General features: G+C 42.9%; 1 protein-coding gene across 3 annotated transcripts; it reads left to right on the top strand.

Moving 5' to 3' along the window:
* Positions 1-120,735: 120,735 nt before the first annotated feature.
* On the top strand, positions 120,736-285,499 carry SCYL3 (SCY1 like pseudokinase 3). Of its 3 annotated transcripts, XM_083156701.1 has the most exons (13): positions 120,736-121,503; positions 151,030-151,215; positions 157,710-157,823; positions 164,051-164,153; positions 179,611-179,716; positions 185,884-185,961; positions 233,886-234,025; positions 236,588-236,775; positions 250,535-250,706; positions 267,935-268,108; positions 269,104-269,223; positions 276,300-276,931; positions 284,968-285,499. In XM_083156701.1, exons 1-13 carry the CDS (start codon positions 121,339-121,341, stop codon positions 285,031-285,033), a joined length of 2,244 nt encoding a protein of 747 aa, XP_083012827.1. In that variant the 5' UTR covers positions 120,736-121,338; the 3' UTR covers positions 285,034-285,499. The 3 variants fall into 3 exon arrangements, with proteins under 3 accessions (XP_083012827.1, XP_083012829.1, XP_083012828.1); XM_083156702.1 differs by lacking the exon at positions 269,104-269,223 and having other exon boundaries at positions 120,739-121,503; XM_083156703.1 differs by lacking the exons at positions 267,935-268,108; positions 269,104-269,223 and having other exon boundaries at positions 120,738-121,503.
* The last annotated feature ends 2,859 nt before the right edge of the window (positions 285,500-288,358 follow it).

Raw genomic sequence — 288,358 nt, 5'->3', positions numbered from 1 at the left:
AAGAGCTAGAAGGCTGAAAATGCATATTTAGAATTGTAGGCATTGTGTGAACAAGATAGCGTTGAAAAATCAGCTCCAGCTTATTCCGCCTTAGAGAAAACCGCGTTGAAATTTTTTCCAAATGCCTTGCAATATCTCCTTAACGAAAAGAGCTAGAAGGCTGAAAATGCAAATTTAGACTTGTAGGCATTGTGTGAACAAGATAGCGTTGAAAAATCGGCTCTAGCTTATTCCGCCTTAGAGAAAACCGCGTTGACATTTTTTCCAAATGCCTTGCAATAACTCCTTAACGAAAAGAGCTGGAAGGCTGAAAATGCATATTTAGACTTGTAGGCATTGTGTGAACAAGATAGCGTTGAAAAACCGGCTCTAGCTTATTCCGCCTTAGAGAAAACCGCGTTGACATTTTTTCCAAATGCCTTGCAATATCTCCTTAACGAAAAGAGCTAGAAGGCTGAAAATGCATATTTAGAATTGTGGGCATTGTGTGAACAAGATAGCGTTGAAAAATCGGCTCTAGCTTATTCCGCCTTAGAGAAAACCGCGTTGACATTTTTTCCAAATGCCTTGCAATAACTCCTTAACGAAAAGAGCTGGAAGGCTGAAAATGCATATTTAGACTTGTAGGCATTGTGTGAACAAGATAGCGTTGAAAAATCGGCTCTAGCTTATTCCGCCTTAGAGAAAACCGCGTTGACATTTTTTCCAAATGCCTTGCAATAACTCCTTAACGAAAAGAGCTGGAAGGCTGAAAATGCATATTTAGACTTGTAGGCATTGTGTGAACAAGATAGCGTTGAAAAATCGGCTCTAGCTTATTCCGCCTTAGAGAAAACCGCGTTGACATTTTTTCCAAATGCCTTGCAATATCTCCTTAACGAAAAGAGCTAGAAGGCTGAAAATGCATATTTAGACTTGTAGGCATTGTGTGAACAAGATAGCGTTGAAAAATCGGCTCTAGCTTATTCCGCCTTAGAGAAAACCGCGTTGACATTTTTTCCAAATGCCTTGCAATAACTCCTTAACGAAAAGAGCTAGAAGGCTGAAAATGCAGATTTAGACTTGTAGGCATTGTGTGAACAAGATAGCGTTGAAAAATCGGCTCCAGCTTATTCCGCCTTAGAGAAAACCGCGTTGACATTTTTTCCAAATGCCTTGCAATATCTCCTTAACGAAAAGAGCTAGAAGGCTGAAAATGCAGATTTAGAATTGTAGGCATTGTGTGAACAAGATAGCGTTGAAAAATCTGCTCCAGCTTATTCCGCCTTAGAGAAAACCGCGTTGACATTTTTTCCAAATGCCTTGCAATAACTCCTTAACGAAAAGAGCTGGAAGGCTGAAAATGCATATTTAGACATGTAGGCATTGTGTGAACAAGATAGCGTTGAAAAATCGGCTCTAGCTTATTCCGCCTTAGAGAAAACCGCGTTGACATTTTTTCCAAATGCCTTGCAATAACTCCTTAACGAAAAGAGCTAGAAGGCTGAAAATGCATATTTAGAATTGTAGGCATTGTGTGAACAAGATAGCGTTGAAAAATCTGCTCCAGCTTATTCCGCCTTAGAGAAAACCGCGTTGACATTTTTTCCAAATGCCTTGCAATATCTCCTTAACGAAAAGAGCTAGAAGGCTGAAAATGCAAATTTAGACTTGTAGGCATTGTGTGAACAAGATAGCGTTGAAAAATCGGCTCTAGCTTATTCCGCCTTAGAGAAAACCGCATTGACATTTTTTCCAAATGCCTTGCAATATCTCCTTAACGAAAAGAGCTAGAAGGCTGAAAATGCATATTTAGACTTGTAGGCATTGTGTGAACAAGATAGCGTTGAAAAATCGGCTCTAGCTTATTCCGCCTTAGAGAAAACCGCGTTGACATTTTTTCCAAATGCCTTGCAATAACTCCTTAACGAAAAGAGCTGGAAGGCTGAAAATGCATATTTAGACTTGTAGGCATTGTGTGAACAAGATAGCGTTGAAAAATCTGCTCCAGCTTATTCCGCCTTAGAGAAAACTGCGTTGACATTTTTTCCAAATGCCTTGCAATATCTCCTTAACGAAAAGAGCTAGAAGGCTGAAAATGCATATTTAGACTTGTAGGCATTGTGTGAACAAGATAGCGTTGAAAAATCGGCTCTAGCTTATTCCGCCTTAGAGAAAACCGCGTTGACATTTTTTCCAAATGCCTTGCAATATCTCCTTAACGAAAAGAGCTGGAAGGCTGAAAATGCATATTTAGACTTGTAGGCATTGTGTGAACAAGATAGCGTTGAAAAATCGGCTCTAGCTTATTCCGCCTTAGAGAAAACCGCGTTGACATTTTTTCCAAATGCCTTGCAATAACTCCTTAACGAAAAGAGCTAGAAGGCTGAAAATGCATATTTAGAATTGTAGGCATTGTGTGAACAAGATAGCGTTGAAAAATCAGCTCCAGCTTATTCCGCCTTAGAGAAAACCGCGTTGACATTTTTTCCAAATGCCTTGCAATATCTCCTTAACGAAAAGAGCTAGAAGGCTGAAAATGCAAATTTAGACTCGTAGGCATTGTGTGAACAAGATAGCGTTGAAAAATCGGCTCTAGCTTATTCCGCCTTAGAGAAAACCGCGTTGACATTTTTTCCAAATGCCTTGCAATAACTCCTTAACGAAAAGAGCTGGAAGGCTGAAAATGCATATTTAGACTTGTAGGCATTGTGTGAACAAGATAGCGTTGAAAAACCGGCTCTAGCTTATTCCGCCTTAGAGAAAACCGCGTTGACATTTTTTCCAAATGCCTTGCAATATCTCCTTAACGAAAAGAGCTAGAAGGCTGAAAATGCATATTTAGACTTGTAGGCATTGTGTGAACAAGATAGCGTTGAAAAATCGGCTCTAGCTTATTCCGCCTTAGAGAAAACCGCGTTGACATTTTTTCCAAATGCCTTGCAATAACTCCTTAACGAAAAGAGCTAGAAGGCTGAAAATGCATATTTAGAATTGTAGGCATTGTGTGAACAAGATAGCGTTGAAAAATCTGCTCCAGCTTATTCCGCCTTAGAGAAAACCGCGTTGACATTTTTTCCAAATGCCTTGCAATATCTCCTTAACGAAAAGAGCTAGAAGGCTGAAAATGCAAATTTAGACTTGTAGGCATTGTGTGAACAAGATAGCGTTGAAAAATCGGCTCTAGCTTATTCCGCCTTAGAGAAAACCGCATTGACATTTTTTCCAAATGCCTTGCAATATCTCCTTAACGAAAAGAGCTAGAAGGCTGAAAATGCATATTTAGACTTGTAGGCATTGTGTGAACAAGATAGCGTTGAAAAATCGGCTCTAGCTTATTCCGCCTTAGAGAAAACCGCGTTGACATTTTTTCCAAATGCCTTGCAATAACTCCTTAACGAAAAGAGCTAGAAGGCTGAAAATGCATATTTAGACTTGTATGCATTGTGTGAACAAGATAGCGTTGAAAAATCGGCTCTAGCTTATTCCGCCTTAGAGAAAACCGCGTTGACATTTTTTCCAAATGCCTTGCAATAACTCCTTAACGAAAAGAGCTAGAAGGCTGAAAATGCATATTTAGACTTGTAGGCATTGTGTGAACAAGATAGCGTTGAAAAATCGGCTCTAGCTTATTCCGCCTTAGAGAAAACCGCGTTGACATTTTTTCCAAATGCCTTGCAATATCTCCTTAACGAAAAGAGCTAAAAGGCTGAAAATGCATATTTAGACTTGTAGGCATTGTGTGAACAAGATAGCGTTGAAAAATCGGCTCTAGCTTATTCCGCCTTAGAGAAAACCGCGTTGACATTTTTTCCAAATTCCTTGCAATAACTCCTTAACGAAAAGAGCTGGAAGGCTGAAAATGCATATTTAGACTTGTAGGCATTGTGTGAACAAGATAGCGTTGAAAAATCGGCTCTAGCTTATTCCGCCTTAGAGAAAACCGCGTTGACATTTTTTCCAAATGCCTTGCAATAACTCCTTAACGAAAAGAGCTAGAAGGCTGAAAATGCATATTTTGACTTGTAGGCATTGTGTGAACAAGATAGCGTTGAAAAATCTGCTCCAGCTTATTCCGCCTTAGAGAAAACCGCGTTGACATTTTTTCCAAATGCCTTGCAATATCTCCTTAACGAAATGAGCTAGAAGGCTGAAAATGCATATTTAGACTTGTAGGCATTGTGTGAACAAGATAGCGTTGAAAAATCGGCTCTAGCTTATTCCGCCTTAGAGAAAACCGCGTTGACATTTTTTCCAAATGCCTTGCAATATCTCCTTAACGAAAAGAGCTAGAAGGCTGAAAATGCATATTTAGACTTGTAGGCATTGTGTGAACAAGATAGCGTTGAAAAATCGGCTCTAGCTTATTCCGCCTTAGAGAAAACCGCGTTGACATTTTTTCCAAATGCCTTACAATAACTCCTTAACGAAAAGAGCTAGAAGGCTGAAAATGCAGATTTAGACTTGTAGGCATTGTGTGAACAAGATAGCGTTGAAAAATCGGCTCCAGCTTATTCCGCCTTAGAGAAAACCGCGTTGACATTTTTTCCAAATGCCTTGCAATATCTCCTTAACGAAAAGAGCTAGAAGGCTGAAAATGCAGATTTAGAATTGTAGGCATTGTGTGAACAAGATAGCGTTGAAAAATCTGCTCCAGCTTATTCCGCCTTAGAGAAAACCGCGTTGACATTTTTTCCAAATGCCTTGCAATAACTCCTTAACGAAAAGAGCTGGAAGGCTGAAAATGCAAATTTAGACTTGTAGGCATTGTGTGAACAAGATAGCGTTGAAAAATCGGCTCTAGCTTATTCCGCCTTAGAGAAAACCGCGTTGACATTTTTTCCAAATGCCTTGCAATAACTCCTTAACGAAAAGAGCTAGAAGGCTGAAAATGCATATTTAGAATTGTAGGCATTGTGTGAACAAGATAGCGTTGAAAAATCTGCTCCAGCTTATTCCGCCTTAGAGAAAACCGCGTTGACATTTTTTCCAAATGCCTTGCAATATCTCCTTAACGAAAAGAGCTAGAAGGCTGAAAATGCAAATTTAGACTTGTAGGCATTGTGTGAACAAGATAGCGTTGAAAAATCGGCTCTAGCTTATTCCGCCTTAGAGAAAACCGCATTGACATTTTTTCCAAATGCCTTGCAATATCTCCTTAACGAAAAGAGCTAGAAGGCTGAAAATGCATATTTAGACTTGTAGGCATTGTGTGAACAAGATAGCGTTGAAAAATCGGCTCTAGCTTATTCCGCCTTAGAGAAAACCGCGTTGACATTTTTTCCAAATGCCTTGCAATAACTCCTTAACGAAAAGAGCTGGAAGGCTGAAAATGCATATTTAGACTTGTAGGCATTGTGTGAACAAGATAGCGTTGAAAAATCTGCTCCAGCTTATTCCGCCTTAGAGAAAACTGCGTTGACATTTTTTCCAAATGCCTTGCAATATCTCCTTAACGAAAAGAGCTAGAAGGCTGAAAATGCATATTTAGACTTGTAGGCATTGTGTGAACAAGATAGCGTTGAAAAATCGGCTCTAGCTTATTCCGCCTTAGAGAAAACCGCGTTGACATTTTTTCCAAATGCCTTGCAATATCTCCTTAACGAAAAGAGCTAGAAGGCTGAAAATGCATATTTAGACTTGTAGGCATTGTGTGAACAAGATAGCGTTGAAAAATCGGCTCTAGCTTATTCCGCCTTAGAGAAAACCGCGTTGACATTTTTTCCAAATGCCTTGCAATAACTCCTTAACGAAAAGAGCTAGAAGGCTGAAAATGCAGATTTAGACTTGTAGGCATTGTGTGAACAAGATAGCGTTGAAAAATCGGCTCCAGCTTATTCCGCCTTAGAGAAAACCGCGTTGACATTTTTTCCAAATGCCTTGCAATATCTCCTTAACGAAAAGAGCTAGAAGGCTGAAAATGCAGATTTAGAATTGTAGGCATTGTGTGAACAAGATAGCGTTGAAAAATCTGCTCCAGCTTATTCCGCCTTAGAGAAAACCGCGTTGACATTTTTTCCAAATGCCTTGCAATAACTCCTTAACGAAAAGAGCTGGAAGGCTGAAAATGCATATTTAGACATGTAGGCATTGTGTGAACAAGATAGCGTTGAAAAATCGGCTCTAGCTTATTCCGCCTTAGAGAAAACCGCGTTGACATTTTTTCCAAATGCCTTGCAATAACTCCTTAACGAAAAGAGCTAGAAGGCTGAAAATGCATATTTAGAATTGTAGGCATTGTGTGAACAAGATAGCGTTGAAAAATCTGCTCCAGCTTATTCCGCCTTAGAGAAAACCGCGTTGACATTTTTTCCAAATGCCTTGCAATATCTCCTTAACGAAAAGAGCTAGAAGGCTGAAAATGCAAATTTAGACTTGTAGGCATTGTGTGAACAAGATAGCGTTGAAAAATCGGCTCTAGCTTATTCCGCCTTAGAGAAAACCGCATTGACATTTTTTCCAAATGCCTTGCAATATCTCCTTAACGAAAAGAGCTAGAAGGCTGAAAATGCATATTTAGACTTGTAGGCATTGTGTGAACAAGATAGCGTTGAAAAATCGGCTCTAGCTTATTCCGCCTTAGAGAAAACCGCGTTGACATTTTTTCCAAATGCCTTGCAATAACTCCTTAACGAAAAGAGCTGGAAGGCTGAAAATGCATATTTAGACTTGTAGGCATTGTGTGAACAAGATAGCGTTGAAAAATCTGCTCCAGCTTATTCCGCCTTAGAGAAAACTGCGTTGACATTTTTTCCAAATGCCTTGCAATATCTCCTTAACGAAAAGAGCTAGAAGGCTGAAAATGCATATTTAGACTTGTAGGCATTGTGTGAACAAGATAGCGTTGAAAAATCGGCTCTAGCTTATTCCGCCTTAGAGAAAACCGCGTTGACATTTTTTCCAAATGCCTTGCAATATCTCCTTAACGAAAAGAGCTGGAAGGCTGAAAATGCATATTTAGACTTGTAGGCATTGTGTGAACAAGATAGCGTTGAAAAATCGGCTCTAGCTTATTCCGCCTTAGAGAAAACCGCGTTGACATTTTTTCCAAATGCCTTGCAATAACTCCTTAACGAAAAGAGCTAGAAGGCTGAAAATGCATATTTAGAATTGTAGGCATTGTGTGAACAAGATAGCGTTGAAAAATCAGCTCCAGCTTATTCCGCCTTAGAGAAAACCGCGTTGACATTTTTTCCAAATGCCTTGCAATATCTCCTTAACGAAAAGAGCTAGAAGGCTGAAAATGCAAATTTAGACTTGTAGGCATTGTGTGAACAAGATAGCGTTGAAAAATCGGCTCTAGCTTATTCCGCCTTAGAGAAAACCGCGTTGACATTTTTTCCAAATGCCTTGCAATAACTCCTTAACGAAAAGAGCTGGAAGGCTGAAAATGCATATTTAGACTTGTAGGCATTGTGTGAACAAGATAGCGTTGAAAAACCGGCTCTAGCTTATTCCGCCTTAGAGAAAACCGCGTTGACATTTTTTCCAAATGCCTTGCAATATCTCCTTAACGAAAAGAGCTAGAAGGCTGAAAATGCATATTTAGACTTGTAGGCATTGTGTGAACAAGATAGCGTTGAAAAATCGGCTCTAGCTTATTCCGCCTTAGAGAAAACCGCGTTGACATTTTTTCCAAATGCCTTGCAATAACTCCTTAACGAAAAGAGCTAGAAGGCTGAAAATGCATATTTAGAATTGTAGGCATTGTGTGAACAAGATAGCGTTGAAAAATCTGCTCCAGCTTATTCCGCCTTAGAGAAAACCGCGTTGACATTTTTTCCAAATGCCTTGCAATATCTCCTTAACGAAAAGAGCTAGAAGGCTGAAAATGCAAATTTAGACTTGTAGGCATTGTGTGAACAAGATAGCGTTGAAAAATCGGCTCTAGCTTATTCCGCCTTAGAGAAAACCGCATTGACATTTTTTCCAAATGCCTTGCAATATCTCCTTAACGAAAAGAGCTAGAAGGCTGAAAATGCATATTTAGACTTGTAGGCATTGTGTGAACAAGATAGCGTTGAAAAATCGGCTCTAGCTTATTCCGCCTTAGAGAAAACCGCGTTGACATTTTTTCCAAATGCCTTGCAATAACTCCTTAACGAAAAGAGCTAGAAGGCTGAAAATGCATATTTAGACTTGTATGCATTGTGTGAACAAGATAGCGTTGAAAAATCGGCTCTAGCTTATTCCGCCTTAGAGAAAACCGCGTTGACATTTTTTCCAAATGCCTTGCAATAACTCCTTAACGAAAAGAGCTAGAAGGCTGAAAATGCATATTTAGACTTGTAGGCATTGTGTGAACAAGATAGCGTTGAAAAATCGGCTCTAGCTTATTCCGCCTTAGAGAAAACCGCGTTGACATTTTTTCCAAATGCCTTGCAATATCTCCTTAACGAAAAGAGCTAAAAGGCTGAAAATGCATATTTAGACTTGTAGGCATTGTGTGAACAAGATAGCGTTGAAAAATCGGCTCTAGCTTATTCCGCCTTAGAGAAAACCGCGTTGACATTTTTTCCAAATTCCTTGCAATAACTCCTTAACGAAAAGAGCTGGAAGGCTGAAAATGCATATTTAGACTTGTAGGCATTGTGTGAACAAGATAGCGTTGAAAAATCGGCTCTAGCTTATTCCGCCTTAGAGAAAACCGCGTTGACATTTTTTCCAAATGCCTTGCAATAACTCCTTAACGAAAAGAGCTAGAAGGCTGAAAATGCATATTTTGACTTGTAGGCATTGTGTGAACAAGATAGCGTTGAAAAATCGGCTCTAGCTTATTCCGCCTTAGAGAAAACCGCGTTGACATTTTTTCCAAATGCCTTACAATAACTCCTTAACGAAAAGAGCTAGAAGGCTGAAAATGCAGATTTAGACTTGTAGGCATTGTGTGAACAAGATAGCGTTGAAAAATCGGCTCCAGCTTATTCCGCCTTAGAGAAAACCGCGTTGACATTTTTTCCAAATGCCTTGCAATATCTCCTTAACGAAAAGAGCTAGAAGGCTGAAAATGCAGATTTAGAATTGTAGGCATTGTGTGAACAAGATAGCGTTGAAAAATCTGCTCCAGCTTATTCCGCCTTAGAGAAAACCGCGTTGACATTTTTTCCAAATGCCTTGCAATAACTCCTTAACGAAAAGAGCTGGAAGGCTGAAAATGCAAATTTAGACTTGTAGGCATTGTGTGAACAAGATAGCGTTGAAAAATCGGCTCTAGCTTATTCCGCCTTAGAGAAAACCGCGTTGACATTTTTTCCAAATGCCTTGCAATAACTCCTTAACGAAAAGAGCTAGAAGGCTGAAAATGCATATTTAGAATTGTAGGCATTGTGTGAACAAGATAGCGTTGAAAAATCTGCTCCAGCTTATTCCGCCTTAGAGAAAACCGCGTTGACATTTTTTCCAAATGCCTTGCAATATCTCCTTAACGAAAAGAGCTAGAAGGCTGAAAATGCAAATTTAGACTTGTAGGCATTGTGTGAACAAGATAGCGTTGAAAAATCGGCTCTAGCTTATTCCGCCTTAGAGAAAACCGCATTGACATTTTTTCCAAATGCCTTGCAATATCTCCTTAACGAAAAGAGCTAGAAGGCTGAAAATGCATATTTAGACTTGTAGGCATTGTGTGAACAAGATAGCGTTGAAAAATCGGCTCTAGCTTATTCCGCCTTAGAGAAAACCGCGTTGACATTTTTTCCAAATGCCTTGCAATAACTCCTTAACGAAAAGAGCTGGAAGGCTGAAAATGCATATTTAGACTTGTAGGCATTGTGTGAACAAGATAGCGTTGAAAAATCTGCTCCAGCTTATTCCGCCTTAGAGAAAACTGCGTTGACATTTTTTCCAAATGCCTTGCAATATCTCCTTAACGAAAAGAGCTAGAAGGCTGAAAATGCATATTTAGACTTGTAGGCATTGTGTGAACAAGATAGCGTTGAAAAATCGGCTCTAGCTTATTCCGCCTTAGAGAAAACCGCGTTGACATTTTTTCCAAATGCCTTGCAATATCTCCTTAACGAAAAGAGCTAGAAGGCTGAAAATGCATATTTAGACTTGTAGGCATTGTGTGAACAAGATAGCGTTGAAAAATCGGCTCTAGCTTATTCCGCCTTAGAGAAAACCGCGTTGACATTTTTTCCAAATGCCTTGCAATAACTCCTTAACGAAAAGAGCTAGAAGGCTGAAAATGCAGATTTAGACTTGTAGGCATTGTGTGAACAAGATAGCGTTGAAAAATCGGCTCCAGCTTATTCCGCCTTAGAGAAAACCGCGTTGACATTTTTTCCAAATGCCTTGCAATATCTCCTTAACGAAAAGAGCTAGAAGGCTGAAAATGCAGATTTAGAATTGTAGGCATTGTGTGAACAAGATAGCGTTGAAAAATCTGCTCCAGCTTATTCCGCCTTAGAGAAAACCGCGTTGACATTTTTTCCAAATGCCTTGCAATAACTCCTTAACGAAAAGAGCTGGAAGGCTGAAAATGCATATTTAGACATGTAGGCATTGTGTGAACAAGATAGCGTTGAAAAATCGGCTCTAGCTTATTCCGCCTTAGAGAAAACCGCGTTGACATTTTTTCCAAATGCCTTGCAATAACTCCTTAACGAAAAGAGCTAGAAGGCTGAAAATGCATATTTAGAATTGTAGGCATTGTGTGAACAAGATAGCGTTGAAAAATCTGCTCCAGCTTATTCCGCCTTAGAGAAAACCGCGTTGACATTTTTTCCAAATGCCTTGCAATATCTCCTTAACGAAAAGAGCTAGAAGGCTGAAAATGCAAATTTAGACTTGTAGGCATTGTGTGAACAAGATAGCGTTGAAAAATCGGCTCTAGCTTATTCCGCCTTAGAGAAAACCGCATTGACATTTTTTCCAAATGCCTTGCAATATCTCCTTAACGAAAAGAGCTAGAAGGCTGAAAATGCATATTTAGACTTGTAGGCATTGTGTGAACAAGATAGCGTTGAAAAATCGGCTCTAGCTTATTCCGCCTTAGAGAAAACCGCGTTGACATTTTTTCCAAATGCCTTGCAATAACTCCTTAACGAAAAGAGCTGGAAGGCTGAAAATGCATATTTAGACTTGTAGGCATTGTGTGAACAAGATAGCGTTGAAAAATCTGCTCCAGCTTATTCCGCCTTAGAGAAAACTGCGTTGACATTTTTTCCAAATGCCTTGCAATATCTCCTTAACGAAAAGAGCTAGAAGGCTGAAAATGCATATTTAGACTTGTAGGCATTGTGTGAACAAGATAGCGTTGAAAAATCGGCTCTAGCTTATTCCGCCTTAGAGAAAACCGCGTTGACATTTTTTCCAAATGCCTTGCAATATCTCCTTAACGAAAAGAGCTGGAAGGCTGAAAATGCATATTTAGACTTGTAGGCATTGTGTGAACAAGATAGCGTTGAAAAATCGGCTCTAGCTTATTCCGCCTTAGAGAAAACCGCGTTGACATTTTTTCCAAATGCCTTGCAATAACTCCTTAACGAAAAGAGCTAGAAGGCTGAAAATGCATATTTAGAATTGTAGGCATTGTGTGAACAAGATAGCGTTGAAAAATCAGCTCCAGCTTATTCCGCCTTAGAGAAAACCGCGTTGACATTTTTTCCAAATGCCTTGCAATATCTCCTTAACGAAAAGAGCTAGAAGGCTGAAAATGCAAATTTAGACTTGTAGGCATTGTGTGAACAAGATAGCGTTGAAAAATCGGCTCTAGCTTATTCCGCCTTAGAGAAAACCGCGTTGACATTTTTTCCAAATGCCTTGCAATAACTCCTTAACGAAAAGAGCTGGAAGGCTGAAAATGCATATTTAGACTTGTAGGCATTGTGTGAACAAGATAGCGTTGAAAAACCGGCTCTAGCTTATTCCGCCTTAGAGAAAACCGCGTTGACATTTTTTCCAAATGCCTTGCAATATCTCCTTAACGAAAAGAGCTAGAAGGCTGAAAATGCATATTTAGACTTGTAGGCATTGTGTGAACAAGATAGCGTTGAAAAATCGGCTCTAGCTTATTCCGCCTTAGAGAAAACCGCGTTGACATTTTTTCCAAATGCCTTGCAATAACTCCTTAACGAAAAGAGCTAGAAGGCTGAAAATGCATATTTAGAATTGTAGGCATTGTGTGAACAAGATAGCGTTGAAAAATCTGCTCCAGCTTATTCCGCCTTAGAGAAAACCGCGTTGACATTTTTTCCAAATGCCTTGCAATATCTCCTTAACGAAAAGAGCTAGAAGGCTGAAAATGCAAATTTAGACTTGTAGGCATTGTGTGAACAAGATAGCGTTGAAAAATCGGCTCTAGCTTATTCCGCCTTAGAGAAAACCGCATTGACATTTTTTCCAAATGCCTTGCAATATCTCCTTAACGAAAAGAGCTAGAAGGCTGAAAATGCATATTTAGACTTGTAGGCATTGTGTGAACAAGATAGCGTTGAAAAATCGGCTCTAGCTTATTCCGCCTTAGAGAAAACCGCGTTGACATTTTTTCCAAATGCCTTGCAATAACTCCTTAACGAAAAGAGCTAGAAGGCTGAAAATGCATATTTAGACTTGTATGCATTGTGTGAACAAGATAGCGTTGAAAAATCGGCTCTAGCTTATTCCGCCTTAGAGAAAACCGCGTTGACATTTTTTCCAAATGCCTTGCAATAACTCCTTAACGAAAAGAGCTAGAAGGCTGAAAATGCATATTTAGACTTGTAGGCATTGTGTGAACAAGATAGCGTTGAAAAATCGGCTCTAGCTTATTCCGCCTTAGAGAAAACCGCGTTGACATTTTTTCCAAATGCCTTGCAATATCTCCTTAACGAAAAGAGCTAAAAGGCTGAAAATGCATATTTAGACTTGTAGGCATTGTGTGAACAAGATAGCGTTGAAAAATCGGCTCTAGCTTATTCCGCCTTAGAGAAAACCGCGTTGACATTTTTTCCAAATTCCTTGCAATAACTCCTTAACGAAAAGAGCTGGAAGGCTGAAAATGCATATTTAGACTTGTAGGCATTGTGTGAACAAGATAGCGTTGAAAAATCGGCTCTAGCTTATTCCGCCTTAGAGAAAACCGCGTTGACATTTTTTCCAAATGCCTTGCAATAACTCCTTAACGAAAAGAGCTAGAAGGCTGAAAATGCATATTTTGACTTGTAGGCATTGTGTGAACAAGATAGCGTTGAAAAATCTGCTCCAGCTTATTCCGCCTTAGAGAAAACCGCGTTGACATTTTTTCCAAATGCCTTGCAATATCTCCTTAACGAAATGAGCTAGAAGGCTGAAAATGCATATTTAGACTTGTAGGCATTGTGTGAACAAGATAGCGTTGAAAAATCGGCTCTAGCTTATTCCGCCTTAGAGAAAACCGCGTTGACATTTTTTCCAAATGCCTTGCAATATCTCCTTAACGAAAAGAGCTAGAAGGCTGAAAATGCATATTTAGACTTGTAGGCATTGTGTGAACAAGATAGCGTTGAAAAATCGGCTCTAGCTTATTCCGCCTTAGAGAAAACCGCGTTGACATTTTTTCCAAATGCCTTACAATAACTCCTTAACGAAAAGAGCTAGAAGGCTGAAAATGCAGATTTAGACTTGTAGGCATTGTGTGAACAAGATAGCGTTGAAAAATCGGCTCCAGCTTATTCCGCCTTAGAGAAAACCGCGTTGACATTTTTTCCAAATGCCTTGCAATATCTCCTTAACGAAAAGAGCTAGAAGGCTGAAAATGCAGATTTAGAATTGTAGGCATTGTGTGAACAAGATAGCGTTGAAAAATCTGCTCCAGCTTATTCCGCCTTAGAGAAAACCGCGTTGACATTTTTTCCAAATGCCTTGCAATAACTCCTTAACGAAAAGAGCTGGAAGGCTGAAAATGCAAATTTAGACTTGTAGGCATTGTGTGAACAAGATAGCGTTGAAAAATCGGCTCTAGCTTATTCCGCCTTAGAGAAAACCGCGTTGACATTTTTTCCAAATGCCTTGCAATAACTCCTTAACGAAAAGAGCTAGAAGGCTGAAAATGCATATTTAGAATTGTAGGCATTGTGTGAACAAGATAGCGTTGAAAAATCTGCTCCAGCTTATTCCGCCTTAGAGAAAACCGCGTTGACATTTTTTCCAAATGCCTTGCAATATCTCCTTAACGAAAAGAGCTAGAAGGCTGAAAATGCAAATTTAGACTTGTAGGCATTGTGTGAACAAGATAGCGTTGAAAAATCGGCTCTAGCTTATTCCGCCTTAGAGAAAACCGCATTGACATTTTTTCCAAATGCCTTGCAATATCTCCTTAACGAAAAGAGCTAGAAGGCTGAAAATGCATATTTAGACTTGTAGGCATTGTGTGAACAAGATAGCGTTGAAAAATCGGCTCTAGCTTATTCCGCCTTAGAGAAAACCGCGTTGACATTTTTTCCAAATGCCTTGCAATAACTCCTTAACGAAAAGAGCTGGAAGGCTGAAAATGCATATTTAGACTTGTAGGCATTGTGTGAACAAGATAGCGTTGAAAAATCTGCTCCAGCTTATTCCGCCTTAGAGAAAACTGCGTTGACATTTTTTCCAAATGCCTTGCAATATCTCCTTAACGAAAAGAGCTAGAAGGCTGAAAATGCATATTTAGACTTGTAGGCATTGTGTGAACAAGATAGCGTTGAAAAATCGGCTCTAGCTTATTCCGCCTTAGAGAAAACCGCGTTGACATTTTTTCCAAATGCCTTGCAATATCTCCTTAACGAAAAGAGCTAGAAGGCTGAAAATGCATATTTAGACTTGTAGGCATTGTGTGAACAAGATAGCGTTGAAAAATCGGCTCTAGCTTATTCCGCCTTAGAGAAAACCGCGTTGACATTTTTTCCAAATGCCTTGCAATAACTCCTTAACGAAAAGAGCTAGAAGGCTGAAAATGCAGATTTAGACTTGTAGGCATTGTGTGAACAAGATAGCGTTGAAAAATCGGCTCCAGCTTATTCCGCCTTAGAGAAAACCGCGTTGACATTTTTTCCAAATGCCTTGCAATATCTCCTTAACGAAAAGAGCTAGAAGGCTGAAAATGCAGATTTAGAATTGTAGGCATTGTGTGAACAAGATAGCGTTGAAAAATCTGCTCCAGCTTATTCCGCCTTAGAGAAAACCGCGTTGACATTTTTTCCAAATGCCTTGCAATAACTCCTTAACGAAAAGAGCTGGAAGGCTGAAAATGCATATTTAGACATGTAGGCATTGTGTGAACAAGATAGCGTTGAAAAATCGGCTCTAGCTTATTCCGCCTTAGAGAAAACCGCGTTGACATTTTTTCCAAATGCCTTGCAATAACTCCTTAACGAAAAGAGCTAGAAGGCTGAAAATGCATATTTAGAATTGTAGGCATTGTGTGAACAAGATAGCGTTGAAAAATCTGCTCCAGCTTATTCCGCCTTAGAGAAAACCGCGTTGACATTTTTTCCAAATGCCTTGCAATATCTCCTTAACGAAAAGAGCTAGAAGGCTGAAAATGCAAATTTAGACTTGTAGGCATTGTGTGAACAAGATAGCGTTGAAAAATCGGCTCTAGCTTATTCCGCCTTAGAGAAAACCGCATTGACATTTTTTCCAAATGCCTTGCAATATCTCCTTAACGAAAAGAGCTAGAAGGCTGAAAATGCATATTTAGACTTGTAGGCATTGTGTGAACAAGATAGCGTTGAAAAATCGGCTCTAGCTTATTCCGCCTTAGAGAAAACCGCGTTGACATTTTTTCCAAATGCCTTGCAATAACTCCTTAACGAAAAGAGCTGGAAGGCTGAAAATGCATATTTAGACTTGTAGGCATTGTGTGAACAAGATAGCGTTGAAAAATCTGCTCCAGCTTATTCCGCCTTAGAGAAAACTGCGTTGACATTTTTTCCAAATGCCTTGCAATATCTCCTTAACGAAAAGAGCTAGAAGGCTGAAAATGCATATTTAGACTTGTAGGCATTGTGTGAACAAGATAGCGTTGAAAAATCGGCTCTAGCTTATTCCGCCTTAGAGAAAACCGCGTTGACATTTTTTCCAAATGCCTTGCAATAACTCCTTAACGAAAAGAGCTGGAAGGCTGAAAATGCATATTTAGACTTGTAGGCATTGTGTGAACAAGATAGCGTTGAAAAATCGGCTCTAGCTTATTCCGCCTTAGAGAAAACCGCGTTGACATTTTTTCCAAATGCCTTGCAATAACTCCTTAACGAAAAGAGCTAGAAGGCTGAAAATGCATATTTAGAATTGTAGGCATTGTGTGAACAAGATAGCGTTGAAAAATCAGCTCCAGCTTATTCCGCCTTAGAGAAAACCGCGTTGACATTTTTTCCAAATGCCTTGCAATATCTCCTTAACGAAAAGAGCTAGAAGGCTGAAAATGCAAATTTAGACTTGTAGGCATTGTGTGAACAAGATAGCGTTGAAAAATCGGCTCTAGCTTATTCCGCCTTAGAGAAAACCGCGTTGACATTTTTTCCAAATGCCTTGCAATAACTCCTTAACGAAAAGAGCTGGAAGGCTGAAAATGCATATTTAGACTTGTAGGCATTGTGTGAACAAGATAGCGTTGAAAAACCGGCTCTAGCTTATTCCGCCTTAGAGAAAACCGCGTTGACATTTTTTCCAAATGCCTTGCAATATCTCCTTAACGAAAAGAGCTAGAAGGCTGAAAATGCATATTTAGACTTGTAGGCATTGTGTGAACAAGATAGCGTTGAAAAATCGGCTCTAGCTTATTCCGCCTTAGAGAAAACCGCGTTGACATTTTTTCCAAATGCCTTGCAATAACTCCTTAACGAAAAGAGCTGGAAGGCTGAAAATGCATATTTAGACTTGTAGGCATTGTGTGAACAAGATAGCGTTGAAAAATCGTCTCTAGCTTATTCCGCCTTAGAGAAAACCGCGTTGACATTTTTTCCAAATGCCTTGCAATAACTCCTTAACGAAAAGAGCTAGAAGGCTGAAAATGCATATTTAGAATTGTAGGCATTGTGTGAACAAGATAGCGTTGAAAAATCAGCTCCAGCTTATTCCGCCTTAGAGAAAACCGCGTTGAAATTTTTTCCAAATGCCTTGCAATATCTCCTTAACGAAAAGAGCTAGAAGGCTGAAAATGCAAATTTAGACTTGTAGGCATTGTGTGAACAAGATAGCGTTGAAAAATCGGCTCTAGCTTATTCCGCCTTAGAGAAAACCGCGTTGACATTTTTTCCAAATGCCTTGCAATAACTCCTTAACGAAAAGAGCTGGAAGGCTGAAAATGCATATTTAGACTTGTAGGCATTGTGTGAACAAGATAGCGTTGAAAAACCGGCTCTAGCTTATTCCGCCTTAGAGAAAACCGCGTTGACATTTTTTCCAAATGCCTTGCAATATCTCCTTAACGAAAAGAGCTAGAAGGCTGAAAATGCATATTTAGAATTGTGGGCATTGTGTGAACAAGATAGCGTTGAAAAATCGGCTCTAGCTTATTCCGCCTTAGAGAAAACCGCGTTGACATTTTTTCCAAATGCCTTGCAATAACTCCTTAACGAAAAGAGCTGGAAGGCTGAAAATGCATATTTAGACTTGTAGGCATTGTGTGAACAAGATAGCGTTGAAAAATCGGCTCTAGCTTATTCCGCCTTAGAGAAAACCGCGTTGACATTTTTTCCAAATGCCTTGCAATAACTCCTTAACGAAAAGAGCTGGAAGGCTGAAAATGCATATTTTGACTTGTAGGCATTGTGTGAACAAGATAGCGTTGAAAAATCTGCTCCAGCTTATTCCGCCTTAGAGAAAACCGCGTTGACATTTTTTCCAAATGCCTTGCAATATCTCCTTAACGAAAAGAGCTAGAAGGCTGAAAATGCATATTTAGACTTGTAGGCATTGTGTGAACAAGATAGCGTTGAAAAATCGGCTCTAGCTTATTCCGCCTTAGAGAAAACCGCGTTGACATTTTTTCCAAATGCCTTGCAATATCTCCTTAACGAAAAGAGCTAGAAGGCTGAAAATGCATATTTAGACTTGTAGGCATTGTGTGAACAAGATAGCGTTGAAAAATCGGCTCTAGCTTATTCCGCCTTAGAGAAAACCGCGTTGACATTTTTTCCAAATGCCTTGCAATAACTCCTTAACGAAAAGAGCTAGAAGGCTGAAAATGCATATTTAGAATTGTAGGCATTGTGTGAACAAGATAGCGTTGAAAAATCTGCTCCAGCTTATTCCGCCTTAGAGAAAACCGCGTTGACATTTTTTCCAAATGCCTTGCAATAACTCCTTAACGAAAAGAGCTAGAAGGCTGAAAATGCATATTTAGAATTGTAGGCATTGTGTGAACAAGATAGCGTTGAAAAATCTGCTCCAGCTTATTCCGCCTTAGAGAAAACCGCGTTGACATTTTTTCCAAATGCCTTGCAATATCTCCTTAACGAAAAGAGCTAGAAGGCTGAAAATGCAAATTTAGACTTGTAGGCATTGTGTGAACAAGATAGCGTTGAAAAATCGGCTCTAGCTTATTCCGCCTTAGAGAAAACCGCATTGACATTTTTTCCAAATGCCTTGCAATATCTCCTTAACGAAAAGAGCTAGAAGGCTGAAAATGCATATTTAGACTTGTAGGCATTGTGTGAACAAGATAGCGTTGAAAAATCGGCTCTAGCTTATTCCGCCTTAGAGAAAACCGCGTTGACATTTTTTCCAAATACCTTGCAATAACTCCTTAACGAAAAGAGCTGGAAGGCTGAAAATGCATATTTAGACTTGTAGGCATTGTGTGAACAAGATAGCGTTGAAAAATCTGCTCCAGCTTATTCCGCCTTAGAGAAAACTGCGTTGACATTTTTTCCAAATGCCTTGCAATATCTCCTTAACGAAAAGAGCTAGAAGGCTGAAAATGCATATTTAGACTTGTAGGCATTGTGTGAACAAGATAGCGTTGAAAAATCGGCTCTAGCTTATTCCGCCTTAGAGAAAACCGCGTTGACATTTTTTCCAAATGCCTTGCAATATCTCCTTAACGAAAAGAGCTAGAAGGCTGAAAATGCATATTTAGACTTGTAGGCATTGTGTGAACAAGATAGCGTTGAAAAATCGGCTCTAGCATATTCCGCCTTAGAGAAAACCGCGTTGACATTTTTTCCAAATGCCTTGCAATAACTCCTTAACGAAAAGAGCTAGAAGGCTGAAAATGCAGATTTAGACTTGTAGGCATTGTGTGAACAAGATAGCGTTGATAAATCGGCTCCAGCTTATTCCGCCTTAGAGAAAACCGCGTTGACATTTTTTCCAAATGCCTTGCAATATCTCCTTAACGAAAAGAGCTAGAAGGCTGAAAATGCAGATTTAGAATTGTAGGCATTGTGTGAACAAGATAGCGTTGAAAAATCTGCTCCAGCTTATTCCGCCTTAGAGAAAACCGCGTTGACATTTTTTCCAAATGCCTTGCAATAACTCCTTAACGAAAAGAGCTGGAAGGCTGAAAATGCATATTTAGACTTGTAGGCATTGTGTGAACAAGATAGCGTTGAAAAATCGGCTCTAGCTTATTCCGCCTTAGAGAAAACCGCGTTGACATTTTTTCCAAATGCCTTGCAATAACTCCTTAACGAAAAGAGCTAGAAGGCTGAAAATGCATATTTAGAATTGTAGGCATTGTGTGAACAAGATAGCGTTGAAAAATCAGCTCCAGCTTATGCCGCCTTAGAGAAAACCGCGTTGACATTTTTTCCAAATGCCTTGCAATATCTCCTTAACGAAAAGAGCTAGAAGGCTGAATATGCAAATTTAGACTTGTAGGCATTGTGTGAACAAGATAGCGTTGAAAAATCGGCTCTAGCTTATTCCGCCTTAGAGAAAACCGCATTGACATTTTTTCCAAATGCCTTGCAATATCTCCTTAACGAAAAGAGCTAGAAGGCTGAAAATGCATATTTAGACTTGTAGGCATTGTGTGAACAAGATAGCGTTGAAAAATCGGCTCTAGCTTATTCCGCCTTAGAGAAAACCGCGTTGACATTTTTTCCAAATGCCTTGCAATAACTCCTTAACGAAAAGAGCTGGAAGGCTGAAAATGCATATTTAGACTTGTAGGCATTGTGTGAACAAGATAGCGTTGAAAAATCTGCTCCAGCTTATTCCGCCTTAGAGAAAACTGCGTTGACATTTTTTCCAAATGCCTTGCAATATCTCCTTAACGAAAAGAGCTAGAAGGCTGAAAATGCATATTTAGACTTGTAGGCATTGTGTGAACAAGATAGCGTTGAAAAATCGGCTCTAGCTTATTCCGCCTTAGAGAAAACCGCGTTGACATTTTTTCCAAATGCCTTGCAATAACTCCTTAACGAAAAGAGCTGGAAGGCTGAAAATGCATATTTAGACTTGTAGGCATTGTGTGAACAAGATAGCGTTGAAAAATCGGCTCTAGCTTATTCCGCCTTAGAGAAAACCGCGTTGACATTTTTTCCAAATGCCTTGCAATAACTCCTTAACGAAAAGAGCTAGAAGGCTGAAAATGCATATTTAGAATTGTAGGCATTGTGTGAACAAGATAGCGTTGAAAAATCAGCTCCAGCTTATTCCGCCTTAGAGAAAACCGCGTTGACATTTTTTCCAAATGCCTTGCAATATCTCCTTAACGAAAAGAGCTAGAAGGCTGAAAATGCAAATTTAGACTTGTAGGCATTGTGTGAACAAGATAGCGTTGAAAAATCGGCTCTAGCTTATTCCGCCTTAGAGAAAACCGCATTGACATTTTTTCCAAATGCCTTGCAATATCTCCTTAACGAAAAGAGCTAGAAGGCTGAAAATGCAAATTTAGACTTGTAGGCATTGTGTGAACAAGATAGCGTTGAAAAATCGGCTCTAGCTTATTCCGCCTTAGAGAAAACCGCGTTGACATTTTTTCCAAATGCCTTGCAATAACTCCTTAACGAAAAGAGCTGGAAGGCTGAAAATGCATATTTAGACTTGTAGGCATTGTGTGAACAAGATAGCGTTGAAAAACCGGCTCTAGCTTATTCCGCCTTAGAGAAAACCGCGTTGACATTTTTTCCAAATGCCTTGCAATATCTCCTTAACGAAAAGAGCTAGAAGGCTGAAAATGCATATTTAGACTTGTAGGCATTGTGTGAACAAGATAGCGTTGAAAAATCGGCTCTAGCTTATTCCGCCTTAGAGAAAACCGCGTTGACATTTTTTCCAAATGCCTTGCAATAACTCCTTAACGAAAAGAGCTGGAAGGCTGAAAATGCATATTTAGACTTGTAGGCATTGTGTAAACAAGATAGCGTTGAAAAATCGGCTCTAGCTTATTCCGCCTTAGAGAAAACCGCGTTGACATTTTTTCCAAATGCCTTGCAATAACTCCTTAACGAAAAGAGCTAGAAGGCTGAAAATGCATATTTAGAATTGTAGGCATTGTGTGAACAAGATAGCGTTGAAAAATCAGCTCCAGCTTATTCCGCCTTAGAGAAAACCGCGTTGACATTTTTTCCAAATGCCTTGCAATATCTCCTTAACGAAAAGAGCTAGAAGGCTGAAAATGCAAATTTAGACTTGTAGGCATTGTGTGAACAAGATAGCGTTGAAAAATCGGCTCTAGCTTATTCCGCCTTAGAGAAAACCGCGTTGACATTTTTTCCAAATGCCTTGCAATAACTCCTTAACGAAAAGAGCTGGAAGGCTGAAAATGCATATTTAGAATTGTAGGCATTGTGTGAACAAGATAGCGTTGAAAAATCTGCTCCAGCTTATTCCGCCTTAGAGAAAACCGCGTTGACATTTTTTCCAAATGCCTTGCAATAACTCCTTAACGAAAAGAGCTGGAAGGCTGAAAATGCATATTTAGACTTGTAGGCATTGTGTGAACAAGATAGCGTTGAAAAACCGGCTCTAGCTTATTCCGCCTTAGAGAAAACCGCGTTGACATTTTTTCCAAATGCCTTGCAATATCTCCTTAACGAAAAGATCTAGAAGGCTGAAAATGCATATTTAGACTTGTAGGCATTGTGTGAACAAGATAGCGTTGAAAAATCGGCTCTAGCTTATTCCGCCTTAGAGAAAACCGCGTTGACATTTTTTCCAAATGCCTTGCAATAACTCCTTAACGAAAAGAGCTGGAAGGCTGAAAATGCATATTTAGACTTGTAGGCATTGTGTGAACAAGATAGCGTTGAAAAATCGGCTCTAGCTTATTCCGCCTTAGAGAAAACCGCGTTGACATTTTTTCCAAATGCCTTGCAATAACTCCTTAACGAAAAGAGCTAGAAGGCTGAAAATGCATATTTAGAATTGTAGGCATTGTGTGAACAAGATAGCGTTGAAAAATCAGCTCCAGCTTATTCCGCCTTAGAGAAAACCGCGTTGACATTTTTTCCAAATGCCTTGCAATATCTCCTTAACGAAAAGAGCTAGAAGGCTGAAAATGCAAATTTAGACTTGTAGGCATTGTGTGAACAAGATAGCGTTGAAAAATCGGCTCTAGCTTATTCCGCCTTAGAGAAAACCGCGTTGACATTTTTTCCAAATGCCTTGCAATAACTCCTTAACGAAAAGAGCTGGAAGGCTGAAAATGCATATTTAGACTTGTAGGCATTGTGTGAACAAGATAGCGTTGAAAAACCGGCTCTAGCTTATTCCGCCTTAGAGAAAACCGCGTTGACATTTTTTCCAAATGCCTTGCAATATCTCCTTAACGAAAAGAGCTAGAAGGCTGAAAATGCATATTTAGACTTGTAGGCATTGTGTGAACAAGATAGCGTTGAAAAATCGGCTCTAGCTTATTCCGCCTTAGAGAAAACCGCGTTGACATTTTTTCCAAATGCCTTGCAATAACTCCTTAACGAAAAGAGCTGGAAGGCTGAAAATGCATATTTAGACTTGTAGGCATTGTGTGAACAAGATAGCGTTGAAAAATCGGCTCTAGCTTATTCCGCCTTAGAGAAAACCGCGTTGACATTTTTTCCAAATGCCTTGCAATAACTCCTTAACGAAAAGAGCTGGAAGGCTGAAAATGCATATTTTGACTTATAGGCATTGTGTGAACAAGATAGCGTTGAAAAATCTGCTCCAGCTTATTCCGCCTTAGAGAAAACCGCGTTGACATTTTTTCCAAATGCCTTGCAATATCTCCTTAACGAAAAGAGCTAGAAGGCTGAAAATGCATATTTAGACTTGTAGGCATTGTGTGAACAAGATAGCGTTGAAAAATCGGCTCTAGCATATTCCGCCTTAGAGAAAACCGCGTTGACATTTTTTCCAAATGCCTTGCAATAACTCCTTAACGAAAAGAGCTAGAAGGCTGAAAATGCAGATTTAGACTTGTAGGCATTGTGTGAACAAGATAGCGTTGAAAAATCGGCTCCAGCTTATTCCGCCTTAGAGAAAACCGCGTTGACATTTTTTCCAAATGCCTTGCAATATCTCCTTAACGAAAAGAGCTAGAAGGCTGAAAATGCAGATTTAGAATTGTAGGCATTGTGTGAACAAGATAGCGTTGAAAAATCTGCTCCAGCTTATTCCGCCTTAGAGAAAACCGCGTTGACATTTTTTCCAAATGCCTTGCAATAACTCCTTAACGAAAAGAGCTGGAAGGCTGAAAATGCATATTTAGACTTGTAGGCATTGTGTGAACAAGATAGCGTTGAAAAATCGGCTCTAGCTTATTCCGCCTTAGAGAAAACCGCGTTGACATTTTTTCCAAATGCCTTGCAATAACTCCTTAACGAAAAGAGCTAGAAGGCTGAAAATGCATATTTAGAATTGTAGGCATTGTGTGAACAAGATAGCGTTGAAAAATCAGCTCCAGCTTATTCCGCCTTAGAGAAAACCGCGTTGACATTTTTTCCAAATGCCTTGCAATATCTCCTTAGCGAAAAGAGCTAGAAGGCTGAAAATGCAAATTTAGACTTGTAGGCATTGTGTGAACAAGATAGCGTTGAAAAATCGGCTCTAGCTTATTCCGCCTTAGAGAAAACCGCGTTGACATTTTTTCCAAATGCCTTGCAATAACTCCTTAACGAAAAGAGCTGGAAGGCTGAAAATGCATATTTAGACTTGTAGGCATTGTGTGAACAAGATAGCGTTGAAAAACCGGCTCTAGCTTATTCCGCCTTAGAGAAAACCGCGTTGACATTTTTTCCAAATGCCTTGCAATATCTCCTTAACGAAAAGAGCTAGAAGGCTGAAAATGCATATTTAGACTTGTAGGCATTGTGTGAACAAGATAGCGTTGAAAAATCGGCTCTAGCTTATTCCGCCTTAGAGAAAACCGCGTTGACATTTTTTCCAAATGCCTTGCAATAACTCCTTAACGAAAAGAGCTGGAAGGCTGAAAATGCATATTTAGACTTGTAGGCATTGTGTGAACAAGATAGCGTTGAAAAATCGGCTCTAGCTTATTCCGCCTTAGAGAAAACCGCGTTGACATTTTTTCCAAATGCCTTGCAATAACTCCTTAACGAAAAGAGCTAGAAGGCTGAAAATGCATATTTAGAATTGTAGGCATTGTGTGAACAAGATAGCGTTGAAAAATCAGCTCCAGCTTATTCCGCCTTAGAGAAAACCGCGTTGACATTTTTTCCAAATGCCTTGCAATATCTCCTTAACGAAAAGAGCTAGAAGGCTGAAAATGCAAATTTAGACTTGTAGGCATTGTGTGAACAAGATAGCGTTGAAAAATCGGCTCTAGCTTATTCCGCCTTAGAGAAAACCGCATTGACATTTTTTCCAAATGCCTTGCAATATCTCCTTAACGAAAAGAGCTAGAAGGCTGAAAATGCATATTTAGACTTGTAGGCATTGTGTGAACAAGATAGCGTTGAAAAATCGGTTCTAGCTTATTCCGCCTTAGAGAAAACCGCGTTGACATTTTTTCCAAATGCCTTGCAATAACTCCTTAACGAAAAGAGCTGGAAGGCTGAAAATGCATATTTAGACTTGTAGGCATTGTGTGAACAAGATAGCGTTGAAAAATCTGCTCCAGCTTATTCCGCCTTAGAGAAAACTGCGTTGACATTTTTTCCAAATGCCTTGCAATATCTCCTTAACGAAAAGAGCTAGAAGGCTGAAAATGCATATTTAGACTTGTAGGCATTGTGTGAACAAGATAGCGTTGAAAAATCGGCTCTAGCTTATTCCGCCTTAGAGAAAACCGCGTTGACATTTTTTCCAAATGCCTTGCAATAACTCCTTAACGAAAAGAGCTGGAAGGCTGAAAATGCATATTTAGACTTGTAGGCATTGTGTGAACAAGATAGCGTTGAAAAATCGGCTCTAGCTTATTCCGCCTTAGAGAAAACCGCGTTGACATTTTTTCCAAATGCCTTGCAATAACTCCTTAACGAAAAGAGCTAGAAGGCTGAAAATGCATATTTAGAATTGTAGGCATTGTGTGAACAAGATAGCGTTGAAAAATCAGCTCCAGCTTATTCCGCCTTAGAGAAAACCGCGTTGACATTTTTTCCAAATGCCTTGCAATATCTCCTTAACGAAAAGAGCTAGAAGGCTGAAAATGCAAATTTAGACTTGTAGGCATTGTGTGAACAAGATAGCGTTGAAAAATCGGCTCTAGCTTATTCCGCCTTAGAGAAAACCGCGTTGACATTTTTTCCAAATGCCTTGCAATAACTCCTTAACGAAAAGAGCTGGAAGGCTGAAAATGCATATTTAGACTTGTAGGCATTGTGTGAACAAGATAGCGTTGAAAAACCGGCTCTAGCTTATTCCGCCTTAGAGAAAACCGCGTTGACATTTTTTCCAAATGCCTTGCAATATCTCCTTAACGAAAAGAGCTAGAAGGCTGAAAATGCATATTTAGACTTGTAGGCATTGTGTGAACAAGATAGCATTGAAAAATCGGCTCTAGCTTATTCCGCCTTAGAGAAAACCGCGTTGACATTTTTTCCAAATGCCTTGCAATAACTCCTTAACGAAAAGAGCTGGAAGGCTGAAAATGCATATTTAGACTTGTAGGCATTGTGTGAACAAGATAGCGTTGAAAAATCAGCTCCAGCTTATTCCGCCTTAGAGAAAACCGCGTTGACATTTTTTCCAAATGCCTTGCAATAACTCCTTAACGAAAAGAGCTAGAAGGCTGAAAATGCATATTTAGAATTGTAGGCATTGTGTGAACAAGATAGCGTTGAAAAATCAGCTCCAGCTTATTCCGCCTTAGAGAAAACCGCGTTGACATTTTTTCCAAATGCCTTGCAATATCTCCTTAACGAAAAGAGCTAGAAGGCTGAAAATGCAAATTTAGACTTGTAGGCATTGTGTGAACAAGATAGCGTTGAAAAATCGGCTCTAGCTTATTCCGCCTTAGAGAAAACCGCGTTGACATTTTTTCCAAATGCCTTGCAATAACTCCTTAACGAAAAGAGCTGGAAGGCTGAAAATGCATATTTAGACTTGTAGGCATTGTGTGAACAAGATAGCGTTGAAAAACCGGCTCTAGCTTATTCCGCCTTAGAGAAAACCGCGTTGACATTTTTTCCAAATGCCTTGCAATATCTCCTTAACGAAAAGAGCTAGAAGGCTGAAAATGCATATTTAGACTTGTAGGCATTGTGTGAACAAGATAGCGTTGAAAAATCGGCTCTAGCTTATTCCGCCTTAGAGAAAACCGCGTTGACATTTTTTCCAAATGCCTTGCAATAACTCCTTAACGAAAAGAGCTGGAAGGCTGAAAATGCATATTTAGACTTGTAGGCATTGTGTGAACAAGATAGCGTTGAAAAATCGGCTCTAGCTTATTCCGCCTTAGAGAAAACCGCGTTGACATTTTTTCCAAATGCCTTGCAATAACTCCTTAACGAAAAGAGCTGGAAGGCTGAAAATGCATATTTTGACTTATAGGCATTGTGTGAACAAGATAGCGTTGAAAAATCTGCTCCAGCTTATTCCGCCTTAGAGAAAACCGCGTTGACATTTTTTCCAAATGCCTTGCAATATCTCCTTAACGAAAAGAGCTAGAAGGCTGAAAATGCATATTTAGACTTGTAGGCATTGTGTGAACAAGATAGCGTTGAAAAATCGGCTCTAGCATATTCCGCCTTAGAGAAAACCGCGTTGACATTTTTTCCAAATGCCTTGCAATAACTCCTTAACGAAAAGAGCTAGAAGGCTGAAAATGCAGATTTAGACTTGTAGGCATTGTGTGAACAAGATAGCGTTGAAAAATCGGCTCCAGCTTATTCCGCCTTAGAGAAAACCGCGTTGACATTTTTTCCAAATGCCTTGCAATATCTCCTTAACGAAAAGAGCTAGAAGGCTGAAAATGCAGATTTAGAATTGTAGGCATTGTGTGAACAAGATAGCGTTGAAAAATCTGCTCCAGCTTATTCCGCCTTAGAGAAAACCGCGTTGACATTTTTTCCAAATGCCTTGCAATAACTCCTTAACGAAAAGAGCTGGAAGGCTGAAAATGCATATTTAGACTTGTAGGCATTGTGTGAACAAGATAGCGTTGAAAAATCGGCTCTAGCTTATTCCGCCTTAGAGAAAACCGCGTTGACATTTTTTCCAAATGCCTTGCAATAACTCCTTAACGAAAAGAGCTAGAAGGCTGAAAATGCATATTTAGAATTGTAGGCATTGTGTGAACAAGATAGCGTTGAAAAATCAGCTCCAGCTTATTCCGCCTTAGAGAAAACCGCGTTGACATTTTTTCCAAATGCCTTGCAATATCTCCTTAGCGAAAAGAGCTAGAAGGCTGAAAATGCAAATTTAGACTTGTAGGCATTGTGTGAACAAGATAGCGTTGAAAAATCGGCTCTAGCTTATTCCGCCTTAGAGAAAACCGCGTTGACATTTTTTCCAAATGCCTTGCAATAACTCCTTAACGAAAAGAGCTGGAAGGCTGAAAATGCATATTTAGACTTGTAGGCATTGTGTGAACAAGATAGCGTTGAAAAACCGGCTCTAGCTTATTCCGCCTTAGAGAAAACCGCGTTGACATTTTTTCCAAATGCCTTGCAATATCTCCTTAACGAAAAGAGCTAGAAGGCTGAAAATGCATATTTAGACTTGTAGGCATTGTGTGAACAAGATAGCGTTGAAAAATCGGCTCTAGCTTATTCCGCCTTAGAGAAAACCGCGTTGACATTTTTTCCAAATGCCTTGCAATAACTCCTTAACGAAAAGAGCTGGAAGGCTGAAAATGCATATTTAGACTTGTAGGCATTGTGTGAACAAGATAGCGTTGAAAAATCGGCTCTAGCTTATTCCGCCTTAGAGAAAACCGCGTTGACATTTTTTCCAAATGCCTTGCAATAACTCCTTAACGAAAAGAGCTAGAAGGCTGAAAATGCATATTTAGAATTGTAGGCATTGTGTGAACAAGATAGCGTTGAAAAATCAGCTCCAGCTTATTCCGCCTTAGAGAAAACCGCGTTGACATTTTTTCCAAATGCCTTGCAATATCTCCTTAACGAAAAGAGCTAGAAGGCTGAAAATGCAAATTTAGACTTGTAGGCATTGTGTGAACAAGATAGCGTTGAAAAATCGGCTCTAGCTTATTCCGCCTTAGAGAAAACCGCATTGACATTTTTTCCAAATGCCTTGCAATATCTCCTTAACGAAAAGAGCTAGAAGGCTGAAAATGCATATTTAGACTTGTAGGCATTGTGTGAACAAGATAGCGTTGAAAAATCGGCTCTAGCTTATTCCGCCTTAGAGAAAACCGCGTTGACATTTTTTCCAAATGCCTTGCAATAACTCCTTAACGAAAAGAGCTGGAAGGCTAAAAATGCATATTTAGACTTGTAGGCATTGTGTGAACAAGATAGCGTTGAAAAATCTGCTCCAGCTTATTCCGCCTTAGAGAAAACTGCGTTGACATTTTTTCCAAATGCCTTGCAATATCTCCTTAACGAAAAGAGCTAGAAGGCTGAAAATGCATATTTAGACTTGTAGGCATTGTGTGAACAAGATAGCGTTGAAAAATCGGCTCTAGCTTATTCCGCCTTAGAGAAAACCGCATTGACATTTTTTCCAAATGCCTTGCAATAACTCCTTAACGAAAAGAGCTGGAAGGCTGAAAATGCATATTTAGACTTGTAGGCATTGTGTGAACAAGATAGCGTTGAAAAATCGGCTCTAGCTTATTCCGCCTTAGAGAAAACCGCGTTGACATTTTTTCCAAATGCCTTGCAATAACTCCTTAACGAAAAGAGCTAGAAGGCTGAAAATGCATATTTAGAATTGTAGGCATTGTGTGAACAAGATAGCGTTGAAAAATCAGCTCCAGCTTATTCCGCCTTAGAGAAAACCGCGTTGACATTTTTTCCAAATGCCTTGCAATATCTCCTTAACGAAAAGAGCTAGAAGGCTGAAAATGCAAATTTAGACTTGTAGGCATTGTGTGAACAAGATAGCGTTGAAAAATCGGCTCTAGCTTATTCCGCCTTAGAGAAAACCGCGTTGACATTTTTTCCAAATGCCTTGCAATAACTCCTTAACGAAAAGAGCTGGAAGGCTGAAAATGCATATTTAGACTTGTAGGCATTGTGTGAACAAGATAGCGTTGAAAAACCGGCTCTAGCTTATTCCGCCTTAGAGAAAACCGCGTTGACATTTTTTCCAAATGCCTTGCAATATCTCCTTAACGAAAAGAGCTAGAAGGCTGAAAATGCATATTTAGACTTGTAGGCATTGTGTGAACAAGATAGCATTGAAAAATCGGCTCTAGCTTATTCCGCCTTAGAGAAAACCGCGTTGACATTTTTTCCAAATGCCTTGCAATAACTCCTTAACGAAAAGAGCTGGAAGGCTGAAAATGCATATTTAGACTTGTAGGCATTGTGTGAACAAGATAGCGTTGAAAAATCGGCTCTAGCTTATTCCGCCTTAGAGAAAACCGCGTTGACATTTTTTCCAAATGCCTTGCAATAACTCCTTAACGAAAAGAGCTAGAAGGCTGAAAATGCATATTTAGAATTGTAGGCATTGTGTGAACAAGATAGCGTTGAAAAATCAGCTCCAGCTTATTCCGCCTTAGAGAAAACCGCGTTGACATTTTTTCCAAATGCCTTGCAATATCTCCTTAACGAAAAGAGCTAGAAGGCTGAAAATGCAAATTTAGACTTGTAGGCATTGTGTGAACAAGATAGCGTTGAAAAATCGGCTCTAGCTTATTCCGCCTTAGAGAAAACCGCGTTGACATTTTTTCCAAATGCCTTGCAATAACTCCTTAACGAAAAGAGCTGGAAGGCTGAAAATGCATATTTAGAATTGTAGGCATTGTGTGAACAAGATAGCGTTGAAAAATCTGCTCCAGCTTATTCCGCCTTAGAGAAAACCGCGTTGACATTTTTTCCAAATGCCTTGCAATAACTCCTTAACGAAAAGAGCTGGAAGGCTGAAAATGCATATTTAGACTTGTAGGCATTGTGTGAACAAGATAGCGTTGAAAAACCGGCTCTAGCTTATTCTGCCTTAGAGAAAACCGCGTTGACATTTTTTCCAAATGCCTTGCAATATCTCCTTAACGAAAAGAGCTAGAAGGCTGAAAATGCATATTTAGACTTGTAGGCATTGTGTGAACAAGATAGCGTTGAAAAATCGGCTCTAGCTTATTCCGCCTTAGAGAAAACCGCGTTGACATTTTTTCCAAATGCCTTGCAATAACTCCTTAACGAAAAGAGCTGGAAGGCTGAAAATGCATATTTAGACTTGTAGGCATTGTGTGAACAAGATAGCGTTGAAAAATCGGCTCTAGCTTATTCCGCCTTAGAGAAAACCGCGTTGACATTTTTTCCAAATGCCTTGCAATAACTCCTTAACGAAAAGAGCTAGAAGGCTGAAAATGCATATTTAGAATTGTAGGCATTGTGTGAACAAGATAGCGTTGAAAAATCAGCTCCAGCTTATTCCGCCTTAGAGAAAACCGCGTTGACATTTTTTCCAAATGCCTTGCAATATCTCCTTAACGAAAAGAGCTAGAAGGCTGAAAATGCAAATTTAGACTTGTAGGCATTGTGTGAACAAGATAGCGTTGAAAAATCGGCTCTAGCTTATTCCGCCTTAGAGAAAACCGCGTTGACATTTTTTCCAAATGCCTTGCAATAACTCCTTAACGAAAAGAGCTGGAAGGCTGAAAATGCATATTTAGACTTGTAGGCATTGTGTGAACAAGATAGCGTTGAAAAACCGGCTCTAGCTTATTCCGCCTTAGAGAAAACCGCGTTGACATTTTTTCCAAATGCCTTGCAATATCTCCTTAACGAAAAGAGCTAGAAGGCTGAAAATGCATATTTAGACTTGTAGGCATTGTGTGAACAAGATAGCGTTGAAAAATCGGCTCTAGCTTATTCCGCCTTAGAGAAAACCGCGTTGACATTTTTTCCAAATGCCTTGCAATAACTCCTTAACGAAAAGAGCTGGAAGGCTGAAAATGCATATTTAGACTTGTAGGCATTGTGTGAACAAGATAGCGTTGAAAAATCGGCTCTAGCTTATTCCGCCTTAGAGAAAACCGCGTTGACATTTTTTCCAAATGCCTTGCAATAACTCCTTAACGAAAAGAGCTGGAAGGCTGAAAATGCATATTTTGACTTGTAGGCATTGTGTGAACAAGATAGCGTTGAAAAATCTGCTCCAGCTTATTCCGCCTTAGAGAAAACCGCGTTGACATTTTTTCCAAATGCCTTGCAATATCTCCTTAACGAAAAGAGCTAGAAGGCTGAAAATGCATATTTAGACTTGTAGGCATTGTGTGAACAAGATAGCGTTGAAAAATCGGCTCTAGCATATTCCGCCTTAGAGAAAACCGCGTTGACATTTTTTCCAAATGCCTTGCAATAACTCCTTAACGAAAAGAGCTAGAAGGCTGAAAATGCAGATTTAGACTTGTAGGCATTGTGTGAACAAGATAGCGTTGAAAAATCGGCTCCAGCTTATTCCGCCTTAGAGAAAACCGCGTTGACATTTTTTCCAAATGCCTTGCAATATCTCCTTAACGAAAAGAGCTAGAAGGCTGAAAATGCAGATTTAGAATTGTAGGCATTGTGTGAACAAGATAGCGTTGAAAAATCTGCTCCAGCTTATTCCGCCTTAGAGAAAACCGCGTTGACATTTTTTCCAAATGCCTTGCAATAACTCCTTAACGAAAAGAGCTGGAAGGCTGAAAATGCATATTTAGACTTGTAGGCATTGTGTGAACAAGATAGCGTTGAAAAATCGGCTCTAGCTTATTCCGCCTTAGAGAAAACCGCGTTGACATTTTTTCCAAATGCCTTGCAATAACTCCTTAACGAAAAGAGCTAGAAGGCTGAAAATGCATATTTAGAATTGTAGGCATTGTGTGAACAAGATAGCGTTGAAAAATCTGCTCCAGCTTATTCCGCCTTAGAGAAAACCGCGTTGACATTTTTTCCAAATGCCTTGCAATATCTCCTTAACGAAAAGAGCTAGAAGGCTGAAAATGCAAATTTAGACTTGTAGGCATTGTGTGAACAAGATAGCGTTGAAAAATCGGCTCTAGCTTATTCCGCCTTAGAGAAAACCGCATTGACATTTTTTCCAAATGCCTTGCAATATCTCCTTAACGAAAAGAGCTAGAAGGCTGAAAATGCATATTTAGACTTGTAGGCATTGTGTGAACAAGATAGCGTTGAAAAATCGGCTCTAGCTTATTCCGCCTTAGAGAAAACCGCGTTGACATTTTTTCCAAATGCCTTGCAATAACTCCTTAACAAAAAGAGCTGGAAGGCTGAAAATGCATATTTAGACTTGTAGGCATTGTGTGAACAAGATAGCGTTGAAAAATCTGCTCCAGCTTATTCCGCCTTAGAGAAAACTGCGTTGACATTGTTTCCAAATGCCTTGCAATATCTCCTTAACGAAAAGAGCTAGAAGGCTGAAAATGCATATTTAGACTTGTAGGCATTGTGTGAACAAGATAGCGTTGAAAAATCGGCTCTAGCTTATTCCGCCTTAGAGAAAACCGCGTTGACATTTTTTCCAAATGCCTTGCAATAACTCCTTAACGAAAAGAGCTGGAAGGCTGAAAATGCATATTTAGACTTGTAGGCATTGTGTGAACAAGATAGCGTTGAAAAACCGGCTCTAGCTTATTCCGCCTTAGAGAAAACCGCGTTGACATTTTTTCCAAATGCCTTGCAATATCTCCTTAACGAAAAGAGCTAGAAGGCTGAAAATGCATATTTAGACTTGTAGGCATTGTGTGAACAAGATAGCGTTGAAAAATCGGCTCTAGCTTATTCCGCCTTAGAGAAAACCGCGTTGACATTTTTTCCAAATGCCTTGCAATAACTCCTTAACGAAAAGAGCTGGAAGGCTGAAAATGCATATTTAGACTTGTAGGCATTGTGTGAACAAGATAGCGTTGAAAAATCGGCTCTAGCTTATTCCGCCTTAGAGAAAACCGCGTTGACATTTTTTCCAAATGCCTTGCAATAACTCCTTAACGAAAAGAGCTAGAAGGCTGAAAATGCATATTTAGAATTGTAGGCATTGTGTGAACAAGATAGCGTTGAAAAATCAGCTCCAGCTTATTCCGCCTTAGAGAAAACCGCGTTGACATTTTTTCCAAATGCCTTGCAATATCTCCTTAACGAAAAGAGCTAGAAGGCTGAAAATGCAAATTTAGACTTGTAGGCATTGTGTGAACAAGATAGCGTTGAAAAATCGGCTCTAGCTTATTCCGCCTTAGAGAAAACCGCGTTGACATTTTTTCCAAATGCCTTGCAATAACTCCTTAACGAAAAGAGCTGGAAGGCTGAAAATGCATATTTAGACTTGTAGGCATTGTGTGAACAAGATAGCGTTGAAAAACCGGCTCTAGCTTATTCCGCCTTAGAGAAAACCGCGTTGACATTTTTTCCAAATGCCTTGCAATATCTCCTTAACGAAAAGAGCTAGAAGGCTGAAAATGCATATTTAGACTTGTAGGCATTGTGTGAACAAGATAGCGTTGAAAAATCGGCTCTAGCTTATTCCGCCTTAGAGAAAACCGCGTTGACATTTTTTCCAAATGCCTTGCAATAACTCCTTAACGAAAAGAGCTGGAAGGCTGAAAATGCATATTTAGACTTGTAGGCATTGTGTGAACAAGATAGCGTTGAAAAATCGGCTCTAGCTTATTCCGCCTTAGAGAAAACCGCGTTGACATTTTTTCCAAATGCCTTGCAATAACTCCTTAACGAAAAGAGCTGGAAGGCTGAAAATGCATATTTTGACTTGTAGGCATTGTGTGAACAAGATAGCGTTGAAAAATCTGCTCCAGCTTATTCCGCCTTAGAGAAAACCGCGTTGACATTTTTTCCAAATGCCTTGCAATATCTCCTTAACGAAAAGAGCTAGAAGGCTGAAAATACATATTTAGACTTGTAGGCATTGTGTGAACAAGATAGCGTTGAAAAATCGGCTCTAGCTTATTCCGCCTTAGAGAAAACCGCGTTGACATTTTTTCCAAATGCCTTGCAATATCTCCTTAACGAAAAGAGCTAGAAGGCTGAAAATGCATATTTAGACTTGTAGGCATTGTGTGAACAAGATAGCGTTGAAAAATCGGCTCTAGCTTATTCCGCCTTAGAGAAAACCGCGTTGACATTTTTTCCAAATGCCTTGCAATAACTCCTTAACGAAAAGAGCTGGAAGGCTGAAAATGCATATTTAGACTTGTAGGCATTGTGTGAACAAGATAGCGTTGAAAAATCGGCTCTAGCTTATTCCGCCTTAGAGAAAACCGCGTTGACATTTTTTCCAAATGCCTTGCAATAACTCCTTAACGAAAAGAGCTAGAAGGCTGAAAATGCAGATTTAGAATTGTAGGCATTGTGTGAACAAGATAGCGTTGAAAAATCGGCTCTAGCTTATTCCGCCTTAGAGAAAACCGCGTTGACATTTTTTCCAAATGCCTTGCAATAACTCCTTAACGAAAAGAGCTAGAAGGCTGAAAATGCATATTTAGAATTGTAGGCATTGTGTGAACAAGATAGCGTTGAAAAATCTGCTCCAGCTTATTCCGCCTTAGAGAAAACCGCGTTGACATTTTTTCCAAATGCCTTGCAATAACTCCTTAACGAAAAGAGCTGGAAGGCTGAAAATGCATATTTAGACTTGTAGGCATTGTGTGAACAAGATAGCGTTGAAAAACCGGCTCTAGCTTATTCCGCCTTAGAGAAAACCGCGTTGACATTTTTTCCAAATGCCTTGCAATATCTCCTTAACGAAAAGAGCTAGAAGGCTGAAAATGCATATTTAGACTTGTAGGCATTGTGTGAACAAGATAGCGTTGAAAAATCGGCTCTAGCTTATTCCGCCTTAGAGAAAACCGCGTTGACATTTTTTCCAAATGCCTTGCAATAACTCCTTAACGAAAAGAGCTGGAAGGCTGAAAATGCATATTTAGACTTGTAGGCATTGTGTGAACAAGATAGCGTTGAAAAATCGGCTCTAGCTTATTCCGCCTTAGAGAAAACCGCGTTGACATTTTTTCCAAATGCCTTGCAATAACTCCTTAACGAAAAGAGCTGGAAGGCTGAAAATGCATATTTTGACTTGTAGGCATTGTGTGAACAAGATAGCGTTGAAAAATCTGCTCCAGCTTATTCCGCCTTAGAGAAAACCGCGTTGACATTTTTTCCAAATGCCTTGCAATATCTCCTTAACGAAAAGAGCTAGAAGGCTGAAAATGCATATTTAGACTTGTAGGCATTGTGTGAACAAGATAGCGTTGAAAAATCGTCTCTAGCTTATTCCGCCTTAGAGAAAACCGCGTTGACATTTTTTCCAAATGCCTTGCAATAACTCCTTAACGAAAAGAGCTGGAAGGCTGAAAATGCATATTTAGACTTGTAGGCATTGTGTGAACAAGATAGCGTTGAAAAATCGGCTCTAGCTTATTCCGCCTTAGAGAAAACCGCGTTGACATTTTTTCCAAATGCCTTGCAATAACTCCTTAACGAAAAGAGCTAGAAGGCTGAAAATGCAGATTTAGAATTGTAGGCATTGTGTGAACAAGATAGCGTTGAAAAATCGGCTCTAGCTTATTCCGCCTTAGAGAAAACCGCGTTGACATTTTTTCCAAATGCCTTGCAATAACTCCTTAACGAAAAGAGCTAGAAGGCTGAAAATGCATATTTAGAATTGTAGGCATTGTGTGAACAAGATAGCGTTGAAAAATCTGCTCCAGCTTATTCCGCCTTAGAGAAAACCGCGTTGACATTTTTTCCAAATGCCTTGCAATATCTCCTTAACGAAAAGAGCTAGAAGGCTGAAAATGCAAATTTAGACTTGTAGGCATTGTGTGAACAAGATAGCGTTGAAAAATCGGCTCTAGCTTATTCCGCCTTAGAGAAAACCGCATTGACATTTTTTCCAAATGCCTTGCAATATCTCCTTAACGAAAAGAGCTAGAAGGCTGAAAATGCATATTTAGACTTGTAGGCATTGTGTGAACAAGATAGCGTTGAAAAATCGGCTCTAGCTTATTCCGCCTTAGAGAAAACCGCGTTGACATTTTTTCCAAATGCCTTGCAATAACTCCTTAACGAAAAGAGCTGGAAGGCTGAAAATGCATATTTAGACTTGTAGGCATTGTGTGAACAAGATAGCGTTGAAAAATCTGCTCCAGCTTATTCCGCCTTAGAGAAAACCGCGTTGACATTTTTTCCAAATGCCTTGCAATATCTCCTTAACGAAAAGAGCTAGAAGGCTGAAAATGCATATTTAGACTTGTAGGCATTGTGTGAACAAGATAGCGTTGAAAAATCTGCTCCAGCTTATTCCGCCTTAGAGAAAACCGCGTTGACATTTTTTCCAAATGCTTTGCAATATCTCCTTAACGAAAAGAGCTAGAAGGCTGAAAATGCATATTTAGACTTGTAGGCATTGTGTGAACAAGATAGCGTTGAAAAATCGGCTCTAGCTTATTCCGCCTTAGAGAAAACCGCGTTGACATTTTTTCCAAATACCTTGCAATAACTCCTTAACGAAAAGAGCTGGAAGGCTGAAAATGCATATTTAGACTTGTAGGCATTGTGTGAACAAGATAGCGTTGAAAAATCGGCTCTAGCTTATTCCGCCTTAGAGAAAACCGCGTTGACATTTTTTCCAAATGCCTTGCAATAACTCCTTAACGAAAAGAGCTAGAAGGCTGAAAATGCATATTTGGAATTGTAGGCATTGTGTGAACAAGATAGTGTTGAAAAATCTGCTCCAGCTTATTCCGCCTTAGAGAAAACCGCGTTGACATTTTTTCCAAATGCCTTGCAATATCTCCTTAAGGAAAAGAGCTAGAAGGCTGAAAATGCATATTTAGACTTGTAGGCATTGTGTGAATAAGATAGCGTTGAAAAATCTGCTCCAGCTTATTCCGCCTTAGAGAAAACCGCGTTGACATTTTTTCCAAATGCCTTGCAATATCTCCTTAACGAAAAGAGCTAGAAGGCTGAAAATGCATATTTAGACTTGTAAGCATTGTGTGAACAAAATAGCGTTGAAAAATCGGCTCTAGCTCATTCCGCCTTAGAGAAAACCGCGTTGACATTTTTTCCAAATGCCTTGCAATAACTCCTTAACGAAAAGAGTTGGAAGGCTGAAAATGCATATTTAGACTTGTAGGCATTGTGTGAACAAGATAGCGTTGAAAAATCGGCTCTAGCTTATTCCGCCTTAGAGAAAACCGCGTTGACATTTTTTCCAAATGCCTTGCAATAACTCCTTAACGAAAAGAGCTAGAAGGCTGAAAATGCAGATTTAGAATTGTAGGCATTGTGTGAACAAGATAGCGTTGAAAAATCTGCTCCAGCTTATTCCGCCTTAGAGAAAACCGCGTTGACATTTTTTCAAATTCCTTGCAATATCTCCTTAACGAAAAGAGCTAGAAGGCTGAAAATGCATATTTAGACTTGTAGGCATTGTGTGAACAAGATAGCGTTGAAAAATCGGCTCTAGCTTATTCCGCCTTAGAGAAAACCGCGTTGACATTTTTTCCAAATGCCTTGCAATAACTCCTTAACGAAAAGAGCTAGAAGGCTGAAAATGCATATTTAGACTTGTAGGCATTGTGTGAACAAGATAGCGTTGAAAAATCTGCTCCAGCTTATTCCGCCTTAGAGAAAACCGCGTTGACATTTTTTCCAAATGCTTTGCAATATCTCCTTAACGAAAAGAGCTAGAAGGCTGAAAATGCATATTTAGACTTGTAGGCATTGTGTGAACAAGATAGCGTTGAAAAATCGGCTCTAGCTTATTCCGCCTTAGAGAAAACCGCGTTGACATTTTTTCCAAATACCTTGCAATAACTCCTTAACGAAAAGAGCTGGAAGGCTGAAAATGCATATTTAGACTTGTAGGCATTGTGTGAACAAGATAGCGTTGAAAAATCGGCTCTAGCTTATTCCGCCTTAGAGAAAACCGCGTTGACATTTTTTCCAAATGCCTTGCAATAACTCCTTAACGAAAAGAGCTAGAAGGCTGAAAATGCATATTTGGAATTGTAGGCATTGTGTGAACAAGATAGTGTTGAAAAATCTGCTCCAGCTTATTCCGCCTTAGAGAAAACCGCGTTGACATTTTTTCCAAATGCCTTGCAATATCTCCTTAAGGAAAAGAGCTAGAAGGCTGAAAATGCATATTTAGACTTGTAGGCATTGTGTGAATAAGATAGCGTTGAAAAATCTGCTCCAGCTTATTCCGCCTTAGAGAAAACCGCGTTGACATTTTTTCCAAATGCCTTGCAATATCTCCTTAACGAAAAGAGCTAGAAGGCTGAAAATGCATATTTAGACTTGTAAGCATTGTGTGAACAAAATAGCGTTGAAAAATCGGCTCTAGCTCATTCCGCCTTAGAGAAAACCGCGTTGACATTTTTTCCAAATGCCTTGCAATAACTCCTTAACGAAAAGAGTTGGAAGGCTGAAAATGCATATTTAGACTTGTAGGCATTGTGTGAACAAGATAGCGTTGAAAAATCGGCTCTAGCTTATTCCGCCTTAGAGAAAACCGCGTTGACATTTTTTCCAAATGCCTTGCAATAACTCCTTAACGAAAAGAGCTAGAAGGCTGAAAATGCAGATTTAGAATTGTAGGCATTGTGTGAACAAGATAGCGTTGAAAAATCTGCTCCAGCTTATTCCGCCTTAGAGAAAACCGCGTTGACATTTTTTCAAATTCCTTGCAATATCTCCTTAACGAAAAGAGCTAGAAGGCTGAAAATGCATATTTAGACTTGTAGGCATTGTGTGAACAAGATAGCGTTGAAAAATCGGCTCTAGCTTATTCCGCCTTAGAGAAAACCGCGTTGACATTTTTTCCAAATGCCTTGCAATAACTCCTTAACGAAAAGAGCTGGAAGGCTGAAAATGCATATTTAGACTTGTAGGCATTGTGTGAACAAGATAGCGTTGAAAAATCGGCTCTAGCTTATTCCGCCTTAGAGAAAACCGCGTTGACATTTTTTCCAAATGCCTTGCAATAACTCCTTAACGAAAAGAGCTAGAAGGCTGAAAATGCAGATTTAGAATTGTAGGCATTGTGTGAACAAGATAGCGTTGAAAAATCGGCTCTAGCTTATTCCGCCTTAGAGAAAACCGCGTTGACATTTTTTCCAAATGCCTTGCAATAACTCCTTAACGAAAAGAGCTAGAAGGCTGAAAATGCATATTTAGAATTGTAGGCATTGTGTGAACAAGATAGCGTTGAAAAATCTGCTCCAGCTTATTCCGCCTTAGAGAAAACCGCGTTGACATTTTTTCCAAATGCCTTGCAATAACTCCTTAACGAAAAGAGCTGGAAGGCTGAAAATGCATATTTAGACTTGTAGGCATTGTGTGAACAAGATAGCGTTGAAAAACCGGCTCTAGCTTATTCCGCCTTAGAGAAAACCGCGTTGACATTTTTTCCAAATGCCTTGCAATATCTCCTTAACGAAAAGAGCTAGAAGGCTGAAAATGCATATTTAGACTTGTAGGCATTGTGTGAACAAGATAGCGTTGAAAAATCGGCTCTAGCTTATTCCGCCTTAGAGAAAACCGCGTTGACATTTTTTCCAAATGCCTTGCAATAACTCCTTAACGAAAAGAGCTGGAAGGCTGAAAATGCATATTTAGACTTGTAGGCATTGTGTGAACAAGATAGCGTTGAAAAATCGGCTCTAGCTTATTCCGCCTTAGAGAAAACCGCGTTGACATTTTTTCCAAATGCCTTGCAATAACTCCTTAACGAAAAGAGCTGGAAGGCTGAAAATGCATATTTTGACTTGTAGGCATTGTGTGAACAAGATAGCGTTGAAAAATCTGCTCCAGCTTATTCCGCCTTAGAGAAAACCGCGTTGACATTTTTTCCAAATGCCTTGCAATATCTCCTTAACGAAAAGAGCTAGAAGGCTGAAAATGCATATTTAGACTTGTAGGCATTGTGTGAACAAGATAGCGTTGAAAAATCGGCTCTAGCTTATTCCGCCTTAGAGAAAACCGCGTTGACATTTTTTCCAAATGCCTTGCAATAACTCCTTAACGAAAAGAGCTGGAAGGCTGAAAATGCATATTTAGACTTGTAGGCATTGTGTGAACAAGATAGCGTTGAAAAATCGGCTCTAGCTTATTCCGCCTTAGAGAAAACCGCGTTGACATTTTTTCCAAATGCCTTGCAATAACTCCTTAACGAAAAGAGCTAGAAGGCTGAAAATGCAGATTTAGAATTGTAGGCATTGTGTGAACAAGATAGCGTTGAAAAATCGGCTCTAGCTTATTCCGCCTTAGAGAAAACCGCGTTGACATTTTTTCCAAATGCCTTGCAATAACTCCTTAACGAAAAGAGCTAGAAGGCTGAAAATGCATATTTAGAATTGTAGGCATTGTGTGAACAAGATAGCGTTGAAAAATCTGCTCCAGCTTATTCCGCCTTAGAGAAAACCGCGTTGACATTTTTTCCAAATGCCTTGCAATATCTCCTTAACGAAAAGAGCTAGAAGGCTGAAAATGCAAATTTAGACTTGTAGGCATTGTGTGAACAAGATAGCGTTGAAAAATCGGCTCTAGCTTATTCCGCCTTAGAGAAAACCGCATTGACATTTTTTCCAAATGCCTTGCAATATCTCCTTAACGAAAAGAGCTAGAAGGCTGAAAATGCATATTTAGACTTGTAGGCATTGTGTGAACAAGATAGCGTTGAAAAATCGGCTCTAGCTTATTCCGCCTTAGAGAAAACCGCGTTGACATTTTTTCCAAATGCCTTGCAATAACTCCTTAACGAAAAGAGCTGGAAGGCTGAAAATGCATATTTAGACTTGTAGGCATTGTGTGAACAAGATAGCGTTGAAAAATCTGCTCCAGCTTATTCCGCCTTAGAGAAAACCGCGTTGACATTTTTTCCAAATGCCTTGCAATATCTCCTTAACGAAAAGAGCTAGAAGGCTGAAAATGCATATTTAGACTTGTAGGCATTGTGTGAACAAGATAGCGTTGAAAAATCGGCTCTAGCTTATTCCGCCTTAGAGAAAACCGCGTTGACATTTTTTCCAAATGCCTTGCAATAACTCCTTAACGAAAAGAGCTAGAAGGCTGAAAATGCATATTTAGACTTGTAGGCATTGTGTGAACAAGATAGCGTTGAAAAATCTGCTCCAGCTTATTCCGCCTTAGAGAAAACCGCGTTGACATTTTTTCCAAATGCTTTGCAATATCTCCTTAACGAAAAGAGCTAGAAGGCTGAAAATGCATATTTAGACTTGTAGGCATTGTGTGAACAAGATAGCGTTGAAAAATCGGCTCTAGCTTATTCCGCCTTAGAGAAAACCGCGTTGACATTTTTTCCAAATACCTTGCAATAACTCCTTAACGAAAAGAGCTGGAAGGCTGAAAATGCATATTTAGACTTGTAGGCATTGTGTGAACAAGATAGCGTTGAAAAATCGGCTCTAGCTTATTCCGCCTTAGAGAAAACCGCGTTGACATTTTTTCCAAATGCCTTGCAATAACTCCTTAACGAAAAGAGCTAGAAGGCTGAAAATGCATATTTGGAATTGTAGGCATTGTGTGAACAAGATAGTGTTGAAAAATCTGCTCCAGCTTATTCCGCCTTAGAGAAAACCGCGTTGACATTTTTTCCAAATGCCTTGCAATATCTCCTTAAGGAAAAGAGCTAGAAGGCTGAAAATGCATATTTAGACTTGTAGGCATTGTGTGAATAAGATAGCGTTGAAAAATCTGCTCCAGCTTATTCCGCCTTAGAGAAAACCGCGTTGACATTTTTTCCAAATGCCTTGCAATATCTCCTTAACGAAAAGAGCTAGAAGGCTGAAAATGCATATTTAGACTTGTAAGCATTGTGTGAACAAAATAGCGTTGAAAAATCGGCTCTAGCTCATTCCGCCTTAGAGAAAACCGCGTTGACATTTTTTCCAAATGCCTTGCAATAACTCCTTAACGAAAAGAGTTGGAAGGCTGAAAATGCATATTTAGACTTGTAGGCATTGTGTGAACAAGATAGCGTTGAAAAATCGGCTCTAGCTTATTCCGCCTTAGAGAAAACCGCGTTGACATTTTTTCCAAATGCCTTGCAATAACTCCTTAACGAAAAGAGCTAGAAGGCTGAAAATGCAGATTTAGAATTGTAGGCATTGTGTGAACAAGATAGCGTTGAAAAATCTGCTCCAGCTTATTCCGCCTTAGAGAAAACCGCGTTGACATTTTTTCAAATTCCTTGCAATATCTCCTTAACGAAAAGAGCTAGAAGGCTGAAAATGCATATTTAGACTTGTAGGCATTGTGTGAACAAGATACCGTTGAAAAATCGGCTCTAGCTTATTCCGCCTTAGAGAAAACCGCGTTGACATTTTTTCCAAATGCCTTGCAATATCTCCTTAACGAAAAGAGCTAGAAGGCTGAAAATGCAGATTTAGACTTGTAGGCATTGTGTGAACAAGATAGCGTTGAAAAATCTGCTCCAGCTTATTCCGCCTTAGAGAAAACCGCGTTGACATTTTTTCCAAATGCCTTGCAATAACTCCTCAACGAAAAGAGCTAGAAGGCTAAAAATTGCAGATTTAGACTTGTAGGCATTGTGTGAACAAGGTACCGTTAAAAAAAATCGGCTCTAGCTCATTCCGCTTTGGAGAAAACCGTGTTGACATTTTTTCCAAATGCCTTGCAATATCTCCTCAGCGAAAAGAGCTAACAGGCTGAAAATGCAGATTTAGACTTGTAGGCATTGTGTGAACAAGATAGCGTTGAAAAATCGGCTCCAGCTCATTCCACCTTGGAGAAAACCGCGTTGACATTTTTTCCAAATGCCTTGCAATAACTCCTCAACGAAAAGAGCTAGAAGGCTAAAAATTGCAGATTTAGACTTGTAGGCATTGTGTGAACAAGATACCGTTGCAAAATCGGCGCTAGCTCATTCCGCTTTGGAGAAAACCGCATTGACATTTTTTCCAAATGCCTTGCAATATCTCCTCAGCGAAAAGAGTAGAAGGCTGAAAATGCAGATTTAGACTTGTAGGCATTGTGTGAACAAGATACCGTTGAAAAATCGGCTCTAGCTCATTCCGCTTTGGAGAAAACCGCGTTGACATTTTTCCAAATGCCTTGCAATATCTCCTCAGCAAAAAGAGCTAGAAGGCTGAAAATGCAGATTTAGACTTTTAGGCATTGTGTGAACAAGATAGCATTGAAAAATCGGCTCTAGCTCATTCCGCTTTGGAGAAAACCGCGTTGACATTTTTTCCAAATGCCTTGCAATAACTCCTCAACGAAAAGAGCTAGAAGGCAAAAAATTGCAGATTTAGACTTGTAGGCATTTTGTGAACAAGATAGCGTTGAAAAATCGGCTCCAGCTCATTCCGCCTTGGAGAAAACCGCATTGACATTTTTTCCAAATGCCTTGCAATAACTCCTTAACGAAAAGAGCTAGAAGGCTGAAAATGCATATTTAGAATTGTAGGCATTGTGTGAACAAGATAGCGTTGAAAAATCTGCTCCAGCTTATTCCGCCTTAGAGAAAACCGCGTTGACATTTTTTCCAAATGCCTTGCAATATCTCCTTAACGAAAAGAGCTAGAAGGCTGAAAATGCAAATTTAGACTTGTAGGCATTGTGTGAACAAGATAGCGTTGAAAAATCGGCTCTAGCTTATTCCGCCTTAGAGAAAACCGCATTGACATTTTTTCCAAATGCCTTGCAATATCTCCTTAACGAAAAGAGCTAGAAGGCTGAAAATGCATATTTAGACTTATAGGCATTGTGTGAACAAGATAGCGTTGAAAAATCGGCTCTAGCTTATTCCGCCTTAGAGAAAACCGCGTTGACATTTTTTCCAAATGCCTTGCAATAACTCCTTAACGAAAAGAGCTGGAAGGCTGAAAATGCAAATTTAGACTTGTAGGCATTGTGTGAACAAGATAGCGTTGAAAAATCTGCTCCAGCTTATTCCGCCTTAGAGAAAACCGCGTTGACATTTTTTCCAAATGCCTTGCAATATCTCCTTAACGAAAAGAGCTAGAAGGCTGAAAATGCATATTTAGACTTGTAGGCATTGTGTGAACAAGATAGCGTTGAAAAATCGGCTCTAGCTTATTCCGCCTTAGAGAAAACCGCGTTGACATTTTTTCCAAATGCCTTGCAATAACTCCTTAACGAAAAGAGCTAGAAGGCTGAAAATGCATATTTAGACTTGTAGGCATTGTGTGAACAAGATAGCGTTGAAAAATCTGCTCCAGCTTATTCCGCCTTAGAGAAAACCGCGTTGACATTTTTTCCAAATGCTTTGCAATATCTCCTTAACGAAAAGAGCTAGAAGGCTGAAAATGCATATTTAGACTTGTAGGCATTGTGTGAACAAGATAGCGTTGAAAAATCGGCTCTAGCTTATTCCGCCTTAGAGAAAACCGCGTTGACATTTTTTCCAAATACCTTGCAATAACTCCTTAACGAAAAGAGCTGGAAGGCTGAAAATGCATATTTAGACTTGTAGGCATTGTGTGAACAAGATAGCGTTGAAAAATCGGCTCTAGCTTATTCCGCCTTAGAGAAAACCGCGTTGACATTTTTTCCAAATGCCTTGCAATAACTCCTTAACGAAAAGAGCTAGAAGGCTGAAAATGCATATTTGGAATTGTAGGCATTGTGTGAACAAGATAGTGTTGAAAAATCTGCTCCAGCTTATTCCGCCTTAGAGAAAACCGCGTTGACATTTTTTCCAAATGCCTTGCAATATCTCCTTAAGGAAAAGAGCTAGAAGGCTGAAAATGCATATTTAGACTTGTAGGCATTGTGTGAATAAGATAGCGTTGAAAAATCTGCTCCAGCTTATTCCGCCTTAGAGAAAACCGCGTTGACATTTTTTCCAAATGCCTTGCAATATCTCCTTAACGAAAAGAGCTAGAAGGCTGAAAATGCATATTTAGACTTGTAAGCATTGTGTGAACAAAATAGCGTTGAAAAATCGGCTCTAGCTCATTCCGCCTTAGAGAAAACCGCGTTGACATTTTTTCCAAATGCCTTGCAATAACTCCTTAACGAAAAGAGTTGGAAGGCTGAAAATGCATATTTAGACTTGTAGGCATTGTGTGAACAAGATAGCGTTGAAAAATCGGCTCTAGCTTATTCCGCCTTAGAGAAAACCGCGTTGACATTTTTTCCAAATGCCTTGCAATAACTCCTTAACGAAAAGAGCTAGAAGGCTGAAAATGCAGATTTAGAATTGTAGGCATTGTGTGAACAAGATAGCGTTGAAAAATCTGCTCCAGCTTATTCCGCCTTAGAGAAAACCGCGTTGACATTTTTTCAAATTCCTTGCAATATCTCCTTAACGAAAAGAGCTAGAAGGCTGAAAATGCATATTTAGACTTGTAGGCATTGTGTGAACAAGATACCGTTGAAAAATCGGCTCTAGCTTATTCCGCCTTAGAGAAAACCGCGTTGACATTTTTTCCAAATGCCTTGCAATATCTCCTTAACGAAAAGAGCTAGAAGGCTGAAAATGCAGATTTAGACTTGTAGGCATTGTGTGAACAAGATAGCGTTGAAAAATCTGCTCCAGCTTATTCCGCCTTAGAGAAAACCGCGTTGACATTTTTTCCAAATGCCTTGCAATAACTCCTCAACGAAAAGAGCTAGAAGGCTAAAAATTGCAGATTTAGACTTGTAGGCATTGTGTGAACAAGGTACCGTTAAAAAAAATCGGCTCTAGCTCATTCCGCTTTGGAGAAAACCGTGTTGACATTTTTTCCAAATGCCTTGCAATATCTCCTCAGCGAAAAGAGCTAACAGGCTGAAAATGCAGATTTAGACTTGTAGGCATTGTGTGAACAAGATAGCGTTGAAAAATCGGCTCCAGCTCATTCCACCTTGGAGAAAACCGCGTTGACATTTTTTCCAAATGCCTTGCAATAACTCCTCAACGAAAAGAGCTAGAAGGCGAAAAATTGCAGATTTAGACTTGTAGGCATTGTGTGAACAAGATACCGTTGCAAAATCGGCGCTAGCTCATTCCGCTTTGGAGAAAACCGCATTGACATTTTTTCCAAATGCCTTGCAATATCTCCTCAGCGAAAAGAGTAGAAGGCTGAAAATGCAGATTTAGACTTGTAGGCATTGTGTGAACAAGATACCGTTGAAAAATCGGCTCTAGCTCATTCCGCTTTGGAGAAAACCGCGTTGACATTTTTCCAAATGCCTTGCAATATCTCCTCAGCAAAAAGAGCTAGAAGGCTGAAAATGCAGATTTAGACTTTTAGGCATTGTGTGAACAAGATAGCATTGAAAAATCGGCTCTAGCTCATTCCGCTTTGGAGAAAACCGCGTTGACATTTTTTCCAAATGCCTTGCAATAACTCCTCAACGAAAAGAGCTAGAAGGCAAAAAATTGCAGATTTAGACTTGTAGGCATTTTGTGAACAAGATAGCGTTGAAAAATCGGCTCCAGCTCATTCCGCCTTGGAGAAAACCGCATTGACATTTTTTCCAAATGCCTTGCAATAACTCCTCAACGAAAAGAGCTAGAAGGCTAAAAATTGCAGATTTAGACTTGTAGGCATTTTGTGAACAAGATAGCGTTGAAAAATCGGCTCCAGCTCATTCCGCCTTGGAGAAAACCACGTTGACATTTTTTCAAAATGCCTTGCAATAACTCCTCAGCGAAAAGAGCTAACAGGCTGAAAATGCAGATTTAGACTTGTAGGCATTGTGTGAACAAGATAGCGTTGAAAAATCGGCTCTAGCTTATTCCGCCTTAGAGAAAACCGCGTTGACATTTTTTCCAAATGCCTTGCAATAACTCCTTAACGAAAAGAGCTGGAAGGCTGAAAATGCATATTTAGACTTGTAGGCATTGTGTGAACAAGATAGCGTTGAAAAATCTGCTCCAGCTTATTCCGCCTTAGAGAAAACCGCGTTGACATTTTTTCCAAATGCCTTGCAATATCTCCTTAACGAAAAGAGCTAGAAGGCTGAAAATGCATATTTAGACTTGTAGGCATTGTGTGAACAAGATAGCGTTGAAAAATCGGCTCCAGCTCATTCCGCCTTGGAGAAAACCGCGTTGACATTTTTTCCAAATGCCTTGCAATATCTCCTCAGCGAAAAGAGTAGAAGGCTGAAAATGCAGATTTAGACTTGTAGGCATTGTGTGAACAAGATACCGTTGAAAAATCGGCTCTAGCTCATTCCGCTTTGGAGAAAACCGCGTTGACATTTTTCCAAATGCCTTGCAATATCTCCTCAGCAAAAAGAGCTAGAAGGCTGAAAATGCAGATTTAGACTTTTAGGCATTGTGTGAACAAGATAGCGTTGAAAAATCGGCTCTAGCTCATTCCGCTTTGGAGAAAACTGAGTTGACATTTTTTCCAAATGCCTTGCAATAACTCCTCAACGAAAAGAGCTAGAAGGCTAAAAATTGCAGATTTAGACTTGTAGGCATTGTGTGAACAAGATACCGTTGAAAAATCGGCTCTAGCTCATTCCGCTTTGGAGAAAACCGCGTTGACATTTTTTCCAAATGCCTTGCAATATCTCCTCAGCGAAAAGAGCTAACAGGCTGAAAATGCAGATTTAGACTTGTAGGCATTGTGTGAACAAGATAGCGTTGAAAAATCGGCTCTAGCTCATTCCGCTTTGGAGAAAACCGCATTGACATTTTTTCCAAATGCCTTGCAATAACTCCTCAACGAAAAGAGCTAGAAGGCTAGAAATTGCAGATTTAGACTTGTAGGCATTGTGTGAACAAGATACCGTTGCAAAATCGGCGCTAGCTCATTCAGCTTTGGAGAAAACCGCATTGACATTTTTTCCAAATGCCTTGCAATATCTCCTCAGCGAAAAGAGTAGAAGGCTGAAAATGCAGATTTAGACTTGTAGGCATTGTGTGAACAAGATACCGTTGAAAAATCGGCTCTAGCTCATTCCGCTTTGGAGAAAACCGCGTTGACATTTTTCCAAATGCCTTGCAATATCTCCTCAGCAAAAAGAGCTAGAAGGCTGAAAATGCAGATTTAGACTTTTAGGCATTGTGTGAACAAGATAGCATTGAAAAATCGGCTCTAGCTCATTCCGATTTGGAGAAAACCGCGTTGACATTTTTTCCAAATGCCTTGCAATAACTCCTCAAAGAAAAGAGCTAGAAGGCAAAAAATTGCAGATTTAGACTTGTAGGCATTTTGTGAACAAGATAGCGTTGAAAAATCGGCTCCAGCTCATTCCGCCTTGGAGAAAACCGCATTGACATTTTTTCCAAATGCCTTGCAATAACTCCTCAACGAAAAGAGCTAGAAGGCTAAAAATTGCAGATTTAGACTTGTAGGCATTTTGTGAACAAGATAGCGTTGAAAAATCGGCTCCAGCTCATTCCGCCTTGGAGAAAACCGCGTTGACATTTTTTCAAAATGCCTTGCAATAACTCCTCAACGAAAAGAGCTGGAAGGCTAAAAATTGCAGATTTAGACTTGTAGGCATTGTGTGAACAAGATACCGTTGAAAAATCGGCTCTAGCTCATTCCGCTTTGGAGAAAACCGCGTTGACATTTTTTCCAAATGCCTTGCAATATCTCCTCAGCGAAAAGAGCTAACAGGCTGAAAATGCAGATTTAGACTTGTAGGCATTGTGTGAACAAGATAGCGTTGAAAAATCGGCTCCAGCTCATTCCGCCTTGGAGAAAACCGCGTTGACATTTTTTCCAAATGCCTTGCAATAACTCCTCAACGAAAAGAGCTAGAAGGCTAAAAATTGCAGATTTAGACTTGTAGGCATTGTGTGAACAAGATACCGTTGCAAAATCGGCGCTAGCTCATTCCGCTTTGGAGAAAACCGCATTGACATTTTTTCCAAATGCCTTGCAATATCTCCTCAGCGAAAAGAGTAGAAGGCTGAAAATGCAGATTTAGACTTGTAGGCATTGTGTGAACAAGATACCGTTGAAAAATCGGCTCTAGCTCATTCCGCTTTGGAGAAAACCGCGTTGACATTTTTCCAAATGCCTTGCAATATCTCCTCAGCAAAAAGAGCTAGAAGGCTGAAAATGCAGATTTAGACTTTTAGGCATTGTGTGAACAAGATAGCATTAAAAAATCGGCTCTAGCTCATTCCGCTTTGGAGAAAACCGCGTTGACATTTTTTCCAAATGCCTTGCAATAACTCCTCAACGAAAAGAGCTAGAAGGCAAAAAATTGCAGATTTAGACTTGTAGGCATTTTGTGAACAAGATAGCGTTGAAAAATCGGCTCCAGCTCATTCCGCCTTGGAGAAAACCACGTTGACATTTTTTCAAAATGCCTTGCAATAACTCCTCAACGAAAAGAGCTAGAAGGCTAAAAATTGCAGATTTAGACTTGTAGGCATTGTGTGAACAAGATACCGTTGAAAAATCGGCTCTAGCTCATTCCGCTTTGGAGAAAACCGCGTTGACATTTTTTCCAAATGCCTTGCAATATCTCCTCAGCGAAAAGAGCTAACAGGCTGAAAATGCAGATTTAGACTTGTAGGCATTGTGTGAACAAGATAGCGTTGAAAAATCGGCTCCAGCTCATTCCGCCTTGGAGAAAACCGCGTTGACATTTTTTCCAAATGCCTTGCAATAACTCCTCAACGAAAAGAGCTAGAAGGCTAAAAATTGCAGATTTAGACTTGTAGGCATTGTGTGAACAAGATACCGTTGCAAAATCGGCGCTAGCTCATTCCGCTTTGGAGAAAACCGCATTGACATTTTTTCCAAATGCCTTGCAATATCTCCTCAGCGAAAAGAGTAGAAGGCTGAAAATGCAGATTTAGACTTGTAGGCATTGTGTGAACAAGATACCGTTGAAAAATCGGCTCTAGCTCATTCCGCTTTGGAGAAAACCGCGTTGACATTTTTCCAAATGCCTTGCAATATCTCCTCAGCAAAAAGAGCTAGAAGGCTGAAAATGCAGATTTAGACTTTTAGGCATTGTGTGAACAAGATAGCGTTGAAAAATCGGCTCTAGCTCATTCCGCTTTGGAGAAAACCGAGTTGACATTTTTTCCAAATGCCTTGCAATAACTCCTCAACGAAAAGAGCTAGAAGGCTAAAAATTGCAGATTTAGACTTGTAGGCATTGTGTGAACAAGATACCGTTGAAAAATCGGCTCTAGCTCATTCCGCTTTGGAGAAAACCGCGTTGACATTTTTTCCAAATGCCTTGCAATATCTCCTCAGCGAAAAGAGCTAACAGGCTGAAAATGCAGATTTAGACTTGTAGGCATTGTGTGAACAAGATAGCGTTGAAAAATCGGCTCCAGCTCATTCCACCTTGGAGAAAACCGCGTTGACATTTTTTCCAAATGCCTTGCAATAACTCCTCAACGAAAAGAGCTAGAAGGCTAAAAATTGCAGATTTAGACTTGTAGGCATTGTGTGAACAAGATACCGTTGCAAAATCGGCGCTAGCTCATTCCGCTTTGGAGAAAACCGCATTGACATTTTTTCCAAATGCCTTGCAATATCTCCTCAGCGAAAAGAGTAGAAGGCTGAAAATGCAGATTTAGACTTGTAGGCATTGTGTGAACAAGATACCGTTGAAAAATCGGCTCTAGCTCATTCCGCTTTGGAGAAAACCGCGTTGACATTTTTCCAAATGCCTTGCAATATCTCCTCAGCAAAAAGAGCTAGAAGGCTGAAAATGCAGATTTAGACTTTTAGGCATTGTGTGAACAAGATAGCATTGAAAAATCGGCTCTAGCTCATTCCGCTTTGGAGAAAACCGCGTTGACATTTTTTCCAAATGCCTTGCATTAACTCCTCAACGAAAAGAGCTAGAAGGCAAAAAATTGCAGATTTAGACTTGTAGGCATTTTGTGAACAAGATAGCGTTGAAAAATCGGCTCCAGCTCATTCCGCCTTGGAGAAAACCGCATTGACATTTTTTCCAAATGCCTTGCAATAACTCCTCAACGAAAAGAGCTAGAAGGCTAAAAATTGCAGATTTAGACTTGTAGGCATTTTGTGAACAAGATAGCGTTGAAAAATCGGCTCCAGCTCATTCCGCCTTGGAGAAAACCACGTTGACATTTTTTCAAAATGCCTTGCAATAACTCCTCAACGAAAAGAGCTAGAAGGCTAAAAATTGCAGATTTAGACTTGTAGGCATTGTGTGAACAAGATACCGTTGAAAAATCGGCTCTAGCTCATTCCGCTTTGGAGAAAACCGCGTTGACATTTTTTCCAAATGCCTTGCAATATCTCCTCAGCGAAAAGAGCTAACAGGCTGAAAATGCAGATTTAGACTTGTAGGCATTGTGTGAACAAGATAGCGTTGAAAAATCGGCTCCAGCTCATTCCGCCTTGGAGAAAACCGCGTTGACATTTTTCCAAATGCCTTGCAATAACTCCTCAACGAAAAGAGCTAGAAGGCTAAAAATTGCAGATTTAGACTTGTAGGCATTGTGTGAACAAGATACCGTTGAAAAATCGGCTCTAGCTCATTCCGCTTTGGAGAAAACCGCGTTGACATTTTTTCCAAATGCCTTGCAATATCTCCTCAGCGAAAAGAGCTAACAGGCTGAAAATGCAGATTTAGACTTGTAGGCATTGTGTGAACAAGATAGCGTTGAAAAATCGGCTCCAGCTCATTCCGCCTTGGAGAAAACCGCGTTGACATTTTTTCCAAATGCCTTGCAATAACTCCTCAACGAAAAGAGCTAGAAGGCTAAAAATTGCAGATTTAGACTTGTAGGCATTGTGTGAACAAGATACCGTTGCAAAATCGGCGCTAGCTCATTCCGCTTTGGAGAAAACCGCATTGACATTTTTTCCAAATGCCTTGCAATATCTCCTCAGCGAAAAGAGTAGAAGGCTGAAAATGCAGATTTAGACTTGTAGGCATTGTGTGAACAAGATACCGTTGAAAAATCGGCTCTAGCTCATTCCGCTTTGGAGAAAACCGCGTTGACATTTTTCCAAATGCCTTGCAATATCTCCTCAGCAAAAAGAGCTAGAAGGCTGAAAATGCAGATTTAGACTTTTAGGCATTGTGTGAACAAGATAGCGTTGAAAAATCGGCTCTAGCTCATTCCGCTTTGGAGAAAACCGAGTTGACATTTTTTCCAAATGCCTTGCAATAACTCCTCAACGAAAAGAGCTAGAAGGCTAAAAATTGCAGATTTAGACTTGTAGGCATTGTGTGAACAAGATACCGTTGAAAAATCGGCTCTAGCTCATTCCGCTTTGGAGAAAACCGCGTTGACATTTTTTCCAAATGCCTTGCAATATCTCCTCAGCGAAAAGAGCTAACAGGCTGAAAATGCAGATTTAGACTTGTAGGCATTGTGTGAACAAGATAGCGTTGAAAAATCGGCTCTAGCTCATTCCGCTTTGGAGAAAACCGCATTGACATTTTTTCCAAATGCCTTGCAATAACTCCTCAACGAAAAGAGCTAGAAGGCTAGAAATTGCAGATTTAGACTTGTAGGCATTGTGTGAACAAGATACCGTTGCAAAATCGGCGCTAGCTCATTCAGCTTTGGAGAAAACCGCATTGACATTTTTTCCAAATGCCTTGCAATATCTCCTCAGCGAAAAGAGTAGAAGGCTGAAAATGCAGATTTAGACTTGTAGGCATTGTGTGAACAAGATACCGTTGAAAAATCGGCTCTAGCTCATTCCGCTTTGGAGAAAACCGCGTTGACATTTTTCCAAATGCCTTGCAATATCTCCTCAGCAAAAAGAGCTAGAAGGCTGAAAATGCAGATTTAGACTTTTAGGCATTGTGTGAACAAGATAGCATTGAAAAATCGGCTCTAGCTCATTCCGATTTGGAGAAAACCGCGTTGACATTTTTTCCAAATGCCTTGCAATAACTCCTCAAAGAAAAGAGCTAGAAGGCAAAAAATTGCAGATTTAGACTTGTAGGCATTTTGTGAACAAGATAGCGTTGAAAAATCGGCTCCAGCTCATTCCGCCTTGGAGAAAACCACGTTGACATTTTTTCAAAATGCCTTGCAATAACTCCTCAACGAAAAGAGCTAGAAGGCTAAAAATTGCAGATTTAGACTTGTAGGCATTGTGTGAACAAGATACCGTTGAAAAATCGGCTCTAGCTCATTCCGCTTTGGAGAAAACCGCGTTGACATTTTTTCCAAATGCCTTGCAATATCTCCTCAGCGAAAAGAGCTAACAGGCTGAAAATGCAGATTTAGACTTGTAGGCATTGTGTGAACAAGATAGCGTTGAAAAATCGGCTCCAGCTCATTCCGCCTTGGAGAAAACCGCGTTGACATTTTTTCCAAATGCCTTGCAATAACTCCTCAACGAAAAGAGCTAGAAGGCTAAAAATTGCAGATTTAGACTTGTAGGCATTGTGTGAACAAGATACCGTTGCAAAATCGGCGCTAGCTCATTCCGCTTTGGAGAAAACCGCATTGACATTTTTTCCAAATGCCTTGCAATATCTCCTCAGCGAAAAGAGTAGAAGGCTGAAAATGCAGATTTAGACTTGTAGGCATTGTGTGAACAAGATACCGTTGAAAAATCGGCTCTAGCTCATTCCGCTTTGGAGAAAACCGCGTTGACATTTTTCCAAATGCCTTGCAATATCTCCTCAGCAAAAAGAGCTAGAAGGCTGAAAATGCAGATTTAGACTTTTAGGCATTGTGTGAACAAGATAGCATTGAAAAATCGGCTCTAGCTCATTCCGCTTTGGAGAAAACCGCGTTGACATTTTTTCCAAATGCCTTGCATTAACTCCTCAACGAAAAGAGCTAGAAGGCAAAAAATTGCAGATTTAGACTTGTAGGCATTTTGTGAACAAGATAGCGTTGAAAAATCGGCTCCAGCTCATTCCGCCTTGGAGAAAACCGCATTGACATTTTTTCCAAATGCCTTGCAATAACTCCTCAACGAAAAGAGCTAGAAGGCTAAAAATTGCAGATTTAGACTTGTAGGCATTTTGTGAACAAGATAGCGTTGAAAAATCGGCTCCAGCTCATTCCGCCTTGGAGAAAACCACGTTGACATTTTTTCAAAATGCCTTGCAATAACTCCTCAACGAAAAGAGCTAGAAGGCTAAAAATTGCAGATTTAGACTTGTAGGCATTGTGTGAACAAGATACCGTTGAAAAATCGGCTCTAGCTCATTCCGCTTTGGAGAAAACCGCGTTGACATTTTTTCCAAATGCCTTGCAATATCTCCTCAGCGAAAAGAGCTAACAGGCTGAAAATGCAGATTTAGACTTGTAGGCATTGTGTGAACAAGATAGCGTTGAAAAATCGGCTCCAGCTCATTCCGCCTTGGAGAAAACCGCGTTGACATTTTTTCCAAATGCCTTGCAATAACTCCTCAACGAAAAGAGCTAGAAGGCTAAAAATTGCAGATTTAGACTTGTAGGCATTGTGTGAACAAGATACCGTTGAAAAATCGGCTCTAGCTCATTCCGCTTTGGAGAAAACCGCGTTGACATTTTTTCCAAATGCCTTGCAATATCTCCTCAGCGAAAAGAGCTAACAGGCTGAAAATGCAGATTTAGACTTGTAGGCATTGTGTGAACAAGATAGCGTTGAAAAATCGGCTCCAGCTCATTCCGCCTTGGAGAAAACCGCGTTGACATTTTTTCCAAATGCCTTGCAATAACTCAACGAAAAGAGCTAGAAGGCTAAAAATTGCAGATTTAGACTTGTAGGCATTGTGTGAACAAGATACCGTTGCAAAATCGGCGCTAGCTCATTCCGCTTTGGAGAAAACCGCATTGACATTTTTTCCAAATGCCTTGCAATATCTCCTCAGCGAAAAGAGTAGAAGGCTGAAAATGCAGATTTAGACTTGTAGGCATTGTGTGAACAAGATACCGTTGAAAAATCGGCTCTAGCTCATTCCGCTTTGGAGAAAACCGCGTTGACATTTTTCCAAATGCCTTGCAATATCTCCTCAGCAAAAAGAGCTAGAAGGCTGAAAATGCAGATTTAGACTTTTAGGCATTGTGTGAACAAGATAGCGTTGAAAAATCGGCTCTAGCTCATTCCGCTTTGGAGAAAACCGAGTTGACATTTTTTCCAAATGCCTTGCAATAACTCCTCAACGAAAAGAGCTAGAAGGCTAAAAATTGCAGATTTAGACTTGTAGGCATTGTGTGAACAAGATACCGTTGAAAAATCGGCTCTAGCTCATTCCGCTTTGGAGAAAACCGCGTTGACATTTTTTCCAAATGCCTTGCAATATCTCCTCAGCGAAAAGAGCTAACAGGCTGAAAATGCAGATTTAGACTTGTAGGCATTGTGTGAACAAGATAGCGTTGAAAAATCGGCTCTAGCTCATTCCGCTTTGGAGAAAACCGCATTGACATTTTTTCCAAATGCCTTGCAATAACTCCTCAACGAAAAGAGCTAGAAGGCTAGAAATTGCAGATTTAGACTTGTAGGCATTGTGTGAACAAGATACCGTTGCAAAATCGGCGCTAGCTCATTCAGCTTTGGAGAAAACCGCATTGACATTTTTTCCAAATGCCTTGCAATATCTCCTCAGCGAAAAGAGTAGAAGGCTGAAAATGCAGATTTAGACTTGTAGGCATTGTGTGAACAAGATACCGTTGAAAAATCGGCTCTAGCTCATTCCGCTTTGGAGAAAACCGCGTTGACATTTTTCCAAATGCCTTGCAATATCTCCTCAGCAAAAAGAGCTAGAAGGCTGAAAATGCAGATTTAGACTTTTAGGCATTGTGTGAACAAGATACCGTTGAAAAATCGGCTCTAGCTCATTCCGCTTTGGAGAAAACCGCGTTGACATTTTTCCAAATGCCTTGCAATATCTCCTCAGCAAAAAGAGCTAGAAGGCTGAAAATGCAGATTTAGACTTTTAGGCATTGTGTGAACAAGATAGCGTTGAAAAATCGGCTCTAGCTCATTCCGCTTTGGAGAAAACCGAGTTGACATTTTTTCCAAATGCCTTGCAATAACTCCTCAACGAAAAGAGCTAGAAGGCTAAAAATTGCAGATTTAGACTTGTAGGCATTGTGTGAACAAGATACCGTTGAAAAATCGGCTCTAGCTCATTCCGCTTTGGAGAAAACCGCGTTGACATTTTTTCCAAATGCCTTGCAATATCTCCTCAGCGAAAAGAGCTAACAGGCTGAAAATGCAGATTTAGACTTGTAGGCATTGTATGAACAAGATAGCGTTGAAAAATCGGCTCCAGCTCATTCCACCTTGGAGAAAACCGCGTTGACATTTTTTCCAAATGCCTTGCAATAACTCCTCAACGAAAAGAGCTAGAAGGCTAAAAATTGCAGATTTAGACTTGTAGGCATTGTGTGAACAAGATACCGTTGCAAAATCGGCGCTAGCTCATTCCGCTTTGGAGAAAACCGCATTGACATTTTTTCCAAATGCCTTGCAATATCTCCTCAGCGAAAAGAGTAGAAGGCTGAAAATGCAGATTTAGACTTGTAGGCATTGTGTGAACAAGATACCGTTGAAAAATCGGCTCTAGCTCATTCCGCTTTGGAGAAAACCGCGTTGACATTTTTCCAAATGCCTTGCAATATCTCCTCAGCAAAAAGAGCTAGAAGGCTGAAAATGCAGATTTAGACTTTTAGGCATTGTGTGAACCAGATAGCATTGAAAAATCGGCTCTAGCTCATTCCGCTTTGGAGAAAACCGCGTTGACATTTTTTCCAAATGCCTTGCAATAACTCCTCAACGAAAAGAGCTAGAAGGCAAAAAATTGCAGATTTAGACTTGTAGGCATTTTGTGAACAAGATAGCGTTGAAAAATCGGCTCCAGCTCATTCCGCCTTGGAGAAAACCGCATTGACATTTTTTCCAAATGCCTTGCAATAACTCCTCAACGAAAAGAGCTAGAAGGCTAAAAATTGCAGATTTAGACTTGTAGGCATTTTGTGAACAAGATAGCGTTGAAAAATCGGCTCCAGCTCATTCCGCCTTGGAGAAAACCACGTTGACATTTTTTCAAAATGCCTTGCAATAACTCCTCAACAAAAAGAGCTAGAAGGCTAAAAATTGCAGATTTAGACTTGTAGGCATTGTGTGAACAAGATACCGTTGAAAAATCGGCTCTAGCTCATTCCGCTTTGGAGAAAACCGCGTTGACATTTTTTCCAAATGCCTTGCAATATCTCCTCAGCGAAAAGAGCTAACAGGCTGAAAATGCAGATTTAGACTTGTAGGCATTGTGTGAACAAGATAGCGTTGAAAAATCGGCTCCAGCTCATTCCGCCTTGGAGAAAACCGCGTTGACATTTTTTCCAAATGCCTTGCAATAACTCCTCAACGAAAAGAGCTAGAAGGCTAAAAATTGCAGATTTAGACTTGTAGGCATTGTGTGAACAAGATACCGTTGCAAAATCGGCGCTAGCTCATTCCGCTTTGGAGAAAACCGCATTGACATTTTTTCCAAATGCCTTGCAATATCTCCTCAGCGAAAAGAGTAGAAGGCTGAAAATGCAGATTTAGACTTGTAGGCATTGTGTGAACAAGATACCGTTGAAAAATCGGCTCTAGCTCATTCCGCTTTGGAGAAAACCGCGTTGACATTTTTCCAAATGCCTTGCAATATCTCCTCAGCAAAAAGAGCTAGAAGGCTGAAAATGCAGATTTAGACTTTTAGGCATTGTGTGAACAAGATAGCGTTGAAAAATCGGCTCTAGCTCATTCCGCTTTGGAGAAAACCGAGTTGACATTTTTTCCAAATGCCTTGCAATAACTCCTCAACGAAAAGAGCTAGAAGGCTAAAAATTGCAGATTTAGACTTGTAGGCATTGTGTGAACAAGATACCGTTGAAAAATCGGCTCTAGCTCATTCCGCTTTGGAGAAAACCGCGTTGACATTTTTTCCAAATGCCTTGCAATATCTCCTCAGCGAAAAGAGCTAACAGGCTGAAAATGCAGATTTAGACTTGTAGGCATTGTGTGAACAAGATAGCGTTGAAAAATCGGCTCTAGCTCATTCCGCTTTGGAGAAAACCGCATTGACATTTTTTCCAAATGCCTTGCAATAACTCCTCAACGAAAAGAGCTAGAAGGCTAGAAATTGCAGATTTAGACTTGTAGGCATTGTGTGAACAAGATACCGTTGCAAAATCGGCGCTAGCTCATTCAGCTTTGGAGAAAACCGCATTGACATTTTTTCCAAATGCCTTGCAATATCTCCTCAGCGAAAAGAGTAGAAGGCTGAAAATGCAGATTTAGACTTGTAGGCATTGTGTGAACAAGATACCGTTGAAAAATCGGCTCTAGCTCATTCCGCTTTGGAGAAAACCGCGTTGACATTTTTCCAAATGCCTTGCAATATCTCCTCAGCAAAAAGAGCTAGAAGGCTGAAAATGCAGATTTAGACTTTTAGGCATTGTGTGAACAAGATAGCATTGAAAAATCGGCTCTAGCTCATTCCGATTTGGAGAAAACCGCGTTGACATTTTTTCCAAATGCCTTGCAATAACTCCTCAAAGAAAAGAGCTAGAAGGCAAAAAATTGCAGATTTAGACTTGTAGGCATTTTGTGAACAAGATAGCGTTGAAAAATCGGCTCCAGCTCATTCCGCCTTGGAGAAAACCGCATTGACATTTTTTCCAAATGCCTTGCAATAACTCCTCAACGAAAAGAGCTAGAAGGCTAAAAATTGCAGATTTAGACTTGTAGGCATTTTGTGAACAAGATAGCGTTGAAAAATCGGCTCCAGCTCATTCCGCCTTGGAGAAAACCGCGTTGACATTTTTTCAAAATGCCTTGCAATAACTCCTCAACGAAAAGAGCTAGAAGGCTAAAAATTGCAGATTTAGACTTGTAGGCATTGTGTGAACAAGATACCGTTGAAAAATCGGCTCTAGCTCATTCCGCTTTGGAGAAAACCGCGTTGACATTTTTTCCAAATGCCTTGCAATATCTCCTCAGCGAAAAGAGCTAACAGGCTGAAAATGCAGATTTAGACTTGTAGGCATTGTGTGAACAAGATAGCGTTGAAAAATCGGCTCCAGCTCATTCCGCCTTGGAGAAAACCGCGTTGACATTTTTTCCAAATGCCTTGCAATAACTCCTCAACGAAAAGAGCTAGAAGGCTAAAAATTGCAGATTTAGACTTGTAGGCATTGTGTGAACAAGATACCGTTGCAAAATCGGCGCTAGCTCATTCCGCTTTGGAGAAAACCGCATTGACATTTTTTCCAAATGCCTTGCAATATCTCCTCAGCGAAAAGAGTAGAAGGCTGAAAATGCAGATTTAGACTTGTAGGCATTGTGTGAACAAGATACCGTTGAAAAATCGGCTCTAGCTCATTCCGCTTTGGAGAAAACCGCGTTGACATTTTTCCAAATGCCTTGCAATATCTCCTCAGCAAAAAGAGCTAGAAGGCTGAAAATGCAGATTTAGACTTTTAGGCATTGTGTGAACAAGATAGCATGAAAAAATCGGCTCTAGCTCATTCCGCTTTGGAGAAAACCGCGTTGACATTTTTTCCAAATGCCTTGCAATAACTCCTCAACGAAAAGAGCTAGAAGGCAAAAAATTGCAGATTTAGACTTGTAGGCATTGTGTGAACAAGATACCGTTGAAAAATCGGCTCTAGCTCATTCCGCTTTGGAGAAAACCGCGTTGACATTTTTTCCAAATGCCTTGCAATATCTCCTCAGCGAAAAGAGCTAACAGGCTGAAAATGCAGATTTAGACTTGTAGGCATTGTGTGAACAAGATAGCGTTGAAAAATCGGCTCTAGCTCATTCCGCTTTGGAGAAAACCGCATTGACATTTTTTCCAAATGCCTTGCAATAACTCCTCAACGAAAAGAGCTAGAAGGCTAGAAATTGCAGATTTAGACTTGTAGGCATTGTGTGAACAAGATACCGTTGCAAAATCGGCGCTAGCTCATTCAGCTTTGGAGAAAACCGCATTGACATTTTTTCCAAATGCCTTGCAATATCTCCTCAGCGAAAAGAGTAGAAGGCTGAAAATGCAGATTTAGACTTGTAGGCATTGTGTGAACAAGATACCGTTGAAAAATCGGCTCTAGCTCATTCCGCTTTGGAGAAAACCGCGTTGACATTTTTCCAAATGCCTTGCAATATCTCCTCAGCAAAAAGAGCTAGAAGGCTGAAAATGCAGATTTAGACTTTTAGGCATTGTGTGAACAAGATAGCATTGAAAAATCGGCTCTAGCTCATTCCGATTTGGAGAAAACCGCGTTGACATTTTTTCCAAATGCCTTGCAATAACTCCTCAAAGAAAAGAGCTAGAAGGCAAAAAATTGCAGATTTAGACTTGTAGGCATTTTGTGAACAAGATAGCGTTGAAAAATCGGCTCCAGCTCATTCCGCCTTGGAGAAAACCGCATTGACATTTTTTCCAAATGCCTTGCAATAACTCCTCAACGAAAAGAGCTAGAAGGCTAAAAATTGCAGATTTAGACTTGTAGGCATTTTGTGAACAAGATAGCGTTGAAAAATCGGCTCCAGCTCATTCCGCCTTGGAGAAAACCGCGTTGACATTTTTTCAAAATGCCTTGCAATAACTCCTCAACGAAAAGAGCTAGAAGGCTAAAAATTGCAGATTTAGACTTGTAGGCATTGTGTGAACAAGATACCGTTGAAAAATCGGCTCTAGCTCATTCCGCTTTGGAGAAAACCGCGTTGACATTTTTTCCAAATGCCTTGCAATATCTCCTCAGCGAAAAGAGCTAACAGGCTGAAAATGCAGATTTAGACTTGTAGGCATTGTGTGAACAAGATAGCGTTGAAAAATCGGCTCCAGCTCATTCCGCCTTGGAGAAAACCGCGTTGACATTTTTTCCAAATGCCTTGCAATAACTCCTCAACGAAAAGAGCTAGAAGGCAAAAAATTGCAGATTTAGACTTGTAGGCATTGTGTGAACAAGATACCGTTGAAAAATCGGCTCTAGCTCATTCCGCTTTGGAGAAAACCGCGTTGACATTTTTTCCAAATGCCTTGCAATATCTCCTCAGCGAAAAGAGCTAACAGGCTGAAAATGCAGATTTAGACTTGTAGGCATTGTGTGAACAAGATAGCGTTGAAAAATCGGCTCTAGCTCATTCCGCTTTGGAGAAAACCGCATTGACATTTTTTCCAAATGCCTTGCAATAACTCCTCAACGAAAAGAGCTAGAAGGCTAGAAATTGCAGATTTAGACTTGTAGGCATTGTGTGAACAAGATACCGTTGCAAAATCGGCGCTAGCTCATTCAGCTTTGGAGAAAACCGCATTGACATTTTTTTCCAAATGCCTTGCAATATCTCCTCAGCGAAAAGAGTAGAAGGCTGAAAATGCAGATTTAGACTTGTAGGCATTGTGTGAACAAGATACCGTTGAAAAATCGGCTCTAGCTCATTCCGCTTTGGAGAAAACCGCGTTGACATTTTTCCAAATGCCTTGCAATATCTCCTCAGCAAAAAGAGCTAGAAGGCTGAAAATGCAGATTTAGACTTTTAGGCATTGTGTGAACAAGATAGCATTGAAAAATCGGCTCTAGCTCATTCCGATTTGGAGAAAACCGCGTTGACATTTTTTCCAAATGCCTTGCAATAACTCCTCAAAGAAAAGAGCTAGAAGGCAAAAAATTGCAGATTTAGACTTGTAGGCATTTTGTGAACAAGATAGCGTTGAAAAATCGGCTCCAGCTCATTCCGCCTTGGAGAAAACCGCATTGACATTTTTTCCAAATGCCTTGCAATAACTCCTCAACGAAAAGAGCTAGAAGGCTAAAAATTGCAGATTTAGACTTGTAGGCATTTTGTGAACAAGATAGCGTTGAAAAATCGGCTCCAGCTCATTCCGCCTTGGAGAAAACCGCGTTGACATTTTTTCAAAATGCCTTGCAATAACTCCTCAACGAAAAGAGCTAGAAGGCTAAAAATTGCAGATTTAGACTTGTAGGCATTGTGTGAACAAGATACCGTTGAAAAATCGGCTCTAGCTCATTCCGCTTTGGAGAAAACCGCGTTGACATTTTTTCCAAATGCCTTGCAATATCTCCTCAGCGAAAAGAGCTAACAGGCTGAAAATGCAGATTTAGACTTGTAGGCATTGTGTGAACAAGATAGCGTTGAAAAATCGGCTCCAGCTCATTCCGCCTTGGAGAAAACCGCGTTGACATTTTTTCCAAATGCCTTGCAATAACTCCTCAACGAAAAGAGCTAGAAGGCTAAAAATTGCAGATTTAGACTTGTAGGCATTGTGTGAACAAGATACCGTTGCAAAATCGGCGCTAGCTCATTCCGCTTTGGAGAAAACCACATTGACATTTTTTCCAAATGCCTTGCAATATCTCCTCAGCGAAAAGAGTAGAAGGCTGAAAATGCAGATTTAGACTTGTAGGCATTGTGTGAACAAGATACCGTTGAAAAATCGGCTCTAGCTCATTCCGCTTTGGAGAAAACCGCATTGACATTTTTTCCAAATGCCTTGCAATATCTCCTCAGCGAAAAGAGTAGAAGGCTGAAAATGCAGATTTAGACTTGTAGGCATTGTGTGAACAAGATACCGTTGAAAAATCGGCTCTAGCTCATTCCGCTTTGGAGAAAACCGCGTTGACATTTTTCCAAATGCCTTGCAATATCTCCTCAGCAAAAAGAGCTAGAAGGCTGAAAATGCAGATTTAGACTTTTAGGCATTGTGTGAACAAGATAGCGTTGAAAAATCGGCTCTAGCTCATTCCGCTTTGGAGAAAACCGAGTTGACATTTTTTCCAAATGCCTTGCAATAACTCCTCAACGAAAAGAGCTAGAAGGCTAAAAATTGCAGATTTAGACTTGTAGGCATTGTGTGAACAAGATACCGTTGCAAAATCGGCGCTAGCTCATTCCGCTTTGGAGAAAACCGCATTGACATTTTTTCCAAATGCCTTGCAATATCTCCTCAGCGAAAAGAGTAGAAGGCTGAAAATGCAGATTTAGACTTGTAGGCATTGTGTGAACAAGATACCGTTGAAAAATCGGCTCTAGCTCATTCCGCTTTGGAGAAAACCGCGTTGACATTTTTCCAAATGCCTTGCAATATCTCCTCAGCAAAAAGAGCTAGAAGGCTGAAAATGCAGATTTAGACTTTTAGGCATTGTGTGAACAAGATAGCATTGAAAAATCGGCTCTAGCTCATTCCGCTTTGGAGAAAACCGCGTTGACATTTTTTCCAAATGCCTTGCATTAACTCCTCAACGAAAAGAGCTAGAAGGCAAAAAATTGCAGATTTAGACTTGTAGGCATTTTGTGAACAAGATAGCGTTGAAAAATCGGCTCCAGCTCATTCCGCCTTGGAGAAAACCGCATTGACATTTTTTCCAAATGCCTTGCAATAACTCCTCAACGAAAAGAGCTAGAAGGCTAAAAATTGCAGATTTAGACTTGTAGGCATTTTGTGAACAAGATAGCGTTGAAAAATCGGCTCCAGCTCATTCCGCCTTGGAGAAAACCACGTTGACATTTTTTCAAAATGCCTTGCAATAACTCCTCAACGAAAAGAGCTAGAAGGCTAAAAATTGCAGATTTAGACTTGTAGGCATTGTGTGAACAAGATACCGTTGAAAAATCGGCTCTAGCTCATTCCGCTTTGGAGAAAACCGCGTTGACATTTTTTCCAAATGCCTTGCAATATCTCCTCAGCGAAAAGAGCTAACAGGCTGAAAATGCAGATTTAGACTTGTAGGCATTGTGTGAACAAGATAGCGTTGAAAAATCGGCTCCAGCTCATTCCGCCTTGGAGAAAACCGCGTTGACATTTTTCCAAATGCCTTGCAATAACTCCTCAACGAAAAGAGCTAGAAGGCTAAAAATTGCAGATTTAGACTTGTAGGCATTGTGTGAACAAGATACCGTTGAAAAATCGGCTCTAGCTCATTCCGCTTTGGAGAAAACCGCGTTGACATTTTTTCCAAATGCCTTGCAATATCTCCTCAGCGAAAAGAGCTAACAGGCTGAAAATGCAGATTTAGACTTGTAGGCATTGTGTGAACAAGATAGCGTTGAAAAATCGGCTCCAGCTCATTCCGCCTTGGAGAAAACCGCGTTGACATTTTTTCCAAATGCCTTGCAATAACTCCTCAACGAAAAGAGCTAGAAGGCTAAAAATTGCAGATTTAGACTTGTAGGCATTGTGTGAACAAGATACCGTTGCAAAATCGGCGCTAGCTCATTCCGCTTTGGAGAAAACCGCATTGACATTTTTTCCAAATGCCTTGCAATATCTCCTCAGCGAAAAGAGTAGAAGGCTGAAAATGCAGATTTAGACTTGTAGGCATTGTGTGAACAAGATACCGTTGAAAAATCGGCTCTAGCTCATTCCGCTTTGGAGAAAACCGCGTTGACATTTTTCCAAATGCCTTGCAATATCTCCTCAGCAAAAAGAGCTAGAAGGCTGAAAATGCAGATTTAGACTTTTAGGCATTGTGTGAACAAGATAGCGTTGAAAAATCGGCTCCAGCTCATTCCGCCTTGGAGAAAACCGCATTGACATTTTTTCCAAATGCCTTGCAATAACTCCTCAACGAAAAGAGCTAGAAGGCTAAAAATTGCAGATTTAGACTTGTAGGCATTTTGTGAACAAGATAGCGTTGAAAAATCGGCTCCAGCTCATTCCGCCTTGGAGAAAACCGCGTTGACATTTTTTCAAAATGCCTTGCAATAACTCCTCAACGAAAAGAGCTAGAAGGCTAAAAATTGCAGATTTAGACTTGTAGGCATTGTGTGAACAAGATACCGTTGAAAAATCGGCTCTAGCTCATTCCGCTTTGGAGAAAACCGCGTTGACATTTTTTCCAAATGCCTTGCAATATCTCCTCAGCGAAAAGAGCTAACAGGCTGAAAATGCAGATTTAGACTTGTAGGCATTGTGTGAACAAGATAGCGTTGAAAAATCGGCTCCAGCTCATTCCGCCTTGGAGAAAACCGCGTTGACATTTTTTCCAAATGCCTTGCAATAACTCCTCAACGAAAAGAGCTAGAAGGCAAAAAATTGCAGATTTAGACTTGTAGGCATTGTGTGAACAAGATACCGTTGAAAAATCGGCTCTAGCTCATTCCGCTTTGGAGAAAACCGCGTTGACATTTTTTCCAAATGCCTTGCAATATCTCCTCAGCGAAAAGAGCTAACAGGCTGAAAATGCAGATTTAGACTTGTAGGCATTGTGTGAACAAGATAGCGTTGAAAAATCGGCTCTAGCTCATTCCGCTTTGGAGAAAACCGCATTGACATTTTTTCCAAATGCCTTGCAATAACTCCTCAACGAAAAGAGCTAGAAGGCTAGAAATTGCAGATTTAGACTTGTAGGCATTGTGTGAACAAGATACCGTTGCAAAATCGGCGCTAGCTCATTCAGCTTTGGAGAAAACCGCATTGACATTTTTTCCAAATGCCTTGCAATATCTCCTCAGCGAAAAGAGTAGAAGGCTGAAAATGCAGATTTAGACTTGTAGGCATTGTGTGAACAAGATACCGTTGAAAAATCGGCTCTAGCTCATTCCGCTTTGGAGAAAACCGCGTTGACATTTTTCCAAATGCCTTGCAATATCTCCTCAGCAAAAAGAGCTAGAAGGCTGAAAATGCAGATTTAGACTTTTAGGCATTGTGTGAACAAGATAGCATTGAAAAATCGGCTCTAGCTCATTCCGATTTGGAGAAAACCGCGTTGACATTTTTTCCAAATGCCTTGCAATAACTCCTCAAAGAAAAGAGCTAGAAGGCAAAAAATTGCAGATTTAGACTTGTAGGCATTTTGTGAACAAGATAGCGTTGAAAAATCGGCTCCAGCTCATTCCGCCTTGGAGAAAACCGCATTGACATTTTTTCCAAATGCCTTGCAATAACTCCTCAACGAAAAGAGCTAGAAGGCTAAAAATTGCAGATTTAGACTTGTAGGCATTTTGTGAACAAGATAGCGTTGAAAAATCGGCTCCAGCTCATTCCGCCTTGGAGAAAACCGCGTTGACATTTTTTCAAAATGCCTTGCAATAACTCCTCAACGAAAAGAGCTAGAAGGCTAAAAATTGCAGATTTAGACTTGTAGGCATTGTGTGAACAAGATACCGTTGAAAAATCGGCTCTAGCTCATTCCGCTTTGGAGAAAACCGCGTTGACATTTTTTCCAAATGCCTTGCAATATCTCCTCAGCGAAAAGAGCTAACAGGCTGAAAATGCAGATTTAGACTTGTAGGCATTGTGTGAACAAGATAGCGTTGAAAAATCGGCTCCAGCTCATTCCGCCTTGGAGAAAACCGCGTTGACATTTTTTCCAAATGCCTTGCAATAACTCCTCAACGAAAAGAGCTAGAAGGCTAAAAATTGCAGATTTAGACTTGTAGGCATTGTGTGAACAAGATACCGTTGCAAAATCGGCGCTAGCTCATTCCGCTTTGGAGAAAACCGCATTGACATTTTTTCCAAATGCCTTGCAATATCTCCTCAGCGAAAAGAGTAGAAGGCTGAAAATGCAGATTTAGACTTGTAGGCATTGTGTGAACAAGATACCGTTGAAAAATCGGCTCTAGCTCATTCCGCTTTGGAGAAAACCGCATTGACATTTTTTCCAAATGCCTTGCAATATCTCCTCAGCGAAAAGAGTAGAAGGCTGAAAATGCAGATTTAGACTTGTAGGCATTGTGTGAACAAGATACCGTTGAAAAATCGGCTCTAGCTCATTCCGCTTTGGAGAAAACCGCGTTGACATTTTTCCAAATGCCTTGCAATATCTCCTCAGCAAAAAGAGCTAGAAGGCTGAAAATGCAGATTTAGACTTTTAGGCATTGTGTGAACAAGATAGCGTTGAAAAATCGGCTCTAGCTCATTCCGCTTTGGAGAAAACCGAGTTGACATTTTTTCCAAATGCCTTGCAATAACTCCTCAACGAAAAGAGCTAGAAGGCTAAAAATTGCAGATTTAGACTTGTAGGCATTGTGTGAACAAGATACCGTTGCAAAATCGGCGCTAGCTCATTCCGCTTTGGAGAAAACCGCATTGACATTTTTTCCAAATGCCTTGCAATATCTCCTCAGCGAAAAGAGTAGAAGGCTGAAAATGCAGATTTAGACTTGTAGGCATTGTGTGAACAAGATACCGTTGAAAAATCGGCTCTAGCTCATTCCGCTTTGGAGAAAACCGCGTTGACATTTTTCCAAATGCCTTGCAATATCTCCTCAGCAAAAAGAGCTAGAAGGCTGAAAATGCAGATTTAGACTTTTAGGCATTGTGTGAACAAGATAGCATTGAAAAATCGGCTCTAGCTCATTCCGCTTTGGAGAAAACCGCGTTGACATTTTTTCCAAATGCCTTGCATTAACTCCTCAACGAAAAGAGCTAGAAGGCAAAAAATTGCAGATTTAGACTTGTAGGCATTTTGTGAACAAGATAGCGTTGAAAAATCGGCTCCAGCTCATTCCGCCTTGGAGAAAACCGCATTGACATTTTTTCCAAATGCCTTGCAATAACTCCTCAACGAAAAGAGCTAGAAGGCTAAAAATTGCAGATTTAGACTTGTAGGCATTTTGTGAACAAGATAGCGTTGAAAAATCGGCTCCAGCTCATTCCGCCTTGGAGAAAACCACGTTGACATTTTTTCAAAATGCCTTGCAATAACTCCTCAACGAAAAGAGCTAGAAGGCTAAAAATTGCAGATTTAGACTTGTAGGCATTGTGTGAACAAGATACCGTTGAAAAATCGGCTCTAGCTCATTCCGCTTTGGAGAAAACCGCGTTGACATTTTTTCCAAATGCCTTGCAATATCTCCTCAGCGAAAAGAGCTAACAGGCTGAAAATGCAGATTTAGACTTGTAGGCATTGTGTGAACAAGATAGCGTTGAAAAATCGGCTCCAGCTCATTCCGCCTTGGAGAAAACCGCGTTGACATTTTTCCAAATGCCTTGCAATAACTCCTCAACGAAAAGAGCTAGAAGGCTAAAAATTGCAGATTTAGACTTGTAGGCATTGTGTGAACAAGATACCGTTGAAAAATCGGCTCTAGCTCATTCCGCTTTGGAGAAAACCGCGTTGACATTTTTTCCAAATGCCTTGCAATATCTCCTCAGCGAAAAGAGCTAACAGGCTGAAAATGCAGATTTAGACTTGTAGGCATTGTGTGAACAAGATAGCGTTGAAAAATCGGCTCCAGCTCATTCCGCCTTGGAGAAAACCGCGTTGACATTTTTTCCAAATGCCTTGCAATAACTCCTCAACGAAAAGAGCTAGAAGGCTAAAAATTGCAGATTTAGACTTGTAGGCATTGTGTGAACAAGATACCGTTGCAAAATCGGCGCTAGCTCATTCCGCTTTGGAGAAAACCGCATTGACATTTTTTCCAAATGCCTTGCAATATCTCCTCAGCGAAAAGAGTAGAAGGCTGAAAATGCAGATTTAGACTTGTAGGCATTGTGTGAACAAGATACCGTTGAAAAATCGGCTCTAGCTCATTCCGCTTTGGAGAAAACCGCGTTGACATTTTTCCAAATGCCTTGCAATATCTCCTCAGCAAAAAGAGCTAGAAGGCTGAAAATGCAGATTTAGACTTTTAGGCATTGTGTGAACAAGATAGCGTTGAAAAATCGGCTCTAGCTCATTCCGCTTTGGAGAAAACCGAGTTGACATTTTTTCCAAATGCCTTGCAATAACTCCTCAACGAAAAGAGCTAGAAGGCTAAAAATTGCAGATTTAGACTTGTAGGCATTGTGTGAACAAGATACCGTTGAAAAATCGGCTCTAGCTCATTCCGCTTTGGAGAAAACCGCGTTGACATTTTTTCCAAATGCCTTGCAATATCTCCTCAGCGAAAAGAGCTAACAGGCTGAAAATGCAGATTTAGACTTGTAGGCATTGTGTGAACAAGATAGCGTTGAAAAATCGGCTCTAGCTCATTCCGCTTTGGAGAAAACCGCATTGACATTTTTTCCAAATGCCTTGCAATAACTCCTCAACGAAAAGAGCTAGAAGGCTAGAAATTGCAGATTTAGACTTGTAGGCATTGTGTGAACAAGATACCGTTGCAAAATCGGCGCTAGCTCATTCAGCTTTGGAGAAAACCGCATTGACATTTTTTCCAAATGCCTTGCAATATCTCCTCAGCGAAAAGAGTAGAAGGCTGAAAATGCAGATTTAGACTTGTAGGCATTGTGTGAACAAGATACCGTTGAAAAATCGGCTCTAGCTCATTCCGCTTTGGAGAAAACCGCGTTGACATTTTTCCAAATGCCTTGCAATATCTCCTCAGCAAAAAGAGCTAGAAGGCTGAAAATGCAGATTTAGACTTTTAGGCATTGTGTGAACAAGATAGCATTGAAAAATCGGCTCTAGCTCATTCCGATTTGGAGAAAACCGCGTTGACATTTTTTCCAAATGCCTTGCAATAACTCCTCAAAGAAAAGAGCTAGAAGGCAAAAAATTGCAGATTTAGACTTGTAGGCATTTTGTGAACAAGATAGCGTTGAAAAATCGGCTCCAGCTCATTCCGCCTTGGAGAAAACCACGTTGACATTTTTTCAAAATGCCTTGCAATAACTCCTCAACGAAAAGAGCTAGAAGGCTAAAAATTGCAGATTTAGACTTGTAGGCATTGTGTGAACAAGATACCGTTGAAAAATCGGCTCTAGCTCATTCCGCTTTGGAGAAAACCGCGTTGACATTTTTTCCAAATGCCTTGCAATATCTCCTCAGCGAAAAGAGCTAACAGGCTGAAAATGCAGATTTAGACTTGTAGGCATTGTGTGAACAAGATAGCGTTGAAAAATCGGCTCCAGCTCATTCCGCCTTGGAGAAAACCGCGTTGACATTTTTTCCAAATGCCTTGCAATAACTCCTCAACGAAAAGAGCTAGAAGGCTAAAAATTGCAGATTTAGACTTGTAGGCATTGTGTGAACAAGATACCGTTGCAAAATCGGCGCTAGCTCATTCCGCTTTGGAGAAAACCGCATTGACATTTTTTCCAAATGCCTTGCAATATCTCCTCAGCGAAAAGAGTAGAAGGCTGAAAATGCAGATTTAGACTTGTAGGCATTGTGTGAACAAGATACCGTTGAAAAATCGGCTCTAGCTCATTCCGCTTTGGAGAAAACCGCGTTGACATTTTTCCAAATGCCTTGCAATATCTCCTCAGCAAAAAGAGCTAGAAGGCTGAAAATGCAGATTTAGACTTTTAGGCATTGTGTGAACAAGATAGCATTGAAAAATCGGCTCTAGCTCATTCCGCTTTGGAGAAAACCGCGTTGACATTTTTTCCAAATGCCTTGCATTAACTCCTCAACGAAAAGAGCTAGAAGGCAAAAAATTGCAGATTTAGACTTGTAGGCATTTTGTGAACAAGATAGCGTTGAAAAATCGGCTCCAGCTCATTCCGCCTTGGAGAAAACCGCATTGACATTTTTTCCAAATGCCTTGCAATAACTCCTCAACGAAAAGAGCTAGAAGGCTAAAAATTGCAGATTTAGACTTGTAGGCATTTTGTGAACAAGATAGCGTTGAAAAATCGGCTCCAGCTCATTCCGCCTTGGAGAAAACCACGTTGACATTTTTTCAAAATGCCTTGCAATAACTCCTCAACGAAAAGAGCTAGAAGGCTAAAAATTGCAGATTTAGACTTGTAGGCATTGTGTGAACAAGATACCGTTGAAAAATCGGCTCTAGCTCATTCCGCTTTGGAGAAAACCGCGTTGACATTTTTTCCAAATGCCTTGCAATATCTCCTCAGCGAAAAGAGCTAACAGGCTGAAAATGCAGATTTAGACTTGTAGGCATTGTGTGAACAAGATAGCGTTGAAAAATCGGCTCCAGCTCATTCCGCCTTGGAGAAAACCGCGTTGACATTTTTTCCAAATGCCTTGCAATAACTCCTCAACGAAAAGAGCTAGAAGGCTAAAAATTGCAGATTTAGACTTGTAGGCATTGTGTGAACAAGATACCGTTGAAAAATCGGCTCTAGCTCATTCCGCTTTGGAGAAAACCGCGTTGACATTTTTTCCAAATGCCTTGCAATATCTCCTCAGCGAAAAGAGCTAACAGGCTGAAAATGCAGATTTAGACTTGTAGGCATTGTGTGAACAAGATAGCGTTGAAAAATCGGCTCCAGCTCATTCCGCCTTGGAGAAAACCGCGTTGACATTTTTTCCAAATGCCTTGCAATAACTCAACGAAAAGAGCTAGAAGGCTAAAAATTGCAGATTTAGACTTGTAGGCATTGTGTGAACAAGATACCGTTGCAAAATCGGCGCTAGCTCATTCCGCTTTGGAGAAAACCGCATTGACATTTTTTCCAAATGCCTTGCAATATCTCCTCAGCGAAAAGAGTAGAAGGCTGAAAATGCAGATTTAGACTTGTAGGCATTGTGTGAACAAGATACCGTTGAAAAATCGGCTCTAGCTCATTCCGCTTTGGAGAAAACCGCGTTGACATTTTTCCAAATGCCTTGCAATATCTCCTCAGCAAAAAGAGCTAGAAGGCTGAAAATGCAGATTTAGACTTTTAGGCATTGTGTGAACAAGATAGCGTTGAAAAATCGGCTCTAGCTCATTCCGCTTTGGAGAAAACCGAGTTGACATTTTTTCCAAATGCCTTGCAATAACTCCTCAACGAAAAGAGCTAGAAGGCTAAAAATTGCAGATTTAGACTTGTAGGCATTGTGTGAACAAGATACCGTTGAAAAATCGGCTCTAGCTCATTCCGCTTTGGAGAAAACCGCGTTGACATTTTTTCCAAATGCCTTGCAATATCTCCTCAGCGAAAAGAGCTAACAGGCTGAAAATGCAGATTTAGACTTGTAGGCATTGTGTGAACAAGATAGCGTTGAAAAATCGGCTCTAGCTCATTCCGCTTTGGAGAAAACCGCATTGACATTTTTTCCAAATGCCTTGCAATAACTCCTCAACGAAAAGAGCTAGAAGGCTAGAAATTGCAGATTTAGACTTGTAGGCATTGTGTGAACAAGATACCGTTGCAAAATCGGCGCTAGCTCATTCAGCTTTGGAGAAAACCGCATTGACATTTTTTCCAAATGCCTTGCAATATCTCCTCAGCGAAAAGAGTAGAAGGCTGAAAATGCAGATTTAGACTTGTAGGCATTGTGTGAACAAGATACCGTTGAAAAATCGGCTCTAGCTCATTCCGCTTTGGAGAAAACCGCGTTGACATTTGTCCAAATGCCTTGCAATATCTCCTCAGCAAAAAGAGCTAGAAGGCTGAAAATGCAGATTTAGACTTTTAGGCATTGTGTGAACAAGATAGCATTGAAAAATCGGCGCTAGCTCATTCCGCTTTGGAGAAAACCGCATTGACATTTTTTCCAAATGCCTTGCAATATCTCCTCAGCGAAAAGAGTAGAAGGCTGAAAATGCAGATTTAGACTTGTAGGCATTGTGTGAACAAGATACCGTTGAAAAATCGGCTCTAGCTCATTCCGCTTTGGAGAAAACCGCGTTGACATTTTTCCAAATGCCTTGCAATATCTCCTCAGCAAAAAGAGCTAGAAGGCTGAAAATGCAGATTTAGACTTTTAGGCATTGTGTGAACAAGATAGCGTTGAAAAATCGGCTCTAGCTCATTCCGCTTTGGAGAAAACCGAGTTGACATTTTTTCCAAATGCCTTGCAATAACTCCTCAACGAAAAGAGCTAGAAGGCTAAAAATTGCAGATTTAGACTTGTAGGCATTGTGTGAACAAGATACCGTTGAAAAATCGGCTCTAGCTCATTCCGCTTTGGAGAAAACCGCGTTGACATTTTTTCCAAATGCCTTGCAATATCTCCTCAGCGAAAAGAGCTAACAGGCTGAAAATGCAGATTTAGACTTGTAGGCATTGTATGAACAAGATAGCGTTGAAAAATCGGCTCCAGCTCATTCCACCTTGGAGAAAACCGCGTTGACATTTTTTCCAAATGCCTTGCAATAACTCCTCAACGAAAAGAGCTAGAAGGCTAAAAATTGCAGATTTAGACTTGTAGGCATTGTGTGAACAAGATACCGTTGCAAAATCGGCGCTAGCTCATTCCGCTTTGGAGAAAACCGCATTGACATTTTTTCCAAATGCCTTGCAATATCTCCTCAGCGAAAAGAGTAGAAGGCTGAAAATGCAGATTTAGACTTGTAGGCATTGTGTGAACAAGATACCGTTGAAAAATCGGCTCTAGCTCATTCCGCTTTGGAGAAAACCGCGTTGACATTTTTCCAAATGCCTTGCAATATCTCCTCAGCAAAAAGAGCTAGAAGGCTGAAAATGCAGATTTAGACTTTTAGGCATTGTGTGAACCAGATAGCATTGAAAAATCGGCTCTAGCTCATTCCGCTTTGGAGAAAACCGCGTTGACATTTTTTCCAAATGCCTTGCAATAACTCCTCAACGAAAAGAGCTAGAAGGCAAAAAATTGCAGATTTAGACTTGTAGGCATTTTGTGAACAAGATAGCGTTGAAAAATCGGCTCCAGCTCATTCCGCCTTGGAGAAAACCGCATTGACATTTTTTCCAAATGCCTTGCAATAACTCCTCAACGAAAAGAGCTAGAAGGCTAAAAATTGCAGATTTAGACTTGTAGGCATTTTGTGAACAAGATAGCGTTGAAAAATCGGCTCCAGCTCATTCCGCCTTGGAGAAAACCACGTTGACATTTTTTCAAAATGCCTTGCAATAACTCCTCAACAAAAAGAGCTAGAAGGCTAAAAATTGCAGATTTAGACTTGTAGGCATTGTGTGAACAAGATACCGTTGAAAAATCGGCTCTAGCTCATTCCGCTTTGGAGAAAACCGCGTTGACATTTTTTCCAAATGCCTTGCAATATCTCCTCAGCGAAAAGAGCTAACAGGCTGAAAATGCAGATTTAGACTTGTAGGCATTGTGTGAACAAGATAGCGTTGAAAAATCGGCTCCAGCTCATTCCGCCTTGGAGAAAACCGCGTTGACATTTTTTCCAAATGCCTTGCAATAACTCCTCAACGAAAAGAGCTAGAAGGCTAAAAATTGCAGATTTAGACTTGTAGGCATTGTGTGAACAAGATACCGTTGCAAAATCGGCGCTAGCTCATTCCGCTTTGGAGAAAACCGCATTGACATTTTTTCCAAATGCCTTGCAATATCTCCTCAGCGAAAAGAGTAGAAGGCTGAAAATGCAGATTTAGACTTGTAGGCATTGTGTGAACAAGATACCGTTGAAAAATCGGCTCTAGCTCATTCCGCTTTGGAGAAAACCGCGTTGACATTTTTCCAAATGCCTTGCAATATCTCCTCAGCAAAAAGAGCTAGAAGGCTGAAAATGCAGATTTAGACTTTTAGGCATTGTGTGAACAAGATAGCGTTGAAAAATCGGCTCTAGCTCATTCCGCTTTGGAGAAAACCGAGTTGACATTTTTTCCAAATGCCTTGCAATAACTCCTCAACGAAAAGAGCTAGAAGGCTAAAAATTGCAGATTTAGACTTGTAGGCATTGTGTGAACAAGATACCGTTGAAAAATCGGCTCTAGCTCATTCCGCTTTGGAGAAAACCGCGTTGACATTTTTTCCAAATGCCTTGCAATATCTCCTCAGCGAAAAGAGCTAACAGGCTGAAAATGCAGATTTAGACTTGTAGGCATTGTGTGAACAAGATAGCGTTGAAAAATCGGCTCTAGCTCATTCCGCTTTGGAGAAAACCGCATTGACATTTTTTCCAAATGCCTTGCAATAACTCCTCAACGAAAAGAGCTAGAAGGCTAGAAATTGCAGATTTAGACTTGTAGGCATTGTGTGAACAAGATACCGTTGCAAAATCGGCGCTAGCTCATTCAGCTTTGGAGAAAACCGCATTGACATTTTTTCCAAATGCCTTGCAATATCTCCTCAGCGAAAAGAGTAGAAGGCTGAAAATGCAGATTTAGACTTGTAGGCATTGTGTGAACAAGATACCGTTGAAAAATCGGCTCTAGCTCATTCCGCTTTGGAGAAAACCGCGTTGACATTTTTCCAAATGCCTTGCAATATCTCCTCAGCAAAAAGAGCTAGAAGGCTGAAAATGCAGATTTAGACTTTTAGGCATTGTGTGAACAAGATAGCATTGAAAAATCGGCTCTAGCTCATTCCGATTTGGAGAAAACCGCGTTGACATTTTTTCCAAATGCCTTGCAATAACTCCTCAAAGAAAAGAGCTAGAAGGCAAAAAATTGCAGATTTAGACTTGTAGGCATTTTGTGAACAAGATAGCGTTGAAAAATCGGCTCCAGCTCATTCCGCCTTGGAGAAAACCGCATTGACATTTTTTCCAAATGCCTTGCAATAACTCCTCAACGAAAAGAGCTAGAAGGCTAAAAATTGCAGATTTAGACTTGTAGGCATTTTGTGAACAAGATAGCGTTGAAAAATCGGCTCCAGCTCATTCCGCCTTGGAGAAAACCGCGTTGACATTTTTTCAAAATGCCTTGCAATAACTCCTCAACGAAAAGAGCTAGAAGGCTAAAAATTGCAGATTTAGACTTGTAGGCATTGTGTGAACAAGATACCGTTGAAAAATCGGCTCTAGCTCATTCCGCTTTGGAGAAAACCGCGTTGACATTTTTTCCAAATGCCTTGCAATATCTCTTCAGCGAAAAGAGCTAACAGGCTGAAAATGCAGATTTAGACTTGTAGGCATTGTGTGAACAAGATAGCGTTGAAAAATCGGCTCCAGCTCATTCCGCCTTGGAGAAAACCGCGTTGACATTTTTTCCAAATGCCTTGCAATAACTCCTCAACGAAAAGAGCTAGAAGGCTAAAAATTGCAGATTTAGACTTGTAGGCATTGTGTGAACAAGATACCGTTGCAAAATCGGCGCTAGCTCATTCCGCTTTGGAGAAAACCGCATTGACATTTTTTCCAAATGCCTTGCAATATCTCCTCAGCGAAAAGAGTAGAAGGCTGAAAATGCAGATTTAGACTTGTAGGCATTGTGTGAACAAGATACCGTTGAAAAATCGGCTCTAGCTCATTCCGCTTTGGAGAAAACCGCGTTGACATTTTTCCAAATGCCTTGCAATATCTCCTCAGCAAAAAGAGCTAGAAGGCTGAAAATGCAGATTTAGACTTTTAGGCATTGTGTGAACAAGATAGCATGAAAAAATCGGCTCTAGCTCATTCCGCTTTGGAGAAAACCGCGTTGACATTTTTTCCAAATGCCTTGCAATAACTCCTCAACGAAAAGAGCTAGAAGGCAAAAAATTGCAGATTTAGACTTGTAGGCATTGTGTGAACAAGATACCGTTGAAAAATCGGCTCTAGCTCATTCCGCTTTGGAGAAAACCGCGTTGACATTTTTTCCAAATGCCTTGCAATATCTCCTCAGCGAAAAGAGCTAACAGGCTGAAAATGCAGATTTAGACTTGTAGGCATTGTGTGAACAAGATAGCGTTGAAAAATCGGCTCTAGCTCATTCCGCTTTGGAGAAAACCGCATTGACATTTTTTCCAAATGCCTTGCAATAACTCCTCAACGAAAAGAGCTAGAAGGCTAGAAATTGCAGATTTAGACTTGTAGGCATTGTGTGAACAAGATACCGTTGCAAAATCGGCGCTAGCTCATTCAGCTTTGGAGAAAACCGCATTGACATTTTTTCCAAATGCCTTGCAATATCTCCTCAGCGAAAAGAGTAGAAGGCTGAAAATGCAGATTTAGACTTGTAGGCATTGTGTGAACAAGATACCGTTGAAAAATCGGCTCTAGCTCATTCCGCTTTGGAGAAAACCGCGTTGACATTTTTCCAAATGCCTTGCAATATCTCCTCAGCAAAAAGAGCTAGAAGGCTGAAAATGCAGATTTAGACTTTTAGGCATTGTGTGAACAAGATAGCATTGAAAAATCGGCTCTAGCTCATTCCGATTTGGAGAAAACCGCGTTGACATTTTTTCCAAATGCCTTGCAATAACTCCTCAAAGAAAAGAGCTAGAAGGCAAAAAATTGCAGATTTAGACTTGTAGGCATTTTGTGAACAAGATAGCGTTGAAAAATCGGCTCCAGCTCATTCCGCCTTGGAGAAAACCGCATTGACATTTTTTCCAAATGCCTTGCAATAACTCCTCAACGAAAAGAGCTAGAAGGCTAAAAATTGCAGATTTAGACTTGTAGGCATTTTGTGAACAAGATAGCGTTGAAAAATCGGCTCCAGCTCATTCCGCCTTGGAGAAAACCGCGTTGACATTTTTTCAAAATGCCTTGCAATAACTCCTCAACGAAAAGAGCTAGAAGGCTAAAAATTGCAGATTTAGACTTGTAGGCATTGTGTGAACAAGATACCGTTGAAAAATCGGCTCTAGCTCATTCCGCTTTGGAGAAAACCGCGTTGACATTTTTTCCAAATGCCTTGCAATATCTCCTCAGCGAAAAGAGCTAACAGGCTGAAAATGCAGATTTAGACTTGTAGGCATTGTGTGAACAAGATAGCGTTGAAAAATCGGCTCCAGCTCATTCCGCCTTGGAGAAAACCGCGTTGACATTTTTTCCAAATGCCTTGCAATAACTCCTCAACGAAAAGAGCTAGAAGGCAAAAAATTGCAGATTTAGACTTGTAGGCATTGTGTGAACAAGATACCGTTGAAAAATCGGCTCTAGCTCATTCCGCTTTGGAGAAAACCGCGTTGACATTTTTTCCAAATGCCTTGCAATATCTCCTCAGCGAAAAGAGCTAACAGGCTGAAAATGCAGATTTAGACTTGTAGGCATTGTGTGAACAAGATAGCGTTGAAAAATCGGCTCTAGCTCATTCCGCTTTGGAGAAAACCGCATTGACATTTTTTCCAAATGCCTTGCAATAACTCCTCAACGAAAAGAGCTAGAAGGCTAGAAATTGCAGATTTAGACTTGTAGGCATTGTGTGAACAAGATACCGTTGCAAAATCGGCGCTAGCTCATTCAGCTTTGGAGAAAACCGCATTGACATTTTTTCCAAATGCCTTGCAATATCTCCTCAGCGAAAAGAGTAGAAGGCTGAAAATGCAGATTTAGACTTGTAGGCATTGTGTGAACAAGATACCGTTGAAAAATCGGCTCTAGCTCATTCCGCTTTGGAGAAAACCGCGTTGACATTTTTCCAAATGCCTTGCAATATCTCCTCAGCAAAAAGAGCTAGAAGGCTGAAAATGCAGATTTAGACTTTTAGGCATTGTGTGAACAAGATAGCATTGAAAAATCGGCTCTAGCTCATTCCGATTTGGAGAAAACCGCGTTGACATTTTTTCCAAATGCCTTGCAATAACTCCTCAAAGAAAAGAGCTAGAAGGCAAAAAATTGCAGATTTAGACTTGTAGGCATTTTGTGAACAAGATAGCGTTGAAAAATCGGCTCCAGCTCATTCCGCCTTGGAGAAAACCGCATTGACATTTTTTCCAAATGCCTTGCAATAACTCCTCAACGAAAAGAGCTAGAAGGCTAAAAATTGCAGATTTAGACTTGTAGGCATTTTGTGAACAAGATAGCGTTGAAAAATCGGCTCCAGCTCATTCCGCCTTGGAGAAAACCGCGTTGACATTTTTTCAAAATGCCTTGCAATAACTCCTCAACGAAAAGAGCTAGAAGGCTAAAAATTGCAGATTTAGACTTGTAGGCATTGTGTGAACAAGATACCGTTGAAAAATCGGCTCTAGCTCATTCCGCTTTGGAGAAAACCGCGTTGACATTTTTTCCAAATGCCTTGCAATATCTCCTCAGCGAAAAGAGCTAACAGGCTGAAAATGCAGATTTAGACTTGTAGGCATTGTGTGAACAAGATAGCGTTGAAAAATCGGCTCCAGCTCATTCCGCCTTGGAGAAAACCGCGTTGACATTTTTTCCAAATGCCTTGCAATAACTCCTCAACGAAAAGAGCTAGAAGGCAAAAAATTGCAGATTTAGACTTGTAGGCATTGTGTGAACAAGATACCGTTGAAAAATCGGCTCTAGCTCATTCCGCTTTGGAGAAAACCGCGTTGACATTTTTTCCAAATGCCTTGCAATATCTCCTCAGCGAAAAGAGCTAACAGGCTGAAAATGCAGATTTAGACTTGTAGGCATTGTGTGAACAAGATAGCGTTGAAAAATCGGCTCTAGCTCATTCCGCTTTGGAGAAAACCGCATTGACATTTTTTCCAAATGCCTTGCAATAACTCCTCAACGAAAAGAGCTAGAAGGCTAGAAATTGCAGATTTAGACTTGTAGGCATTGTGTGAACAAGATACCGTTGCAAAATCGGCGCTAGCTCATTCAGCTTTGGAGAAAACCGCATTGACATTTTTTCCAAATGCCTTGCAATATCTCCTCAGCGAAAAGAGTAGAAGGCTGAAAATGCAGATTTAGACTTGTAGGCATTGTGTGAACAAGATACCGTTGAAAAATCGGCTCTAGCTCATTCCGCTTTGGAGAAAACCGCGTTGACATTTTTCCAAATGCCTTGCAATATCTCCTCAGCAAAAAGAGCTAGAAGGCTGAAAATGCAGATTTAGACTTTTAGGCATTGTGTGAACAAGATAGCATTGAAAAATCGGCTCTAGCTCATTCCGATTTGGAGAAAACCGCGTTGACATTTTTTCCAAATGCCTTGCAATAACTCCTCAAAGAAAAGAGCTAGAAGGCAAAAAATTGCAGATTTAGACTTGTAGGCATTTTGTGAACAAGATAGCGTTGAAAAATCGGCTCCAGCTCATTCCGCCTTGGAGAAAACCGCATTGACATTTTTTCCAAATGCCTTGCAATAACTCCTCAACGAAAAGAGCTAGAAGGCTAAAAATTGCAGATTTAGACTTGTAGGCATTTTGTGAACAAGATAGCGTTGAAAAATCGGCTCCAGCTCATTCCGCCTTGGAGAAAACCGCGTTGACATTTTTTCAAAATGCCTTGCAATAACTCCTCAACGAAAAGAGCTAGAAGGCTAAAAATTGCAGATTTAGACTTGTAGGCATTGTGTGAACAAGATACCGTTGAAAAATCGGCTCTAGCTCATTCCGCTTTGGAGAAAACCGCGTTGACATTTTTTCCAAATGCCTTGCAATATCTCCTCAGCGAAAAGAGCTAACAGGCTGAAAATGCAGATTTAGACTTGTAGGCATTGTGTGAACAAGATAGCGTTGAAAAATCGGCTCCAGCTCATTCCGCCTTGGAGAAAACCGCGTTGACATTTTTTCCAAATGCCTTGCAATAACTCCTCAACGAAAAGAGCTAGAAGGCAAAAAATTGCAGATTTAGACTTGTAGGCATTGTGTGAACAAGATACCGTTGAAAAATCGGCTCTAGCTCATTCCGCTTTGGAGAAAACCGCGTTGACATTTTTTCCAAATGCCTTGCAATATCTCCTCAGCGAAAAGAGCTAACAGGCTGAAAATGCAGATTTAGACTTGTAGGCATTGTGTGAACAAGATAGCGTTGAAAAATCGGCTCTAGCTCATTCCGCTTTGGAGAAAACCGCATTGACATTTTTTCCAAATGCCTTGCAATAACTCCTCAACGAAAAGAGCTAGAAGGCTAGAAATTGCAGATTTAGACTTGTAGGCATTGTGTGAACAAGATACCGTTGCAAAATCGGCGCTAGCTCATTCAGCTTTGGAGAAAACCGCATTGACATTTTTTCCAAATGCCTTGCAATATCTCCTCAGCGAAAAGAGTAGAAGGCTGAAAATGCAGATTTAGACTTGTAGGCATTGTGTGAACAAGATACCGTTGAAAAATCGGCTCTAGCTCATTCCGCTTTGGAGAAAACCGCGTTGACATTTTTCCAAATGCCTTGCAATATCTCCTCAGCAAAAAGAGCTAGAAGGCTGAAAATGCAGATTTAGACTTTTAGGCATTGTGTGAACAAGATAGCATTGAAAAATCGGCTCTAGCTCATTCCGATTTGGAGAAAACCGCGTTGACATTTTTTCCAAATGCCTTGCAATAACTCCTCAAAGAAAAGAGCTAGAAGGCAAAAAATTGCAGATTTAGACTTGTAGGCATTTTGTGAACAAGATAGCGTTGAAAAATCGGCTCCAGCTCATTCCGCCTTGGAGAAAACCGCATTGACATTTTTTCCAAATGCCTTGCAATAACTCCTCAACGAAAAGAGCTAGAAGGCTAAAAATTGCAGATTTAGACTTGTAGGCATTTTGTGAACAAGATAGCGTTGAAAAATCGGCTCCAGCTCATTCCGCCTTGGAGAAAACCGCGTTGACATTTTTTCAAAATGCCTTGCAATAACTCCTCAACGAAAAGAGCTAGAAGGCTAAAAATTGCAGATTTAGACTTGTAGGCATTGTGTGAACAAGATACCGTTGAAAAATCGGCTCTAGCTCATTCCGCTTTGGAGAAAACCGCGTTGACATTTTTTCCAAATGCCTTGCAATATCTCCTCAGCGAAAAGAGCTAACAGGCTGAAAATGCAGATTTAGACTTGTAGGCATTGTGTGAACAAGATAGCGTTGAAAAATCGGCTCCAGCTCATTCCGCCTTGGAGAAAACCGCGTTGACATTTTTTCCAAATGCCTTGCAATAACTCCTCAACGAAAAGAGCTAGAAGGCAAAAAATTGCAGATTTAGACTTGTAGGCATTGTGTGAACAAGATACCGTTGAAAAATCGGCTCTAGCTCATTCCGCTTTGGAGAAAACCGCGTTGACATTTTTTCCAAATGCCTTGCAATATCTCCTCAGCGAAAAGAGCTAACAGGCTGAAAATGCAGATTTAGACTTGTAGGCATTGTGTGAACAAGATAGCGTTGAAAAATCGGCTCTAGCTCATTCCGCTTTGGAGAAAACCGCATTGACATTTTTTCCAAATGCCTTGCAATAACTCCTCAACGAAAAGAGCTAGAAGGCTAGAAATTGCAGATTTAGACTTGTAGGCATTGTGTGAACAAGATACCGTTGCAAAATCGGCGCTAGCTCATTCAGCTTTGGAGAAAACCGCATTGACATTTTTTCCAAATGCCTTGCAATATCTCCTCAGCGAAAAGAGTAGAAGGCTGAAAATGCAGATTTAGACTTGTAGGCATTGTGTGAACAAGATACCGTTGAAAAATCGGCTCTAGCTCATTCCGCTTTGGAGAAAACCGCGTTGACATTTTTCCAAATGCCTTGCAATATCTCCTCAGCAAAAAGAGCTAGAAGGCTGAAAATGCAGATTTAGACTTTTAGGCATTGTGTGAACAAGATAGCATTGAAAAATCGGCTCTAGCTCATTCCGATTTGGAGAAAACCGCGTTGACATTTTTTCCAAATGCCTTGCAATAACTCCTCAAAGAAAAGAGCTAGAAGGCAAAAAATTGCAGATTTAGACTTGTAGGCATTTTGTGAACAAGATAGCGTTGAAAAATCGGCTCCAGCTCATTCCGCCTTGGAGAAAACCGCATTGACATTTTTTCCAAATGCCTTGCAATAACTCCTCAACGAAAAGAGCTAGAAGGCTAAAAATTGCAGATTTAGACTTGTAGGCATTTTGTGAACAAGATAGCGTTGAAAAATCGGCTCCAGCTCATTCCGCCTTGGAGAAAACCGCGTTGACATTTTTTCAAAATGCCTTGCAATAACTCCTCAACGAAAAGAGCTAGAAGGCTAAAAATTGCAGATTTAGACTTGTAGGCATTGTGTGAACAAGATACCGTTGAAAAATCGGCTCTAGCTCATTCCGCTTTGGAGAAAACCGCGTTGACATTTTTTCCAAATGCCTTGCAATATCTCCTCAGCGAAAAGAGCTAACAGGCTGAAAATGCAGATTTAGACTTGTAGGCATTGTGTGAACAAGATAGCGTTGAAAAATCGGCTCCAGCTCATTCCGCCTTGGAGAAAACCGCGTTGACATTTTTTCCAAATGCCTTGCAATAACTCCTCAACGAAAAGAGCTAGAAGGCTAAAAATTGCAGATTTAGACTTGTAGGCATTGTGTGAACAAGATACCGTTGCAAAATCGGCGCTAGCTCATTCCGCTTTGGAGAAAACCGCATTGACATTTTTTCCAAATGCCTTGCAATATCTCCTCAGCGAAAAGAGTAGAAGGCTGAAAATGCAGATTTAGACTTGTAGGCATTGTGTGAACAAGATACCGTTGAAAAATCGGCTCTAGCTCATTCCGCTTTGGAGAAAACCGCGTTGACATTTTTCCAAATGCCTTGCAATATCTCCTCAGCAAAAAGAGCTAGAAGGCTGAAAATGCAGATTTAGACTTTTAGGCATTGTGTGAACAAGATAGCATGAAAAAATCGGCTCTAGCTCATTCCGCTTTGGAGAAAACCGCGTTGACATTTTTTCCAAATGCCTTGCAATAACTCCTCAACGAAAAGAGCTAGAAGGCAAAAAATTGCAGATTTAGACTTGTAGGCATTTTGTGAACAAGATAGCGTTGAAAAATCGGCTCCAGCTCATTCCGCCTTGGAGAAAACCACGTTGACATTTTTTCAAAATGCCTTGCAATAACTCCTCAACGAAAAGAGCTAGAAGGCTAAAAATTGCAGATTTAGACTTGTAGGCATTGTGTGAACAAGATACCGTTGAAAAATCGGCTCTAGCTCATTCCGCTTTGGAGAAAACCGCGTTGACATTTTTTCCAAATGCCTTGCAATATCTCCTCAGCGAAAAGAGCTAACAGGCTGAAAATGCAGATTTAGACTTGTAGGCATTGTGTGAACAAGATAGCGTTGAAAAATCGGCTCCAGCTCATTCCGCCTTGGAGAAAACCGCGTTGACATTTTTTCCAAATGCCTTGCAATAACTCCTCAACGAAAAGAGCTAGAAGGCTAAAAATTGCAGATTTAGACTTGTAGGCATTGTGTGAACAAGATACCGTTGAAAAATCGGCTCTAGCTCATTCCGCTTTGGAGAAAACCGCGTTGACATTTTTTCCAAATGCCTTGCAATATCTCCTCAGCGAAAAGAGCTAACAGGCTGAAAATGCAGATTTAGACTTGTAGGCATTGTGTGAACAAGATAGCGTTGAAAAATCGGCTCCAGCTCATTCCGCCTTGGAGAAAACCGCGTTGACATTTTTTCCAAATGCCTTGCAATAACTCCTCAACGAAAAGAGCTAGAAGGCTAAAAATTGCAGATTTAGACTTGTAGGCATTGTGTGAACAAGATACCGTTGCAAAATCGGCGCTAGCTCATTCCGCTTTGGAGAAAACCGCATTGACATTTTTTCCAAATGCCTTGCAATATCTCCTCAGCGAAAAGAGTAGAAGGCTGAAAATGCAGATTTAGACTTGTAGGCATTGTGTGAACAAGATACCGTTGAAAAATCGGCTCTAGCTCATTCCGCTTTGGAGAAAACCGCGTTGACATTTTTCCAAATGCCTTGCAATATCTCCTCAGCAAAAAGAGCTAGAAGGCTGAAAATGCAGATTTAGACTTTTAGGCATTGTGTGAACAAGATAGCGTTGAAAAATCGGCTCTAGCTCATTCCGCTTTGGAGAAAACCGAGTTGACATTTTTTCCAAATGCCTTGCAATAACTCCTCAACGAAAAGAGCTAGAAGGCTAAAAATTGCAGATTTAGACTTGTAGGCATTGTGTGAACAAGATACCGTTGAAAAATCGGCTCTAGCTCATTCCGCTTTGGAGAAAACCGCGTTGACATTTTTTCCAAATGCCTTGCAATATCTCCTCAGCGAAAAGAGCTAACAGGCTGAAAATGCAGATTTAGACTTGTAGGCATTGTGTGAACAAGATAGCGTTGAAAAATCGGCTCTAGCTCATTCCGCTTTGGAGAAAACCGCATTGACATTTTTTCCAAATGCCTTGCAATAACTCCTCAACGAAAAGAGCTAGAAGGCTAGAAATTGCAGATTTAGACTTGTAGGCATTGTGTGAACAAGATACCGTTGCAAAATCGGCGCTAGCTCATTCAGCTTTGGAGAAAACCGCATTGACATTTTTTCCAAATGCCTTGCAATATCTCCTCAGCGAAAAGAGTAGAAGGCTGAAAATGCAGATTTAGACTTGTAGGCATTGTGTGAACAAGATACCGTTGAAAAATCGGCTCTAGCTCATTCCGCTTTGGAGAAAACCGCGTTGACATTTTTCCAAATGCCTTGCAATATCTCCTCAGCAAAAAGAGCTAGAAGGCTGAAAATGCAGATTTAGACTTTTAGGCATTGTGTGAACAAGATAGCATTGAAAAATCGGCGCTAGCTCATTCCGCTTTGGAGAAAACCGCATTGACATTTTTTCCAAATGCCTTGCAATATCTCCTCAGCGAAAAGAGTAGAAGGCTGAAAATGCAGATTTAGACTTGTAGGCATTGTGTGAACAAGATACCGTTGAAAAATCGGCTCTAGCTCATTCCGCTTTGGAGAAAACCGCGTTGACATTTTTTCCAAATGCCTTGCAATATCTCCTCAGCGAAAAGAGCTAACAGGCTGAAAATGCAGATTTAGACTTGTAGGCATTGTGTGAACAAGATAGCGTTGAAAAATCGGCTCCAGCTCATTCCGCCTTGGAGAAAACCGCGTTGACATTTTTTCCAAATGCCTTGCAATAACTCCTCAACGAAAAGAGCTAGAAGGCTAAAAATTGCAGATTTAGACTTGTAGGCATTGTGTGAACAAGATACCGTTGCAAAATCGGCGCTAGCTCATTCCGCTTTGGAGAAAACCGCATTGACATTTTTTCCAAATGCCTTGCAATATCTCCTCAGCGAAAAGAGTAGAAGGCTGAAAATGCAGATTTAGACTTGTAGGCATTGTGTGAACAAGATACCGTTGAAAAATCGGCTCTAGCTCATTCCGCTTTGGAGAAAACCGCGTTGACATTTTTCCAAATGCCTTGCAATATCTCCTCAGCAAAAAGAGCTAGAAGGCTGAAAATGCAGATTTAGACTTTTAGGCATTGTGTGAACAAGATAGCGTTGAAAAATCGGCTCTAGCTCATTCCGCTTTGGAGAAAACCGAGTTGACATTTTTTCCAAATGCCTTGCAATAACTCCTCAACGAAAAGAGCTAGAAGGCTAAAAATTGCAGATTTAGACTTGTAGGCATTGTGTGAACAAGATACCGTTGAAAAATCGGCTCTAGCTCATTCCGCTTTGGAGAAAACCGCGTTGACATTTTTTCCAAATGCCTTGCAATATCTCCTCAGCGAAAAGAGCTAACAGGCTGAAAATGCAGATTTAGACTTGTAGGCATTGTGTGAACAAGATAGCGTTGAAAAATCGGCTCTAGCTCATTCCGCTTTGGAGAAAACCGCATTGACATTTTTTCCAAATGCCTTGCAATAACTCCTCAACGAAAAGAGCTAGAAGGCTAGAAATTGCAGATTTAGACTTGTAGGCATTGTGTGAACAAGATACCGTTGCAAAATCGGCGCTAGCTCATTCAGCTTTGGAGAAAACCGCATTGACATTTTTTCCAAATGCCTTGCAATATCTCCTCAGCGAAAAGAGTAGAAGGCTGAAAATGCAGATTTAGACTTGTAGGCATTGTGTGAACAAGATACCGTTGAAAAATCGGCTCTAGCTCATTCCACTTTGGAGAAAACCGCGTTGACATTTTTCCAAATGCCTTGCAATATCTCCTCAGCAAAAAGAGCTAGAAGGCTGAAAATGCAGATTTAGACTTTTAGGCATTGTGTGAACAAGATAGCATTGAAAAATCGGCTCTAGCTCATTCCGATTTGGAGAAAACCGCGTTGACATTTTTTCCAAATGCCTTGCAATAACTCCTCAAAGAAAAGAGCTAGAAGGCAAAAAATTGCAGATTTAGACTTGTAGGCATTTTGTGAACAAGATAGCGTTGAAAAATCGGCTCCAGCTCATTCCGCCTTGGAGAAAACCGCATTGACATTTTTTCCAAATGCCTTGCAATAACTCCTCAACGAAAAGAGCTAGAAGGCTAAAAATTGCAGATTTAGACTTGTAGGCATTTTGTGAACAAGATAGCGTTGAAAAATCGGCTCCAGCTCATTCCGCCTTGGAGAAAACCGCGTTGACATTTTTTCATAATGCCTTGCAATAACTCCTCAACGAAAAGAGCTAGAAGGCTAAAAATTGCAGATTTAGACTTGTAGGCATTGTGTGAACAAGATACCGTTGAAAAATCGGCTCTAGCTCATTCCGCTTTGGAGAAAACCGCGTTGACATTTTTTCCAAATGCCTTGCAATATCTCCTCAGCGAAAAGAGCTAACAGGCTGAAAATGCAGATTTAGACTTGTAGGCATTGTGTGAACAAGATAGCGTTGAAAAATCGGCTCCAGCTCATTCCGCCTTGGAGAAAACCGCGTTGACATTTTTTCCAAATGCCTTGCAATAACTCCTCAACGAAAAGAGCTAGAAGGCTAAAAATTGCAGATTTAGACTTGTAGGCATTGTGTGAACAAGATACCGTTGCAAAATCGGCGCTAGCTCATTCCGCTTTGGAGAAAACCGCATTGACATTTTTTCCAAATGCCTTGCAATATCTCCTCAGCGAAAAGAGTAGAAGGCTGAAAATGCAGATTTAGACTTGTAGGCATTGTGTGAACAAGATACCGTTGAAAAATCGGCTCTAGCTCATTCCGCTTTGGAGAAAACCGCGTTGACATTTTTCCAAATGCCTTGCAATATCTCCTCAGCAAAAAGAGCTAGAAGGCTGAAAATGCAGATTTAGACTTTTAGGCATTGTGTGAACAAGATAGCATGAAAAAATCGGCTCTAGCTCATTCCGCTTTGGAGAAAACCGCGTTGACATTTTTTCCAAATGCCTTGCAATAACTCCTCAACGAAAAGAGCTAGAAGGCAAAAAATTGCAGATTTAGACTTGTAGGCATTTTGTGAACAAGATAGCGTTGAAAAATCGGCTCCAGCTCATTCCGCCTTGGAGAAAACCACGTTGACATTTTTTCAAAATGCCTTGCAATAACTCCTCAACGAAAAGAGCTAGAAGGCTAAAAATTGCAGATTTAGACTTGTAGGCATTGTGTGAACAAGATACCGTTGAAAAATCGGCTCTAGCTCATTCCGCTTTGGAGAAAACCGCGTTGACATTTTTTCCAAATGCCTTGCAATATCTCCTCAGCGAAAAGAGCTAACAGGCTGAAAATGCAGATTTAGACTTGTAGGCATTGTGTGAACAAGATAGCGTTGAAAAATCGGCTCCAGCTCATTCCGCCTTGGAGAAAACCGCGTTGACATTTTTTCCAAATGCCTTGCAATAACTCCTCAACGAAAAGAGCTAGAAGGCTAAAAATTGCAGATTTAGACTTGTAGGCATTGTGTGAACAAGATACCGTTGAAAAATCGGCTCTAGCTCATTCCGCTTTGGAGAAAACCGCGTTGACATTTTTTCCAAATGCCTTGCAATATCTCCTCAGCGAAAAGAGCTAACAGGCTGAAAATGCAGATTTAGACTTGTAGGCATTGTGTGAACAAGATAGCGTTGAAAAATCGGCTCCAGCTCATTCCGCCTTGGAGAAAACCGCGTTGACATTTTTTCCAAATGCCTTGCAATAACTCCTCAACGAAAAGAGCTAGAAGGCTAAAAATTGCAGATTTAGACTTGTAGGCATTGTGTGAACAAGATACCGTTGCAAAATCGGCGCTAGCTCATTCCGCTTTGGAGAAAACCGCATTGACATTTTTTCCAAATGCCTTGCAATATCTCCTCAGCGAAAAGAGTAGAAGGCTGAAAATGCAGATTTAGACTTGTAGGCATTGTGTGAACAAGATACCGTTGAAAAATCGGCTCTAGCTCATTCCGCTTTGGAGAAAACCGCGTTGACATTTTTCCAAATGCCTTGCAATATCTCCTCAGCAAAAAGAGCTAGAAGGCTGAAAATGCAGATTTAGACTTTTAGGCATTGTGTGAACAAGATAGCGTTGAAAAATCGGCTCTAGCTCATTCCGCTTTGGAGAAAACCGAGTTGACATTTTTTCCAAATGCCTTGCAATAACTCCTCAACGAAAAGAGCTAGAAGGCTAAAAATTGCAGATTTAGACTTGTAGGCATTGTGTGAACAAGATACCGTTGAAAAATCGGCTCTAGCTCATTCCGCTTTGGAGAAAACCGCGTTGACATTTTTTCCAAATGCCTTGCAATATCTCCTCAGCGAAAAGAGCTAACAGGCTGAAAATGCAGATTTAGACTTGTAGGCATTGTGTGAACAAGATAGCGTTGAAAAATCGGCTCTAGCTCATTCCGCTTTGGAGAAAACCGCATTGACATTTTTTCCAAATGCCTTGCAATAACTCCTCAACGAAAAGAGCTAGAAGGCTAGAAATTGCAGATTTAGACTTGTAGGCATTGTGTGAACAAGATACCGTTGCAAAATCGGCGCTAGCTCATTCAGCTTTGGAGAAAACCGCATTGACATTTTTTCCAAATGCCTTGCAATATCTCCTCAGCGAAAAGAGTAGAAGGCTGCAAATGCAGATTTAGACTTGTAGGCATTGTGTGAACAAGATACCGTTGAAAAATCGGCTCTAGCTCATTCCGCTTTGGAGAAAACCGCGTTGACATTTTTCCAAATGCCTTGCAATATCTCCTCAGCAAAAAGAGCTAGAAGGCTGAAAATGCAGATTTAGACTTTTAGGCATTGTGTGAACAAGATAGCATTGAAAAATCGGCGCTAGCTCATTCCGCTTTGGAGAAAACCGCATTGACATTTTTTCCAAATGCCTTGCAATATCTCCTCAGCGAAAAGAGTAGAAGGCTGAAAATGCAGATTTAGACTTGTAGGCATTGTGTGAACAAGATACCGTTGAAAAATCGGCTCTAGCTCATTCCGCTTTGGAGAAAACCGCGTTGACATTTTTCCAAATGCCTTGCAATATCTCCTCAGCAAAAAGAGCTAGAAGGCTGAAAATGCAGATTTAGACTTTTAGGCATTGTGTGAACAAGATAGCGTTGAAAAATCGGCTCTAGCTCATTCCGCTTTGGAGAAAACCGAGTTGACATTTTTTCCAAATGCCTTGCAATAACTCCTCAACGAAAAGAGCTAGAAGGCTAAAAATTGCAGATTTAGACTTGTAGGCATTGTGTGAACAAGATACCGTTGAAAAATCGGCTCTAGCTCATTCCGCTTTGGAGAAAACCGCGTTGACATTTTTTCCAAATGCCTTGCAATATCTCCTCAGCGAAAAGAGCTAACAGGCTGAAAATGCAGATTTAGACTTGTAGGCATTGTGTGAACAAGATAGCGTTGAAAAATCGGCTCCAGCTCATTCCACCTTGGAGAAAACCGCGTTGACATTTTTTCCAAATGCCTTGCAATAACTCCTCAACGAAAAGAGCTAGAAGGCTAAAAATTGCAGATTTAGACTTGTAGGCATTGTGTGAACAAGATACCGTTGCAAAATCGGCGCTAGCTCATTCCGCTTTGGAGAAAACCGCATTGACATTTTTTCCAAATGCCTTGCAATATCTCCTCAGCGAAAAGAGTAGAAGGCTGAAAATGCAGATTTAGACTTGTAGGCATTGTGTGAACAAGATACCGTTGACAAATCGGCTCTAGCTCATTCCGCTTTGGAGAAAACCGCGTTGACATTTTTCCAAATGCCTTGCAATATCTCCTCAGCAAAAAGAGCTAGAAGGCTGAAAATGCAGATTTAGACTTTTAGGCATTGTGTGAACCAGATAGCATTGAAAAATCGGCTCTAGCTCATTCCGCTTTGGAGAAAACCGCGTTGACATTTTTTCCAAATGCCTTGCAATAACTCCTCAACGAAAAGAGCTAGAAGGCAAAAAATTGCAGATTTAGACTTGTAGGCATTTTGTGAACAAGATAGCGTTGAAAAATCGGCTCCAGCTCATTCCGCCTTGGAGAAAACCGCATTGACATTTTTTCCAAATGCCTTGCAATAACTCCTCAACGAAAAGAGCTAGAAGGCTAAAAATTGCAGATTTAGACTTGTAGGCATTTTGTGAACAAGATAGCGTTGAAAAATCGGCTCCAGCTCATTCCGCCTTGGAGAAAACCACGTTGACATTTTTTCAAAATGCCTTGCAATAACTCCTCAACGAAAAGAGCTAGAAGGCTAAAAATTGCAGATTTAGACTTGTAGGCATTGTGTGAACAAGATACCGTTGAAAAATCGGCTCTAGCTCATTCCGCTTTGGAGAAAACCGCGTTGACATTTTTTCCAAATGCCTTGCAATATCTCCTCAGCGAAAAGAGCTAACAGGCTGAAAATGCAGATTTAGACTTGTAGGCATTGTGTGAACAAGATAGCGTTGAAAAATCGGCTCCAGCTCATTCCGCCTTGGAGAAAACCGCGTTGACATTTTTTCCAAATGCCTTGCAATAACTCCTCAACGAAAAGAGCTAGAAGGCTAAAAATTGCAGATTTAGACTTGTAGGCATTGTGTGAACAAGATACCGTTGAAAAATCGGCTCTAGCTCATTCCGCTTTGGAGAAAACCGCGTTGACATTTTTTCCAAATGCCTTGCAATATCTCCTCAGCGAAAAGAGCTAACAGGCTGAAAATGCAGATTTAGACTTGTAGGCATTGTGTGAACAAGATAGCGTTGAAAAATCGGCTCCAGCTCATTCCGCCTTGGAGAAAACCGCGTTGACATTTTTTCCAAATGCCTTGCAATAACTCCTCAACGAAAAGAGCTAGAAGGCTAAAAATTGCAGATTTAGACTTGTAGGCATTGTGTGAACAAGATACCGTTGCAAAATCGGCGCTAGCTCATTCCGCTTTGGAGAAAACCGCATTGACATTTTTTCCAAATGCCTTGCAATATCTCCTCAGCGAAAAGAGTAGAAGGCTGAAAATGCAGATTTAGACTTGTAGGCATTGTGTGAACAAGATACCGTTGAAAAATCGGCTCTAGCTCATTCCGCTTTGGAGAAAACCGCGTTGACATTTTTCCAAATGCCTTGCAATATCTCCTCAGCAAAAAGAGCTAGAAGGCTGAAAATGCAGATTTAGACTTTTAGGCATTGTGTGAACAAGATAGCGTTGAAAAATCGGCTCTAGCTCATTCCGCTTTGGAGAAAACCGAGTTGACATTTTTTCCAAATGCCTTGCAATAACTCCTCAACGAAAAGAGCTAGAAGGCTAAAAATTGCAGATTTAGACTTGTAGGCATTGTGTGAACAAGATACCGTTGAAAAATCGGCTCTAGCTCATTCCGCTTTGGAGAAAACCGCGTTGACATTTTTTCCAAATGCCTTGCAATATCTCCTCAGCGAAAAGAGCTAACAGGCTGAAAATGCAGATTTAGACTTGTAGGCATTGTGTGAACAAGATAGCGTTGAAAAATCGGCTCTAGCTCATTCCGCTTTGGAGAAAACCGCATTGACATTTTTTCCAAATGCCTTGCAATAACTCCTCAACGAAAAGAGCTAGAAGGCTAGAAATTGCAGATTTAGACTTGTAGGCATTGTGTGAACAAGATACCGTTGCAAAATCGGCGCTAGCTCATTCAGCTTTGGAGAAAACCGCATTGACATTTTTTCCAAATGCCTTGCAATATCTCCTCAGCGAAAAGAGTAGAAGGCTGAAAATGCAGATTTAGACTTGTAGGCATTGTGTGAACAAGATACCGTTGAAAAATCGGCTCTAGCTCATTCCGCTTTGGAGAAAACCGCGTTGACATTTTTCCAAATGCCTTGCAATATCTCCTCAGCAAAAAGAGCTAGAAGGCTGAAAATGCAGATTTAGACTTTTAGGCATTGTGTGAACAAGATAGCATTGAAAAATCGGCTCTAGCTCATTCCGATTTGGAGAAAACCGCGTTGACATTTTTTCCAAATGCCTTGCAATAACTCCTCAAAGAAAAGAGCTAGAAGGCAAAAAATTGCAGATTTAGACTTGTAGGCATTTTGTGAACAAGATAGCGTTGAAAAATCGGCTCCAGCTCATTCCGCCTTGGAGAAAACCGCATTGACATTTTTTCCAAATGCCTTGCAATAACTCCTCAACGAAAAGAGCTAGAAGGCTAAAAATTGCAGATTTAGACTTGTAGGCATTTTGTGAACAAGATAGCGTTGAAAAATCGGCTCCAGCTCATTCCGCCTTGGAGAAAACCGCGTTGACATTTTTTCAAAATGCCTTGCAATAACTCCTCAACGAAAAGAGCTAGAAGGCTAAAAATTGCAGATTTAGACTTGTAGGCATTGTGTGAACAAGATACCGTTGAAAAATCGGCTCTAGCTCATTCTGCTTTGGAGAAAACCGCGTTGACATTTTTTCCAAATGCCTTGCAATATCTCCTCAGCGAAAAGAGCTAACAGGCTGAAAATGCAGATTTAGACTTGTAGGCATTGTGTGAACAAGATAGCGTTGAAAAATCGGCTCCAGCTCATTCCGCCTTGGAGAAAACCGCGTTGACATTTTTTCCAAATGCCTTGCAATAACTCCTCAACGAAAAGAGCTAGAAGGCTAAAAATTGCAGATTTAGACTTGTAGGCATTGTGTGAACAAGATACCGTTGCAAAATCGGCGCTAGCTCATTCCGCTTTGGAGAAAACCGCATTGACATTTTTTCCAAATGCCTTGCAATATCTCCTCAGCGAAAAGAGTAGAAGGCTGAAAATGCAGATTTAGACTTGTAGGCATTGTGTGAACAAGATACCGTTGAAAAATCGGCTCTAGCTCATTCCGCTTTGGAGAAAACCGCGTTGACATTTTTCCAAATGCCTTGCAATATCTCCTCAGCAAAAAGAGCTAGAAGGCTGAAAATGCAGATTTAGACTTTTAGGCATTGTGTGAACAAGATAGCGTTGAAAAATCGGCTCTAGCTCATTCCGCTTTGGAGAAAACCGAGTTGACATTTTTTCCAAATGCCTTGCAATAACTCCTCAACGAAAAGAGCTAGAAGGCTAAAAATTGCAGATTTAGACTTGTAGGCATTGTGTGAACAAGATACCGTTGAAAAATCGGCTCTAGCTCATTCCGCTTTGGAGAAAACCGCGTTGACATTTTTTCCAAATGCCTTGCAATATCTCCTCAGCGAAAAGAGCTAACAGGCTGAAAATGCAGATTTAGACTTGTAGGCATTGTGTGAACAAGATAGCGTTGAAAAATCGGCTCTAGCTCATTCCGCTTTGGAGAAAACCGCATTGACATTTTTTCCAAATGCCTTGCAATAACTCCTCAACGAAAAGAGCTAGAAGGCTAGAAATTGCAGATTTAGACTTGTAGGCATTGTGTGAACAAGATACCGTTGCAAAATCGGCGCTAGCTCATTCAGCTTTGGAGAAAACCGCATTGACATTTTTTCCAAATGCCTTGCAATATCTCCTCAGCGAAAAGAGTAGAAGGCTGAAAATGCAGATTTAGACTTGTAGGCATTGTGTGAACAAGATACCGTTGAAAAATCGGCTCTAGCTCATTCCGCTTTGGAGAAAACCGCGTTGACATTTTTCCAAATGCCTTGCAATATCTCCTCAGCAAAAAGAGCTAGAAGGCTGAAAATGCAGATTTAGACTTTTAGGCATTGTGTGAACAAGATAGCATTGAAAAATCGGCTCTAGCTCATTCCGATTTGGAGAAAACCGCGTTGACATTTTTTCCAAATGCCTTGCAATAACTCCTCAAAGAAAAGAGCTAGAAGGCAAAAAATTTCAGATTTAGACTTGTAGGCATTTTGTGAACAAGATAGCGTTGAAAAATCGGCTCCAGCTCATTCCGCCTTGGAGAAAACCGCGTTGACATTTTTTCAAAATGCCTTGCAATAACTCCTCAACGAAAAGAGCTAGAAGGCTAAAAATTGCAGATTTAGACTTGTAGGCATTGTGTGAACAAGATACCGTTGAAAAATCGGCTCTAGCTCATTCCGCTTTGGAGAAAACCGCGTTGACATTTTTTCCAAATGCCTTGCAATATCTCCTCAGCGAAAAGAGCTAACAGGCTGAAAATGCAGATTTAGACTTGTAGGCATTGTGTGAACAAGATAGCGTTGAAAAATCGGCTCCAGCTCATTCCGCCTTGGAGAAAACCGCGTTGACATTTTTTCCAAATGCCTTGCAATAACTCCTCAACGAAAAGAGCTAGAAGGCTAAAAATTGCAGATTTAGACTTGTAGGCATTGTGTGAACAAGATACCGTTGAAAAATCGGCTCTAGCTCATTCCGCTTTGGAGAAAACCGCATTGACATTTTTTCCAAATGCCTTGCAATATCTCCTCAGCGAAAAGAGTAGAAGGCTGAAAATGCAGATTTAGACTTGTAGGCATTGTGTGAACAAGATACCGTTGAAAAATCGGCTCTAGCTCATTCCGCTTTGGAGAAAACCGCGTTGACATTTTTCCAAATGCCTTGCAATATCTCCTCAGCAAAAAGAGCTAGAAGGCTGAAAATGCAGATTTAGACTTTTAGGCATTGTGTGAACAAGATAGCGTTGAAAAATCGGCTCTAGCTCATTCCGCTTTGGAGAAAACCGAGTTGACATTTTTTCCAAATGCCTTGCAATAACTCCTCAACGAAAAGAGCTAGAAGGCTAAAAATTGCAGATTTAGACTTTTAGGCATTGTGTGAACAAGATACCGTTGAAAAATCGGCTCTAGCTCATTCCGCTTTGGAGAAAACCGCGTTGACATTTTTTCCAAATGCCTTGCAATATCTCCTCAGCGAAAAGAGCTAACAGGCTGAAAATGCAGATTTAGACTTGTAGGCATTGTGTGAACAAGATAGCGTTGAAAAATCGGCTCTAGCTCATTCCGCTTTGGAGAAAACCGCATTGACATTTTTTCCAAATGCCTTGCAATAACTCCTCAACGAAAAGAGCTAGAAGGCTAAAAATTGCAGATTTAGACTTGTAGGCATTGTGTGAACAAGATACCGTTGCAAAATCGGCGCTAGCTCATTCCGCTTTGGAGAAAACCGCATTGACATTTTTTCCAAATGCCTTGCAATATCTCCTCAGCGAAAAGAGTAGAAGGCTGAAAATGCAGATTTAGACTTGTAGGCATTGTGTGAACAAGATACCGTTGAAAAATCGGCTCTAGCTCATTCCGCTTTGGAGAAAACCGCGTTGACATTTTTCCAAATGCCTTGCAATATCTCCTCAGCAAAAAGAGCTAGAAGGCTGAAAATGCAGATTTAGACTTTTAGGCATTGTGTGAACAAGATAGCATTGAAAAATCGGCTCTAGCTCATTCCGATTTGGAGAAAACTGCGTTGACATTTTTTCCAAATGCCTTGCAATAACTCCTCAAAGAAAAGAGCTAGAAGGCAAAAAATTGCAGATTTAGACTTGTAGGCATTTTGTGAACAAGATAGCGTTGAAAAATCGGCTCCAGCTCATTCCGCCTTGGAGAAAACCGCATTGACATTTTTTCCAAATGCCTTGCAATAACTCCTCAACGAAAAGAGCTAGAAGGCTAAAAATTGCAGATTTAGACTTGTAGGCATTTTGTGAACAAGATAGCGTTGAAAAATCGGCTCCAGCTCATTCCGCCTTGGAGAAAACCGCGTTGACATTTTTTCAAAATGCCTTGCAATAACTCCTCAACGAAAAGAGCTAGAAGGCTAAAAATTGCAGATTTAGACTTGTAGGCATTGTGTGAACAAGATACCGTTGAAAAATCGGCTCTAGCTCATTCCGCTTTGGAGAAAACCGCGTTGACATTTTTTCCAAATGCCTTGCAATATCTCCTCAGCGAAAAGAGCTAACAGGCTGAAAATGCAGATTTAGACTTGTAGGCATTGTGTGAACAAGATAGCGTTGAAAAATCGGCTCCAGCTCATTCCGCCTTGGAGAAAACCGCGTTGACATTTTTTCCAAATGCCTTGCAATAACTCCTCAACGAAAAGAGCTAGAAGGCTAAAAATTGCAGATTTAGACTTGTAGGCATTGTGTGAACAAGATACCGTTGCAAAATCGGCGCTAGCTCATTACGCTTTGGAGAAAACCGCATTGACATTTTTTCCAAATGCCTTGCAATATCTCCTCAGCGAAAAGAGTAGAAGGCTGAAAATGCAGATTTAGACTTGTAGGCATTGTGTGAACAAGATACCGTTGAAAAATCGGCTCTAGCTCATTCCGCTTTGGAGAAAACCGCGTTGACATTTTTCCAAATGCCTTGCAATATCTCCTCAGCAAAAAGAGCTAGAAGGCTGAAAATGCAGATTTAGACTTTTAGGCATTGTGTGAACAAGATAGCGTTGAAAAATCGGCTCTAGCTCATTCCGCTTTGGAGAAAACCGAGTTGACATTTTTTCCAAATGCCTTGCAATAACTCCTCAACGAAAAGAGCTAGAAGGCTAAAAATTGCAGATTTAGACTTGTAGGCATTTTGTGAACAAGATAGCGTTGAAAAATCGGCTCCAGCTCATTCCGCCTTGGAGAAAACCGCGTTGACATTTTTTCCAAATGCCTTGCAATAACTCCTCAACGAAAAGAGCTAGAAGGCTAAAAATTGCAGATTTAGACTTGTAGGCATTGTGTGAACAAGATACCGTTGAAAAATCGGCTCTAGCTCATTCCGCTTTGGAGAAAACCGCGTTGACATTTTTTCCAAATGCCTTGCAATATCTCCTCAGCGAAAAGAGCTAGAAGGCTGAAAATGCAGATTTAGACTTGTAGGCATTGTGTGAACAAGATAGCGTTGAAAAATCGGCTCTAGCTCATTCCGCTTTGGAGAAAACCGCGTTGACATTTTTCCAAATGCCTTGCAATATCTCCTCAGCAAAAAGAGCTAGAAGGCTGAAAATGCAGATTTAGACTTTTAGGCATTGTGTGAACAAGATAGCGTTGAAAAATCGGCTCTAGCTCATTCCGCTTTGGAGAAAACCGAGTTGACATTTTTTCCAAATGCCTTGCAATAACTCCTCAACGAAAAGAGCTAGAAGGCTAAAAATTGCAGATTTAGACTTGTAGGCATTTTGTGAACAAGATAGCGTTGAAAAATCGGCTCCAGCTCATTCCGCCTTGGAGAAAACCGCGTTGACATTTTTTCCAAATGCCTTGCAATAACTCCTCAACGAAAAGAGCTAGAAGGCTAAAAATTGCAGATTTAGACTTGTAGGCATTGTGTGAACAAGATACCGTTGAAAAATCGGCTCTAGCTCATTCCGCTTTGGAGAAAACCGCGTTGACATTTTTTCCAAATGCCTTGCAATATCTCCTCAGCGAAAAGAGCTAGAAGGCTGAAAATGCAGATTTAGACTTGTAGGCATTGTGTGAACAAGATAGCGTTGAAAAATCGGCTCTAGCTCATTCCGCTTTGGAGAAAACCGCGTTGACATTTTTCCAAATGCCTTGCAATATCTCCTCAGCAAAAAGAGCTAGAAGGCTGAAAATGCAGATTTAGACTTTTAGGCATTGTGTGAACAAGATAGCGTTGAAAAATCGGCTCTAGCTCATTCCGCTTTGGAGAAAACCGAGTTGACATTTTTTCCAAATGCCTTGCAATAACTCCTCAACGAAAAGAGCTAGAAGGCTAAAAATTGCAGATTTAGACTTGTAGGCATTTTGTGAACAAGATAGCGTTGAAAAATCGGCTCCAGCTCATTCCGCCTTGGAGAAAACCGCGTTGACATTTTTTCCAAATGCCTTGCAATAACTCCTCAACGAAAAGAGCTAGAAGGCTAAAAATTGCAGATTTAGACTTGTAGGCATTGTGTGAACAAGATACCGTTGAAAAATCGGCTCTAGCTCATTCCGCTTTGGAGAAAACCGCGTTGACATTTTTTCCAAATGCCTTGCAATATCTCCTCAGCGAAAAGAGCTAGAAGGCTGAAAATGCAGATTTAGACTTGTAGGCATTGTGTGAACAAGATAGCGTTGAAAAATCGGCTCTAGCTCATTCCGCTTTGGAGAAAACCGAGTTGACATTTTTTCCAAATGCCTTGCAATAACTCCTCAACGAAAAGAGCTAGAAGGCTAAAAATTGCAGATTTAGACTTGTAGGCATTTTGTGAACAAGATAGCGTTGAAAAATCGGCTCCAGCTCATTCCGCCTTGGAGAAAACCGCGTTGACATTTTTTCCAAATGCCTTGCAATAACTCCTCAACGAAAAGAGCTAGAAGGCTAAAAATTGCAGATTTAGACTTGTAGAATAGAATAGAATAGAATAGAATCAACTTTATTGGCCATGTGTGCTTGCGCACACTAGGAATTTTTTGTGGATTACAGTGCAGCATCAAGCAGGGATGAAAAGGGGGGGGGGGGGAGACATTACATATATTACATAAAGACATTACAAGCATTTAATTTCTAGCTACGACTATGGTGGTCAGGTCACCAAGTAGGGACACGTTGTTTGGCTGTTGATATTGGGATTGCATTCGCTTTGGTTGGATTGTTCAGGTGATGGACGGCTAACGGAAAGAAGCTTCTTGCTGATCTGGACGTTTTGACGGGGATGGACCTGAACCGTCTTCTGGATGGTAGGATGTCGAACAGCTTGTGACCGGGATGCAGCTTGTCGTTTGCAATCTTCTCAGCACGTTTCCTTACCCTGGATGAGAACAGATCCCTTATCGGGGGGAGGTCGGTCCCTATGATCCTTTCCGCAGTCTTCACTACCCTCTGCAGTTTTTGTTTGTCGTTCTCGCTTGCGCCACCGTACCAGATTGTGATCGCGGAACATAAGACAGACTCCACGATGGCGGTGTAAAATACGCACAGCAGCTCCTTTGGGATGTTGAATTTCCTGAGTTGCCTCAGGAAGAACAGGCGCTGTTGGGCCTTTTTGATGTTTGTGGTTATGTTTAATCCCCATCTTAGGTCACTGGACATGGTTGTCCCTAGGAATTTGAAGGAATCAACCCGCGACACCACTGCGTTGGCTATTGTTAGCGGGGCTAGTGCATTTGTTTTTTTCCTGTAGTCGACCACCATCTCAACTGTTTTGGTGGGGTTTAGATTGAGGTTGTTGCTGCTGCACCACTGTGTCAGCTTCTCCACTGCATGCCTGTACGCGGTCTCGTCACTATCCTTGATTAGGCCGATGATAGTGGTGTCATCTGCGAATTTGATGATTTTCACTGACTGCTCAGCTGAGGTGCAGTCATTCGTGTAGAGAGAGAAGAGCAGAGGGGAGAGGACGCATCCTTGGGGGGCTCCAGTACTGATTGTTCGTGTGCTGGACGAGAAGGCGCCGGCTTTGACCACCTGTTCCCTTGCTGTTAGGAAGTCCACTATCCATGAGCATGTTGATCCTGGGACTCCTAAGGAGAGGAGTTTTGGCTGCAGGATGCTGGGAACGATAGTATTAAATGCTGAGCTGAAGTCCACGAATAGGACTCTTGCATAGGTGCCTTGGTGGTCGAGGTGTTGTAAAATATGGTGCAGCCCGAGGTTGACCGCATCCTCTACACTTCTGTTCGCCCGGTAGGCAAACTGCATGGGGTCAAGGTGAGAGTTTGTCACTTCTTTCAGGTGCTTCAGTACTAGTCTTTCAAATGCTTTCATGGCCACTGAGGTTAGTGCAATTGGCCTGAAGTCATTTAGGTCCTTCGTGGGTGTTTTCTTAGGGACCGGGATGATGATAGAGCGTTTGAAGCAGGCAGGAACCTTGCACAAGTCCAGGGAGGAGTTGAATATCGTTGTGAAGATGGGGGCGAGCTGAGCTGCACAGGTCCTAAGGCTGGATGGCGACACACCATCCGGTCCTGCAGCCTTCTTAGGTTTTATTCTTTTGAGTACTGCTTCTACCTCGCCTTGGTCCAAGTGGAGGGCCTGGGTGTGGTGGTCTTTGGGATGGAGTGGGGGAGGTACGGCCTGCTCAAATCTGCAGTAGAACTTGTTCAGGTCTTCTGCAAGTTCATGGCTGGTTTCAGACTGTGTTTGGGCTTTCTTGTAATTTGTTATGTTTTGCATGCCCTTCCATACTGCCGCAGGGTCCTTTGCTGTGAGGTTGTGTGTCAGCTTGTTTGTATATTCCCTTTTTGCAAGTTTGATACCCCGAGTCAAGGAGTTCCTGGCTTCTTTGTACTGTGTCCTGTCCCCGCTGCTGTATGCCACCTCCTTGGCTCGGCGGAGTTTCCTGAGCTGGCTACCGAACCATGGCTTGTTGTTGTTAAAGGATCGGATTTGCTTGGTTGGTACACATAAGTCCTCGCAGAAGCTGATGTAGGATGTCACTGCATCCGCTAGTTCATCTATGTCAGAGGCAGAGGCTTTGAACACCATCCAGTCAGTGCAGTCGAAGCAGGCCTGAAGCTTTGTTTTTGCCTCGATTGACGAGTTTTTGACAGACTTGGTAACAGGCTTAGCAGACTTTAGCTTCTGGATATATGTCGGAAGAAGGTGGACTATGCAGTGGTCGGAGAGACCCAGTGCTGCATGGGGTATGGATCGGTATGCAGACTTTATGGTGGTGTAGCAGTGGTCTAGCGTTCGCCCCTCTCTTGTGTGGCATGTGACCTGCTGGGTGTATTTTGGGAGCTCCTGGCTCAGGTTAGCACAGTTGAAGTCACCAAGCACAATGAGCAGCGAGTCTGGGTGTCTAAGTTCGGTGTCCGTTATCAGAGTGGCCAGCTGAAGTTGGGCTTCTGTTGGTCTTGTTTGTGGGGGGATGTATACTCCTACTAGGATAATAGAGGCAATTTCCCGAGGGGAGTAGAAAGGTTTGCATTTGATGGTAAGAGTCTCTAGTTGGGGGCTGCATGACTTGCCCAGGGACTTTATGTCTGTGCACCACCTGTCGTTAATGTACAGACAGATGCCCCCTCCTTTGGATTTGCCCGAGAGCTCTTTGTCGCGGTCGGCCCTGAAGAGGCTGAAGCCTGACAGAGTCACTGAAGATTCAGCAATATGGTCTTCCAGCCAGGTTTCTGTGAAGCATAGGATGGAGGATCTTGCAGTGGCCGACCTTGCATCTTGTATTAGCAGAGACAGCTCATCCATCTTGTTCGCAAGAGATCTCGTGTTTGATAGCATGATTGCTGGGAGGGCAGATCTATGGCCTCTGCGTTTCCACCTGACAGCGACTCCGGCCCGGCAGCCCCTATTGCGGTTACTGCACCATTCGACCATGCCAGACTTCCCTGCTGGCAACAACTTTGCTGCATCCTTTCTGCACAGGGCAGCAAGGGCAGTGTGGACTGTGAGGGCTGCCAATCTGCCCACCTCCCGCTCCGTCAGGCCCATACGGGTGGTCTGCTCCAGGGGTGAGCTCCATTTCAGAAGGGCTTCTCTGCTGTGCTTCGTCACCACACTTGGCGGGGTCACCACACTCGAGGGGGTGGTGAATGAGGACAAGGACAGGGGGAGACAAGGGGAGACATATAGTTTGGTTGAGCTGCACAGCTCCAAGGCAGCCTTCTGCGGCGCCATATTTGTGGTATCCAGTATGTTGAAAACACTTTTGCTCAAGTCTATGTAGCTCCAGGTTATTGCTATATTAGGTTGTTTCTTTCTTGTACAAAGATGTATTTTGGACAGGTATTCATTAAATAAACTACAAGTAACTTTCCTTTTCAGTTGCTGATTTAGTGATTTAGTCACACAAGTTATTTGGGAACAAAGCGGGCTTCTGGAGAGGTGTTACAAGACAATCCCAATAAAGGTGTGAAATCCCAGCGTGAGGCTTTTGAAGTGTATGTTCTTTGTAGAGATAACCAGTCTCTTGGGAATAAACTGGGCCCTGTGTGATTGTGAAATCCAGGGGCTGGGGGTATTTTATTTCAGATTCTTTTTAAGGGAAAGGATCAGAGTTCGTTTCTGAACAGAGAAACATATGTAACTGGACGGAAAGCATAGGTAACTGATGTCAATGGGGGACCTTGATAGAGATAGTTTAGTTTTTCCAGTACCTTGTTCTGTGATGTTCCCTGAAGATGTAAAGCCAGTCCTTGTAGAAGGGGCAGGGGTTTAAATCCAATCCAGTGTGCATCTCAGTGCAGGAGTGCAATCCGTTTGTTCTGAAGAGACATCCATGTAGTGAAGTACAAGTTAAAGGTAAGTCCCTGGATATTTTTGATGATTTTTAAGTCTGCTGTATAGAATTTAAGCTGTTTTGTAGAGATGTTCAGGAGCATGTAAAGTGTGAGGCAGCCATCTTGGGTGCTGGAATATTATTGTAGGCATTGTGTGGTTGTAGGCATTGTGTGAACAAGATACCGTTGAAAAATCGGCTCTAGCTCATTCCGCTTTGGAGAAAACCGCGTTGACATTTTTTCCAAATGCCTTGCAATATCTCCTCAGCGAAAAGAGCTAGAAGGCTGAAAATGCAGATTTAGACTTGTAGGCATTGTGTGAACAAGATAGCGTTGAAAAATCGGCTTTAGCTCATTCCGCTTTGGAGAAAACCGCGTTGACATTTTTTCCAAATGCCTTGCAATATCTCCTCAGCGAAAAGAGCTAGAAGGCTGAAAATGCAGATTTAGACTTGTAGGCATTGTGTGAACAAGATAGCGTTGAAAAATCAGCTCCAGCTCATTCCGCCTTGGAGAAAACCACGTTGACATTTTTTCCAAATGCCTTGCAATAACTCAACGAAAAGAGCTAGAAGGCTAAAAAATGCAGATTTAGACTTGTAGGCATTGTGTGAACAAGATACAGTTGCAAAATCCGCTCTAGCTCATTCCGCTTTGGAGAAAACTGCGTTGACATTTTTTCCAAATGCCTTGCAATATCTCCTCAGCGAAAAGAGCTAGAAGGCTAAATTGTGTATTTTATTTTTTATATCCAAAAAGAACATCTTTTCCCCATCTTTGTGAAAGTACTGAAATGCTATTACAGATATTGCAAGGCATTTGGAAAAAATGTCAACGCGGTTTTCTCCAAAGCGGAATGAGCTAGAGCCGATTTTTCAACGGTATCTTGTTCACACAATGCCTACAACCACACAATGCCTACAATAATATTCCAGCACCCAAGATGGCTGCCTCACACTTTACATGCTCCATGTGTGAAAAAGATAGCGTTGAAAAATCGGCTCTAGCTCCTTCCGCTTTTGAGAAAACCGCGTTGACATTTTTTCCAAATGCCTTGCAATATCTCCTCAGCAAAAAGAGCTAGAAGGCTGAAAATGCAGATTTAGACTTGTAGGCATTTTCTGAACAAGATAGCGTTGAAAAATCGGCTCCAGCTCATTCCGCCTTGGAGAAAACCGCGTTGACATTTTTTCCAAATGCCTTGCAATAACTCCTCAACGAAAAGAGCTAGAAGGCTAAAAATTGCAGATTTAGACTTGTAGGCATTGTGTGAACAAGGTACCGTTAAAAAAATCGGCTCTAGCTCATTCCGCTTTGGAGAAAACCGTGTTGACATTTTTTCCAAATGCCTTGCAATATCTCCTCAGCGAAAAGAGCTAGGAGGCTGAAAATGCAGATTTAGACTTGTAGGCATTGTGTGAACAAGATAGCGTTGAAAAATCGGCTCTAGCTCATTCCGCTTTGGAGAAAACCGCATTGACATTTTTTCCAAATGCCTTGCAATAACTCCTCAACGAAAAGAGCTAGAAGGCTAAAAATATTTCAGATTTAGACTTGTAGGCATTGTTTGAACAAGATAGCGTTGAAAAATCGGCTCCAGCTAATTCCGCCTTGGAGAAAACCGCGTTGACATTTTTTCCAAATGCCTTGCAATAACTCCTCAACGAAAAGAGCTAGAAGGCTAAAAATTGCAGATTTAGACTTGTAGGCATTGTGTAAACAAGATACCGTTGAAAAATAGGCTCTAGCTCATTCCGCTTTGGAGAAAACCGCGTTGACATTTTTCCAAATGCCTTGCAATATCTCCTCAGCAAAAAGAGCTAGAAGGCTGAAAATGCAGATTTAGACTTTTAGGCATTGTGTGAACAAGATAGCATTGAAAAATCGGCTCTAGCTCATTCCGCTTTGGAGAAAACCGCGTTGACATTTTTTCCAAATGCCTTGCAATAACTCCTCAACGAAAAGAGCTAGAAGGCAAAAAATTGCAGATTTAGACTTGTAGGCATTTTGTGAACAAGATAGCGTTGAAAAATCGGCTCCAGCTCATTCCGCCTTGGAGAAAACCGCATTGAAATTTTTTCCAAATGCCTTGCAATAACTCCTCAACGAAAAGAGCTAGAAGGCAAAAAATTGCAGATTTAGACTTGTAGGCATTTTGTGAACAAGATAGCATTGAAAAATCGGCTCCAGCTCATTCCGCCTTGGAGAAAACCGCGTTGACATTTTTTCAAAATGCCTTGCAATAACTCCTCAACGAAAAGAGCTAGAAGGCTAAAAATTGCAGATTTAGACTTGTAGGCATTGTGTGAACAAGATACCATTGCAAAATCGGCTCTAGCTCATTCCGCTTTGGAGAAAACCGCGTTGACATTTTTTCCAAATGCCTTGCAATATCTCCTCAGCGAAAAGAGCTAACAGGCTGAAAATGCAGATTTAGACTTGTAGGCATTGTGTGAACAAGATAGCGTTGAAAAATCGGCTCCAGCTCATTCCGCCTTGGAGAAAACCGCGTTGACATTTTTTCCAAATGCCTTGCAATAACTCCTCAACGAAAAGAGCTAGAAGGCTAAAAATTGCAGATTTAGACTTGTAGGCATTGTGTGAACAAGATACCGTTGCAAAATCGGCGCTAGCTCATTCCGCTTTGGAGAAAACCGCATTGACATTTTTTCCAAATGCCTTGCAATATCTCCTCAGCGAAAAGAGTAGAAGGCTGAAAATGCAGATTTAGACTTGTAGGCATTGTGTGAACAAGATACCGTTGAAAAATCGGCTCTAGCTCATTCCGCTTTGGAGAAAACCGCGTTGACATTTTTCCAAATGCCTTGCAATATCTCCTCAGCAAAAAGAGCTAGAAGGCTGAAAATGCAGATTTAGACTTTTAGGCATTGTGTGAACAAGATAGCGTTGAAAAATCGGCTCTAGCTCATTCCGCTTTGGAGAAAACCGAGTTGACATTTTTTCCAAATGCCTTGCAATAACTCCTCAACGAAAAGAGCTAGAAGGCTAAAAATTGCAGATTTAGACTTGTAGGCATTTTGTGAACAAGATAGCGTTGAAAAATCGGCTCCAGCTCATTCCGCCTTGGAGAAAACCGCGTTGACATTTTTTCCAAATGCCTTGCAATAACTCCTCAACGAAAAGAGCTAGAAGGCTAAAAATTGCAGATTTAGACTTGTAGGCATTGTGTGAACAAGATACCGTTGAAAAATCGGCTCTAGCTCATTCCGCTTTGGAGAAAACCGCGTTGACATTTTTTCCAAATGCCTTGCAATATCTCCTCAGTGAAAAGAGCTAGAAGGCTGAAAATGCAGATTTAGACTTGTAGGCATTGTGTGAACAAGATAGCGTTGAAAAATCGGCTCTAGCTCATTCCGCTTTGGAGAAAACCGCGTTGACATTTTTTCCAAATGCCTTGCAATAACTCCTCAACGAAAAGAGCTAGAAGGCTAAAAATTGCAGATTTAGACTTGTAGGCATTGTGTGAACAAGATACCGTTGAAAAATCGGCTCTAGCTCATTCCACTTTGGAGAAAACCGCGTTGACATTTTTTTCCAAATGCCTTGCAATATCTCCTCAGCGAAAAGAGCTAGAAGGCTGAAAATGCAGATTTAGACTTGTAGGCATTGTGTGAACAAGATAGCGTTGAAAAATCGGCTTTAGCTCATTCCGCTTTGGAGAAAACCGCGTTGACATTTTTTCCAAATGCCTTGCAATATCTCCTCAGCGAAAAGAGCTAGAAGGCTGAAAATGCAGATTTAGACTTGTAGGCATTTTGTGAACAAGATAGCGTTGAAAAATCGTCTCCAGCTCATTCCGCCTTGGAGAAAACCGCGTTGACATTTTTTCCAAATGCCTTGCAATAACTCCTCAACGAAAAGAGCTAGAAGGCTAAAAATTGCAGATTTAGACTTGTAGGCATTGTGTGAACAAGATATAGTTGAAAAATCGGCTCTAGCTCATTCCGCTTTGGAGAAAACCGCGTTGACATTTTTTCCAAATGCCTTGCAATATCTCCTCAGCGAAAAGAGCTAGAAGGCTGAAAATGCAGATTAAGACTTGTAGGCATTTTGTGAACAAGATAGCGTTGAAAAATCGGCTCCAGCTCATTCCGCCTTGGAGAAAACCGCGTTGACATTTTTCCAAATGCCTTGCAATAACTCCTCAACGAAAAGAGCTAGAAGGCTAAAAATTGCAGATTTAGACTTGTAGGCATTGTGTGAACAAGATACCGTTGAAAAATCGGCTCTAGCTCATTCCGCTTTGGAGAAAACCGCGTTGACATTTTTTCCAAATGCCTTGCAATATCTCCTCAGCGAAAAGAGCTAACAGGCTGAAAATGCAGATTTAGACTTGTAGGCATTGTGTGAACAAGATAGCGTTGAAAAATCGTCTCCAGCTCATTCCACCTTGGAGAAAACCGCGTTGACATTTTTTCCAAATGCCTTGCAATAACTCCTCAACGAAAAGAGCTAGAAGGCTAAAAATTGCAGATTTAGACTTGTAGGCATTGTGTGAACAAGATACCGTTGAAAAATCGGCTCTAGCTCATTCCGCTTTGGAGAAAACCGCGTTGACATTTTTTCCAAATGCCTTGCAATATCTCCTCAGCGAAAAGAGCTAACAGGCTGAAAATGCAGATTTAGACTTGTAGGCATTGTGTGAACAAGATAGCGTTGAAAAATCGTCTCCAGCTCATTCCACCTTGGAGAAAACCGCGTTGACATTTTTTCCAAATGCCTTGCAATAACTCCTCAACGAAAAGAGCTAGAAGGCTAAAAATTGCAGATTTAGACTTGTAGGCATTGTGTGAACAAGATACCGTTGCAAAATCGGCGCTAGCTCATTCCGCTTTGGAGAAAACCGCATTGACATTTTTTCCAAATGCCTTGCAATATCTCCTCAGCGAAAAGAGTAGAAGGCTGAAAATGCAGATTTAGACTTGTAGGCATTGTGTGAACAAGATACCGTTGAAAAATCGGCTCTAGCTCATTCCGCTTTGGAGAAAACCGCGTTGACATTTTTCCAAATGCCTTGCAATATCTCCTCAGCAAAAAGAGCTAGAAGGCTGAAAATGCAGATTTAGACTTTTAGGCATTGTGTGAACAAGATAGCGTTGAAAAATCGGCTCTAGCTCATTCCGCTTTGGAGAAAACCGCGTTGACATTTTTTCCAAATGCCTTGCAATAACTCCTCAACCAAAAGAGCTAGAAGGCTAAAAATTGCAGATTTAGACTTGTAGGCATTGTGTGAACAAGATAGCGTTGAAAAATCGGCTCCAGCTCATTCCGCCTTGGAGAAAACCGCGTTGACATTTTTTCCAAATGCCTTGCAATAACTCCTCAACGAAAAGAGATAGAAGGCTAAAAATTGCAGATTTAGACTTGTAGGCATTGTGTGATCAAGATACCGTTAAAAAATCGGCTCTAGCTCATTCCGCTTTGGAGAAAACCGCATTGACATTTTTTCCAAATGCCTTGCAATATCTCCTCAGCGAAAAGAGCTAGAAGGCTGAAAATGCAGATTTAGACTTGTAGGCATTTTGTGAACAAGATAGCGTTGAAAAATCGGCTCCAGCTCATTCCGCCTTGGAGAAAACCGCGTTGACATTTTTTCCAAATGCCTTGCAATAACTCCTCAACGAAAAGAGCTAGAAGGCTAAAAATTGCAGATTTAGACTTGTAGGCATTGTGTGAACAAGATACCGTTGAAAAATCGGCTCTAGCTCATTCCGCTTTGGAGAAAACCGCGTTGACATTTTTTCCAAATGCCTTGCAATATCTCCTCAGCGAAAAGAGCTAGAAGGCTGAAAATGCAGATTTAGACTTGTAGGCATTGTGTGAACAAGATAGCGTTGAAAAATCAGCTCCAGCTCATTCCGCTTTGGAGAAAACTGCATTGACATTTTTTCCAAATGCCTTGCAATATCTCCTCAGCGAAAAGAGCTAGAAGGCTGAAAATGCAGATTTAGACTTGTAGGCATTGTGTGAACAAGATAGCGTTGAAAAATCGGCTCCAGCTCATTCCGCCTTGGAGAAAACCACGTTGACATTTTTTCCAAATGCCTTGCAATAACTCCTCAATGAAAAGAGCTAGAAGGCTAAAAATTGCAGATTTAGACTTGTAGATTGTGTGAACAAGATAGCGTTGAAAAATCGGCTCTAGCTCATTCCACTTTGGAGAAAACCGCATTGACATTTCTTTCAAATGCCTTGCAATATCTCCTCAGCGAAAAGATCTAGAAGGCTGAAAATGCAGATTTAGACTTGTAGGCATTGTGTGAACAAGATAGCGTTGAAAAATCGGCTCCAGCTCATTCCGCCTTGGAGAAAACCACGTTGACATTTTTTCCAAATGCCTTGCAATAACTCCTCAACCAAAAGAGCTAGAAGGCTAAAAATTGCAGATTTAGACTTGTAGGCATTGTGTGAACAAGATAGCGTTGAAAAATCGGCTCCAGCTCATTCCGCCTTGGAGAAAACCGCGTTGACATTTTTTCCAAATGCCTTGCAATAACTCCTCAACGAAAAGAGATAGAAGGCTAAAAATTGCAGATTTAGACTTGTAGGCATTGTGTGATCAAGATACCGTTAAAAAATCGGCTCTAGCTCATTCCGCTTCGGAGAAAACCGCATTGACATTTTTTCCAAATGCCTTGCAATATCTCCTCAGCGAAAAGAGCTAGAAGGCTGAAAATGCAGATTTAGACTTGTAGGCATTTTGTGAACAAGATAGCGTTGAAAAATCGGCTCCAGCTCATTCCGCCTTGGAGAAAACCGCGTTGACATTTTTTCCAAATGCCTTGCAATAACTCCTCAACGAAAAGAGCTAGAAGGCTAAAAATTGCAGATTTAGACTTGTAGGCATTGTGTGAACAAGATACCGTTGAAAAATCGGCTCTAGCTCATTCCGCTTTGGAGAAAACCGCGTTGACATTTTTTCCAAATGCCTTGCAATATCTCCTCAGCGAAAAGAGCTAGAAGGCTGAAAATGCAGATTTAGACTTGTAGGCATTGTGTGAACAAGATAGCGTTGAAAAATCAGCTCCAGCTCATTCCGCTTTGGAGAAAACTGCATTGACATTTTTTCCAAATGCCTTGCAATATCTCCTCAGCGAAAAGAGCTAGAAGGCTGAAAATGCAGATTTAGACTTGTAGGCATTGTGTGAACAAGATAGCGTTGAAAAATCGGCTCCAGCTCATTCCGCCTTGGAGAAAACCACGTTGACATTTTTTCCAAATGCCTTGCAATAACTCCTCAATGAAAAGAGCTAGAAGGCTAAAAATTGCAGATTTAGACTTGTAGATTGTGTGAACAAGATAGCGTTGAAAAATCGGCTCTAGCTCATTCCACTTTGGAGAAAACCGCATTGACATTTCTTTCAAATGCCTTGCAATATCTCCTCAGCGAAAAGATCTAGAAGGCTGAAAATGCAGATTTAGACTTGTAGGCATTGTGTGAACAAGATAGCGTTGAAAAATCGGCTCCAGCTCATTCCGCCTTGGAGAAAACCACGTTGACATTTTTTCCAAATGCCTTGCAATAACTCCTCAACCAAAAGAGCTAGAAGGCTAAAAATTGCAGATTTAGACTTGTAGGCATTGTGTGAACAAGATAGCGTTGAAAAATCGGCTCCAGCTCATTCCGCCTTGGAGAAAACCGCGTTGACATTTTTTCCAAATGCCTTGCAATAACTCCTCAACGAAAAGAGATAGAAGGCTAAAAATTGCAGATTTAGACTTGTAGGCATTGTGTGATCAAGATACCGTTAAAAAATCGGCTCTAGCTCATTCCGCTTCGGAGAAAACCGCATTGACATTTTTTCCAAATGCCTTGCAATATCTCCTCAGCGAAAAGAGCTAGAAGGCTGAAAATGCAGATTTAGACTTGTAGGCATTGTGTGAACAAGATAGCGTTGAAAAATCGGCTCCAGCTCATTCCGCCTTGGAGAAAACCGCGTTGACATTTTTTCCAAATGCCTTGCAATAACTCCTCAACGAAAAGAGCTAGAAGGCTAAAAATTGCAGATTTAGACTTGTAGGCATTGTGTGAACAAGATACCGTTGAAAAATCGGCTCTAGCTCATTCCGCTTTGGAGAAAACCGCGTTGACATTTTTTCCAAATGCCTTGCAATATCTCCTCAGCGAAAAGAGCTAGAAGGCTGAAAATGCAGATTTAGACTTGTAGGCATTGTGTGAACAAGATAGCGTTGAAAAATCAGCTCCAGCTCATTCCGCTTTGGAGAAAACTGCATTGACATTTTTTCCAAATGCCTTGCAATATCTCCTCAGCGAAAAGAGCTAGAAGGCTGAAAATGCAGATTTAGACTTGTAGGCATTGTGTGAACAAGATAGCGTTGAAAAATCAGCTCCAGCTCATTCCGCTTTGGAGAAAACTGCATTGACATTTTTTCCAAATGCCTTGCAATATCTCCTCAGCGAAAAGAGCTAGAAGGCTGAAAATGCAGATTTAGACTTGTAGGCATTGTGTGAACAAGATAGCGTTGAAAAATCGGCTCCAGCTCATTCCGCCTTGGAGAAAACCACGTTGACATTTTTTCCAAATGCCTTGCAATAACTCCTCAATGAAAAGAGCTAGAAGGCTAAAAATTGCAGATTTAGACTTGTAGATTGTGTGAACAAGATAGCGTTGAAAAATCGGCTCTAGCTCATTCCACTTTGGAGAAAACCGCATTGACATTTCTTTCAAATGCCTTGCAATATCTCCTCAGCGAAAAGATCTAGAAGGCTGAAAATGCAGATTTAGACTTGTAGGCATTGTGTGAACAAGATAGCGTTGAAAAATCGGCTCCAGCTCATTCCGCCTTGGAGAAAACCACGTTGACATTTTTTCCAAATGCCTTGCAATAACTCCTCAACCAAAAGAGCTAGAAGGCTAAAAATTGCAGATTTAGACTTGTAGGCATTGTGTGAACAAGATAGCGTTGAAAAATCGGCTCCAGCTCATTCCGCCTTGGAGAAAACCGCGTTGACATTTTTTCCAAATGCCTTGCAATAACTCCTCAACGAAAAGAGATAGAAGGCTAAAAATTGCAGATTTAGACTTGTAGGCATTGTGTGATCAAGATACCGTTAAAAAATCGGCTCTAGCTCATTCCGCTTCGGAGAAAACCGCATTGACATTTTTTCCAAATGCCTTGCAATATCTCCTCAGCGAAAAGAGCTAGAAGGCTGAAAATGCAGATTTAGACTTGTAGGCATTTTGTGAACAAGATAGCGTTGAAAAATCGGCTCCAGCTCATTCCGCCTTGGAGAAAACCGCGTTGACATTTTTTCCAAATGCCTTGCAATAACTCCTCAACGAAAAGAGCTAGAAGGCTAAAAATTGCAGATTTAGACTTGTAGGCATTGTGTGAACAAGATACCGTTGAAAAATCGGCTCTAGCTCATTCCGCTTTGGAGAAAACCGCGTTGACATTTTTTCCAAATGCCTTGCAATATCTCCTCAGCGAAAAGAGCTAGAAGGCTGAAAATGCAGATTTAGACTTGTAGGCATTGTGTGAACAAGATAGCGTTGAAAAATCAGCTCCAGCTCATTCCGCTTTGGAGAAAACTGCATTGACATTTTTTCCAAATGCCTTGCAATATCTCCTCAGCGAAAAGAGCTAGAAGGCTGAAAATGCAGATTTAGACTTGTAGGCATTGTGTGAACAAGATAGCGTTGAAAAATCGGCTCCAGCTCATTCCGCCTTGGAGAAAACCACGTTGACATTTTTTCCAAATGCCTTGCAATAACTCCTCAATGAAAAGAGCTAGAAGGCTAAAAATTGCAGATTTAGACTTGTAGATTGTGTGAACAAGATAGCGTTGAAAAATCGGCTCTAGCTCATTCCACTTTGGAGAAAACCGCATTGACATTTCTTTCAAATGCCTTGCAATATCTCCTCAGCGAAAAGATCTAGAAGGCTGAAAATGCAGATTTAGACTTGTAGGCATTGTGTGAACAAGATAGCGTTGAAAAATCGGCTCCAGCTCATTCCGCCTTGGAGAAAACCACGTTGACATTTTTTCCAAATGCCTTGCAATAACTCCTCAACCAAAAGAGCTAGAAGGCTAAAAATTGCAGATTTAGACTTGTAGGCATTGTGTGAACAAGATAGCGTTGAAAAATCGGCTCCAGCTCATTCCGCCTTGGAGAAAACCGCGTTGACATTTTTTCCAAATGCCTTGCAATAACTCCTCAACGAAAAGAGATAGAAGGCTAAAAATTGCAGATTTAGACTTGTAGGCATTGTGTGATCAAGATACCGTTAAAAAATCGGCTCTAGCTCATTCCGCTTCGGAGAAAACCGCATTGACATTTTTTCCAAATGCCTTGCAATATCTCCTCAGCGAAAAGAGCTAGAAGGCTGAAAATGCAGATTTAGACTTGTAGGCATTGTGTGAACAAGATAGCGTTGAAAAATCGGCTCCAGCTCATTCCGCCTTGGAGAAAACCGCGTTGACATTTTTTCCAAATGCCTTGCAATAACTCCTCAACGAAAAGAGCTAGAAGGCTAAAAATTGCAGATTTAGACTTGTAGGCATTGTGTGAACAAGATACCGTTGAAAAATCGGCTCTAGCTCATTCCGCTTTGGAGAAAACCGCGTTGACATTTTTTCCAAATGCCTTGCAATATCTCCTCAGCGAAAAGAGCTAGAAGGCTGAAAATGCAGATTTAGACTTGTAGGCATTGTGTGAACAAGATAGCGTTGAAAAATCAGCTCCAGCTCATTCCGCTTTGGAGAAAACTGCATTGACATTTTTTCCAAATGCCTTGCAATATCTCCTCAGCGAAAAGAGCTAGAAGGCTGAAAATGCAGATTTAGACTTGTAGGCATTGTGTGAACAAGATAGCGTTGAAAAATCGGCTCCAGCTCATTCCGCCTTGGAGAAAACCACGTTGACATTTTTTCCAAATGCCTTGCAATAACTCCTCAATGAAAAGAGCTAGAAGGCTAAAAATTGCAGATTTAGACTTGTAGATTGTGTGAACAAGATAGCGTTGCAAAATCGGCGCTAGCTTATTCCACTTTGGAGAAAACCGCATTGACATTTCTTTCAAATGCCTTGCAATATCTCCTCAGCGAAAAGATCTAGAAGGCTGAAAATGCAGATTTAGACTTGTAGGCATTGTGTGAACAAGATAGCGTTGAAAAATCGGCTCCAGCTCATTCCGCCTTGGAGAAAACCACGTTGACATTTTTTCCAAATGCCTTGCAATAACTCCTCAACGAAAAGAGCTAGAAGGCTAAAAATTGCAGATTTAGACTTGTAGGCATTGTGTGAACAAGATACCATTGCAAAATCGGCTCTAGCTCATTCAGCTTTGGAGAAAACCGCGTTGACATTTTTTCCAAATGCCTTGCCTTGCAATATCTCCTCATGTTCTTTTAACATTAGTGAGGTTTCAGTAGATTTTTTTAGATATTACTATTTTTATTCAAAATGGTTTTTTTTGTACTAAAACCTTCACGAAACCTACGGACTCTGGCACTTATATCGAGACCACGAGTTGCCACCATAATAACTGGTTGGACTCTATTCCAGGTGGTCAACTTAAAAGGATTAAAAGAAACTGCAGTGAAGATGAAGTATACAAAATGCAGGCTGACCAACTAGAAATTAAATTTAAAAAATGTGGTTACAAAGAAAGATCTATGAAACAAGCCAGAATGTTGGTAGACAATACTGATCGTAAAGTCCTGCTTGAAACCAAAGTTAATGATGTAGAGGAAGACGCACCAAGAAAAAAACAATAAAGCGGAGTGGGCCTTCATCACTAATTACTCCGCACAACACAAATATATTGAAAATTCTTTCAGGCGACATTGGGAAATTCTGTTTCGTGACCCAGTAACAGGGGAAATTATCCCTAAAAGACCGCAGTTCATCTACAAAAGGGCCCCCAACCTTAAAAATAAACTTGTTAAGAGTGCCCTCCCCCCCCCCCCCCAAGAAAAAGGAGGGTAAAATCCTTACAAAAGGATTTCATAGGTGTGGGACATGTCCGGGATGTAGGGAAATCAAAGGTGATGGCAGTAAAAAAACTGATAATATAACCATCAATGACATAACCTTTGAACTCAGGGATTTTTTAACTTGTAATACAAAGAGTGTGGTCTACATGATAGAATGCACATGCAATTTAGTGTATATCGGACGCACTTCAAGACCATTCAAGGTCAGAATAGGCGAGCATTTACATAATATTAAAAAAGGGCTTGCCACACATGCTTTATCCCAACATTTTAATGAGGTTCACAATAGATCGACTGCTGGAATAAAAAGATTTCTTGCGATTAAAAATGTTAAGACTAATAACAGGCAACGCAATTTGAGCACCGCACTAGCTAAAGCAGAGATGCAGTGTATTTATGATTTTGGAACCTTGAAACCAGGCGGACTCAACGCTGACTTTGAGATCAAATGGTTTCTATAATTGGATTTTAGGTGCTATTCCATCCCTTAGACCACATTCTTTAAGCTGATCTTGTTACTTGTCATTTTTATATAATGTATTTTTAATGTATTCTTAATGTATTTTATCCATATTTATACATATACTTCAATAATTATATATATATTTATTTTTACATGTTTTTGCACATTTAAACGATATGCACTTTATGGGTAGGTTTCAGGTTGATTAAAGTATTGTATTGGATGACCTGACCACTGCCTATCATCTTGCCCCATTACAGATCAAATGCCGGATCAGGGGCAGAAAAAGAAAGTTTTAAATTGCCTGTCACGCTTCTCCTGATGCGCTCCAGCACGGAGAATCAGGAAGTAAAATGCCCGGCCAGCTGGAACGCAAACAGCGTTCCACCAACCGGAAGTGACGTGACGCAACCCAGAACCCGGAAGCGATCAGCGGTGAGAGCGGGGAAGGAAGGTGGACGCTCGTTCACCGCTGATTTCTTCAATTAATGACCCACTATTTAAGACAGGAGCTGCCCATGCCACATCACAGCCTTGAGAAAGACCCATTGTATGCAGGGTCGAAACGCGTTGGCAGGAGTGAAGTGGCAGCTATTTGGACCAGCCCAAGGAAACACCAGGATCTTACCTTTGGTATTCTGCTACCCGGGACCAGACTGGTGACTATTATACCATTCGCATGAACTGATTAACACCCAGTTCTGATACTTTATTTGGTAATTGCACCTGTGTACCTTGACTGCTGGACTTTGTATTGCTGGATTCATCATTGTTTGTTCATTTGTATTTTTATGTCCATGTATGTATATGTATATTAAAAAACTGGCTTCACTATTTTAAGCCTTTTCCTCTTTTGCATATACTGGAGCATAGGCGTGCGCACAGGGGGTGCCGGGGGTGCACAGGCACCTCCTAATGACAGGCACCCCAGCATGCACGATTGCAGTAAGGTCCGACAGCACAGAAAAGCATTTTTTTTCCTGGAGCCGGCTGCCTGTAGGGGGAGCTGAAGTGCACAGGCAGCTCCTCTCAGGCCTTACTGAATAGTGCTGGCCGGGTGAAGAGTGAGGCTGAGCCTGGACTTCCTGGTATATGAAATGTGCTGCAGGTGAGCTAGAATAGGGGGGGGGGTTATGTTATATGAGCAGGCTATGACTTTGTTTTAGAGGGAGAGGGGGGATGGTATAAAATGTTGTGTTTTTATTGGTGTAATAATGCTGGCTGCTTTTATGTCATAAAGGTGTGTGTTTATCAGCTTTTTGTAAGTATACTGTGTGTGTGTGTGTGTGTATATAGGGGGGCTGTGTATATGTATACTATGTGTGTGGGAGGGGGCACTGTGTATACTACAGTACATTGTGTGTGTGCATGCTGTGCCTGTATGTATACTATGTGTGTATATATATGTATGGGCTGTGTATATCTGCGCCTATGTATACTGTGTGTGTGTATTGAGGGGCTGTGAGTATGTATATGTATGTATATATAGTATATATTTTGTGTGCATACTGTAGGGGGGGGGGCTATATATATATGTATACTATGTGTGTGGGGGCTGTGTATGCGTATCAGGGTTGCCGACCCTCCCGCAATTTGCGGGAGTCTCCCACATTTTGACTCTAACTCCCGGTCTCACTGAAATAGAGGGGATCCTCCTGGTTTTTTAAGGTTTACGGCAAACTTCTGACTGTGCATGCGCTAGTAATGAATTGCCACGGTAGGGCTCTTTAAGCACGACATCATGACGTAGTGGATGTCCTGTTTAATGCCGGCCGCTGCGGGGATTTGTGGGTAGCGCTGTCCGCAGCAGCAGCTGTGCTGCCTTCGGGTGCATATGAAAAATGATTTATGGCCCTCTGCTCCCCGCTGATATTTTAGAAGGGTTCTTAACTCAGGTGCCGTCTCCCCCCATCCAGGACTCCACGCTCGTGCAGCAGCGCAGCTTGATAAACAGTCTCCCCTGCCTGCCCCCTCTTCTGCTTCATAAACATTTTTTTCTCCCCACTGCCTTATAAAAAGTTTTGTGAAGCAGCGCGGGGGGCCTGGAGGGTGGAGAGGAGAAAGGATTGCTAAGTAGTGGGGAAGGGGGCAGTGAGAGATAAAACTATTTGTGAAGCTGCTTCAGCTTATAACAATAATGAAGCAGGGGGAGACAGAGGGGTAATGTCTGTGGAGGGGTCATGGGGAGATGCATAACATTTATGAAAAAGTGGGGAGGGGGCAGGGGAGAAGGAATCATATTACCATAAAAATGGTTCCTCTCCCCCTCCCCACAGTTGCTTTTGGTGCCTGGAAATAATGGATGTCTCTTTGTTTTATTCCATTGTCACTAAAATACAAAATAGTGCTCCACAACATTCTCTCTAAATATAACTTCGAAATTATTTTGTTTATTTTCAAAATAATCTATCCCTAATTTATGATGGCTTCTGGTAATACCTAATTTATATTTCTAATTAAATTACCCATTTCTAATGTTCTCCTAGACTTCACATCATTTGTTCTGTATGAAAGTGGTTTACAAATGGACAGTAGTTTGATACATTATTCGATTATATTACAAAGATGTCTGTTTAGCTTGAGTTAGTTTACAAAAGTATTGCATGTGTGTTTTACTAGTGGGGCGCAGGTGACCATAAGCTTGTATTACATTTAAGCATATGTAGTTTCTCAGGACAGTATGGCCACATATCGTGACAAACTAGATACGCCAAAAAGTTTCACTAGATGTGCCAATAGGTGTCACTAGATACGCCCATATGTGTCATTAGACACGCCCTTTTGGCGGAACATGACACGCCCCCTCAGAATCTACAATCTCCCTGAAGCCGCTTTTCAAAAGAGGGCAACCCTGATGTGTATACTACATCTGTATGTGTGCAGGCTGTGTGTGTATATGGGTGCGCAAAGGGGGGCTGTGCATATGTGTTGGGGGGCTCTTTGTATGTATGTGTGTATGTGCGCATCACGATGTAAGACGCAACCTGTAATGGGCATCACGGTGTGAGGCGTAACCTGTAATGGGCATCACGGTGTGAGGGGTAACCTGTAATGGGCATCACGGTGTGAGGCGTAACGTGTAATGGGCATCACGGTGTGAGGCGTAACGTGTAATGGGCATCACGGTGTGAGGGGTAACCTGTAATGGGCATCACGGTGTGAGGCGTAACGTGTAATGGGCATCACGGTGTGAGGCGTAACCTGTAATGGGCATTACGGTGTGAGGCATAATGTGTAATGGGCAGGGGCGTAGCTAAGGGTTCATGGGCTCTGGTGCGAAAGGTCAGCTTGGGGCCCCCTACATACAACAAAATTAAAATCTCGGTCAGTTTATATTTTAATACATCAAGTTTATTATGTTAATAATAGAACTAACATTTAAACATAGGATAGTAGTTTATTTAAATAAAATATTGAGTCACAGGGGGTCTGCACACTGGCGGAGCTCCGGGCAGCAGCTGATGATGTGCCTGGAGAGTGATGGAGCGGGCACGGCTGACAGCAGCCAGGACTGCATCCCCGGAGCGGGGGACGGTGGGCTGGAGGCCCTGTCGGGGAGGATTCCCCGCTACCACCGCGCTGAATTATGAAGTCCCCGGAGATGGAGAGCCCCGGCGGCAAGCCCGCCCTCCCCCAGAAAGCCTGCAATGTGCGGCGAGCCAGGGTGGCAGCGGCGGGCATACTCAGCGTGGGCAACGTGCTCAACTACCTGGACAGGTACACGGTGGCAGGTGAGAATATACCCAACCCCCCCCCCCGGTGCCCGCTATGTACCCTGTCACAGCCAGCCGCGGCCCACTATGCGGGACATACCGTGTGTGTGTTACATCCCGCCTCATGCAGTGCTCGCCTCGTGCTCAGATCAGGAGGATTCACTTCCTTCCTGCCTGACTGAGCAGTGTCTTCTGGGTCCTGTTGCTATGGAGTCGGACCGTCCTCTACCCCCCCCAGCATGGCTGCAGGTATCGCCGCCCGCCCCCCCTGCTTCTTGATGCTGTCAGTGAGAGAGGAGCAGAGGTGGCCGGACAGTGGCGGGGGCTGGGCCCCCCTGGCTCAGGGGCCTGGTCGCAGGTGCGACCGCTGCGACCCCTGTAGCTACGCCACTGGTAATGGGCATCACGGTGTGAGGGGTAACCTGTAATGGGCATCACGGTGTGAGGCGTAATGTGTAATGGGCATCACGGTGTGAGGCGTAACCTGTAATGGGCATCACGGTGTGAGGCGTAACGTGTAATGGGCATCACGGTGTGAGGCGTAACGTGTAATGGGCATTATGGAATGTGGTGGCTATGTGATGTGTAATATGCATTACGGTGTAAATTTTTGGCGCGCGCCTTCGACGCGCACAGTCCCTATTGTCCCTGTTTTACTAATATTTTTTTAAGCCCTGACATTATGTGTAATGGGCATTACGGTGTATGACATTTGTGATGGGCATTATTGTGCATGGCATTATGTCTGGGCATTAGTGTGTTGCATTATGTGTAATAATAGGCGATGATGGACACGCCCAGTAGGTAGTGATGGCCCCGCCCCTCCAATGGTGCACCCCCCCAGAAAACGGGCTGCGCATGCCTATGTACTGGAGTACACCATCAGACAGGGATACTCTGCATATGGGATGTGATCACCGTGCTAAAAGGAAGTATATTTTTGCATTTTCCCTCATTGTATTAACCCACCACTATAAGATCATTTTGATTTACTGGCGCCATCTGGAGTTACAAAATTGTTGTTTTTTAGCTGTTTTGGAAGGAGAATTTGGATACCCTTCTTTGTAATTTCTGTGGCAGCCTAGCGCAGAACTGTAATAGACATTGTCTGTTTAGATTTGGGTGGGGTTTTACTTCAAAGTGAGATCTATATTGCAGTGGAAAAATAAAGCAGCCAGTATTTACCCTGCACAGAAACAAAATGACTCACCCAAATCTAATTCTCTCTGCACATTTGAAATCGGGATACGGTCATATTGTCTACAGCATTTAGGTCTACAAGCATTAGGTCTACACCACTAGGTCGACCTGCATTTAGGATTGGTACAAAAACAGAAGTGGTTGTAAAATTCAAATAATAAAATAGGCTAAATACACTTCTCATTCCGTTCATGACCTACAGGGGGAAAATATTTACATTTGTAGAAGAGGAACTACTTGGTATAATTTAAAAGTGCTATAACACAATGCAGTAACTGTAACTGAAGGGGATCTATACTCTACCGTCCTTATACCTGCAAAGTCCAGTGCGCCCGCCCCCAAAGCCGCCCAGCGCCTGACGTCAGAAGGCCCAGCACCGCCCCCCAACGCCTGACGTATGAAGGTCCTTAGGACGAAGGGAAAGAAACTAGCCTATACCGTGCTGTGTACATGCTCATTGCACAACACAACGCTAGCAGGGGGAACAGAAGGAAGCAGTGAGTGACACAGAGCAGTGCTTGAGCGAACAAGATCAGGGCTGGGGCGTCAGCAGACAATCGTCTAATAAAACCCGTGGTTGCTGAAAGTAAGGGCAGTGAGCTTAGAGAGGCCCCGCTGATACACTAGATAGAGCCACATAGTAACAACCGAGGTCGTGTTTCCGATGTGAAGGGTTACAGTTATTTCTAGTAGGGGAACTCCGTCCGGTGGTATCTACCAGAGCAGGGAGGGAAGCAAGCAATCGGTGTGACTTTGCATGCTCCTTTCTGGGTAATCAATAAGCTTGCTGCTGCCCCCAGGGTGTGAGTACCGGCTATGCCCAGCTGCAGCACTGCTAGGTACGATGTGAGTGACCAGGCCTGCTGTTAACCATAGTCCCATATCCCTGGCAGAAGCGGCGGTTGCACCAGGGGAGAGGGGCATATCACCAGTACCGCTGGCAGGGCACAGGCCAGGTATCCCTGCATACAGCTGCAGGATTATGGGCTCTGAGAGCAGCTCCCTAAGGGGATTTACCCTCCAGGATCCGCCATGGACACAGCCGTCTGGGCTCACCATGTACCCGGCTCTCCTCCAAGATGGACGCTTGGCCTCCGTTTTCGTTTACCAACCGGAGAACCAGGAGATGGTGGATAAGGCAGCCAAGGTAAGAGCCAAAGCTATTGTCTGACAGCTGGGGATACAGTGCTGCTGTACGTGTCACATGGATGTGCGGGTACAGAACACACCTGTCCATAGGCTAACAAATACAAAATGGAGCAGCACACCTGCAGGGCTGGGAAGCAAGTGGCAATTCAGCTGAACTAGTACATGCGTTGCAACTTTTAATATTAATTTTATGAAATCATGTTGTGTTGGACCATCTGGAAGACACTTTATTTGTGGCATTTGATAGGAAATATATGTATTCAAAGATTATCATTTTACTTTTGAAATTGATAGTGTATTTTAAAACCGAGTTAGGAAAAAAAAGTTTTATTATTAAGACAGGAGGACTAGTGTGTTGGTGCACTGTGCTGCATATTAGGGGTTTGCTGTTTAGCCTGCTGGTCTAGGACAACACTTCCCAAGTAGTAAGATTCCTGTGAAGGTGTCTCTTCGTCCTCCGTTCTTTTCATTTGACATATTCTAATTTCCAGATTCTGTCTGAGTCAAATTGTGTGAAGTGGATCTGAAAACATCCTTTTGTGTCTGTGGAGAGGGTCAGGGTATTACTCATTAAGTAAACACCCATTGCTTTCCTCCTCTATCCCCCTGTCACCCTTTTCCATCCCCCAATTACCCACTGCCTCCCTGTCACAAAAGGGTGTGGTATAGGGTCCCGATAGTCGGGGTCCCGACAGTCATTAGCCCGGCATCGGGATCCCGACTCGCCGGACTCAGACAGCATGGTGAGGGCAACAAAGCCCCTTTCGGGGCTACACTTACCACCTATTCCATTCTCCCTCTGTGGGGGTCGTCACGAGGTTGAATAGGCGGTGGCCGTCGGGACCCAGAGTGTCTGGGTTTTGACTGTCGGGATCCCGACGTCATCTAAATGACTATCGGGATCCCACCCGGCACCTGTCACAAAAGCGGTCACTTCACTGACCACACATGTGGTAGTAATAATATTTATTGTCTGACAGGGTCCCAGAGCAAAAAAGTTTGAGCACCCCTGTATTAACTGAAAAATATCTCAAATGTATCTAACTGGATTTTGCTACATATCTGTGAAAGCGAATACTGTCTCGTCTCGAAGCACATCCTGACTAAGTCCAATCGGATGATGGTCTCTTTACCTTTGTATGCTGATCTGCCTTAAGGTGCGTACACACGTACAGATTTATCGGTACTTGTTTCCTAGCACGGCCACACCGATTTGTATCGGGGTGATCGTGTCGGAAAAATTGCGTCGGTCGCATCGCATGCGACCAAATCGCATGTGATGCGACCAACGCGATCGACCCGATTTTTACATTGAATCAAATGTGAATAGGGCCCCTGGGACCCTATTTTACATTGGATTCAATGTAAAGTATTCCCCAGACCCCCAATTTTACCCCCTCCACGGCACCCCACGATTGACGCCAAACCGAAGCGTGGCGTGCGCAGCGAGCCCGCGAGGGGCGGAGGTGCGCGTCCTCCGACCTTTTCATACCCCTACTATCCACGTCGGCGTGGAGTTGAGAATATAAAGTGTGGCGAGTGCAGCGAGCCCGAAGCGTGGCGAGCGCAGCGAGGGGACGTGTATAACTTCACAGGTATACGCATCCCCTTGCGGGGCTCGCCACACTTTATATTCTCAACTCCACGCCGACGTGGATAGTAGGGGTATGAAAAGGTCGGACGACGCTGCGCTCGCCACGCTTCGGGTTGGCGTCAATCGTGGGGTGACGTTCACAATGGGGTTTCGTAACTTTTTAACCATGACGGGGCCATATACAATGTGAAATGGGTCATATTGGCCCATTTCACATTGTTTCCTATGTAAAATGGACTTAATCAAGTCCATCTCATCTTGTGCCATTATAATCGGTCGCGTCCGGGGCCATGTTAATGCACGCGACGCCCCCGATGGACCTGATTTCAAAGGAAATCGGGTCCATCGTGTCCCTTAACTTTAAGGGACACGATGGACGCGATTGTGGCGGTTCTAGGAAACAAGTACCGATTTATCTGTCTGATCTATCTGGTGAGAACAAAAACCTGGAAATGTATGGGAGCAAATGACAATCAAAAAATAGTTCCCAAATGCTTGAAAACAGACAGTGATCAGTCAGACAAATTGTTTAAATCATTCTGATATAACACATTTATCAAAGCATATATTTTTTTTCTGTTTTCCTGCATTTGGGTGGACATTTTTTATTGTCCTATGCTCCCATTCATTTCCAGGTCTTTGTTCCCACCAGATAGATTGGACAGATAAATCTGTATGTGTGTATGCACCTTTTTCTTTGGCTAGAGAGTGTCTCCTGGGAGCCCGGCTTATTAGCTGATTTTTGGGATATAAGGCCCATACATACTTAGTGATTTTCAGCAAGTTGCAGACAGTTTCTCTTCCTGTAATGGTTACACACATCCTGTTGTAGTCATTGAGTCTATTGTTGTTACTATATGACAACGATGAACTAGAACTGTGGTTCCCAACCTTTTTTGTCTCCCGTACCCCTTGATTAGGCTTTTCATTTATCAGTACCCCCTCGTGTCAAATCACCCCCACCCATCTCTCCACACAAAATAACATTTGTGACCCGGAACTGGCACACTGGAAGCGGCTGCTTGGCACAACTAAAGCCCCAGTGTATGAGTATTGACCCCTGGGGGTAGATTTGTGGAGACGGACAGGACAGGCCTGCTCTGTATATGTGACTTTATCAGACCTCAGCCAGAAACCACTTGCAGCCTCAACCTCTCACACAACAGTTACCTCCATTTGGCGTTACTGCGGCCACCTGCCTACATTCCGCTGCCAGGCTCCACTAAAGTAAGGGGGACAGGGGCAGTTTTATTTTAGGGATGCCAATCCCGGGAATCCCGGGATTGGGCACTGTTCAATCCCTATTCCCGGGATTGAAAAAATGCCCCGGGATTGGCATCCCTATTCCCAAGTGTCCAAGCCGTGTGGTAGGCACAGGGAATATAGTGTAATCATGGGGCAGGAGAGAATCATTGGGGCATGAGAGCTGGATTACAGATGGCAGCAGGAGGTGCAGAGGGGTTAATTGGCAAGTGTCCAAGCCGTGTGGTAGGCACAGGGAATATAGTGTAATCATGGGGCAAGAGGGAATCATGAGAGCTGCAGGCAGAAGAGATGGATTGCAGATGGCAGCAGGAGGAGCAGAGGGGTTAATTCCTAAGTGTCCAAGACGTGTGGTAGGCACAGGGAATATAGTGTAAACATGGGGCAGGAGAGAATCATGAGAGCTGCAGGCTGGAGCTGGATTGCAGGAGGTGCAGAGGGGTTAATTCTCCCAAGCCTTGTGTTCGGTCATTAAAACTAAATTAATATTTTTATGTATATTTATTTACCTGCATATTTAAAAATGCCCCCATTCGCTCTGCCATCCACGCCACCATCAATGGCGCCGAGGAGCCTGCAGATGAGGGCGGAAGTGATGTGCTGCAGCTTCAGGTCAGGCTCTGCCTCCGTCTCCCCAGCAACCCAGCCAGCGTCTCCACTCTCCGCGACCCCGCCGTCATGACACCACTAGTACGGCGCATACCCCCGGCAGCCCGTCCCCAGCAACCCGTCTCCCTCACCAGCGTCATTAGAGTCCGGGCCGCCGCATACCCCCGGCAGCCCGTCCCCAGCATCCCGTCTCCCTGACCTGCAATTAGTCAGGACGCCGCATACTGCCGCCATTACAGGCCGGGCCACCGCGTACCACCGAGCGGGTGGACGCGTACCCCCAGGGGTATGCGTACCACCGGTTGGAAACCGCTGAACTAGAAGAATACAATTTACAAACACCCTTCATCAGGAAAAAATGTTTGTAAGTGAATCCTCCACAAATCTTTACACTAGGCGATATCGCTCAAGGTGCCCACAGACGCATCAATTATTGAATGCGTTTTGTACTTTTTAAGCACAAATTGCATCTTATGTACAATTATTGGATGGTGTTTATGTTCCCGGGAGCCTGATATTGTGCTGCACGTACTTTTTAGACTACATCTGAAATTTAACATTACAAACATGGGTTCATCACATGCATCCAAGTGCACATCTCATAGCAAGCTGGAAGAAAAATTGTATAGAACCATTGTACAGTCAAAAACGCATAGCACAGTATAATTGTAGCGTCTGTGGGCACCTTCAGAAGTGCTAAAATGAGCAAGATCGGCCATTATATTGCCCAGTGTGTATGCTCTGTTGGAGGCCGATTCACGTTTCTGTCGGTCATAAACGCCCCCTTCCGACCGATGCATGCTTCTGCCTGTCATTAACGCCCCTTTCCATCATTTCTGCATTAATGCTAATGGATACAATTTGGGAAATGTTATTTGAAATCCACATATTACCCAGTCATATTTTATGTCTATTAAATTATATTTTCTACTTTTTGCGAAGATGTTTTAATATTACTCTTACCAATATCCACAGTCTGCTTACAGTAACAAGCATCATACAGAGCATCCAGGTGGCTTTTGTATGTCTGTATGTGTGTGTTCTGAAGTATATTATATACAGTATGTGTCCCATGCACACAATGCAGGAACACACATTCTCTGGATTTCCATTCATGTCACCATCAGGTCCTTTGCAGCCATGCCCAATAGGCTTTCAAAGGTTAAAAAAAAGCCATTCCTAGTGCTTTGTACACATGGTACAATCCAGCATGAGATTTTGATTATATAGTCAAAATCACATTGCAGATCATATGCAGATCGCACAGGTTTTTTACCTTGCGATCCCGATGCGCGCTCCCATGACAGCACAAATCAAAACCCAGATAGACAGGGCAGCAATGACTATATAGTGCAAATCTAATGCAGATTGTATGAATTGTATGTAAAAAGTACAGAGATAGCAAAGATTGTATAGCACTCAAATCTTAAGTCGAATAGCAAGGGAATCTCACCGTGTGTGCACACCTTAACTTGTATGTGTCATTCAGTCAACCAAATTCAGGAGACATGCATTGGGTCGACCACCGAAGGATGACAGCGCTTAGGTCGACACCTGAAATAGGTTTGCAATGGGACCTAATGCTTGTATCGACCTTCCAACCCTGTCGACCTTAATTAACCATGTTGTCCTATTTCAGGTGTCGACCTAAGCCCTGTTGACCTTCATTGTTTGCCCCAATGTATGTCGACCTAAATTGAATCAACCTAGTAACCGTATCCGTTACTAACAATTTCACCTACTTTTATGGACAAATTCTCTCTAATGGACAAAACCATGTGCACTGCAGGTGGGGCAGATGTAACAAAAAAAAAAATCCAAATCTTTGTTCCCCCAGAGCATCATCAAATCCATCATCTTCAGATCGAAAGAACATGGTAGCACAAAAAACCTGCTAAGAGAGGTCCGCCCACCAAAATTCACAGACCAGACAAGGATGGCATTAATCAGAGTGATAGCACAGTTTAAGGGGAAACATTTAAATGTGTTGGAATGGCCTAGTCAAAGCACATATATCAATCCAATTGAGAATCTGTGGTCAGACTTGAAGATTGTTGTTCACAATTGGAAACCATCCAACATGAAGGAGCTGGATCAGTTTGGCATTGAGGAATGGGCAAATATCCCAGTGATAAGCTCATAGAGCAGGCTTTCCCAACCACAATCCTCAAGGCACACCAACAGTGCAGGTTTTAGTGATATCCAGGCTTCAGCACAGATGGTTTAATCAGATTCACTCAGGTACTAATTAAGTCACCTGTGCTCAAGCCTGGATATCACTAAAACCTGCACTGTTGGTGTGCCTTGAGGACTGTGGTTGGGAAAGCCTGTTATAGAGACTTATCCAAAGTGACTTGCAGCTGTAATTGCCGAAAAAGGTGACTACAAAGTACTGACTTTAGGGGGTGAATAGTTAGTTTCTGTTATTTTGTCCTATTTGTTGTTTGCTTCACAATAAATAAAAAACATAATAACATATGAAATAATGCAAACCTTCAAACAATCCATTTTAATTCCAGGTTGTGAGGCAACAAAACATGAGAAACACCAAGGGGAGTGAATACTTTTGCAAGGCACTGTATATTGCAGTGTAATAATAAAGCAGCCAGTATTTACTCTGCACAGAAACAAAATAACACCCAAATTTAACTCTGTACATGTTACATCTGCCCCACCTGCAGTGCACATGGTTTTGTACATATATAAATGACAGGCACAATTGGACTGCCCATACAGATGAAAAAGGAGGTAGATAACAACCCACAGGAGTGCGCATTGTTATCATTAGCGTTCAAATACACTAATGTAGCTTTCACATCACATAAAACATTTTGAAACGTTTTGAAAAACTGTAATTAATGGTATTTTAAACGGGTCTAGTGTTCATATTGCAGCAGATTACCATTTAAAAATACCGTTTAAGTACCATTCACATCACCAGTCAAGCCGTTTAACCTCTGAACACGTTTCTACCCACAGCTTATTTCCTGGTTCAGGGAAGGGACACAAGACAAGGGACAGCCTATCACAGTGCTCTAACCTTTATTTTTTACTAAATACCATTTCAGTGCCATTCAGACAGCACAAAAAACGGCTCTGAATTGGATTTAAAACGGGTAGGACTCTGCTTTTTAAACGTGTTGAAATACCAGTTAACTTTAAATGGTATTTCAACTATGACACTTTCACACTGCAGCCTTAAACGTTTTAAAAGGCAAAAAAACGGCAATATACCGTTTTAAAAGTGTGATGTGAAAGCTACATGAATGATATGCAAAATAATGTTGTTAATGATATAGTTATCGTGCATCGTGTGTACCGGTATTTAGAATCCTGGATTTACACGAACTTGAGTTTGGCTTTATGGCTTTAAGTGGAGATGTTGTCTATAGCAATCAATCAGATTTCATGATAACCTTAATGGAGAGGTTTAAAAGACAACAAAATGCTTTCAAAGGGCCAAGGATACAGTGCCCTATGATGAAAAGCCATGGGTTATGCATGTTGTGCACCTTGCACTTTGTCCCTGTGACAACAATTACTGGCAGTTCTCCCCAAACATAAACATATAATCATGCATTTTTCATGGGACCGCCAGTAATTATCCTTCTCTTAACCTCTACTACTAGAACGTTTCACACCATGATCTGGCATTTGCTCTCAGCCGTCTGGTCAGCTTTATACACTGCTTTGTGTGTAAGCAGATTAAAGATACAGTATTAATGTCTATGGTTTACCATACTAGCCCTTTAAACCGTTGCACTAATGAATTACTTGGGTTATGTGGCTGATTAAAATCAGGTGAATTGCACGCTTGAAATCTACCAGCCACCGAACCTGTGTAATTCATTAGTGTCCTGCTTTAAAGAGATCGTACGATAAGCCTATTAATGCCCATATAGTTTGCACACTATTATAAACATGGTAGTTCTTGTGCTGTAAAACCTGAAATCAAGATAAATCTTGCCATGCATTTTTTCTATCTTTGAAGCATTTTTTAATAAATCACCCATTGTGGATCTTGACATAATGCACCAATTGTTTTTTTTTTTTTTTTATGATTTCTGATCCATTCCACTATACTTTAACTAAATGATTATTGGTGGTGAATGGGTACTTGTGTATTATAGCGGTGCCCATCGCATACCATATGGTATGCGATGCGATATTGTACAATGTCATACAATTTTAAAATTGTATGACATTGTGTATGGCATATGATGCGATTAAAAATTGTATAAGCACCCTAATAGTGCTTACAATGTGAAATGCACCCCCACGCCACCCCCCCACTATAAACGTGAACCCGAAGCGTGGCGAGCGCAGCGGTACGCGTCCTCCGACCTTTTCATACCCCCACTATCCACGTCGGCGTGGAGTTGAGAATAGAAAGTGTGGCGAGCCACCGAGCCCGAAGCTTGGTGAGCGGATGCAGATACCTTCACAGGTATACGCGTCCCCTCGCGGGGCTCGCTGCGCTCACCACGCTTCGGGCTCAGTGGCTCGCTGCGCTCGCCACACTTTCTATTCTCAACTCGACACCGACGTGGATAGTGGGGGTATGAAAAGGTCAGAGGACGCGTACCGCCGCCCCTCGCGGGCTCGCTGCGCTCGCCCCGCTTCGGGTTCACGTTTATAGTGGGGGGGGGGTAGCGTGGGTGTGCATTTAACCCTTTAGGGTGCTTAGGGGGCAAAAATCGCATCGCATGCCATCGGGTGCATGGCATGCGATGCGATTCGATAAAAACATTGCGCGATGTACATCGGGGGCGCCGCTATAATACACAAGTACCGGTGAATGTTTTGGAGATTAGTTATATTGCAGAATCCCTATGCTTTGGATGGAGAGGCTGTATTATTGAAAAGCCCAGCTGATTTTGCCATTTGGATGTTAAAAGTGCCATTTATTCATCGTCTATTTGTGAGTGCATCTAGTTGAATAAAATATTGGTCACTGTGCTAAAACATAATGCACCAATTGTTGTGTTCTGTCTCCAAAAAACACTCAGATTGTGGGGTGTATGGATATTGTTTTACAGATTATAGGAGAAACCATTACCTGGAGATTTGAGGAACTACAGATATATGTTCTTGAAAGTTATGTATTCCTATTTCATTTGCATGTGTATATGAGTAGAACAGGAGGTAGCGCTTAAGGGTGTTAACAATTCTTTTTTCCACAAATGCTACTTATTGGTGATTGACAAGCACTAATTTTTTTTTGACACCCCAGCTGCACATCCTCTTTTTGCGCTATAATTCTAGAGTAATTTTTACAAACATATCTTTGAAGCATGAAATTAATAACATTAGAGTTTGCAACTTTGGGATGTACTTTTCTCTAAAGGCCATCATATACTAATCCGATTTGGGCAGATTCTGACAGATAGGGCCAAGAAATCGGAACAAATTGGATGTGTTTGACATCGGGTCTGATGTGTGTTCCCGTACACATTGGAAGGAGAACTCTGACTTGAACCCCCTCCCAGGGGTAGGAAGAGGGTCGTATCCGATCTCGCTGCTTGGGAAGGTACCAGGTGGCTCAAGGGGCATCGGATGGCCATACACCTTTTACCTGAGTATCTTATCTTACCAATAACTAAAACACTTAAGCCCCATACACGTTGCACGACCGCAGCCAATATGGTTAACCAATCAGTACAGTGACGTCACCGGCACCCGCTGAGCATGCAAGTCATTTGGCTATATTTCCAAATTGACCTGCATGTCCAGTAGATATCACTCATCGTTAACGATGCGCACACTGAACAATGGGGCAGATGTATTATAGCGACGCTTAGCGTGCTGCTATAATACTTCCTGCCCCGCCTCATTAACGAGGCAAAGCAGGAAGGAACATATAAGGAAGCAGGAAGGAAGATATATTAACATCTTGTTAGCCAAAGTGGGGGAGTGTAAACTTCCTCCTCTGGCTATGTCTCCTCCTGGAGACAATGGGGGGAATTTACTAAGAATACAAATACAAAAAAATTGTATTCATATTCTTAATACGAATGACTACGACTGCATACTGCTGTTTCAGCCGTATGCAAAGTCGTGTTCCGGAGGGGAATTTACAAAGCCGTCAAATAAGACTGCTTTGTAACCCTCCGATGTCGTATTATTTCGTATTAACGGCTGTATATACGGCCGCTAATACGAATTCCTACAGGCAGTCTGCACGGATCAGTCAGATCCGCGCAGGCTGCAGAGTGTAAAAATTTTTTTGAAAAATAAATAAAAAAACAGCGTGGGGTCCCCCCCACAGCCGTAACCAGCACCAGGCTGAAAGAGCTGGGGCCGGTAATAAAAAATCAGGAAACCCGACAAATAGGGTTTCCCCAATTTTTTTTTTTTAAACCAGCCCCAGGCTCCAGGTCCGGGGCTGGTTCCCAAAATACGGGGGGGGGGGGATATAATGAATAGGGGTCCCCCGTATTTTAAGAACCAGCCCCAGGCTAAGCCAGCCAGCAGGATAATGTCACAGCCGGGGGACACTTATCATATAACGTCCCGTGGCCAAAACATCACCCTACTGACCAGTCAGCCTGGCCTGGGGCCCTGGGGGAGTGGGGACCCCCCCTATAAAGGCCCCCCCCCTCCAGGACTTACCTGACCAGGCTGAAGCCTGGTGCTGTCCCCGGTGGCCCCGGAGCGGTGGCCACCAGGCTGATTGAGTGTAAAAAGATAGAATAAACTATTGTTTAATACTGTAGAACTATGAGTCTGATCAAGCCTCCCCCACAACCTGGGACTTGGACTACCACAAGTCCCAGCATGCGGGGCTTTAAAGGTCCCGCTGGCACTTGTAGTTCCACAGTAGTAAAAATAGTCAAATAAACACACAATAAAAATAAAACTTTAATACATCCAAAGCCCATACATACTGATACTTACTGTACCTATCTTGAGCCCGTAGGTAGGTCCCTGGGTCTTGGTCTGGGTCCATGTCGGCATCCGGGTCCGAAGTAATCCATGGGGGACCTGTGGAAGGAAATCCAACTCACCCAGATACTCCTGCGAAGATCTGTCCTCTTGATCCGACGTAGTCCTGGTCTTCTGCCAAATGCTGGCGATTCCTGCAGCTCCCCGCATCGGACTGAGGAGAGGCGCAGAGATCTTTCATCTTCCGCGCCTCTCCTACAAATGATTCTATTGGCCGCCTAGCGGCCAATCAGGAGCCGAGAAAGGGGTTATTTGGGGCTATTTTCTAGAAATTAAGCAGAAATCACTCTGTGTGTACAACCCATGGTGATGTGCAGTCTCAAATGTCGCCGGCTTAGTTCTTTAGTGCATGCAGGAATAATCTTCTCTGATCACTTTGCGAACTAATGTTTTGTATGCATTTGCTAAGATCAATTAGCATACATCACAATCTGTGTATGTAGGGCCATATAGACCTAGGGAAGTTCAAGCGAAATTGCCTACTCTAGTTTGCTTAGCACAAAAGGTCCGCACACATCTTAAAATGTGTACAGTATGCTCCTTCAGAAGAGAAACAGATCTAACGGCACCATACTACAAATGAAGCTTATTTTACCGGAAAAACGTTCCCAAATTCTGTAGTTTGTATCTTAGTGGGGCAAATCTCTGTTCGTTTGACATTCCTTTTTGTTTTTTAAGATTCTATTCCTACTTTTGTATTGTTTTTAACGTATGTAATGCTCCCATACAATAATGTAAACTCACATGGGTGAAACAAATTCTAAGGCAGGTGAAATAAAATGCCAAATAAGCGCCGTCATCATGCCAAATAGGAAAGGCCCACCAGTGGTAATTAGATGTGCTAATTTATTGTGGCTAATATGATATCAATTACATTTGTATATAATTAAATTAGTCATTAAGGGGAGTGTTTTTTTAGTTTTTCTGCACCAAGTCCCAACACTTTTACATTTATCAAATTATTATAAAAAATCCACTGGTAAAACCTAAGAATTATTGCATGTAAACTTTATTGGACAATTGAATATCCATATTTTTACGAGTCACGATAAAAGCCCATTTTACATTCGGGTTATGGCAGTTAACTAAATGCCCTCTTAGACTGAATATACATTTACTGTATTTCTAGAAAACCAAGGAGTATTATAACCTCAGAGTCTTTAAGGAAACATGAATGTAGTGTGCACTTTTTTTTCAAGGAGCCTCTAAAGAATGTATGATGCCATTATTCTTGTTTCGCTGTAACCTTCCCTGTAGACCTGGCACATCTCTGCACAAAACTTCCCTTCTGGCACAGCATACAGTATATACATCTAAAATAAGCCCAACAAAAGACCCTATTCAAAGCTCTACAGTGACCTACACACGCACCCTGTGGACAAAAGTATTCAGATACCTGACCATTACACCGATATGGACTCTAATTACATTGTATTCAATACATAGGGGGGTATTCAATCGCCGGCGAGCATCTCCCATCCGGGAGATGCCCGCCGGGCCCTATTCAATGCTGTCTTCCCCGACAGCATTGAGCAGGGTATCTCGGCAGAACGAACCAGACATCACAAGGTGTCGGGCTTGTTTTGCCGAGAAGTGACGAGCTGCCGGCTGCAGCTCGCCTCTTCCTGGCCGCAACTCGCGGCCACACCCCCTTCTCGTCTCGCTGCAGGCGGGACATTGAATCCTGCCTGCATGTTCTCGGTCGAGCTGACGGAGAACGGGACTGGGTCACGGCGGTAGAGCAAGCTCGACTGCCGTGACCCTCACATCGAATACCCCCATAGTCTTTATATTTAATAGGAAGTTGGATCCCCTTTTTTTTTTTTCACATCAATACATTTTTATTGAAGATTTTCATAGAAATGGGGTACAGAAAAAAGAAGTAGGGAAACAAAACCATAGGGTGGGGGGGGGGGGGGGTCACACAGAATCTGGCAGTGAACATAAAAATGTAAGTAATCATACCAGGCTTTATGCGTAACAACTGAGCATCGCATTTCAAACAGTTCGATTTATGTAACACATGGGGTAGTGGTGGCTGTTGGGGAGGCACTATCTTTCTCATTGAGACTAAATTGTAGGGGGCTAACTCGAGAGGGGTCAGGGAAATATTGAGCTCCTTCACCCTCAATAACGTATGTGTGCCAGTAAGCCCATTGGACTAATGGTGAGGATGCCGAACAGGTGGAGGGTATAAATTCTGTTTCCATAATGAAATGGTGATGGATTTTATGGATAACTTTCAGGATCAGAGGGGGACTTGCCTGTTTCCAAAGCTGTGCTAGGGCTGCGCGTGCAGCTATTAATATATGGCCTAAAACATAACGTTTGGAGATAGGGATGGAAGTTGGGATGACATTCAGTAGAGCGAGCGAGGGGGATGGGGCGAGCTGGAGAGCTAGTACAACATTAAGTAAGTCAAAAACATCTGACCAATATTTGGTCAGCACTGGACACGTCCAGAACACATGATATATGTTTCCCACTTCCCCGCATAGGCGCCAACAAAATTTGGAACATGAGGGCCAGAATGTGTGTAACCTGTCTGGAGTTAAGTAGAGTCTATGGAGCAATTTCATATGCATTTCGGTGTGATTTAAGCATTTGGACATAGTGTATGATGAAAGATCTATTTTGCTCCATTGTGTAACAGTTAGATCCAGGCCTAATTCAGTTTCCCATTTCCTCTGAGCGTTAGATTTAGTGGGGGGTGTCAAGTCTTGTAGGAGCTTATACCAGAAGGAAATATCATGTTCAGAGGTAGGTTGTAGCAGCCTGGAGGTAGCAGACAAAATTAGTGGATTGGGGGGGGTGCCATCCCTAAGGTTGGACTGCCACCAGTGCGAAATCTGAAAATAGTGCAAAAGTTCACTGTTCGGGAGCGAAAACTTTTGCTGGAGACTTGCTGGAGACTTTGAAAAGACAGTAGGGTGAGGCCTGTCAATAGGTCCGCCAGCGTTGCCACTCCACGGGCAGACCAATGTGTTAGATTTAAATTCGGGATGAGAGTTGACAAGGTCTGAAGGGAGATATTAGTTAACGTATGGGCAGAAGGGGTAAGTCTAGAGGTTAACCTGTCCCAGACTAGTAAGGCGGCCTTCATGGATGGGAGCATGAGTGTGGGGGTGGGTCGTATATGTTTGGGGAGAAAAAATGCATCTTTAAAAGGGTACCGAGCGCAAACAGAGGACTCAATGAGAGCCCAACTGACAGCTGAGTCCGTTCTAAAATAGTTTTTTAACTGAGATAGTATAGCTGCTTCATGGTATAAAGTCAAATCAGGCAGGGTTAATCCGCCTTTGGCCTTGGGGAGGGTCATCCTAGAATGGGCTAGTTTAGGGGGTTTAGAGAGCCAGACATATTTAGTCATAACCTTAGTGCATTCTTGCAGGATCTTCTTTGGGATAGCATATGGGATTGTTCGAAATAGGTACATCAGCTTTGGTAACAAAGTCATCTTAAAAGCCGTGAGACGACCTAGCCAGGATATATCAAACGAGAGCCAGGATTTGGTTAAAGCTGTGATGGCTGTAAAAAGGGGGAGGAAGTTTACCTCAAACACTTTAGAAGGGTCGGCAGGGATATTTATGCCTAGATATTTAATCGCCACTGAGCGCCAATTATAGGGGTACATAGAGCGGAGGATCGGGAGGGAGTCGGAGAGATTAATTGGGAGGGCGTCTGTTTTCGTCGTGTTCAGTTTATAGTACGAAGCCTCGCTATATTGATTTAAAATCTCATGAAGGGAGGGAAGGGTCTCTGTGGGGTTTGTAACAAAGAGGAGGACATCGTCCGCAAACAAACATAGTTTATGGGTAGAGGCACCAATCCTCAGGCCCGGGATCTGATCAGTGTTGCGTATTTTCATAGCTAGGGGTTCAATAGCCAGTACAAAAATCAGTCGAGAGAGGGGGCACCCCTGTCTTGTTCCGTTAGATATGAGGAAGGGGTCAGATAAGAAGCCATTGCTGTACACCCGGGCTGAGGGGGAGCTATATAGAGCACAAATTGATGACATAATATGATCTCTAAAGCCAAATCTGGTGAGTACCTCGCGCATGTACATCCAACTTAAGCGATCGAAGGCCTTCTCCGCATCCAAGGACAGCAGAAGGAGTCCCTCGTCGGGTGGAAGCGAATCTATCAGATTGAATACTCTGCGCGTATTGTCTGAGGCCTGCCTACCAGGCACAAACCCAGCCTGATCCGGGTGTATCAGCAAGGGCAGGAAAGTGTTAATACGCGTGGCTATCATCTTTGCGTAAATCTTGAGGTCACTATTCAGTAAAGCTATTGGTCTATAGTTTGGACAATGAGCTGGATCTTTACCCGGCTTAGGGAGCGTGACTATTTGAGCCTCTAGCATCTCTTTAGGGAAGGAACCTGATGATGAAACGGTGTTGTATAGATTGGTCAGAATGGGAGTGAGTTGTTCTAAATGATGGGCATAGAAGTCATTGATAAAACCGTCAGGGCCTGGAGCTTTACCCTTAGGTAAAGACTTAATAGCTAGTTCTATATCGTTGGTATTCCATGGGGCATTTAGAGTGGCTAATTGTTCTGCAGTTAGTGAGGGCAAGTTTACAGAGTCTAAGAAGGATTTAATCAAAGCAGGGGAAGGCTGAGGTATAGTGGGGTCTTGTGATAGGTTGTAAAGATTTGAGTAGTAGGTAGCGAACTGGTTCGATATATCTTTAGTATTTAGTAGCTTAACGTTGGTTGAAGAAAAGATATGTGATATCCTATTTTTGGCTTGCTGCATCCGTAGCTTACGGGCTAGCATTTTACCCGATCTATTACCAAAAAGGTAAAATCTCTGTCGCAGCCTGTTTAGAGCAGCTTGTGTCTTAACCAGTAACAATTTTTGAAGTTGGCTGCGAACTTCTGAAAGTTCTTTACGGAGAGAGGGGGATGGGGACTCTCTATTTTTGGCATCTAGTTCTTTGATTTTGGCTTCTAGGGCATTCTGATGAGCGAAGGACTGTTTTTTAAGAATAGCGCCCGCTTGAATGGCTGCTCCACGGGTGACGGCCTTTAGGGCGCACCAGTGGGTCGCGGGCGAGGTGTCTTGGTGGGAGTTGTTGGCTAAGTAATTAATGAGGCTGTCAGAGATAATTTTTTTAGATAGAGGGTTGGACAAGAGATGGGGGGATAGTCGCCAGGGACGAGGAGGTACGTTGCGGTATTCGATCTGCCAATGCCATATAATGGGGGCGTGATCCGACCATGTGATGGGGAGAATGTCCATTTTTTTGGTATGTTGAAGCGTCCATTTGTCGCCCAACACCAGGTCTATCCTAGAATAGGTGTTATGGACTGGGGAGTAATAAGTATATTCCCGGCCGGTCGGGTTGTGTGTTCTCCATATATCGTACAGATCGAATTCAGATAACAGATTAGTAAAGGCAGATGAGGGACCCTTAAGGTTGTGCCTGTCTGAGGATTTAGGGCTACGGGATTTGTCAAGGGAAGGGTTAAGAACTAGGTTGAAATCGCCCATCACAATTAACGGGCCCTTGGCAGAGCCGCGTATCAATGTACACAGTTTACGAAGGAATGGTACTTGATTTGAGTTTGGTGCATATACAGAGACCAGCGTAACCAGAGTATTGTCCAACATGCCAGTCAGCACTAAGTATCTACCAGCCTTATCAGCAACTTGTGTATGGAGGGTAAAAGAAACATGCTTACTGAATAGGATGGCTGTCCCATTGCGCTTAAAGGGGCCGTTCGCGTAATAACCCAGAGGGTATTGTTTATCTTTAAACAGTGGTGGGTTTACAGAGGAGAAATGTGTTTCCTGTAGAGCAATAATATCTGCTCGGTTTTTGGCAAAAAAGGACAGTGCTAATCTACGCTTATTTGGGGAGTTCAACCCCTTGACATTCAATGAAAGAAACTTAGGCATGGTAAAGGTGGTATTAACCTACGTATCAACTTGCACCTAAACAGAGTGTCGAATTCTGGTATGTTTCGGGGCCAGAGTGACTCTGTGGACCATAGGTAAACAATGAAGAAAGGAAGAAAAGGTAGGGAAAAAACAAAGGAAGGGGAAAACCAAAATGACCCAGTATATCGGGTCTGCATAACTACTGCAGGGAACAATGGAACTTGCAGTAGTGTACTAAAGGGTATTGGGGGGTCGGTGGCCTAGGGCCTCCACCCATGCATGGGACTAGTCGTAATTAGCATACATCTTTTTACGGAGAAGGATGTAACTGCTTACAAAAATTTAGCAAGGGGCAAAAAACAAACAGCGAGAGTTGTCGACCTAACCTAACAAAATGGGACTAAACTCAGTCAACTCACTCCGGCAGTGTAGAAGTGTACGTCAGGGGGGACAACAAGTATAAGACATGCAATAAAAACAGTACTTGTTAATAACGAAAGGAAAAACAGTAGCAAATAACAGGGTAGAGATATACTCAGCCGAGTTTCTAGAGATGAGGGGCTTCAGACTTCGATCCAGTGAAAGACAGGGCCCATATTTGTAAGAGTCCAGCAGTTTTTCATGTGGCTTCCCACTCCGTGTGAGGAGCCGACTTCCGTTTATTTTCAGGGGCTGCCTTAACTGAGATGTCCCAGTCCAGCAACAGTTTGACCCCAGCTTCCAGGGATGAAATAGTGTAGGTGCTATCTTCATAGGTTACGATAAGTTTCACCGGGAATCCCCAGCGGTACGGTATATCTTGGGAGCGTAGAGCTGTCGTAATTGGCGCAAATGATCTCCTTTTGGCGATGGTCAGTGCAGAGAAGTCAGGGAAAATCTGAAGGCCTCCCAGTAAATCCGAATCTCCTGCAGTTCTTGCCGCTCTGAGGATTCTTTCTTTGGTCGTGAAGAAATGCACCCTCAGGAGGGTATCCCTGGGAAGCTCTGACGGTACTGTACGAGGTTTTGGGAGACGGTGGATGCGATCAATCAGCAGGTCTTTATCGGCTGTATTAGGTAAAAGCTTTCGAAAGAGAGCTAGGGCATAGTCTTCCAGTTCGGAATTAGCCACAGAGTCTGGGATGCCCCTAATTTTAATGTTGTTCCTTCTGGAACGGTCCTCCAGGTCCGCTAATTTAGTTTTAAAAGTGTCGAGTTCGGATTGTTGGAGATCGTGGGAGGTGATGAGGTCGTTGTGGGATGCCACTAGTTCCTCCATTTTTTTCTCCAGTTGGTCGGTGCGGTCTCCAATCGCCACTAGCTCAGTTTGGACCTCTCGGATTGAGGACATTAGATCTCTGGTCAGATCCACTTTAAAGGCCTCTAGGACTTTACAGAGAGTTTTGACTGTAAGTGGAGCCTCAGAGTCGCTGTCGACTCCCATCTTGGAGAGAGGGCTTTGATCTTTTGTGTTGATGGGTGGAGCCGAGGCGCCAGATGGTGAAGCAACAATAGCGGGTGATTTTTTTTGTTGGAACGTCACCCTGGGGGGGAGTGCTCCCTTAGGGCGTTTGGGAGGCATAACTGTATCGGCTCCTGGAGGAAGAGGACGGGGTGAATCGGTGTACTCTCTTAGTATTGGAAGCAGTTACAGGGATATTTAGTTACGCATAAGCTAGTGTGGTTACAATCAGCATGGGTGGAGGAACACTTGTGACAATCACATTGTGGAGTATGGGTGTGACAGGTAGCTTGGTATCAGAGGACTGCTGTGGTGTCAAAGTTTAGTTATAAGCAGGAGGGCGCAGTGTATAGTCTCAGACGTGAAATGCCAGCTGGTCTGTTTACGGATATAGTGAGGGCGGGGTAAGGGTCAGGGCAAATCAGGTTCTATTTACACCGATGGGAATGGGCCAGCCTAATCCCTGGTTTGTACCTGATGAGCTGTGATGTCTGTTGGGGCCCCTGTTGACCACCTCAGGCCGGCAGAAGGTGTCGATGTTAAGCCTGGGCAGGTGGGCATCGAGTTGGAGGCATCATTCGGGCCCGTCCAGGTCCACTGTGACACCCCAGGTCCAGGCCCTAGGGACGCGAGCAGGCCGCAATCCGCAAGCGCCTGGAGACAGGCACTCCGACTCCGCGACCGCACACGACCAGTGCAGGGGGGACCCAAGAGGTCTGGCAGAGCCACAGAGCAGGGCTTGAAGTAGATGGGGCAGCAGACAATGTTAAATTTCACTTCCAGCTGCGGCCTCACCACAGCACAGAGAGGCTCAATTACAGCAGTTGCTGAGAGCCACCTCCAAGATGGCCGCCGGGAGCTGAGGGGAGAGAAGCCTCAGGGCCCTCTGTGGAGCACCAGTGAGGTTAGTGGCACTTTTTGTTGGGCTGCAGGGGGGTCGCGGGTGTCACACAAAGCGGGGGAGTCCCCGCTGGTCTCGGTGGGGTCAGCAGTTCACCGCGCGCCCGCCGGGAGCACAGACGCGGCTGGACCCGCAAATTTAGTCCGCGGCTCCGGAGCTGGAGTAGGCCGCAGCCGGAGGGAGGGCGGCTGGACGTTCCCCGTCACAGCGCTTATGTGCACGGCACTTGGAGGCTCTGGGGACAGAGGGCAGGTGAGGCAGGCGGGTCTGGGAGGGTAGTGAATAGGTGAGGGAGCACTTTGTTAGGATAAACGGGCAGGAGCCTAGGCACCGCACGTCCTACTCCTGTCTGCGCTAGGCCACGCCCCTGGATCCCCTTTTTAACTGCTTTTTGAATGCTTTCCACAAGCATTTATGAAGTCAGGCACTGATTTTATACGAGAAGGCCTTGCTTGCAATCTCCATTCCAGTTTATCCTTTCAGGTTCTTCCACATTGAACTCCTTAAACAGTGTATTTTTAATCATTGCTTTATGTACTGGACTGGTCATGTTAGAATAGAAAAGGGTCTTCCCCAAACTGTTGGAAGCATAGCACTGTTCAAAATGTCTTGGTATGCTGAAGCTTTAATATTGCCCTTCACTGGAGATAAGGGGCATAGCCCAAACTTTAAAAAATAGTCCCATATCATTATCCATCCTCCACCAAACTTCACAGTTGGTATAATGCAGTCAGACAGGTGATATTCTCCTGGCATTTTCCAAACTCAGAGGCCCCTTTCTGACGCTCCGGCTCCTGCCGGGCGGTGAAACCCCGCTCGGCCAAAAGCCGTACCGTACAGAGAAGTTAATAATGGACATGATTGTGTCCATTCACATGGGACGGCCACGGCCGCCCGGTTGCAGCCGAATGTCACCACTGGAAGGGACGGCTGCCGGGCTGTGGCCATCCCTACCATTGTAAACTGCTGTGTATAATAATAGCCTGCAAGGTTTCCTATATGTGGAGGTGGTGGTTGTTGTTTGTTCGTTTGTTTGTTTGTTTTACACCCTTGCTTTAATGAGAATTTGTTTTGCAGAAAAACAATTGCCTTCTATAATCATTTCACTGTTTTAAAATATTGCATAGAACTGTCATTTGGCCAATAATACTTCTACTAGAAATAACTAGTAATACCAGCAAGTATTATCAGACAAATGCTGATTTCACTGTCTAGTTGACTTGCGTGAAAACGGGAGCATGCATATAGGCAATAAATGGAATTATGGGGCAGATGTGTGAAACAGTGATCAGGGAGAGGTGAGTCAGAGGAGAAGTTGCCCATGGCAACCAATCAGCACTGAAGTAACATCTATAATTTGCATAATATTAAATTATACAGAGTTTATTCATCTGCCCCTATGTGTGATCTGTTCGTTAGGTTAATTTTCCCCTCCCGAAATTTGAAATTAAACACCTCCTCATCACCCCTTGTTTCAACGCTTATATCCGTGGTTCCCAAGCTTTTTTTGAACCGTGGCACCCTATTGTTTTTTATTTTATCAAGGCACCCCTAGCATAAAATAATTAATGGATGAATTTAAAATACAATAATAATTAAGTAAATGGTGTATTTTATGTCATCCTGAGGTTTATGCTGCTTTCCCACTGCAGAAATGGGTAAAGTTAAATGGGACTTTAAAATGTGTCTAGCCTGAAACCCCTTTCCCACTGCATGTTGTAAACGGTATATTACTGGTTAATTACCGTTTTTGTACCATTTACATTAAACCCGTTTTGAAAGGTAAAAAAACAGTAATTCACCAGTAATATACTACGTGTCCCCTGGTACCTGTCCTCCCCCCCGGTACCTGGCAGCTGGTACCTGACAGCTGGTACCCCCCTCCCCCCTGCCCTGGTACCCTGCCCCCCCCCCCCCCCCTCCCCTGGCAGCAATCCAGCGGGGCAGTGCAGTAGGCAGCGGCATGCCAGGGCTCCTAGTCGGCAGGTCCCCCACTGATGCAGGAGCATGATTCAGGAGGAGGCTGCTGCTGGTGCACATTCAGCGGGGGCACTGGGGTTCCGGGCAGGTCCGTGCTCAGGAGGAGGAAGCGGAGGAAGGTCCATTAGGAGATTGTCATTTCATCGGCAGGGGTCCCTGCTGCGAATGGGAAATAGCGGGCCCGAAAATTACATATCCGCATATCTAATGAGCCGCTCATTAAATAAGCACATATATAATTCACCAGTAATATAGAAGGCAGTCCTCTGCCTGGGCAGTTCTTTAACTGAGAAATCTACTAAGTGGGAAATATACAAAGTGGATTTACTTATAAAGAACAGTTATAAAACAGTTATCCTGCATGAATTTCCCTGAATATGGACTGATCTTCTGTTTATTTCTCTTCTCACAGGTATGTGATTTAAACTGGTCCATTTCTCTACAAGTCCCAGCATTCTGCTCTGCATAAATCCCTATGAGCCCATTGCAGCAGTATTCAATGTATGTGATTTAAACTGGTCCATTTCTCTACAAGTCCCAGCATTCTGCTCTGCATAAATCCCTATGAGCCCATTGCAGCAGTATTCAATGTATGTGATTTAAACTGGTCCATTTCTCTACAAGTCCCAGCATTCTGCTCTGCATAAATCCCTATGAGCCCATTGCAGCAGTATTCAATGTATGTGATTAAAACTGGTCCATTTCTCTACAAGTCCCAGCATTCTGCTCTGCATAAATCCCTATGAGCCCATTGCAGCAGTATTCAATGTATGTGATTTAAACTGGTCCATTTCTCTACAAGTCCCAGCATTCTGCTCTGCATAAATCCCTATGAGCCCATTGCAGCAGTATTCAATGTATGTGATTTAAACTGGTCCATTTCTCTACAAGTCCCAGCATTCTGCTCTGCATAAATCCCTATGAGCCCATTGCAGCAGTATTCAATGTATGTGATTTAAACTGGTCCATTTCTCTACAAGTCCCAGCATTCTGCTCTGCATAAATCCCTATGAGCCCATTGCAGCAGTATTCAATGTATGTGATTTAAACTGGTCCATTTCTCTACAAGTCCCAGCATTCTGCTCTGCATAAATCCCTATGAGCCCATTGCAGCAGTATTCAATGTATGTGATTTAAACTGGTCCATTTCTCTACAAGTCCCAGCATTCTGCTCTGCATAAATCCCTATGAGCCCATTGCAGCAGTATTCAATGTATGTGATTTAAACTGGTCCATTTCTCTACAAGTCCCAGCATTCTGCTCTGCATAAATCCCTATGAGCCCATTGCAGCAGTATTCAATGTATGTGATTTAAACTGGTCCATTTCTCTACAAGTCCCAGCATTCTGCTCTGCATAAATCCCCATGAGCCCATTGCAGCAGTATTCAATGTATGTGATTTAAACTGGTCCATTTCTCTACAAGTCCCAGCATTCTGCTCTGCATAAATCCCTATGAGCCCATTGCAGCAGTATTCAATGTATGTGATTTAAACTGGTACATAAAACACCATAACTGATAATCTGTATTTTTGCCCTTTGCATAACAAATGCTGTATTATTAATGTGTTTCTAGTCTTTATAGTACCTGTTTGAAGCTGTGTTCAGTGAGGCATACTTTATTGTAGTAAATGTTTTGGCTAGTGTTTATGTTACACAGGCCTTGATTAGCTGGTCATGTGACCTCAGCTGTAGTCTCTCTTAATTAGACCTGCTATATCTGGTCATATAGAAGGCAGTCCTCTGCCTGGGCAGTTCTTTAACTGAGAAATCTACTAAGTGGGAAATATACAAAGTGGATTTACTTATAAAGAACAGTTATAAAACAGTTGAAAAACATTGAACAACATCAAACAAGGTAAATACAATACTTATTCCACACTTTCAAACAATCTCCTCTTTACCTGGTCACCAACAGACAAACAATCACATCATGCTCACCACAATGCTACTTCTCATTTCATTACATGGCATACTTACCAAACTTCACTCATCCTGTAATCTCCCAGACACTCACCACTCTGTACACATTGCCTCTTCTATTATACCCCTTTTACACCAAAAACCCTGGTCGGACCCTGGTCTTTGAATGCTGGAGTATCCAGGGTCTGACCCTGCTTTATACCCCATTTACACAGCACTTTGACCTGGGTCGGACCTGGGTCTGCACCATTTACACTGAACCTGGGTCAGCCCTGCCTTAAATAATATTTTATATATATATTTATAGAAATATATATATATATATATATATATATATATAGAAATATATATATATATATATATATATATATATATATATATATATATATATATATAGAAATATATAATATATAGAAATATAATATATATATATATATATATATATATATATATATATATATATATATATATCAGGGCTGACCCAGGTTAAGTGTTTTTTTTTTTTTTTTTTTTTAAGGTGCTGGGGGTGCCGGAGGGTACCTGTCCTGCCTGCTGTGCTTGGTGTACCTGGGGGTACCGGGGTGCTGGGGGGTGCAAGGGGTGCTGAAGGTACCTGTCCTGTCTGCGGTCGGATCTCAGCGGAGAAGATGATGTGCGCCGTTGCTGTACCAACCCCCCCCCCTCCCCGGCAGACGGTCCCTGCGGCGTGCGGCGTATGGAGTGTCAGTGGCGGGGGTCCCTCTGGCGCATGGGAACTAGTACTAGTTCCTATGCGCTGGAGGGACCGCCGATACTGACACTCCATACGCCGCAGGGACCGGCTGCCGGATGCGGGGGGGGGGGTGATACAGCAGCGGCGCACATCATCTTCTCCGCTGAGATCCGACCGCAGGCAGGACAGGTACCCCCAGCACCCCTAGCACCCCCGTACCCCCAGCACAGGCTGACAGGTACCCCCCTCTCCTCAGCAGCCGCAGTGACCCCCCTCCTCCCGCAGCAGCTGGGAACATCTTCCCCAGCGCTGCACGCTGTGGACCCGCTGCGGGTGCCTGCACCCGCAGCGGGACCATTTACACCGACATTTACACGGGTCCTATCCGTGTTCTACCCAGGTCAGGACCTGGGTAGAGGACCCGTGTAAATGGAAACGGATACCCCCCATTTACACCGCCGCGGATCCGGGTCTGACCCGCCGCTGACCCGGATTTTTCGGCGGTGTAAAAGGGGTATTATTCACTCCCCTCTTCTAAACACTCATGAGCTCTTTAATTACTTCTCTACTTGTACTTTCACATCCACTTCCCATCACCAATACAAAAAACTGCAAACATCCACCTATCTCTATCTCTCATTTCTAATCTTATTAGCTGGTGACATATCACCAAACCCAGGCCCCAACCACCTAACCCACCCAGATTTAATGGCTTCTAAGCCTAGAAATTCAGCTAACCTCATAAATATCACATGCCTCCCACCACACACCAAACAACTTACATGTGCCCTATTGAATGCACGCTCTGTTTGCAATAAATTAACATCCATCCATGACCTCTTTATCTCTCACAAATTCAACCTGCTGGCAGTTACAGAAACCTGGCTCACACAATCAGACACGGCCTCGCCTGCAGCACTGTCACATGGTGGTTTCCACTTCACTTACACCCCCAGGCCTGGTAACTGTAAAGGAGGTGGGGTAGGTATATTACTGTCACAAGACTTCACATACTCAGTTCTCCCACCAGTTCCTTCACTCACATTTACATCATTTGAAGTACACTCCATTAGGGTTTTTTCCCCTTTCTCTCTGCGTGTTGCTGCTATCTATCGCCCACCTGGGCTTCCCAAATCTAAATTTCTGGAAGATTTCTCTGCCTGGCTCCCCCATTTCTTATCCTCTGACATCTCCACTATCATCCTGGGTGACTTCAACATTGCTATTGACAGTCCACCATCTCTGCATGCCTCCAAACTCCTCTCTCTAACCTCCTCTCTTGGCCTCTCCCAGTGGTCCGACGCCGCTACTCATGAGGAAGGCCACTGCCTTGACCTCGTTTTCACCAGGCTGTGCTCAGTCTCTGATTTTACTAACACTCCCTTCCCTCTCTCGGATCACAATCTCATTACTCTCTCACTCTCCTCCATTACCTCAAGCTCACTAACACAGAAATCATGCAAGCCTACTCTAACCCGCAGAAATACTAATGCTATTAATTTTCCACAACTTTCCACCTCCCTGCAACAACAGCTCTCACTAATTTCTACATTTACCTCTCCTGACTCTGCTGTTTCCCACCTCTACCAGACTCTTGAAACAGCCCTTGATGAAGTGGCTCCAGCTACCCATTATACCCCACGTAGGCTTAGATGCCAACCGTGGCACTCCAACACAACAAGACAACTACGAAATCAGTCACGTAAAGTTGAACGCCAATGGCGTAAATCTCGTAATATTACTGATTTCCTCACATATAAGACTAGCTACCACTCCTACTGCAAGGCTTTGGACACGGCCAAACAAACATACTACCAATCTCTCATCTCTTCTCATGCCACCAACCCTAAGCGACTTTTTAACACATTTAAGTCTCTTCTGTACCCTCCCCCTCCTCCCCCACCGGCTACCATCAGTGCACAAGAACTTGCCTCCTACTTTAAGGACAAGATTGATAACATCCGAGATGAAATGGTATGCTCCACAATCTCTAACCCTCTTTCTGCCACACCTGAACCCTCTTGCACTTTCTCTTCGTTTGAGCCCACAAATGGAAAGGAAGTATCCGCACTCTTCTTATCCTCCTACTCTACTACCTCTCCTCTTGATCCTATACCTGCACAAGTCATTAAAAATCTATCTCCTGTGCTTATTCCAACCTTAACTAAAATCTGCAATCTCTCTCTTGCTACTGGTACTTTTCCGTCTCTGCTCAAACATGCAGTGATTACTCCCATTCTGAAAAAACACAATTCTGACCCTAACTCTCTCTCTAACTATCGTCCTATCTCTCAGCTCCCATGCCTCTCCAAGCTACTCGAGAGACTGGTCTACTCTCGCCTAACAAACTTTCTTAACTCCAACACCCTATTAGACCCTCTTCAGTCAGGCTTTCGCTCTCAACACTCCACTGAGACAGCACTGACTAAAGTGGTGAATGATCAGGTAACAGCTAAGTCTAAAGGCCATTATTCACTGCTTATTCTTCTAGATCTTTCTGCTGCATTTGACACTGTGGATCACACTCTCCTTTTACAAACACTACACTCCCTAGGTCTTAATGATACAGCCCTTTCCTGGTTCACATCTTACCTATCTGATCGCTCTTTCACTGTTCGCTTCTCTGACTCTACTTCCTCTTCACTACCTCTGTCAGTCGGAGTTCCGCAAGGCTCAGTCTTAGGTCCTCTGCTTTTCTCAATCTATACCTCCTCGCTTGGCAAACTAATCAGCTCCTTCGGATTTCAGTATCACTTATATGCGGATGATACTCAAATCTATCTATCAACCCCAGAGTTGTCACCAGTGGTTTTGGGCCGAGTCTCTGAATGTCTCTCTGCCATCTCATCTTGGATGTCTTCTCGCCAACTTAAACTCAATATTTCCAAAACTGAATTACTTATATTCCCGCCAACTAAGAACAGTTACCATCCTGATATCTCCATCACTGTTGACAACTCGATAATCTACCCTACCCCACAAGCTCGTTGCTTAGGGGTCACCCTCGACTCTGACCTGTCCTTTGTTCCCCACATTCAATCTGTCTCTAAATCATGTTACATGCATCTAAAAAACATATCCAAAATACGACCGTATCTCACACAAGACACTACTAAATCTCTTATCCATGCACTCATTATATCCCGCATTGATTATTGCAATAGTCTCCTAACTGGACTTCCCAAGAACAGACTCTCACCACTGCAATCCATTTTAAATGGTGCTGCTAGGCTGATCTTCCTTGCAAGACGCTCATCGTCTGCTGATCCGCTCTGCCAGTCCCTCCATTGGTTGCCTGTATATTACCGTATTCAATATAAAACACTTCTACTTGCATATAAAGCTATTAACCATACTGCACCAGCATATATCTCTGCACTTATCACACAATATCTCCCATCTCGACCACTCCGCTCTGCACAAGATTTGCGTCTCTCATCTGAGCGGATCACTAGCTCCCATTCACTATTACAGGACTTTCATCGGGCTGCTCCCATCCTATGGAATGCCCTTCCATGCACAATTAGACTCTCCGCTAGCCTCCAAACTTTCAAGCGTTCCCTGAAAACTCACCTCTTCAGGCAAGCCTATCATATTTAAGTTCTACACGCATAATCCTCTGAGGCACTTATGTATTATATAGCTTCCCTTCTGGACTTGTAACTTGTTGGGACTGCTATGCTATTACTGATGCCTGTCCTTGTGTTTCCCGCCTATATACCTAATAGATTGTAAGCTTGCAGCAGGGCCCTCCTACCTCCAAGTCTGTCTGTTACCCAGTTTGTTGTATCACTGTCTACTATTGTAAAGCGCAACGGAATCTGCTGCGCTATATAAGAAACTGCAAATAAATAAATAAATAAATAAATAAATGAACGGCTCGGCTATTTCCCATTCGCGGCAGGGAACCCCGCCGATGAAATGACAATCTCCTAATGGACCTTCCTCCGCTTCCTCCTCCTAAGCACGGACCTGCCCGGATCCCCAGTGCCCCCACTGTCTGTGCACCAGCTGCAGCCTCCTCCTGCATGATGCTTTCATGCATCAGTCTGGGACCTGCCGACTAGGAGCAATGTTCCCTCTAATTTTACAAAGGCTGTGTGCGGCAAAAGATTTTGGCAGTGCAACTTTGGAAGAAAATAATAAATTGTGTGCGTCACTTATATATAACTGGAAAATGACATTCAGCATTTGTGTTAACTTTACTTCAAAATTATATTAAACATTTAAACATTTAAAACACAGCACACAATGTAGTTAATGGGTGAAACACACATTAATTGAGTCCACAACTGCAAAAACGGACCACTGCTGCTTTGTGCGCTCTGTTGTAATGTCTGTGCGCACGCTCAGCGATTTGTGTGCGCGCGCACACAAACAGCTTAGAGGGAACACTGACTAGGAGCCCTGGAGTGCCCGCTGCCTCTACTACCTACCATGCTGCCTGGATGGATCGTTACCAGGGGAGGGGGGGTGTTGCGGGGGTACCTGGGGCGGGGGGTACCATATGCAAGGTACGGGGGGGGGGGGGGTACCAGCTGCAAGGTACCAGGGGGGGCCAGGACAGGTACCAGGGGAGGGGGAAGACTAGTGTAGGATCTTAAATACAATTTCAGAGCCATTCTCACTGCATTTTTAAACATGTTGAAATACCGGTTATCTTTAACCGGTAAATCACCTCTGGCACTTTCCCACTGCAGCCTTAAACGTTTTGAAAGGGGGAAAAAAAAGGCGGTACTTGTTACCTAGAACTGTTTTGATCCTAGGCATCGCAAGGAAAAAAATCGCGTCGGTCGCATCGCATGCGGCCAAAAAAATCACATGCGATGCGACCGACGCGATTACCGCGATTTTACATAGGGAACAATGTTAAATGGCCCAATTGACCCGATTTCACATAGGGAACAATGGCCCACAGACCCCAAATAAATGGCCCACAGACCCCAAATAGCCACCCTGAAGTGTGAAATGGCCCCCCAATTGTTAACGTCAACCCGAAGCGTGGCGAGCGGCGGCGGTACGCGTCCTCCGACCTTTTCATACCCCCACTATCCACGTCGGCGTGGAGTTGAGAATAGAAAGTGTGGCGAGCCACCGAGCCCGAAGCGTGGCGAGCGGACGCGGATACCTTCACATGTATACACGTCCCCTCGCGGGCTTCACAGGTATCCGCGTATCTTCAGGTATCTTCACAGGTATCCGCGTCCCCTCGCTGCGCAACTCCACGCCGACGTGGATAGTGGGGGTATGAAAAGGTCGGAGGACGCGTACCGCCGCCCCCTCGCGGGCTCGCTGCGCTCGCCACGCTTCAGGTTTACGTTGATCGTGGGGTGGCGTTAACAATTGGGGGGGGCCATTTCACACTTCAGGGTGGCTATTTGGGGTCTGTGGGCCATTTAACCATGTTCCCTATGTGAAATTGGGTCAATTGAGCCATTTAACATTGTTCCCTATGTAAATTGCGGTAATCGCGTCAGTCGCATCGCATGCGTTTTTTGGACCGCATGCGATTCGACCGAAGCGATTTACCTTTTACCATTCATTTCTATGTGAAATCGCGGGCATCACATCGGTTGCATCGCATGCCATTATAATGGCATGCGATGCCCGCGATGGGCACCGTTCTAGGTAACAAGTACCAAAAAGGCAATATACTGTTCAACAAGTGCAGTGTGAAAGGGGTATTCACACTGCACTTGTGTCCTGGACCATCAACTCGAGGCACCCCTGGAAGAGTCTTATGGCATTCCAGCGGCCTAGGCACACAGTTTGGGAACCACTGGCTTATTTTCATTTGTGTAATATAGTAATAGGTTTTATATATTGATGGATACTCGCTTGCAGTCTCACTTCTAAAAAAAAAAAATTGTTCTATTTCCTTCGGCTTTTTAACATACCTGCTCCCTGCTGATATGTTATGGATTTGTTTATCTTTCATTATTAAACTCATTGCTATGATTTCTAACTGATATAAAGATTAGTGGGACAGATGTATTAAGCCTGGTCTAGTGATAAAGAGTGGAAGGTGATAACGCACCAGCCAATCAACTCCTGTCATTTTTCAAACACAGCTGATTCGCTAGTGCTTTATCACCTTCCAATTTATCAATGCTTTTATCACCACTTTTGTCACTTTACGGCAGATGTATTAAAAGCTAGTTGTGTGTGGTCCTTTTGAAAATCAGAGGGCCATGTGATGTGATCCCCAAAGTATATGCATTTGTGTATCACTGACCTAATCAATCTTTATCTTTTTTTATTGTTAAGCATTTGAAAACATTACGGCATCCATGTCTTCTAAGATTTTTGTCGTGTACTGTGGAGGAGGATGGTATCTACCTCATCACGGAGCGGGTACAGCCCTTAGAAATGCTTCTTCAGAAGCTATCAGCTGATGAAATCTGTGCTGGGATATATGATATACTACAAGCTCTGGTATTTCTACATGACCGGGTAATTATCTTTTTACTTCTACAATATTTATGGGTATAAGTTTACATTTATAACTTTTTCGAATCTAGGTGCCCTATTATATAAGAAATTTATCCACAGCACCCATAGGACAAAAGTTTCGGTACTTATGTAGTATCTGGGCTGCCGATTTTTTGATTGTATGCCTTAAGTTAAGGCATACAATCAGATGCGATGCGATATCGCATCGCATCGCATACGATGCGATGCGATGCGATGCGATGACCCGATTTTTCCATAGGATTCAATGTTAAAATGGACTGAGTCCATTTTAACATGAAATTCAATGGGAAAAAGGGGTCCTTTTCATACCCCTACTATCCAAGTGGGCATGGAGTTGGATATAAACCTGTGGCGAGCGTAGCGAGCCACCGAGCCCGAAGCGTGGCGAGCGAAGTGAGCCCCGCGAGGGGACGGTATTCTGTGTCCCCTCGCGGGGCTCGCTACGCTCGCCACGCTTCGGGCTCGGTGGCTCGCTACGCTCGCCACAGGTTTATATCCAACTCCATGCCCACTTGGATAGTAGGGGTATGAAAAGGACCCCTTTTTCCCATTGAATTCCATGTTAAAATGGACTCAGTCCATTTTAACATTGAATCCTATGGAAAAATCGGGTCCATCGCATCGCATCGCATCGCATCGCATCGCATGCGATTTGATCGGGTGCGATGCGATGCGATGGACCCGATTTCAAAATCGGCAGCCCAGTTACTACATAAGTACCAAAGTTTCTTACTGAGAAAATGATATATAATTTAAATATTTCATCTTTCGGTTTAATTATTTAGTTAGGGACAAGATTTGCTTGCTTGTCCACATATATTATGATTGTCAACCACTTTCACTGGTTTTGCCAAATTACATTGACCGTAATTAATTTCCATTGGTCCTAGACCACCAACATGAGGCACCCCTGCAAAAATCCTAAGGCTAAAGGTCCCCATACACGGACCGTTCGCGGCGGGTCCATTTTGTACTTTGAGATGCGCGCTCCTGCGGCATCTCATCGTACAGTACAAAAAGTATGTGCTGCACATACTTTTTGTACATGCTTTTCATCGCATCGCATCGCATTGCATGCACAATGATAAACGGACAATGATAAACGGACCGTGTATGGGGACCTTAAGTTTGTGAATCACTGGACTAGACCAACTTTGGAGTTGTATTGGTTTTACAAGTTCTAAATTATTATTTGTTTGTATTTTTTTCATCTGATATTCACATTTATCTAATCACAAATGAGTGAGGAATCCAGTCAGACTCGAGTATACTAAAAAGTCATATCGAATAAAATCATTGGTAAATGTTAATGTAGTAATAAATCAACACTCACTTTAGTCTGCATGACAGGCCTAGTTAAACATAACACCTGGTAATGTGTGACTTAAAAACTCCTTGTTTATATCATGCTCGGTGTGGTGGCTGGCATGAAAAGTATGCACAGATAGGAACTTGGAGGGGGAAGAACCCAATCAACAAGAATCTTATACTGGGCATAAATTATGCAATCATCTGGGCAATCCACCTCATATTGACAGATTGCCCAGATAATTTTATTGATATTGTGTGTGTTTACCGTTGGCCCAAAAATATTTATCTGTTTGCTATGCAGAATTGTCAAGTATGTTTGTCCCATGTGATATGTCTCCTGCTCTATAATCATACATCGGGTGAAATTCCAAATAAAAAGGATTTATTTCTCCACAGTTTTCACAGCGGTTCCCAAGCAAGTTACAGGAAATTGCAAAGGTCACCGAAATTATTTTTTACCCCGTTCATATCACCAAAATACTGGTGTGCTGTGTGAAAGCTCCACTAATCAATAACCTGGGTGGACCAACCTGATATTTGATCCCAGGTTAAAAGAAGGGATATTCGACTCTAGTCTGAGAGAGAGGATGTTGATTGACCATTTCTGCTTCCATGTCAACAGCCTCAGCACTGCACATGTGTATTTCCTGTACAGAGCCCACTGTATTCATAGAGCACATGATTAGCACAGTATAGCTATTTTCTTTAGCAATGGCTAATTGGGGCGATGAAGAGGTGATGGAGTTGCTGCAGATCAGGGGTGAGGAAGAAATCACCAAGCAGATAAGTGGCACAGTTAAAGATGTCATTACCTATAGCAACGGTTATCAGACTGTGGGTCCTGACCCAAAAGTGGGTCCGGAACACCTCAGCATGGGGTCACGGCTCTGTTACTGACCACTGGCAAATATGTCTGTGGAGGGAGGACAAGGTATAACTCATTTAAGTAAACACCCACTGCTTTCCTTTTCCATTCCCCCCATTACTCACTGCCTCCCTGTCAAAATAGCGGTCACTTGACTTCACTGACCACATATGTGGCGCCCATTCAGTAGTAACTTGCTGGGGTCCTGTAATAATTTTTATTGTCTGACGAGGTCCCAGAGCAAAATAGTTTGAGCACCCCTGACCTATAGGAATATAATTAAAATGATTGCTGCACTGCTCAGAGCATTCCCCAGCCCCTCCTTTTGTTTAAGGTTTAACATAAAAAACATGAGCCAAATAAGTTCATTTTAAAATGACATCAACACTGTTTGACATGGATGAAACCAGGTTTAAAGACACCAAAATGCACCAACCTGGGAATTACCCAGTAATAACCCGAGTCTAGAATTCTCTAAGTATTACCCCTTTTCCACTAGCAACCTGGGACAGACCCGGTAATTTGTACCCAGATCGATACCGGGTTGGACCTGGGTTTAAGACACATTTCCACTGCAGTGCTACCCGGTAAATTACGGGATCAGCCCTGTTTACACTTAACCCGGGTAAGGCCAGTTTTTTCCTAAGAAAAGGCCTTTTTAAAGGGCTTTACCAAGGGAGATGTCACAAAACAGGGCCACCATTACCCCAAAGGGCCACCATTAAAGAAAACATTTTCTGATTAAAAAAAGAGACTAAAAATATTTATTTTAAAAAGCTTGTGCTTTTATTTTAGTCCCAAATATTCAATATGAAACCTTTTCAAAAGTGTCTTCACACACTATTGTAAAAACTGTTGTGTGCAGTATACCTGAGCCATTTGTGTACCTAGACATGTAAAAAGTGCACATACACATGTACAAAATGCATATAACCATGCCCCATAACCTCCAATCAGCTCTGTTTTTCAAATATACCGGGTTGGGAGCATTTCCACTAACCCTGAACCCAGGTGCAAACCAGGTGCTACCCTGATCATTACCTGGGTAGGATTGCCGGGGAATCCAAACCGGGTTATTTGACAGGGAGCATTTCCACTAGCAGAAAAACCCGGGTAGATGCGTGTCCCCGTGGAGATTACCGGGTTATTTCTGCTAGTGGAAAAGGGGTATATCTGAGCTTGGTAGGACCTGGGTTTGCGATGTGAAAGGGGTATTACAAACCGCTTGTAAATTCAGAGCCGGCCCTAGCCTAAATGATGCCCTAGGCAAGATTTTTGCTGGTGCCCCGTAGAACCGACACTAGTTCTGCCTCTGACCCTGCTCCCATTTCCCAGCGCCATCAGCCCTCATCATAGCAGTCATCATTTTGGTGCATCTACCCGCAATATTTGAAATAGAAACAGTGCACACACAGGGGTGTGTTCTTGCTGGGAAGGGGCATGGCCACACAATAGTACCCCCAATTCAAATTATGCCACACAGTAGTGCAACTTTATTCACATGATATCATGCGATGGTGTCCCTTATTCACAGTAGTACCACTTTACCTTATATACATTACTCCTCACAATATTCACATTATACCCTTAGAAAAAATCCTGAGAAAATATTGTATTTTAAGCACCTCCATGGCCACACTGCAACCCAGCACAAAGCAATGTGTGCTGGGCAGAGCAGAAGAGCTGCAGCTGCTGCTGTCACTTAAGAGGAGGGGGCCCGGGCCCCCGCTGGGCCCTTCCTTCAGACTCTGGCCTGGGTAATTTGTACCCCCTACCCCTTTCTCTCGGCACCCCTGATAATACCACACAGTAACGCCCCTTACACATGACACACATTATTAATGTCCTTATAAACATAATGCCCCTTACACATTATGCCAACCTTTATTCACATTATGACAAATATAATGCCCCTTACACATATGTTGCACATTATTAATGCCCTTATACACATGACACACATAATGCCTGTTACACATATGTTGCACATTATTATTGCATTTATACATGACACACATAATGCCCCTTACACATATGCCAAACAGTATTGCACAACCAACCCACCCGCAGACAGCACTTGCACAGCCGCTAACACTGTGACCTCTGCCTCTGCTTGGATACAGATATTTCCTCATACATCTTGCCTCAATAGGCCATGCAGCTCCTGGCCAGTTCTGCTAATGTTGGGTGCATTTTTTGCAGAAAATTCATCTTATTAGCATTGTTATGAGACCAGGACACATAAGGAGCTTCCGATGATTAAAATGATATGCGGCATGCCTATATTCTGTGTGCGACTGTAGCTGTATTTGCATATGGAATGCTATGTTACAGTGATTTCCATGAATACACTATTTCATATGCATATACAGCCTCACTCACACACAGAATATAGGCATGCTGCATATCATTTTAATCATCAGAAGCTGCTGGTGCCCCTAGGCATTCCAAACGCCCTAGGCATTTGCCTAGTTTGCCTATGCCTAGGGCCGGCTCTGTGTAAATTCCTTCAGAGACCAGTTCCAGGACCCCTATTAACCAATTTCTGATTTTTCACCTCGCCAGCTTGTACAGCATCAGGGGCCCTGTCTCTTGTCTCTGAACACAATTTAAAACAAACTGACAAGTGTCTGCAATTAGGCTTGATTTATTAAGGCCCCATCAACTTGTGAGATCTCTCTTGGCAATTAGTTGGATCCTTTTTTCCTGCAATCTGGACAGCAGCTTCCCAGGAATCCTGCAATTGTGATTTGCTACTGAAGTGTTGTTTTGTTTTATTTACATCATATTTATGACATGCTATCTATCATAATTGTGATCCATATGATGCGATAAATATGAAAGAACATTTTTACCTGCATTTTTTACGTGTGTTTGGGAGTGGCCAAGGTACCAGTCAATGACTTCTTCCAAGCAATCGCATGCGATCATATTGCATGTGTACAAATGCACTGCAATTGTACAAATGCACTGTGTGCATTGCGATAAATATTCATTTCAGCCGATCTGATCTGCGACTGTGATGCGGATTCACAGGAAATGGACATGCGATGTGACACTTTTCATGCAATCCATCATAGCAGTTTGAAGGAGTTTGAGTGGTGCGCTATCCATAGCAGCCGGCACTGGGTTGTCAGGCCCAAAAGAATATGTAGAAATATGAAAGGATGTGCCAGCGCTAGCTGCTTCAATAAGACATACTCTACGGTTCTAATAAAAAGTATGAATTTATTAACACGTTATATCTATCATAGACATTTTAAAAAACACATACATTACACATATAAAAATGTAATTGAATTGGTTAGGTGCTGCAGGTATATAATAGTCTAGGACTCCATCAGAGTTATGATGTAAGAATATTGCATATTACCATCCTTTTGTATCACCTGGAATTGATGACTGATCCAGGGAAGGTGTCACCAGATGTCCTTTGCCCTATTGTTTCAAAGGCTCAAGTCTCCCTATTTGGCAAGTATTCTCCTTTATACTGGGTTAGGAATATGGCGTGTATCCCAAATGGAAAGTCCAGATTTTTATGGAGTGGTGGTTCGTCGTCGGGAGAATGGACTGGTCACTTGTGAAGGTGGATGGGAGTCCTGAAGAAGCCGGCCACAGATAAGCCGGGGAAATGCATTGAGCCTGTTATTCTTTGTGTCTGGACTCCCATCCATCTTCACAAGTGACCAGTCCATTCTCCCAACGACGAACCACCACTCCATAAAAATCTGGACTTTCCATTTGGGATACACGCCATATTCCTAACCCAGTATAAAGGAGAATACTCGCCAAATAGGGAGACTTGAGCCTTTGAAACAATAGGGCAAAGGACATCTGGTGTCTCCTTCCCTGGATCAGTCATCAATTCCAGGTGATACAAAAGGATGGTAATATGCAATATTCTTACATCATAACTCTGATGGAGTCCTAGACTATTCTATACTCACCTGGTCATTTGCTCAAAAATAAAACGCCTGCAGCACCTAACCAATTCAATTTTATTTTATTTTTATATGTGTAATGTATGTGTTTTTTAAAATGTCTATTATAGATATAATGTATTAATAAAATCATCATAGCAATTTGTCTGAATTGCATGAAAAGTGCCCATGTCTCACAAGTGGATTGGGGCCTTTAAACCGGACTTCACTTAAAACCTGGCCTGGATTTAATTCAACCACACCATACCTTTCTATATCCATACCATATGTATTGGAGAGAGATGGTTCTTTTATTTTGCGATTTGGGTTCTGTGCCTTATGCTCATGTGTTGCTCATTTTTTTATTTTGTATGCAGGGAAAGGTTTCCCATAACAATGTCTGCCTGTCATCCGTGTTTGTAAGTGAAGATGGACACTGGAAGCTGGGTGGAATGGAAATGGTCTGCAAGCTGACAGAGGTGGTTCCCGAGGTGTGTTACTTAATACAAACCAATTAGTGGATTTCAAATAAAAAACACTTGTACTAAAGCTGACTGTACTCTTTTGAAGAGAACCTCTGTCAAAAGTAGTATTTACAGTTATCTACAGAATAGCAGTTTAATTAACTGAATGTGTTGTACACTGCTTGCTTGCTTAGGTACTGAATATTATATTTACTTTCAGTGCATTCATTACTCTGCCAGTCTTCAGTGTGTTTTTTGTATGTGACAGTTGTACAGGAGCTGTTGGCAAATTTAACAACTAATCACAAATGTATGCGGCCAGGTAGCAACAATCATCCTACATACTGGCCTAGTGTTTTCCTATGGAAAATCTGTACGGTTATGTGAGGCTGAGGAAGAAAACACAGATGGCATTAAATCACATATATACAGTATGTTTCTTTCTTCTTTCTTTAATTTGAGTTGTTTTAGCACTTTTATAAGAGCACACTCCTATTCCTGATGAGCAGAATTGAAGATTGCCATCTGTTATGAAAATGCATCACCCACCCCTCCTCTTATTTTCCTTAAAACTTAAACATTATCTCCTCCAAGCATTGGTGCCTGTAGAACTATGACAATCGAAGGAATGTTATCCTGTATATCATTTACGTTCACTACATTATTACTGTTTGTGCATTTGCTCCTCTTTGTTTACACACTTTGTAAGGGATCCCGCAGGGGGACTTGTTATTGACCTACCCTCTCTCAAGATTACTTTTGCTGGTGTCTCTCTTGAGACTTTATGGCTTACTTAACTGCATGAATGTCATAATTGCCACCCTTTATTTGATCATGTGAACAAAAAGCAAAACATTTAAAAAACATTTTTTTTAACTTAAATACAGATTTATCCTACATCATTACTGCAGTTGCGCCAAGCAGCCCCTAACAGCACACAGTTCTATGAGAGATCACTAGTGTTAGGTGACTTTTTTTTTTTAAATGCACCTTGGTTACAACATGACTAGGACCCGACTTGGACACACAAGGAGACTGATGACAAATTTGATTAGAGACACTTGTGTAACTGTTTGCACCTCAAGGTGTGTACACATGGTGCGATGGGGCAGCCTCCAATATTGAATCAGGGGGGAGCTGTGCCATGCTGACCCTCCTTTCGATCAGAACTATTTTTGCTTTCAATTTTATGGGGCCGCGCATGGGGATCAGATCTGGATCAAATGCGGTGCGATTCAGGGTCACTTTCTATTCAGTTTGGACTATATAGTCCAAATCGAATAGAAAGTAACCCTGAATCACGAAGCATTAGTCTCTGAATCTGTATATTCATAAGTTCCAAAATTTGGGCAGAGAAATAGGATCAACGCAGGGTGAGCAACTGAGGGGGCGGGTATGCGCCCCTCTTCGCCGAGTGAGCTGCTGGGGCGGGACCGGCTGAACAACTGGGGAGGCGGCAGGAGGATGGCGCTGGCGCTGTCCTCCCTGCCTCAATCCGACTTGTCAGAAATGGGGCTAAAACCTGGCTGATTTGGCTGTGTTTCTGACAAAAGCACGGGGATCCGCGACTATTCTGCCAATCCAAGTGGTTTCCGACAGGTCGGAGCATTACGACCTGTTGGAGAAATCACACCTTATTGAAGAGGTCTGAATTGCTTCTGATCTATTCAAGTCGGAAACTGCCGTCTTTACAATCCTTCGGCAATTTCGACTACAATTGAATATACCGCATTACCCCCAACAGTTGGTTGTGAGGGGGTCTGAGTTGTGACCTGGAGATGGTGGGTGTGAGGGACAGATGAGCATCTTGGGAGGTCATTGGGGACATATAGTAGCTGAGAAACAGGGAGACTGGGAGGTGAGTAATACTCTAGAGAGAGGAGGAAGTTAAAGAGATGGCGAAGTGATCAGTGATCCATTAATAAGAAATGCAGTCATTTAATAGCCTATCCTCCCGTAAGCTCCAGTAGCAAATAGCAATACAATGGATATTGTGGAAATACAGATGTGTCCTCATAAGCCATTGCTGCAGTCATACCTAAGAGTGCCCTCTTGGTATACCAGATGCCAAGTATCTGCTAGCGTTCGACAGCTTTAAAAAAAAAAAAAAAAAAAAGAATATCTGATTTAATCTCAAAATTATGTGACTAGGACATAACAGGAGATGGTTTGCTGGTTTATATGATCTATCTGTTTGACTGAGTCTCTGAATCTGTATACAGTAGTGTTCATTCTAGCACCCGCCATTTTTGAAAACCCATGCAGTTCCTCTTCCCTGCCTGGGGTGTCACTGTCTGCTGTAGTGCTTCTAGCATAGTGTGGTCTGTATATCAGTGCTGGTATGCAAACCAGACCTGTGCTAGAAACTCCACAGCAGACAGCGACACCCCAGGCATGAAAGAGGAACTGCATGGGTTTTTAAAGATGGAGGGTGCTAGAATGAACACTATACAAAGTACTCTGTATATAGACTGTCACACAATATACAAGTGTACATACTGTATATAAAATTAATTTGTAGTCTCCTGGAGTGTCCTAGTCACTTCACGTTGCGACTAGGATACCTTTTGGTACTTATGTATTATCTGGGCTCCCATGTTAAATGCACACCATTTTTTCATACCCCTACTTTCCAACTACGCATGGAGTTGATTTTATATAGTGTGGCGAGCGCAGCGAGCCACCGTGCCCGAAGCGTGGCGAGGGGACGCGGTCTCATAAGAAAAACGGGAGCCCAGATATTACATAAGTACCTACCTTTTTCTGCTCACTCCCTGCAGACTTCTCATGTTGCAAGATGCAGGTTAGATGTATGAGGACACATCTGTAGGTTTATTCTAATTGGTAAACTTCTCACCTGCTAGCTACCCTCCCAGACCTTTATGTCAGCATTGCACTGCTCACCCGGCTGCCTCTGTATCAGTGCAGGTCTGCAGCACGCCTTTTTCAAAACTGGAGCACGGAGCTGCAGTGGTAGCTCCTGATTGGCTCGCAAGCCACCTTGACTTTGAAATAGTTGCTTCATGGACTCTGATACAGCAGCATCCGGGAGATTTGTGCACCGCTCTGCTGTCTCTGTACAGGATAACAGACCGTGGGGCTGATGCTTATGATGCTGCAGTCCCTGGAGCTGCTGTTCAGCGCCCGGTGCCGGGCGTGTGACTGTAGACTACACCCCGCCTCGCTGACAGACCGCGGCGCTCACCTCCTCTGATAAGAGGAGTGGCTGTCAGCTGTACACCGCCCCCCCCCCCCCCACTGCCGCACTGACACGCCTCGGCCGGCTTCCGCTCTCACTCACCGCGCCTGCTGGCCGCTCACCCTGCATGGCAGAGGTCAGAGCCATGCAGACTGAGTGCTTTCTAAGGAGGAGCTTGTGGTGCTGCTGCTGCCGCCACCGCTGCAGGGAGCTCAGGGGTCTAAGGCCATGGCTGGTGAGTGGTGCTGCTGTACATGATGGGGGGATCAGGTTTTTTCCCCTCATTCTGGCGGGGTCTCCCCCTCAACTTATCATTCCCTCTGGCCACGTTCACCCTATGAAACCGCCTCATCCTACCATGTGTGCCCACATCACTACTCTTTGTGGCCGCCTAACATCCCCCCCCCCATGCACAGCTCACCCCTCCCTGTGACCACCTTCACCCTATGAAACCTTCTCATCCAAGCCTGTGCCCAACTCAATCCTCTTTGTGCCTCCTCACCCTAAACTGTGCCCCCCTCACCCCTCCCTCAACTTACCTTGCTCCGTGCCCACGGGAGCATGACAGCTCTGTTGGGTCCTGATACAAAGAGGGGCATGACTCATGACCAGACACCCTCTTAGTGTTTTTATTTGGGGGGAGGGGAGGTGAGGTGGTGCCATAATGTGGAATGGGCATGACGGTGCATGCCATAATGTGGAATGGGTCATAATCCTGGTGCAGTGTGCAATTTGGTACTTCCTCATCTTTGCGGCCACCGCTTATGCTACGGAAGTTTCATGATCGCCGAGCACGAAGCATGGGGAGCTGCTAATCCTTAATGCAATGGTGCTGCTAATCCTTAAACCGAAAATCCTTATGTAGCGGCTAAAGTAACTGGTGTAGTGGTGGCCACAAAGATGAGGAAGTACCTGCAATTTTTTATATATGTTCCCTACTCGGTGGTCAGCACCCTAAACAAATCCTAGAGTGAACACTATCCATGGCAACAAACATTTACCCCCGCCAGACCGGGTTAACCCCATAGCAACAAGCATTTACCCCTTGGCAACGAGCAGGTTAACCCCTTGCAGACCATGGTAACCCCATAGCAACAACCATTTACACCTGGCAGACCATGGTAACCCCATAGTGGCAGATCATGTTAACCCCTGGCAGACTATGGTAACACCATAGCAACACGCATTTAACCCTGGCAGAGCATGTTCACCCCATTGGCAATGAGCATGTTAACTCCTGGCATCAAACATGAAACCCATAGCAATGATCATGTAGGTAAGCAGAATGTATGTGGCATAATATGTAATTACGGCATGTGGTTTTATATGTAATGAGCATTACTATGTTTGGTATAATGTGTAATGGACATTACAGCGTGTGGTATATGTAATGGGCATTATGGTGTGTGTACATATTTTGGGGCATGCCTTCGCCGCCCACTGTCCCTACTATTAGTTTATCTGGCTCCTACATTTTCATCCTGGCTCCTAGATTTCAAAGAAATTTGTTGAGCCCTGCTTTATGTGCAGTTTGTCAGAAATTGGTGCCAAAAATTCAACTTCCTTCACTTGCCTCAGGAAGGGCAGTATGAAGGCAAATGATTTGCACTGAAGGTAGTGCCGCCCCTACTGAGCATATTCATGTAGAATAAAAGTGGCTATTTTATTAATGTTACTACTACTGTATATGCACACAATCCTTTTTTTCTTGCTTGCGTGTTTTGATTTGTGTGTTGAAAAAAATGTATATTACCTTTTTAATTGTTCATATATTAACATTAGATAAGATGGATACCTATCCTACATTCTTTTATTTTATGTTTGAACACTAAAATAATTGTGATATGCAATAAAAATCCCAGTAATCATTTTCTGGGTACTTATATGTTATTTGGGCACCCACTAAGCTATTTGCTTAGTTTTCCGCGTCCCCTCGCGGGGCTCGCTATGCTCGCCACGCTTTGGGCTAGGTGGCTCGCTGCGCTCGCCACACTATATAAAGTCAGCTCCATGCCGACATGGATAGTGGGGGTATGAGCGTAGTAACTATAGTGGGCGACCAACTAACATATAAGTACCGTTTTACTAAATATGCTTTGCAAGTAATTTACTGCTCGTAATCGATTCACCAAGGGCTATTCGGTACTTGTGTACTAGCACGGCGCGCATCGCAGACCATAAGGCATGCGATGGTATGCGATGTTACGCGATGGCAGGCGATGTTATACAATTTTAAATTGTATACCATCGCATTGTATGACATTGTATGCCATTCTATCGCATATACAATGGTATGCGATTTAAAATTGTATAAACACCCTAATGGGTTTTCCCATGTTAAAAGTGGCCCCTTTAAGATAATTAAATGTGATGGGTGCTTAGTATGTTAAAAGCACCCCCACTATCAATGCCAGCCCGAAGCGTGGCGAGCGCAGCGGTACGCGTCTTACGACCTTTTCATACCCCCACTATCCACGTCGGCGTGGAGTTGATTTTATATAGTGTGGCGAGCCACTGAGCCCGAAGCGTGGCGAGTGCAGCGTGCCCTGCGAGGGGACGCGGAATACATGTAAAGTAATACGCGGCGCTCGCCACACTATATAAAATCAACTCCACGCCGACGTGGATAGTGGGGGTATGAAAAGGTCATAGGACGCGTACCGCTGCCCCTCGCAGGCTCGCTGCGCTCGCCATACTTCGGGTTGGCGTTCATAGTGGGGGTGCATTTAACATTGTAAGCCCCCATTTAGGGTGCTTATACAATTAAACATCGTATAGGGGGCTTATACAATTTAAAATTGCATCGGGTGTATGGCATGCGATGCGATTATATGTCGTGCGACCTAATATCGTGGGCGCCGTGATAATACACAAGTACCGGCTATCCCATTAGCCCAGAAAGCTGGCATTTAGCGGATATTGGTTTAACCCAAGCCATAAGTGCCACAAAAATACATAGGTCATGGGATTTCCCATGCCATTCTTTCAAGTAATTTGATACCCATGTAAAACCGGCACATATTATTAAATAAGTGCTGATTTTTTTTTTTCTTAGTCTGCAGAGTTTGGGGTTGTGCCAGTGTCATTGAGCCATGCTCGGGATGCCTTTTTGTTTGGACGTTTGGCAGAAAACCTGCTGGCACACGTGAAAGATCAAAGTATGTCTCAATATACTCTTAATACTCATTTCATTCAAATACTGTACATTTTTTTTTCCAATTCATTGATGTGTTACTATTCTGTTATTTAGTTTTCTTCTATTACTGTTGTTTGAATTGTAAAGCGTTTTACTAAATATGCTTTGCAAGTAATTTACTGCTCGTAATCGATTCAGGGACCTATGTTTTCTTTAATGTTTTGCTATTTACAGTATGTATTTAAAGATGTTTTGGGGGATGTGATTTATTTTAGTGGCTGTGCACTTTTTATTTTCTCATTCAGCAGCATTGATTTCCCCTTTATAAACTTTTTTGTACTTCGTGAACACCTATCTGTTCCTTGTACATTTTAAATGCTCTCCTCTTATTTTTTTTTTATTGCTTCCCTTTTTTGTTCTACCATGATGGGTTTGTCCTGTTGATATTGCCCTTAATTCCCCTTGGGATATTTTTATTAGTATATCCAGCAAACTTTTTAAAGATTCCCACATTTCCTCATGGCCTCAAATAAAGCATCCCACTCTCTATTTATTTCTTTTTTTTTCAATATATGTTTAGTTTAGTTAGTTAGGTTTTGTAAACAAACATACAATGAGCAAGGATCAGAAGACCATAGCGTCGGAATTCTATCTCAAACCAGTATGTACTCGTATATCTAACAAAACAAATGGTCTCCGTTAAATACAATGGGGCAGATTTATGAAGAGTTGTTATGGGGGAGAAGGGGTATCAGCGCACGTTATGTGCACTGATATCGCTTCTCCCCCATGTATGAAGGAGCCAGCGTGTAGTAAAGGACAGGAGCGCATGGCCCACTGCTGGTTTTGGCTTCGCCAGCAGCAGGCTGGTGAAGCCCTATCTCAACAGCAGGGACAGCGCTGTCCCTGCGGTTTGCTCTGGGCTGCGCTGGGACTCTCGCGTGAGTAGTGAGATCCTGCGCATGCACAACCCAGCCGGCCGGGGGGGAAGGAGAGGGCACATCAGTGTAAACTGATGCGCTATCTCCAGGAGGGAACATCGCCGGAGGGGGGAGTTATCACTCCCCCGCTTCAGCAGAGAAGATGTTAATACATCTTGTCGGTCTCCCCTCCTGCTTCGCCTCGTTAATGAGGCGAAGCAGGAAGTATTATAGCGGCAAGCTAAGCGCCGCTGTAATACATCTGCCCCAAGTTGAGCTCTCTAACAATAGCACACACAAGACAAAAAACCTATTAGAAGACATAGAACACACAATAAAGAAGGGGGAGGGAAAGTAAAAGGTAGGGAAGGATGGGGGGTTGTAGTCGAATACCCATTGTGTCCAGATCCTAAACTAACTCAGCAGTGTAGGATACGGACAATTTAAATTCAATCCAAGAGAACCATATGAAATAAACTCCTGATGTTTTTCCACACCTAGACGGAGATCTTCCATGTCCATATAAAGGTCTAGGGAATCATTCCATCAGCTAGGACGGGGCTGTGGATTCACAATGGACAGGAATTACTGCTTTTGCAGCACTGTTAAGGAATTTAGGCCACAATTTTTTGTAAGTGGCTAGGGGACCAGGAAAAGGGGATTTTTGTAAGAACTTACCGTTCGAACCCCTTTCTCTGAGTACAGTCCGGTGACACAGCGATCCCTCCCATGACGCACAGCCCAAGAGGAAGCTACTGACCTGGTGGTATGTGCATTAATCCGAGAAGGAACAGGACTACCTACCTTCGTGTAAGCAAAGGCAATTACTGACCTAAGCCAGCTTGCAATAGTCTGCTTAGAAGCAGGTCAACCTCTCTTATGCACATCATACAGAACCAACAACAGATCTGATTTGCGGATGTCCTTTACCCTTTCCACATAAATTGGCAAGGCGCGAACTACGTCCAACTTTCTTAATTTGTCCTTGTTGCTTGCCCCTTCTGGAGGGGAAAACATTGGGAGCACAATCTCCTGGTTTAAATGAAAAGAAGAAACCACTTTTGGTAAAAACTTTGGTACTATTCGAAGCACAGCCCTATCCTCATGTAAAATTAAATGTGGAGATTTACAGGACAAAGCTCCTAACTCCGAAACATGTCTAGCCGAAGCAATGGCTAACAAAAAGGACAGTTTCCAAGAAACATATTTAAGGTCAGCTGATCTTAACGGTTCAAATGGAAGATTCTGTAACACTGACAGAACCAAAGATAAATCCCACAGTGCCACTGGCTGCCTATATGGTGGTTTTAACCTGGTAACACCCTGTAAGAAGGTTTGAACTTCAGGTATAAATGCTATTCTTTTCTGGAAGAAAATGGACAGAGCAGAAAGCTGTACTTTCACAGACTGTAAACCCAGTCCTGATGAAAAACCGTCCTGCAAGAACTCCAATAATCTAGACACCTTGAACCTGGAGGTGTGTACTTTCTGACGCTCATACCACCCGATGTAAATCTTCCAGACTCGGTGATAATTAGCAGCTGAGACTGGCTAAGAGCCCTAAGCATAGTCTCGATAACCGCATCAGAGAGACCTTTTTTTTTTCAATAAGGTGGTCTCATAAGCCAGGCCATCAAACTGAGCCGAGCTAGGTCCAGCACAGAAATGGCCCTTGTCTTGGAAGGTCCTGATGAAGAGGAAGGGGCCAAGATTTTACTGCAAACCTCAGAATGTCCAAATACCACGACCTCTTGGGCCAGTCTGGTGCAATCAGAATGGCTTGCACTTGCTGAGACTTCACTCTTCTCAATACCCTTGGAATCATTGGGAATGGAGGAAAAATATATACCAGGTGAAACAGCCACTGAACCGTCATGGCATCCATGGCCCAAGCGGTTGGGTCCCTGGTCCTGGAACAGAATTTCTGAAACTGACAGTTGTTCCTGGATGCCATTAGATCCACTTCTGGGAGCCCCCAGAGACTCTCAATCTCCTGGAATACCTCCAGATGCAAAGACCATTCCCTTTCCAGCAGGTCCTCCCTGCTGAGGAAATTCGCCTCCACATTCCGGATCCCCGGAATGAAGACAGCGGACAGAATCGGAAAGTTAATATCTGCCCAGGTGAATATCCTCGCGACATCCTGCATTGCCATCCTGCTGCGAGTCCCGTCCTGATGTTTCAGGTAAGCCACCGCCGTGGCGTTGTCTGACTGCACTCTGATCGGAAGGCCCGGAAGGCCCTTCAAACAATTCTCAGCCTGTTGGAACTTCGAGCACTCTGGAAGACTCTCCAATATATTTATTGGAAGTCTGGATTCCTGTATGGACCACAGACCCTGCAGTCAATGGTGAAGGGCAACTGCCCCACAACCCCTGAGACTGGCGTCGGGTTGTTATCACCACCCAGTCCCAAGAGCGAAGTGACCGCCCTAGTTGCAACGTCTCTATGTCCGTCCACCACAGTAAGGACTCCTTTGTCTCCTGAGAGAGAAGTAATCTTTCCTGTTTCATGGTCTTTGCATTCCCTGACCAACAGGACAGAATGTTCCATTGAAACGTTCTGGAATGAAACCTGGCAAACTGAAGCGTCTCGAAGGTCGCCACCATCTTGCCAAAGAGTTTAACCCCTTGCCAGACTGTAGGCCTTGGAGTCTGCAGTAAAAGTAGAACTAACTGCCTTGGACTCCAATAGGAAAACCCGGTGTAAATGGGTGTCCAAGATTACCCCCAGAAATAGCAATCTCTGGGAGTGAACCAAATGGGATTTGGTCAGATTTAGCACCCATCCCATATCCTACAAAAACTGAGTCGCTATTGACAGATGTTCCCGCAACTTGTTTTCTGACTCTGCTTTGAATAGCATATTATCTAAGTATAGGATGTTCACAATCCCCCTTAGCCTCAGTGATGCAGCCATGACCGCCATCACCTTTGTGAATACCCTTGGTGCTCTCGCCAGACCAAAGGGTAGGGCCTGGAACTGTAAATGAGTCTCCCCTATCGCAAAGCGAAGTAAGGACTGGTGTTCTTTGCATATGGGTATGTGTAGATATGGATCCTGGATGTCTACGGATGCTAAAAATTCCCCTGGCTCTATGCTGCCAAGTACTGAGCGGAGGGACTCCATACGTAAGTGATCCACCCAGAGGTGTTGATTTAAAGATTTCAAATTTTAGTATGGGTCTCACTGACCCTTCTGGTTTGGGCACCAAGAAGAGTATCGAATAAAAACCCTTGTGTTCCTCCTGAGGGACCAGGACCACAACCCCATTTTTCCCTAAGAGCCAAGGCTCCCAAAAGGACCGTGCGTGAAGTGGCTTCCCTTGGTAAAGGATTTGGCAGAAATCTCCTTGGAGGATTTCCTCTGAGATATTTATCTGATAACCTTGGGTGACAATGGACAGGACCCAAGGATCTGAAGTCGGAATGTTCCACTTGTCCCGATACTGCAGGAGGCGACCCCCCACTCTGAGCCCAGAACGGGGAGCCTGTACCCCATCATGCAGAGGACTTATACTCTTCTTTTGACACTTGCTTCTTACTGAAGGCCCCAAATCTGGATTTGGCAGCCTTACCTCTACCGGCTTGGAATTTACCCCTTCCCGCCTGCCCTTTACTGGACGCACCGCCACAAATGAAGGACCAAAAAGTAGGCTTAAAAGCCCCAAACTTAGAGCCTGAAGTCTTAGCGGTGGTAGGCAAGAAAGTACTTTTTTCCCCCTGTGGCCTGTTTAATAATGGCTTCTAACTCCGAGCCAAAAAGTAATTCCCCTTTGAACTCTAGGGTTTCGAGGGCTTTCTTTTTTTCGCTGTCAGCATCCCAGGCCTTCAGCCAGAGGGCTCGCCTAGCTGACACAGAAGTGGCTGATACCTTGGACGCCATTTTAGCGCCTTCTTCCCCAGCCTCAGTGATATACTCTGCTGCACTTTGGAGTTTTTCTGCCAGCATAAACACCTCAGAATCAGGCCGCAGCTGATCTCCCAAAGCCTCAGCCCACTTAATCATAGCTTTCGCTACCCAAGCTGAGGCAATAATGGGGCGGAGGGTATATCCCACTCCCTCAAAAACAGTTTTAGGCATCCTTCCACTTTTTTATCCACTGGATCCTTAAAGGCTGCACCACCCTGAACTGGCAATGCTGTAGCCTTTGATAATCTAGCCACCGGGGCATCTACTTTCGGAACTTTCTGCCACAATTTTACATGCTCTTCAGGCATGGGATACATATTTGCATATCTCTTGGACATAGACACCTTTTTATCAGGGACTTTCAAAGCCTCCCCTAACAACAAGACCATACCGGGGTCTGAGGGAAAAGTCACAGAGTCTCTGCGCATTCTGTTAAAGATACAATGAGCCTGAATCTTATCCAGATCCGGTGGGTGTAGTCACCGGTGCGTGCACTTGCAGCCGGCAGCTGTTCCACACTGCTCTACAGCGTTTCGGCCGCCTTTGGCCTTTTTCAAAGGCAGCTGAAACGCGTTAGACAGAGCTTTACCACACTTCAAACAACCATTTCCAAGTCTCCTCCACACACAGGAGTAGAGTGCACACAGCTCCGGCAAAACCTGCACTCCGGGCGCACGCCCACCAGCTGAACCCGGAAGTGACGGGAGACGCCGTAGAGCAGTGTGGAACAGCTGCTGGCTGCAAGTGCATGCACCGGTGAAGACAGACAGACCGCGGCGAGGGACACGGAGCCTCAGAAGACCAGGTATCGGGTAAGAGTTGAGTGTATCACTGGGAGGTTAGGGACGCCAGCCCCCGGTGACATTTACACTCTCACCTTGACCTCACTGTACAGACTGTCACTGACTATACCCACCGGATCGTTCACTCTGTGTTAGAATTATCACAGTCACCCCTATACCCCCATCCCCCACCACCACTGCAATATTACAGCCCGTACCCACCACAGTGCACTGATACCACCTTGTAGCACTGGTTGTGTGCAAATGGACTTGCATTGCAGTTTTAGTTTAAGTTTGTGTCAGCACAATAAACCTTTTATAATTAACACTACGTGTCACTTCTCTCTTTATATCCAACCACATACAATATTGTCACATCCAGAGGGTGAGCGCAACGCTACCTACCTAATAATATATTACCATTTAGGAGCCTGGACCACTCCAGCCTGGCAGCCCCCTCGCTACATTTTGGTATCTAGCGCTAGCACTCCCAATTGTTTCCTCTGACAGGTCTAAAGCCTGTCTTACAGCCAGGATAAGATCCTCAATACATGGGACAGACGCGTCAGCCTCTTCCCTATGGTCACCAGAAAAATCATCTGCACACACGCCATCATTATCTGAATCAGCCGATAACCGAGGAGGTGTAGCTGAAGGCCGTCTAGAGGAAGGACTATCAGGGTTTTTTGCAAACTTCTCCATAAGTGCATTAATTTATGTACCCCTGTGCAGTGTCCTGTATGACTTGCAACAACATGGGGTTCCCTTGCGCAGGAGCAATGGACACCGCCGGACACCTTTAACCCCTTGAGTGGTAGGTTTTGCTGGGGCAGGACAAACCTACCAGGGCAGGTTTATCCTGCCCCAGCAAAACCCACCACATCAGGCTAGAAGCAGCGCCCCCACTCGCCTGCGCTCCGGCGTTAGTACGCCGGAGCTTCCTTTTGCTGCCTCTCTCCCCCCCAGCCTATGCCGCCTGTCACATTTAGCAGTGACGTCGGCGGCAGGCTGGGGGATGTTCGCGGCTCGGGAGGACTCGGGTGCCTGAGCGCTCCCGAGTCCCCCCGAGCCTGGCCGACCATACCCGAGCCTGCCGCCGACGTCACTGTAAAATGAGTGACAGGCGGACGGGCTGGCTGGAGGGTCAGGGAAGTTCCGGCGCAGCGATCACTGGAACAATGGTACAGGGGTGGACGGGGGGAATGGAGCTTGCCAAGGGGGTGTTCTGTAGAGGTGCTGCGCCAGTGGTGCACACCTGGACACCACTGGCGCGCACCTGTTGTATAATAGTGGTATGCCCGGAGATTTTCCGGGACAGCCCGCTGCGGCAGCGCAGCTGAGCCCGGAAAATCTCCGGGCATACCACTCAAGTGGTTAACAGCCTTCACTTCCCCAGAGGGATTTCAGGCAGTAAACCCTTCCAAGATGGCGCCCGCCATTGCGGGAGGTCCTTCCCCCACGATCCCCTTCTGTAAGGAGCTGGTTCCGGACGCACCCAAGGCCCAGGCAAACCCCAGGGGTTAAGCGCTGTGCAGCGGATGCAGACAGTCACCCCTGCACACAGAGCGCTGACAGGCTCTGCTGCGCTCTGTGTGCCTTGCTTCTATTAGAAGCAGCACACTGGTGTAAAAAAAACTGCACTAGTCACTATAGTTAATAAAATAATAAAACCTAGTACACTAGTAAAACAAAAAAAATCCAGTAAAAAGCCGGCGGCTGGATCAGCAAAGCACCCACTCCTGTGGGCTCCTAAATTGAAATGTAGCATGATGGGATGCAGAAGGGGAGGAGCCTGTGTCCAGTGGAAAGCTTTCAGCAATAGGTGCCTTGGCCCCTGCGGACCCTCCTACATCCCAATGTGCCAGTGTGGGGCCAACTGTGGAATGGGATGAGAGGCACCCTGGATCTCCATGGTCCAAAGCCTAATACGGGCAAATGATGTAATACCAATGGAAGATGGAGCCTCATAATAGGGTCCAACATTGGATACCGACATATCTGTCTCATACGAAACACCAGTTCAGGCAGCAGGGAGGAGAACATTTGAACAGGTCCTTGAGAGATCTGTCCTAGTGGAGCAGTGGCCCCAGACGCCCGCGGGATTCTTGGGGTTTTCGGATTGCTTTTTACCAGTTGCCAATCATTGTTGGGATCAGAAATTTCCTACAGGATGGACCGTAGTAGAGGCTTCTGCCAATCCGGAATACATATCAGAGGTATACCACAGCATGACAGAAGTGGCCAAGATCAGGTAGATCTTTAAAGGTGTGCAGCTTTCCATTATGAGAGACTTGGAGGCTAAAGGTGAAACCCCATCTATATTTAGTTCCCAGCTTGCAAAGTTCAACCGTCAGTGGCTGTAGGGCCCTGCATTTCTGAAGAGAACAAATCGATCAAATTGATTCGGTGCCCCTCAATCTCAATAACATTTCTTAGCCGAATTTTACGGAGAATGTCTTCTTCTTTCAGAGCAAAATAGTGGAGGCGACATATAATATCTCTTGGGCGGTCAGAAGGGGATCTCCTAGGTCTCGGGGCACGGTGGCCTCTATCAAATTCATTAAGGGTACCAATAGCAGATAGGAGCTGGATGTTAAAAAAAAAAAAAAAGATTGGAACCTGTGAGAATGTATTGCTGTCAGGGTCACTGCCGTCGCATTCCCCATTCAAAGTGGCTAGGCTGGCATCATAAGATAGGGTATGGATCATTGGATAGACACTAACTAGGTCGACAAGCATTAGGTTTACATGGGGAAGGTCAGTAAGTCGACAGTCAAAAGGTCGACATGGACGCTGACACGTAGCACTGTCTCCCCTTGCTTCGGGCACAGTGCCTCAATACACTCAACACACTATTTTATTCTCCCACCACGCCCTATTGGGATGGTAGGGCATGAAATACCGCCTGTGGACTAAAAAAAAAAAAAGTTAAAAACCCACTGTCGACCTTTTGACTGTCGACCTAATGCTTGTGTCGACCTTCTCATTGTCGACCTAATGCTTGTGTCGACCTTCAGTCATGTTGACCTTAACCCCTTCCTGACAGAGCCAGTTTTTGCGTTCCTGACAGAGCCCTTTTTTTCAAATCTGACATGTCTCACTTAAGTGGGGATAACTTTTTTTTGCTTTTACTTATCCCAGTGATTTTGAGATTGTTTTTTCGTGACACATTGTACTTCAAATTAGTGGTAAATTTGGGTCGATACAGTCTGTGTTTTTTTGTGAAAAATACCAAAATGTCGTAAAAAAATGGAAAATTTAGCAATTTGCAAAATGTTAAATTTTCTGCTTGTGAGACAAATAATCATACCACTCAAAATAGTTAATAACTAACATAGACCATATGTCTACTTTATGTTGACATCATTATTTCAACTTCCTTTTAATTTTTTTGGACACTAGGAGGCTTACAATATGAATAGCAAATTCTCAAATTTTCAAGAAAATTTCAAACACTGATTTTTTTAGGGACCAGTTCAGTTCTGATGTGACTTTGAGGGACTTGTATGTGAGACACCCCCATAAATGATACCATTTCAAAAACTGCACCCCTCACAGTATTCAAAACAGCATTTTGGAAGTTTGTTAACCCTTTAGGTGTTTCACAGGAATTAAAACAAAGTGTAGGTGAAATTTCAAAATTTCATTTTTTTTGCAGATTTGCAATTTTAATACATTTTTCTAAGGAACACAGTACATTTTACTAGAGAAATGTGACTAAAAATTGATTCCCCCAATTCTTTTGTTTTCATAAATATCCTATATGTGGCCCTAGTGTGCACGTTGACCAAACCACAGGCTTCATAATAGAAGGAGCACCTACTTGATTTTGGAGCCTCCTTTTTATGAGATTATTTTTTAGGCACCATGTAGGTTTCTAGGCACCATAAGATGCTAAAAGTTAGGAACCCCCCCACAAGTGACCCCATTTTGCAAACTACACCCCTCAGGGAATTCATCTAGGGGTATAGTGTACATTTCAAACCCCCAGGGGTTTCACCAATTGTGGTACAACTGGGCAGTGAAAATGAAAAATTACATTTTTTACACAAAAATGCAGTTCTGGCTCAAAATTTTTCATTTTCAGAAGGTATGAAGGAGACAAAGCACCCCAAAATCTGTGCCCCAATTTCTCCCGAGTACGGCAATGCCTCACATGTGACCAAAAAATACCATTTGGGTGCATGGCAGGACTCAGAAGGGAAGGAGTGATTTTTGGATTTTGCAGCTCAGATTCTGGTGGAATTTTGGTGGGTGCTATGTCGCATTAGCAAGACCCCCCAAGCACCAATACAGTGGAACCCCCCCACAAGTGACCCCATTTTGCAAACTACACCCCTCAGGGAATTCATCTAGGGGTATAGTGTACATTTCAAACCCCCAGGGGTTTCACCAATTTTGATACAACTGGGCAGTGAAAATGAAAAATTACATTTTTTTACACAAAAATGCAGTTCTGGCTCAAAATTTTTCATTTTCAGAAGGTATGAAGGAGAAAAAGCACCCCAAAATCTGTGCCCCAATTTCTCCCGAGTACGGCAATGCCTCACATGTGACCAAAAAATACCAGTTGGGTGCATGGCAGGACTCAGAAGGGAAGGAGTGATTTTTGGATTTTGCAGCACAGATTTTGGTGGAATGAATGGTGGGTGCTATGTTGCACCAATACAGTGGAACCCCCCCACAAGTCACCCCATTTTGCAAACTACACCCCTCAGGGAATTCATCTAGGGGTATAGTGTACATTTCAAACCCCCAGGGGTTTCACCAATTTTGATACAAGTGGGCAGTGAAAATGAAAAATTACATTTTTTTACACAAAAATGCAGTTCTGGCTCAAAATTTTTCATTTTCAGAAGGTATGAAGGAGAAAAAGCACCCCAAAATCTGTGCCCCCATTTCTCCCGAGTACGGCAATGCCTCGTGTGACCAAAAAGTGGCAGGACTCAGAAGGGAAGGAGTGATATTTGGATTTTGCAGCACAAATTCTGGTGGAATGTTGGTGGGTGCTATGTCGCATTAGCAAGACCCCCCAAGCACCAATACAGTGGAACCCCCCCACAAGTGACCCCATTTTGCAAACTACACCCCTCAGGGAATTCATCTAGGGGTATAGTGTACATTTCAAACCCCCAGGGGTTTCACCAATTGTGGTACAACTGGGCAGTGAAAATGAAAAATTACATTTTTTTACACAAAAATGCAGTTCTGGCTCAATTTTTCATTTTCATAAGGTATGAAGGAGAAAAAGCACCCCAAAATCTGTGCCCCAATTTCTCCCGAGTATGGCAATGCCTCATATGTGACCAAAAAATACCAGTTGGGTGCATGGCAGGACTCAGAAGGGAAGGAGTGATTTTTGGATTTTGCAGCTCAGATTCTGGTGGAATGTTGGTGGGTGCTATGTGGCATTAGCAAGACCCCCGAAGCACGGTGAAATGATGAACCTAATAATCCATAGATGTGTGGTATATTTTAAAACACTCCTTTATACATAGGCCGGGTTTGTCGGGGCAAGTTTCACAGTGGAAAATAGTTTCCTTTCTTATTCCCTTTTTATAGCAAACTTTGCACCCTTTTTTGTGTCCTGCCCTTTCTTGCAGTGGAGGGGATTTCGTTCGGAAAATGCTGCCCTGGTACAATACGGGGGCCAGTACTAGAAGTACTGGGGCCCTCTGCCTGCTGGTTCCCAAATACTAGGCCCTTTATGACTTCCTCTTGAAAGTGCATAAATGTCCCCCTCTGGCCGGTAGAACGGAATAGCACGTAAGCGTTATACAGTGCCATCTGGATGATATACACGGCCAGCTTCTTGTACCAGATTTTTGTTTTCCGCAGGGCACTGTACGGCTTCAGTACCTGATCTGAAAGATCCACTCCGCCCATGTACCTATTGTAATCCAGGATACAATTAGGTTTTGAGGTGTGGGTACTGGTACCTCGTACAGGGACGGAGGTGGTACTGTCTCCGTGAATTGTTGTCAGTATAAGGACATCCCTCTTGTCCTTATATTTGACCAACAACATATTTTCGGTGCATATTCCCCTGCTTTCACCCCTTCTCATTACTTGGGCAATGTGCGTTTTTGGGAGGCCTCTTTGGTTCTTGCGCACAGTACCGCAAGCTGCTGTACCTCTTGAACCAAGGGCCTTAAACAGGGGGGTGCTAGTGTAAAAGTTATCCACATAGAGGTGATAACCTTTATCCAGGAAGGGGTGCACTAAATCCCAGACAATTTTTCCACTAACACCTACGAGGGAGGGGGGGCATTCTGGCGGTTCAATTCTTGAATCCTTCCCTTCATATACCCTAAACCTGTGAGTGTACCCTGAGGTGCTTTCACACAGCTTATACATTGTTATGCCATACCTTGCCCTCTTACTGGGAAGGTACTGGCGGAATTTAACCCTTCCTTTAAAATGTATAAGGGACTCGTCTATGCAAATGAATTTATCTGGGATGTACATCTCTTCAAATTTGGCACTGAAATGATCAATGACCGGCCTGACTTTGAATAGCCGGTCAAAGGTGGGATCATCTCTGGGTGGGCACTGTGCATTATTGTTGTAATGCAAAAATTTAAGGATCGTCTCAAATCGAGCCCGGGGCATGGCCATATGGTAAAATGGGGTGCTGTACAGAACATCTGTACTCCAATATTGCCTAATTTCTGGCTTTTTTACTATGCCCATATGAAACACCAGACCCCAAAACGTCATCATCTCTACTGCATCTACAGGGGTCCACCTAGCAAATGATGACGTGGGGTTTTGAGCAATAAACTGCTGGGCATATAAATTAGTTTGGTCCACCATTAAATTTATAAAATCATCAGAGAAAAATAATTTGAAAAAGTCAATTTCTCTGAGACCTGTGGAATCAAATTGGATTCCTGGCATGGCCAAAAACTCAGGAACCTGGGGCTCAAAATTGTCTGGTGGTGGGGTCCATACGAGATCAATTATTGGGGGGGGGTCTCAGCTGCTCTACGGGGGCGTCTTTGAGGGAGTCCCTCATCACCAGAGGAGGAAGAGGAGCTTAAGGCGAATCCTTCAAATTCCCCGCTTGCCTCACTGGCTGTGTCAGAGTCAGAAGCAAGCATGGCATATGCCTCCTCTGCTGAATACATTCTTCTGGATGACTGGGATGACATTTGGGATGCCATTTTTATTTTTGTGTTACTGGTAGTGAAATGTTTCAACACGTGTATAGTGTAGGGGGGGTACAAACTTTATTTCAACCAGGGGGGTATGTAGTGTGTAGTGTGTATGTAGTGCAGAAAAAAAAAATACTTTATACAAAAAAAAAAAATTGAAGGGGTTAAAAAAAAAAAAAATTGAAGGGGTTAAAAAAAAAAAATTGAAGGGGTTAAAAAAAAAAAAAAAAAAAGGTCCTGCGCCAAAAATTGAGCACAGATGTTGGTCAGTAACGTCCGTCACTGAACAGCGCTCAAAGGCAACAGGAATTTGATCAAAAAAAAAAAAAATAGATCAACCCTGTGCCGAAAAAGATGATCAGTGATGTACGTCACTGATCAGCGCACAGCGGCCACAGGACACCCACAAAATCACAGTGTGTGTAAAAAAAAAAATTAAAAAAAGACCCCACAGCACACACAAAAAAAAAAAAGGTGATCAGTGATGCGACACTGATTACCAGTGAGGGGCAGCAGGTGCACAACCTTTGGTGCAACTGGCAGGTATATATAAAAAAAAAAAACCTCTGCACCCCTAAAAAGTTGCTGATCACCTCAGATATAGTGATCAGCACAAAAGGCGGGGGCAGCAGACACAAAATTTAGCACTCTCTATCACTCTCTGTCACTATCTCTCTCTATCTCTCTATCTCTCACTATCTATCACTCTATGACACTGCAGCAGCAGCACTGACAGTTATATATATGAAAAATAACCCCTGCACCCCCAAAAAGTTGCTGGGGGTGCACAAAAGGGGGGCAGCAGACACAAAATATAGCAGTCTCTATCACTCTCTGTCACTATCTCTCTCTATCTCTCTATCTCTCTATCTCACTATCTATCACTCTATGACACTGCAGCAGCAGCACTGACAGGTATATATATATATATAAAAAATACCCTGCGCCCCCAAAAAGTTGCTGATCAGTTAATTTATACTGATCAGCACAAAAGGGGGGGCAGCAGTCAGTTATATAAAAAATATATAGCTCGATCTGTCACTATCTCTCTATCTCTCTCTATCTCTCTCTATCTCTCTATCTAATAACTCGCAGCAGCACAACACAGCACAACACAGCACAGGATGTCACAAGATGAAGCAAGATCCCAAGCAGTGATCAGGTAAGTATTGAGCAAGGTTCTGGTCAGTAAATGGCGACAGCTGGGCACGGTGACCGCACTGCACGCTATTCCAGACCGGAATGGCGTCTGCAGTGCAGTCCCCGTTAGTTTAAACCCCCCTCCATGGCTGTGATTGGTCCATCGGTCCGACGGACCAATCACGGCCTTTGGGGGCGGGCGGGGTGAGGTGGGGTGACACCAGTGTCACCCTTACACCCCGCGGTGATTGGTGCTGTACTTTACAGCACCAATCACCTCCGATCCCGTGTCACCGGCGAACGTTATTCGCCGGTGACACAGAAAACGCTGTAATTGGCTGTTCACACTGAACAGCCAATCACAGCGATCGCCGACGGGGGGGCTGCATCGCAGCCCCCCCTGGGCATGCAGGGACATGTCTGCTGTCAGGGACAGCAGACATCGTCCCTCTGTCACTGCGTCTCTAGACGCAGTGACAGTTAGAAGTCATGACGTATATATACGTCATGTGTCGGGAAGTACTTCCCGGCCATGACGTATATATACGTCAAATGTCGGGAAGGGGTTAATGCATGTCGACCTAGTGACCGTATTCCGATACAGGCCCATTTCAGGTCACACTGGTGAACAACATGGGATAGACCAGCGGTTCTCAAACTGTGGGTCCTGACCCCAAAGTGGGTCCTGACCACTTCAGCATGGGGTCACGACTATGTTGCTGACCATCAGGCAAATGTGTCTGTGGAGGGGGAACAGGGTATAACTCATTAAGTAAACACCCACTGCTTCCCTCTTCCATCCCCCCCCCTCCCCATTACCTACTGCCTCCCTGTCACAATAGCGATCACTTCACTCACCACACATGTGGTGGCACTTCAGTAGTAACTTGCTGGGGTCCTGTAATCATTTTTATTGTCTGATGGGTTCCCAGAGCAAAGTAGTTTGAGCACCCCTGGGATAGACTATACGTGGACTTCTCTCAGGCAGGAGGTGGTGGATAACTATGCAGCAATAATCCACTGCATACCATACAGGGAGCGACTAGCTTGTGACAGAGCTTACACTTCCTGCAGCTCCAGCAACCAGGCCACACCACCCCCCCCCCCCCCCACACACACACAATCTATTTATTTTATAGATTCCCTGAACAAATTCAAAATTGGCTTTCCTAGAATTAAGTATTTTAGATGGTCCCTTTTATTGTTTACAGAGGCTAATTTCCAGTGAAACCGTGTTCTGATCACTGTTTTCCAGATACTTTGGTATCTGATACTAATTCTATTTTATTTGTTAGTACGAAAGCCAATATGGACTTGTTACTCATTGTGCAATATACTGGTCCTTTAGTAAGTTTTAGAAATCTCATTTTTATGTACAGAGACACTGCTAGAAACACCACAGCAGACAACGACACCCCAGGCAGGGAAGAGGAACTGCATGGGCTTTCAAATATGGCAGGTGCTAGAATGAACACACTGTATATTCATGTTGCTGTGTATTATGTTCTATAATATTTTTAATACAAAGCATTTTGTTAACAAATTAATGATAAATATTTTTTTTCTAGCTGATGTGCACTCCAGTTTCAAGAATACTGTCAAGAACTGTCTTTTGAACCCTGAACCAGAGCTCCGACCTGCTCTGTCCTCTTTACTATCTCATGACTTTTTTAGGTATGTAATTTACAGTTCAGAATATATTTTCATTTTTTTTTTTACAAAAACATTTTTTATTATTATTATTACTACATTTTATTTATAAGGCGTCATAAGTGGTTTGCAGCGTATACCGACCTAAACATAACTGAAAAACTAAAACAACACAGGTAACAATTGGCAGCAAAGTTATTGGTATACAATACAGCTGAGATGTAGGGATTATATATAATCTTATGGGGAGATTTGATCTGGTTTTCGAAGTAATCTGCCTAGGTCGCTTAGAAATTAAGCCCAAATCGCTCAGTGTGTATTCCCCATAGTGATGGCGATGCACATATCACCAGGCTAGATCATTTAAGCCGCAGTATAAATCAAGTAATCGTCATTATGTTCTCACCAGAGAACCCCGTATACAACAGGTCACTCAGGACACATCACTGGTACATCTCTGTGTGTTTTTTTTTCGTTGCAAGGTACTTTATTTTTTCGTTCATGCCAATGGTGGTCACTGGGACAGTGGGGTGTGGGCGGAGCTTCAGCTACAGGCACCAAGGAGAATAGAGTTCTTCGAGTGCAGCCCAGGCTCCTCCTCCTCCACTCCCCTACAGGCTTCAGTTGTTTCTTGGTGCCTCAAGGCACAGGTACTAAGGGACAGGGCTCCGTGCCCTGTCTGAAATCTTCAGTTTTTTTTTATTTTATTTTTTTTATTACTTTTACGCTAACGGAGACAGCGCAACGCTGCTCCCCTGTGGCTGGCAGCGGCGCGCTGACTTTCATAGCCAGACCCGCCGCGCTCCAACCACAGGGTAAGCAGGTCCTCCATGTGAGGTGACGCACGCTGTTCGCAGCACGCACCGGAAGCGGTCAAGTCACCCGGGCAGGTGCAGCCCGGGTGACCCTGGCAGTGGCACCCAGTCTTTTCTGCGCTGCCACTAGACCACCAGGGCGCCATACAGTGGAGCACCATTTTTGTTAATGGTGCAGGGCACTGACGGTTCCAGGGGAGGCGGGGTCTCGATCCACAGCTCCCGGTCTCCACGCTCAGAGCGGCACAGCGCTTGTTTCCCGCCTGAGCTTAGCTTCCCCACGCCCCAGCAGCGTACTGAAGACGCCATTACGCGGGACTCACTGTGGGAGAAGTGCACCGGAATTCCTGCTCCTCTACCCGCTACGGGAACAGGTTTTTCAGCAGCCCTCTGCACCTCAGTATTTGGCTGAGTGTCAGAGAGGATAGTGTCTTTCTTTCTTTTCATCCATCTGTATACCTTTATAGTTTCAGAGGGTGTTACTGTCCACTGTATTATTGTTAACAGTGCATACAGGGCCTGTCTGTGTTAAACATGTCACAGAAAAACCCCAGACCAAAGCCAGTAAGGGATTCACCTAAGCTGCATGCTTACACATGCACGAACTGTAAGGAGAATTATTCCTCCATACAGGATCAGGCTGGTTTGTGTGAACGCTGTTCTGCACAAGGCTCCCTGGGGGGCCCTTCAGACCCAACGCAGGGGGAACCCAGTTGGGCATCCACTCTCTCAGCAGCCATGAAGGAGTTAGCTACTCAGTTAGCTGCAACCAGAGAGTCTGCTGCGCAGCCATTGCCGGCTCAGCCTGCTGCTGCTGCATCAGAGCCGGCCTGGGTACAGGGTTTGTCCACCTCTGTTCAGGATTTAGTCCTGGTGTCTGCTTCTCTGCAGTCTGCATTGAGGGCTCCACTTAAACGCAAAGAACAAGCTCCTTTAGCCTCTAATCAGTCAGATACTGGGGATGACTTGGACGACCAGATGCTGGTCGACACAGATGATGATGTCGACATAGACGAACCTGATAAGGAGGAAAGGATGACCCAGTCCAGGGTAGACTCCTTAGTTAAGGCTGTTGGGATGTCTCTTAATATACAAGACACCCACACAACAACACCTGACACACTTCTTTTTAAAAAGAAAAAGAAGGAGTTGGCACTATTTCCCTCTAACTCAGACTTAGAGGAGGTTTTAGCTGAGGCTTGGCAACACCCTAACAAAAAGTTTTTAGTGTCAAAACGCCTTATTTCCTTCTTCCCGTTCGCTCAAGCGGACCGTAAAAAATGGGAGGAGCCTCCACAGGTTGATGCTCACGTAGCCCACCTGGTTAAGGCCACTACCCTTCCTATTCCTACAGTGGCATCTCTTAAAGATCCTACTGATAGGAAGATTGAACACTGCCTAAAAGCAGTATTTTCCAATGCAGGCGTGTCAGCAAGGCCGGCCATGGCCTCAGCCTGGGTGGCAAAAGCAATTGCTACTTGGGCTGACTCTCTGCAAGAGCAAATTACCTCAGGTACACGTCGTTCAGAATTATTGTCGACAGTGGACCTCATTAGGGAAGGGGCCACATATCTGGAAGAGGCAGCGATAGATGCGGCAGCTCTCTCCTCAAAAATATCAGCATCTTCAATTGCTGCCCGTCGGGCCCTTTGGTTGCGTACTTGGAACGCAGACTCTGATTCCAAGAAAGCGTTAGAGGCCCTGCCGTTCTCAGGGGAGGTACTGTTCGGCTCTGAGCTGGACAAAATTATAGCCACCATTGCGACATCCAAAACAGCCTTTCTGCCTTCGGCCCCGGCTAAACCCAGATCTCAGTCCTTTCGGACTTTTCGCCCACAGGGGAGACCCAGAGGCCAGCCTTCTTCGAGGGCCCAGGTCTCCACAAGGCGTCCATCCGCTCCCAAGGCCAAGGAGTCCTGGGCGGGTCGCCGTCAGGCCCCAAAACAGGCCGACAAGGCCTCAGCATGAGGATCGGGCGGCCCACCAAGCATCTCAGGTGGGCGGTCGCCTGTTGTCATTTGCCGAGGTATGGCAAGCCACTACCACCGACAGGTGGGTAAACACCATAGTGGCCCAGGGCTATTCCCTCTCTTTTCAGGGGCGTCCACCAGCTCGGTTTTTCACAACAAGCATGCCCCGGGAGAAGGACAGAGCGGCTGCTCTGATCAGCTCCATTCACTCCCTACTAGCAGCAGGGGCATAGTTCCTGTCCCACTTTCTCAGCGAGGAGCAGGTTTCTACTCAAGCCTGTTCCTGGTGACAAAGCCGGACGGGTCATACCGACCCATCCTCAATTTGAAGGGCCTAAACAAACACCTCTGTGTCCCCAAGTTCAGGATGGAGTCCCTCAGGTCTATCCTGCAAGCTCTGGAACCAGAGGACTTCATGGCATCCCTGGACATCCAGGATGCCTACCTCCATGTACCAATTCGACCGGACAGCCAGTGCTACCTCAGGTTTGCGGTCAAAAGCAACCACTACCAGTTCATAGCCCTTCCCTTCGGCCTGTCGACCGCGCCACGAATCTTCACAAAGATTATGGCCACCATGGCGGCTGCCCTAAGGACTCAGGGCGTTCGTCTGCTACCATACCTGGACGACCTCCTGATATTGGTACAATCCGCCCAGACACTCCAGAGGCATCTGGAGCTGACAGTATCCCTTCTGCAGACCCACGGCTGGCTCATAAATTGGAAAAAATCCTCAACAACCCCATCACAGCGGATGGTGCATCTGGGAGCCTTGATAGACACAAAAACCCTAAGGGTTTACCTGCCAGTGGACAAATGGATACCCCTCAGAGACCTCCTAAAGGCCTTCCTGAAGCAACACAGAGTCTCCGTGCACCTGTGCATGAAGGTCCTAGGGTCTCTTGCTACGACATGGCAGAATTTGCGCAGTTCCATTCCAGGCCCCTGCAGAGGGAAATGCTGCTTCACTGGAACCGTTCCCAGCCAAGTCTGAAAACACAGACCTTCGTTCTGTCCAGGCAGACCCGTCTGTCGCTCACATGGTGGCTCAGCCCTCAAAACCTTCAAAAAGGGCGCCAGTTTGTCATTCCTCAGTGGATAATATTGACAACGGACACCAGCCTCCGAGGGTGGGGAGCCGTACTGGCAGAGCATTCCTTCCAGGGACGATGGTCAAGGGAGGAGGCACTGCTCCCAATAAACATATTGGAGCTAAGAGCCATCCTGCTAGCCCTCAAGTCGGCAGGCCCTCTGGTCCACTCCAAACCGGTGAAAATACAATCGGACAATGCCACGGCAGTGGCATACGTCAACCACCAGGGGGGGACCAGGAGCTTGGCAGCCATGAAGGAGGTAACATCGATCCTGCAGTGGGCAGAACATCACCTGTTAGCTTTGTCGGCAGTTCACATCCCAGGGGTTCAGAACTGGGAGGCTGACTTTCTGAGCCGCCAGGACGTACAGTCAGGCGAATGGGAGCTCCATGAGGACGTGTTCCAGGAACTGGTCAACAGATGGGGACTCCCACAAATAGACCTAATGGCCTCAAGCGTAAACAAGAAGCTACCCTGTTACGGGGCTCGCTCCAGGGACCCACAAGCGTACCTGGTAGATGCCCTGTCAGCTCCATGGCCATTCTCCCTGGTCTACATCTTTCCTCCAGTGGCTCTACTTCCGAGAGTCCTCAGGCGCCTCAAACAAGAGAGGACCACAGCAATCCTCCTGGCTCCAGACTGGCCCCGAAGAGCCTGGTACACGGGCCTTCAGGAGATGTCTCTGCATCCACCTTGGCGGCTGCCGGTTCGTCCGGACTTGCTAGTACAAGGACCATGCCTTCACCCGAACCTGCACAGACTAGCTTTGACGGCGTGGCTCTTGAGATGGAAGTTTTAAGAGAAAAGGGTTTTTCATTGCCGGTCATAAAGACCATGATAGCAGCAAGAAAACCTGCTTCCTCCCGGGTCTATTATCGAATCTGGAATGCTTTCTTCACCTGGTGTGCGAAGAAGAGCTTTCCGCCTAGGGAGTTTCGGTTATCCAGGATCCTGGCCTTCTTGCAAGCAGGCCTGGATTTGGGCCTAAGGTTGTCCTCATTAAAGGTCCAAGTTTCCGCTCTTTCTATTTTGTTTCAGCGGAAGTTGGCAAAGAGGATGGCAATACAGACCTTTTTGCAGGGGGTCCTTCACATACAGCCTCCCTTTGTACCCCCAATTCAACCTTGGGACCTCACATTGGTGCTATCAGCACTACAAAGATCTCCGTTCGAGCCTCTGGAATCCTCAGAACTCAGATGGCTAACGTGGAAAACAGTTTTTCTACTGGCTATTTCCTCAGCCAGAAGAGTTTCGGACCTGTCAGCCTTGTCCAGTGTCTCTCCATATCTGGTGTTCCACTCAGACAGGGCAGTCTTGCGAACTCGAAAGGAGTTCCTACCCAAAGTTCTTTCCAGTTTTCACATGAACCAGGATATTGTTGTTCCTGCTTTTTCCCCGTTGGAGGATTCCCCAGAGATACGCTCTTTAGATGTTACAAGAGCTTTAAAGGGCTACGTTACTAGGACTCAAGAAATTCGCAAGACAGAGGCCCTTTTCGTGCTCTATGATGCAAACAAGAGAGGCTGGTCTGCAATGAAGCAGACACTGGCTCGATGGTTACGGTTAACTATAAAGCAGGCTTATGTGTCTTCCAATAAGCCAGTTCCATCTTCCATTAGAGCCCACTCCACGCGTTCGGTAGCGACCTCTTGGGCGGCTCACCAGGGAGCCTCTGCAGAGCAGTTGTGTCGCGCAGCCACTTGGTCTTCTCCACACACTTTTCTAAAGTTTTACCAATTTGACACGTTCGCCAGGGCAGATGCTGCTTTTGGGCAACGCGTCATCAGTGCAGCTCAGGTGCGTTCCCTCCCGTAAAAGGGACAGCATTGGGACGTCCCACTGTCCCAGTGACCACCATTGGCATGAATGAAAAAAGGGGATTTTGGTCCTACCTGTAAAATCCTTTTTTCTGAATCCATGGTGGACACTGGGCGCCCGCCCTCGCACACTGATCTACAGTAATGGGGGACGGCTTACACCTTCCTGAAACTTATTCTTCCTTCGGGTTGCTTGGTTTCTTTCCTGTTTCTCTTCCTTTTCCTGTACCTTGCGGGTAAGCTGTTGAACAAACTGAAGCCTGTAGGGGCGTGGAGGAGGAGGAGCCTGGACTGCACTCGAAGAACTCTATTCTCCTTGGTGCCTGTAGCTGAAGCTCCACCCACACCCCACTGTCCCAGTGTCCACCATGGATTCAGAAAAAAGGATTTTACAGGTAGGACCAAAATCTCCTTTTTTCATCAAAATTGGTTCAGCTCTTTGTAATCCTGTAATATTTGCTACTGTCGTTTAACCAGTTTTTACTTTTTAAATAGAAATGATTTTCTGGAGGTTGTCAACTTCTTGGAAAGTTTAACTGTGAAAAGTGAAGAAGAGAAGAATGAATTTTTCAAGTATGTTTATTTCAGTGTTTTAATTCCTATTTGTATATAAGCATATGCTATGTATATAAGCATATGCTATGTATTTTGGTTTAACACTGGATAAAACCATGTTGTGTCTTTCTCACGGAAAGAGATCTTTCAGGCAATACTGTTTTGGAAAAGGAATATTTAACCCGAAACACTTTTAGAAATGGGCCATAATGGTAAAATACATTGATCAAGCCTCAGGAAACTACATCAAACCAGATTTAATAGTGGAATGCATTTTCCTTATCTTGTTTATAATCACTCCTCCCAGGTGAGAGTCTTGACGGGTTGTAAGACCAAGAGGTTTATGCTAATACATCCCACAAATCGGTTTTTACCTACAATGGTCTTAAAATACTTTTCTTTACATTCACAATCAGGAGGTTCCACTTTAGGTTTGTGGCAATCCTTTACTAATGACAACTAGACGCCTCTGGCATATCCTGTGCCATAATTGCTCTTAATGCTCATTTATCAATTGATCTCCCACTTTTACATGTCTTTCCTTCTTGAAAATTTAGGTTTACTTTTTACAGTGTTGGGGATTGGCAGGGGGGTCCACAGTCTAAGCCACGGGTGTCAAACACAAGGCCCGCGGGCCAAATCCGGCCCGCCAGACCTCGTCATGTGGCCCACGCAAGGAGATAGCACACAGGGGCAGTGTGTCCCAGCTCCTGCCTAGGCCACCTCCTCTCACCCACCCCGCGCGCACTCGCTCGCTCGCCGGAGCTGTGGGGTTGGTTGCTGGGACTGGGACGTCACGCAGCTGGCGATCCGTGCTGGCCTGCTGGTAGTAGCGGTAACCGTGTGTGCGAGGCGGTTGACTGAAATAGGTTAGTAGTGTATAGCTCTGGCTGGTCGCTGTATGTGGGGATCTCTGTCACTGAGGGTGACATTTACACACCAGGCCATGCTCTCCTCTAGTCACTGCGTGTCTATCTTGCTAGCCCACATTAAAATGTCTTTCCCAAAATGGTGTCACCTCCTCTAGCATCCCTAAGGCAGCTCTGTACCTTCTGTCCCGGTCTACCACTGAACCCTGCACCTCAATATAATTGGTACCTGATGTGGAATTAAATTTTTGCAGCATAGCTCTGTGTTTGATGGCCCACCATTTTTGTTATCGCATTATTGTTATATGCATGTCCTGTTTCATACTGCTTTTAAGTACACCTTGTAGAAGTTTTCTGTCATTTGTACTTTTTGGGGGACCGGCCCTTTGAGGGTGACCAAACTGCTGATGCGGCCCCCGATGAATTTGAGTTTGACACCCCTGGTCTAAGCCATCTACTTGAGTTTTAATGCAACAGAGGGTGAGTGTGGATCGGGGCGGAGCTAGAATGAACCGCTCCGAGACACACCTCCTTGCGCTCAGTAGTTTTGATTAAGTTCAAATGAACTAAGTAAAGTAATAAAGTTTTACAGCTGCAGCATGCACTTCTGTGAGCCCGTCTAGACTCACTTTAGAAAAAATAAAATTGGGGGAGTTGAAGTGAATTGCGCTGCTGTTTTAGAAAATAATAATAATATGAACACACTGGTTTGGCTGAATAAAGATAAATGCTGGACACACTGTTGCTTTTGCAAATTTTATATGAAAAGAGTAAATATAGATAATACATAAACATACATTTATTACATAAAAACAATACTAAAAATATTTCATGAATTGGGATCCCAGTTATATAAGCTATGATGGCTTTTGCGAATTTTCAGCAATATAGGTTGTTTCAACAGAATTGTGCAAATGTATGCATATAATGGTAGTTTGCAGTACCAAATAGGGGGAAAGGTCCAATTGAGGCAGAGGCCAGTATTCAATGAGAAATTTTCTCCGTGCATGGCGAGAGATTTTTTCTCTCGCCATGCACTCTCCGTGTTCCGGAGCCTCCTGCTCCCCCTATTCAACGTGTTAAAGACTCGCCGCCACTCGCGGCGAGTCTTAACCCCTGCAGCGGACGAGCGTCCGCGGCAGGGAGCTGTCAGGGAGCCGGGGGACGTAGCAGCCAAGAGAGATTAAAGTCTCTCTTGGCTGCTGTAGGGGATATGGGGAGGGGAGCAAGGCTCCCCTGGACCCAGGCAGCACAGGCTGCCCCCCCTATAGCCAGCGGGGGGCCCAGTATTCACTGTACCCGAACGTGCATCGGGTGCAGTGAATATATGAATATCTAATGAGCGGCTCGAGCGCTCCGGCCCCCTGCTGGCTGCACTGTGTAAAAAAAAAAAAAAAAATTGTAAAAAAATATTTTCTTTTTAATTAAATATATATTCATGTGCTATAGGCACATGAATAAAAATAACATGGCCCTTCACAGAAAAAAAAACCTGATTTTTTGACACCAAAATTAAAAAAAAAAAACCTTTACGTTCAAAAGTTCACATTCCAGCTCTCCATCAAAAGATGGAGAATTTCTACACGGAGAGAGACGGCGAGAATCACTTAGAAAGACGGAGAATATTTCACATTGAATAGGGTGGCTCGCCTTTGGAGAAAAAAAACCTCTCTCCACCGCGTGAAAAGCACAGACTCCAGAAATCACAGCGAATTTTTCTCATTGAATACTGGCCAGAGTATGGATTTACTGCGTGTGGACTGACCTGTAAATTCAAATCACAGGGGATAGTGTGTAGTCACAGGTTTTGTATTATGCTCACCCTGGGGGATAGCACCTTCTCCTTGCTTGTTTGCGGGGGTCTCCAGCGAGCGGTCCCAGTTGTTATAGGGATGGAGTTCCTTCTAGATGTAGCTGACACTCCTCTCGGCAGCACACCGGTGTGACCTGCCTGTAGTCAGAGACGGATCCACCATCCTGACCACGGCGGCGTAAGGAGTGACTTGGGTGATGGAAGGAGTACTCCGCTCTGTGGTGAGATAGTGTTTTCCTCACTGTAGCGTGGAGAGCGGTGGACAGCTGATTGCCGGCAGCTGATTGCTGGCACTTCAGCTGGGGGTCAAATGCAGAGTCAGCGGTGAGCCAAAGGTGAGCCTGTGCAGCGGGGGACCCGGTCAGTGCGGAGCGGCTGATTGCCGGCAGCGTGGAACGGGCTGCGCTTCAGCTATGGAACAAGCTGGGGGTTTGCTGAGTGGATCTCCAATTCAAATGTGATGATGACGTCAACGCGTTTCGTTCCCGTAATCAGCTGGGAAATTTTTCAAGACGAATGACTGTGTTCTAGAGGAGACTTTATTTATAGGCATGGCATTGCTTCAATAGCCAATTGATCAAATAATCAATTGGACCAATTTATGTTTCTTTTCAGCAGAGAATTAAAACCAGTAACAAGTGTAGCAGGTCATGTTGCATACAGTGTATCCAATAAATCTTATATACAACTATTTGTATTGCATACAGTGCGTCCAGTGAACAAATAGCTTACAAATATTTATTAACCATGCACAAACATATATAGCTTGGATATGATATCAACAGCTAATTTAGGCATAAAATAGCCAGTTGTTAATAATAAATGTGGTGGAAATTAAACATGGTATATAGTCATAAATCGCATCAAGCTATGTTTACATTAATAATTAGCGTTAAATACAGTACCATATATACATTTATTTGTTAATTAGTTAAACATCAATTATGTGAGAAGATTGAGACTGCTTTCATTCATCCATTTGTAAAATAATTGCAAATACAGAATCTCTAGGTAGTTTATTAGAGGTTTATAAATTTATATATTTAAATAGTTCGTAGTATAGTTATAGGGAAATAGAGATCAGATAAATACTATATATGTGTAGATACCTGCAATGTAGGAGTTTACATCTGCTATACAATTTGTTGGAATCCACACATATTCATTATTATAGCATTAGATCTTATGAGAGAGTTCAATAGGGGTGTGTTCCTATATTTATAACGCATTTATAGCAAAGAAAGATCCTCATTAAAAATCATAGTCTAAGTATATATTTAGATAATTAGTAATAAAATTAGAGAAAGAGAGAGAGCAAATAGAGAATATATGTACATATATATCTATATACAGAGGGATGGTGCGTTTTTTCAGAGACATAGTGGGGGATGGTTGTATTCTCATAGCATGTATATTGCAACCACCAAGTTAGATAGTATATTCATTAATTGTATTTTATGCATAGATGTATTTATTTATTTATTTATGAAGTGAGGTCCACACTCCACAAAGATGATGGTCCTGAGTAGGGTTTGGCAGAAAGAGTTTGTTCCATCAGATACATTAGAGGTATATAGTCTATATTCAGAGGATTTATTTCTATGGTGAGCACCATTCTATCTATCTTCAAGGCATCACCACCTCCACTACTACATCATCATTAATGTTGTATGTTTTACTAAGAGTCCCATAACAGTGGGTTAATCCTAAATTTCCTAGGAGTATGTCTCTCAGGGGGTGGGGCAAGGGAGGTCTGCAAACCCGGGATGTCACAATTAAATGCGCATGCCGGGTAGATCCCTGTCACTCCAGCCCATGAGAGACATAAAAAAGATCCATATTGTGGTATACTATTAGAGGTTAGGGAAATTATGAATTTAAGTCTAGACATGTGAAATCTAAGGCTTCATTTAATCCCTGAGGACTCAGGGTATCAAGTTTAAAGATCCAAGCTGATTCTGCTGGACAGAGTTTCCTAAAGCGATCACCTCCTCTTTTTGTATTCAAGATTTGTTCAATTCCCATAACCAGCAGTCCAAGTGGGTCCCCCCCATGTTTTTCAGAAAAGTGACGTGGGATGCTGTGGTTATGTATTTTCTTTAGTATGTTATTCCTGTGCTCCCTAAATCTACTTTTCAAGCTCCTGGTCGTACGACCCACGTATTGGAGCTTGCACGGACACTCCAGTACATACACACAGTAAGCTGTTTCACAGTTGATAAACTGTTTTAATGGAAAGGTTTGTTTATTATGGGTGGATGTTATTATTTTCTTTTTGTTAGACATATATTTGCAAGTCAAGCATACATTCTTGTTGCATTTGTAGCTACCAATTGGTTTGGGGGGAATCCAAGTAGACATTGTGTCATGTTTCATTGAGGGTAGTAAGCGTGGAGATATGTAATCTTTAAGATTTCTGTTTCTCCTAAAGGTAATCCTGGGCTTGGTCAGGACCCCTTGTAGGATCTTGTCATGAGACAGTATTTTAAAATTCTCCAGTACAATTTTCTTGATTTGTTGGGACTTATTATTAAATTTTGAGATGAACGCAATTGAATTATTTGTTAGATGGTCTATTTTATCTTGTTCCTTGGGTTTCAGGAGGTTTTCTCTTTTAACTTTATCCACATGATCTAATGCTTCCTGTAGGATTCCATCTGGGTATCCTCTTCTCTTAAAATTCGCTGGAGACACCCGCAAACAAGCACGGAGAAGGTGCTATCCCCCAGGGTGAGCATAATACAAAACCTGTGACTACACACTATCCCCTGTGATTTGAATTTACCGGTCAGTCCACACGCAGTAAATTCATACTCTGCCTCAAGTGGACCTTTCCCCCTATTTGGTACTGCAAACTACCATTATATGCATACCTTTGCACAATTCTGTTGAAACAATCTATATTGCTGAAAATTCGCAAAAGCCATCATAGCTTATATAACTGGGATCCCAATTCATGAAATATTGTTAGTATTGTTTTTATGTAATAAATGTATGTTTATGTATTATCTATATTTACTCTTTTCATATAAAATTTCCAAAAGCAACAGTGTGTCCAGCATTTATCTTTATTCAGCCAAACCAGTGTGTTCATATTATTATTATTTTCTAAAACAGCAGCGCAATTCACTTCAACTCCCCCTGAGTTTTAATGCAAGCTGGCCCATGACATTCAGTTGGAGTCAGTGGCGTAAGTTCATACGAGGCACCCGGAGGCGGTTTAGATAGTGGTGCCACCCAACCAACAAACCGCATTTGTGTGTGTGTGTGTGTGTGTGTGTATGTATGTATGTATGTATTATATGTATGTATATGTATATATATTATAAGGGCACGCTGAATCGAACAAACAGATTTTTCCCATAGGGAACTTTTCGGATGGGGGCATGGTGTTTGAGGGACTGCACCTCAAAAGTGTCTGGGCGTACTGAGCTGAAATTTGGCATGTACGCGTAGAATCGTCAACCGGTGCTGCGTGCCAAATTTCAGGTCCAAATATTAAAAAATGAGCAATTGGGAGTGATCTAAATTTCCAACTGCCAGTTTTTTTCTGACACTCGAGAAATGACACTTTGTCACCCATGTTAGTCTATGAGGGTTTATTGGGAAGGCATAACTCGGGGTCGAGGAACAATTGAGACTTGGGGTTTGTTTTATTAGGTAGATATTGTCCCAGTGGAGTGCCTTTTGGGGTTGAGGATTTTCAGATAGGTACAGTTTTTTTTTATAATTTAGTGAAACGTCCCCCATTATAAAGATAGGAGAGCTCAACTTGTTGCGCATGCGCAGTGTGTCCAGTAGGGGGAGTACGGACAGAAGTTTCACTTGGGTGCACAAACATGGCCGACCTGCCCGAGTAGCTGTTTTGTTTAGTGAGCAGGAGGGCAATTACCATTCTTTGTGTTATACAGGGGAGCTAAGGGGTGTTATGGGGTTAAGAGGGACAGAGTGTGTGAATAATCGCACTGGCACCGCTTTATTTAAGTAGTTTGATAAGTTCTGTGCAGTGCCAGAGGTGAGGGAAGAATCAGTGACGTCAGTGAACTGGGCGGGATATTCAAAAGTGCTTTGCTTTTGAAAGGTGCCCAGCACTGCCTGTCCATGTTCCCTGCAGGCTATCAGCTCTGTGCCTTTTCTTATTAGCTTAGCTCAGCTGAGCTGAGCACCCCTCCAGCAGCAGCAGCAGCAGCTCTCCGTGTACCTGCCAGCAGCTGTCAGTCAGTGCTGCCAGCGGTCGCACAGGGACACAGTGCACACACATCTCCCGATCTTGCTGTGTGCACTGTGCAGCCTCCTTCTCCCCCCTGACATCAGCCCCAGTGGGTTCCTCCTTCTGGGGGCTGCACCAGTAGGTTCCTCCTTTTCCCCTGCACCAGCTCCCTCTCCCACTCCCGACAGCCTCCCAAGCCAGCTTCGCTCCCTCTTCTTTTTAAACAATAGCTACCATACCAAGAAGTAGTCAACTGTGCACAGGGGGCGGGGCTACACGGGACCCAGAGGGGGCGGAGCTACACGGGACAGCCTAAGTCCCACTCCCGACAGCCTCCCAAGCCAGCTCCGCTCCCTCTTCTTTTTAAACAGTAGCTACCATACCAAGAGGTAGTCAACTGTGCACAGGGGGCGGGGCTAAACGGTCCCAGAAGGGGGCGGAGGTACACGGGACCCAGAAGGGGGCGGAGCTACATGGAATCCATAGGGGCTGCTGTGCTGTCAGCAGTGAGAGAGAGAGGGAGCCACTACAGATCCCCAGCTGCTTGTAATGTAAGTGTGTTTGTGCAGTGCATGTGTTTTAATGACTGAGACTGTGTGACTGACTGCCATGTGTGGGGAACTGGTGTGTGTCAGTGTGACTGCTGTGAGTGTGTCAGTGACTTGGTGCTGTGTGTAGGTGACAGTGGGTGACTGCTGTGTGTGTGTGTGTGTCAGTGACTGGGTGCTGTGTGTGGGTGACTGCCATGTGTGGGTGTGTCACTGACTAGGTGCTGTGTGTGGGTCACTGCTGTGAGTGTGTGTCACTGACGGAGTGCTGTGTGGGTGTGACTGCCATGTGTGGGTGTGTCAGTGACTAGGTGCTGTGTGTGGGTGACTGCCATGATGTGTGGGTGTGTCAGTGACTGGGTGCAGGGCCGTATTTCCCACTAGGCCCATGTATTGTCAGTGACAGGAGCTTGCACTTCTGACTATGGGTACTCGATCCTTGGCACCAGAAGCACAAACTCCTGTCACTGACATTACAGGGCTGCCTCTCTCTGGGTGTTCGGCACCCGATCCCCAGCGCAAGAGAGAGGCAGCCCTATGATGCCTGTCTGCTAATGAAGACACAGCACTGGAGCCGCCCTGATGCTGAAGACGGAGCTTTGCACTGCCAGGGAGCTGAAGACATGCAGTCCCATGCAGTTAAAGTTACACTGAAGACATGCAGCCCCACGCATGAAGTTACAGCACCTGCGCTGCTGAAGGTACTTCGTATGCTCTGCTTTCTCTACACTCCCTCCCTATAATAGCCGGGGGGGGGGGCGCAAATAATCTGGTTTCTAGGGGCGGTCTGAGACTTATATCCGGCCCTGACTGGGTGACAGTGGTTAACGCTGTGTGTGTCAGTGACTCGGAGCTGTGTGTGGGTGACTGCCGTGAGTGTGTATCACTAACTGGTGCTGTGTGTGCGTGATTGCCATGTGCGGATGACAGCTGTGTGTGTGTCCGTGACTGGATGCTGTGTGGGTGACTGCCTTGTGTGTGTATGTGACTGGGTGCTGCGTGTGGGTGACTGCTTTGTGTCTGTGTCAGTGACGGTGCTGTATGGGTGACTGCCTTGTGTGTGTCAGTGACTGGGAGCTTTGTGTGTGTCACTGACTGGGTGCTGTGTGTGTGGGCAGGGGCGGATTGGCTATTAAATTCACCGGGAAGTTTCACGGGAGGCCGATTACATTGAGGCTGAAAGATGCAGGCGGGTGTGTAGCACACCAGTGCCGCCCACACAATTCGGCCGGGCCCCTCGTTACTCAGTGTACATCTCAGCCTCAGTGGTAGACGGCAGCCCGAGTCCGTGTCCCTGGGTAGTCCTGCCCCCCCCCCACCCGTTGCAGAAGTATGCACGTATGAGGGTGGCGGTGTATAAATGTATGCACATATGAGGGTGGCGGTGTATAAATGTATGTACGTATGAGGGTGGCGGTGTATAAATGTATGCACGTATAAGGGTGGCGGTGTATAAATGTATGCACGTATGAGGGTGGCGGTGTATAAATGTATGTATGAGGGTGGCGGTGTATAAATGTATGCACGTATAAGGGTGGCGGTGTATAAATGTATGCACGTATGAGGGTGGCGGTGTATAAATGTATGTATGTATGAGGGTGGCGGTGTATAAATGTATGCACTTATGAGGGTGGCGGTGTATAAATGTATGTATGAGGGTGGTGGTGTAAATGTATGCACTTATGAGGGTGGCGGTGTATAAATGTATGTATGAGGGTGGTGGTGTAAATGTATGCACGTATGAGGGTGGCGGTGTATAAATGTATGTATGTATGTATGAGGGTGGCGGTGTATAAATGTATGCACGTATGAGGGTGGCGGTGTATAAATGTATGCACGTATGAGGGTGGCGGTGTATAAATGTATGCACGTATGAGGGTGGCGGTGTATAAATGTATGTACGTATGAGGGTGGCGGTGTATAAATGTATGCACGTATGAGGGTGGCGGTGTATAAATGTATGCACGTATGAGGGTGGCGGTGTATGTATGTATGAGGGTGGCTGTGTATAAATGTATGCACGTATGAGGGCCGCGGTGTATAAATGTATGTATGAGGGTGGCGGTGTATAAATGTATTTATGTATGTATGAGGGTGGCAGTGTATAAATGTATGCACGTATGAGGGCCGCGGTGTATAAATGTATGTATGTATGTATGTATGTATGAGGGTGGTGGTGTATAAATGTATGCACGTATGAGGGTAGCGGTGTATAAATGTATGTATGTATGTATGAGGGTGGCGGTGTATAAATGTATGCACGTATGAGGGTGGTGGTGTAAATGTATGCACGTATGAGGGTGGCGGTGTATAAATGTATTTATGTATGTATGAGGGTGGCAGTGTATAAATGTATGAGGGCCGCTGTGTATAAATGTATGTATTAGGGTGACGGTGTATAAATGTATGCACGTATGAGGCTGGCGGTGTATAAATGTATATATATATATATATATGTATGTATGTATGAGGGTGGCGGTGTATAAATGTATGCACGTATGAGGGTGGCGGTGTATGAATGTATGTATGAGGGTATTTTAAGGAGGACAGAAAAGAGTGCCTTTTCTTGGTGCACCTAGAGAAATAATACTTAGTAAAACATCACTTTTATTGAGTTCATTTAAAATAGTTGCGAAGATATAAAAAGGACTGGACAACACGTAAGACAACAAATAGTGATTTTTAAAAAGGATAAGAATCCTCACCTAGCGGGACCCCACTACCCGTTATCACCGTTATTATTTATAATAGATATAGTGTGGCACGGAAGACTTGTTTATATTACCAAAGTCATGTAATGTGGATAAGTCAGGTTTGTAACTTTATCATATACAATGTATCACAATAGTCCTGAGGCTCACTTAGTGCAGCCACCAGCACGCGCTTGAACACGGATGTGATGCCGTTTCAGCGCTGCTGTTAGGCTTGCTGGAGCCAGTAGTTCCACAACCTGCGTTCCAACCGCAGAGCTGAGGTGTGCCTGTGTGCACTCCCTCGCTCATGTGGATCTAGAACAGGCAGGGACACACACGGCTCTGGCGCCAGAGACCGTGTCAGTGTACTGATTGGGGACCGTGTCCAACGGAAACCCCAATGTAGCCAACAACAAATATATATACAGTTTGTAAGTGGGGAAGGGAAAGTGGGGTATTAGACACACTAGGTGTGTAGTTAGTCGAGCGTACGCTTTCGCAAAAAAGCTTCCTCAGGACCCTGAGGGTCCTGAGGAAGCTTTTTTGCGAAAGCGTACGCTCGACTAACTACACACCTAGTGTGTCTAATACCCCACTTTCCCCTCCCCACTTACAAACTGTATATATATTTGTTGTTGGCTACATTGGGGTTTCCGTTGGACACGGTCCCCAATCAGTACACTGACACGGTCTCTGGCGCCAGAGCCGTGTGTGTCCCTGCCTGTTCTAGATCCACATGAGCGAGGGAGTGCACACAGGCACACCTCAGCTCTGCGGTTGGAACGCAGGTTGTGGAACTACTGGCTCCAGCAAGCCTAACAGCAGCGCTGAAACGGCATCACATCCGTGTTCAAGCGCGTGCTGGTGGCTGCACTAAGTGAGCCTCAGGACTATTGTGATACATTGTATATGATAAAGTTACAAACCTGACTTATCCACATTACATGACTTTGGTAATATAAACAAGTCTTCCGTGCCACACTATATCTATTATAAATAATAACGGTGATAACGGGTAGTGGGGTCCCGCTAGGTGAGGATTCTTATCCTTTTTAAAAATCACTATTTGTTGTCTTACGTGTTGTCCAGTCCTTTTTATATCTTCGCAACTATTTTAAATGAACTCAATAAAAGTGATGTTTTACTAAGTATTATTTCTCTAGGTGCACCAAGAAAAGGCACTCTTTTCTGTCCTCCTTAAAATATCCTGTCTGTGCCTCTGGTAGCACACCCTCGCATTTACATATACAGGTCGAGTATCCCGTATCCGAATATCCGTTATCCGAATTATTCCGAAATACGGATATTCCAGAAAGTGAAAAAAATATATTTTTTTTTCTAAAAACTCACTGGGGACATATGTAACAGCATCACTGGGGACATGATATGTAACTGGCACTATATATGTGCAAGACAATGATTGCTTGGCATTCAAATTCAGTGCTGAGATAGTACACACATTTTGTTTCACGTTTTGAAACCTTGTTTTTTGAACAATTAAAATATGTTTGTGTGTATTTTATGTGGTAATAAAATATATTTGTGTGTATATTATGTGTTTATACAGCATAAATGCAAGATACTTCAAAATACATCATTGAAATATTAAAATATTCCGAAATACGGAATAATCCGTTATCCAAAATTCTCCTGGTCCCGAGCATTTTGGATACGGGATACTCAACCTGTATTCAATTAATCAATTATGCTATGAGGGTCCACCCGTTTGTTACAATAAATCTACCTCTGTGCGACTGACAAACCTTTCTCTAAACGTTCTATGTATGAGGGTAGTGGTGTAAATGTATGCACGTATGAGGGTGGCGGTGTACAAATTTATGTACGTATGAGGGTGGACGTGTATAAATGTATGCACGTATGAGTGTGGCATGTGTATAAATGTATGCACGTATGAGGGTGGCGGTGTATAAATGTATGCACGTATGAGGGTGGCGGTGTATAAATGTATATATGTATGAGGGTAGCGTTATAAATGTATTAGGGTGGTGATCTGTAAATGTATGTATGAGGGTGGCAGTGTATAACTGTATGTATGAGGGTGGCGTTGTAAATGTATTCATGTATGAGGGTGGCGGTGTATAAATGTATGTATGAGGGTGGCGGTGTATAAATGTATGTATGAGGGTAGCGTTGTAAATGTATGAGGGTGGTGATGTGTAAATGTATGTATGAGGGTGGCGTTGTAAATTTATTCATGTATGAGGGTGGCGGTGTATAAATGTATGTATGTGCATGATGATGGCTCTTCAGTGTCCCTAAACATATTTCTCTGTGTGTCTGACTGGTTGCCCACCCCTGGCATAGAGTCCCTGTGGCTGCGGCTGTCTCGTCTCCTCATAAGTCCTCCCGTGTAGCCCCTCCTCCTCACTCCCACAGCATAGAACAAGCCTGTGAGGATCCGCCTCCTTCCATTGTATAAACAAAGAGCCCAGAGTGTTGCCCGCCTCCTCCTGTCCATAATTCCACTCCTCCTTGTCTCCGTCCATCAGTGACGCACAGTGCCCAGCTACTGGCTGCTGCCCCCCCTTCTCCTGCATGTGTAATGTGCGATGGGGCCTCATGATGTCACTGCACACATTACTACATGCACAAACTGTGCTGGGGCAAGACAGGTGGATGCCCGCCAAAGTGTGTGGACCTGGTGCTCAGCAAAAAGTGTGCACACTGTGTGCAGTGCTGGGGCAAAAGACTACCAGTGGTAACTGGTAAGTAACCAGCACTGATTAAGCAGAGTTACTGTAGTATTGATTCGTTTGTGTGTCCTCTCCTGCCTCCACTGCCTGCTTTTTCAAATACCTGCCAGGCTGCCTGTCTCAAACCAGAGGTAGTAGGTGATGAGGGTGCTGCCATGTATCATGCTTGCCTACCCTCCCAGAATGGTTGGGAGGCTCCCAAAAATCGGGTGCCCCTCTCGGCCTCCCGGGATGATGGGCAAGTGTCCCGCAATCTTCTTGGTGCACCCGCACCCCCCTTCCCTGCAACTTCAAATGCTTAAATTCGTGCTGTCCGGGGGGCATTTTGAGTCATTTGAGCCCATCCCCCTCTTCACGGACCCACGATTCACAGCGTTTTATGGAATGGGAGGCAGGACTTAGTGACAGCCTCCTCCCTGCATCCCCCACCCTGCCATTTAGGTCTCCAGGCTTCTCCCAGAGAGAAAATCTAAAAGTTAGGCAACTATGCCATGTGTGCCGTATAATTCCGGGAGTGCCTCATGTGTGCCGTATCAGTCCAGGGGTGCTGCCATGTGTGCTGTATAATTCCACTTTTGCTGCCATATGTTCTGTAGAATTCCAGTGGTGCCGCCATGTGTGCCGTATCAGTCCAGGGGTGCCGCCATATGTGTTGTATCAGTCCACGGCAGCTGGCTTTTTTTTTACTTTTTTTTTTTAATTAAAATAATGTATTTAATTTTTTGCTTACTGCAAGTTTGCTGTTAAGTGTGCCATATCAGTCAAGGGGTGCTGCCATGTATGCTGCATAATTTCAGGGGTGCTCCATGTATGCCATATCAGGCCAGGGGCATCGCCATGTGTGCCGTATCAGTCCAGGGGAGCTGGCTTTTTTTTTTTTTTATTAAAAGAAGAAAAAATATATATACATTTTTTCTTACTGCAAGGGTGCTGTTAAGTATGCCAAATCAGTCAAGGGGAGCCGCCATGTGTGCTGTATAGTTCCAGACACTATTGATGATTTAGGGCCAGATGCACTAATCTTCAACAGTGATAAAATGGAGAGTGATAAAGAACCAACCAATCAGCTCCTGTCTGACATTTTTCAAACACAGCCTGTGACATGGCAGGTAGGCGCTGATGGGTTGGCTGTTTATCACTCTCCATTTTATCACTTTTGAAGCTTAGTGCATCTGGCCCTTAGTCTTGCCTGTCACCGATGTCTCTAAGTATGGTGATGTAGTAATTTAGAATGTAAGCTCTAACGAGCAGGGCCCTCTCTCATGTGCTTTTCTAAGAATATATCTCTGCCACTATTATAATTACATCAGTGTCTGCTGCTGCAACTGTCTTTTTTTATTTACCATGTACTTGTCCTAATTTGCATTTGTACTCAGTGGCGTAGCTCCGGGTTGCAGACGAGTAGCAGGGCGCACGGGCGCCGGTCCACCCCCTGGATGCCACCCGCCCATAACAGAGTCTGAGAGTATTACAGAGACCCTGCGCCCCTGCCGCCGCCACAGCAAACACAAGAAACACATGCTAGGTCCTCCTGCGTCTTGTCACACTGACAGACGCTAGAGGTGCAGGGGGACCTCTAGTGGCTGTCTCCTTTTGTGGTGGCGGCCATTATGGGAGGGGCGCAGGGTCTCTAATACTGTCAGAGACTCTGCTCCTCTGCTATGGATGTGCGGGCAGGCAGACATTTAGTGATATTTATAAAGGTACAGTATGTGTGATCCGCTGTGACTGTGGGCATGGCGGGGGGCAATATCTATGAGCTGGGCAGTGACTGCGGGAATGGGGGGAGGATGCATGCATGGTGCAGTCCCTGTGTGCATGGAGAGTGTATGTGCTGGGCAGAGACTGTTGGAATGGGGGTGTATTTGCTGGGCATGAGGCTGTGAAATGTTGGGCAGTAACTGGCCATGGAGGGTCGTGTATGTGCTGGGCAGTAACTGTGAACATGGGGGTGCATGTGCTGGGTAGTGACTGGGTATGGTAGGGGTGTGTGTTCTGGGCAGTGACTGTGGGCATGGGGGTGTATTTGCTGGGCATGAGGCTGTGTAATGTTGGACAGTGACTGAGCATGAGTGGGTATGTGCTGGGCAGTGACTGTGAGAATGGGGAAGTATGTGCTGGGCATGAGGCTGAAATGTTGGGCAGTGACTGGGTATGGTGGGGGTGTATTGCTGGGCAGTGACTGTGAGCATGGGGGTGTATAAGTGGCACTAAAATGTCATGGGGGGGGGCGCCGAAACATACTGTTGCTCCGGGCACCATGTCACCTAGCTACTCCTCTGTACTGTAAATCACTATTTTTCTCGTTCAGGTGTGAGTTCCAGGTAGAATGTACGAGGCACATGGTCACTGTCAATGCCTCTGACACATGCTCCTGATCCCCAGCCAGAGCCCAGTACCAGCACACCTGGATCCTGTGTCAGTGACTGGGTGCTGTGTGAATGACTCCCATGTGTGGGTGACTGCTGTGAGTGTGTGTCAGTGACTGGGATCTGTGTGTGGGTGACTGCTGTGTGTGTGTGTGTGTGTGTGTGTGTATGTGTGTGTGTGTGTCAGTGACTGGGTGACAGTGGGTAACACTGTGTGTGTGTGTGTGTGTGTCAGTGACTGGGATCTGTGTGTGGGTGACTGCTGTGTGTGTGTGTCAGTGACTGGGTGACAGTGGGTAACACTGTGTGTGTGTGTCAGTGACTGGGATCTGTGTGTGGGTGACTGCTGTGTGTGTGTGTCAGTGACTGGGTGACAGTGGGTAACACTGTGTGTGTGTGACTGCTGTGTGTTTGTGTCAGTGACTGGGTGACAGTGGGTAACACTGTGTGTATGTGTCAGTGACTGGGAGCTGTGTGTGGGTGACTGCAATGAGTGTGTGTGTGTCACTGACTGGGTGCTGTGCATGGGTGACTGCCATGAGTGTGTGTCAGTGACTGGGTGCTGTGTGTGTGACTGCCATGTGTAGGTGACAGCTGTGTGTTGTCAATACCTAATTTTTCCCAGCATATAATTTCCATAATTATAATTATAATCATGCCCACTAAATTAATATAGTCTGAGATAAATATTATTCATATCTCATAAGTAAGGAAAAGATCGAATATTAATTTACATATTTTTAGATTAACATAATGTCATGTTTGGACTCTAAAGGTGCGAAATTATAATATCTGTCAGATGACAGTTATTAGAATTCCATATCACATTGCAGAGAAATGTTACAATGGATATTGTTAGTAGTAGCATATTCTTAAACCAGCATTAGAGATGAAGTCATTAACATTTCCAAAGAGACTAGCTAAGCCAGTCACAAGATACAGCAAACAAAGGGGCGTGTCTACCTAGTGAAACCAGTTGAATGAATAGATTCTCCCCTCCCCCGAGAGCTCTCTTGGGAAGCAAAAAATACAGTTTTAAGTTAGTTGTTTTTGGAACCTGAGCAAGTCAAGATGCAGTGCAACAGTCCTGGAGAAAGATTGGATAAGATTGGACATGACTCTGAGTAATGTATAAACTTGTAGGACCAATATATTGTGTACTAGGACCCCGGTGATGGTATATGGATTATGTTATAGAGTTTAAGAGTAGTTAACTTCCATTTTTAGTTGTCATCAGATATTAACATGTGCATAGGCCCAGTGTATGTTTACCGATGGTTCGGACAAAGAAAGCTTCTGTCTGTAGTTGAAGGTGATCTGTGTGAATGATCTTTAGCTAGCCTGTAGTTCATGGATTGTATTGTGGTTCACAATAGCTATATAGTAGGCAGCAGTCGGTAGATTATATAGATTGGTTTGTGTAAGGATAAGCTGTAGTGATTATACTGATTTGAGCATGGTGGAATGCTAAGACTATGTAAGCAGAATGTGTAGACATGTGCTGCAGGCTCCAGGCCTGCTGGGAGTCCACTGTGTGTCCATGTGTGGGTGTGGGGCTGAAAGCTTTTGGAGTGTGTTGTCCGGCTAGATTATCTAGATATTCGGATGTGACTTTGAGAAACATATGCTGTGAGGGTAGTTCACTATTGTCTGGATTCTTGGTGTTTGAATGCATGTGTAAGGCTATGCAAGAACAGAGTGCGAGTGCTTTGTGTGGTGTCCAGTGAGAGTGTCTGGATAGACTATCTGATGGAGCCTACATATATATAACAAATGTGGATAGCGTGATGCTCGGATGGTGTGTGCGTAATAGCTTGTGATGTGATTGTGATGTGATTGGTCCTTGGATTGTGTGGTACTATTTGGGTGTTCTGTGCGGAAGTGCATAGACAAATTTAATATATATAAATTGTGTGTGCAACAGGTTTAATGTGTGTGATGGATGTGCAAGTTATAGTCAGGACGGTGAGTATTGCAAGATGCAGGTTAAAGGTTAAATCTGGAGTAAATGTTGTGAATAGAAATATGAACGTACAGTCAGTGTATGTGTGATTGCCAGGCGGAAGTTAATAGTCTTTTGCTAAGGTTTCCTTTGTGTGCTAAGATGGAGGAATGCCATGTGGCAGACTAACATGTGTTCTAGCTAAGATGGCCGACAGGTAGTTATTCTAAAATGGATGCTTCATAGCCACGCCCCCTTCCGCGCTGTATTCGCATACACAGTATATAACACTGAGGTTAGCTTCATTTAAGGATGCTGGAGAATAATAATCGTTATTATGTATAAATACCTGTATTGTTATATTTTGTAATCCATGATACAGTTTCATCAGTTTACATTCATAAATAATATTCATTGGTTATAAATCTGGACATTCAATTATTGGTTGCGTGCGAAATGAATAAATTAGATAGACTTTGCATATATAAATAAATGTACTTCAATAGAGTGTGACTGGATGCTGTGTGGGTGACTGCAGTGGCGTAACTAGGGCTCCACAGCCCTTGTGGTGGTGGGGGAGCCGACGCCACAGGGGCGCAGGAGCATGGTGAAGCACGCTGGAAATATGTGCACCTCTCCCCCCCCCCCCCCCAGATGCCCCCTCCCCCCCCCCCCCCCCCAGATGCTGAGATTTGCGCTGCTCCCCCCAGATGCTGAGTTGTGCGCCCGTCGTCAAGCTCCCCCCCAGGCGCCGGAGATGTTGCGCCACCCTCTCCCCCACCTAGCAGTCCCAGAGCCTCCGTCCTCCAGCAGCCGCAACATGAGGGAAAATAAGCAGCGCTGCGCTAGGCCTGCCTCCCACACAGGGATCACACTGCTGTAGCGCTGCTATGTCCAGCCTGGATTCCCCTGCCGCCAGTCTCCCCTTCATCCTGTGGCTGGATCCACAGGCCTCATTTCCTGCAGCCCCCCCCCCCCCCGTGATTGGTCAGTGCCCATGGAGCCCTGTACCCTCCTACCTGTACCCAGTGTATGATCTCATAACTTTTATTATCTTCTTAAAAGGTTTGGCCTGACGCACTTGTCCAACAAGAAGTGTCCGTGTATGATTTCTCTCAATAAAGAATAGCATCTTTTGTAGGAAACACAGGGGGTCTCCCCCACCTAGCAGTCCCAGAGCCTCCCTCCTCCAGCAGCTGCACCATGATGGAAAATAAGCAGCGCTGGGCTTGCCTCCCATACAGGGATGACACTGCTGCAGTCCAGCCTGGATTCTCATGCCTCCAGTCTCCCCTTCATCCTGTGGCTGGATCCACAGGCCCCATTTCCTGCAGCTCAACCCCCCGATTGGTCAGTGCCCATGGAGCCCTGTACACTCCTACCTGTACCAGTGTGTGATCCCTTGTGTGTGTGCATGAAATCTTTTGACCCACCTACCCTCTTCCTCTGTGTGTGACCCCCCCTTGACCCTCCATCATCCCTGTTGTGTTCCCTCCTGCACCCCCTATTCCCTTGTGTGACACCTTGTCCCCTCTTCCACCCTTATCCATAGTGTGTGACCCTCCTGTACCACACATCTCCTGTGTGTGACACCTTCTCCACACTCTACATCCTTTCTCTGTGTGTGACAACCCTCTTATCCCTGGCTTGTAACCCCCCCTGTACAACACCTGTGTATGAAACCTTCCCCACTCTTCTCCAGGTTGGCCCTCTCTTTTGTAGATGTTTACATGGGTCCCATCTGTCCACCTGCCGTCCCTACTGCTACTAGACCTGACAGTGCCAGCAGCCCATCTCTTGGGCTAATATCACCTGCGGAGGCCTCTCCGGCAGGACCCAGCACAGGACTGCATACAGCTGAGGAAGCGGTCTGGGATGCGGTGGCAGCTCTCTCCACCCCCTTGAGGACACTTCTGCTGCCTGGCCCTATTGAGCCTGTAGCCCTCCGCCCCTGGCACTGTGAGTACTGCTTAAAACTACTGCTTAAAAGTACTGCTCATTGCCAGGGGTTTCATGGGATGGGTGTCTTTATTGCCAGGGCTTTCATGCTCTGGGACGGGTGTCATACTCCTGCCAGGGTTTTTTAATGCTTGTAGGCAGTGGTAGTGCTCGTTGCCAAGGGTGTGTTATTGTTAAACATTTTAAAAAAATCCAATGTTTATTCTTACACTGAAATTTTTATTTTGAATTAACAAAAAATAAATTAAAAAAAAGCGATGAAATTCCATTGACAAAAAACCTCACGGTTTCACATGTCCCATTAAGGCTTCTTACACATGATCTGGCATTTCAGAAACCTGTTGTAACTCTTCCACTCAAACGCCAAAAAGCAATGAAATTACGATCATTAAGGCTGATGCCTTAATGGACGTGTTCCTTGCGCAATACAGATATGGTACGCCATCACAGCCTGTGGGTAAGTGCAGATTCAGCACTCTCACGGAGTGAGATTGCTGTCACTCACACAATGGTGGAGCTGCTAATTCACAGATTTGTGTGCTCATTGGAATACACACATGCAGTCTATGCAACTGAAGGTTTGAGCAGTAAACAGAGCCGAGAGGATGGGGTAAAAGTGGTGTTGATTGGGGGAGGAGGCAGTGTGGGGCGAATAGGCGGGAATAGAAATGCCTCTTTGCGCTGGTGGAGGGACCTGACCACTCTGTGTTTTCATACACTAAACCTTGCTATTCACACTCACTTCAAGGTGTGGGGACACCTCAGGTTCAGATACCTACCGTCAGCTGCAGTGCCACTACATCTGCGCAAATTCTGGGACGACCTCAACTCACACTTTTTTTCAGGAATAGAAATGCGTAGATGGTGGGAAGGCTAAGCAGCACTGATGGGGGACTAATGAAGGAGATGCGTGGAAAAAAGTGGCACAGATTGGGGAAGGTAAGGCAGAATGATGCGATTGGGTGGGAAACAGAGAAGCAGTTGGAGGAAAGACAGCACTGATGGGGGAGGGGGTTCGGATCAAAGGGGATAAAGGGAAAACAGAGCAGTACAGATGGAGAGGGGAGACAGCAGTACAGATGGAAGAAAACTGTGTCATGGATGAGGCGGGCAGAGCAGCATGGATGGAGGGGGAGACAGAGTATCACTAATAGAGGGGAAGCCAGTGGCACAAATAGAAGGAAACGGTAGCATCTGTGTGGAAAGACAGGGCAGCACAGATGGGGAAAGACACATTGGTGCAGATAAGGGAATACACACAGCAGTAGGTATCGGGGAAGACAGAGCAGCATTAAGGCGTATAGGAGAACAAAGTATAGATGCATAGTAGTTGGGAGTATTATAGTTACAATTATGAAAGATGTTTCTGGTAACTGCATGTGAATACTAAATTAAATGGATATATGTAGTGAGCATGAAAGATGTTGGACCCTCAGTGGAATAGTTCTAGTAATAATGTTTATTCTAGCAAACGCTATCTTTGAAAACCCATGCAGTTCCTCTACCCAGTCTGGGGTGTTGCTGTCTGCTGTAGTGTTTCTAGCACAGGTCTGGTTTGCAGTACTGATATACAGATCACACTGTACTAGAAGCACTACAGCAGACAGCTACACCCCAGGCAGGGAAGAGGAACTGCATGGGTTTTCAAAGACGGCGGGTGCTAGAAAGAACACTATAGTAATTCAGTGGGCTAGACCGTTTTAGATGATTGCAGGTACTTATTAGGATGAGTGCGCCACATAACTGCTCAGACCTTCAGTTGCATAGACTGCATGTGTGTATTCCAATGAGCACACAAATCTGTGAATTAGCAGCTCCACCATTGTGCGAGTGACAGCAATCTCACTCTGTGAGAGTGCGGAATCTGCACTTACCCACAGGCTGTGATGGCGTACCATATCTGTATTGCGCAAGGAACACGTCCATTAAGGCATCAGCCTTAATGATCGTAATTTCATTGCTTTTTGGCATTTGAGTGGAAGAGTTACAACAGGTTTCTGAAATGCCAGATCATGTGTAAGAAGCCTTAATGGGACATGTGAAACCGTGAGGTTTTTTGTCAATGGAATATATATATATATATATATATATATATATATATATATATATATATATATATATTCCAGAGTTCCCACACTGATCTGTGTAGGATGTAAGGCACTCGCCGGAATAACGAGTATCCAAACTCTGTTGTAAATTCATCAAATTATTGGTTTTTATTCCAGTCATAGAATTGTGCTGCAGTAATCACTATCCATACGCCACAACGTTTCGGTCCCTGCCTTGGACCTTTGTCAAGGAGCCTACAATACATACAAGCCATACATACAATAGTTCAATATATGAAAAAAAGTGGTCCAACAACGGACCACTAACATAGTAATGCAGAAATGTCATTTAGTAAAGCACACAATCTGATACATTACTTGGTATAGAAGAGTAGTCAACGTAGTCCAATGAAGAAAGAACCTCTAGGATGAGGAATCAGCACATTTAATGAGGCTGCCCGGGCCCGACATATATACCCCCCTAAAGCATCTCATAATTGACGTATTTGCCGGCGTGCACGCCGCGCTGGGTGCTCCGATACCGGAAGTTCGGATACCCGGAAGTGACGGCGCTGGACCGCATTGTGGTCCGCATGTTGCGCCGAGGTCACCGGAAGTATTGCTATACTGCAGCTAATAGTGTGAACCGCATATTGGCATGCATAACTACCGCCTATCGCGGGATTCCATCGGGCATACGGGATTGTGCCTGTTGCTAAGGGAAGGAATGTCGGGAACCGTTATGTGGTGGTAGTGCAGTGGTGTATATGTTAATATACACTCTATTGGGACGGAAGTTCAATTAGGCTATGTATTATATAGGAGTTTTTGAAATTATATAAATAAGCTCTAACCACTTATTAAAGTTCTATGCTGAGGATCTGTTTAAAGTGAGAAAATGTTATTTTGGATATTACTGTATATGTAAGAAAGGGAAATGATGTGTTATGTAATGGTCTCATGGATCTCAATACACCTATTCGACCTCTAATGTTCTGCTGTGTATAGACACACAGAATTTACATTATATTTACCAAAGTTCCAAATTTTTATGGTACTTATGTACTAACTGGGCTGCCGATTTTGAAATCGGGTCAATCGCATCGCATCGCATCCGAACATATCGCATGCGATGCGATGCACCCGATTTTTCCATAGGATTCAATGTTAAAATGGACTGAGTCCATTTTAACATGGAATTTAATGGGAAAAGGGGTCCTTTTCATACCCCTACTATCCAAGTGGGCATGGAGTTGGATATAAACCTGTGGCGAGCGTAGCGAGCCACCGAGCCCGAAGCGTGGCGAGCGGACACAGAATACTGTCCCCTCGCTGGGCTCGCTTCGCTCCCCACGCTTCGGGCTCGGTGGCTCGCTAAGCTCGTCACAGGTTTATATCCAACTCCATGCCCACTTGGATAGTAGGGGTATGAAAAGGACCTCTTTTTCCCATTAAATTCCATGTTAAAATGGACTCAGTCCATTTTAACATTGAATCCTATGGAAAAATTGGGTCATCGCATCGCATGCGATATGGTCGTATGCGATGCGATATCGCATCGCATCTGATTGTATGCCTTAAGTTAAGGCATACAATCAGAAAATCGGCAGCCCAGATAATACATAAGTACCATTTTTATTCTAAATTTTATTTTTATCTTTATAATTTTATAATTTAAATTTTTTTTTTTTTAAATTGGGTACTTGTTTCCTAGCACGGCCACAATCGCGGGCATCGGGTGTAATTTTTAGTGGTCTGCGACGCGACCGACGCGATGTCCCCGATTTCCCATTGAAATGCATTGAAAAAAGTCAAAATCGGGTCGGTCGCATCGCAGGCGGCTAAAAAAGGCTTAAATGGTCCAGACGCGATGCCCCCGATTTCCCATAGGCTTCAATGGTCCAGACGCGATGCCCCCGATTTCCCATAGGGAACAATGTTAAATGCCTCAATTTACCCAAATCATCATAGGGAACAATGGTAAATGGGCCAGACACCCCCAAAAACACCCCTGAACAGTGAAATGGCCCCCCAAAATTAGTTTACGCCACCCCACGATCAACGTGAACCCGAAGCGTGGCGAGCTCAGCGAGCCCGCGAGGGGCGGCGGTACGCATCCTCCGACCTTTTCATACCCCCACTATCCACGTCGGCGTGGAGTTGAGAATAGAATAGTGTGGCGAGCCACCGAACCCGAAGCGTGGCGAGGATACCTTCACAGGTAAACGCGTCCCTTCGCGGGCTTCACAGGTATCCGCGTCCCCACACTATTCTATGCTCAACTCCACGCCGACGTGGATAGTGGGGGTATGGAAAGGTTGGAGGACGCGTACCGCCGCCGCCCCTCGCGGGCTCGCTGCGCTCACCACGCTTCGGGTTCACGTTGATCGTGGGGTGGCGTAAACTAATTTTGGGGGGCCATTTCACTGTTCAGGGGTATTTTTGGGGGGTTCTGGACCATTTACCATTGTTCCCTATGATGATTTCGGTAAATTGAGGCATTTAACATTGTTCCCTATAGGAAATCGCGGGCATCGCGTCGGTACCATGCCCGCGATGCCCCCGATTTTTACTAACGATGCCCACGATCATGATCGGTGTGGCCGTGCTAGGAAACAAGTACCAAAAATTTTATTTTTATTTTTTGTATATATATGAGATGGGTCTTAGTCAATCTACGCTCATTCCATAGTGGGATCTTACTGGCTTTTTGGGGTTACATTATTACTAGGACCATTTACTCTAGAAGAGAGTATGGTCATTTAACTAGTCATATTTGGGAGTGACAGTCCATATTGGAGGGAGGTGCTATGGTGAAATTACAGATGTTATTCTTGGTGGTGGTAGTGGTACCACCAACACTAGTCATGGGGTGGAGTATGGGTGGTACATATAGGGGGGGAAAGAAGGTACAGAGTGTTAATACAGGGAAGAAGGCACGGGAAGAAGTCATGCAGATAATGTTTTACATGGTACAAAACAAGTATATATATATGTGAATACGTCTTCAGGTCCAATCATGGACCGTTCACTACTGTACAAGTCAAAAAGAGACCAAAAGAAAAACAAGAACAAGAAAAAGGAGGAAAAAATTGCATAAAAAATGAAAAAAAGGCTAAGTCAGATATTGAAATATTGATAAAGGGTTATTTTCATTTAGGCCCCTCGGGGCTAATGTTCCAAGTTGGTGGATCCATCGGCTTTCCTTCTTCAGAAGTAGAAGTCCTCGATCACCCCCTCTAGGTGGTGGGGGTATCCAGTCAATCAAACGACACCTCAGGCTGGATATTTGATGCCCTGCTGACGGGAAGTGACGGGGTATTGGGAGTTCGGCTTTGCCTGTTTCTGTTGCTGCCCGTATTGAGTTCCGGTGATTTGCCATCCGTTCTCTAAATTTCCTCGAGGTCTTTCCAACGTAGGCTAAGCCACAGGGACAATTGAGCAAGTATATAACATGGTCCATTTGGCAATGTAGACGGAACTTTATCTTAATGGGTTTGCCCGAGTGGGGATGGGGAAAAGTAGTACCCGGTGTCATACTATTGCAGGTTGTACAACCAGAACAACGAAAGCAGCCTGGTCGCTGAGTGTGTAGCCAAGTAATTTTTTGCTCAACAGTGGGGCTTGCTGTTGGTCTCATCAATAATTGTTTTAAATCGGGGCCTTTTTTTTAGGCCATCATTGGAGGGCCATGTTTCTGCAGTTTGAGTGCATTGTCCGATTTTATTATGGGCCAATGTTGTTTCAGGCTCTTCTGAATTTTAGCTGACATATGATCAAAGGTGTTAACGAATATCATTCGAGGTGGATCGTGTTTAGAGATGGAGGCGTCTGGTCTTTGACTTTTTGCCATGTTTATGCACGCCTTGTGCAGGCATCCCGAGTATTGGCTTGGTAGCCCCTTTGGATAAACCTACTTGTCATCTCACTTAATTGGTCTTCCATAATGGTGGCATCGGTGTTGTTTCTAATTACCCGCATATATTGCGATATTGGTAGATGTTCTTTTAGTTTCGGGGGGTGTTAACTTTCAGTGGACAATAGGGTATTCCGATCCATGGGTTTGCGGAATAGACTAGTTTGTAATGTGCCTCCTTGTATTTGCACCTTAATATCGAGGAAGTTGATGGAGCTGGTTTATATGCGGTGTGTGAATTTTATTGGACAACTGAGTCCGTTTAATTCGGATACCATGGTGTGAAATTCCTCAATAGATCCTGTCCACAGTAGAAAGACATCATCGATGAATCTTCTGTAAAACCGAATGTGTTGTCCATATCTGGGTAATATGTGGGTGTTTTCATATTCCAACATAAAGAGTCCTGCATATGCGGGGGCCAAATTCGAGCCCATCACAGTGCCCGATGTTTGGACATAATATTTGTCATTGTAAAGGAAGTGATTACATGTCAAGATGAGTGAGGCCAACTCAACCAGAAACTCGGTTGGGGGCTTAGTTACTGGACGTTCATTTAATTTCTTCTGGAGTACCACTAGACCTTTATTATGGGGGATTACGGTGTACAGTGAACTGACATCCATAGTTGCCAGTAGCATCTCGTCAGTGAGATCAACCTCTCGTAATTTGTTAATAAAGTCTGCTGTGTTTCTGATGTACGTATTACTTTCTGTTACCAGGGGCTGCAAGTGATGGTCCACGAAGATCGCCAGTGGTTGAAGTAAGGACTGACGGGCGGAGATTATGGGTCTTCCTGGGGGTTGTACAAGTGATTTATGTATTTTTGGTAGCGTATACAATATGGGACAAACCAGGAACTGAACGGAAAGAAAATCAAAATTCTCTTTGGAGAGCTATTTTGAACTGAGACCTTTTTGTAACAGGAGGTCTACCTTACGTTTAAATTCAGGGATGGGGTTCTGTTTAACTGATGTGTAGGTATTCGTGTCTGATAATTGTCGTATGACTTCTTCATGGTACTGAGTCCAGTCCTGGACCACCACTGCTCCCCCTTTGTCCGCCGGGCGGATAACCAAGTTGGTATCCTGTTTTAGTGCTTTTAGGGCTGCTCTTTCGTCACGAGTCACCCTTTTGATAATACCAAGATCATAGCATGAGATAGTGGGGTACGTGATAGGTTGAGGACTGGCTTCCTGATTCTTATTCCTAACACCTCCGCGGCGAGGGTGTGGTCTATTCCCCTTCCTCTTGGGGGTCTTCCTGATTTGTTGGCTCTGCCTGAACCTTCCTCTAAAAAATCAGATTGTTGTCCTGTAAATTCGGTGTCGGAGGCAGAGGTTGAGGATCCTGTGTTTATTTGATATGGGTTTCTCTGTTGCCGTCTCTGTCTATAGGGGCGTTGTGTGTGTCTAGGGTTAGTTTCACCTGCCAACCACCGATACACTGTATGGTTTTGGTAGTCTGAAGACACAGTTGATCATTTATTACGTTTGAAGGATATTAGGTCCTTTTTGTAAGTTTCCACCTGGACTCGAATTTTCTCAATCAGATTGCAGGTCTTATCGCTTTTTATTGTGGCGAGATGTGCAATCCCGAACTCATCTATGTCGTTTTTAACCTTCTTTAGCTCATTGCCAACTTCTTCCACCACTAGAAGCATTAGATCAAAGGAGCATTTATTAAGCATGCCACACCAGCGGCTACGGAATGTGGGATTGTTCCTCCTAATGGTGGGTATATTGAGCACTCTGAATCCACGTGGTATAAATTTCTTTCTGTGGTATTCAGATAGTCTATCTCCCATTTTTTAAGCCTTAGCAACCTTTGATATAGATCAAGTGGTGATTCTGTAGGAAGGGTGTCAAAGTCCAGCTGATCAAAAAGCACCTTATCTGCGTCGTCGTCTGTGAGAGAAATTATGCCGTGCTCGGCCTGTGTGAGCAAGTTATCATCGAGGGACCCCAATCCTCCTGTTGCCATGCTGTATGGGTGGAGGTGAAGAAAAGGACCAAGTACCGTTCTCTTTCCAAGAATTATTATATATACATATATATATACTCGTGGTACGGTCCGGCACTCCGTCTTCATGGGCAACTGCCCCGGTGCCCGTCTCGGTGGACAGTAGAGATGAAGAAAAAGACTGGCACTCGTGGGTCTTTTTTAAGACTGTATTAAACAAACAGTGGAACAACCAACGTTTCGGGGCTGCGCCCCTTTGTCAAGGTGTATGTGAACAAATAACATCAAAACGTGCTTACCTTAAATAAGGGTGAGTGATTAGGAGGCTGCGTGGCATGCTGGGCCGGGCCTGCTCCATCTGCGGGTCGTAGCGCCGGAACTGGCTCCCAGGAAGAGGTCACTGAACCGCAAAAATGACGCGCTATGGAGCGCAGGCTCCAGCAGCGCCGGAAGTAAAGGGTGGATGGAACGCACGCACAGTAGTTACCATGGTGCTATAGTAATACCCGGTGGGCGGCACTTAAGGTCCAGCATTACACGTAACCTAGGGTAACAGAAGTGAAAGTGAAGCATTAAAAAACAGTACATGTGCATAAAAGTTGCTAATAAAAATTGCATATATGGAAATATTACATGTAAGAAATCGAGCACAATAAAATCTCCTGGTGATATCATAATAATTGTGACATGCGCGAGGTGCGTGATATAATTAAAATCAGCCACTGGCCGGTTTCAGCAGGTACACTGGAACTTCCAAGTGCAGAACTTGGAAGTTCCAGTGTACCTGCTGAAACCGGCCAGTGGCTGATTTTAATTATATCACGCACCTCGCGCTTGTCACAATTATTATGATATCACCAGGAGATTTTATTGTGCTCGATTTCTTACATGTAATATTTCCATATATGCAATTTTTATTAGCAACTTTTATGCACATGTACTGTTTTTTAATGCTTCACTTTCACTTCTGTTACCCTAGGTTACGTGTAATGCTGGACCTTAAGTGCCGCCCACCGGGTATTACTATAGCACCATGGTAACTACTGTGCGTGCGTTCCATCCACCCTTTACTTCCGGCGCTGCTGGAGCCTGCGCTCCATAGCGCGTCATTTTTGCGGTTCAGTGACCTCTTCCTGGGAGCCAGTTCCGGCGCTACGACCCGCAGATGGAGCAGGCCCGGCCCAGCATGCCACGCAGCCTCCTAATCACTCACCCTTATTTAAGGTAAGCACGTTTTGATGTTATTTGTTCACATACACCTTGACAAAGGGGCGCAGCCCCGAAACGTTGGTTGTTCCACTGTTTGTTTAATACAGTCTTAAAAAAGACCCACGAGTGCCAGTCTTTTTCTTCATCTCTATATATATATATATATATATATATATATATATATATATATATATATATATATATATATATATATATATATATATATATATATATATATATATATATATATATATATATATATATATATATAGAAGTAGAGAAATAAGTGTCACTCCAGGGGTCTTGGTACAACGTAGTTTTATATAGTAGAATACAAGTTACATGGTCAAAGTCGACGTTTCGATGCTCGAAACGTGCGGACCAACCCGTTGCCAGACACTGCCTGGAGGCTTGTCACACCGTGACTGATATCAAATTCATCCTTATCGATCACGTACCCCTGCCTCCCCGTGGAGGAGACCGTGACGGTATGCTGTTACGGCTAGAGTCCAAATGGATCTATAAATTGCAAACGGTGAAACCCAAGGGGCTTAATGACCGCCTCAATTGGGGTCTTTTCCTCTAATCCTCCACAGACTCCTTGTGTGTCCGCTCATCTTGCTTATGTCGACACTTGTATAGTCTACCCATTTTTCATGTTGTCTACCCATTCCTTCCATGTACCCTTCTATTGTGTCTCCATGATTGCTGCTCTGCTGCTGCTCATTGTTGTTCATGTTTATTTTTCAGTCTTACACCATGTCTTTTTACTTGCAGTCGTATTGTCATGTTGCCGGCTCTTGGGGTTCTGGACGGGTTGCCGGGGACGCGCTCTATTGCACAGCATTACTATGCTGTGTGGAGTGACGTCAGCAGCGTGCGCATCAACCCAACTTTGGGGTGAGTCGCGCTCTGCACCCGGCACCCGTCCAGTCCACGTTTGGCCGGTATGTATGTTTGTTATTTATATGGGTCCTGCCGCCGTGCGGACAACATGTATTAAGCTTTGCTGTTTGTTCAGTTGTTACGTGCAGTCTTGATAACGATGCTTGCGAGCATCGAAACGTCGACTTTGACCATGTAACTTGTATTCTACTATATAAAACTACGTTGTACCAAGACCCCTGGAGTGACACTTATTTCTCTACTTCTACCTACATCTGAAGTTGGCACCCGGGGCATTTGAACTTGGAGTTTCAGAGTGCCGGTTCGATTTTCCTGTATATATATATATATATATATATATATATATATATATATATATATATATATATATATATATATATATATATATATATATATATATATATATATATATATATATATATATATATATATATATATATATATATATATATATATATATATATATATATATACATATATACATACATACATACATACATACATACATACATACATACATACATACATACGCACACACACATCTCTCTCAAGAGAAAACCACTAAGAGTTAAAAAAAAAAAAATTGGGCGTAATGAAAAAGGTGTATGTATATCTCCTAATAGGGTTTGTATATGTTGCTCTTTGGACACAAGGTCTTTAGAAAGATATGTCCACTTGAGATCAGAATGACCATACTATGGGTGTCCGAGCATAGAACTTAATGGCAGTCCCACATGTAGGGTGATTCCCTATCCTATTGTGAGATCCGAACTTCCAGTATCAGAGCGCCCAGCGTGGCGTGCACGCCGGCAAATACATCAATTATGAGATGCTTTATGGCGGTATATATGTCTGGCCCGGGCAGCCTCATTAAATGTGCTGATTCCTCATCCTAGAGGTTCTTTCTTCATTTGACTATGCTGACTACTCTTCTATACCAAGTAATGTATCAGATTGTGTGCTTTACTAAATTACATTTCTGCATTACTATGTTAGTGGTCCATTGTTGGACCACTTTTTTTCATATATTGAACTATTGTATGTATGGCTTGTATGTATTGTAGGCTCCTTGACAAAGGTCCAAGGCAGGGACCGAAACGTTGGGGCGTATGGATAGTGATTACTGCAGCACAATTCTATGACTGGAATAAAAACCAATAATTTGATGAATTTACAACAGAGTTTGGATACTCGTTATTCCGGCGAGTGCCTTACATCCTACACAGATCAGTGTGGGAACTCTGGACTATATTTGGGTGCATGCTCTAATGCACCTCTTGTAAGGCACCCCAAGTTGCATTGGGTGAGTGCGAGTGCTGTCTTCCCTCAAACTATATTTGAGGACCTAGGATCATCCCCTCGGTTCCTCCTGACCGGACACCCACACAAGAAAAGATCTCACAATAGGATAGGGAATCACCCTACATGTGGGACTGCCATTAAGTTCTATGCCCTGACACCCATAGTATGGTCATTCTGATCTCAAGTGGACATATCTTTCTAAAGACCTTGTGTCCAAAGAGCAACATATACAAACCCTATTAGGGGATATCCATACACCTTTTTCATTACACCAGAACTGCACTGTTCATCTTGACAAAGGGGTACCTTATGCCCCGAAACGTTGGTATGCTATTTTTGCACTAATATACGTTTTTGAAAATTCCCAGAGTGCCGCTGTCTGCTTCTTTGCCTACTCCTGCACAACTGTTCCGGAAGGCACCTGGGTCCCTGACCAGCTGGGGGAGTGCCAGGTCAACACACACCTTGCTATATATATATATATATATATATATATATATATATATATATATATATATATATGACAGAGGAAAGGAAAAAGGCGCTTCCTGGTGCATTAAAAGAGATTTATTATGATAAAACGGAGTAACAAAACTCCCAGGTACTACAAAAGTATGCTCGAACCTCATGTAAAAGCTCTGTAGGCTGGTTACCATAAGGTTTAAAACCAATCACAAGGCAAATGCAGCTCACGCGATCCTGGCTGATGTCAGTCGGGGCACTGTGGGTGCGCACGCTGGATTGCGCCGCAGGAACAAGATATCCCGGTGATCAGAGCAGCCGTCCGGTGGGTGACAGTGATGAACGTAGCAGGCCACGCCCTGACGCGTTTCGTCACTGGGGACTTCGCCAGAGGGCGTGGCTACTGCTTACGTTCATGATCTTTAAGTGGTGAGGTGCTGTCAATCAAACCGGAGAGGCCCGTCAGGCCATAACCAATCAGAAAGCAAGGCTTTTAGCCATTGTACGTTATGGAGTAATTTGCAGTTGATTTGACCAGTAGTGCACTGTAGCCACTGAACTGGTTTTACGCTAAATGTATACAATTATATAAAATATATTCATATAAAATATATTTATGTAAAATATATTCATCATAAGTTACACCAGACAGAATGACGTCTGGTAGTTCGATGCAAGAATGACAGAAGCTCACTTTACAATGATACACCCTATACGGGCCATACGTACAGACTTAAAACAGCAATAAATAGTAGGTACACACTACTAGGTCTGACTACTAGACATAAAAAATCCAAATAATGAATAAAAAAATCCATATAGAAACAACAGAGTCTAACAGTATAACTTATAGAGATTTACTGGTTTATGAAGGGTGTGATCTCATATCCTTCATTGAGACCAACGGCTGTTAGGGTGTTGAGTGTCAGGATCCAAGCTGTTTCACGTTTAAGAAGATGTTTATCAATGTCACCTCCTCTTTTGGCTGCATGTATTTTTTCTATACCTTTAACACGGAGGCTTGACGGGTCAGACCCGTGTACTTCTTTAAAATGTCAGGGGACACTATGGTTCATTACTCCATGTTTGATGTTTCTTATGTGTTCTAAAATCCCAATTTTAAGGCATCTTTTAGTTTTACCAACATATTTGTATCCACAGCCACATTTTAAAAGATATACTATGTGGGTGGAATTACAATTAATAAAGTCTTTGATCTTATATTCTGAGTCCCATACATCGCAGCCTTTATTAATGAAGGGACAGACTTTACAGCCATTACATGGGAAACATCCTTTTATAGATAAAACGTTTGACTAGAAGTACAGGAAGGTAGGACCTCTAGCTGACTTTTTGAAACCATTGATTTGATAGTTTTAGCTCGTCTGTAAACTATCTTGGGAACAGATGGAAGATGTTCAGCAAGGATCGGGTCTAACTTTAGAACATTCCAATGTTTTCTAAAAATACGGTTAATTTCTTTCTCACCAATATTATACTGGGTGATGAACATTAAATCATTAGAAGGCATATTCTCAGATGACTGGTGTGTGGTATTCAGTTCTTTTTTAGTGAGAAGGAGCTTATTCCTGTCGAGGTTCCTTGCTCGAACCAGGGCACCAGTAATAATACTTTCAGGGTACCCCTTTTCCCTGAATCTTTCCACATAAGTGGAAGCTTGATTTTCAAAAGCAGTAACATTCGAGCAGTTCCTTCGCAGTCTTAAAAACTGGGAGAAGGGAATGTTATCTTTCCAGGGGCCGTAGTGACAGCTGCGATAGTCTAAATAATTGTTAGAATCCACTGATTTAAAAAAAAGTGGAGGTTTCTATCGTATCAATAGCAGGAAAATTCTCGACACTCATCAAAACATCAAGAAATTCAATGCGCTTTTTTTGAAAGTTAGAAGTAAATCGTAGATTATACTCATTCACATTTAGATGTACCATAAATTCATCAAATGTTGTTTCGTCACCTCTCCATATTATAACAACATCATCAATGTAACGCTTGACAAGGACAATGTTATCTTTCCAGAGAACTGTGAGACAGCTAGATTCCCAGTCGGCCATATATATATTTGCCAGACTAGGGGCACAAATCGTACCCATAGCTGTCCCACAGGTCTGCAGGAACCACTCATTTAAAAATTCAAAATAATTATGCTTAAGCACAAAGCGCAAACACCTGCAAATAAACATAACCCTTTCAGGGGACATATTGGGATCAAGTCTCAAACGTCTATCAACGGCCTGAATAACTTTTTCGTGCGGTATGCTGGTATACAGCGCCTGCACGTCAATTGTTACAAAGTTGTATTCAGGTTGCCATCTAATGGGTTCCAGTATTTGTAATAAATGCGTGGAATCTCTTATATGTATTAATAAGAGGAACATAAACCTTAATGTGTGTGTGTGTGTGTGTGTGTATATGTGTATATATATATATGTATATATATATATATGTGTATATATATATATATATATATATATATATATATATATATATAGCGTGTGTGGGCGGCGGCACTCGAACAAACGACAAAACAGCAGGCAGGTATACCGACGTTTCGGGACGGTGTTGTCCCTTTATCAAGGTGCTGGTGAATAACAAAAAACATACAGTGATAACTCACCTAAATACCCCTGGAACCGTTCATGCCGCCCGGCGTGGCGCTGATGGGCTGCGTATCAATGACGTCATCTCAGTCAGACGCGACGCAGGGACGCACGGAGGGAGTCACGTGAACTAAAGCAGACAAATAACAAACCAGTTAAAAGTTGCCATGGCAACGCGTTACAAAACATAATACATATACAGCTTAAAAGCCTAAACCAAGTGAGACATTACAGCAATCAAGCAAATCTAGCAAGTAAAGTGCATATTATAGTGCAAATAAGACAAAGCTGTCAAACAGCATCTGCCAAGCGCTGGGCTCAATATAGGCAGATTAATAATTTGCAAATACATAACAGGTAAAATCAAATCCTGCATGGCACAGTATATGGCATCACTGCATACATATTACAGAATTATAGAAAATGGGCAAGTCCGAGATTCTCATTTAAACCCCGGGGTGACAAGGTGTCGAGGCAGAAGATCCACCTGCTCTCCAGACGTACAAGAATCAACGATCGGTCACCACCCCTAGATAGAGGTGGGACATGATCAATGATCCTGTATCGCAGGGAGGTTAGTGGATGCCTCGACAAAATGCCTGGCCACAGGGAAATCACTGTGACCTGCAGCTAGGCCAATCTTAATATTGGACCGATGCGCTGCTGCTCTCTCTTTAAAAGCACGATCGGTTTTTCCAATATAGTGGCGTCCGCAGGGACAGCTGATCATATATACAACATATTTAGTGCTGCAACTGACCCTGTGTTTAATCCTGAATTTTTTGCCGGAGAATGGGTGACAAAATGTGTCTCCCTGCACTAAGTAGCTGCAAGTGGTGCAACCGGTACACCGGAAGCACCCGAGTTTAGGTGTCCCCAAAAAGGTGGATTGTTTCAGAGGTGGAAATCTGATATCATTTTTGACCAAATGGTCCTTAAGATTCTTACCCCTTTTGTAAGCGCACATAACAGATTTGTCCTGTAATGATGGCAGTTGGGGGTCAGAGGTTATGATGGGCCAATGTTTACGGGTGATCTTACTCAATTGTGAGCTTTTGTTATGAAAAGAATTCACCCAAATCAACCTGTTACTGGTCTTGTTGGTATTAACAGGATTCAATGCTTGTTCACGGCTCATATTCAAGACTTTATCCCTAGATTTAATGAGCTCTGTGCGATTGTACCCTCTGACTAAAAATTTGCTAACCATTTTATCAAGCGATGTTACTAAATCTGTGCGGTCACTGGATATCCTAAGAACCCTCAACATCTGGGAAAAGGGGAGGCCCTTTTTGAGGGGAAGAGGATGATGGCTATTCGCAAGCAGAATATTGTTTCTGTCAGTGCTTTTAGTGAATAATGAAGTCTTTAAGACCCCATTATTCAATCTGATGTCAACATCTAAGTATTGTACTTGATGATGATCCACATGAAATGTGAATTTGACCGGTGATGTGGTCTTGTTGTGATCTTCAAGCAATTTGGTGAGCTCATCAATGTTGCCCCCCCAGATGATCAACAAGTCATCTATGTACCGAAGGTACAAGATGACATTGTCCCCAACTGTCAGATTATCGATAAACAATGTTTTGTCGATAATGTACATGAACGCATTGGCGAACGATGGGGCCACAGAGGACCCCATCGCACACCCTTTGCGCTGGAGGTAATACCGCCCATTGAACGTAAAATAATTACGTGTCAACGTTAAGGACAGTAGTTGCAGAAAAAATTGGATAGGGGGCCCTGTGTACAACGGGTTATCAGATATTAACGAAGACACTGCCTCTAAACCCTTATCATGCGGAATGCATGTGTAAAGGCTGGACACATCTATGGTGCCCAGCACACAGTTGTCTGGCAAGGAACTCATCCCAGACAATTTATGGATGAGGTCATTCGTATCTTTAAGGTATGAACGCATACCTTGGACACAGGGCTGCAAAAAATGGTCAAGGTAGATGGCAACAGCCTGGTACAACGACCCCCGGGCCGATATAATCGGTCTCCCTGGGGGGTTGACCAGGCTCTTGTGCACCTTGGGGAGCAGGTACAATAGTGGCACAATGGGAAATGATGTACTTAAAACTTCTCTGGTAGATGCAGTGATAACTTTATCTATGACAGCAGAGTTGAGAATAGTGTCCAATTCAGTCTTGTACAACGGTGTGGGATCTTTTGGGAGGGTGGTGTATACATCCATATCACTTAATTGTCGATCAGCTTCCCGTACATAGTCCGCTGTATTTAAGATAACAGTGGCTCCTCCCTTGTCTGCTGCTCGAATGCAAATGGTGGCATCATTGCTTAAAGTTCTCAAGGCTTGCCACTCATCAGGGGAGAAGTTAGAATGACAATCAGATCTGGCAGCATGCAGGTCAGAGGTCTCCTTGTCCAACATGCGACCAAATGTTCTGATGGACGGGTTTGCTGACATAGGCTCAAACTTCGATTTTTTTCTTGATAGAAACAGGAAATAGGTTCTCAAGGGGAGTCGTATCAGATAAAGATTTGTCCTGAAAAAATTCTTTCAGCTTTAATTGGCGGACAAGTTTATAATGTTCGATTTTGGATGTAAATCGATCCATTTTGGAAACTGGAACGAAATTGAGGCCCTTTGACAACACTTTGTGCTCTGTGGCTGTAATCTGGCGATCGGACAAATTGAATATTAATTCTTCGGGTATCTCTTTGGCTGGAACCTGGTCTTGGCTTCCCGACCTTTTATTTTGGCCGCCGCGCCGGGTATATTTTCTTGCGCGTTTTTGCCCAAATTTTTGGGCCGTGCCCCTAAAGGGAGATAACCCTGGGTGGTGCCAGTCTGGTCCGCATCGCTGTGGGAAGATAATTCTTCTCTTGAGGAGTCAGTGTCACGGCCAATTCTGTTACGCCGAGTGAACGGTCTTCTTTTAAAGGGGCGTGCTGGCTGCCCCCCCACCTGTAAGCCAGGGGTAGACCTGATGTCGGTCGTAATCTGTGTTAACCTTGTCCTTTTTATTCTTTTTATATGCTGCCAGTTCTCTAGTGTATTTGTCTAGCTGGATTTTGATTTTTTCAATCCAGTTAGTGGAGGTGTCCTTGACCAAGGTATCCTTGTGCTGGCTTTCAAAGTTGTCCATTTTGGTACGGATAATGACCAGTTAAAAAATCAAAATCCAGCTAGACAAATACACTAGAGAACTGGCAGCATATAAAAAGAATAAAAAGGACAAGGTTAACACAGATTACGACCGACATCAGGTCTACCCCTGGCTTACAGGTGGGGGGGCAGCCAGCACGCCCCTTTAAAAGAAGACCGTTCACTCGGCGTAACAGAATTGGCCGTGACACTGACTCCTCAAGAGAAGAATTATCTTCCCACAGCGATGCGGACCAGACTGGCACCACCCAGGGTTATCTCCCTTTAGGGGCACGGCCCAAAAATTTGGGCAAAAACGCGCAAGAAAATATACCCGGCGCGGCGGCCAAAATAAAAGGTCGGGAAGCCAAGACCAGGTTCCAGCCAAAGAGATACCCGAAGAATTAATATTCAATTTGTCCGATCGCCAGATTACAGCCACAGAGCACAAAGTGTTGTCAAAGGGCCTCAATTTCGTTCCAGTTTCCAAAATGGATCGATTTACATCCAAAATCGAACATTATAAACTTGTCCGCCAATTAAAGCTGAAAGAATTTTTTCAGGACAAATCTTTATCTGATACGACTCCCCTTGAGAACCTATTTCCTGTTTCTATCAAGAAAAAAATCGAAGTTTGAGCCTATGTCAGCAAACCCGTCCATCAGAACATTTGGTCGCATGTTGGACAAGGAGACCTCTGACCTGCATGCTGCCAGATCTGATTGTCATTCTAACTTCTCCCCTGATGAGTGGCAAGCCTTGAGAACTTTAAGCAATGATGCCACCATTTGCATTCGAGCAGCAGACAAGGGAGGAGCCACTGTTATCTTAAATACAGCGGACTATGTACGGGAAGCTGATCGACAATTAAGTGATATGGATGTATACACCACCCTCCCAAAAGATCCCACACCGTTGTACAAGACTGAATTGGACACTATTCTCAACTCTGCTGTCATAGATAAAGTTATCACTGCATCTACCAGAGAAGTTTTAAGTACATCATTTCCCATTGTGCCACTATTGTACCTGCTCCCCAAGGTGCACAAGAGCCTGGTCAACCCCCCAGGGAGACCGATTATATCGGCCCGGGGGTCGTTGTACCAGGCTGTTGCCATCTACCTTGACCATTTTTTGCAGCCCTGTGTCCAAGGTATGCGTTCATACCTTAAAGATACGAATGACCTCATCCATAAATTGTCTGGGATGAGTTCCTTGCCAGACAACTGTGTGCTGGGCACCATAGATGTGTCCAGCCTTTACACATGCATTCCGCATGATAAGGGTTTAGAGGCAGTGTCTTCGTTAATATCTGATAACCCGTTGTACACAGGGCCCCCTATCCAATTTTTTCTGCAACTACTGTCCTTAACGTTGACACGTAATTATTTTACGTTCAATGGGCGGTATTACCTCCAGCGCAAAGGGTGTGCGATGGGGTCCTCTGTGGCCCCATCGTTCGCCAATGCGTTCATGTACATTATCGACAAAACATTGTTTATCGATAATCTGACAGTTGGGGACAATGTCATCTTGTACCTTCGGTACATAGATGACTTGTTGATCATCTGGGGGGGCAACATTGATGAGCTCACCAAATTGCTTGAAGATCACAACAAGACCACATCACCGGTCAAATTCACATTTCATGTGGATCATCATCAAGTACAATACTTAGATGTTGACATCAGATTGAATAATGGGGTCTTAAAGACTTCATTATTCACTAAAAGCACTGACAGAAACAATATTCTGCTTGCGAATAGCCATCATCCTCTTCCCCTCAAAAAGGGCCTCCCCTTTTCCCAGATGTTGAGGGTTCTTAGGATATCCAGTGACCGCACAGATTTAGTAACATCGCTTGATAAAATGGTTAGCAAATTTTTAGTCAGAGGGTACAATCGCACAGAGCTCATTAAATCTAGGGATAAAGTCTTGAATATGAGCCGTGAACAAGCATTGAATCCTGTTAATACCAACAAGACCAGTAACAGGTTGATTTGGGTGAATTCTTTTCATAACAAAAGCTCACAATTGAGTAAGATCACCCGTAAACATTGGCCCATCATAACCTCTGACCCCCAACTGCCATCATTACAGGACAAATCTGTTATGTGCGCTTACAAAAGGGGTAAGAATCTTAAGGACCATTTGGTCAAAAATGATATCAGATTTCCACCTCTGAAACAATCCACCTTTTTGGGGACACCTAAACTCGGGTGCTTCCGGTGTACCGGTTGCACCACTTGCAGCTACTTAGTGCAGGGAGACACATTTTGTCACCCATTCTCCGGCAAAAAATTCAGGATTAAACACAGGGTCAGTTGCAGCACTAAATATGTTGTATATATGATCAGCTGTCCCTGCGGACGCCACTATATTGGAAAAACCGATCGTGCTTTTAAAGAGAGAGCAGCAGCGCATCGGTCCAATATTAAGATTGGCCTAGCTGCAGGTCACAGTGATTTCCCTGTGGCCAGGCATTTTGTCGAGGCGAGGCATCCACTAACCTCCCTGCGATACAGGATCATTGATCATGTCCCACCTCTATCTAGGGGTGGTGACCGATCGTTGATTCTTGTACGTCTGGAGAGCAGGTGGATCTTCTGCCTCGACACCTTGTCACCCCGGGGTTTAAATGAGAATCTCGGACTTGCCCATTTTCTATAATTCTGTAATATGTATGCAGTGATGCCATATACTGTGCCATGCAGGATTTGATTTTACCTGTTATGTATTTGCAAATTATTAATCTGCCTATATTGAGCCCAGCGCTTGGCAGATGCTGTTTGACAGCTTTGTCTTATTTGCACTATAATATGCACTTTACTTGCTAGATTTGCTTGATTGCTGTAATGTCTCACTTGGTTTAGGCTTTTAAGCTGTATATGTATTATGTTTTGTAACGCGTTGCCATGGCAACTTTTAACTGGTTTGTTATTTGTCTGCTTTAGTTCACGTGACTCCCTCCGTGCGTCCCTGCGTCGCGTCTGACTGAGATGACGTCATTGATACGCAGCCCATCAGCGCCACGCCGGGCGGCATGAACGGTTCCAGGGGTATTTAGGTGAGTTATCACTGTATGTTTTTTGTTATTCACCAGCACCTTGATAAAGGGACAACACCGTCCGGAAACGTCGGTATACCTGCCTGCTGTTTTGTCGTTTGTTCGAGTGCCGCCGCCCACACACGCTACATTACTGGCTGCTTTTTGCTACCCAGCACGGAGGGCACCGCTTTATTCTCTATGTCCCTTGGTGGGACTTAACCGCACCAGAGATTGGGAGTGCCGTCTCAGGCTCAGTTATATATATATATATATATATATATATATATATATATATATATATCATGTATGTCCGGCACTCCATTCTGCAGTCCCCTAACTAGGGGAGAAGTCACTGGCCGGGGTGCCTACCTGTCAGGCTTGGATAAAGAACAGTTGTTTCCCTCAAAAAACTCAGACTGGCACTCCTCGGACTTTGTATAAATGGTGTTCAAAGGTTTATTGTGGCATCATATCGACGTTTCAAAGCCAATACTTGGTATAGAAGAGTAGTCACCATAGTCAAATGAAGAAAGAACCTCTAGGATGAGGAATCAGCACATTTAATGAGGCTGCCCGGGCCCGACATATATACCCCCATAAAGCATCTCATAATTGATGTATTTGCCGGCGTGCACGCCGCGCTGGGCGCTCTGATACCGGAAGTTCGGATCTCACAATAGGATAGGGAATCACCCTACATGTGGGACTGCCATTAAGTTCTATGCACGGACACCCATAGTATGGTCATTCTTATCTCAAGTGGACATATCTTTCTAAAGACCTTGTGTCCAAAGAGCAACATATACAAACCCTATTAGGGGATATACATACACCTTTTTCATTACGCCCAATTTTTTTTTTTTAATTCTTAGTGGTTTTCTCTGGAGAGAGATGTGTGTGTGTGTGTGTGTGTGTGTGTGTGTATATATATATATATATATGTGTGTGTGTGTGTGTGTATATATAATTATTCTTGGAAAGAGAACGGTACTTGGCCCTTTTCTTCACCTCCACCCATACAGCATGGCAACAGGAGGATTGGGGTTCCTCGATGAAAACTTGCTCACACAGGCCGAGCACGGCATAATTTCTCTCAGAGACGACGACGCAGATAAGGTGCTTTTTAATCAGCTGGACTTTGACACCCTTCCTACAGAATCACCACTTGATCTATATCAAAGGTTGCTAAGGCTTAAAAAACGGGAGATAGACCTGAATTCGGGATTGCACATCTCGCCACAATAAAAAGCAATAAGACCTGCAATCTGATTGAGAAAATTAGAGTCCAGGTGGAAACTTACAAAAAGGACCTAATATCCTTCAAACGTAATAAATTATCAACTGTGTCTTCAGACTACCAAAACCATACAGTGTATCGGTGGTTGGCAGGTGAAACTAACCCTAGATGCACACAACGCCCCTATAGACAGAGACGGCAACAGAGAAACCCATATCAAATAAACACAGGATCCTCAACCTCTGCCTCCGACACTGAATTCACAGGACAACAATCTGATTTTTTAGAGGAAGGTTCAGGCAGAGCCAATAAATCAGGAAGACCCCCAAGAGGAAGGGGAATAGACCACACCCTCGCCGCGGAGGTGTTAGGAAAAAGAATCAGGAAGCCAGTCCTGAACTAGTCTTCAACCTATCACGTACCCCACTATCTCCTGCTATGATCTCGGTATTATCAAAAGGGTTGTCGTTCGTCCCGACCATCACTCATGATTCATTTGATACCTCCATTGAGCTCTATAAATTCAGTCTGAAACTTAGGCTCCATGAACAATTCGGCAATTCTGAACCTAAGGACCAAAGATCGATACTTCGACCACCATCTTCCTTCGACCCAACTTCTTCAAACCCAAGTATTAAAACCTTCACTAGGCTCATAGAACAGGACATTCAACATGTTAAAATTAAACCAAAATACGATAACCTGACTCGTGACGAAAGAGCAGCCCTAAAAGCAATAAAACAGGATACCAACTTGGTTATCCACCCGGCGGACAAAGGGGGAGCAGTGGTGGTCCAGGACTGGACTCAGTACCATGAAGAAGTCATACGACAATTATCAGACACTAATACCTACACATCAGTTAAACAGAACCCCATCCCTGAATTTGAACGTAAGGTCTCAGTTCAAAATGGCTCTCCAAAGAGAATTTTGATTTTCTTTCCGTTCAGTTCCCGGTTTGTCCCATATTATATACGCTACCAAAAATACATAAATCACTTGTACAACCCCCAGGAAGATCCATAGGGGGAAATTTACTAATATGAAAAACCTAGTTTTTCGTATTAGTATTTTCTCTACGACTGCATACGACTGTTTCAGTCGTATAAAAAGTCGTGTTCCGGAGGGGGATTTAAAAAGCAGTCATATACGACTGCTTTGTAACCCTCCGATGTCGTACTAATTCGTATTAGCTGTCCATATATACGGCCGCTAATACGAATTAGTAGAGGCAGTCTGCACGGATCAGTCAGATCCGTGCAGGCTGCAAGGTGTAAAAAAAAAATAGAAAAATAAATATTTTTTTTTTTTTTAAACAGCGTGGGGTCCCCCCCACAGCTGCAACCAGCACCAGGCTAACAGAGCCGGGGCCGGTAATTAAAAATCAGGGAACCCGAAAAATAGGGGTTCCCCGATTTTTAACAACCAGCCCCAGGCTCCAGGTCCGGTTCCCAAAATATGGGGGACAAAATGACTAGGGGTCCCCCATATTTTAAGAACCAGCCCGAGGCCAAACCAGCCAGCAGGGTAATGCCACAGCCGGGGGGGGAGACTTTTTATACAAGTCCCCACGGCCAAAGCATTAACCCTCTGACCAGTCAGCCTGGCCAGGGGCCCTGGGGGAGTGGGGACCCCCCCAATAAAGGGGTCCCCCCCCTTCAGGACTTACCTGACCAGGCTGAAGCCTGGTGCTGTCCCCGGTGGCCCTGTGCGGTGGCCACCGGGCTGATACTGGTGTAAAAAAATAGATTAATAAACTATTGTTTTAAACTGTGGAACTATGAGTCCCAGCAAGCCTCCCCCGCAAGCTGGGACTTGGAGAAGCCTGCACGGATCTTGGAGAAGCCTGCACGGATCTGACTGATCCATGCAGGCTTAAAGCAAATACGACAGGACAATCAAGGTGTATTTTCCTTTCGTATTTTCGTGCCTGTTTTACACCAATTAGCAGCCGTATTATCAATACGGCTGCTTAGTAAATCAGGAACCACCATTCTTTTGAATGGTGATTCCTGTCGTATTCTATCGATGGTGTAGACATTCGTATTTGTAAATACAAATGTGCCATCTTTAAGAATACGAATTGTTGTATTTTTGGGAAAGTAAATCCCGAAAATACAAATGTGTAAAAAATAGGTGTATTTCTGCCTACGAATACACCTATTTTTTACGAATTCATATTAGTAAATTTCCCTCATAATCTCCGCCCGTCAGTCCTTACTTCAACCACTGGCGATCTGCGTGGACCATCACTTGCAGCCCCTGGTAACAGAAAGTAATACATACATCAGAGACACAGCAGACTTCATTAACAAATTACGAGAGGTTGATCTCACTGACGAGATGCTACTGGCAACTATGGATGTCAGTTCATAATGAAGGTCTAGCGGTACTCCATAATAAATTAAATGAACGTCCAGTAACTAAGCCCCCAACCGAGTTTCTGGTTGAGTTGGCCTCACTCATCTTGACATGTAATCACTTCCTTTACGATGACAAATATTATGTCCAAACATCGGGCACTGCGATGGGCTCGAATTTGGCCCCCGCATATGCAGGACTCTTTATGTTGGAATATGAAAACACCCACATATTACCCAGATATGGACAACACATTCGGTTTTACAGAAGATTCATTGATGATGTCTTTCTACTGTGGACAGGATCTATTGAGGAATTTCACACCATGGTATCCGAATTAAACGGACTCAGTTGTCCAATAAAATTCACACACCGCATAGAAACCAGCTCCATCGACTTCCTCGATATTAAGGTGCAAATACAAGGAGGCACATTACAAACTAGTCTATTCCGCAAACCCATGGATCGGAATACCCTATTGTCCACTGAAAGTCAACACCCCCCCGAAACTAAAAGAACATCTACCAATATCGCAATATATGCGGGTAATTGGAAACAACACCGATGCCACCATTATGGAAGACCAATTAAGTGAGATGACACGTAGGTTTATCCAAAGGGGCTACCAAGCCAATACTCGAGATGCCTGCACAAGGCGCGCATAAACATGGCAAAAAGTCAAAGACAAGACGCCTCCATCTCTAAATACGATCCACCTCTAATGATATTCGTTAACACCTTTGATCATACGTCAGCTAAAATTCAGAAGAGCCTGAAACAACATTGGCCCATAATAAAATCGGACAATGCACTCAAACTGCAGAAACATGGCCCTCCAATGATGGCCTATAAAAAAAGCCCCAATTTAAAACAATTATTGATGAGACCAATAGCAAGCCCCACTGTTGAGCAAAAACGACTTGGCTACACACTCAGCGACCAGGCTGCTTTCGTTGTTCTGGTTGTACGACCTGCAATAGTATGACACCGGGTACTACTTTTCCCCATCCCCAGTCGGGCAAACCCATTAAGATAAAGTTCCGTCTACATTGCCAAATGGACCATGTTATATACTTGCTCAATTGTCCCTGTGGCTTAGCCTACGTTGGGATGACCTCGAGGAAATTTAGAGAATGGATGGCAAATCACCGGAACTCAATACGGGCAGCAACAGAAACAGGCAAAGCTGAACTCCCAATACCCCGTCACTTCCTGTCAGCAGGGCATCAAATATCCAGCCTGAGGTGTCGTTTGATTGACTGGATACCCCCACCACCTAGAGGGGGTGATCGAGGACTTCTTCTTCTGAAGAAGGAAAGCCGATGGATCCACCAACTTGGAACATTAGCCCCGAGGGGCCTAAATGAAAATAACCCTTTATCAATATTTTTGAAAAAATAGAAGATACACAATGGTCAGACGTACTAGGTTTCTGACAGCCTTTTTTTTCTTCTTTTTTTTATGCAATTTTTTCCTCCTTTTTCTTGATCTTGTTTTTCTTTTGGTTTCTTTTTGACTTGTACAGTAGTGAACGGTCCATGATTGGACCTGAAGACGTATTCACATATATATATACCGTATATACTCGAGTATAAGTCGACCCGAATATAAGCCGAGGCACCTAATTTTACAACAAAAACCTGGGAAAACTTATTGACTCAAGTGGGACCCTCACTCGAGTATAAGCCGAGGGGGGCTTTTTCAGCAGAAAAAATGTTCTGAAAAAGTAGGCTTATACTCGAGTATATATGGTATACTTGTTTTGTACCATGTAAAACATTATCTGCATGACTTCTCCCTGTGCCTTCTTCCCTGTATTAACACTCTATACCTTCTTTCCCCCCCTATATGTACCACCCATACTCCACCCAATGACTATTGTTGGTGGTACCACTACCACCACCAAGAATAACATCTGTAATTTCACCATAGCACCTCCCTCCAATATGGACTGTCACTCTCAAATATGACTCTAGTTAAATGACCATACTCTCTTCTAGAGTAAATGGTCCTAGTAATAATGTAACCCCAAAAAGCCAGTAAGATCCCACTATGGAATGAGCGTAGATTGACTAAGACCCATCATATATATATATATATATATATATATATATATATATATATATATATATATATATATATATATATATATATATATATATATATACACATATATACACAAAAAAATGTTTTAATGTTATTTTTTTTTTTATTATTATTATTATTATTATTATTATTATTATTATAAAATTATAAAGATAAAAATAAAATTTAGAATAAAAATTTGGAACTTTGGTAAATATAATGTAAATTCTGTGTGTCTATACACAGCAGAACATTAGAGGTCGAATAGGTGTATTGAGATCCATGAGACCATTACATAACACATCATTTCCCTTTCTTACATATACAGTAATATCCAAAATACTATTTTCTCACTTTAAACAGATCCTCAGCATAGAACTTTAATAAGTGGTTAGAGCTTATTTATATAATTTCAAAAACTCCTATATAATACATAGCCTAATTGAACTTCCGTCCCCAATAGAGTGTATATTAACATATACACCACTGCACTACCACCACATAACGGTTCCCGACATTCCTTCCCTTAGCAACAGGCAAAATCCTGTATGCCCGATGGAATCCCGCGATAGGCGGTAGTTATGCATGCCAATATGCGGTTCACGCTATTAGCTGCAGTATAGCAATACTTCCGGTGACCTCGGCGCAACATGCGGACCACGATGCGGTCCAGCGCCGTCACTTCCGGGTATCCGAACTTCCGGTATCGGAGCACCCAGCGCGGCGTGCACGCCGGCAAATACGTCAATTATGAGATGCTTTAGGGAGGTATATATGTCGGGCCCGGGCAGCCTCATTAAATGTGCTGATTCCTCATCCTAGAGGTTCTGTCTTCATTTGACTACGCTGACTACTCTTCTATACCAAGTAATGTATCAGATAGTGTGCTTTACTAAATTACATTTCTGCATTACTATGTTAGTGGTCCGTTGTTGGACCACTTTTTTTCATATATTGAACTATTGTATGTATGGCTTGTATGTATTGTAGGCTCCTTGACAAAGGTCCAAGGCAGGGACCGAAACGTTGGGGCGTATGGATAGTGATTACTGCAGCACAATTCTATGACTGGAATAAAAACCAATAATTTGATGAATTTATAACAGAGTTTGGATACTCGTTATTCCGGCGAGTGCCTTACATCCTACACAGATCAGTGTGGGAACTCTGGACTATATTTGGGTGCATGCTCTAATGCACCTCTTGTAAGGCACCCCAAGTTGCATTGGGTGAGTGCGAGTGCTGTCTTCCCTCGAACTATATATATATATATATATATATATATATATATATATATATATATGTGTGTGTGTGTGTGTGTGTGTGTGTGTGTGTGTGTGTATATATATATATATATATATATATATATATATATATATATATATATATATTCCTCAGCTCAAACAGGCACTGTCACTCCAGCGGTCTTGGTGCATAAGTCATAAATTTATTGGGTGAACCGACGTATTGGGGCTCCAAACGCCCCTTTTTCAAGGTGTACAATAACCTTGAAAAATTGTACACCTTGACAAAGGGGCGTTTGGAGCCCCGAAACGTCGGTTCACCCAATAAATTTATGACTTATGCACCAAGACCGCTGGAGTGACAGTGCCTGTTTGAGCTGAGGACTACACTTTCTTTCTCCACGAGCACCTGCGGCAGTTGTAAATTTGGCGGCTGTGATAGTTACATAGCTCAAAATTGCCCAGTGTGTATAGGCCTTAACAGCTATGTGTACCATGTGTACTAACGGCTATGTTTAGCACACTTGATTGATCTGCATACTGCTGTATTTACTACAACTTAAGGCCCATACACACTGGGTGATTTTGAGCTGAAAGCTGATCAGTTTGATATTTGAGCTGCTTTCAGTTTTCCTGTGTGCATGGCTGGGCGGTGAGTGTGTATGCGCACTTCCGCATCTTCGCCTGCGGCTGCCGTTTGTCTGCTTGTTTTACCATTAGACAGAATGGCTTTCCATAGCGTCCTTTCACCCTTCTGTGAAAATCACTGGCCAGTGGGAAAATCTGTTGGATATTTATTTAGGATGCCTTTTTTTATGTTTCTGCATCAACTAGCTGAAAGTAAACTGCTTTCACTAATGATTATTAACAGTATTTTGTTCTTTTTTTGCTACTAAAAATTACTAGCACAGTGGTTCCCAATCCTGGTCCTCAAGTACCCAAAACCGTTCACGTTTTCCATGTCCCCACACAGAATCACAAGTGAAATAATTAGCTCAGCCTGTGCATATTTTAAAATGTGTCTGAATAATGAGTTCACCTGTGCACCTGCCCTGTAACCTGGAAAATGCAAACAGTTGGGGGTACTTGAAGACCAGCGTTGAGAACTGCTCTAGCATGTGATAAAAAATCCAATAAGCTAATGTGAAATAATAATTAAAAAAAAAACTACTTCGCATGCCAAAAAATAGTAAAATGTGAAAACGTTTTGTTTATCATGTAGAAGTGGAAACATTTTTGTGAACTGCAAATATTGCATACATTGTGAATCAATGAAAACTGGTACATGAGCAGCTTCCTTTTCTCTAGCTCTCTTCTAGACAGAGTCTCCTCTTTACCAGAGGAGCTCATCTCCTCCCGATTGGTCCCTCTGCTGCTAAATCAGTTTGTATTTGCTGAACCTATGGCTGTAAAAAGCTTTCTACCCCATCTTCTTCGACCAAAAAGAGGTAAATCCTTTGATTTCTGTTGCATTATGTAACTGTTTTGTAAACTCTTTAAGCAGGCTTATTGAATGTCCTAATATGAAAATGGTTAAGAGGTCAGCATCCCTATGAAAACGCTGGGCGTTCCTATGTGTACGGGGACAGGCCGATGCCCTGTCTTCATCCCGAGTGTCCGCAAATATAATTCAGTCTCCACTGACTTATATTTGTGAAGGCATGAGAAATAATTTCATGGTTGCCAACTATTGAATGATTTCTCCTGCTGTGGGCACATGCGAGGGGATGTGTGTACTTAACACATCCCATCGTGAGGGGAAGCGGTGCCACATGGACCAAGTCGAGCAGAATGACCCCCTAAATGTGATGTTTGTAGCTGTTCATTTGTCATATCTTGAAGTTTTAGGATAACTCTTGTTCTACCCACATATAATCTGCTTTCAGAAACTATTACCTTTTACAGGCAGTATTGATTAAGGCAATTTTGTGACTAGTGAGATTCTACTGAAATTAGGACATTTTAAAAATGGACATAGATACCAGTGGAATTTCAAACAAAGTTGTTTAAAACAAAGTTATACAAAAGAACAGTTAAGAATCACTGTCTAAGATTAGAAAAGTCATCAGCCTGATGGTCAGCAACATGGAGTCACAACCCCATGCTGAGAAGGTCGGGACCCACTTTGGGGTCAGGACCCACAGTTTGAGAACCGCTGGTCTAGATCACTTAGAAAGTAAGCACAAATTACTCTTGTGTGTGTATAGGCCATAGCGATGCACGGTCCTGCGCTTCGCTATCGCCTGACTAGATCTTGACTGCATGCAGTCAAAATCTAGTCAAATCTGGTCCTCGCAGATAGCTCAGCACACATTGCTGATGCAAAGCATGTGTGCCAGCGATGTGTGCTTAGCAATTTGTGCTTAAGCACATTGCTCAGCACGGTGCACCCTTTGCTTGTGTGTACAAGCCTTTAGGCTATGTATACATTAGAACAATGGGATACGATAAGACATTGTATACAATTTGCCTTGCTCTCCTGGACATGTGGTCACTTATGTACATACTGTACGATGTGACGCAAGATCATAAGACCATAACATGTGCATAGTGTCACCCAATATATACCATCAAGCCTACATGCAAGACTACTGGCCTAAACACATTATGCAATATTGTACACAACTGTTACGCTCTAGTTCTGCTCTGTATGTTGTTGTATAATGTGTGTACACGATTAATTGGAAGATGCGCCCTCCCGTGCATCTTATGAGACATTGTCTGATAGTCCTGCATGCAGGCTTTATGATATAAGTTATGCACATATTGTGATCTTATGTCACATCATATAGTGTGTACATAAGATATCACATGTCCAGAAGAGCAAGGGAAATTGTATACAATATCTTAACTTATTCCATCCTTCTAGTGTGTACATAGCCTAACATACCACGTCTCATAAGATGCAATATCGTTCTGAACTGAGCTAAATCATAAAAATCTTGTACAATATTGCTGTATATAGCAGTGATTTCATGTGCTGCGGGAGATAAATCTCCGGGAGCGCGCTCCCTTGGCCAGCTCTTCATGGTCGCAGGAGCATGCTCCTCTGATTATGGCTAAAAATCACTGGTCACTGTGCACCAGCAATTTCTAGTCAAAATGAGGTAGAGACAGAATAGCTTGCAATTGTCAGTCAAAACTGCTGGTCGTTGATGAAAATGGTACGATATTGCCAGTACCTTGAGCAATATATTGCTGAGCAATTTTAAGCCAAAATCGCACAGCGACCAAATTGCACCGTGTGTACACAGCTTTAGAGTTGTGAAAATTGGAACTGTTGAGAGTTACTCCATTGAGCAGGGTGATGCAGATAAAGGGATAAGCAGCTGTTAGAGAGATGGCAAAAGACCAGAGTGGCTGAGCGCTCTGCTGATTATATGCAGTGGCGGCTTTTACCTCGTCGGAGGAGAGGGGCTGCCGAGATGCCAATGGTCTCCGCTGATGCCACCTCCATCCATCGTCGTGGGACAAGTCGTAACCTCTTTGGTACTGCGCATGCGCTGGCCCCAGCTTCTATTGGGCTGCTTCAGGAGCAGACCCTTAGAATTGTAATGACAGTCTCAGGTCCGGTGCATGCGCAGAACTCATTTTTAGGGGCTGCCCCACAGCTTCGCATAGAGAGGCATCCCACATGGAGGGAACATCTCCCAATGGCTTTAAGTGACTGGGAGGTCGGATTTCCAATAGGAAGTCACTGCCAGTCACACAAACTGCATCTCGCAGTGGCAGATTTTACCTAGGGGGGCTGCAGCCCATAGGTAAAAACCGCCACTGGTTATATGTACCTTTTTGTAAGGGAAGTAGAATTTGATTCAGTACATTGGTGAAACAATGTCGTTGCCCCATTTCTGGTTTGTGTTGGAAGTTGCCGACAAACAAAAAAGAAGTATTGCACAATGTACGTATAAATATCTTTCAATATTAAAACAGTGTTGTATTACATTCATTTTACATTTACTCTTTTTAAAAAAATTTTTTTTAATAATATACTTTTCTGTTTAATATAGATATAATGGGGCGAAGCCGTGAAGATTGTCTACTGTCCCCAGCTCTATTTCAGACCAAAGTCATCCCAGTGTTGATGAAAATGTTTGAAGTACTTGAGGAACATGTTCGTGTGGTGTTGTTAACGCACATAGATGCTTATGGAGAGCTTTTCACATTGAAAGAGCTGAAGGACATTATCCTTCCACAAGTAAGATGTGAAGATAAATTTACTAAAGTAAATAGTGGCATGTGTCTGGAATGTGTAGAATACAGTTTAGAGCACATTTGAATAATACTGAAAATTTTAATAGCTTACAAGTAATTTATTGAGTGAAACTAAGAGGTTCATACAGTATAAACTATATAAATCAATGTTGATGCTTTTTGGGCCTTATTCTAGTTCACTCTTTCTGACAAAATCCTTCTTAGATGGACAAAACCATGTGCACTGCAGGAGGGGCAGATATAACGTACAGAGAGAATTAGATTTGGGTGGGGTTTTACTTCAAAGTGAGCTCTATATTGCAGTGTAAAAATAAAGCAGCCAGTATTTACCATGCACAGAAACAAAATAACTCACCCAAATCTAATTCTCTCTGTGCATTTTACATCTGCCCCCCTGCAGTGCACATGGTTTTGTCCATCTAAGAAGGATTTTGTCAGAAAGAGTGAACTAGAATAAGGCCCTTTGTTCTTTGTGGCACCCACTATCTTGCATGCTAGTTTTGGCTGCAATTGCCACCCTTTTATCTGAGTATAAATACAGTGACAGGGAGAGAGCTGCCCTGAATCTGCCATAGTGCTTATACTGAATTGTATGTTCTAGGTTTGCTGGTGTGTCTTGACAAAGGTCTCCCAGTAGACCGAAATGTTGACTGACACTTCGCATCAACATTGATATCTACACCTATATACTTATATATATCTACACCTATATACCTGCCTAGGGTGTCACTGTCAGCTGTAGTGCATCTAGCACAGTGTGGTCTGTATATTGGCACTGATGTGCAAACCAGACCTGTGCTAGTGACACCCCAGGCAGGGAAGAGGAACTGCATGGGTTTTCAAAGATGGCGGGTGCTAGAATGAACACTAGCCTGATGAAATAAACTGAACATTTGTCCAGTCCAGTGAGTGCTATCTTTTTCACTTTTATTGATTTACTATAGGATTGTCCAGTGTACTATTCCTTGATTTTTACCGCAGCACCTATTTGTGCACGTAGGAGAAGAGTGCAGAATTCTATGGACAATCTATAAACGCAAATATCTTATTAAGCTATTTATGATTTATACAAATCAAAAATACATTTTACAACTATACAGAATTTTAGGAATGTTAATCTTTGTGAAGGTATAGTTGCATCTTTGCAGCAGTCATGCCAAAATTCCCCTCTTGGCGCGTCAGGTTGCATGAGAATCAGGCTTCTTCTTTTTTTTTTTGTGCCAAAAATGCATCTTAAAACAATGTGACAGACATATGAGGAGACTGTGCTGCTTAATTTTACATATGACACTTGTATATCTGTGTGCTAATGAGCCTCTAAATCTGTATTGAAAATGTCACAATCAGCAGGGGGAGGATATAGGTCATACTGTGTTATTCACCCCCACCCTAGAGAGCATCCCCTGTGCCAGGCTTTCATCCATAGGATCCTCTCTCTTTCTTCCTGAGATGCTGTGTGACCATCTTACTCAATTTAGCTGGCTGTCCTAGAGAGGAACGTTTCTTCTGCTTCTCTTCTGTAAATTGTAGTGGTGCCCTTGGTTGGTGGTCTGGGACAAATAAATTATGGTCAATGTAATGGGAAAACCAGTGCTGGTGGCTTTTTAATTTTAAAATATGCGAACAAACAAAAGCGCTTTCATGCCCAACACTCCATAAATGGATGACCTTTTAATACTATAATTTCTCTTTCAATGGTCCTGGTGACACAGCTCAACATTGGGGATGTAGGAGGGTCCGTAGGAGCCAGGCACCTATCCTAAAGCTTTTGGAGGGTAGGCTCCTCCCTTCTGCATCCCAGACTCCCCAGTTCGTGTTAGGTGCCCACTGGAGTGGGTGCTATTCTAAAGGGCTGCCGAGGCAGCCGAAGGATTAGAGTTAGTTAGGGTTTTTATTATTTTATTAACTTTTACACTAGCTAGGTAGGCACAGTGTGAGGATTCTCTCTAGTGAATCCTCACACTGACAGCGCAGCAGGAGCTGACAGAAACGCGTCCTGTCAGCTCGCTGTGCACAGGGGAGACGCTGTCTGGCCTCCCTGTGCAGCGCTTACAGCTTCTTTTAAGAAGCTGCCTGGGCTCCGGAGTGCTCTGAAACCGGCTTCACGCTAGGTGGGGATCATGGGGGACAGGCGCTCCGTGATGGCGGCGGCCATTTTACGCGGAGCTTACACACTGAGCTCCTACATGTTCCAGGGGGAGATACTGGAACTAGGAGATCCTGCAATGGGAGCGGCTGTCTGGGGGTGGTTGGCACCAAAAGTCACGGACCCCGCAGCAGCAGGGACTTGGTCTCTTCCCTCACTCTGTTTTGGCGCCATTCGGAACGCTTGCAGCGGAGCTGAGCTGGCTGACAGATCCTGGCAGAGTGTTTGGATTTCCTGGGCATCGCTTTCCCCACATCTGAAACCATCAGACAGATAAGTGACTGGGTGCATTGGCTCGGTATAAACGCTTGTACAGTGAATGTGCTGGGACTGTGTTAATTTACATCATGTCTGAGCATCAGTCTGTGGATTTGGGGGAGGGAGCCCTTAGTACATTGAGCGCTTGCAGTGTTTGTACACTGAAATTTGTCCCTGAGCAGATGGCCAAGGGGGGCTTGTGCATTACTTGCGCTGCTGTGAAACCCATGGGGAGTGAACCCCAGAGGGTAGAGCAATTGGAACCTGCGTGGGCCAGTGCCCTTGGCAGGTCTGTGAATGCTTTAGTGCAATTGCTGGACAGACAGAGTGATGTCTTGGTAGATTCTCAGAGACCTATGTCATCATCTCAGCAGTCCTCTGGCTCCTTGCCTCTGACCCAGGCAGATCCTGGCTTCCTTCAGGTCATGCAGGATACTGCAAAAGGAATTAGCAGGTTTAGTGAACTACTAGACAAAATAGATGTTGATTCTGTGGGGACCCCTAAAAGGTCTTATTCAGTGCCTTTGCTTGTTGCTGAAGAGGATGGAGAATATGCAGACATTCCCTGGGTGCATGAGTCTGAGGATTCCTCTGCCGCAGGGGTGGAGGATTTGATTACTGCTGTAAACCAGGCTTTAAATTTGTCTGTGGAAGATAAAACTCCTGCAAAAGGTGTGTTTAAACGGCAGCGTAAGGAAGCTGTTACCTTCCCTGCAGATGAAGGTTTACAGGATTTATTGGAAGGGTCTTGGAAAACGCCCGATAAAAGGCTGCAGATGCCAAAGAGATTTTTAAGTCTGTATCCCATGCCTGAGGCTCATGCAGATCTCTGGGAGAAAGTTCCAGTGGTAGATGCTTCTGTGGCACGCTTGTCAAAAGCCACTGTGCTACCAGTGCAGGGGGGAGCAGCCTTTAAGGACCCCGTAGATAAAAAGCTGGAGGGTAACCTCAAGGCAATTTTTGAAGGGGTGGGCTACACACTCCGCCCTCTGATTCCTTCAGCCTGGGTCTCTAAGGCCATGATTGTGTGGGCCAATGACCTGTGCACTATTTTACATGCTGATCTTTGTGTGTTGTTACTTGCGGAGAAGCTTAAAGCAGCTGCAGAGTACGTGCTTGAGGCTGAGGAAGAAGCTCTCAAAATGGCTGCCAGAGTTTCCACAGTGTCCGTCAATGCCAGGAGAGTGCTCTGGCTTAAAGCTTGGGAGGCGGATAACGAGTCTAAGAAGGCCTTAGAGGCATTGGCTTTTAAAGGAAAACTGTTGTTTGGTTCAGAACTAGAAGAAATTATTAAGCAGGCCACGGGTGGTAAAAGTACCTTCCTGCCGGCCCTTGCAGCCAAGCAGACATCAAGGTTTTCTGCTTTTAGGCCGTCCTTTCGGCCCTCCCCTAGAGGAGGTGCGTCCTTTCGAGAACAATTTTTTAGGGGAAAGTTTCAGTCCTCCAGGGGCAAGGCCCCAAAGTCTAAATTTGGTTCCTTTCATAAGAAACCAAACACCAAAGGAGAGGACAAACCCGCCGCATGACTACCAGGGGATTTGCCCGGCGGTGGTCAAGGTGGGGGGGGCGTCTGTCACAATTCAGGGACACATGGGCATTGTTAGACCAGGATTCCTGGGTATTAGACATTATATCCCAGGGTTACAGAATTCCCTTCAAAGGTCTTCCTCCGAGAAGATTCATTCCCACACCACTACCAAAGGAGGCTCGGCTCCGTACAGCTCTCTTGGGAGCGGCTCACTCTCTTTTAGAGAAGGGTGTGGTGATCCCGGTCCCCAGAGCGGAGTGGAAAAAAGGCTTTTATTCCACTCTGTTTCTGGTGCCCAAACCAGACGGGTCTTTCAGACCGATTCTCAATTTAAAGTCATTGAATATCCATTTGTGGGTAGACCATTTCAAAATGGAGTCTCTACGGTCAGTGCTGCTAAGCCTGGACCAGGGAGAATTTTTGGCGTCCATGGATGTCCAGGACGCATACCTTCATGTTCCTATCCATCCAGAACATCAGGCTCTATTGAGGTTTGCGATAGGAGACCTGCATTTGCAATTCCAGGCGTTGCCCTTCGGTCTGGCTACAGCACCAAGGGTATTCACCAAGATAATGTCAGTAATGGCGGCGGTGCTTCTATTTGGACGACCTGCTGTTCAAAGCGGAGTCAGCAGAAAAGCTAAAGAGTCACTTGGCAGAAGCCATCGGATTTTTGCAGGCTCACGGTTGGCTTTTAAATTTACAAAAGTCTCAGTTGGTGCCGTCACAGAGACTCCAGTTCCTGGGAGTTGTTCTGGATACCCATCTACATCGGGTATTCCTACCAGAGGCAAAGGCCAGGGACCTGGCTGCCTTGGTCCAGGAGATCCTCGGGTCTCAAAGCACATCAGTTTGGAGGTGTCTCAAGCTGCTGGGGAAGATGGTGGCATCTTTCAAGACGTTACAGTTCCACTCTCGAGTGTTCCAGTGGAACATTCTGACAGCCTGGTCGGGGAATACTCAGACCATGAAGTTGGAACACATAGTGTTGTCTCCAGAAACTCGGTCTTCCCTGAAATGGTGGATGGAGGTGGATTCCCTTCAGTGGGGTTGGTCTCTGCAGTCCTGGAGCTGGCTGGTAGTCACTACCGACGCCAGTCTCAGGGGCTGGGGGGCAGTAGTCTTGGACCTGCGTCTGCAGGGCTTATGGACCTCGGAGGAGTCTGCCTTGCCGATCAATATCCTGGAACTGAGAGCTGTGTGGAAGGTGATTTCTCTGGCAGGAGAAAGATTACAGGGGCTCCCTTTAAGGATTCAGACCGACAACGCCACAGCTGTGGCGTATCTGAATCACCAGGGAGGCACACGCAGCAAGCTGGCTATGTGGGAGGTGTCCCGGATCTTCTTGTGGGCGGAACAGTGTTCCAGCGTTATCAGCGATATTCATACCAGGGGTGGAGAATATAGAGGCCGACTTCCTGAGCAGGGAGGAGCTGCTGGAAGGAGAATGGAGCCTGAACCCACAAGTATTTCTTCAGATTACACTGAAATGGGGAACTCCGGATGTGGACCTGATGGCATCAAGGTTCAACCATCAGGTGCCCAGGTTCTATGCCAGGACAAAGGGATCCACTGGCAGAAGCAGTGGATGCTATGACCATCCCCTGGGAGGGGAATCTACTTTGTCTTTCCGCCAGTTCCAATGCTGGCAAGAGTTTTGAAAAAGATACAGGCCCAGGCAATCCCGGTGATTTCAGTGGCCCCAGATTGGCCAAGGAGGTCCTTGTACTCGAGGCTTCAGAGATTGTCTGTGGACTCGTGGCGTCTACCTCTGAGGTCAGACCTTCTAAACCAAGGACCGTTCAACCATCTGGATTCAGCTCGGTTAAATTTGACGGCTTGGCTGTTGAAACCGCCATCTTGAAGAACAAAGGGTTCTCAGAGGCTGTGGTTAACACCATGATTAAAGCTAGAAAGTCAGTGTCTTCTGCAAATTATTATAGGGTCTGGAAGACCTATATTCGGTGGTGTGAAAGGCAGAAGTCACACACATCGCGTTTTAGATTGGCTAAATTGCTTGAGTTTTTGCAGGATGGCTTTTCCTCTGGGTTAAGCCTTCAGTCACTCAAAGTGCAGATCTCGGCCTTGTCAATTTATTTCCAAAAAAGGATAGCATGGTTACCGGAAGTACAGACCTTCCTACAGGGGGTTTCTCGATTGAAACCTCCCTACAAGCAACCAGTAGCGCCATGGGATTTATCTCTGGTTCTGGAGTGCCTTCAAAAGGCGCCTTTTGAGCCGTTAAGGTTGGCTGACCTTAAATTCCTTACATGGATACTGGTATTTTTGTTGGTGGTGGCGTCAGCAAAAAGAGTATCAGAGTTGGGAGCATTGTCCTGCAAGTCTCCCTTCATCATGATGATAGGGCTGTCCTTCGGACAGTACTCCAATTTTTACCAAAAGTAGTCTCTGCTTTTCATCTAAATCAGGAGATAGTTCTGCCTGTGTTTCAACCCCCAGAGGGTTCAAGGAAAAGGGACAAATTGAGGAATTTGGATGTTGTGCGTGCCTTGCGCATTTATGTGGACAGAGTAAAGAGTGTCAGGAAGACTGATACTTTGCTAGTTTTGTATGATGTACACAAAATTGGTTGGCCTGCTTCTAAGCAGACCATTGCTAGGTGGTTGCGTTCTGTAATTGCTTTTGCATATACTAAAGTTGGTAGGCCTGTGCCGGCCAGGATTAATGCGCATACCACCAGGTCAGTCGCCACCTCTTGGGCGGTTCGACATGGGGCAACAGCTGAGCAGGTTTGCAGGGCTGCCACTTGGTCATCTGTTCATACCTTTACCAAATTCTATAGGTTCCATGAGTTCACGTCGGAGGACGCATCATTCGGGCGAGCAGTGATGAGAGCTGCAGACCTGAGCGTACCCACCCAAAGGACCGGCTCTGGAACGTCCCAATGTTGAGCTGTGTCACCAGGACCATTGAAAGAGAAAAAGGGATTTTTGTAAGAACTTACCGTTCAAATCCCTTTCTCTGATATGGTCCTGGTGACACAGCGATCCCTCCCTTACGCTCAGTAAGTATGCCAGGTTCATGATGTTTCATGTTATATATGGTTAAAAGTTATTTTAAAATTGTGCATATAATATGTGCAGGCGTTTGTACTGAGTTAATGTATTCCAGTGGCTTTGAAAGATTGAACTGATGATTCTGGGATGCAGAAGGGAGGAGCCTACCCTCCAAAAGCTTTAGGATAGGTGCCTGGCTCCTACGGACCCTCCTACATCCCCAATGTTGAGCTGTGTCACCAGGACCATATCAGAGAAAGGTATTCGAACGGTAAGTTCTTACAAAAATCCCTGTTTTTGCTGCATTTTTCAAAAACAAACGTTGGTGCCATGAAGACATTGCTGACACCGTAGGGTGCAGTGATTCAACAAAGTTTGAGAACCAATGGGTTTATATCTTCCCTATCCACACCTGTTGGTGCTGATATTTGTCTTTCTGAACACTGGAATTAGTTGTTCTCTCTACCCCGTTTTGAAAGGTCCTTTTAAGCTTAATACTAATAATAATTTTCTCTTTCATCTGTCCTGGTGACGCAGCTTCACCTTGGGATGTAGGAGGGGTCCAATGGAGCCAGGCACCTATGCTAAACTTTCTGAGAGACAGGCTCCTCCCTTCTGCATCCCAGAATCCTCAGTTTCGTTAAGGTGCCCACAGGAGTGTGTGCTATGCTGAACAGGGCTGCGGCAAGCAGCCCAAAAGAGATGGCAAGGAATTTTTATTTTATAAATTTTTACTCTTAGTTAGACAGGAACAATGATTCTTTAATCTGAGAGCGCAGCAGGAGCTGACAGAATAGTGTCCTGTCAGTGTCCTGTGCGCAGGGAGACACTGTCTGGTCTCCCTGCGCAGCGCTTCTGGCTTCCGACAACTGGAGGCTTCCAGGGCCCGGAAGACTCCTGCACCGGCTCCCCAAAGGGGGGGGGGGATTGTAGGGAACGGGGTTCCCGCGATGGCACCGCCATCTTGGACGGGCTTACAGGCTGGACTCCGACAGGAGGGCGCAGCCTTGTCACAGGAGCTCAACTAGTACGTGCTTCCAAGTGATCCCCATGTGAGGGGGAGGCACTTGGAAGAGGAGAAGGACACTACAGGAGCGTACCACAGGGGGCAGAAGGTGCCAAAAACGCCAGGGACCCCGCTGTGGCAGGGACAATGGTTTCTACCTGCACTCTGGGTTTTGGCGCGTTTTGGAAGCAAATCCATGCGATCCGCCGCTGACCAGAGGGTCTTCCAGCAGACAGGATAAGTACACAGCATACTTTTCTCAGTATTGTACTCCTGACATTTTGCACTGTTTTGTTTAGTTCTAAACATGACAGGCAGGTATGCTGCTGGTTTGGGGGAGGGGACGCTGGCTTTATCTTGCTGCTTGATTTAACACCAGAACAGATGGCCAAAGGGGAAATATGACCTCTTTGCGAAGCTGGACCCAGTGCAGCACTTGCTCAAAGGAGGGAACAGGCAGAACCAGTGTGGGCCTCGGCCCTGTGCAGGTCTGTCACTGCTTTAGTGCAGATATTAAACAGGCAGAGAGAGGAGTTGGTTTTATCTCCTAGACTCTCATCTCCCTCACAGCATTCCCTTGGTTCCATTCCCTTAACACAGGGGAACCAGCTTTTGTGCAGGTCATGCAGGACACTGCACAGAGCATCCAAAAGTTTAATGCTCGTATTGAACAGTTTTCTGGCCATGAGACTTCTAAACAGTCTGTGGATTTTCTCCCTCGCCAAAATGTGGATACTGAAGAGGAGGAGGCAGAATGTGAACAAGAACAGTATGGTGTTCAGTCAGAGGACATTGATAACTCAGCGCCTGGTATTGAGGATTTAATATTGTCAGTAAAACAGGCATTCAATTTATCTGTAGAGAATAAGTCACCTGCTCAAGGAGTTTTCAAAAGGCAATGCAGTCACTTTTCTCTCTGATGAGGGAATGCAGGATTTATTAAGCGGAGCTTGGAAGACACCTGACAAAAAACTTCTGATGCCTAAAAGGTTTTTGGGTTTATACCCCATGCCAGAGGAACATGTTAAGTTGTGGGAAAAAGTTCCCTTAGTGGATGCGTCAGTAGCTAGACTTTCCAAAGCCATGCTTTTACCTGTTCAGGGTGGAGCGGCTTTTAAGGATCCAGTTGATAAAAAACTGGACGGCTGTTTAAAATCCACTTTTGAAGGTGTAGGTTATGCCCTCACGCCGGTAATTGCTTCCGCATGGGTTTCCAAAGCTATGATTGCTTGGGCAAGTGCGCTTTGTGGATGTTTACAAAATGACACGGAGGCTATGGCTTTGGCGGAAAAACTTAAAGCAGCAGCGGAATATACCGGTGAAGCTGGCGAGGAAGCAGTTACAGTAAGATGCCTTTGAATATTTTTGCCGTGTCTGTGTATACCAGGAGAGTTCTATGGCTAAAAGCATGGGAGGCTGTTAGTGAATCCCAAAAAATCCATAGAGGCTCTGGCCTTTAAGGGAGAGTTATTATTTGGCTCAGAATTGGAAGCCATTATAAAACAGGCCACTGGTGGCAAAAGCACTTTTTTTCCCCTACATCAGGGTCAAAACATACCGCATCCAGGTTTGCAGCTTTTCGGTCTTCCTTTCCTCCATCATCTAGAGGAGGTTCATCCTCCAGAGGTTATTCTTCCAGAGGTTGTTTTAATGCAGGAAGAGGAAAACCTACAAAGTCCCGTTTTGGAGCCTTTTCAAAGGGGGAGGAGAAGTCAACTCAATGACGGAGACTGTCCACTCTGTAATCAGTGTGGAGGGTCGCCTCTTGCAGTACCGGGACATTTGTGCCCTGTTGGACCATGACCCTTGGGTCTTAAACATAGTGTCCTAGGGCTACCGGATCAATTTGAAGGGCCCTCCTCCAAAAAGATTTTTACCTACCTCATTGCCCAGAGAAGCTCGCCTCAGAACTGCCCTTTTGAGGGCGGCAAACGCTCTCCTGGAGAAGGTAGTGGTGATTCCTGTACCCCAGGAGGAAAGAAAGTTGGGGTTCTACTCCATCCTTTTCTTAGTGCCCAAATCAGACAAATCATTCCGGCCAATTTTAAATCTGAAGTCCTTAAATCAACACCTGTGGGTGGACCATTTCAAGATGGAATCCCTGAGATCAGTTCTGTTAAGCCTGGAGCAAGGGGAGTTTTTAGCGTCCATGGACATTCAGGACGCATACTTGCACATCACAATTTGCAAAGAGCATCAATTACTACTGCGTTTTGCAATAAAAAATCTTCATCTACAATTTCAGGCTCAGCCCCAAGGGTGTTCATGAAAATTATGGCAGTGACGGCCCTGAGGTTACAGGGCATAGTGGTCATTCCATACTTGGACGATCTGCTGTTCAAGGCAGAGGCAGAAAAACTTCAACACAACTTGACGGTTCTAGTTCTTTCAGATCGATGGGTGGATCCTAAATCTGCAGAAGTCACAGTTGTGTCCTACTCAGACTCAGTTTCTGGGGGTCAGAATGGATACTCATTTGCACCGGGTATTCCTTCCGGAAACAAAAGCGGCGGATATTTGTCGGTTGGTAGAGAGTATACTGAGATCTCCAGCACTGTCTGTATGGCAGTGCCTAAAACTCCCGGGCTAGATGTTTGCAACTTTCGAAACCCTACAATTTGCCCGGTTCCATTCTCAGACAATCCAGTGGAATTTTCTGGGTTGTTGGTCAGGGGATCCCAAGACTATGAAGTTGGAGAAGGTAATCTTATCTCCAGAAACAAGGACATCACTACTTTGGTGGACAGACATGGACTCGCTTCAGTGGGGTCGTTCTCTCCAATCGTGGGAGCAGCTAGTGGTGACCACAGACTCCAGTCTACAGGGTTGGGGAGCGGTTGTTCTGGACTTGAGGCTTCAGGGCTTGTGGTCCAGAGCAGAACCTCTGTTACCAATCAATGTATTGGAATTGCGGGCAGTGTGACAAACACTGTCACAGGCAGAAGACAGACTGAAGGGATTCCCACTCCGCATACAGTCAGACAATGCTACTGCAGTAGCTTATTTAAATCATCAAGGGGGGACGCACAGCAAGATGGCAATGGCGGAAGTTTCCAAGATTTTTTAATGGACAGAGAAGAATGTTCCAGCCATTTCGGCAGTATTCATCCCAGGAATCCAGAATGTGGAGGCGGATTTTCTGAGCAGAGAAAATCTTCTGGAAGGGGAATGGGCTTTTTACATCACCAGGTTTTTCAACAGCTTGTAGCTTGTTGGGGACTGCCAGAAGTGCACCTGATGGTGTCCAGACACAACTGCCAGGTACCAGATATTGCACAAGGACCAGGGATCCTCATGGTGTGAACTGCAGGAGGTTCACACTTACAGGCTCAAGGTTTCCAGAATTCTGGAATTTTTACAGGATGGTTTCTCGTCCGGACTGAGTCTTCAGTCTTTAAAAGTCCAAATTTCGACTTTATCCATTTATTTTCAGAAAAGAGTAGCATTGCTACCAGAGTTTTCTTCAGGGAGGGATTCAGCTGAAGCCTCCCTATAAGCATCCTGTAGCACCGTGGGATTTGTCTTTGGTGCTGGCAGTTTTACAAAAACCTCCTTTCGAGCCTTTAAGATCGGCTGATTTAAAATTCCATACTTGGAAGTTTATCTTTTTGTTGGCCATCGCATCGGCGAGGTGGGTTTCTGAATTGGGAGCATTATCTTGTAAGACTCCATTTTTGTTTTTTCATGATGATAGGGCTGTGCTTAGAACAGTCCCCAAGTTTTACATAATGTAGTTTCTTCATTTCATTTAAACCAGGAGATTGTGATTCCAGTGTTTAATAATCTGGAAGAGACCAGGAGAAGGGAAAAATAAAAAAATGTGGATGTGGTGCACGCCTTGCGCATATATGTGGACAGAGTTAAAGATCTACGGATTATTTGCTTGTGCTATACGATGTGAACAATATAGGTTGGCCTGCTTCTAAACAGACCATTGCGAGATGGTTGAGGTCAGCTATTGCTTTTGCCTATATGAAAGTTGGCAGACCAGTGCCCTCATGGATCAATGCTCACACCACTAGGTTGCTGCTTCTTGGGCAGTGCGGCATGGAGCTACAGCAGAGCAAGTTTGCAGGGCTGCCACTTGGTCATCACATTTACCAAATTTTATAGGTTCCATGAGTTCAAATATTCCATATCCTACCTAATCCATCGCTTCTTGGATTCTCTTCTGGCACCTGGGACCCAGGTAGATTTCTGGTAGAAGTCATAGCTGCTGTTTGTACTTTCCTGCTCATTTGCATCTTTCCTCCAGTCTCAATGCTTCCACAGTCCTATGCAAATTGAAGTTGGAAGAAAGCACCTACATTCTAATTGCTCCAGCCACTCCGTTATTGGTACGCAGATCTTTGTGGTCTTGTCATATACTCCCATAGTGCCTTCTGCTTAAGACGCTCATTCTATGTCCAGGTCAGTGTCCCTACTTGGATCTTGCTTGTCTAGCTTTATTGGAGTGACTATTGAGACATCCATCTTAAAGGTAAAGGGTTTCTGGGATCCCATAATCCGAACGGTTCTTTTTGCTAGAAAACAGTCCTCTGTGAGAAATTAATATCTTACTGTACATGGCAGGCCTATTTTGATTGATGTTCCTTGAAGGTACAGGTGTCAGTACTTTCAGCGAAAGATGGAACCTTTACCAGCAATTTATTGAGGGTGTTGGACATATACAGTTTTATTTTATTCCCCCACTAGCACCATGCAACTTGGCATTGGTGTTATGGGCCCTTTAGTTCCATCTCTTTGCACTCTTCAGAAAATGTAGATCTCTTTTGGCTTCAGCCCAACTGGTTTCAGATTTCAGTGCCTTGTCTTGTTGATCTGTTTCTAATCTTTCATAAGAATATAGCAGTTTTCAGTTATTGTATAAATCAGGACATCGTGGTTCCCTCTCTTCTGGCGTCTGAATCTCAGACTCCCATTTCTCATTGGCCTCACTGTATACCGTAAGAACCCTCCTGTATCTACGTGGTAGGACAAATGAGGTTTGCAGATAAGATTTGCTCTTTGCTCTTAAATTCAATAAGCAGGGTTAGCCATCCTCCAAGCAACTCTTGGCTTTCTGGATTCAACTAATCATTCACCAGGCATAAACTTTGGTCAGCCATTTCCTGCCTTAGTGCATGCACAAGGACTGTGGGCGTCGTGCCTCCTGTAGGGAAGCTCTCAAAGAAGGCCATTTTGTTTTCTGCACATACATTCATAAAATAGTACAGATTTGGCACCTTCTCCACTGAGGCTAGTTTTGGGTGTCTGCTATTAATTGAAGCACAGGAGTATTTCTTGTTTAGGGGGACAGCACTGGGACATCTCATGATTTGTGTCCCCCATGGATGAAAGCGAAATACAATTGTAACAGGTAAGAAACTAATCTAATTTTCTGAGCTCATGCGGTACACTGGATGGCCCACCCTTACAACCTTGTCTGGCTGAGTGTTTTTTTTTCTTTTCTTTTACTTCATTCTGTTTCTGACTCTGTGCCTGCTTTGTGTTTGTGGACGTTAACAATTCTCTATGGGGTCTTCATGAAGCCATACCTACTATGGTACAGTGCATCTTGTTACTGCCATTGTATTCAGGATGCATTGGCATCATTTTGTATAATGTTGTCACTTCGCCATTTTATATATATTTTAATTTGACCTTTTTCATTTTGTTTTAAAGTGGTTGTTTTACAATATTCAAAATGCATAAACACAGTAAATGGTGGTTATCCTATTTAATTGCATCTTCTAGTCCTACTATTAATCCATTGCTACTCCTTTTTTTTTCTCTTCATTTTCCTAGGTTCTCTTGGGATTACGTGACACTAGTGATTTGTTGGTGTCCGTAACCTTGCGTGGTTTGGCTGCTTTGGTATGTTTACTTGGACCAGAAGTGGTTGTGGGAGGAGGAAGGGTTAAGATCTTCAAAACTACCACCCCAGGATTTACAAAAATAGCAGATGCCACTCCTGAAGGTAACTGAGAAATTCTATTGGTTTTTCAGTCAAACCATAAGAAATTGCAACATACAAAACCTTATATAGTCAACATATACACATCTGCAAAAACTGAAATGTCAACATTTTTTGAAATGTTAGGGTGAGGATTAAGGATGGTTAGGACTAAAGACATAAGGTTGCATAGTTGAAGGTGGTAGGTAATGTCACAAAACTGCAACCAAAGCTACAAACGCTTCATTATGAGCTGCAGGGTTAGGGCACCCTCACACTGCCTATTTGTCTATTTAGCAAGTTAACATTCTAACCATTGACCAAGTATACCAAACCCTATCAAACTGTTATTTAGAGAAAGAGCACATAGCTTACAGTATAAATGTAACTTTGGCTCGTGGGGGTTAATTCAATTAGGTGCGAGTGTGAGTTTGTTTTATAAAATGTTTTCAAATTTGCGCACCTGAGAATTCGGCAATCCAGTTAGAAATGCCTATTTGCAGTACTCGTGGCAGGGGTGTGCAAATTTGATACAATGCAATGTGGGAGAAGTACATGAAAAAGACCTTGAAGATTGTGCTAATGCTGCCCAAACACGCTGCTATGCGTGCTGTTCCGATGTGTGCTTTGAGGTGCACGCTCCCGCGGCACCTCATCGCACAGTGCAAAAATTAAGTGCTTGCACATACTTTTTGTACTTAGGTTTCATCACATTGCATCGCATTGCATGCACAACGTGTGCACAGGCAATGCAATGTGATCCGTGCCAGTACAGCACGGAAAGCACGCCCTCATAGCAGCGTGTATGGGCTGCTTAAGACCTTCCTTGACCCCAGAAAATGTACTATTTGTTAGCAGAATCATATAGAAGGATGTTAGTGTGTAAAAGGAAAATACTAGATACTGTTATAAGGTGCTGAGTTTGTAATTGTAGTTCTTGGTGCAAATTTTTTGAAAAATAACAACTCTCACCTGATTGACCCCATGGTCTCTTTGCAAGTATATTGGAAATCCATTAAGCTACTTTATGTGTATACTGAAAAATAGCATAGATGTACATACAGGAATGTTGCATGTGCTATATAAGTATCTGGGTGATCTTTCCCAGGCCAGCAATGTTAGTTAATTTTAAAACAAAAAGGCAGCATTGCTATAAATCTTCTTCTGTTTAGGAACATACCACAGAAGTACATAGTTTTTTAGGAACAGCACATAGACGGGTTTAGAGCAGTTGCTTTATAGCTACCGGTTATCTTTTAGTACATTAAAACTCCTAGGCATTGGTGTCCAGACAATGTTTCCTGTATCTAACAAAAGGTGTATCAATTCTTCACCTGCCCATCCACATTTTTATATATCGGTCAAATCTAGATTCGGCTCAGTCTGAGCCCTTCTGTATGCTGTAATATTATGGGAGATTTGATGTATTACCTGTAAAATCTGTAATACAACAAGCATTATGCCAAGTTCAATATGTACTATCCACATACTGTACTGTGTTATGCTATCTAGCATTTTACATATTGTTGTACATATTTTATACCAGATTTTTGTAATTATGAACTGAAGTTGTGAGTGCGTTAAGTTCTGTGCAGCAGTATTTCATACATCCCCAATTTTTCTCTTTTGTCCTTTTTAATAGCTTATGGTTCTCCACACAAGTGTCTGTGGTCTTTTAAACCTTATTAATGCCCTGTAGTATGTTTAGAACCCTAATTTTTGTTTAATATTCTTTTTTTTTGAAAGTCTGAATTTCTGTTTTCGTGTAATAAAAATGGTTATTCAGATCACAGCGACACGCAAAGTACAGACCAGTGCTGTGCGTGCTCAAACATGTCCTGTCAGTGACTGACAATCTGATTTTTTTTTGTGAGGGGCTAAAGCTTTCATTTCCCAAAACAGAGGCGTGTTGTCGCCATTTAGGGTACGGAAAAAGACCTGGATCTCTGTCATTGGACTTATGTAGGGTACACACCAGGACGATTTGGCCCAAAATGACCTAATTTAGCTACAATCTCGAAAAAAAATTTGTGGTGCGCAATTAACAGCAGCTGGTATGAGGTAGTCAATCCCCTATAGGAAATTATATTAAAGAAAAAAGTGCACCAGCGCTGGCTGAGTACTCAGCCAGTGCTGGCACATTTTTTTTCTTTTAGATACAATCTCGACCGATTTAGATACAATCTTGTATTTAAATTGTGCATGTTTTGGGCCATTTCTGATCCAATGCGCGGCTCCGCGGGTAGTTTCTCCGATCCTACCTGCAGCAGTAAGCCTGGGTTTTAAGGATTTAAAAAAATTTGGTACTTGTGAGTTATCTGGACGCCCGATTTTTTGATTGTATGCCTTAAGTTAAGGCATACAATCAGATACGATGCGATGCGATATCGCATCGCATCGCATCGCATCGCATGCGACCATCGGATGCGATGACCCGATTTTTCCATAGGAATCAATGTTAAAATGATTCCTATGGAAAAAGGGGTCCTTTTCATACCCCTACTATCCAAGTGGGCATGGAGTTGGATATAAACCTGTGGCGAGCGTAGCGAGCCACCGAGCCCGAAGCGTGGCGAGCGAAGCGAGCCCCGCGAGGGGACGGTATTCCGTGTCCCCTCGCGGGGCTCGCTACGCTCGCCACGCTTCGGGCTCGGTGGCTCGCTACGCTCGCCACAGGTTTATATCCAACTCCATGCCCACTTGGATAGTAGGGGTATGAAAAGGACCCCTTTTTCCCATTGAATTCCATGTTAAAATGGACTCAGTCCATTTTAACATTGATTCCTATGGAAAAATCGGGTCATCGCATCGCATCGCATCGCATCCGATGGTCGCATGCGATGCGATGCGATGTGCCCGATCCGACCCGATTTTGAAATCGGGCGTCCGGATAACTCACAAGTACCAAAAATTTAATTAGGTTTTTTCAAACCATGTTTTAGGATTTTCTCCTACTTATTTGTGGAAAGGAATAACTCAGTCAGAAGATTACTGTATAAAGGTGTGGTATCTGTGTCATGCCACACTGACCTTTCTGTTGTACAAATTGAAACATTACTGCAATTCCGGACAATCTTGCTAAAAAAGGCAAAAAAGTGATTTGTGTTGGGCATCATTATACTTTATATACTTAAAATAATTCCTGGGCATAATAAAAAAAAACAGAAATTCCCACTGTAGGTAATTCTTACACTATAAGTTACTTCAGTGTTTTCCAACCTCTGTCCCCAAGGTTTTAGGGCTTTCCATAAGTGAGCACAGATGGTTAAAATCAAAACAATCGGGGTACTAATTGTGTCACCTGTGCTCAAGTTTTGCAATTATTGAAACCTAGATGTTTAATTTGACTTAAACTATGTTGGAAAATACATAGCTAGTTTGTAAACGGTTAGTAAATTACTATAATATGCTAAGTACAGGAAAGAGCACACAATATGGTTGAAAAGGAAACCCAGAGATCCAATAGAGCAACTTGTATATTGTAGAGTTATACTTAACCGATTCCTTTGCAATACAAATACTAAGTTGAAGTACTTAGTACACTATTGGCTACTTTTAGCAGTTTTTTAACTGTGCTCGAACACTGGATTCACTACTTGTGGTGGAGTGTCTAAGCAAAGCAGGCATCTCACACCATATTGCTCACAATCGATAGGTGTATGAGGATATATCAGTGCATGTATCAGATTTGCTTCCTATAATATATGAATTATATTTGTAGGTCTAAATTTGAAATACAGAAAATTCCTTACTCGCTGAGAGCGGCTACACAGCCAAATCTCAGTTTTGTAAGGTCCCCGGCGCTCTATATAGGGTTAATAAAATCACACCGTGGTGTTCAATTAAGTAATTGTCAGCTGCTGCATACGACACCTGTGGGATTGCCTCAACCCACAACAAAGAGTAGCAAAAATGGATCTAGGGGGTTGGTGTGTAATTGTGCTGTTGACAGTTTATTTATAAAAATTAACACTCATATTGCAAGACAATTGTGCAGATCAATGAATGGAGGACACACTGCTTGTATGGTATAAATGTTTATATGTAAAAAAGTATAAAAAAGCTCACAATATACAATACATGGAAAAAATTACACATATGAAAATAAGCAATAATAAAGAAATAAAATAAAATAAAAATTATTATAATAGGCTATAGAATATATAACATATAATATGGAATAAAAAATTGGACTGGACGTATAGTTTGGGAGCTCCGCTTTTAGAATGTGCTTTAAATCAATTTATGGCAACAACTGTAGGTATCCATAGATTTTTGTTAATAGTTGATTAGTGAATAGATGTCCAAAGATAGTTATTGTTAATAATGTGGAGAATTAGTAGGCTGGATGGATGGTCAAATTAGCATGTGGATTACACGCATCCAGAAATTATTAGCCAAGTAATACGTGTACTTGCGTTGGTGCAATAATGCAGAGCGGGCCTCTGGTTGTATCTCACCCCTTAGTGCCAAGTCGTCAGCTGGTTGCTCCTGATAGAGGGGGCGGCTGGAATAGATCTTGTGTAGGGCGCTTCAATGCGCAAACAGCCAGCGCTGTCTCCTCCGGCAGCAGGAGCGTCCAAATAGTGCAGACGCTGTGGATGATGTCTGGGCGTGAGCCCTGCGGGGTAAACGAGAGCTGGAGAATGCACAGCAGGCTCGTAAGCGGCAGCGTGTAGCCCAGGTACGTCCTAATTCTGTTGACGTCAACGCGTTTCGTCTCCTGAATCACCTGGAGACTTTCTCAAGACGGATAATTACTGTCAGTCCGGATTCTTATTTATAGGCTAGAGCCTAGATTTATTGGTCCAATAATTCCATTTGCCCAATTAATCAAGTAAAAATATAAATAAACTTATAGAACAACAATAACAATATATATATCTGAAGCTTGTGATGGTATTATATTTCAGTTTATATAACCAAAAAGCAGTGTGTCCAGAATCTTATCTCATATATAGTCTAAAGATATATTTCCAGAGACCAATAATCAGTTAATTGATTAATTAATCAAGCAACTAAAAGGTATTTTCTTATTCATATGACTATATTCCTCAGTATTCCAGAGGGTTTTATCTGATACATATCGCATACAGGGGGGTACCTGTCCTGCGGCGCTGTCCGGTGCCGGGGGAGGGGGGTACCTGTCCTGCGGCGCTGTCCGGTGCCGGGGGAGGGGGATACCTGTCCTGCAGCGCTGTGTATTTAAAGCTGGCGGCGGAGGCAGCGGGGGTCCCTGCAGTCCATTAGAAATAACGAGCGCTATCCGCCGGGCTATGCGGAAGCGCTTCTGTTGTGCAAACACTGGCAGCATGCTGATTGGCTGAGATCAGCGTGCGCCGTGCTGCCAGTGTTTTCACAACAGAAGCGCTTCTGCATAGCCCGGCGGATAGCGCTCGTTATTTCTAATGGACTGCAGGGACCCCCGCTGCCTCCGCCGCCAGCTTTAAATACACAGTGCCGCAGGACAGGTACCCGGGCGGCACGGGGGGGGGCAAAATGCCGCCCTCCAGTGGCCGGCGCCCTAGGCAAATGCCTAGATTTGCCTAGTGGTGGCGCCGGCCCTGAGTTCACGTATTACTTGGCTAATAATTTCTGGATGCGTGTAATCCACATGCTAATTTGACCATCCATCCAGCCTACTAATTCTCCACATTATTAACAATAACTATCTTTGGACATCTATTCACTAATCAACTATTAACAAAAATCTATGGATACCTACAGTTGTTGCTATAAATTGATTTGAAGCACATTCTAAAAGCGGAGCTCCCAAACTATACGTCCAGTCCAATTTTTAATTCCATATTATATGTTATATATTCTATAGCCTATTATAATCATTTTTATTTTATTTCTTTATTTTTGCTTATTTTCATATGTGTAATTTTTTCCATGTATTGTATATTGTGAGCTTTTTTATACTTTTTTACATATAAACATATACCATACAAGCAGTGTGTCCTCCATTCATTGATCTGCACAATTGTCTTGCAATATGAATATTAATAAACTGTCAACAGCGCAATTACACACCAACCCCCTAGATCCATTTTAGGTCTAAATTTGGCCTGCTACTAAATATGCCTATTGTGATACAGACAATTAACGTATAAACAAATGGGAAGGTTTTTCTACTCAATGGAGATTTACCTTGCATGGTAACCACTCTATTGGGAACAATATAAATAAATCCCATCTGGGAGAAAGATTAACTGCCACTGTACTGTTGCAATAACACTGAGATAATTAGTATAATCATTTCCAAGTAGATGACATGCAAACACTTTTTTTTTCCATTTGTATATTCCTGTAATTGCTTATTTTCACTAATAGTAGATAAAACATATTTGCAAAAGATTATGGTATGTAATGCTGCTTTGATAATCTCAAACTTCTAATGAGTTCATGCTTACTTAGATAAATCATATAATATCCCCTACACTGTCAGCAAAGTAAAGCCAGGTACACACTAGGTGAGATGGATGGGACCGACCGATGATTCACACAGGTATCCGGCAGTGGTGGCTGGGCACTTGTAAAGCTATTTTCCGAGCAGCGGGGCGGGAAGCGCTACTGGATTTGAAAAGACTGGCCAGACGCTCTCAGCCAATCAGCGTCTGGCCAGTCTTTTTTTAAAAAAAATCAAATTCTCCCACCCCAGACCCTGCCCGGACCTCGCTCCCCTCACACCAGAAAATGCAGGGACTAAGCTGGTGTGAAAGCGGCCAACCTGGGAATGTCCCTGCATGATCCAGGGACCATATGCATTTTCTGGTGTGAAAGGGGGGTATAAGTGGGTTTATACCCCTATTTTTACTAAGATGCTAATCTGATTGGTGCATGTTGAAATTCTATATTTTCCAAGTCGCTAAGTGTATTTCCTTTTTTTATTTTATTTACTTTTGTAAACTAAAAATTATTTCTGTGACAACTTTGCATTTAGTTAAACATGTCTTTTTCTAACCCTGGAACATAACTTTTATCTGTCACATGGCATAATTATTTTTGGACAACGCTAAAATCAATCTTGGATTTTTCTTTGTAGCTTCACCTTTTACACCTCTCCATTCTCCTCCTGATTGGATATAATAAGTATGCTGAAAATGAAAATACTAAGTTGAATATAAATTGAGGCCCCAATTTTGGATGAACCAGATATTCTACTTCTCAGTTTCTCAATCTTCCAAGGTCATTCATCAGTCCTGGTTAGAATATCTTGCTGGATATTAAATTCCATGTCAAACGGTTAAAGGCAACCTATACATTTCTAAAATGATCTGCCATATACCCTCCTGAAACTCTTACATCTGACCCAGGACTTTTCTGGCACATAGTGACTTCTGGTCATGGTATATTACTCCTCTTATTTTTGACAAATTTGGCCATCTCTGGTTCACAGACAAGTAAATACACATACATTTTTTGCGTGTATACCCATCTATAAATAGTACTTCAAACATTTATATAATTTTTTAAATTTATTTTATGCTTAGACCTCTCTTATGAGATCGAATAATGAATGGAAGATCCAGCAAGCTCTTACTACCCCTCCAGAATATCTGAAACTTTGAATGAACATTGCGCAGAGCTGGAGTAGCGGATGGTTCAGTCTCTGAGCTATGAGATCACAACATATGTATTGCATTATGGACACTTAACCATTCAAAAAACAATTTTGATCTGCTTGGTCTCCTAAAAGAACAGAAAGCTTTTCTACCCAGAGATTTCTTTTGTATAATTAATTGAGTGTCTTACTGTACTCATTGCAGTATTCTTTATTATCTTTTTAATTTTATAATTTTATTTATTAGATATGTTGCATCTTCGGGTATGCTATGTAGAAATTGGGCACTGTGTTACAAGAAGGAATACTGTAAATATACTTTTAAATGTAGTAATTTCTTTTAGTTCAGACCATGAAGTTTAGGTTATGGAATGTTAGACTGTAAATAGAAGGATAAATGTCATAGTTAGCCCCCGTCTTTCTGATTCCATTATCAAAGCAAAATTTGTAAAATTATCTTCAGGCTTAAGTTCCTTCCTCAAGCTAGTAGAATCACAAATAGTCTTTTTCCTGATACCCTGCCATCACCTGGACTTGTCCTATCCTATAATTGCTCATGAGTTGTCAACCAGAAGAATTAATCTGCAATTAATTGTAATATGGACAGAGCAAACCAGATGGCTTCTGCAGTTATTCAAATAGCTCCATTGACAACTACCAAGCTCCCTACATTCACCGATGTGGCTTGTAACCTTTGTACCATCATGTAGTGTTCATTCTAGCACCCGCTGTCTGCTGTGGTGTTTCTAGCACAGGTCTGGTTTGCATATCAGTGCTGATATACAGACCACACTGTGCTAGAAGCACTACAGCAGACAGTGGCACCCCAGGCAGGGAAGAGGAACTGCATTGGTTTTCAAAGATGGCAGGTACTAGAATGAACACTAATCATGGTTCTATCAGTAAAATGAAGAGAGCAATTGGTGAAATATTTTACTGAGGTAGAGGTCTTCTTTACAAAATAAACAAAATTGTCAGAAATGGCCCCCAAATTGTCATTAATGGTTGATTTGTTTCTTAATATAAAGAATATATAAAATACAGAAGAGGTCTTTTGTCCTTTCATACGGCAAATGTACTAAGCCCTGTATAGTGATAAACCACCAGCCAATCAGCTCCTGCCTGTTATTTTTAAAACACAGCCTGTGACATGGCAGGTAGAAGCTGATTGGCTGGTGGTTTATCACTTTCCATTTTATCACTTTTCAAGCTTAGCACATCTGGCCCATAGTATTTTTAGTACACTGTTTTGTCAGTTTTGGGGATTTTTAAGTAGAGTTGAGCATTTGTTTTCTTTGGACAAAGAAATTGTTGTGTTCAGTGGTATATCACATAATTAAGTGAAATGACAGGGATGTGTTACTCTGAAATAGCAAATCACTGTTTGTCTGTGCACCTCTATGGAGTGTCAGAAAAAAAACTAGTGATGTTGCGAGTACCATAACCGTGGGCAGCATATTGTCAGCCACTGAATTGGCCAATTGCTGGAATTAAGTTATATATATGTAGTAGAGGTGCGGCACTCGGTCACTTTTTAGATATACAAGAACGCAGACCAAAGCTGCTCGCTGGGACAACATTTCAGTTTTATCAACTGTTTTCAAGTCTCTTGAGACTTGAAAACCGCTAATAAAACTGAAACGTTGTCCCAGCGAGCAGCTTTGGTCTGCGTTCTTGTATATCTAAAGTGACCCATGAAAACCCAGGGGTGTCCCTGTCTGCTGTGGTGTTTCTAGCATAGTGTGGTCTGTATATCAGCACTGATATGCAAACCAGACCTGTGCTAGAAACACCACAGCAGACAGCGACACCCCAGGCAGGAAAGAGGAACTGCATGGGTTTTCAAAGATAGCTATCCAATTATATCCCATTTTTGCCATGCAATAAATGACCCATTTTCAGGCGATAACACATGGCATCTGGTATACGTTCCCGGACCCATATGTTATTGCTGAATAGTCTCTGAGGGCTGCTTGTTATGGGTTCTGCATACATGCCTCAGGCTGGCTATCATGGCAAATGGCATATTCCTGGTTGGATCCATTAATTCAGTAATTTACCATGGTTAATAACCTACCCCATAATGTATGATCCACCCAAATATATATTTTTCTCTGCTATGTAATTACATTTAGATATTACTTTTTCCTTGTTATAGTACATGTTTAGTATCCCTTATCCAAAATGCTTGGGACCAGAAGCATATTGTTCCATATTTCAGATTTTTTTTTTATATTTCAATGAGGTACCTTGAGGACAGGACCCATGTGTGAACACAAAAATGCATTTGTTGGATAAGCATATCAAACATGAAATCCACAAATATATTTTATTTGTGCATGAAACAAGGTTAAAAACATGAAACAAAGTTTGTGAATTTGAATGCTAAGCAATCATTTTCTTGCACATATTTAGTTACATATGTCTCCAGTAGTAGCAACAACAACAAAAAAGTGCATTACCGTTCAAAAGTTTGGGGTCATCCAGACAATTTCATGATTTACATGAAAACTGACTTTTAGTTATCAAATGCGTTGTAAAATGATAATAATATATAGTGAAGACATTGGCAAGGTTAGAAATAATGATATTTATGTGCAATAATAATTTTGTCCTTCAAAGAATGCTCCTTTTACAGCATTGCAGGCCTTTGGCATTCTAGATGTAAATTTTTTGAGGTAATCTTAAGAAATTTCACCCCACGCTTCCCGAAGCACCTACCACAAGTTTGATTGGCTTGTTGGGCACTTCTTGGCTTCTGTGCGGTCAAGCTGCTCCCACAACAGCTCAATGGGGTTGAGATCTGGTGACTGCACTAGCCACTACATTACAGACCATTACATACCGGCTTCCTGCTTCTTCCCTAAATAGTTCTTGCATAATTTGAAGGTACAATTTGGGTCATTGTCCTGTTGGAGGAGGAAATTGGCTCCAATCAAGTGCTGTCCACAGGCTATAGCATGGTATTTGAAAATGGAGTCATAGCCTTCCTTATTCAACATCCATTTTACCGTGTACAAATCTCCCACTTTACCAGCACCAAAGCAACCCCAGACCATCACATTACCTCCACCATGCTTCACAAATGATGCCGGGCACTCTTCCAGCATCTTTTCACTTGTTCTGCATCTCTCAAAAGTTCTTCTTTGTGATCCAAACACCTCAAACTTCGATTTGTCTGTCCAGAACACTTTTTTCCAATCTTCCTCTGTCCAATGTATGTGTTGTTTTGCCCATATAAATATTTTCCTTTTATTGACCAGTCTCAGATATGGCTTTTTCTTTTCCACTCTGCCTAGAAGACCAGCATCCCAGAGTCGCCTTTTCACTGTAGATGTTGACACTGGTGTTTTCCGGGTACCATTTATTGAAGCTGCCAGTTGAGGACCTGTGAGGCGTCTATTTCTCAAACTAGAGACTCTAATGTACTTGTCTTCTTGCTCAGTTGGGCACTGGGGCCTCCCATTTCTTCTACTCTGGAATAGCTTTCAATTTGAAGAACAAGAATAGACTGTTGAGTTTCATGTGACAGTTCTTTTTTTATTTATTTTTTTGGCCAATTTGATGGTAAAATCGAACCCACAAATGTGATGCTCCAGATACTCATCTAGCTCAAAGGAAGGTCAGTTTTATAGCTTCTCTAACGAGCAAACCCATTTTCAGCTGTACTAAGTACTTTGCACAAGGTTTTTCTTATCATCCATTAGTCTTCTAAAGCGATTAGCAAACAAAATGTACCATTACAACACTGGAGTGATGGTTGCTATACACCTATGTAGAAATTTCCTTTAAAAATCTAATGTTTGCTGCTAGTATAGTCATTTCAAACATTAACAATGTATAAAGTGTATTTCTGATTAATTTAATGTTATCCTCATTGAAAAGAACAGTGCTTTCCTTTAAAAAAAAAAAAAAAAAAAAGGACATTTTTAAGTGACCCAAACTTTTGAACATTAGTGTACATTTCGGAAACTATGGTTTTCAGAATAATTTGCATAACAGATATCCAGATAAGGGATATTCAACCTGTATAAGTCTTAAATTTGTTTCATTGTTTTGTAGTGTGCACTTAATAAAATTTGAATTTTAGGGTTTATGTGCAGTATTTGATATTTATTTTGTATATCTAGGCAGACCTTATCCAGATAATCAGCAGCCATTGAGCAATTTAAATTGTGGCATCCTAAATGCTGTATTAAACTTTTTTTTTAACACAGATCATTGCCCTACTGGTCATACAGATGTTTTTCACATACATCTGACCTCTGTGTGCTACAAGTTGAATTACACAGTGCATGAGTTCCATGTGACTTGTAGCTCCAAGCATATTTGCTTGTACATTTTTCTGTTTAATTTGCATCTTATATACCATGTGATATGAATATAATGCACAAGCAGCATCTGCTGATTAAAATGAGATGTGACATACCTAAAATCTGTGTGCAACCGTGGCTGTATCTCAGTATGAAATGCTATTCTACGAACATTGTTTTACTGGAAAACACTGTAACTTAGCAGTTTTTATGAAGATACAGGCATGCCACATATCATTTTTATCAACAGAAGCTGATTGTGCATCCACATAACATTGCTGTGTTAATAAGATGCATTTAACAAGTTTAGAAAGTTGCTCTGCCCTAGATTCAAATCATGGATGGTGCGACTAGAAGGGTTGTTTAAATGTGCAAGGAGGCTAGATGTATGTGGACAGTGCCAGATTAAGCCTTCGGGGGGCCCGGGGCACTTTAGACAGGGGGGCCCCCTTGCACTTGTCATTACTGGCCGCAAACTGCATGGGGGAATATTACACTGTCAAAACACAGAGTAAAGGCAGTATAAACTTGGTCAATGGGTAACTTCAGGGGATATATATATATATATATATATATACACACACATACAGAGTACCACAACACTCGCCATCCCTGCGAATGGGGTGCAAGCAGCACTCGCCATTCCCAGGTTGGGGTGAAGTGGCCTGTGACCACATGCTCTAATAAATACAAATACAGGGACTCAACACTCTCCATAATGAACTAACTCACCTTAGTATACAATTAATCAAATAAATAATGGGGTTTTAGTTCATGAATTGATCAATGCATTTAAGCTTGCAGCCCATCGCCTAACAGAACTTTCAAGACTGAAAGTGGGTAAATCAATGGGGCCAGACGGAGTGCATCCAAGGATACTAAAAGAACTAAAAGATGTGTTGGTAGCGCCATTAACAGATTTATTCAACCAGTCACTAGATACAGGTGCAGTTCCAGAGGACTGGAGAAAAGCAAATGTAGTTCCACTGCACAAAAGCGGAAGCAAAGAAGAAGCAAGTAATTACATCAGTAGTAGGGAAAATAATGGAAACACTATTAAAAGAAAGAATAGTGGAATATCTTAAATTAAACAACTTACAGGATCCAAAACAGCATGGTTTTACTGCAGGGAGATCATGCCAAACAAGTCTCATTGACTTTTTTGACTCTGTGACAAAATACTAGATGAAGGGGGGGCTGTAGATGTGGCATATCTAGACTTTAGTAAGGCATTTGACACTGTCCCACATTGCAGGCTGCTAAATAAACTTGAAAGTGTGGGATTGGATTATAAAACAATTAAATGGATAAGAACCTGGTTGCAGGATAGGAAACAGACAGTTGTAGTAAATGGAGTGCATTCTATGGAGGGACATGTTACCAGTGGAGTACCCCAGGGATCTGTACTTGGACCAGTGCTCTTTAATATCTTTGCTAGTGACATTGCAAATGGTATTGAAGGGAAAGTATGCCTTTTTGCAGATGATACAAAGATATGCAACAGAGTAGACACACCAGGAGGGGTAAATCAAATGACTGATGATCTAAGTAAACTTGAGAATTGGTCAAGAGAATGGCAACTACAGTTTAATGCTAAAAAATGCAAAATTATGCACTTGGGACTCAAAAACCCAAAGGCTCAATATAGTATCAAGGGTACTCTAATGGAAACTACTGAGGAGGAAAGAGATCTAGGAGTCACTATTTCAAGTGACTTAAAGGCAGGGAGGCAATGTAACAAAGCAAGTCAGATGCTTGGTTGCATAGGGAGAGGAATCAGTAGCAGAAAAAAAGACGTAATAATGCCACTTTATAGGTCATTGGTACGACCTCATCTGGAATACTGTGTCCAGTTCTGGAGACCATATCTTCAGAAGGATATAAATACATTGGAGAGTGTACAAAGAAGGGCAACTAAAATGGTTCATGGCAAAACTTACCTGGATAGACTAAAAGATCTTAACAAGTATAGTTTGGAGCAGAGAAGGGAAAGGGGGGACATGATAGAAATCTTCAAATATATCAAGGGTTTTAACATAGTACAGGTGGGAAATTTTCTTCAAAGGAAAACAAGTAATAATACACGAGGACATGCACTGAAACTCGAGGGAGGTAGGTTCAGGGGAAATGTTAGAAAGAATTACTTCACAGAAAGGGTAGTGGATAAGTGGAATAGCCTCCCATCAGAGGTGGTAGAGGCTAAGACAGTAGAACAATTTAAACATGCTTGGGATAGGCATATGAATATCCTTACAAAGAAATAAGGATTAAAAAGGGTTGAGTTTACCTGAAGGGTAAAAAAAGGGGCAGACTAGATGGGCCAAATGGTTCTTATCTGCCGTCAAATTCTATGTTTCTATACAGAGTACCACAACACTCGCCATCCCTGCGAATGGGGTGCAAGCAGCACTCGCCATTCCCAGGTTGGGGTGAAGTGGCCTGTGACCACATTAATAATAAATACAAATACAGGGACTCAACACTCTCCATAATGAACTAACTCACCTTAGTATACAATTAATCAAATAAATAATGGGGTTTTAGTTCATGAATTGATCAATGCATTTAAGCTTGCAGCGCATCGCCAAGGGACCCCATTTCACTGCGAGTCCTACACTAACAATCCTAAACAGGATTCGCTGCACATCGTCAAAATTCTCATTGAATACTGCCCATATAGGCACATGTTAACTTGGTTTTGCAGTAGAAACAGAATACAAATTTGAATTACCTCAATAGGAAAAATGCTAATTCATTTTCTTGCTTTATGCATAGACCAAACTTTGTTTAAAGTACATCTTATTTTTTTTAAGTCTTCAAATAAATATACAGTGTTTTCCCAATAATCAGCCCTACCCTGAAATTAAGTTCTACCCTTGATTTTGGACACTGGTCCAAAATAAGCCCTACCCTGAAAATAAGCCCTATTAAAATTTCCCAAAAACGAAGTGCAGACACTATAAATTCTACCCCATCTCCACCCCCGCTAACCCCCCTAACCTCCGCAGCCTGTAGAACCATACAGACTTTTCAGCTCCCGTTTCAGCTCCCAGGGATGCACTGCGGGCAGCACATGACGTCACTGCGCACATCATGTGGCTGCAGCAGCCAGAGGGAGCCAGGGGGAGCAGTGGCGCAGCCAAGAAGAAGAACTGGAAAGTTCTATATTGTTGTTGAGCAGGTCTTTGTTATTGAAAGGAGGAATGGGGGCTGTTTAAAAGGACTGGGTGCATATTATTAAAGAAGGACTGGGGGTATGTTATTAAAATAAGCCCTATGGTGTTTTTTGTTCAAAAATAAATAAACAAGACACTGTCTTATTATCGGGGGAAACACCGCAGATACTTTGTGGTATACAATTAACTATATTAAAGTCCACATTCCTTTTTATGTTCTTACCCTTGCCAGAATTTTTCTCTCTATGATCTAAAGAAAAGGCAAAGAAATATCTTTGCTAATACCGTAAAAAAAAGCGTATGTAAAATTCAATAATAAATAGTTTAAATGAAAATCTCTGTAAATATATAGCATGCATATATCTGGTAAAAAGATATTGATATGTTTTTAGTTTTTCAACTGTAACCGTTTTTTTTAACTTCGCTGTGATGTGTAGCATAATCTTTTAAGAAACTTCACATGATGGTCTGTAACTTAATTGACCATTTATTGTATTGTTGAAAAATAGTTCTGGCTTAACTGGATCTTTCGTGATCCTCTGTCGCAGTAGGTAGTGCTGTGTTGTCTATGCTGAGAGCGGTCATAGCCATGCCTTTATTTATTTGTTTCAAAAGCAAATAAAAAAATGTTCATGAAATTGTTTAAATCGCTAGTGGGCAAAAACTGCTGTTGAAACTGCTTTTATATAGTTTATCATTCACAATACCATAATATAGTTTTAGCATAGAGGTGTAACTGCAGGATACGGTCATTGGGTCTACAGCAAGTTGGTCGACAAGCATTAGGTCGACACCGTTAGGGCGACATGGCTCTTGGTCGACACAAGCATTAGGTCGACAGGGTCTAGATCAGGCTTTTCCAACCATGGTCCTCAAGGCACACCAACAGTGCAGGTTTTAGTGATATCCAGGCTTCAGCACAGATGGTTTAATCAGAATCACTCAGGTACTAATTAAATCACCTGTGCTTAAGCCTGGATATCTACAAAACCTGCACTGTTGGTGTGCCTTGAGGACCATGGTTGGGAATGCCTGATCTAGATCAACAGTCAAAAGGTCGACACTGGGTTTTTCACTGTTTTATGAGCTGACGTGCCGATAGGCAGTATTTCATGCCCTAAAATCCATTAGGGCGTGGTGGGAGAATATAAAATAGTTTGCCAAGCGCAGCGAGTCACCGTGCCCGAAGCATAGCGAGCAATGCGGTGCACTGAAAACTGTGTCCATGTCGACATTCAGGTCAAAAACAGTGAAAAACCCCATGTTTCACTGTCGAGCTAGACCCTGTCGACCTATTGCTTATGTTAACCTGTCGACCTTGACCCATGTCGACCTAATGCTTGTCGACAAACTTGCTATAGACCAAAATATCCCAACCCGTAACTGCAGGGGTCATGGCAACTAAAGGTCCATACACTCTGGGTAATTTTGCCCAGCGTGTATGATGACCGATGATGTGAAAAAAATCACTGGGCTGAAAAACACTCAGTGCATATACACTGAGTGATTTTACTCAGGGGTGGATGAATTTCTAGCAGGAGGCTATGGAAAGCTCTTAACCCCATCGTTCATCTGCTGAAAATACTAGCAGAAGAGCGGCCAGGCCAGTGATGATGCAGGAGTGCTCATCGCTGCTCCGTACACATTGGGTGGCTTTGGAGCTGAAAGCAGCTCAAAAGGCAAAACTGAGCTGTTTTCAGCTCAGTCACCCAGTGTATGGGCCTTAAGACCTAACTAGAATGGAATCCTTTTCAGGCCATGCAAAAGAACAGAATGGGTGACCAAGGTGGCTTAAGCTGCACAGCCTTGCTTAGATTTTGATGTGGTGGAGCCTAGTAATAAGCTGTTCCACCCCTGCCGTAACATGTGAGTTACGTTAATAAAGATTCTCTTTCATTAATTTTGGATCTGTCTAGTGCCTAGGTTTCCAATGAGAATCTTTTTGTCAAGAAAATTAAAAGGCTCGCTGGCCTGATCACAGAAGCTCTTGTTTGATGTCCTGTATATTTTGCTGTGAAACAATACTATTTGAGTTCTCTCTGGTCACAAAAGGAATTTGGTTTCTTTTTATATGGGATCATTGTAATAAACTTGATGTAAGGGTCCTTTTATATACTGTATCTTAGCAATAATAGAAATCTCAGATTTATTGATTTAAATTGTACTGTATGTAACAGTCATTTATTCCCACAACAGGTTCTCCAGTACACTCTGCCAGTAGCCATTTAAACCAAGAGACACAGAGCAGCTTGTCAACAGTGCTAATAAAGAGCAACTTCCCAAAAGTGAACCAGCATTGTTTTCTAAACAAAGAATTACATATAGAAGAGACTATAAAGCAGTTAACAAGGGATGATATTTCCAGTCAAAGTAAGTGTAGCACTTCTATTTCATAGTATCCAATTTAAAGTGGGTCACACTCCGCACAAAATGGTTTTATCAAAGTGCAACATTAAAGGGCAGATGTATCAAAGCATGGAGCAAGAAGTTAGTACTAGCTAATCAGCTCTTAACTGTCAATTTATTGACTGTTTTGCAAAAATATCAGGAGCAAGCTGATTGGTTGTTCATAAATAAACTATTTAGTGCTGCTCTTGACCTGTCCCACGCTTACAGACAGGTTGCCGATGGTCAAAAAACCGGCTGCCGGACGGGGTCCCGACAGTCGGGATCGCGACAGTCGGGATCGCGACAGTCGGGATCGCGACAGTCGGGATCGCGACAGTCGGGATCGCGACAGTCGGGATCGCGACAGTCGGGATCGCGACAGTCGGGATCCCGACAGTCGGGATCCCGACAGTCATTAACCCGACGTCGGGATCCCGACTGTTAAAACACTGACGACTGGGTTCCCGACGGCCGTCGGCTATTTTCGACCCCCATAGAGGGAGAATAGAATAGGTGGCTAGCGTAGGTCGCCACCGTGCCCGCAGCGAGCCCGCAAGGGGCTTTGTTGCGCTGGCCACGCTGTCTGAGACCAGGCAGTCGGGATAATGACTGTCGGGATCCCGACTGTCGGTGAATCGTACCACACCCCAAAAAACCAACAACGGTGCCCCAATTTGTTGAAATTCTGGCACATTTTTGTAAGTACTGAAACCCTTGCCCTCCTCATAACCTCGTACTCCCACAGCCTAGCAATTAATCCCCTCCACAACCTTACCCCTATACTTCCCAGAGCAATGTGCCTGTATTCTGATAGACTTATTGACGCTTATAGACTTATTGTGACTGTTGGCATGATGATTACATCCCTCTTGAATTGATCTTAAATAAAAATTATAAGGAAAGGGGGCAAGTTCGCTTTGATATTTGTGCTGCTGGGCATAACTGCTATATGCTGCTGCATCTATTAATGTTTACAGTATGTAATCTTCCCATCCACTGGGGACACTGGAACTTACAGTGGAGAATAAAAAGTGAAATGCCCTCTGTGACGTTGGAGTCTGCCTGTAGCCTCTGGAGACCCACCATGATCGGCACAGGTATGTGTCCAGTTGCCTCAGTGCAGTGTCTACCAGCGGTAAGAAAGACCTGTCCTTCTACTAGGGAGAAGGGGTTCACGCTGATATTGAAATCACAGTCAACCCCCATACCAGTTAGACAACAATCTGCCACGGAATGCCGGCCATTACAGTCTGACCAAGCAGGCTCATCATCCGTTTACAATTTGATAGCCCTCACTCAGGAACTGTGATGGGAGCCTCCTCAGTGACAGAGAGGTTCCATTGTATATGCTGAGCGCCAGTTACCCCCAAAAGAGTCAAGGACTGGTCCACACTCTTTCATAGTGCACATTTTTATGCAAACTTCTACTGTCTTCTCTCATGATCAGCAGCAACGTGGTTTAGCCCTCACTACAGTGGAGTTTCATCACTGAGACACTGTCTGGCCAACACTACTCCTCCTCTTTTCTCTATCCTTCACTCCTCCTATATGGTGCAGGTGTTGTGAGTTACATTTCCAAAATGTTAGTCACACTTAATATCTGTGTGCCTATTAGGTAGCCAGTCAGCAAGTGATTATTTTCATCAAGACATTATTTTTTATTTAGATACAGTCGCAATTAGACACAATATGTAGACAAGAAATATATAATTAGGATACAGAAAATGGGAAACTAAAGATATGGTGCGACCTCTGCTGCAGGTCACCACTATACTACAATCACTAGTAAAACTGGAAATATGACAAAACAATAGTATAGTCAGAGATGTCTTGCGCAGGAATCAACACTCAAGTTTTTCCTTGTTTAGGGGTGCTTCTTCAAGTGTTAGCTTGAAGAAGCTCTACGTGTGAAACACGTGTTCTAACCAATGTTTATAGTGTGAGATAGTGGGCTGTGAATAGTTGGTGCAGGAAATGTCCTTGATATATTGAAAATGTAAACATACTTGTGCCATAATACCCGCACTGCACAAACTTTGTTGAATACATCATGTTGTGTGTAGAGGATTATTTGGTGTAATAAGGAGGCAATCATATATAACACCATAAGGTGTCAGTATTGCACTATATTTTTTTTCACTTGAGCTTTATTGAAGCTCAGTGGAAGTATCTATCCTTCACAACATTGTTACTTTCAGTAACTGGGCCAATAGGCAATCATACACTGAACAATAACACAGTGTATTGAATTCAGTGGTGTGTATACTACAAATACACGAGGAAAACTGCAATCTATATAGAACAAGCCAATACAGGCCAACTGTTTATATATTTGTGAAATCCCTGCATATAGTGTGTCCACTTAAACCACATAAGTGCAATACAGGTGTCATAACATAAAAAATTACACTGTCAAAACACTGCTGCAGCATATTCATTGCATTATACATATACCATCACGTGGGAATTTCCCCATACCATATAGTGGCTAAAACCCAGAGTCAAATATAAACCATCAGAGTATTCACCGAAAAGTGCCTACCAAGGATATATATTGTATTTGGGTGTGATGTATATTAAATAAAGCCAATAAGAGGCATAACCTAGATACACACACCCAAAAGGAAATATAAATAAATATTATAATTTTTCGGTACTCTTTACCTAGAACGGCGCCCACGATTGAAATCGCGGGATCGCGGGTAAAATCGCGGCAATCGCGGTAATCGCGGGTAAATCGCGGGTACATCAAAATCGGGTACCCGCGATTACCGCGATTTTCCCATAGGGAACAATGTTAAAAAGGCAGATTGACCGCGATTTTAGCGTTAAATGCCTCAATGCCCGCGATTTTTACATAGGAAACAATGTTAAATGGGCCACAGAGCCCTAATAGTCCCCCTGAATTGTTAAATGGCCCCCACAATTTTTAACGCCACCCCACGATCAACGTGAACCCGAAGCGTGGCGAGCGCAGCGAGCCCGCGAGGGGCGGCGGTACGCGTCCTACGACCTTTTCATGCCCTACTATCCACGTCGGCGTGGAGTTGAGAATAGAATAGTGTGGCGAGCGCAGCGAGCCACCGAGCCCGAAGCGTGGCGAGCGCAGCGAGCCCCGCGAGGGGACGCGGATACCTTCACAGGTAAACGCGTCCCTTCGCGGGCTTCACAGGTGTCCGCGTCGCCACGGACACCTGTGAAGCCCGCGAGGGGACGCGTTTACCTGTGAAGGTATCCGCGTCCCCTCGCGGGGCTCGCTGCGCTCGCCACGCTTCGGGCTCGGTGGCTCGCTGCGCTCGCCACACTATTCTATTCTCAACTCCACGCCGACGTGGATAGTAGGGCATGAAAAGGTCGTAGGACGCGTACCGCCGCCCCTCGCGGGGCTCGCTGCGCTCGCCACGCTTCGGGTTCACGTTGATCGTGGGGTGGCGTTAAAAATTTTGGGGGCCATTTAAGACTTCAGGGGGACTATTTGGGCTCTGTGGCCCATTTAACATTGTTTCCTATGTCAAAATCGCGGTCATTGAGGCATTTAACGGTAAAATCGCGGTCAATCTGCCTTTTAACATTGTTCCCTATGGGAAATCGCGGGCATCGCGTCGCGGGCATCGCGGGTACATTTATGGCCGGCCGCGACGCGACCGACGCGATTTTTCAGGTTTAACATGGTTTTCAATGGGAAAATCGCGGGCATCGCGTCGGTCGCGTCGCGGGTAGCCATAAATGTACCCGCGATGCCCGCGACGGGCGCCGTTCTAGGTAAAGAGTACCAATTTTTCTAATGTATATCCCGGATATATAAATCCCAAGTGAACAATAAGCACCATACTCCACAGCCCAATCCACCTATATTTTAAAGTATATTTAACACTTAATTTCTACCTCTTTTCACTTAAATGTATATATGTTGTATGCCCTACGTTTTAACCTCTTTATTTCGCAACCACAGTGGGTGTCTCCTGAATCCATAAATCAATAAAGATTAATAGGATTCCCCACTCTAGATATCAATTTGGACAATGCTTCTATAAATACAATAACAAATTACAATTCTGGAGTGCATCCGTTACAACTACTTTTTCTTTCTTCTTGTGACTACATATACCTAGTTGGTAGGATAGCACCCCCACTAGCTAATCTAAATATAGCAGCTGCAGACCCTTACAATATAGGGTCTCAACGTTCTTCTTTGTGTGCAGATCTCAAAAAAGCCCTCACTCTAAACTGAGGGGTGCAATATGAAGTCTTTGATGATTGTTCACCTGCCCATTAGTCCTCATCAGTCATGGTGGTAACCAAAATACTTACAGTAAATGTAAACAAAAACACTAGCTTAACCCCTTACCGCCGCAGCCTGTTTTTGCCTTCCTGACAGAGCCCTTTTTTTTTCAAATCTGACATGTATCACTTTATGTGGGGATAACTTTTTATTGCTTTTACTTATCCCAGTGATTTTGAGATTGTTTTCTCGTGACACATTGTAGTTTAAGTTAGTGGTAAATTTTGGTCGATACAGTCTGTTTTTTTTTTTGTGAAAAATACCAAAATGTTGTAAAAAAATTGAACATTTTGCAATTTGCAAAATGTTAAATTTTCTGCTTGTGAGACAAATAATCATACCACTCAAAATAGTTAATAACTAACAAAGACCATATGTCTACATCATTATTTCAACCTGCTTTTAATTTTTTGGACACTAGGGGCAGCAGAGACAAAATTATACTTTACTACGATGATGCTGCTGCTGCAGCAGCAGCAGAAGATTGGCTGTTCACATTTGAACAGCCAATCGCAGCGATCGCCGATGGGGGGGGCATCGCTGCCCCCCCTGGGCAATGAGGGAAGATGTCTGCTGTCAGGGACAGCAGCCATCTCCCCTCTGTCACCGCGTCTATAGACGCGGTGACAGTTTAAAGTCATGACGTACATTTATGGCATTGTTTCGGGAAGTACATCCCGACCATGACGTAAATGTACGTCAAATGTCGGGAAGGGGTTAAAATAATTACTTTGTGTGAAAATATTGTGTACAGGAAACACACTCACTACAGGACCTACAGTATATCAGGTTTTTAATTTATTCATTTGCGAGTAGGGGGTTTGGGGATATCTCCTTTTAATGTTTGAAATCTTTATATTGTGGTGATCTTGATTCCCCCCCCCCCCCCCCCCCCCCTGTGTTTTGTTCACTGTGTCACTACTGGATACTTGTAATTGAGTTTTTCTAATAGCTTTAATAGTTTGAAAATAAATTTTATTTTATACAGGATAGACAACAGATACACTCACACTTTATCTGGAGAATAAACATAAAATGTTGTTAAACTACAGATGGAGCCGGGCTCCCTCTTGCTGGCGAATCGCCAGACTGTCTCCGCTGGCAATCCGCCAGCAGCGAGGCGCTCCATCTGATACCCCTTTTCCACTTGCAGTCCCAGGTCAGACCCGGGAATGTGTTCCAGGATGCTTCCCGGGACACTACCCGGGAATGTACCCTTTCACACTGCATTCAGACCCGGGATCGACCCGGGACAGCCCCATTCACACTGATCCCGGGAAATCACTGCAAATACCATATGAAATGGTCATTTTAAATTAAAAAAAAAGTGATGACAAGGGTGTTTAAAATTATAATTTTTTTATTTGGTTTAGCACCTTTGGATTTTAGGTGCAATTTTTATTTGCCTTTCATTTTGCCTTTGTTATATAGACACTACAATAAAACAATAAAGAAACCCTCCTCCACCCGTACCACCCCCATCCCAACCGCCCCCGTCCCAATCCCCCCAACCGCCCCCATCCCAACCGCCCTCGTCCCAACCCCCCCATCACAAACAAGAATTGCTTGAAGTTTAGCATTTCAAGCTAACCGAATGCACAACCAGTTGTGCATTAACACTTTAAGTGCAAAACAATGAACTACAGGTACATAAGCACTGAGGTAAACTAGTGCCGAGGCACTTTAAGTGCAAAACAAACAAAAAAAAATTAAATAAATGTGCCTATAGCTTTAAGACAAATTGGGAAAAACTGAAAACACTGAGGTTTGCTCATTTGCAGCATTAATGGAACCAAAGTATGGTCCATGATTATATGTGGAATAACCCGGTTCAGGGTATTGTGAGCTGTGGTGTTGGCTTGGAGCTTTTGGATTATTGAACAAACGTTCCAAGAACGCCATGTTCATTTGCTGCAATTCCCTATGACGCTCAAGAGCCTCTATATTCATGCGTTCCTGCATTGACAGGATTTTAGAAAGAAATGAGTCCTGCATTTCACGCTCGGCCTCTAAAAATTGGTCGAGCCTTGCATTCTCCTGTGTGGACATAGCATTGTCCATTTCTCTGGGTTCTTCAACAAGGGCACTTGTCATGGCTCTAGCTGCTTGCCCCGCTTTGTTCATTTTCTTCATTCTAGGTGGAACGTTGTAAACTGTAAAGATAAGATATAAATTGAAAATGACCATACATAAAAATAGCAGCTTTGGCAAACTATTTAATCCACCTACACACTGCTACTACTGCGACATCACTGCAGGTTATACTTTGATAACTGTATATTATGTCACCCCCCCTTACCCTGTAAACCCCCTTCCCACAGCCTACAAGTCCCATCATGCCTTGCCACAGTTTTGATATTAGGCAATGCTTAAACTGTGCCAAGGCATACTGGGATATGTAGTTCCACAACTGCTGGAGGACCACTATTTGGTCATGCTGTGCATAACCCTATGCTCCACCCCACCCCCAACCTAACCCTATAGTGTGCTATTTGTCTTTAAAAAATAAACTTACTGTTTCTCTGCAAAGTTGGGGAGACGGCACTTTGTGGAAACCCACTGTCACTGGTTGCAGCTTCCACGACCTCTTCAACGGTGACGGATATGCTGCCATCAGGGCAGGGGTGATGAGTGGCATACTTCACTTGTCTGTGTATCTTCAGGGCCTTGGCTGGTTTCTGCAGCAATGTACTTTGAACTTGAAGACAGACTCACAGGATTGCAGAGAGCTGTGTGCCCGAAGACGGTTGCGCAGATATCATAATATTCCCACTCGATGCGGCTAGCCCCACTCTATTTACGGTTGTTGTCATGCACCTTCATGAACTTCTTTCTCAGGGTCTTCAGTTTATTAACAACTTGCTGTTGTGTCCGGATCATGCCTCTGGCTTCAAGCAGCTTTGATATGTTTTTATAAACCACGGCATCTTTTACTGTGCCAGTAATTTGGCGTTTTATCTCCTCCTCACCCCTTATGCTCAGGAGCTCTCTCACTTCCTGGTCCGTCCAGTCCGTCCAGTTTGCCATGATGCCTGTCTGCTCCGATCTGCGCTGTCCAGGGCTTCTCTTCCGCTTTCCAGTGCTATGAAAGATGACATCAGCATTGTGAGCCCAAACAAAGCTCCAATCAGCAGCTTTTTTAAAGTCCCGTGTACCCGATCCCGGGTACAGGACCATTCACACTGGCTGCATCCCGTGTCGATTCCGGGTCCTACCCAGGTCAGGACCTGGGTAGAGATCCCGGAATGCTGAACACAGGGTATTCCTCAAAGACCCTTTCACACTGCGCTAAATCCCGGGTTGATGCGCGTTCATGTGCAAAAACCCGGGATATTTTTGCAAGTGGAAAAGGGGTATGACTGAGACGCGCGTCTCAGTGTCCGGGCGACGGGAACCTGTCCGTCTCCGCTTCAGGGAGACAGACAGGGTTAGGGTGGGGTGCGGGGAGGCGGTGGGGTGACCACCGACAAGCCGGCGGGGAAGTGCCGTCGGAAGGGGACGCGTGCTCATCTCGTGCGCGCGTGTCCCCTTTCGCAGATACAGATGGTGGGGGATGGCGGGGGATGGCGGCTGGCGATTCTGCCGCCATCCCCTGCAAAGACCAGGCCGGCTCCATCTGTATATGAAAAACACTTCTTAACCTCAGCTTGCCTTTGCTTGCCCTACTGTAAAAACCACCTCCGCTAATGTTACCACCTCGGTTAAGAAGTTTTAGTGGTATAGAATGTTAAAAACCCTTCTTACTCTAAACTAGAATTGAAAAAGTTAAATAAGGAAATGTGTTATAACCAAAATATTAACTTCACAGTTATTGTGTTTTTTTTTTTTTGTCCAGTGCACTCCAATTGCATTTAACATGGCCTTTTCTTTGTTCCTTGGTTATTTTTTCAGATCATCAATTGTCACACTCCATGAATGGTGTTTCTGGACTCCAAAAGTCTCTCCTAACGAACTATGAGCATGTTCACAAGTCTCCAGAAGATTGGCCAGACTGGAATGAATCTGAAGGTTTCTCAAATGACAAAACTATTAACCTACTGCAAAAGACGCCAGTAATAAATGAAAAACCAGAATCTGAGCAATTGGTGGACTTCAGATCATCCAAAGATAGACCTGAAACTTTGTCCACATTGGTTTCAAACAAGACAATAAATGTGGAAGATACAGGATTTGCAGCTTTGCGTTTGAACAATAGTGCAACCAGTTGGGATGCTGTCAAACAGAATAAAGAAATGTTTAAGCCATTATTACTACTATCAAACTCTTTACTAGAAAAAGCCCCAGAAAAGAAGTCAGAGTCTGAATACAGCTTGGGAGATGAATTTACAATAAAAGTGAAAAACAAACTCCGAGATGTAGAACTGGACTGGTTTGCTGACATGACCCCAGAAATTAAACTTTCTTCTGCCTTTTCTCTTGGATACCATGAACACCCTGAAAATATAATGGATTCTAAGGAAAATCCAGCCAACAAAAAAACAACTACATTTTCTTCCAAGTTTGCTGCTACTGAAATTGAAGAGGTAAAATGATTTGCAGTATTTGGTCAGGCACCAGGTTTCCAAAATCTGAGTCTGAGCGGCTTTCAGCTCAAAGCCGCCCAGTGTGTATGGCCTGGCAATGAGCGTTGATGCACGCTTCCACATCATCGCCGGGAAACCCATTCATCTGCTGGTATTACCAGCAGATGAGCGGCTTTGAGGATGGCTTTGCAAAGCTATGCAAAGCCGCTTCCCCCCACACGCTGACAGCGCCGAGCAGGGGGAAAGCCGCTCAGTGTGAATGCACTGAGCAGCTTTCCCACAGCGATGACCGCAGTCATCGATGTCCATACACGCTCATTGTGTATGGACCTTAAGGCTTCTAAAGGTACAATGATTCAGACAGTCAAATGTATTTCTTCTAGTGTGGAAGAGCATTGTGCTTGTGTTCAGGAGCAGTGTTTCAAAAATCCTAGAATAGTTTGCTGTAGCATGTTGGATCTCCTTTTTGGGAAAAAAAATTTCTGTGGACATTATGTGTAAGCGGCATTACTATTATGGGCATTATGTGTAAGCTGGCACTACTACTGTGCACATTATGTGTATAAGCGGCACACTATTTTGTGTGTGTAAAGGGCACTACTACCATGTACATAGTGTGTTTTTTAAAGGGCACGTTATTTTTGGTGTGTGTGTGTAAAGCACTCTAGTATGGTGTAAAGTGAATTGCAGGTACTATTGTGTGGCCACGTCCCTTCCATGAGATCCCCCTAATGTGAGTGTTAGTAGAAGTTGGGAGAAACTAGTTCCACCACCTCTCCAAGACCATTTTTTTTTGCCTTGCAGTCTAGTAATCCTGCTTTCACACCGCAAAACCTGCTTAGACCAGGTATTTAAAACGGGTCAGAGCAAATTTAACCCCTTTCACATCGCATGTAAATACCTGGTGTAGGTTTGCTGTGAAAGCAGCATGAGACCTCCCGGAGATACACTGGGCAGTGACTTCTTGGAGGTATAGAGAGAGGGGATCAGGTACCAGAGCCCGCACCTAGACTGCCAGCAGGAGCTCCCACACTGCGGGCAGGGAGGAGAGCTGAAGGACGCTGGAAGGGTAAGGGGTTTTACACTGAGCATTAGCTGGTCCCCTCTGAGCCAGCGCAGTGCCGGCTCCTTAAATATGCACTGCGCTGGGGACCAATAGTGCTCACCGCTGCCTGGGTACCTTTTCAGACCTGTTCAGACAGCAAAAAAACGGGTCTGAAACGGGTAAAAAACCCTGTTTTTTTACCGTTTTAAATACCAGTTATTTTAAAACTGTAAATTCACTCTGGACCTTTAAGACTGCACATATTACCGTTTTGAAACGGTAAAAAAATGGCAATATACCGGTTAATATGTGCGGTCGTAAAGGTCCAGAGTGAATTTACCGGTTTAAAATAACTGGTATTTAAAACGGTAAAAAAGCAGGGTCCTACCCGTTTCAGACCCATTTTTTGCTGTCTGAACAGGTCTGAAACGGTACCCAGGCAGCAGTGAGCACTATTGGTCCCCAGTGCAGTGCATATTTAAGGAGCCGGACGCTCATCACATATGCGCATATGTAATGAGCAGCCGACTCATTAAATATGCACTGCGCTGGCTCAGAGGGGACCAGCTAATGCTCAGTGTCAGACCCCCTACCCTTACCCTTCCAGCGTCCTTCAGCTCTCCTCCCTGCCTGCAGTGTGGGAGCTCCTGCTGGCAGTCTAGGTGTGGGCTCTGAAAAAAAATACCATGGTTTTCTTGTAGGTGGCAGATTAGTTTGCAGACATATGGATTTTGACTATTCAGGATAAGTGGGTGCATGATGTTACTACAGATTACAGAGTAAAATTTGTGGGGACATGATAGTTCTGCCCTATTTACTCAGAATAATCTTAACTGATTGATTATTTGTCCATTATTTAATAATAAAAAAAAAAAACACATAAGAAGCTGGTTAGTCTTGTCCTAGCATCTTTCATTTGTAGAGATTTTATATAGACCCCCAGACAGTTGAAGCATCTCTTTCCTTATATAACAGGCATGTCCAAACTGTGGCCCTCCAGCTGTTGTGAAACTACACATCCCGTCATGCCTTGCTATAGTTTTAGCATTCCCTAATGACAAAACTGTGGCAAGGTATGATGGGACTTGTAGTTTCACAACAGCTGGAGGGCCATCGTTTGGATGTTTTCTAAATCGGCATTCTACCCAGGGCAACTTGGTGAATAAGGAAATTATATGAAGAAAGGCTTGAGCCCAGCAACTTGGATCAGGTGGTACAATTATCACAAGAGACCCAAAATTCCTTTACTAGGTGGTAACATCTGTAATGCACGGGAACAGGGAGTTGTCTCTGAGGCACATTATGCAGTATTAACCACTGATGCAAGCCTAAACAGCAGGCTGATCAATAACGTTTGATAAATAAATGTACTACTACTACTACTGATCATTGCAAGTGTCATGTGGAAAGCAGACCAGCAAATGTTGTCTCTGATAATGAAATATATGAGAAAGTATTCTCAGTCTTTCCAGTCAGTGGTGACCTGTTTGAACAAACAGAGAGAAACAAAAATCTAAAAGATTATTGAAGAGGGAACCCATCTGATATGGACAGAAAAATAAATTATATTTCTAACGGCATTTCTCTGCCTCAAATACTTCTCAGCGGCTTCCTCCTGAGGAAGCCGCTGAGAAGTATTTGAGGCAGAGAAATGCGTAGCGAGGATAAGGGGACGCATCTGGCTACCATTAGACACTACCAACGATCACATCTCGGATATGACCGCATGATACGACTGTACCAGCTGTTGGAGGAAATCTGAGGTATCTGCAAGCCAAGCCCCACCACTGTGACAAAACTGGAATCCATCTAAGTATACATTACACTTTTAATGTGCACATTAAGTGGGGACTATGATTGGTTGAACTAACCCTACTAACTGGTTACCTAAAAAGGAAAAATTCTTAGTATATGCATGCTTGAATACTAAACAGGTTCCATAGATGGGGATTGATTAATTTTTAGTATATGTTTGTAACTCTTGTATGTCTATTGTTGGCCACAATATTGTTTAAAATTTTAATAAATTAGAAAATATTATTCAGCACAGCGCTGTTCCATATTTTTTCCTTTTTTTTTTCTTGGTTCACATTCAAGGGGTTTAGATAATCCCCCCTTCTTTTACAGCTGCAGTGCAGGATAAATCAATCCGCGCTCATTATCAAATTGTCTTTTTATGGTTGAGAAGTCTACCAGAACTGTTGCCAAATAAATAGAATTTTTGACCGAGTTTATTTAGTGCTGTTTACGTTTGAGCCATCAATAATTTTTGTAACTGACTAAGAGCTTCCGAAAGTTCCTTTTTAAGGGCGTTAGAAGGGGATTTTCCAGTCCTATCTTCCAGATCTCTTAATTTACAATCAAGATCTTTCTGTCATTGAACAGCTTGTTTTTTTTAGAGTATAGAGAATATATGCACCTCAAACAACAGCTTTAAATGCACAGCAATGCGTTAGGTTAGAGGTGTCCGGCGGGACATTGAGTTATGTAGGAATCTACACTGTCAGTGATTATTTTCTTTGCTAAAGGATCCATGAGGAGGTGTGGTGATAGATGACAAGTGTGGGGCGGAAATGACAGAGAAGTTAAAGAGAGTTAAAGTACGAAGTACCACTAGGGATCCCTTAGACATAGTTTACGTACAAAGGAGATTTGGTTGGAATTAGGAGAACACAAACAAACCAATTTTACCAGCTTATCTTCCAATAGTCCTGTCAGAATTAAAAAAATCTACCATTTTTGTCAGCTATTTGGGAATAAGACACAAAGGTTACCTTATTACTAAATAGAATGGGTATTCCATTACGTTTTAATGGACCATTGGCGAAATATCCCATCGGATAATTGTGATTTTAATCAAATCATGTCGTTTTTTTGGGAATGGAGAAACTATAGGGCAAATCTAATTAAACTGAAAGGTACTGAATTCCCCTAACAAACGCAGAAGACTCTAGGTATTGTAGATTAATAGGAGAAGATGTTATACTAAAAATAAACCAACAGCACATATACTTTGGGAAAATTAGCACGAGGTATCATCATTGTGGACAGTGTCCAAAATCTTCACAAGGTAAAGGGTAAATGGTAAAAATAGTGAACAGTGAGGAAAAGGTATAGCAGGAGGGTAAAAAAACAAAAAGCTCTGGTATATTGGGACCTGCATGACTACTTCAGGGAAGCAGACAGCAATTCAGTAGTCTAGAACAAATTTGGGGGTGGTTGCCTGTGGCTTACGCCGCCACCCATGTAGAGCTAAACCATAAATTAGATAAAACATATAGAGTATATACCAAGGGTACCAACTGGGAACTGGGGCTAACACTTACCTACATAAAGCACATTAATTAGTCTAAAGTCCAAAACTCCAACAGTAACATCTTATGTTAAACTTTAACAGAGAAGCAATAGTTATTTTCTTATATATAAGAAAACATTGTTGCATGTAGAAAAGAAACATGTTGCCAAAACCATAGTGGTGAGAGCATAATGTCCAGCATATCATATTTACCGAATATGGAAGCAGAGAAAAAGGGTGTTTCTTATGTCTTCAAGTATCGGATCAGTATTTACGGGGAGCCAATTTCAGTTTTGGAGTTTGAGGGTATTTGACCGAAATCTCCCACTCAAAAAGCAGTGTAATCCCAGCTTCTAGAGATGAGATGGGGTAAGAGGAGTCCTCATAAGAAACGATGAGTTTAACACAAAATCCCCACTGATAGCAGATCTCATGAGCTCCAAGCGCAGAGGCAATAGGTGCAAAGTATCTGCTGAGAAATCTTGAAAGATTTGTAAGCCTCCCAGAATATCAGAATCGCCAGATTCTCTTGGTGCTCGAAGAATACCGTCCTTTGTGGTGAAGTACTGAACACGGATTAAAGTGTCCTTGGGAAGGTCTGATGATACTGTGCGAGGTCGGGGGAAATTATGGATATGGTCTATGAGGAGATCTCTGTTTCATAAACTTCTTCGAAATGCAGACAAAAAAGTATGAACGTAACGCTCAAGTTTCGAATTAGAAACGGAGTCCAGAATTCCTCTAATTTTAATGTTGTTCCAACGTGACCTATCTTCCCATGTCCGCCACTTTAGCTTGAAACGATTCAAGGTCTGCTTGTTGATCGAATGATGATTGGTCATTGTGGGAGGAGACTAATTCCATTTTAGGTCGCCATTAGCAACGAGTTCAGTCTTAACCTCACATATAGCAGATGTTAAGTTTTTCTTTAACTCCATTTTTAAAGCCGACAAGACTTGACACAGGGACTTAACCGTAAGTGGGGCTTCAGAATCACAGTCAATTCCCATTACAGGGAAAGCTGGATAAGAGCTCTCCAGTGGATTAGGAGCTGCAGACAAACGTACAGGGGACAGGAGGGAGCGGTGTCGCTCTTCTGGAAAAAAAAGGAACCCAAGATGGACTGCGTCTTTAGGCTTTCTGGAAGGCATGGCAGCAAAGGAAAAGATCTTAGTGGAACACTCAATACAACACAGTTTGATAAACTTAAGAGAATTGCAGTCGGCACAATAAATTACATGTAAACAAAGAAAACTGCATTCTCTGTTGGCAAGGATTCCCGGAACGGTGAGGCTCACCACAAATGCACTGAACCCACTGTATATAGTGCCGAACCTGCCCTTTTGATGCCCACACTCGCCATTTCCACCCTGCTGAAAAGAACCAGAGAGGTGGAAACGGAGAGTGAAGGGGAGTCAATTGAATACTGACTGCAAGCTATGCTCGCCATCATAGCTCGCTTTTTGGCATTGAATGTCGGCACAATAAATGTCGGCACAATAAATGTCGGCACAATAAACCCCAGTGGGGTGTATTCAGTGCCTATGGCGAGCTGTGACGGCATAGCTCACGGGTCCGTATTCAACTAACCCCCCTGCACTCTCCGTTTCCACCTCTCTGGTTCTTTTCAGCCAGGTAGAAATGGCGAGTGCTGGCTTTATAAGGGCGCTCGAGGGAATGATGGCAAGAATTCCCCCGAAACATAGAATAGGGCGAACGTGTTAAACAGTGAGGATGGCTTGTTTAGGGCAATCCTTGCCCAAAACAAGCCATCCTCGCCATAAAAACTCCCTCGCCGGCCGCATTGAATTCCACCATATAAGTAGAACAGTGTTCTTATTGCAAATTTGGTTAATTTAGCTCATATCGTGGATGCCCTCTTGCCACCTGTTCATTAACCCCTTCACCACTGTAGCCCCGGGTCCGGCCAGCGCCACTGAACAGTTCATCAGCCGCTGCCCGGCCCTGCCTCCGGCAGCCCGGCTGTGTACGGTGCGACGTTACACGGTCACGCCGCACACAGCCGGGGGGGAGGAGGCGGAGCTGGGCAGACGCTGAGCGCTCAACTTAGTAGTGTTGTCCAGCGGGAGGGAGCGCAGGCAGTGGCACTCCCGAGAATTTGGGTTTGCCAGTCTGCACACTGAAACAATACCTTGAAAATTCTCAGGAGTGCGACTGAAGGGGTTAATTTGCTATTATTATATAACCCCCTCCTACTGCGATACAGTTAAACATGTGAATAGGCCAGTGGTTCCTGAACTGTGTACCTAGGCACACAGGTTGGTGGTCTGTTTCCCAGATCGTCCATCTTTTTTTACAAATCATCAATCAAGGCAAATTGAACCTTTTGTGTTTTTAAAATTTCTAACAGAAATTTCCCCAAAACGGCTTGGAGGTGCGCACCACTGGGTCCAGAGGTACATTGTTGCTGATGTTGGCAACTCTGAGTGCCACGGTGTGTCTGCAATGCGACACACACACTCTCTATTCAACTTATTATATAGATGTCTGTATCTTTTACTTACTCATTATTCATAGTGTTAGTTTTTAATTATTATTGGTGACTCTTGTTAGTCCATTTCCTTCTTATCATAATTTTCTGGTTGCGTTAAACTCCTTTTTTTTTTTTTAAATGTATATAAGAGGGATAGAAAACATAATTGTTCTGGCTATCTTGCTGAATCTCATGGGGCTCCTTTCTGTGACAACACAATTTGCATGTAAGGTTACTCATTGGCTTTCAACCAACTTTTCCTAACAGTAATTAATATAAACATAGAAACATAGAATTGACGGCAGAAAAAAATTACTTGACCCATTTAGTCTGACCCTTTTTTAAACATGTTACCTCAAACCATATCTGATCCTTATTTCTTTGTAAGAATATCAATATGCCTATCCCAAGCATGTTTAAATTGCTCTACTGTATTTGACTCTGCCACCTCTAATGGGAGGCTATTCCACTTATCCACTACCCTTTCTTTGAAGTAATTCCTCAAATTTCCCCTGAATCTTCCTCCCTCTAGTTTCAGTGCATGTCCTCGTGTTCTGTTGCTCCTCTTCCTGTGAAGAATGTCTCCCACCTTTACCTTGTTTAAACCCTTGATATATTTGAAAGTTTCTATTATGTCCCCCTTTCTCTTCTCTGCTCTAAACTATACATATTAAGATATTTTAGTCTTTCCTAGTACGTTTTGTGATGTATTCCATATACCATTTTAGTTGCCCTTCTTTGTACAGTCTCTAATGTATTTATATCCTTCTGGGGATATGGCCTCCAGAACTGAACACAGTACTCTAACTATACAAGCCAAGTGCATGTAAACAGACCCTAGAAAAGTTTTTTTATTATTATTATGTGTGCATAGGGGTGTGGCTGTGCATTTCTTTTCTCTACAAACTCTATTTCTAACCGTGAGCAGTGGGATCTCATTTGTGCTTTCCATTCCAACACTGTAAAAGCACAAATGGAGCCTCACTGCTTAAGTGTTGGCTCCTTCACAGAAGAGCATTGTGGTGCCTCCAGAAACAAATAACCTTCCTCATTGGGCAATCCTTACATACTGTCAATGTCAGTCACCCTACTGAAACCGTGGAATACTTCTATGAAAGTGGTTACATGAGAGTAGATATTTGTGCTGGAAATCTCATTTGTTTATCTTTTGGATAATGAACCTTATTTTATGTATTCCGCAGACAACAGAAGAAGGCTGGGGTGAGGAGAATGATTTCAGTTGGGAAGAAGATGCCAGTACATGGTGATTTCCTCTACGGTGCCGTCAGACCATGTTATTTATTTTAAAGATGCCAGTAGCTTTGCTGACTGTACTGAAACTGGACATATACAGAAAGCAGAGAGCTTAGAAGACACACTGATTATACTGAAACATTTCTCACGTTAAAAGTGGTTATTCAGCCTACACTTCCTAGAAGACTAATATGTTTAAGCTAGGAAATATGATTTTACTGAAAGACATTCCTCGCCCGATTAGTCTTTATGCTGCTTGTCATACAAACCAGTATCCTACATGGTTTTAATAAAAAAATAAATCCTAAATTGGAGGGGAAAATGGGCAAATTATGTGATCTCGGCAGGTTTTGGCAATGATTGTTAAAATTATAAAGTAGAGCAGCCAAAATGAGTGTTGCTCAATACCTAAGCAGAAATCTAGTTATGTATTTATATTTTATTTGCTTTTACTCCCAAATAAATCAGATTTGCATTTTCTGGTGATCTTTTTTTTTGGAGCTATATTTCACTATAACAGAATTGAAGGCAACCAGCAATGTTCCATTACCTGTAAAATGCATTTAATCTGATTAATTGCGCCACTAAACAATCAAAGAAAATTGTAAACAGTTGTTGTAATTGGGCAGAAATGTGTGTTTGTAGGTGCTGAAATGACCTTTATTACAGTTAAACAAATTTTGTTTAATGAATGAAAATTAAACATTGTGCTTCTGTAATACAGGAACTCCTGACACCCCCCCCCCCCCCCCCCCCCAAAAAAAAAAAAAACCTTTATTTTAAAAGATCACTTTCCAGTTCACCTTAAAAAGATGTTGAATGCAAAATGGTGAATCATGGGGAAAATCATGCTGAAAGCAGTTCTCCATCCTAGCATTGAATACACTCTCGGTGAATCCCAGTGAAAACCCCATTGAAATACACCAGCGAACTGCAGCGAGCATGAAACAGGGAACTGGCTGGCATTCACTGTTTGCTTTTGGCGAACAGTGAACATTGAATAGGGTGAATCAGATTTTCAGTGAAAAAGATTCACCGCAAGGAGTGAAAACAGCCCAATTCGCCGAAAAAAACGTGAATCAGGAGCATTGAATACTGCCCATTGTGTTTTCCCTGAAGTCAAACTAATGACCCTGACTTGTTTAGCACAGGGCAGGATTTATGCATTGCATTGGCAAGGCATTATGGAATTCACTGTACCCTGAGGATCTAAATGCCTAAATATACTGTATGAATACAAATTTATACTAACTAAATATATGCAGATTTTTTGATTGTTTGCCATCAGAGCAGAATCATTTGCCTTTTTTTTTTTTTTTCAGTTGCCAAAGTTAACCCATAAAAACTTTGTATATTTTGTTAATTATTTGGTAATTAAAGCTTTAATCTAGTTATATAAATTGATAGCTAAATTAGATTATATAAAAAAAAAATGAAAATCGTGTATATTACTTAGTCCCAAGGCCTTTGCTAATAATAGCACACAAATCATTAGCAAAAATAAGAATGACAGCTTTGTGTAATCACAAATGTTCCATGTAGAACTGAGATAAAATGTAAGGGATTTTGATACTTATGTTAGTTGGGCGCCCACTAAGCTATTTGTTTAGTTTACTAACATATAAGTACCGGGATTTTTTTGGGTTTCTTGCTGTTTGTAGTAAGTATCACATAGCAACTTAAAGAATTCAATATACACATTTGTTTCGAAGTGAAAAACAGTATATAGGTTGAGTATCCCTTATCCATGCTTTCCAGAATGTAATTTTTTTCTATTATAATTTGCTAAAAGCACTCCTGGGACATCTGTAACTGGCATTACTGAGGATATGATATGTAACTGGTACTACTGAGGATATGATATGTAACTGGCATTAAATATGTGCAAGGACATGATTGCTTGGCATTCAAATTCAGTGCCTGAGATAGTACACAAACTTTGTTTCCTGTTTTGAAATATTGTTTCATGAACAAATAAAATATATTTGTGTGTATTTCATATGTTTGATGTGTTTAAACAATATAGATGCAAGATACCTCAACATACCTCATTCAAATATAAAAATATTCCTTAATACGGAATAATCAGTTATCCAAAATTCCTCTGGTCCCAAGCATTTTGGATAAGGGTTACTCGACATGTACTGATGGAACCTTTAAACTTAATAAATATTGGTAAATCTTACAACTGAGAACCATTTGTAAAATATTCAAACCAAAATTAAAGATAACCTTGTATAATGAAGACAAATATTGACAGCCTAGTTCAGAGGTCCCCAAACACTGTCCTCATTGCACCCTAGGGGTATAATTTGCTATAATGCAGGATTTTAGAAATCATGATGTTGCCCATAGCAAACAATCAACATGTAGTTATTATCTTCAAGAAGGTGCTAGATAAATTCCAAGTAAAATCTAATTAATTGTAATGGGAAACATCTACAATTGTAAAAACACCCACTTTAGTAAATAAACCAACCCCTAATAGTCCAGGTTTTAAGGGGTGTACACACTGGGCACTAGCTGGGAGATTTTGAGGAAGCAATTTTGCAGTCTATATCGCAATGTCGCTGCTGGAGATAAGCCGGCTGCCATCCCCAGCAGCACCCCGTGTGTAGAGCCTAATAGATGCTGCAGTGTGGAGTCAAAAGATTCTTGCCTGCAGTGTCTATTTGGTAGGGTGATAGCGACGCTGCAGGGTCACATATTGCTATTCCCCGCTGTGTACACACGGGCTGATTCAGGCAAACAGGGATTTTGACAATGTAGTTAAAATCCCTTAGAAGAATTTCCCCATGTTTACACCCCTTTATTGATCTCTGTGGCTGAACAAAGATTGTTAAATAAAGGTGATTGAGGTATTGTCACCTGTGCCCAAGCTTAATGGCCTTTAAAACCTGACCATTTGGGTGCCTTGCGGGCTGCATTTGTCAACTGCTGCCCTAAGTGTTTATTTATAGAATGTACAGAGATTTTGCCTACTGTATTTAAAAAGGTAATCATTATATAACCTCAAAGCACATCCGGGTGTATGGCTGGTTTCACACACTCCGGCTCCTGCCGGACGGTGAAATCCCGCGCGGCCAGGGAGCCGTGCCGCACACATTAGTTGTGAATGGACACTATTGTGTCCATTCACACGGGACGGCCACGACTCGGCCGCACGGCTGCAGCCGGATCCCACCACTGGAAGGGACGGCTGCCGGGCTGTGGCCATCCCTTCCATGATAAACTAGTGTGTGCGGCACGGCTCCCTGGCCGTGCGGGATTTCACCGTCCGGCAGGAGCCGGAGTGTGTGAAACCAGCCAATGATGTGTGATTATTTTAGACAGTCAGTA

Source organism: Crinia signifera, chromosome 8 (assembly GCF_055691185.1).
Source record: "Crinia signifera chromosome 8, ASM5569118v1, whole genome shotgun sequence".
Lineage (NCBI taxonomy): Eukaryota > Metazoa > Chordata > Amphibia > Anura > Myobatrachidae > Crinia > Crinia signifera.
This window is presented reverse-complemented; position numbering and strand designations above follow the sequence as displayed.

Bases quoted from the DNA above. Each gene is read 5' to 3' on its own strand.
- SCYL3 (XM_083156701.1), top strand. From the start codon at position 121,339: ATGGGCTCTGAGAGCAGCTCCCTAAGGGGATTTACCCTCCAGGATCCG. The intron at 179,717-185,883 runs GTATGTAATTTA...CTTTTTAAATAG, and splicing joins CTATCTCATGACTTTTTTAG to AAATGATTTTCTGGAGGTTG. The intron at 250,707-267,934 runs GTAACTGAGAAA...TTCCCACAACAG, and splicing joins AGCAGATGCCACTCCTGAAG to GTTCTCCAGTACACTCTGCC.